The sequence below is a fragment of the Typopeltis vanoorti genome, chromosome 5, assembly GCF_054136105.1.
Source record: "Typopeltis vanoorti isolate ZY-2024b chromosome 5, IOZ_Tvanoo_1.0, whole genome shotgun sequence".
Lineage (NCBI taxonomy): Eukaryota > Metazoa > Arthropoda > Arachnida > Uropygi > Thelyphonidae > Typopeltis > Typopeltis vanoorti.
The window spans coordinates 80,761,005-81,029,811 of NC_143553.1; the positions used below are offsets into that span (position 1 = coordinate 80,761,005).

General features: G+C 35.7%; 2 protein-coding genes across 2 annotated transcripts; one reads left to right on the forward strand and one right to left on the reverse strand.

Annotated features, from left to right (window-relative positions):
- Nucleotides 1-2,238: 2,238 nt before the first annotated feature.
- Nucleotides 2,239-117,475, reverse strand: Gint3 (GDI interacting protein 3). The gene is made up of 7 exons (XM_090393213.1): nucleotides 117,192-117,475; nucleotides 100,371-100,733; nucleotides 82,786-82,873; nucleotides 81,184-81,375; nucleotides 52,011-52,414; nucleotides 25,507-25,636; nucleotides 2,239-2,666 (listed from the first exon to the last, which is right to left on the reverse strand). The coding sequence occupies exons 2-7, from the start codon at nucleotides 100,586-100,588 to the stop codon at nucleotides 2,418-2,420; spliced, it is 1,281 nt and encodes a 426-aa protein (XP_090249339.1). The 5' UTR covers nucleotides 100,589-100,733; nucleotides 117,192-117,475; the 3' UTR covers nucleotides 2,239-2,417.
- A 186-nt stretch (nucleotides 117,476-117,661) lies between these two features.
- Nucleotides 117,662-208,337, forward strand: Mon1 (vacuolar fusion protein MON1 homolog). Its single transcript, XM_090393211.1, has 7 exons — nucleotides 117,662-118,040; nucleotides 139,083-139,246; nucleotides 152,801-153,242; nucleotides 180,055-180,230; nucleotides 182,926-183,046; nucleotides 205,768-206,049; nucleotides 208,046-208,337. The coding sequence occupies exons 1-7, from the start codon at nucleotides 117,732-117,734 to the stop codon at nucleotides 208,184-208,186; spliced, it is 1,635 nt and encodes a 544-aa protein (XP_090249337.1). The 5' UTR covers nucleotides 117,662-117,731; the 3' UTR covers nucleotides 208,187-208,337.
- The last annotated feature ends 60,470 nt before the right edge of the window (nucleotides 208,338-268,807 follow it).

Here is a 268,807-nt window from a genome sequence, read left to right on the forward strand (position 1 = left end):
CAGCCAGCATATCATTCATAATCCTTGCTCTCTACCTCATCTCACCACAGTCATACCTAGGCAACACACTGATTACCCTTCCTGTCACACTATTCTCTTTTATCCTTCCTAGCATTCTCCTGATATCCATTCTGACATGCTCTTTGTCAAATCATTCGTACCTATTAAAACCATCAACCCATCAACTACATCGCACTTCATGTTACGGGTTATGAGACCGCTTGTATGTGTGAGGTTAATGTTAAGCAATTAGAGTGGAAGCCAAAGAGATTTTGCAAAAATAATATACGGATGAGTAAATATTAAATACCGTATTGACTTGAATATAACTCACTTTTTTTTTCTCACAAAATTAAAGTTAAAAAATCGTGGTGTGCAAGATATATACAGGGATTTTAGGAAACTAAAGTTTTTCCAGAAAAAACTGAAAATGGGTATGACTTACCAAGAATCTCCAGAAGTAGCTATTGCCACTTCTGGCCTAGAGAGCAGTTTCCTTGTGTGCATCGTCAAAGTCATCTACCCAAATAGCATCATCATCTCTCTCATCCAGGGTATTAGAGATGCTGGTTTTTAAGAAACTCTTGCAATTATTTCTGGCAAAATCATTTCCCAAGCTCTCATAATACAGTTGCACAACATTTCTAATGATGATGACCTCCATGAAGACGTGTATATGATTTGTGCGGTATTAACAAAAGATCACGCGAGTCAGTGACAAAGGCAAGTCAACAACTGTTGAGTTGAAATGCTGATTCTCTTCAACTGAATGCCAAAATATCTGAAACTACCATAACAACATTGGTTTCAACACCTTAGGATGGTGTTTCACCAATAAACGGGCGAAACACCATCCACACCAACCAACGAAACTTCGCATCACCATTTGCGTACCGCTTCCGTGTCACATGGGCAGGCTCAACTGACAAGGCTTCAACCCATTGGTTGAATTTTATTGCTGCTTGCTTACATGCTATTTCTGTGTTGGGCAGACACACACACACACACACACACATTACATGGCATATTAGTTACAATTCTCAGTAGAATTTTATTTGAAGTTAGCATTTGTGATCTGTCTTAATGACATCAAAAATTTCAAAAAACACTTATTTCATGTAATTGAAAATTTGGACAAACGTTTGGAAAACAATTTTTAGTTAGTTTAGATACTGTGTTTGCTGGTACAACATATGATTTTGCTTGAGTCAACAGAATAGTTTGTGGAAGAGACAGGTGATTCCTTAGTTAGTGCTGTTTTTATCCCAGTTGTTTCTAATTGCACTATTCATTGAGAAATATATTACACAGATTGCAAATGTCTCTGTACCTTATTCAGTGATACAATAAAACTACTTGTTTTTCTTGCGTCTGCAGTATAGTGGCTGTTGGAGTGGATGTGTTGTTTATTGAGGCAAGCGAGTTACTATTCCCCCCAACATGAACATGTTTAAACTTTTTTCGTGTGCGAGGCATATGCACAACTTTTTAATTTTAATTTTATTTTTTGTAAAGTAAAAGCAGGGGTGCAATTTATATGAGAGGGAGAGTTACATTCGAGTAAATGCAGTATAGTAGTAAGAATGACCCTAACCATTGTTAGAGTGGATATCAGATCAGTTTTAAGCACTGATTATAGAAGATTTCAAAGCTTCAAACTATGCTCTTTGAGTTTACAAGACACCACTGGTTCTGAGTTGGTTTCAGTATGTGAATAAAGATTTTTAATTGTGTGCAAGAAAATATATCCGCTCCATATTTTTATATTTTTATAAATGTTTTAATTTCTCCATTTACCTTTTTTTTTTCCAGTGGCATTCATATACAGAATTAAGGACTGATATACATGAAATGAATAAAGAATCATTGTTTATGAAAAAAAAAAGTTTTAAAGAAGTTACATATATGCTAAAATTATAAATTTTTCAGCTTGGATAATTCCCTAGTCTATATATGAATATTATTTATTAATCTGAGAATAATCAACTATTTCCAAAAAACTAACAAATGATCAAAATTACATTTAAAAGAAATAACTGAAGGAGCAGAAATAGTTTTGTCTTAAATAAATATTCATATTGATATAGTAAATTATTTCAGTATTTACAGTAATTACTTCGGTATTTACACTGTGTAACAAAATTATACTAATTTAATGATAAAATTTTCAGCCCTATAATTTTTTTCTGTTATAATTACAAATGTTATTTATCATATGGATTAGCCGCATAAACAATGAAAAAGGCAAAAGAATTTACTAATTTATAATAGTTCAATTATGATACAAAACATTCCTAATGTAAGAATATTTTAACAAAGAAATAGAGAAAAAAATTTTACTCCAAAGTTTACAAATGCATACACAAATGGTCACTGAAGGGTAAGGAATCAGTTAAGACATAATCCCAGTAATTCTTCTACAATGACTGCAGCAGGGACATTATTTCTGGCTTCAAATATGCATCATCCTCTGACATTTTATTTTTGATCCAGAATAAATTTAAAATTGCTGCTGGTACCAGATGCAGTTCAATCAAGGTGGCATCATCCTTATCAAGTTTTTCTTCTCCAGGTATTAGTAAGTTAAATGAATGTTCTGGATCTGCTAAATTATCTCTAATAAAATCTTTTATGTCAAGTAGCCTCTCGTTTGCATTAAAAGTTCCCTTTTGATAAAAATAAATAAGTATATATAAATAAATAAAATAAAGTGATATATAATGTATATTCGTATGCAGATTTACTCGGTTTAACATGTTTATTAATTTAATTTAAATGACTTAAACACCGAGAATAATAAAGAATAAGGTTTAATGAGGACTCTACTAGTTTCGTTGGTAAACCAACTTCTTCAGGTGTCAAAATACAAAGAATTATACAAAATAATCTGACAGAAATATTACATAACAACAACAACAGATTTACTAGAAACTGTAGTACAGTTTAAATTGGAGTCTGTGCTACAGTTTCAGCTGTATGTTGATGCATGCGTGTGATATCGTGATAATGCCAGCACTGGACAGCAGAGCTGTGCGAATAAGGTAAACTGTAGATAAGGCTGCTATTCATGTGGGTTGAATCGAGAGTAACTTCTTTAGACTCAAGAATACGTCTTTCAAGTTCATCATAACATTTGTGAATATCTCTCAGGGGGCCCTGTAACCCCTAGAGAGGGCATCCCCTGGGTGGCAGATAGGGGAGCACACCATGTGTGTGTGTGAGAGAGAGAGAGAGAGAGAGAGAGGGAGAGTGTGCGCGCATGTGTGTATGGTGGTCCGAATATACTGAATAAGGGCTCGTGGACCAACAGGGCCATAAGGGGTAATCATCTTGATTGTAAGGGAAGTGGCACTCCCATGGACCCCTAGCTGGATCTGTCCTCTCCTTCTACTTTGAAGAAGATCCACTTACTTTAATCTTTCCTATAAGGCTTTATCAGCCAACTCTTCTTATTTTATGACCTGTATGCTATTAGAGTACTCGAGGGCCATGGGGTCTTTTCATTTCTGGCCTTACAACTATGCCCTCTCTATAAACCTTACTATAATTCTTCTAAAGGAATGCGGAGAACCGACCAGGGCTTCTGACCTAATGTCCAATCCTCACCTTCTCGTGGTGCACCCTGTTGGGTATCTACTTTGATACTGAACGAACGAGGATGGGCTGGCAATTTGGGATTTAGCCGACCAAATTGTATTCTTATTGGTTAAACCAAAATAAAAAAATGATGGTACAACATGACAAAATTTCATGCCGGCTGGGGCGTCGCCCGGTTAAACAAGGCCCCCGTTGTTTTCGTCGGGGAACCAGGGCGAACAGCGAAAAGTCAGCTACTGGAACAAATCTGAAAACAAACCCCAACTCAACATCACCAGAGTTAAAGATCGGTACTATCAACGTAAGAAGCCTGAATGGCAAAGAAATGGAGCTAGCTGAGGAATTAGATAAGTACCAGATCGACATAATAGGGGTGACTGAAACAAAAAAGACCAAAACTGGTGAGATCTTTCTGAGCAATAAATACAAAATGTTATATTCAGGCAATGACAATCAAGGAAAAGAAGGAGTAGCCATAGTATTCAACACAAACTACGAGGCTAATCTTCTTGAATGGCAGTCAGTCTCAAGTAGAGTAATGTGGGCAAATATGAGAATGGGGAACTGGACAATGAAACTTATTTGTGCCTATGGTCCCACAGAAGGTTCTACTAAGGTAGAAGTGACGGAATTTTTTGAGGCTTTAGAAAAAGCAACTGACACAATGAAAAAGGAAAAGTTGGTCCTTGTTGGGGATCTAAATAGTAGAGTAGGAAATGATTGTGAGACATACAAAAATATTTTGGGAAAATTTGGAGAAAAGAGCAAAGCTAATAATAATGGCAAATATCTGTTGGATTTCTGCTCAGGACATGGACTGGTTATTACTAACACCATGTTCCAACATAAAAATGTGCACAAATTCACATGGAGAGAAGAGGCTAGGAATAAGAAAAGTCTCATTGACTATATTATTGTTGATAGTGATGTTTTCTCCCTGGTGCAGGACACCAGAGTGTACACAGGATTTGAAATTGGAAGTGATCACTATTTAGTCTTGAGCAGGATAAAATTGAATTTCATATTGAAAAGAATAACATGTAAGAAAGTTTTAAGGCGAATAAAAGTTGAGCAGCTCTCAGATGTGAACTGTAGACTAAAATACAGAAATATTATTGAAAAGAAAATGAAAGAGTTTGAGAACAGGAATCAAACCTTGGAGATTCAGTGGCAAACTCTGAAGGAAACATTGATTGATTCTGCCAGAGAGGCATGTGGTGAGGTTGTGTGCAAGGATAAAAAAATCAGAACTCCCTGGTGAACACAGGAAGTTAAAGAGGCAGTGAAGGAAAAGAAGAAAGCATATCAAAAGTTCCTGGCAAATAAGTCAGCTTTTACTCTTACAGAATACAGAGACAAATGTAAGAAAGCTAAACAGTGTGTAAAACTAGCTAAACAAAAGTCATGGGAGGACTTTGGCAAGAATATAGAAAATAAATATCAAGAAGGTGGCAAAATATTCTGGAGGTTGTTGAAGAAGCTTAGGAATGGAGGAAAGAGTGCTGTAAAAGGAATTAGAGATGATAAAGGTGAAATGAAAACAGGAGAAAAAGATATTCTTGAAGTATGGAGTAATTACTTTGAAAAACTGCTAAATGAAACAAGCAGTGATGACAGCACAGTGATAAAAAAACACTGACCAGGCATGCAGTCAGGAATACATATCCATACTTGAAGTAGAAAAAGCCATCAAAGGCTTGAAATGTGGAAAGGCAGCAGGAGTAGATGATATTCGACCAGAAATGCTGAAGTATGGTGGTATAAGAGTCTTACAGTGGCTGCACTGCATAGTTCAGAAAGCCTGGACAGAGGGACGAATTCTCGATGATTGGAGTAGAGCTCTCATAGTACCCATATGTAAAAAGGGAAATAAAACTGAATGTGAGAATTACAGAGGTATTTCCCTACTGAGTGTTCCTGGCAAGATCTATGCAAGTATACTTGAGAAACGGTTGAGAAGAATTGTGGAAGAAAAGCTTGGTGAAGAACAAGCTGGATTCAGGCCAAATAGAGGCTGTCAGGATCAGATCTTCACTTTACGACAAATAGTCGAGAAAGCATGGGAATATAACAAAGATCTGTATTTAAGTTTTGTCGATTTGGAAAAGGCATATGACAAGGTGCCAAGAGAGAAGCTATTCAATACACTGCAGTTATATGGTGTCAATGGGGCATTATATCAAGCAATACTTAGTCTTTATTTGAGTTGTGAGTCAGCAGTTAGAATTGAAGGAAGTACAGGAAGATGGTTTAATGTTAAATCTGGTGTGAGACAAGGATGTACATTATCCCCTCTGTTATTCATTATCTATATGGATCACATTATGAAGGAATGTGGTATTAAACCTGATATCAAAATTGGAGATGTTAATGTCAGCTCTTTGCTTTATGCGGATGATGTTGTACTTCTAAATAAATCCGCTACAAGTCTGCAAGATTCTCTGACTAAATTGAATAGCTGTTGTAATAGATATGGTATGAAGGTCAGCAATAAAAAGACAAAGACAATGAAAATAGGCAGAATCATTGAAAATGTCAACTGTGTTGTGAATGGAGAACCTGTGGAACAAGTAAAACATTTCAGCTACTTAGGCACAATTTTTACTGAAGATGGTAAACTAAATATAGAAATAGACAACAGAATCAGCAAAGCTGGTATCGTGGGAAGTCAACTGCATAAATTCATATGGAATAAGAAAGAAATTAGTTGGAACACTAAATTAGCTGTATACAAGACTGTGTTCAAACCAATTTTAACTTATGGATCTGAGAGCTGGGTCAGAAGTAAAACACTTGACCAAAGACTAGAGACCGCAGATATGAGAGTCCTGAGAAAGATTAGAGGCGTGAACAGATGGCATCAATTTCAATATCATATTAAAAATGAGGATATTAGGAAAGAACTTGACATTGTCAGCATCCAGGAATGCGTTAGCAGAGCTAATCTCAGATGGTATGGTCACTTAAATAGAATGAGAGAGGAAAGATTAGCAAAACAAGTGTTCTCTGCCAGGTTGGCAGGAAAACGACCCAGAGGAAGACCAAGATATAGGTGGATTGATACGGTACAAAGTGCCTTAGACGATAGAAATGTAAGATCTGATAATGTTGGAGTCTTGACAAGTAACAGACTGATTTGGAGGAAAATTGTAGATAGGAAGTTAGTAATGATGTAATTTTTTCATGTAGTACTATCATATCCTGTACACCCCTTGAGGGTACATGGCAGGAATTTGATGATGATGATGATGATGATAATTCTTCTATAATCTACTTTTTCACCTTCGATATACCCTATTCCTCCTATGGGTTTAAATTCGGAAGAAGGCTAGTTCAGAAGCCTTAAGGTAGCAGCCCTACCACTAAACTATTCCATCGTCAGGCTAGTGCCCTGACACGGAGAACATAATCCTACTTGTAAGCTGACAGAAAAAGATAATCGGATTGAATCTATGGGAAAACCCTGGAATGCAAAAGGTAAAACAAAAATGGAAACGACAAAATATAATACACATAGCAAACTGGAATGTAAGAGGAATAGCATATAAAGAAATAGAATTAGACCAATTATTAAATGAAAGAAATTTTAAAATAGCAGTAATCACTGAAACAAAAAAGAAATTAAAAGGAACTATGAGAACCGAAAATTTTAATGTGATATACAGTGGAGTCGACAGAGACTAAAGAGCACAAGCAGGAGTCATGATATGGATTCATAACTCCCTTTCAAAACAGTTAAATGAACAATAATTGGTTTATATAACCCAGAAGAAGGAAGAGAACAGGATAATACTGATTTTTATAATCAGCTACAAAACATATATAATAAAATAAATAAATATGATTATGTAATTTTAGCAGGAGACTTAAATGCAAGAACTGGAAACACGAAAATAAATAATAATATAGGAATACATGGAGAACATACTCTAAACAGGAATGGTAAAAAAATTGATTGACTTTGTAGTTTATAATAATCTAAAAATAATGAATTCCTTCTATAAACATAAAGACATACATACATATACTTAGGCAGCAAGAGGATGGAAATCAATATTAGATTACTTCATATTAAATGAAAAGACATCAAAATTTTCACTAGATGTTAGAGTTCACAGAGGATATCAAATAAGCAGTGACCACTTCCTTGTTAAAATAAAATTAAGATTACCACCTAAATGGCTACAAGTAACAAGAACAGAAAGAAAAATTGAAACATTTGTTTATAAAACTAGACTATTGAATGACACAAATGTATAATGGCTATATGAACAAAGAATTAACCAATATCTAGATAAAATAAAACAAAATGAAGAAATAGAAATAGAATGGCTTAATATAAAAACGATACTAAATGCAGCAGCAAACGAAAGCTTAGGGAAAGACCAAAAAATTTAATAAAAGGAAAAAACTGAAGATCTGGGATGATACAATCAAAGAAATAATCAAAAAGAAAAAAGATGCCTATCACAAATGGTTAAGCAGTAAAAGATTAGAAGATGAAATAGAATATAAAAGAATAAGAGCCATAGCTAAAAGAGAAGTCAGAAAAAGACAGAGAATCATGGAACAAATTTGTTTCTAATTTAGAACATGATTTATATAAAATAAGACCCAATATATATATAAGATTTTGAAACACTTAAATGCAGATACCAAAGAAAACATAAAATTAAACACTGAATTGAAATTAGAAGTATTTCTAAATTACTACACAGAACTGTGGACAGACAAATATTTTAAAAAAGACAACTGGCAAACAATTAACGAAAATGAAAAGGAAATAACTAAAGAAGAATTAGAAATCAGCCTGAAAGTAACAAGAAATGGAAAATCACCTTGAGAAGATAAGCTAGGTTCAGAACTATATAAATACGCAGGAACAAGATTCAAAGAAAGACTCTTATTATTTTTAAATAAAATTTACTCAGCTGGTATCCCCCCCAATAGAATGGAAAAAAGCAATTGTGAATTCCTATCTTTAAAAACGGCAATAGAGATGAACCTAAAAACTACAGAGGAATTAGTATACTAAATTCGTGTTACAAAATATATAGCAGAATCTTAAATAGCAAACTAATGAAATATTCCGAAAACTTTATTTTAGAAGTACAGAATGGATTTAGGAAAGGATGAGAATACAATTTAGAAATACATATTGCATTTATCATCATCATCAAATTCCTGTTATGTACCCTCAAGGGGGGTACAGGATATGACAGTACTACATGAAAAAAATTACATCATTACTAACTTCCTATCTACAATTTTTCTCCAAATCAGTCTGTTACTTGTCAAGATTCCAATATTATCAGATCTTATATTTCTATCGTCTAAGGCACTTTGTACTGTATCAATCCACCTACATCTTGGTCTTCCTCTGGGTCGTTTTGCTGCCAACCTGGCAGAGAACACTTGTTTTGCTATTCTTTCTTCGCCCATTCTGTTTAAGTGACCATACCACCTGAGATTAGCTCTGCTAACGCATTCCGGGATGTTGACAATGTCAAGTTCTTTCCTAATATCCTCGTTTTTAATATGATATTGCCATTGATGCCATCTGTTCATGCCTATAATCTTTCTCAGGACTCTCATATCTGTGGTCTCTAGTCTTTGGTCAAGTGTTTCACTTCTGACTCAGCTCTCAGATCCATAAGTTAAAACTGGTTTGAACACTGTCTTGTAAACAGCAAATTTAGTGTTATGACTAATTTCTCTCTTATTCCATATGAATTTATTGAATTGACTTCATACCATAACAGCTTTGCTGATTCTGTTGTCTATTTCTATATTTAATTTACCATCTTCAGTAAAAATCGTGCCTAAGTGCTGAAATGTTTCACTTGTTCCACAGGTTCTCCATTCACAACACAGTTGACATTTTCAATGATTCTGCATATTTTCATTGTCTTTGTCTTTTTATTGCTGACCTTCATACCATATCTATTACAACAGCTATTCAATTTAGTCAGAGAATCTTGCAGACTTGTAGTGGATTTATTTAGAAGTATAACATCATCCGCATAAAGCAAAGAGCTGACATTAACATCTCCAATTTTGATATCATGTTTAATACCACTTTCCTTCATAATGTGATCCATATAGATAATGAATAACAGAGGAATAATATACATCCTTGTCTCACACTAGATTTAACATTAAACCATCTTCCTGTACTTCCTTCAATTCTAACTGCTGACTTACAACTCAAATAAAGACTAAGTATTGCTTGATATAATGCCCCATTGACACCATATAACTGTAGCGTGCTGAATAGCCTCTCTCTTGGCACCTTGACATATTCCATTTCCAAATCGACAAAGCTTAAATACAGATCTTTGTTATATTCCCATGCTTTCTCCACTATTTGTCGTAAAGTGAAAATCTGATCCTGACAGCCTCTATTTGGCCTGAATCCAGCTTGTTCTTCACCAAGCTTTTCTTCCACAATTCTTCTCAACCGTTTCTCAAGTATACTTGCACAGATCTTGCCAGGAACACTCAGTAGTGAAATACCTCTGTAATTCTCACATTCAGTTTTATTTCCCTTTTTATATATGGGTACTATGAGAGCTCTACTCCAATCATCAGGAATTCGTCCCTCTGTCCAGGCTTTCTGAACTATGCAGTGCAGACACTGTAAGACTCTTATACCACCATACTTCAGCATTTCTGGTTGAATATCATCTACTCTTGCTGCCTTTCCACATTTCAAGCCTTTGATGGCTTTTCCTACTTCAAGTATGGATATGTATTCCTGACTGCATGCCTGGTCAGTGTTTGTTACCACTGTGCTGTCATCACTGCTTGTTTCATTTAGCAGTTTTTCAAAGTAATTACTCCATACTTCAAGGATATCTTTTTCTCCTGTTTTCATGTTACCTTTATCATCTCTAACTCCTTTTACAGCACTCTTTCGTCCATTGCTAAGCTTCTTCAATAATATCCAGAATATTTTGCCACCTTCTAGATATTTATTTTCTATATTCTTGCCAAACTCCTTCTATGAGCTAGTTTTACACAGTGTTTAGCATTCTTGCATTTGTCTCTGTATTCTCTAAGAGCACAAGCTGACTTATTTGACAGGAACTTTTGATATGCTTTCTTCTTTTTCTTCACTTCCTCTTTAACTTCCTGTGTCCACCAGGGTGTTCTGATTTTTTTATCCTTGCTGATAACCTCACCACATGCCTCTCTGGCAGAATCAATCAATGTTTTCTTCAGAGTTTGCCACTGAATCTCCAAGGTTTGATTCCTGTTCTCAAACTCTTTCATTTTTTCTTCAATAATCTTTGTGTATTTTAGTCTACAGTTCACATCTGAGAGCTGCTCAACTTTTATTTGCTTTAAAACTTTCTTACATGTTATTCTTTTCAATATGAAATTCAATTTTATCCTGCTCACGACTAAATAGTGATCACTTCCAATTTCAAATCCTCTGTACACTTTAGTGTCCTGCACCAGGGAGAAAACATCACTATCAACAATAACATAGTCAATGAGACTTTTCTTATTCCTTGCCTCTTCTCTCCATGTGAATTTGTGCACATTTTTATGTTGAACATGGTGTTAGTAATAACCAGTCCATGTCCTGAGCAGAAATCCAACAGATATTTGCCATTATTATTAGCTTTGCTCTTTTCTCCAAATTTTCCCAAAATATTTTTGTATGTCTGACAATCATTTCCTACTCTGCTATTTAGATCCCCAACAAGGACCAACTTTTCCTTTTTCATTGTGTCAGTTGCTTTTTCTAAAGCCTCAAAAAATTCCTCCACTTCTACCTTAGTAGAAACTTCTGTGAGACCATAGGCACAAATAAGTCTCATTGTCCAGTTCCCCATTCTCATATTTGCCATTATTATTAGCTTCGCTCTTTTCTCCAAATTTTCCCAAAATATTTTTGTATGTCTCACAATCATTTCCTACTCTGCTATTTAGATCCCCAACAAGGACCAACTTTTCCTTTTTCATTGTGTCAGTTGCTTTTTCTAAAGCCTCAAAAAATTCCTCCACTTCTACCTTAGTAGAAACTTCTGTGAGACCATAGGCACAAATAAGTCTCATTGTCCAGTTCCCCATTCTCATATTTGCCCACAATCAAGAAGATTAGCCTCGTATTTTGTGTTGAATACTATGGCTACTCCTTCTTTTCCTTGATTGTCATTGCCTGAATATAACATTTGTATTTATTGCTCAGAAAGATCTCACCTGTTTTTGTCTTTTTTATTTCAGTTCCCCTATTATGTAGATCTGGTACTTATCTAATTCCTCAGCTAGCTCCATTTCTTTACCATTCAGGCTTCTTATCTTGATAGTACCGATCCTTAACTCTGGTGATGTTGAGTTGGGGTTTGTTTTCAGATTTGTTCCAGTAGCTGATTTTTCGCTGTTCGCCCTGGTTCCCTGGCGAAAACAATGGGGGCCTTGTTTATCCGGGCGACGCCCCAGCCGGCACGAAATCTTGTCATGTTGCACCATCATTTTTTATTTTGGTTTAACCAATAAGAATACAATTTGGTTGGCTAAATCCCAAATTGCCAGCCCATCCTCGTTCGTTCAGTATCCAAATAGAAACCCAACAGGGTGCACCACGAGAAGGTGAGATTGGACATTAGGTCAGAAGCCCTGGTCGGTTCTCTGCATTCCTTTAAAGGCTATGTGGAGGTCTCCTCTCAGTTATACAGCTTAAAGAAACATTATTTAACATATTAAAAGAAAGACAAATACCAAATAATATCCTAAAAGCTATCACAAGTATATATAAAAATAATCAAATACAAATAAGATTAAATCATGAGCTATCAAATACGAGAGAGATAAACCAAGGGGTCCGACAGGGATGTCCCCTCTCAGCAACTCTTTTTAATATCTACTTAAATGAAATAATAATAAAATGGAATAAAAATTTACATCACAGTATTAAACTTTCTCCTACAGTAAACTTAAACACTCTCCTCTTTGCCGATGATCAAATAATAATTACAAATTCTGAAGATAACTTACAGAAAGCTATTTTAGATCTAATTGAGATATCTAAAGATTATGGTATGATAATATCAACAGAAAAATCAAAAACTATGGCCTTTAAAGGACACGATCCAGCAAGAACTAAAATAGTAATAGATAACAAGATCTTAGAACAGGTGAATTCATTTAACTACCTTGGATGTATGATCACGTATGAAAATGAAAAAGATATAAACGTAAAAATTGCAAAATATTTAAAAATAACAGGTGTAATTAACTCTATATTTAAACCAAACCTAGTTCAAAAATAAACCAGACTAAAAATATACAATACATTAGCCCTACCAGTCTTAATGTATGGAAGCGAAATCTGGACAATAAAACAAAAAAACAAAAGATTAACAACAGCAGAAATGAAGTTTATGCAAAAATCTGCAAAGTATGCCCTATTTGATCACAAAAGAAATGAAGAAATTATGAAAGAATTAAACCAAGAACCAGTAATAGAAAAAATTAAAAAATATAAACATAAATGGATGGAACATGTTCAAAGAATGAAAACAGAAAGATTACCAAAACAAGCCTTAAAGTACAAGCCATTAGAAAAAAGAAAAGCAGGATGTCCTCTTAAACGATTCAGTGATGACTTCTAAGGCCGGAACAGGCCATGCTAGGCCTAAATCCTTGATATGCATGATGGTGATGATTTGTGAATATTAGAAGTTGAGACCAGTCTATTTGATGTTGCCAGCCTTCATCAGAGTTTATAGAGAACAAGATGTGGCTGGCGAGAGCGCTGGCTCAAATTCTGTTACAGGATATATCTTTTTTGTGCTCTTCAACACGGAGAAGGATAGATTTATCAGTCTGTCCACAGTAAAGTTTTCCACAATTAAAAATAATCTTGTATACTCCTGGGAACTGAAGATGGTGATGTTTTTCTTTAGGTTGACTAAGAATAGAACGGAGTTCAGGAAAAGTAGAGAAACATGTTTTGATGTTGAACTTTTTTAAAATTTTAGCCAGTTTGGGGGAGAGGGAACTAATGAAAGGCAAGGCGATGTAAGCTCTGGGGGATAGTAGAATCTTCATTATTTAGTTGACGATGGCGAAAAAGAAATTTCGCATATATATAACTTTTATTGCAGATAGAAATGAAAACTCGAAAAAATTTCAAATACACAGAGAATCCTTAATGTCATAATAATATGGATAGGAACCAGCTCCTGAATGTCTTAATTGGAATTTCAAGTGGAATGAAAGGGGAGGGAAAGAGAGAGAGAGTACTTGCTAACTCAAGAGTAATCCAGAGAAAAACATCTGATAAAAATACAGAAACAGAACTGTGTGGGGAAAAAAAAAATAGCGAAATGAATCAGTGCCAGTCATTAAAAAAAAAGTTAATTTCATTAATGATATTTATCCATGAAAGGCTACAAACATGCAGTATAAGAAACAGTTCAAAACTGTTGAGCTTTTCTGAATCCAATCAAGAATTTTTAAGGGTACTATTAAAAACCAGATGAGAGAATGGTATTCAATAGATGGGTGAATTTTTGACCTATAGAGGGTTATCAATTGTTCAAAAGTAAGGTAATGCCTCAGAGAAAGGTTTCTTGGATGCAAGTTCAAGAATCCTAAACTGTGCCCTCCCAAGTGGGCTAAATTGGGTTGTCTTGGCCACTGGGCTGATGATCTTAGAATGTATGCTTCCCAAATTTGTCAAAGTTTGGAAAGTTTTTTTAGAGCTATGAAAGATTCAAGGAATAGTCTTTTGTACTTGCTGTAGTGTAATAAAGTGGTCTTCTTCCAGCATATCCTATGGTGGGTGTCCAAAGCATGGTCAGCAAGTCCTGAGTGGCTGTATTGGTGGAAACAGATGTGGTCTTTGTGTCCGAATATCCTGATATTGGCTGTTTGGCTGTAGTAGGACAGTTTGCAACTGCAAGGGACCTGATATACTTCAGGTTGATCTAGGAGAAGTGGCTGGTCTTTGGTGGAGCAGATAAGAAATGCCAATTTCTTATGTGGTTTGTAACTGGTTGTCAGGTCATATTTCCTTAGGATTTTTGTTAATTTTTCACGTGTACTCTGCATATATGAAATGGTGATAAATTTAGAGTAATCTCACAGCTATGAAAGGAGAGAGGGAGTTTCATGTTGGAGGCTTAATGGATTGTATACAGCACTCAAAGGATTAAAAACAGAATTTAATTCTTCCTATATTTCGTCGTCAATGAGACATCTTCAGGGATTACAAAAAAACTAATGTAACATAAAAACAAATAACAAACAATACTAAGCCCAACCACGTGGGAGATACTAAAGTCCTATCTAGGTAGAGCACCCTCTAAGGGCAGTAGTAGGTGGCCTGGAATGTAAAGTGGGACCTATGGTGGTGATAAGCGTTTCCCAAATCTTAGGAAGCTTAATGTAACCATATTTGTTAAGATTTGATTGATTCCTGAGAGCTGCTGCTGATTCTAAGAATAGTCTTTCTCTTTTGAATTTGCTGTGGTGGAGCATGGTGGTTTTTCTCCATGAGATCCTGTGGGTTGTATCCAAGACATGGTCAGCCAAGCCTGACTGACCATAGTCGTGCTTGCAGATGTATGACTTATGTTCCTCCAGACAGATAGCAGCTGATCTGCCTGTGTGTCCAAAGTAGGCCAGTTTACAGGAATGGGATACTTTATAGACTCCAGGCACTGAGAGAGGAGGGAGCTGATCTTTTGTAGAGCAGATGAGGGTAGCAAGTTTGCGATGGGGCTTAAATGCTATGTGTAGGTTGTATTTTTTAAAATCTTGGATATTTTTTCAGATGTGCCACAGATGTAGGGTATGGTGACGGCATTTCTAAACTTTTTTTGAAGAGAAGACCAGGGAATGGGGGAGGAACTGATTATTTTTCTAATGCTGTGATCACTGTAGCCATTGGAGAGGAAAGTGTTGTGTATGTGGTCAAGCTCAGTTGTAAGGGCAGTTCCACTGGAACAAAGATTGTGGGCTCTCTTGGTAAGAGTTTTAATAATGCCATATTGTTGAGCAGGGTGGTGGTCGGAGCATTTGTGGATGTATCTGCCTGTGTGCGTGGGTTTTTTATATACCATGAAGGAAAGTGTACCGTTGGGGAGGCATGTAACTAAGGTGTCTAGGAAGGTTAAGCAATTGTTCTTTTCCTTTTCCATTGTGAACTGGATTCTTGGATGTAGGCTGTTGAGGTGACTGAGGAAGGCTTCTAATGTGTCTGGGCCATGAGACCAAATAGAGAACATGTCATCTACATATCTTAGCCAGATGGAAGGTTTGAGAGGGGGGGCTGAGTCTAAGGCTCGTTTTTCAAAATCTTCCATATAAAAATTGGCAAGGGGGGGGGACCCATGGCTGTTCCTTCTATCTGCTTCCAAGAAAAATAACCAGAATAGATGGCAAAGGAAAAGAGATCTAAGAAGTCAGAAGGAAAAACATTTTTTAAGAGTGTTAAGGTATCAATTAAGGGAATATTGGTAAACAATGAGATGTCAAAGCTTACCAATATGTCTATGTTATTTAAGATTAAATTTTCTACGAGGGTTTTTGAAATGGGTAGAGTTTTTTATATAGGATGTGGAAAGTCCATTGAGGGGGGGGGGTCAGAGAGTTGGCCAGCTGTTTTGACAGTTTGTAGCAAGGTGAGTTAGTGGCATCTACTATAGGTCTTAGAGGGAAATTGGATTTGTGGATTTTTGGTAAACCATATATTCGGGGGGGGATGGGAACGGAAAGGTTCGAGTTTTTTCGCGATTTCCGGGGGCCAGGAAGACAATTTTTTTAAGCAAGTTTTTTTAACTTGTGTTTTTGTGGGGTCATGTTCTAGTGGGATGTGTGTCTTGGATACAACCCACAGGATCTCATGGAGAAAAACCACCATGCTCCACAGCAAATTCAAAAGAGAAAGACTATTCTTAGAATCAGCAGCAGCTCTCAGGAATCAACCAAATCTTAACAAATATGGTTGCATTAAGCTTCCTAATATAGGATGTGGGAAACGCTTATCACCAGAGGTCTCACTTTACATTCCAGGCCACCTACAACCTACAACACTAAAGTCCTATCTAGGTGGAGCACCCCTTAGGGGCTCTACCTAGATAGGACTTTAGTGTCTCCCATGTGGTTGGGCTTAGTATTGTTTGTTATTTGTTTTTATGTTACATTAGTTTTTTTGTAATCCCTGAAGATGTCTCATTGACTGAGACGAAATATAGGAAGAATTAAATTCTGTTTTTAATCCTTTCTGAGTGCCGTATGCAATCCATTAAAGCCTCCAACATGATGTTCTCACACCACTTAAGCCTCTACACACGGAGGGAGGGAGTGGGGTTAATTTGTGAATTGTCTCCTCCTTATTCACCAAATGTCTCACTCAAAGATATCATCCAAGCCAAATTTCCTCCTGATATTTCAGTTCACCATGAACTCAGGCTATTTCGTATGACAAGGACAATTCTACAAACAGATAAGAGGGGCTCTTCATTCTCTCCATCCCTGGCTAACTTCTTTATGGAGACCTTTGAAGAAAGGTTTAAACTCTGTCCCAAGTAAACCCACTGTCTGGCTATGCTACATGGATGAAGTGTTCTCCATTAGAAGAAAAAGCCAAAAGAACAGCAGTCTCCCTTTCATAGACACTCTGATTACATACCAGCCTGATGGATCCCTGGCGTTCTCCATTTACAGAAAATGTACACGTACAGGTAGATACATTCACCAGCAGCCCCCCCCCCCTCAACAACATGGGATTATAAAAATTCTATATAACAGGGAAATTAATCAGTTCAGATAACAATGATCTAACTACTGAACTTGACTATATCCTTTACACCTTACCCAATAGTAGGACAGTTTGCAACTGCAAGAGACCTAGTATACTCCATGACCTCACAACCAGTTACAAAACACTTAAGAAATCGGTATCTCTTACCTGCTCCACCAAAGACCAGTCACTTTCCCTAGACTAACCTGGAGTATACTAGGTCTCTTGCAGTTGCAAACTGTCCTACTACAGCCAAATAGGTAAGACAGCCAACATCAGGATATCCGAACACAAGGACTACATCTGGTTCCACCATCACAGCCACTCAGGACTTGCTGACCATGCTTTGGACCTCCACCACAGTAAATGCTGGAAGAAGGCAATTTTATTACACTACAGCAAGTACAACTATGAAAGACTATTCCTTGAATCTGCTCAGCTCTAAAAAACTTTCCAAACCTCGACCAATTTGGATGCATGAGACTGCCCCAAAATACGTTCTAAGATCATCAGCCCAACAGCCAAGATAATCCAATTTAGCCAACTAATGGGCACTCTTTAGGACTCTAGAATCGACTTCTGTTGCCTTTCTTCAGCCTCATTTGCTTAGTGTGAGTGCATGCGTACACATATTGTTTTGTGATCCCTGAAGATGGCAATGTAATATTGTCGAAATATAGGTAGTTATTAAAGTTTTTATAATTAATTATCTAGTTTACGTTTTCATTTCCTAAAAAAATCCGAACCTATGTCTAACCAATGTATAAGCTTATCTACAAGAATTTGTGCCATGTGCCATACCTTATTATTAAAATACTCTGAACCAGAGCTAGTTGTTGGAAGTTTTTTTCACTTGGTTATAAATTAAATTACAGATGCAGCGTAAGCAAACAAAGTTTATGTGAAGTATCTTCACGACTAGATTAGTTGTATATAGAGGCTAATGACTTCACATGTCTAATGACTATACGAGACTAGCTAATTCATATTATGGTTAAATCTCACAAATATAACATGATATACTTTATCTGAAATTTTGACAAAAATATTACGACTTAAGTTACATGTATAAAAATCAAGTGGATATTAAATTCAGCATTATTTCAAAGTCAAAGCAGAAACTATCAAGTTTCATATGAAATTTAACCAGAGAGTTATGGGAATCATTCGTCGGCATTTACAAGTTGCCCTAGGCGGACCTTATAGGAGACGCAATCGCTATGCCCAAGTGTCCATATATTCGCCTCCTATTGGCTCTTTATTTTAGCAAATACTTTTACGCACCAACCGAGAGCTTGTTTATGAAAAATAAACCTCTACGACATTTCAAGTTCCTTAGTATTGAAAGAGTTTTTTTGCTCTCTTAAGGTTTCTGCCTGGTCTTTGATGAAAACTAACCAGTTAGAAACTGCTGTCAGGCCAGTGAAATCTTATCAAAACAGACCAACAGTAAGCGAACATACGGATTGTGTCTCTTATAAGATCCCGCTAGGGCAACTTATAAATACTGGCGAGTGTATTCCTGTACTCTCTGACTTATTTTGATATCTGTCAATCAGCCATTCTTTTATCCATAATATTTTATAATCCAGATCAAACATTCTCCAATTTATGCAACAGTCTTCCATGCGATATTCTCACAAAAGCCTTAGCATAATCCAAAAGTACAAAAGGTGTATCCATTCCCTTGTCTAACTCAAGTGGTAGCATTATTATAGAATGTGAGCATGTTGCTCAAACATGACATTCCCTCAGTAAACCCATGCTGTTCATTGCAAAGCGTAGTTTCTCTGTCAATCCATTTCAGAATGTGAGCCCCCCCCCACCAACTTTTCCAAATCTGCACTGTCACTCCTAAGATACTGATTGGTCGATAGTTGGCTACATCAGTTCTTTGCACCATTCTTGTGCAATGGGATTATCATACATTCTTTCCACTCCTGCAGAATCTTCCCTGTTCTGATACTCAAATTATATAGTCTAGTTAAAGGAATATCCAGTTCAGCTGAACACTCTTTCAGCCTGAGATGATATCCCATTGGGCCCTACTGCTGAATTCTTATTCAGTTTGTGCAACAACTCTAATACCTACTCCTCATACACCTGAGTTTCTTCATCCATTAAGCTCAACATTGTATATGCCAGTTTTTGATAGCTTTTAGCAAAATGGACACTCATTAGTTGAACAACCTCTTCTGCATCTATCACCCTCACACCACCTACATTCAGTAAAGTTATTCTTTCATATTCATTCTTTCTTTTACTTCCAGTGAATCAACAGAATACTTTGGGGTTAGGTCTAGCTTGCAGAGCCAGTTTCTTTTCATACTCAGATCTAGCTTTCTGTACAACAGTTGTAACTCTTCTGTCGTGCTGCTTATAATTTTCATAACAGACATCATCCTTATGCACATGGTATTCCTTCGACATCATCCTTTTCTTACGAATCTCTTGCTTGATAAGATTGCACATCCATTTGACTCCTATCCTATTTATTCTTTGAACTCTCGAGATACATTCCGATATTGCATGATTTAAGAATTTTTTAAATGTTTCCTACACACTATAGATATTCTTCCCATCCAGCAACCGATACCATTGCAATGAACTCAGTACACCCCTCAGTTGGTCATAATTTTCTGCTTTGTAGTTCAGCATGTCACCTTTTCTGAATGGAACATTCATAATCTTAGCTACTCCCCAAGTGAGTACCACATGATCACTGTCACCAACTGGTGGAAGAATAGTTATGGCTTTAAGTGAAACACCCTCTGACACTATAATCAAATCTAACACTCTTCGACCTCAAGTTCCTTCTGTCATATGCTGCTTGAGAAAGTTGTTTTGCAACAGCTCAATAAATCCAGTTTCATTTTTCTCATGAGAATTTGTTGCTAACCAATCAATGTTTTGGATAATTAAATCTCCCATTATGATTACTCTTTTCGCACCCATCGTCTTTATTTGGTGATACATTCACTAGAAACCAACCCACTTCACTAACAACAATAACCATTATGTATTTGATCTTGTTAGATTCCAACTCACTCCTGATGGCTTCACACTCACTGCCATATGAAAAACTGTTACTAGTATTACAATCTTAGGTTGCAACACTAACTGGATTCATGTCATCCAATATCATTAGCAGCATGCCCCCTCCTCCTCTCTTATCCATCCTTCCTAAAAATACTGCAACCTTCACACTCAATATCAGTTAATATGTCTGATTCTGATAGTCAGGTCTCACTAATGCCTACAATCTGAGGTCCAAACATATTGACCAAGGCAACAAACTCTACCCCATTGCTTCTGATACTCCTAGCATTCATATATAGATATAATAAGTTATCTGCATGTTCTTTTGTATATTCTTATCTATAGTCTGTGTGACACAGTTGGACAACTTGCAGATCTCTGTTCTTCTCTAGTTCCTTATATATGCAGACATCTTTATGCATGTTGAAAGTTTATTTTTCACTTGGTTAGAGTATAATAAATTTAGTTTAATCCTTTATCCAAGTGTGAGCAAACAAAGTTTGTGCCTGAAAGTATCTTCAGGACTAGGGTAAGGTGGTACAACACCAGGACAACTCGTTGCAAAGGTGGAGCAAGCTACCAACACTCCTGTCTCAGTATCTCCTATAATGCAAAACACATCTCCTTGCAGATATGTCTAATGTTATGCAGTAAGGGAAGGGCCACTACCCAGACTAGTTTCGACCTTTATTGAGGTCTCTTCAGTGGGAGCCAGGCCCAAGCTGAGATACCAGGCAGAAGCATCCGCAGGTCATCTCTACCTATAGAAGTTGCCAAATGGTGTGCCACCCTTTTTTTAATAAATTACTCTGGATTTAGAGAAAGCTGTTGAAAGTTTATTTTTCACTTGGTTAGAGTATTAAATTTAGTTTAATCCTTTATCCAAGTGTGAGCAAACAAAGTTTGCGCCTGAAAGTATCTTCAGGACTAGGGTAAGGTGGTACAACACCAGGGCAACTTGTTGCAAAGGTGGAGCAAGTTACCAACCTCAATAAAGGTCGAAACTAGTCTGGGTAGTGGCCCTTCCCTTAATGCATAACATTAGACATATCCACAAGGAGATGTGTTTGCATTATAGGAGATACTGAGACAGGAGTGTTGGTAGCTTGCTCCACCTTTGCAACGAGTTGCCCTGGTGTTGTACCACCTTACCCTAGTCCTGAAGATACTTTCAGGCGCAAACTTTGTTTGCTCACACTTGGATAAAGGATTAAGCTAAATTTATTATATCTTTATGCATATTTGATAGGTCCAAAACAGATATAGACAAAAAAAAATCAATTTACCATCTCTTACCCACACATTCTTAATTGCATCACTTGCTCTCTTTTGCTTTGCCTTATTGGTCAAGTGGCTGTTTATACTGATGGATACCAGCTTTAGTTGCTCATCAGACTAGCTATTCTTTCTGAGGTGCACTGGATATAGGAACTAGCAATGTGTTACTGTTATTTATATGTTGAGAGGACTGTGGAAAGGCAGGAGGAACAAGTATTTTAATTTTTTTTTAGGCACTGTGAACATTATATAGGATGAAACAAATAAAGGTAAATTTAACTGTTAAGGAAGGATGGGTCATTAGAGGTTGACTATGTTAACAAGAATTTTTATAATACTGTATGTTTGGGGGGGGGGGGGTTATGATGGAAAAGTCAATGTATCTACCTGTGTGGGTGAGTTTCTGTAAACTGAGAAAGATGGTGTACTGCTGGAAAGATGTGCGATTAAACTACCTAGAAGGGTGGCTTAAGGGTCAAAGCTATATAACTGAGAGGAGACTATCATAGTCTCCTCTCAGTTAGCCTTTAAAGGAATGCGAAGAACCGACCAAGGCTTATGACCTAATGTCCAATCCTCACCTTCTCATGGTGCACCCTGTTAGGTATCAACCTGGATACTAAACAAACGAGGATGGGCTGGCAATTTAGAATTTAGCCAACCAAATTGTATTCTTATTGGCTTAAACAAAATATAAAATGATGGTACAGCATGACAGAATTTCATGCTGGCTGGGGCATTGCCCGGTTAAACAAGGACCCTGTTGTTTACACCAGGGAACTAGCACAAACGCAAAAGTCAGCTACTAGAACAAATCCTGAAACATACCCAAACTCAACCTCATCAGATTTCAAGATCGGTACTATCAACATAAGAAGCCTGAATGGCAAAGAAATGGAGCTAGCTGAGAAACTGAATAAGTACCAGATCAACATAATAGGGGTGACTGAAACAAAAAAAGGCAAAATCTGGCGAGATTTTTCTGAGCAATAAATACAAAATGTTATATTCAAACAATGACAATCAGGGAATAGAAGGTGTAGCTATAGTACTGAACACAAAATACAAGGCTAATCATCTTCAATGACAAGCAATATCAAGTAGAGTGATGTGGGCAAATATCAGAATGGGAAACTGGACAATGAAACTTATTTGTGCCTATGGTCCCACAGAAGGTTCTACTATGGTAGAAGTGGAGGAATTTTTTGAGACTTTAGAGAAAGTAACTGACACAATGAAAAAGGAAAAGCTGGTTCTTGTTGGGGATCTAAATAGCAGAATAGGAAATGATTGTCAGACATACAAAAATATTTGGGAAAATTTGGAGAAAAGAGCAAAGCTAATAATAATGGCAAATACCTGTTGGATTTCTGTTCAGGACATGGAATTACAGAGATATTTCCCTATTGAGTGTTCCTGGTAAGATTTATGCAAGTATACTTGAGAAACGATTGAGAAGAATTGTGGAAGAAAAGCTGGATTCAGGCCAAATAGAGGCTGTCAGGATCTGATCTTCACTTTACGACAAATAGTTGAGAAATTATGGGAATATAACAAAGATCTGTATTTAAGTTTTGTAGATCTGGAAAAGGCATATGACAAAATGCCAAGAGAAAAGCTATTCAAAACGCTACAGTTATATGGTGTCAATGAGGAATTATATCAAACAATACTTAGTCTTTGAGTTGTATGTCAGCAGTTAGAATTGCAGGAAGTACAGGAAGATGATGTTATACTTCTAAATAAATCCTCTACAAGTCTGCAAGATTCTCTGACTAAACTGAATAGCTGTTGTAATAGATATGGTATGAAGGTCAGCAATAAAAAGACAAAGACAATGAAAATAGGCAGAAGCATTGAAAATATCAACTGCATTGTGAATGGAGAACCTACAGAACAAGTAAAACATTTCAGCTACTTAGGCACGATTTTTAATGAAAATGGTAAACGAAATATGGAAATAGACAACAGAATCAACAAAGCTGGTATGGTAGGAAGTCAACTGAATAAATTTATATGGAATAAGAGAGAAATTAGTCAAAATACTAAATTGGCTATATACTAGACAGTGTTTAAATCAATTTTAACTTATGGATCTGAGAGCTGGGTTAGAAATAAAACACGATAAAGACTAGAGACCACAGATATGAGAGTCCTGGAAAAGATTAGAGACATGAACAGATGGCATCAGTGGCATAAAGTGCTGGTGCAAAGGGAGACATCTGAATAGAAAATGAATGAGAAGGCCTGAAAATATGCAAGCTGCTAAAATAAGCACCCATAATTCTATCACTATCTGATTTATAATAAGTCCTGTACCAAGAGGAAAAAAAAAATGTCCGTGCGGTTAGCCTAGTGGTTTTGCGCTTTGCAACCATATGCCTGGGGAAGGAGTGTCCTAGGTTCGATTCCCGTCAACGACGTGAGGAGCTCAAGGATCTTCCTCAGCCATAGCCAAGTTAGCTGGTCTTGGGCATGGGCAGCAGTGTTTTTTCCTCCAGTTTATCTGGTATTTTTCATCCCGCAAGCAGGCAAACCAGTCCAAGGACACGCATGGATTACAATCAGGAATACTGACCCAGCCATAGGTCTGAATCGTCAGCCTATGCCGGTTCCGGAGCCCGGATAAAATTTGTAGGTCTAGATGGTACAGTGAACTCCCGGATAAAGGCGGAACGTTGTATCATCACACGGAATTTATTTATTTATTTATGAGAAAATAATTTTTTCTTTTTGTCTAAACTTCTGTGGCTACACCATCTCTCTTATTTAATCCTCCAACTGCCCAACACTACTGTCATTAACACAGAGCACCCTCTGCCATCCACAACTAGTATATATTGCCTATAAATTGCATATATTCTCATGGCTGCTTTGACTGTATGTGGGATGAAAAATTGAAGTTTCTAGGGGGGGGGGCTGCTACCCTCCTCCATATGGGATCGGCTAACTCATCTTCAATTGAAATAGCCCATATAATAAAGATTCCTCTCATTACGATGCGAATTAAACTCACTTTTTTCTAATTGATGGATGCAATGTACCATCATTCAACTGCATTACGGAGGCATTTAATTAAATGCATACAACGCATACAATATAAAATGCAATATAACACACACACACACACACAATGCACAAACCATACAAATTTATTAAATCTGCTTGCATCAAGATTAGTTTTACAATAAACACTCAAAAAAATTTCAAATATGCACTGGAAACAATTCATTTATCTACTTAATATAAAGCATATAAAAATATATATGTTTTATATCCACATTTTTACAATATCACACAAATATGAGTAAAATGGATTCTGCATCCATATATTCAAATATTTCAATGTAGTAAATATTCATACATATAATACCCACTCTGATAAAACAGTGAAAATATGGAAGGCAGTACAGCAGCCAGATCCATAATGAGGCTCACATTTGACATGGGTTAATATGAAGTCAAATTGCAGTTACACTAGCAGCTATTTTTAGATCTTTACATTTCAGTGATGTAGATAATGTCCAGTATACTAAATATTTTTTCAAGTGTATTTTCTAGAATATAACCAGATTAGCAGATTAAAGAGCCTGTGCAACTGGTACTTCAAAAAATGTATAAAGTACGAGGACACATTTTGGATGCATGAAACATTATTTTCATTTTTGTTATTTTTCGAATTAATAAAAATTACATACATCTAAAATTCACATTTGTTTAGTTTCTTGAAGAAAATCAATTTAAAAAAAAAAAAAAAAAAAATATATATATATATATTTAGAATATTTTACCACAGATTATCTTATTCAAATCCATAAAATTATGCATACCTGTAAAATTATACCATCAGGGAATCGAATACGAATTAGAGAGTAATTGTATCTTCTCGATTCTTTTATTTCATCCCTTTCTCTCATAGCTTTTGTTCTTAACTGTAAGTTTAGTTCAGCAGTCTCACTTCTGTGAAAGTAAAAATTTCACTTACTTTTGGATATTTTACTTTAGCAGATCATCCTACCTCATTCTTTCAGAATTAGGTGGATGAGGAATCAATCAGAAAATAGATAATTATAATGAACTTCAAATATTAACATGAAAAAATTATAATAAATATCATATGATTACATAGCCTTTCTACCAGGGCCGGCCATCTCAGGGGTGCAGTGGGTGCAATGCACCCGGGCCCCATGTTCGAGTGGGCACAGTCGGTACACATTTGTGGAAACGTATTTTTTATTTTATTTTTTTTTCTTCTTCTAATTTTGCTTATAACTAAAGGGATTTCATCAACAGGATTTTAGGACCTCCAGTAATAATACCTTTGTGTTTCTCTATTATATTAGTGTTTTGTGTTCAGTAAACGTTATGTTAACCTGTTATATTTCGAATATGTTTTTTTTTTGTTTTCTTGTGCCAAAATCATTTGCAAGTAAGAGGTTTTACAATACGTTTATTTCGAATCCTTTAATTTTTACCTTTGAAAAATATTTTAGGGCCCCAAAAGGTTTCTTGCACCTGGGCCCCTTTATAGAGAAGGCTGGTCCTGCTTTCTACCAATAAAAATCAATTATAAAGAGAAATATATTAGGTTTATTACGGCCAAATAAACCCCATGTATTTCTCTTTGTAAATAATTATTACATTAATAAATTCCTGATATATGTTCTCAATGGATGTACAGGATTGTAATACATAGTTAAGTTTATATAATATTTGCATTCTATCAACAGCATTCTTTCAAATTAATCTACTTCTTGTCAGATCTTACATTTTAGTCTTTTAAGGCACTTCTTACTATATCAATCCACCTAGGCTTTGATTTTTCTCAGTGCCATCTAAGCATCAAATAGTTGTTTTGCAAACTTTCCTCTCCCTTTCTGTTTAAGTAATCATGCCACCACAATAATGTCTAGTTCCCTTCTCTCTAATAGGATTCTGCTACTGATTAATCTGTTCACTCTCATAATTTTCCCATACCTTGCATATCTGTGGTTGAAAACTTTCTGTGAAAGTAAAAATTTCACTTACTTTTAGATATTTTACTTTAGCAGATCATCCTACCTCATTCTTTCAGAATTAGGTGACCATAGTCTTTGATCAACTTTCTTACATCTAACCCAGTTCTCAGATCCAAACAATAAAACTGATTTTAACACTTTCTTTATATACCGGTAGTTCAGTGTTCTAATTAAGCACTCTTATTCTATATAAACTTATTCAATGGACTACCAATGACAACAGCTTTTATCATATTATTATATGATAATAATATATTATCATATAATAATATGATAACATAACAACATATTATGTTATCATAATATCAACATAAAGAACCCTGCTGTCCATGCCCAAGACCATCTAACTTGGATATGGCTGAGAAAGATCCTTCAGCTCCTCACGTCACCTATGGGAATCGAACCTAGGACACTCCTTCCCCAGCCATATGGTTGCAAAGTGCACAATCGCTAGGCTAACCGCCTTCTGCATTACTTCAGTCTTGGTATTACTTGTGGGTATGGCTCCCACTGATGAGACATCAAATAAAGGTTGAAACCAGTCTAGGTAATAGCCCTTACCAGAATGCATAGTATTATGCATGTCCGTAAGGATATGCGCAATGCATTATGGAATTACTAAGGCAAATTGATGTGAAGTCGTTAGTCTCCATATACAAGTAGCCCAGTCATGAGGTTACTTCATGAACAAACTTTGTTTGCTTATATTCGGATAAAGGATGAAACCAAGAATATTATTATACTGGCACCTTCATGGAGTCTGAAGACTCACTGCAGGTGCCTCAATATATCATACCTCTCCTTGAACCCATTAAGAGACAAAGCACTCACAATCGACCCTGGCAACCCATTCCACTCATTCACAACTCTCCAAACAAAAAATATAGTCCACACACCCCTAACTAGCCACACCTTTATTCAACTTCCAGGGATGACCCCTAGTTCTGGTCCCTCCAGCCAATGCTGAAACATTTCCCTTGCATCTATCCTATAAAACCCTTTAAGCAACTTAAATGTTTCTATCATCCCCTCTTTTTCTCCTATCAACCAACTTCTGCAAATCCACACACTTTCGATATATCCTCAGAGGGAACATTCCACAGGCCACTCACCATCTTGGTGACTCACCTCCGAATCCTCTCCACTGCTTCTCATTCCAAAGAAATCAGAGACCAGACTTGAGCACAGTAATCCAGATAAGGGAGTATCAAGGCCTTATAAAAAGGAACAACTTCCTTATCTCAATTTGTTAATGTGTTCTTCAATAGCTAAGTAATCTTATGGGATACCTTAGCAATATGTCCTCTAAACTAACTTTCTGTCTACCACCACCCTTAAATCTCTAGCTTCATCTATTTCCAGGAGTATAGTGCCATCAATGTGATACACAGCTTGTAATCTATTTATCTCAAAATGCATAACTTTACATTTCTCGACACTAAACTGACACCCATTAACTTCTGCCCATACTGACAGCAGAGTTAAATCGTCCTGCAAGCTTTCTGCATCGCCTTAACTATTACTCTAATTTCGCATCATCAGCAAACAACTGAATATTTCCTTTTAGGTTATTTCCTATATCATTCATGTACAAATTAAACAGCAATGGTCCCAGCACTGAACCGTGAAGCACACCACTAGTCACCCATTCTTGAATTCTCTATTTGACCAATTTTCTAGTACTTTTACTACCATGCCTGAGATACTGATTGGTCTATAATTTGTTATTGCAGTCTTAGACCCTTCCCTATGTAAAAGGAATTATTTCGCCCTCTTTCCACTCCCTTGGAACTCTACCAGAACTGAGACTTAAAGAGCCTACTCAAAAGGTATTGTCAGTTCCCATGCACATTCTTGCAAAACCCTAGCTGATATCCCATCTAATCCCACAGTTGTATTGAGATTCTGAAATATCCTAAGAACCTCCAATTCATCCACCTCTGTTAAACATTAGTGTCTGTCACATAGGTTAAAGCAGTAAAAACTCACTAGGATGACATACTCTTGCAAAGCAGTCACTCAGTAACTCAACTATTTTATCCACTTCTGTCTCCTCATGATCATCATCACTTATTAAGGTTAAACTCTCATAGTCATTCTTCCTCTTACTTGCCACATAACAAAAGAACTTTTTTTGGATTTCCTTTGGCCTGCTCGGCTAGATTCTTCTCATAATCTGATTTTGCCATCCTTGCCATGCTGTCACTATTCTTGCCTGAGCCTTGTACTGTTTATGAGTTTGCTGGTCATCTTTCCCTTTATATACCCTCCACAGCATTTTCTTCTGCAGCTTGTGCTTAATGAAATTACTCATCCAACTCCTACCCAATCTAATTTCTTGGCATCTAATTTATAATTAATGGAAAAGATAGTTCCTTACACTTAATTTATACATTGATCATCTTAACATCTTAAGTACAGGCTATATATCTGTATAATGTTTCACTTATTCCATATAATGCATTATCATATGACTTTTCCAGATCCTCAAACACAACTTAAATAGAGATCCTTGTTACACTTTCAAGTTTCTCTTACAATTTTTCTAAGCCTTCTCTCAAGTATGCTTTAAATCTACCTGGAACACACTGTAGGATTTCCCTGAAATATCTCAACAATGTTTTCTTTCTCTTTATATATATATGGGAAATATAAAATTCTAATATTCCATTTCTGAATTAGAGCCTCTGACTAGGCTTTCTGAATTATGCAGTACAGCCATTGTATAACAAATACTTGCATAACCTGTATATATATGACATTTCGATCAAATATATTCTATTCCAGCTGACTTTCTATATTTCAGTCAGCTTTTGATATCTGCAAGAGCTTAGATCCTAATATTCATACTCTATTCATGTTCTGTTACTATACTCTTTCAAAGTAATTACTCCAAACATTCAAAATATCCTTATCTTCAATTTTTACGTCACTTTTGTCATCTAACTGCTTTTACATTTTTCACCATTTCTAACCTTATCAATAGACCTTGAGAACATGTTGCACCTTTGTGATATTAATCTACATGCTCCTGAAAGTCTTCTCATGATGTTTGCTTAGCTTTTACAGTTAACAAAACATGAAACCCCCATAGCTCAGTTGGTTTTGAGAGTCTACTCGTTGAGAAGAACTGGCTTTTCAATCAAAGCTGTTAGCCAGTCTCAGAGAAAGAGAGAGAGAGAGAGAGAGAGAGAGAGAGGTACAGGGTTTTTTCTTCTCCCAGAAATTCTGGTTTCATCCCAAAAAAAAAAAGCAAACTGGCCTCGTAAACTTGCATATCTACAGCAGACATGGAATGTCTACTGTTTGGCAAGGAAGGCAATGGGGAACAACTTTGTTCTGTAATCACTATTCCTCAGTAAAGTACCACTGTTACTTGAACTAATCTTCCGACTAACAAACCCAAAATAAAGGAAACATGTTGACTTTTTTTCATTTTATGCAACTTCCACTCATGAATGGCTATAAATCGATGATACATTAGTACTGTAGATGGGCTAAGGACACACACACACTGCTAGGAAAGAAGTCAATGGAACACCATAGCGTGAGGAACAAACAATCATGGCACTCATTTTAATAAGATGTAGGCCCTCCTTTCACTGCGATGACTGCAGCAATCCTACAGGGCATACTTTCCACAAGCATACAATAGTAATCAATGGGAATTTTGGACCATTTTTCCTGTAGGCATGCAATGAATTCCTGGACTGTTGTGGGATGGATATCCCTTAACCTCACCTGATGCTCCAGTTCATCCCACAGATGTTTAATAGGATCAAGATCAGGGCTCTGTACAGGTCATTCAAATGACAACGTTCGTGTCCACAAATTACGAAGTTACAGCAGCAGCCTTATGACGTGATGCACTGAAAGAGATAATGGTCATTTGCTTTAAAATGCCACAAAGCAGGAAGCACTGCACTGTCCAGAATGTTCACATATCTAAGTTCAATGTTTGTGGCACCACAAACAGAGGTCTGAGGCCAAAAACAGCACAACACCATCACACTATATGCACTCTGGTAAGAAATGTTCACCAGGCATCTGCCATACCTGCTCCCGGCCATCTGCTTGGTAGAATGTGTAGTGCGATTCATTGCTCAATAACAAAGCTTTCCAAGCTTCATTGTCCCACTGCACTCTTTGTGCCACTGAAGACGATGTTACATGTTGGTTCGGATAATGTGGAGCTTGCATGGTGCAGTCCTATTGTGGAAACCCATGTTGTGAGCCTCTGTTCTGAAAATGTTTTTATGCAGATTTTTGTTTCAGTCGATGCTACGAACTCTACATTCAACATGCTGGCCAATGAATTGCAGTTTTTACATATTATTCTTCATAGCACCCTACAGTCATGTTCAGTGAGTGTGGTGGGTCATCCACTGCAGATAGCACTTGCAGTTGACTCCCTGTTCTTCCATCTCAGTATGGTATCGCTAATTGTTGACTTGGTATTGCCCAAATTGTCAACAATTTGCCAAACAGATAGGCCTGCAACATGGTATCCTATTACAACACTTCTTTCACAAATTTTCCTGTCATTGATTTTGTTTCATCTGCACAAATTGCATAACACAAAGACCACTCAAGTTGTTTTTCTGCAAAATTAAAAATGTCTGTCAGTTGTATGCTCTGTTAAAGGATGATAAAAACAACACATTTTCCTCCACTTTACCTTCATTCAGGTAACACTTGACCAATACAGTAACATACAAATAGCACTAAAATGACCAACATCTGTGGTCTCATCTAATTGCAAAACATAAAATGTATCCTTTCTTACACTTCCTATAATAATGGATTGAACACAGACATATCATTTCACAAAATGATGTTATTTGAAAAAGATGTCACATACAATTTCTACACAAAATTGTTGTGTAGATGCAAAAATCAAATTTTCTACAGTAGTATGGGTTTCCCCAGTGCTTGCTATTTCGTAGCTAACTAAATAGGAATACCTTGACTTTTTCACTGTCTTGATTTTTGGGTGATGTATACAAATCAATTAGATGTTTTGAACTACTGCAATTTCTGATTAAAATCAACTGGGTTTTTTTTCTTTATTTGTGTGTTTTAGTTCTAAATGATGAGACAGAAGGGATGGTTTTAAACTACTAATGGTAAACACTTCTCTACAAATGACAAATTGTGGGAGTGAGTAGTCCTCATCTCCAAGAAATAAAAAACCAAATTTAAGATAATCTTCACTATATTTCCTCTTTTTAATATTCATTTTTGAATTTTCATGCTCCTCACTCACTTGTACTTCAATATTTTTTTATTGAACCTTTTAGTCTTGAACCAATAGCACATAATGTTTTTTAAACTTTAAAAATACCATGCATTCATGTTAAAAACAATTTAATATAGCATAATCTTTAAATTCAACATGAACTTAGAGACAAATAAAGCATTTAATATAAAATACTTATCACATCAGAGTGAAAACAAAACCACACACTTACATGAAGTGAGAATAGAATGAAAGACATTAAAGAGAGCTTTTTTTTTTTTTTTTTTTTTTTTTTTTTTTTTTTTTACTATTGCTTACATGATGCTATTAAGAGCCTGTGGGAAACTGTAAACATAATCATTAACACAGCAGCAAACAAACTTAGCCAATGAGAACAGCTATTTACAAGGAATTAAAAAATAAGAATTTAGTAAATTAAAATTAAAGATAAAACAACATTTACATGAAAACTACATATAGAGTACACATATACAAATAATACATTATGCAAAGTGAATATTTATACATGGGTGGTCGAAAAAGTTCTTGGCCTTGACCATAAATGGCAAGACTATCGACAAGATTTTTTTTTCTAAGTTGGTACATCTGTCATAAGCATCCATATGAAATTGCAAGTCATTCTATCACGTATTTTTTTTTATACAGATGTTGGAAGCCAAAGTGTTGTCTGTATCCCCTGAAATGGATAAAATTGAGTATCATGTGGTTATAAAATTCTTTCTAAAAGAAAGTTTAACGCCAAAAGAAATTCATAAAAGTTTATGGGCACTCTTCTCCTTTGTTTCTGAGAATTAAGAAATGGGCTGCCGAGCGTATAAGTGTCCATACCAGCCTTGAAGATGATCCACGTGAAGGTCGTCCAAAAAGTGTAACACCACCAGAAATCATTGATCAGCGCACAATGTGGTATTGGATGACTGGTGGATTGAAGTGAGTGAAATTGCTGAGACTATAGTCATTTCAAAAGAATGTGTAGGATATAATTTGCATAAAGAATTGTATATGAAAAAGCTTTGCACAAGATGGGTGCCACGCTTATCAAAAATGCACTGCATGAAAATCTCTCAACAGTGCTTGAAGCATTTTAACAAGAATAAAACTGATTTTGTGTGTTAATTTATTACTATGGAAGAGACTTGGATTCACCATTATGCAACAGAATCCAAACAGCAGTCAAAACAATGGACATAAGCCGGTTGTTCAGCGCGAAAGAAGACAAAGTCGGTTCCATCAGCAGGAAAGGTTATGACATCGGTGTTTTGGGATGCTAAAGGCATTTTGTTTATTAATTATCTTGAAAAGGGTAAAACAATAACCAGGGAATATTATTCCAATCTCTTAACCAGACTAGATGAAAAAATTCGTGAGAAAAGACCTGGTTTGCAGAAGAAAAAAAAATCATGTTTCATCAGGACAATGTACCTGCCCACAAAGGTGTTTTGGTAATTGGAAAATTAAGGGATCTGCACTATGAATTGTTGGAACATCCACCCTATTCCCCAGATTTGGCTCCCTCTGACTTCTATCACTTCTAAAACTAAAAGTCTTCTTTGCTGGTCAGCGTTTTTCTTCGAATCATGACCTGCAGCTATAGAGGGGTATTTTGCAGATCTTATTGAGAACCACTACAGGGATGGGATAATGGTGCTGGAGCATTGCTGGAATAAATGTATTAGTCTTAAGGGAGATTATGTTATAAAATAAAAATAATTTTAAAATTATAAATTCGTTTTTTTATTGTTAGGCCGACAACTTTTCAGACCACCCACGTATATGTATAAATAAATATGTATATAAATATTCATAAGAATGGAATATATATATGTATAACGAATAAATATCAGATTGTTAGTGAGCATTGGATGGCATCAGCATGCTGGTTGTTGACATCAAAAATTTAAGATTTTTCATGCCAGAACACTTAGATTATATGGAGGAGGTGTTTTCTGGCATGAAAAATCTTAAAATTTTTGTTGCCTTTGCCATTGGTTGCAAAAGAATAAGTATTCCTTTGTAACCAGTGGTCTATTGCATTTGCTGTCCTACAATGTCTTGTAACTTTCCTAAATTAAGAATACCGCTGATTTCATCACTAGCCTGCATTCAATGGAAGAAACATTCTCTATAACTCGCATCACCCTTTGCAAAAATCAGATTGTTGAGATTTGGCTACAGAGAACACATCTCTTCTTCTGAAGCCACTTTAAGAATAGAATTACGATGCAATAAAAACTAATTTAACCAAAAACAAATCTTAGATTACTGTATGTGGAATTAATGAAGGTAAAAACACTAAAGTTGGAGTAATTACTTTACTCACAATTAAGCAAATAACATCACATTTCAACCTGTATATTGAGGTCATCATCAGGAAAACATACATATGCACAGGACACAAATTACATGACACTAAAGTAAGCTAAATCTAAATGCTTTGTTAAGCTTTTACACTAGCCTGACCTCTGATGAAAATATAAAATAAATATATAAAAATCAATAAAAAATTAACATAAATAAAACGATTTTATATACATAATAATATACAGAGATTTAAAAAAAATCTTACAATGGAATTACATCAAATACATCCCTAACTTCCTCTTAAGATTTTCTCGTGTTGGGGTTCTGCCATCATATTCTGGATGCTATATCAGTTGTAGATGGGTCCTCCAGATTCTTGGAATTACTAATCCATCATTCTTGTTGAGATTAGAATGATATTTCAGCATCCCACAGGCTTCCTTGGAACTTTCTTTCAAACCAGGTTTTGGTGCGGTGTTGGGACATGGTGTCTTTCTAGTTTATTCTGTGATATGTTTGAAGTGTATTGTCTGACAGGCCTGTTTTACCATAATGAAGGAATTTAATGTGGCATTTATGTTTGTCTTTTTGTATTGGGATGGTGTGTTGTGGTTTCCCCAATGTAGATGGCAGGTGCACTGAATTTTGTAAACTCCCAGGTGGGCAAGTGGATCTTTGGATGAACTGAGTATACTTTTTAATTTTTACAGGAGGTTTGAAAGTTGCCTTAATGTTGTATTTATAGTGTTCTATTTATTTTTTCTGATATCCTCCTAATATATGGTATGGTTATGGCATTCTTGTAATTTTTTTTTATTTTTTATTTTCATATTATTGTGGAGAATCTTGTGAACTTTTTTTGTTGTAATCTCTCTCTCCTTTTTCTTTTTTTTTTTATAAACAAAGGTTTGGCTAATAATTTCAAATTCCTTTTCCAGCATCTGCTCATTGGAGCAAATTGTTAGGGCTCTATGTTTGAGGGTGCTGATGACCTCTAGTTTGTGTTGGGTGTGGTGTTAATTTTTGTGTATGTATTGGACATAGTGTGTAGGTTTGCAATAGACTGTGAAGGAAAGGCAGCCTGAGGGAAGACCTGTGACAAGTGTGACTAGAAAAGGAAGATAGTTATTGTTTTTAATCTCAATGGCAAATTGGATATGTTTGGGGTGCTTGTTCAGGTGACTTAGGAACATAATTAACATTTTGTGCTGTGGGCCAAATGTTAAATATATCATCAACATCATATCTGAGCCAACTTTGGGCTTGCTAAATCTAGAACTTGTTGCTCAAAGTCTTCTATGTAAAGGTTAGCTGGGGGGAAGGGGGGAAGTGGTGAGTCAATGGCTGTACCTTCTTTTTGCAGGTAGAAATTATTCTGCCACATGAAATACCAGGAGTAAAGTGGGCAAAGACTGCAATATCAGGTAGAAACATTCTGCATGAGAAGAATAGTCATTGATCAGGACAATGTGAAAAGGGCAGTTACTCAAAACTGAGTAAAATATCTTTATTGTTGAGTGTGATGTTTTTAATTATGTTGATGAAGTAGTGTGTATTTTTTTTATGTAGAAGGAGGAATGACCAACGAATTCCTTAAGTGTAGCCATTAGTTTCTTGCTAAGTGATAATTGGGAATGTCAATTCTTTCCACTATCAGTCTAGTGGTGTGTTTGTTTTGTGTATTTTTGGCAGGCTATAAATTCTGGGAGCACAGGCATAATGCAGCAACAGCTTTTTAATTGTTTCATCTAGCCAAGTGATCACTGACTTGATTAATTCTCGTTTTTTTTTTTGATGTACTCTGTAGAATTGTAGTTAACCAATTGGTAGGTGTCGTGGTCAGATACCAATTGTTTATTTTTTCAATGTGCATTGTACAATCAAACGGCAGTAGCACTGCCTTTGTCTGCTTTGGTAATAACAATGTCTTTTTTTTCCTTTTTTTTTTTAAAGAGATTTAAGGACTAATTTTCCACTTTGGTTAAATTGAACTTAGTTGTTTATTACAATTTATAGTATACTGGATGTTTTTATCAGCTTACATGAAGAAGAGGATTTTTAAACCATTTTCAGTTTAGTAGATGAAGGCTATTTTGTTTACTGACCTTGGTGGGTTAGCATAATTTAAGCCTTTTTGCAGAAGTGAGAGTTCTCCATTGTTAAGGATTTGATTGGGAGTGTTGATAACTTGATAATGGTTGGAATTGGATGGAAACATCCAACATACTAAATTATAATAAACACTTAAGTTGCAATTTAACCAAAGCAGAAAAATTAGCCTTTAAATCTCTAAAAAATAGCCAAGACATTGTTATTACCAAGGCAGACAAAGGCAATGCTACCACTGCTCTTGATCGTACAATGTACATTGAAAAAAAATGAACCAACTGGTTCACTACAATCCTACAAACCACATTAAAAAGAAAACAACAGAATTAATCAAGTCAGTCGTAACTTTTACATGAAAGACTTTGAGGAGCAAACTCTAGATTCAGTAAGGCTAAAGCAACAAGTCTGGCTCAGATATGTTGATGACATATTCGCGATTTGGCCCAATGTTACGAAACATTAAATACATTCCTAAGTCACCAGAACACACAACACCAACATATCCAATTTCATAGAGATTGAAAACAATAACAATTCCTTTTTTAGACTGACTTGTCACACATCTTCTCTCAGGCTGCCTTTCCTTCACGGTCTACTGCAAATCTAAAACACTGGACATACACAAAAATTAACACCACCATTCAACACAAAAACTAGGGGTCATCAGAACCAAACATGGAACCCTAACAATTTGCTCTAATGAGCAGGTGCTGAAAAAGGAATTTGAAATTATTAGCCAAACCTTTATCAGGAAATATCAGAAAATTGCTCTACCTTGCCTGCCTAGAGTTTACAAAATTCAGTGCACCTGCAAACATCCTACATAAGGGAAATAGGATGCACCATCCCAATAAGAAAAGATGAACATAAATGCCATATTAAATTCCTTCACTATGGTAAAACAGGCTTCAAACATGTCACAGAATCAACTGAAAAGGCTCAAAGTCCCTACATCACACCAAAACCTGGTTTGAAAGAAAGTCCAAGGAAGCTTGTGAGATGCTGAAACATCATCCTAATCTCAACAAGGATGGATTAGTAATTCCACGAATCCTGAGGGCCTATCTACAACTGATATAGCATCCAGAACATGATTATAGAACTTCAACATGAGAAAACCCTAAGAGAAGAAGACATAAGAGATGTGCTTGATGTAGTTCCACTGCAATTTTTTAATCATCTATATATTATTATACTTATTGTGTATATAGAAATTATGTTAATTAAACAAGTAATTTTTTATTACTTGTTTAATTAACAAGTAATAAAATCTTATATTTTTATAATCTTATCATATAAATATTTTTACTTTATTTTATTATTATTATTTTTTTCACGAGAGATCAGGCTAGTGTAAACGTTTAACAAATTCATTTAGATTTAGCTTACCTTAGTGTCATATAGTTTGTGCATATGTATGTTTCACTGATAATGATACAGCAGCATTTTCCAGATTTTTCCTACGACGGAACACCTTGGTTATTTTGTAATGTATATGTATGAATAATTAATTATGGCATAATTATAGAGAGTATTAGTACACTTTTGTATACAGTGTGACATGTTGACAAATATAAAATTACATTTAAATCAGTTATCAATCACAAAACTACAATATGCTACAATAATGAAATATTGTAGCTTCCTCAGGCCAACATCATTAAATTAATTTGTGCTAATTTTCATTGACATATCCCAATCTGATCCAAAAATTTATAATATTATTATAAATACTTATGAGTGAATGCAACCTTTTTTCTCCTATGTGCTGGTAGTTTTCCCTTCCTTTTGTACATCCTGAAGATCGCTTTGTAGGCTAGGCTGGAGGTGGATGACTCACTATCTGTTGCATCACAAACACCTTCAATAAGAGATTTCTTAACACCAAAATTAAACAAAGTCCTTTGTCTCTTATTCATATTAAAATTTAAATCTGTAGGCCTATTACTTTTAAAAAAATCACGCACTACGGTTTCGAAACTTTCACCCTACAATACGAACTTGCGAAGAAAGTATTCAGTATTACTAGATTTGAGAACTGGATACAGACTACCTTGATCTTTAATTTCAGTGGAAAAATTTTCTTTATACTTCCTTGCTGATTGGTCACTAACATTTGCAACACAGATGTTATTTCATTCAGTTTTGAGAACAGAGGATACATTGCCCATTGTTGTAAATGGCTTGCAGGCAATTTTTATAACAGGTCATAAACAGCAGTATTTCCTTTCCCGAATGTTGAAAGATTTCGATGTGTGAAAATTAACGATAATTCATGAATATTTCCATGTTCAAAAATATGCGACTTGGTCACTGACATTTGTAACACAGATGTTATTTCGTTCAGTTTTGAGAACAGAGGATACGCCACCCACTGTTGTAATCGGCTTGCAGGCAATTTTTATGACCGAGTCATAAACAGCAGTATTCCCTTTCTAGAATTACTTCCATGTTTAAAAATACACAGCTTGGTCACTGACATCACGGAACATTTATTCACTTTCCGTGGAACACAATTTGGGAAACCCTGATATAGAGGAACATCAAGTGTTATTTGCTTAATTGCAAGTAAAGTAATTACTCCAACATGAGTATTTTGTTTACATTAATTTTACACAATGAATGCTGACCACTGCAACCTTGAAAGAAAAAACAACACATCTTAGATAATTATTCTCCTACTAATAGAAATTCATCAAATAAAGAGAATTTCCATTCTTAAATAAATAAAAAACATATCCTTATCTAAAAAATAGATGAAAGTCATGGGAAGACCTTGGTAAGAATATAGATAATAATTATCAGAAAGGTGGCAAAATTGTTCTGGAGGCTATTGAAAAAAAGTTCAGAAATGGAGGAAAGAGTACTGTAAAAGGAATGAAAAATAAGGTAACATGAAAACTGAAATTAAGTATATCCTATATGCCTGGAGTAATTACTATGAAAGATTTAAATGAAACAAGCAGTGACAGAGCCATAGTAGAAAATTTTCAAGAGAAATGCAAAGAGGAGTACATATCAATACTTGTGGTATAGAAAGCAGTCAAAAATTTGAAATGTGGAAAGGCAGGTGGAGTAGAAATGCTCAAATATGGCAGCATTTAAGTCTTACAATGCATAATTCAGATGGCATGGTCAGAAAGTTGAATTCCAGATGATTGAAATAGAGCATTCATAGTTCCCATTCCTAAAAAAGGAGAAAAAAGCAAATGTGAAAATTACAGAGGAATTTCTCTACTAAGTATTCCAGGTAAGATTTATGCAAGCATACTTAAGAGGGGTAAGAAAAATTAGAAGACATGCTTAGAGAAGAACAACATGGATTCATGGAAACAGAACTTGTCAGTGAGGTTTTCACTTTATCACAAATAGTTGAGAAATCATTGGAATATATTAAGGACCTGTACTTAAATTCTGTATATCAGAAAAAGGCACATAACAAGATGCCCAGAGAAAAGTTATTTGAAATACTACAATTATATGGGGAAAGTGGAACATTATATAGTACATAAATACTCTGTATTTAAGTTATAGGTCAACGGATCTAGCCTTACATCACTTCCATTATGCAGATGAAGGAGAAATATTACACAGGATGTTACAGGAGATGAATTGTGGGTTCACTGCTACCAAAACCTTGACTTATCTTTCCCAACCCTTAATTTTTTTCATTCAATTTTTCTATAGATAAATTGTTTGTCCATGTCTTTACAGCAGATTTATAGTCCAAATTTTAGTTCTACTGATACATTTTCTAGTTTTAAAACAAAACGCTAATTTTATGCAGTAATAACAGCATCACTCCCAACTGCTGTATTTTGATCAAATAGTTGTTTGCAGCCAATCAGAGTAAACATTATGAAGAGTTACCTTATGCAGAGCCGGCGCTAGGATCTTTGATGCCCGCATGCAATTTCTATCTAAACGATCCTGTAACGATCCGGGAGTGTGTGGTTCTTTTACGATAATAAAAATTTAAATTATTTGAAATTTCTTAAATAAATTTTGACAGAACAACCATACGTTGGTTCGCTAAATGTAACAAACCGGGAGTGTTGACTAGGCAGGATAATCGTTAAAAACCCGTATATTCAAAAAATTCTCAACAGTTAAAGCAAATTTTGATAGTCACTTCACTTTAATCGCTGAATATAATGATACAGGGATTATAGCCTTCCGACAGCCCCGAATCGCTAACAAAATTAAAATGAATTTTAATTAAAGTTAAAATTTATTTGAATTAATTTATTTTGAATTAGTTTAAAAAATTCTTGCATTTTACAAGTTACTAAATTCTTAGTAACTTGTAATAATTATCTTTTAGGAAATTAAAAGAAACTCAAGATAGATGAGAAAATAATAAAAGAATTCAGAAATAATTAGAACATTTAATATAAGTATTCAAAAAATAATATCTTTACAGAATAACAGAAAATACATTAAAATTACATAAATATACTTGAAATTTTTTTAATTAAAATTTTAAGGTTTTTGATTTCATATTCACAAAATTAGAAATAATGGTCTTAATGTCTAATTCCGCACATATCATTTTCAATAGCTATTAACGCCAAACTAACAAGCCTTTTTTATGACATACTTGTTCTTAAATAGGTTTTAATCAATTTCAACTTGGAAAAGGAATGTTCACCGCTCGCTACACTAACAGTTAAGGTTAATAGTATTCTTAAAGCAATCGAAAAGTTAGGAAAAGATAAATTATTGGACGCAATAAAATTAAGAATATCGAAAGGGCTTTTGAATATTTAAATTATCCATCCGAAAAATATCCCGGAAAGCACATAACTCGTCATATAGTCTATTGTATTTACATTTTTATTGTCGCAGTCCTTCAAGAGAATCTCTAAATTGTCACAAATTTTTCGTAAATCTTTGTTATTAATTTGTAGTAATCTATACAAGAAATTGAAATTATCATATCTTTTAGTTGTTCAAAACGTTCTATTAACGAATACATTGCAATGTCTAGAAGTGTATAAAACACATTCACTCTAAATTTATCTTCTGGTGATTATGGCGTTTCGTCATGATGCTCGTAGTCAAATTGCCGTGTCTTCTTTCGTCGTCGAACTTCCGTACCAGTTTTAAATTTTTGTCTTGAAGCATTTTACTCACAGGGTTTATTCTGTTAAGTAAATCATACCAAGTTATAAGAGAGCAAATAAATTTGTAATCCTTTATTTTAGCACATAATGTTTGTGCTTCATGCTGAGTTTCTTTATTAAAATTTCCATTATTTAAAATTTCAAAAGTGCATCATAAATTTCTCCTAACTGATATTGCAGAGGACGGATTGCATTAATTTTACTATCCCATCGTGTTTCTGATGGCTGTTTCAGTGTTAATTTTTTTTATGAACTTTAAAAGGATTGCCCAACGTTTGTAAGAGAATGAAAAGAATTGTATATTTCTTGAATAATTGCAAAGAAACTAATTGCATCTGCATTCACTATGGCTGCATCGTTAATGATTAAATTTAGAGTATGAGCAGCACAAGGCACATAAAAAGCTAGAGGATTTTTGTTCAAAAGCAAATTTTTGAGCCCATATTTGCCCCATTATCATACCCTTGACCTCTCATGTCTTCAATGGGAATGTTCCATTTTTCCAGTTGTTCCATTATTGTTGCACATAAACCACGTCCTGTGGAATCTGATATATCTGCAAAACCTAAAACGTTTTCCCTGATCTTGACAATTCCATTGTCACAGGAAACAAAGTGAATAATAATGGTCATTTGTTCTGTTTTACTTGCAGCAGGTGTGCAGTCTAAAATTATGGAATAATATTTAGATTTTAGAATTGATAATAAAATTGCATCCCTGATTGCATTACTTAAAGTTTCCAATATTTCATTTTGACTGTCTTTACTCAAACAGTGTACTCTATTGTTTAGTCGTAGGGCCCTTTCAACATGATTTTCCATAACAGGATCAAACTTCCCAAACAGTTTGACTAATTTGAAAAAATTGCCGTTATTTCTTTCATATAATTTATCAGATAATCCGCGAAAAGCTAAATTTTGGCTACCAAGGAATTTTATAATTTCAATCAAGTGTTCTAAAACACTCGTCCAATGTTTCTTTTCCATTTCATACATGCTTTGATCTGGAAATCAATAGTAGTTTTGTTTTTTTAAATTTTTATCAAGTTCCTTCCATTTTAAGAAATTTTTCATGTGAGTTAAACTAGTCTCATGTCTATGTAAAGTTGTACTTACATTTCTCCAATCGTTATAACCTTCTACAAGACTCAGTGGGTGATTCAGTTGATTCAGTAGGTGCGACAAGTTCGCAACAAAAGCAAAAAACAGAATTTAAAGTTTCAGAATAAATGAGCCATGTTCTTGGCACGAGCTCCCGTTTTCCATTTTTCTATTATAATATGTGTCGCCAAATTTACGACCATATATATCTCTGGGTGTGCTTAAGGGTCAAAGCTGTATAACTGAGAGGAGACCTCCACATAGCCTTTAAAGGAATGCGGAGAACCGACCAGGGCTTCTGACCTAATGTCCAATCCTCACCTTCTCGTGGTGCACCCTGTTGGGTATCTACTTGGATACTGAACAGACGAGGATGGGCTGGCAATTTGGGATTTAGCCGACCAAACTGTATTCTTACTGGTTAACCAAAATATAGAATGATGGTACAACATGAGAAAATTTCATGCCGGCTGGGGCGTCGCCCGGTTAAACAAGGCCCCCCGTTGTTTTCGCCAGGGAACCAGGGCGAACAGCGAAAAGTCAGCTACTGGAACAAATCTGAAAACAAACCCCAACTCAACATCACCAGAGTTAAAGATCGGTACTATCAACGTAAGAAGCCTGAATGTGCAAAGAAATGGAGCTAGCTGAGGAATTAGATAAGTACCAGATCGACATAATAGGGGTGACTGAAACAAAAAAGACCAAAACTGGTGAGCTCTTTCTGAGCAATAAATACAAAATGTTATATTCAGACAATGACAATCAAGGAAAAGAAGGAGTAGCCATAGTATTCAACACAAAATACGAGGCTAATCTTCTTGAATGGCAGTCAGTCTCAAGTAGAGTAATGTGGGCAAATATGAGAATGGGGAACTGGACAATGAGACTTATTTGTGCCTATGGTCCCACAGAAGGTTCTACTAAGGTAGAAGTGAAGGAATTTTTTGAGGCTTTAGAAAAAGCAACTGACACAATGAAAAAGGAAAAGTTGGTCCTTGTTGAGGATCTAAATAGTAGAGTAGGAAATGATTGTGAGACATACAAAAATATTTTGGGAAAATTTGGAGAAAAGAGCAAAGCTAATAATAATGGCAAATATCTGTTGGATTTCTGCTCAGGACATGGACTGGTTATTACTAACACCATGTTCCAACATAAAAATGTGCACAAATTCACATGGAGAGAAGAGGCTAGGAATAAGAAAAGTCTCATTGACTATGTTATTGTTGATAGTGATGTTTTCTCTCTGGTGCAGGACACCAGAGTGTACAGAGGATTTGAAATTGGAAGTGATCACTATTTAGTCTTGAGCAGGATAAAATTGAATTTCACATTGAAAAGAATAACATGTAAGAAAGTTTTAAAGCGAATAAAAGTTGAGCAGCTCTCAGATGTGAACTGTAGGCTAAAATACACAAAGATTATTGAAGAAAAAATGAAAGAGTTTGAGAACAGGAATCAAACCTTGGAGATTCAGTGGCAAACTCTGAAGAAAACATTGATTAATTCTGCCAGAGAGGCATGTGGTGAGGTTGTCTGTAAGGATAAAAAAATCAGAACTCCCTGGTGGACACAGGAAGTTAAAGAGGCAGTGAAGGAAAAGAAGAAAGCATACCAAAAGTTCCTGTCAAATAAGTCAGTTTGTGCTCTTAGAGAATATAGAGACAAATGCAAGAATGCTAAACACTGTGTAAAACTAGCTAAACAAAAGTCATGGGAGGACTTTGGCAAGAATATAGAAAATAAATATCAAGAAGGTGGCAAAATATTCTGGAGGTTGTTGAAGAAGCTTAAGAATGGAGGAAAGAGTGCTGTAAAAGGAATTAGAGATGATAAAGGTGACATGAAAACGGGAGAAAAAGATATTCTTGAAGTATGGAGTAATTACTTTGAAAAACTGCTAAATGAAACAAGCAGTGATGACAGCACAGTGGTAAAAAAACACTGACCAGGCATGCAGTCAGAAATACATATCCATACTAGAAGTAGAAAAAGCCATCAAAGGCTTGAAATGTGGAAAGGCAGCAGGAGTAGATGATATTCGACCAGAAATGCTGAAGTATGGTGGTATAAGAGTCTTACAGTGGCTGCACTGCATAGTTCAGAAAGCCTGGACAGAGGGACGAATTCCCGATGACTGGAGTAGAGCTCTCATAGTACCCATATATAAAAAGGGAAATAAAACTGCGTGTGAGAATTACAGAGGTATTTCCCTACTGAGTGTTCCTGGCAAGATCTATGCAAGTATACTTGAGAAACGGTTGAGAAGAATTGTGGAAGAAAAGCTTGGTGAAGAACAAGCTGGATTCAGGCCAAATAGAGGCTGTCAGGATCAGATCTTCACTTTACGACAAATAGTTGAGAAAGCATGAGAATATAACAAAGATCTGTATTTAAGTTTTGTTGATCTGGAAAAGGCATATGACAAGGTGCCAAGAGAGAAGCTATTCAATACGCTGCGGTTATATGGTGTCAATGAGGCATTATATCAAGCAATACTTAGTCTTTATTTGAGTTGTAAGTCAGCAGTTAGAATTGAAGGAAGTACAGGAAGATGGTTTAATGTTAAATCTGGTGTGAGACAAGGATGTACATTATCCCCTCTGTTATTCATTATCTATATGGATCACATTATGAAGGAAAGTGGTATTAAACATGATATCAAAATTGGAGATGTTAATGTCAGCTCTTTGCTTTATGCGGATGATGTTATACTTCTAAATAAATCCGCTACAAGTCTGCAAGATTCTCTGACTAAATTGAATAGCTGTTGTAATAGATATGGTATGAAGGTCAGCAATAAAAAGACAAAGACAATGAAAATAGGCAGACTCATTGAAAATGTCAACATTGTTGCGAATGGAGAACCTGTGGAACAAGTAAAACATTTCAGCTATTTAGGCACGATTTTTACTGAAGATGGTAAATTAAATATAGAAATAGACAACAGAATAAGCAAAGCTGGTATGGTGGGAAGTCAATTGAATAAATTCATATGGAATAAGAGAGAAATTAGTCGGAACACTAATTTAGCTGTGTACAAGACAGTGTTCAAACCAGTTTTAACTTATGGATCTGAGAGCTGGGTCAGAAGTAAAACACTTGACCAAAGACTAGAGATCACAGATATGAGAGTCCTGAGAAAGATTATAGGCGTGAACAGATGGCATCAACGGCAATATCATATTAAAAAGAGGATATTAGGAAAGAACTCGACATTGTCAGCATCCAGGAATGTGTTAGCAGAGCTAATCTCAGGTGGTATGGTCACTTAAACAGAATGGGAGAGGAAAGATTAGCAAAACAAGTGTTCTCTGCCAGGTTGGCAGCAAAACGACCTAGAGGAAGACCAAGATATAGGTGGATTGATACTGTACAAAGTGCTTTAGACGATAGAAATATAAGATCTGATAATGTTGGAGTCTTGACAAGTAACAGACTGATTTGGAGGAAAATTGTAGATAGGAAATTAATAATGATGTAATTTTTTCATGTAGTACTATCATATCCTGTACACCCCTTGAGGGTACATGGCAGGAATTTTATGATGATGATGATGAATCTCTGGGATATATTATATTTTTTATTTTGAACAGGCCCCATTTCAATTAAAACAACTCTTAATTTTGCATCAATATTTCCCCGTTCACCCCTGGATCTTCTAAATTCACAGAGACTAACAATGTGTTAGTTTTGTGGTCAAATACAACTAAATCTTGTTGACTAAATCCTAACTATTTTTCACTTAAATCTTGCTCAATTATCTTGTTGAATAGTTGCAATAGTACCTTCATGCAAACTGGATGATGTGCACGGTTCTTCAACTCTGATTTCTGATGTATCGAGTTGGTTACAATCTTCATCAGAATATTTTAATATTTTAACAAATTTATTAAGAGCCCCAGTTTGTTTCTTAATATCTGCTTCTTTCGCAGCGTGACGCTTATGATTTTGTGCACTGGATAACTTTTTTAAAAATTTTTGATTCCATTTCTATTTTATACCCACAAGAACCGTGCACATCATCCAGTTTGCATGAAGGTACTATTGCAACTATTCAACAAGATAATTGAGCAAGATTTAAGTGAAAAATAGTTAGGATTTAGTCAACAAGATTTAGTTGTATTTGACCACAAAACTAACACATTGTTAGTCTCTGTGAATTTAGAAGATCCAGGGGTGAACAGGGAAATATTGATGCAAAATTAAGAGTTGTTTTAATTGAAATGGGGCCTGTTCAAAATAAAAAATATAATATATCCCAGAGATTCATCATCATCATCATCAAATTCCTGCCATGTACCCTCAAGGGGTGTACAGGATATGATAGTACTACATGAAAAAATTACATCATTATTAATTTCCTATCTACAATTTTCCTCCAAATCAGTCTGTTACTTGTCAAGACTCCAACATTATCAGATCTTATATTTCTATCGTCTAAAGCACTTTGTACAGTATCAATCCACCTATATCTTGGTCTTCCTCTAGGTCGTTTTGCTGCCAACCTGGCAGAGAACACTTGTTTTGCTAATCTTTCCTCTCCCATTCTGTTTAAGTGACCATACCACCTGAGATTAGCTCTGCTAACACATTCCTGGATGCTGACAATGTCGAGTTCTTTCCTAATATCCTCTTTTTAATATGATATTGCCGTTGATGCCATCTGTTCACGCCTATAATCTTTCTCAGGACTCTCATATCTGTGATCTCTAGTCTTTGGTCAAGTGTTTTACTTCTGACCCAGCTCTCAGATCCATAAGTTAAAACTGGTTTGAACACTGTCTTGTACACAGCTAAATTAGTGTTCCGACTAATTTCTCTCTTATTCCATATGAATTATCTTGTTGAATAGTTGCAATAGTACCTTCATGCAAACTGGATGATGTGCACGGTTCTTCAACTCTGATTTCTGATGTATCGAGTTGGTTACAATCTGCATCAGAATATTTTAATATTTTAACAAATTTATTAAGAGCCCCAGTTTGTTTTTTTAATATCTGCTTCTTTCGCAGCGTGACGCTTATGATTTTGTGCACTGGATAACTTTTTTTAAAATTTTTGATTCCATTTCTATTTTATACCCACAAGAAATTATTACACAACATGACACAGAGATGAAATAATAGTCTGCACTGCACTACTGTCAGTAGCCTACTGAGATGCGTACCATATGACTGGTTAACTAGCAACAAATGTTTTGTACGAAAATTCGTTTCTGCGCATAAAAACTGTTCACCGTTTCACTTTAGATAGACTGCAGTAGACACAACATTCTGCAGGTAAGCATTTAGCCTGCTCTAGCTGCAAAATTGTAAACAGCCGGCAATATACATTTTTTTAAAATTGATCATTCTAAGAATTTTTTTTGTTTTTATGATAAAAATTTTGTTTCTTAAAAATTAACTTATGAACCGTTCCCTGGTGGCGGTGCCCCCATTTTAGCAGCGCCTGCATCCGCCAGCTCTAACCTTACGTCTAATAAAACATGGTGACCTTCTTTCATATTTATTGCATGCCAATGCAGATATATGTTGCTGTTGTTCTAAGTAGATAAAATTAAAAACTATGCATCTGCATTCGGTAAATGAAAGTTTCTAGGCATGGATTGTTATGAATACGTCTCTAAACAAATCCAGTTCCAATGCAACTTTCTAGGTTTCACTAATGGAATTAAACAAAATGGAATTAAAATTTGGCATGTAAATCAGAAAGTAAAAAAACAATGAAAATGTGCAGAAACTGACGACGTTAACTGCAATTTAAATAGAGAAACAGGAACTCCTGGAGAGAATAGAATTAGAACAGTTTAGCTATTTAGGCACATTGTTTAATGAAGATGGCAAATGAAATATGGAAAGAGACAGCAAATTAACAAAGTGGGTATGGTAAGAAGTCAAATGAATAAATTTATATGGAATACAAGAGAAATTAAATTAAAGATGCTAAGAAATTACATTCTTGTTTAATTCTTTATCTAAATGATTTCAACCTTTATTGAGGTCTCATCAGTGAGAGCCAGATTCAGAAGAGATACCAATTGAAGTAATGAAGAAATTATATTTCCCATATACAAGTAGTGGAAAGGTGCAACACCTTATTAATAAATTAATTTGAATTAGCTAGTTGTGAAAGTTTTCATACCTTAGTATCTCTTCTGGGTTTGACTACCACTCATGAGACCTCAGTAAAAGTCTAAACTAGCCTGTAGTGGCTGTTCATATAATGCATAGCATTATACACAGCCAAAAGGATGTGTGCTTTGCATTGTGGAATACTAAGGCAATTATTGTGAAGTCATTAGCCTATATACAAATAGACGTGAAGATACTTTGTTTGCTTACACATGGATAAAGGATTAAACAGGAATATAACTAAAAAAAATTAACTTATGGATCTGAGAGCTGGGGTAGAAATAAATCTAATCTAATCAAAGACTAGAGACCATAAATATGAGAGTTCGGAGAAAGATTACAGGAGTGAACAGATGGCATCAATGGCAATAACATATTAAAAATGAGGATATTAGGAAAGAAACTGACATTGAGCAGAGGTTGATTTTGGGTGATATGGTCATTTAAACAGAATAGGAAAGTGGAAGGTTAGCAAAACAGATGCTTGTTTGATGCCAGGAAAAAGACCCAGAGGAAAAACCAAGATCTAGGTGGATTGATTCAGTTAGAAGTGCTTGAGACAACAGAATTAAGACATGACAATATTGGAGTGCTGAAAAGTGACTAATTTAAACAACAATTGTTGATAGATCAGTATTGTTGATAGATTTTTTTTTAAACAATAAAAGGAGCACTGTCATAATAGCCTGTGTACACTCCCTTGAGAACAGATATCAGGAAATTGATGGAAAAAAAAAAAAAAAACAGGTATGGGAATAAAATAGAAGATAAATAATCATGAAGGTGGTAAAATGTTCTGAAGGCACTTTGAAAAAAGTTTAGAAAAGGACAAGAGGAATCTGAAATATATACTGAAGAATATTTTGAATACATGAAATAATACCCATTAAAAATTATGAAAGGAGACAAGCAAAGAACAGTGTTAAACAGTGATGGACTACAATTATAAGTACGTTTCAGTGTTCAGGTTCATCTTTTTTAGATGGAAGATGAATTTCAGAACCTAGGGCTTGAAGTGGCTTGAAAAATGCTCCTTGCTTGGTCTATAGAGCAGGATTTCCAGATTTTGAATAATATGAAATAAAAATATAAAATAAATTTTTAGCTCATCCTCAGTACTAATGTAGTATAGTTTACAACCTTTCATGGATGGGAGTCACACAAAGGCATTAAAAACTATGAGAAATCCAAAAGTGGAGAGGCAAGTTGTTAATATTTAGCCAAAAATGCTCAAACAAATTATGAGGTACATAATTTTTATAGATGACACTGCATTATTCAGAAGGCCAGATTGGTAGTCCAAATTCCAGATAGTATGCAATTTATAAAGAAATAAAATGGAATGTTACTATCATCATCAAATTTCTGACATGTACCTTAAAGGAGTGTACAGGATATTATGATAATACTACATGAAGAACTTAACTCATTACTAATTTTCTATCAACAATTTTCCTCCAAATCGATCTGTTATCTGTCAAGACTCCAACATTATTAGATCTTATATTTCTGTCTTCTAAGGCACATTTTACTGTATCAATCCACCTATATCTTGGTCTTCCTCTGGGTCTTTTTCCTGCCAACCTAGCAGAGAACACTTGTTTTGCTAATCTTTCCTCTCCCATTCTGTTTAAGTGACCATACCACATGAGATTAACTCTGCTAACACATTCCTGGATGCTAATAATGACAAATATCCTCCTTTTTAATATGATATTGCCATTAATGCCACCTGTTCATGACCCGAATCTTTCTCAGGACTCTCATATCTGTGGTCAAGTGTTTTATTTCTAACCCACCTCTCAGATCTATAAGTTAAAATTGGTTTGAACACTGTCTTGTATATAGCCAATTTAGTGTTTTGACTAATTTCTCTCTTATTCCATATAAATTTATTCAGTTGCCTTCCTACCATACCGGCTTTGTTGATTCTATTGTCTATTTTCATATTTAATTTACCATCTTCATTAAAAATTGTGCCTAAGTAGCTGAAATGTTTTACTTGTTTATAGTTTCTCCATTCATGATGCATTTGATATGTTCAATGTTTCTGTCTATTTTCATTGACTTTGTCTTGTTATTGCTGATTTTCATACCAATTTATTACAACAGCTATTCAATTTAGTCAGGGAATCTTGAAGACTTGTACTGGATTTATTTAAAAGTATAACATCACCTGCATAAAGTAAAGAGCTGAGATTAACATTTCCAATTTTGATATTAGGTTTAATACCACTTTCCTTCATAATGTGATGATAATGTGATAGATAATGAATAACAGAGGGATCTGCAAGAGAATTTCTCTGAGTGTTTTTTTCATGTAGGATCTATGCAAGAAAAGCTAAAGTGAACATTCTTTAAAATAAATAGACAGTCAACTATTTGTCTTTTAAAACAGTCAAGAAATCATGTGAATATAAGAATCTAAGTTTTGTCAATTTTGAAAAAAAAGGCATACATATAAGGCTTCAAGAGAAAAGCTCTTCAAAATACTACAATTATGTGGTGTAAATGGGATATGCTGTGTGTGGGGGGGGGGGGCATGTATTTAAGGTCAATCTACAGTTAGAATTGAAGGGTGCACATTATCTCCAGTGCTACTCATCTATATGAATCATATTATGAAAGCAAGTGGCATTAAACTTTATATAAAAATCGGAGCAGAGTTTGATATCAGTTTAATACCACACTCACTACTAAAAGTTATATTGTATAACTAACATTTTGGTATGAAAATTATCTGATAGAAATAAAGAAATTTGTACTGTGGCAAGTGGTGAGGTTGCATGTGTTGGAATATGTGAGCGCAGGCATAATAAAATAGATCAGGTTTAGTATGAGTGGCAGTCAGTGCTTTCTTAAAGTATTGCTTCATATACCTGTCAAAAAAAAGTGAAATTTTTTGAAAAGAGAATTAACTGAGATTATAAGAAAAATGAAAATTAGACATTTAGAATATTTAGAACAGTATATTCAAAGAATGTTTGGACAGTTTAAGGTAAACTGCATTTAAAAAAAAAAAAAAAAAAAATCCAATTTTAAATATATCAAAAGCATTCAATATAATGTGAAAGCATAAAAGCATTTTCAAAATTGCTGTAAGGAGGAGGGTAGTAAGAATTAATGCTCTAAAGAATGGAAACATCACCTAAAATGAATTGTTATAATCAGAATCATAACTTTACCATAGCATTTATAAATATCTTAGTCATTATAGCATCAGATGTATTATAGTAGTAGTAAGAGTAACTTCAAGTCTTACCAAATTATCTGTCACACTCACTTTAACTGTTGTTCTTTCTTTAATTCTTCAGCTGTCAAATTGAAAAATTCTCCTGGAAGATTAATAACTTCTCTTGCCTGAGAAGGCATTAAAACTTTAAGATTTCGATCAAGTACTGGACAAATTGGTTCTGCAGTAAACAAAGCATCTCTTAATATTTTCAGATTTTCTAAATCTTCAAGTTTCTTATCTGGAAATACCAAAAATTCTTCATTTTGATCTTCATGTAACAAAACCTGCTTCTCGAATCCTGCTGCATAAAAGAAATCAAATACACCTTCCAAAACTGATACTCTATCTTGAAAAGCTTTATTATTTATACGAATCTTGCGATATTTTTCTTCTAAAGGATTATCAATTATATTTGTTAAGTAACGAGACAATGTTTCAATTCCAATTTTCACCTAGAGAAAATTAAAATGAAATACTTCATTAAACAAACATTGTCTTAAACTTAAGAAAAATCTTTATGAAAATCAAATCTTTCATTAAATATTGATGAAATCTTTAATGTATAGAGAATGTGTGCCTCTCCTACTCAAATGCCAACCTCATCTTTTCATGGTTTACCCTGTTCTAAAAGTACAAATGAGGCAGGCACTGCAACCCTGCCACTGGACTTACCCAGTGAAAGGTGGTATCTTGTCCTGAGGAAATTTGATGTACTTTCAAGTCTCAGCCAAAGAAAAGCCAGACAGAATTTCAGGGAAATGACCATGATTCAGCAAAGCAAACAAAACTAAAAGAAGGAAATGAAAATCACAACTTAGAATGTAAGGAACAGCACACACACACACACACATATACATACACACAAAGAAGAGAAACTTCAACAACTAAACCAAGCCAATGTAGCAAAATATACAGTAACAGAAACAAAGAAAAAAAAGCAAAACTGTACCAAAGAAACAAATAACTATATAAAATTTATAGCAGAGTGAAAAAAAAAAAAGAAGAAACAAAGGCAGGTATAATGATACATAAATTTACTAAGAACAATATTGTATATTATAACTACTGGAATGAAAGACTAACAGAAATTAGACTCAAAAGATTGTAAGAGGTCATAACAATATTGTTAATATTGTTATGATGTCAAAGATGCCCTGAGGAATGCTAAAATATAATGAAGCAAGCAGAAATGACAATATCAATGCCAAAATGTTAAAAGTTGATCTTAACACAACTACCACCAAATTACAAAGGTTATATAATGAAATATGGAAGGCAGAAAAAATTCTTCAACGATGAAAAGAAGCAGCATCAAAATTCCAAAAAAAAAAAAAAAAAAAAAGAAGATCTGACCAAGTCCAAAAATTGGAGAGGAATAAGTCTGCTTTCAATTCTCACAAGTTTTTACAAAAATTTTAATTAATAGATTAAAAAAGGAAATCAAAAACTTATTAAGAGAAGAACAGGCAGATTTCTGGATTGGTTGTGGAACCATCCAACAAACAGAAATATAATCAAACATTGTATGAAATTTCAAGCTCCACTCTATCTGATGGAATGGAAATAAATTAGCAAATGGAATAGAAAAAAAAAAAAAAAAAAAATGAAATAATAATCCCCCCACCCCACCCACAAAGAAGACAGCCTTGTCGTGGTGGGGCTTGCGTGCTTCAATGATGTTGAGAGCTATGCTAGCAATAGCATAGCTACCAGCAGGGCCACCCTTGTCAGACAGGTCTCAACTGAGGAGTCAGACTAACAGTGTTCCATCTACATTTAATGGTGAAAAGCAAGAAGAAATCCATACTAGATCAGTCAATGCCCAGATCATCAGATGACAAGTGGGTTAAAGGACTTTCTGCCCTAGCAGGAAGCTGAAAAGCGACCGGAAGAAACCAAATGTAAAAAATGAACTGTACAAGAAAGCAGAGAAGTTATGAAACGTTTTTACATATCAAAATCAGAAAAATGAAGTTTTAGAAAGCGTATGCATTTAATTTGGAAACAAAAATTTCCATAATCTACAATAACAGAACAAAGACTTATGGACCAAAAAGAATTTCACTTTCTGCAGTAAAATATTTACTGACCTTGAGCTACAAGAGTTATGTAATAAATCAACAACTCAAGTAACAGTAAATCATCAGGAGGTAGCTATACCGAACTTTGGAATTCAACTCAGTGAGCATCAGGTTGATAACATATTTCAGAATATTTTGATATAAGTACAGTGTAAAATGAAGTCAGGGATACTGGAACTCCATAAATGACTGTATAAGACTACCACCAGCTTTATATAAATCTAAGCTAAAACAGTTCCTCTTAGACACAAATGCTGTGATAAAAACCATCACAACCAACAGTATAAAGGAAACAAATTGGTTCCTCATTATAGTAAAGCTTGATTGCAAACAGCAAAAGCCAAGAATGAAGCAACTGCACCAGAGAAAATCCAGTTGGAATGAAAACTCAAACTTCTAGCTGATCTGAGCAACTTAAAGAGTCTTAAAGAAGGCTGGCTGAAAAATAATAGCATCAAAAACAAACTCATAAATATACATAATTTGGCTGACAAAACAACTGCTGAAGTTACTGAAGAATTAAAGCAAAGAATTATAGCAAATGTACAGAAAATTAAAAGATATGAAGCAGGAATAAACCAACATGTACAAAATATAGGTAGGACTGTGTTTGAAGAGCTCTGAAAGATAAGTTATTTAGTTTTTTAAAAATAGCATTATCAGTTTAAAAATTATACTAGAATTAGAATGTATTGGAGAGCTAATTAGTTTAGCTTAAAAATTTTGTTTTAAATAGTGTTAATTTAGTCTTCTGATAAAATACGTAACATAGCACATGGCAGTAAAGCAAAGTAGAGCAATGGCATTCAAGTCATCATCAATGTTTAAAGAATTTAATCAAAGGGAGTTCGTCCAGTGCAATGTCTGCAGAATGTGTGCTTTGCCAAGAACAGCTGGAGTTTGGTTTGAGTGATAGGGTGGGAAAGTGTGCTGAAAGTGAGGATCAAAAGTGTGTTCCAGGTCGTGAGATTGACGTAGTGGATGAAAGTCAGAACACGATTGAAAATTGTGATAATACCAGATAGCATTGAGGGTGAGATTAAATGTGACATGGTTGAAAGTGAGAGTAAAAGTGAAGAATGAGAGAATAGTTTGATATAAAAAAAATAAAGTTACCTGCAATGAGGGAGATAGCTTGGCTGTGTAGAGTGATACATAGGTCGAAGCGGCAGCTGGAGCAATTGCAAAATTGATTTCTACCAAGTGGATCAGCTAATATCAAAAGGAAGCAAGTGCAAGATAAGAAAAATGAGGGCATGATTGGGAGAGAAAGAAAAATTAAGGAGTGAGTGTTATATGGCAGTTCAATTGTAACAGGTATGATTAATGAGAGTTTGACAAAATCATGCTTTCCTGGTGCGAAAATTAATGATGCAAGTGAGGCTATTAGAGCACAAAAGCATAGGGTGAAAGAAATGATTGTAGTGGCTGGAACGAATTATTTAAAAAGGAGAAAAGCATGATGTGAGAGAGGACTTGAAAGAATTACTGGAAGTAGCAAAAGAAAAGAGTGAGAAAGTTAAGATAGTGAGTCTGTTGCTGCAGAATGACAGAGCAGAGTTGAGAAGGAGGGCCAAAATAGTGAATGACTATGCGTAGGTTATGCAGGAGTGGTGTGGAGTTTGTGGATGTATAGTACAAGTTTGACAGGCAAAAGGACTTATACAAGAAGGATGGTTTGCATCTGAATGGATATAGTGTTTGGATACTGGAAAAACTGTTGTTGAATGAAGTGAAAGTGGATGTGCAGAATCAGAGAAACTAGAGCTTTTAAGGGAAGGGGGTAAGCTGTTGAGTGGATATGCAGACATTAGTGAGACAGTTGGATATAAGAATGTATATAATATGCCCAAGTTAGTACCAACAAATCAGAATGGGATAGTTAGTATTGGGCATCAAGACAGGGATGGGATTAGGGGGCTTTTTTTACTTTATGTACACTAATGCCAGGAGCACTGGGAATAAGCAGGAGGAATTTTTGGCTTTGGATGGCTCATCCTGGCCAAAGGTTATTGGCATTAGCGAGACATGGCCAACAAAAGTTGATGTAGTTAGTGGGATAGAAGGGTATTGTGTGTACAGGAAAGATATATTGATGATAGCCTATGAACTGCAATCAAAGAGTAGAAGTTCGACTGCAGGACAGTGAAAATAGTACATTTGAGGCTATCTGGTGTGAGATTAAGGCCAGCAGAACAAAATATATAGTTTGGTGCTGCTACAGACTAAAGTGGAGGACAGGTAATTATTATGGGGGGGGGGGGATTTCAACTATAGTAACACTGACTGGAAGGAGGAGAGGACACATGGGATGAAGGAAATGGATTTTATGCAGTTACTAAGGGAAAATTACCTGAGATAGCATGTAATGGAATATACTAGGGATTTGAGAGTGCTCGATCTAGTAACTGCATCTGAGAATTTGTCTATAACAAATATGACTATGTTGCAACCAATAGGTGAGAGTGATCAGGGTCTTGACCTGGGAGGTGGCTAAATGTGTGGAATTTTCAGTTAAGACAGAGCATATGTAGAATTACAGGGCTGGTAAATATGACAAGCTTAGGAGATTGCTTGGATCAGTGCCACAGGATATAAAATTGCAAGGGTTGGATATTGATGTTGAAAGTTTATTTTTCACTTGGTTAGAGTATATTCAATTTAGTTTAATCCTTTATCCAAGTGTGAGCAAACTAAGTTTGCACCTGAAAGTATCTTCAGGACTGGGCTAAGGTGGTACAACACCAGGGCAACTCCTTGCAAAGGTGGAGGAAGCTACCAACACTCCTATCTCAGTATTTCCCCTAATGCAAAACACATCTCCTTGCGGATATGTCTAATGTTATGCAATAATGGAAGTGCCACTACCCAGACAAGTTTCGACCTTCATTGAGGTCTCTTCAGTGGGAGCCAGGCCCAAGCTAAGATACCAGGCAGAAGCATTCGCAGGTCATCTCTACCTATAGGAGTTGCCAAATGGTGTGCCACCCTTTTTTAATAAATTACTCTGGATTTAGAGAAAGATGTTGAAAGTTTATTTTTCACTTGGTTAGTGTATAATAAATTTAGTTTAATCCTTTATCCAAGTGTGAGAAACTAAGTTTGCACCTGAAAGTATCTTCAGGACTGGGCTAAGGTGGTACAACACCAGGGCAACTCATTGAAAGGTGGAGCAAGCTACCAACACTCCTGTCTCAGTATCTCCTATAATGCAAATCTCCCACTGAAGAGACCTCAATAAAGGTCGAAACAAGCCTGGGTAGTGGCCCTTCCCTTAATGCATAACATTAGACATATCCGCAAGGAGATGTGTTTTGCATTATAGGAGATACTGAGACAGGAGTGTTGGTAGCTTGCTCCACCTTTGCAACGAGTTGCCCTGTTGTTGTACCACCTTAGCCCAGTCCTGAAGATACTTTCAGGCGCAAACTTAGTTTGCTCACACTTGGATAAAGGATTAAACTAAATTGATTATACTCTAACCAAGTGAAAAATAAACTTTCAACATCTTTCTCTAAATCCAGAGTAATTTATTAAAAAAGGGTGGCACACCATTTGGCAACTCCTATAGGTAGAGATGACCTTTTTAATGCTTCTGCCTAGTATCTCCACTTGGGCCTGGCTCCCACTGAAGAGACCTCAATAAAGGTCGAAACTAGTCTGGGTAGTGGTCCTTCCCTTAGACATTTCCGCAAGGAGATGTCTAAGGGAAGGACCACTATTAGACATATCCGCAAGGAGATGTGTTTTGCATTATGGGAAATACTGAGATAGGAGTGTTGGTAGCTTGCTCCACCTTTGTAAGGAGTTGCCCTGGTGTTGTACCACCTTAGCCCAGTCCTGAAGATACTTTCAGACGCAAACTTAGTTTGCTCACACTTGGATAAAGGATTAAACTAAATTGATTATTGGATATTGATGGTACATGAGAAGTGGTAAAGGAGTGTTTAAGGGAGGTAATGGCTGACTGCATACCTAGGGTCAGGAGAGTAAATCAAGTTGGGAGTTAAATGAATGAATAACACCATTAAACTGGAGCTGCAAAAAAAATAAAAATAAAAGAAAAAAGAAAGAAATAATTGTGGAGGGAATTTAAGGACAAAGGTGACCTGCAGACACATGAACAGTACAAGGCACAAGCCAGAAGGATAACTAGTGTGGTAAGAAAAGCAAAAGCAGATTATGAAAGGAAGTTAGCAATGCAAGCTAAAGAGAATCCCAAACAGTTCTTTCGATATGCTGCAAGTAAAAGAAAAAATATATATATGGTAGAATGATTTTAAGGAATGCCGATGGTAGGAAGGTAACTGAATCAGTCAAAATAGTAGAATTACTAAGTGAACACTTTGCAAGAGTATATCATCCAGGCAGGGATACTGCAGGAATGAGGGAACTGAGGTGAATGAAATTGAAATGAATAGCATATTACACAACCTTAATGTGAATACATCTGTGGATTGGATGGTATACCAGCTCGAGTCTTACATGAAGCAGCAAAGGAATTGTCAGTACCCTTGACCATATTGTTTAATCTGTCTCAGCTCTGGGTTAGTCCAGAGGGATGGAAAGAGGGAGAAAATAGTTCCGTTGCATAAAGGAGGCTCCAAGACTGCTGTTGCAAATTACCGACTGATCAGCATATCAGGAGTCATTGTCAAAGTATTGGAGAAGTTGGTCAAGAGCAAAAATACAGGAATGGATAGATGGAAATGGGATACTGTATGGTGGGCAGCATGGTTTTGTGATCATGCCTCAGTAACTTGCTCATGTTTTATAATACAGTGACAGATGAATTGGATGAAATTGGTTTACAGTGATACTGCTTGACTTTGCAAAGGACTTTGACAGGATACCACATGGAATTCTACATGGGGATTACATGGAATTCTAATCAGTAAACTGCAACACATGGGGGATGGATACAAGGTTGGCGAGATAGATAGGAGGGTGGTTGATGGAGAGAGATATCAGAGAGTAGTTTATTCAGGAGTAGAGTCCACAAGAAGGCCTGTTACTAGTGGGGGGATGCTGCAGGGTTCTCTTCTTGGACCACTGCTATTTAATTTGTTGATTAATGATATAGGAAAGGATATGGGAGGAACTGTTCAGTTATTTGCCGAGATGCCAAGTTGGGTAGAGCAATAGTGAATACACATGATGTCAAAATTTTGCAGGATGATTTGGATAGACTGACAGACTGGGTTAATGAGAATGGATGTTAGTTTAATGCAGCAGAGTGTAAGGTTATGCATTTTGGGGTGAAAAGATTATCAGCAGTATAACACATTGGTGGAACCATACTCCAAGAAATTGACAAAGCCAGACTTGGATGTGTTAGTGGATAGGGAATTAAAGTTTAGGGGGCACATAGCAAAAGTGGCTAAATCAGCTCACTTGGTTACTGAAGAATACTTTCTTGAGCAGAGACGAGCAAGTTATTATTCCTCTTTATCGAGCCTTGATAAAACCTCATCTTGACTATTGTGCACAGATCTGGGTGCCAGAGTTTCTTGGTGATGGGAGGGAGGTAGAGTGGATCCAGAGGAGAGTGACCAAGATGGTAGGTGGTCTATGGAATGAACTTTATGAGAACAGCTTGAAGATTTGTTACAGAAACTGGTTGATGGGCAGAAAAGGGGTGATATGATTGAGACCTTCAAATTACAGAGGGATTTTTACAAGATTAATTCAGAGGAAAATTTTCAGAATAGGTGTGGTGGTGGGAGAACTAGGGGCCATCCATGGAAACTGAGCAAGAGTGTAGTTAGCAAGGGTGTTAGAACTAGGTTTTTTACTTGGAGAGTGGTGAATGAGTGGAATAAGCTGCCAGAATCTTTTGTGGGTGCCATGACTGTGAATGAGTTCAAAGCAAAGTATGATAGATATTGTGCGAATGCTAAACAGTTTTTGACATGTTGTTTAAGGTCTCCCACAATGAGTCTAAGGACTCCTTAGAGTTGCCAGTAATAATAATAAAATGCAATTTCGACTGAACCAACATCACTTCTTTCAGTCTCTCCAGAGAAATACAAATGCACACAATCATTCCCCAGAAAAAGAAGAAACACTCAAATTTTGGAAGTCAATCTGGGATAATCCCATTGAACATAAAATAAATGTCAACACTACAGAAATGATCAGTGCACAATCTAGAAAATTACAAAAACTGGAATGCAATTAGCAAAGAGGAACTACGTGGATTTTGGTTAAAGCATCAGACCAGTCTATATGATCGAATGGTAGAACAATTTAACTATTTGTTGCAGTCAGGCTCAGTAGAAGACTGGATATCTTGGCTTACTTTTCTCTTCATGAAAGATAAGGATGAGGGTGTGGACCCAAGTAACTATTTTCCAATAACATGCTTACCAACAATGCTTAAGTTGTTCACTGCAATCATAGCAAATTCCATATACCACTACTTATCAGATAATCAGATTTATCTGACTGAACAAAAAGGAAATTTTCAATATCTAGAGGAACAAAAAGACCAGATCCTTATTAATGTATTTACTTGAATATAACTCACTTTTTTCCCCCAAAATTAAAGTTAAAAATTCTTGGTTCAGAAACTAAAGTTTTTTGGGAAAAAACTAAATTGATATTTATAATTAAATCCTCAGTATTCATTATAATCTATAGTTCCTCACATTATTTATGAAATGAATGCATTTAATGATGGAAGTTTTTTCACATGGCTATGCAACCAATTGTATTGGTTTAATCCTTTATCCAAGTGTAAGCAAACAAATTTTGCACCTGAAGTATTTTCAGGACTGGGGCAACTCGTGGTAAAGGTGGTATAAGTTCTCATCACCACCTTTACAACGAGTTGCCCCAGTCCTGAAAATACTTCAGGTGCAAAATTTGTTTGCTTACACTTGGATAAAGGATTAAACCAAATATATAATTGGTAGCATAGCCAAGTGAAAAAACTTCCATCAACTTATCTCTAATTCAGAGAATTTTAATAATAAGGTGTGACACCTTTTGGCAACTAGCATAGGTAAATATGACTTCTCCATTACTTCCACCTTAGTATCACCACCTCTGGATCTGGCTCCCACTGATGAGACCTCAATAAAGGTCGAAACCAGTTTGGGTAGTGGCCCTCCCCTTAATGCATAGCATTATACATGCCTGCAAGGAGATGTGCTTTGCATTACTGGAGATACTAAGGCAAGTGATGAGAACTTATACTATCTTTACCACAAGTTGCCCCAGTCCTGAAAATACTTCAGGACGGGCGCAAATTTTGTTTGCTTACACTTGAATAAAGGATTAAACCAAATATATAATTGAATGCATTTAAATTTTAATTATCAACGTTATTTACTTGGAGAATAGGAAACAAATTGGATTACAAAAAGGAACAGCAAAATAATTGATCAGCCACTTGCCTTCATCACGTGATATATTTGAATCTTTAGCGACAATGCTTCTGTAATTAAATTAAAACAAACAGTCATCTACCCAAATAGTAGGTCTGTGGTGGTCTTCGCTCCCATCCAGGACATTAGAGATACAGTTTTTTAAAAAAAAACGTGGCAATTATTTCTGGCAAAAATCATGTCCCAAGCTCTCAAAATCCAGTTGCACAACCGTTCTAATGATGGTCTCTTAATCTTCCTTGTCAGATTCAGGTCATAGCTGCTGGCTGCCATCCACTCCATGTAGAACCTAAACTAAAACCACACCTCATTCATCGCTCCACTCTCACAAAATCCAAGATCGACTAGAAGTCAATGCTTTCACTCTGATATTTTCTCTACTGGTTACTTCCATCTCTATGCATATGATTAGTGCAGTATTAACAAAAGATTGCACGATTCAAAGACAAGCCAACGACTGGCGAGTTGAAATGCTGATTCTCTTCAACCGAATTCCAAAATATCTCTTCAAGTTTTAAACTTTTTTTCATGTGCAAAGTATATGCCAAGCATTTTAATTTCTTTTTTCATAAAGTAAAATCAGGGGTGCGAGATATATGCGAGGGCGAGTTATATTCAAGTATATATGGTAATAAAATGATCCTAAGACATATGATGAAGATGAAGAAAAAAAAAAAAACTAAGTTAAAGGAAGCATTCGATCCCCTCCCATACTCCTAGATCCTAAATTGCTACAAATATTTGGAATTAGCAGAAACATATGTTCATTTCTGTCTGCTACTATGAAATCATGGAAAACTTTAATAGTCAATAATGAATGATTTGGAGATATTAGAATTAAACATGGAATTTTCCAAAGTGATTCCTTGTCACTATTGCTCTTCAACATTTCTTGAACATGAAATTCCTAAACATAATATTAAAATTTCCTTCCCATCTGTTGTATATGGCTGATTTTAAGTTTTATATAAAAAATCGACACAGCAAATATTCTTTACTGAACACAGTCCGTATTTTCAGTCAGGACATCAAAACGAAATTTGGTTTAGATAAATGTACAATTTTATCTATTAAATGAGGAAAAATTAATGACACCAGCAATTTTAATTTTGATCAAGAGAAATATATCAAAGCAATTTCAGCAAATGAACACTATAAATACCTAGGAATATTAGACGTTCTCCCACTTGAAAGTTAAACAACAGGCAGCAGCCGAAAACACCAAAAGAGTCAGAAATATTCTGAAAACAAAACTCAATGGATAAAACACAATTAGAACAATGAACCTTTGAGCTAAACCAATGATCCGAAACACAGCTGGCATAACAGATGGGACAAAAGACCTGGACAAATTGGACCACAAAACTAGAAAATTAATGACTATGCATCATGCATTATCCATGAAATGATGTTCACCGGCTGTACCTACCAAGAATAGGTGGATGGGGGACTGCTGCTAGTGAGACAGTGTGGAAGAAAAAGAAATTAGTTTAAAAAAATTACATCAACAACAGTTCTAAACAGATGGTTCAAGTCATTTCACAAGAGGGCCTTCTAAAAGCAATAGGAAACAAATCTGATTACAAAAAGGAACAGCAAGATAACCGATATGTGCACTGGAAAAATAAATCCTTGCATGGCCAATTTCTTTGAGATGCTACAGGAAAAAATTAATGTGACCAAGACATGGTAATGGCTACAATATGGATATATTAAAAAAGAAAAAGAAGGATTTATTCTAGCCACTCAAGAACAGGTGTCACAAACTAATACAATCAAAGCAAAAATTTTGAACATCAATAATAAGAGCAAACACAGATTATGCAATCAGAAAGACTAGACTGTAGAACATCTAATCAGTGCCTGCAGCAAGATAGCTCAAACTGAGTACAAGTACTGCCATGATCAAGTTGTCAAAATAATTCATTGGCATGCATGCAAAAAATATGGTTTTCCTACTTCTGATAACTGGTGGCAACAAAAATTCACTAATGCACTGGGACTTTTAGAATATAAACTGATTGGCATTTGGAACACAACAGACCTGACATCATCACAATTATTGAACATAGACAAGTTTGGATTACTGATGTTGCAGTACCCACCAATAAGAACATCAACAACAAGGAATTGGAAAAAAAATCACTAAATATCAAGATCTGGCAATCATAACAAAACATACATACATACAAAACAAAACATACCAAAGTCATCCCAATAGGTATAGGTGTACTTGGTGAAATTTCAAAAAAAGCTATCCAACTATTTGCAAGAATTAAACATCAGTGACCACATATGATCTACAAAAAATGGCATTACTTGGAACAGTCCATATTTTATAACACTACCTGACAGACTATTCTTAGATTCTTGGGTAGAATCTGAATTGCTCTGTATCACCAGTCAAATTGCTGGTTGAATGACATCTTGTTTTGACTGTGTATCAACTGTGTGAAAATAATATTAGAGTTACCAGAAATGGCTTCCAAAATAGTATCTGCAAAAATAGATTACAAAAGAAACAATGCAATTACAAGATGGGAAGTAAAGAAGAAAGAGCAAGATGGAAAAATAAAACAGTATTGTAACAGAACTAGAAAAGAATATCTAAGTCGCAACCAAAAACCTATAAAACACATGAAAAAGAAATAAGAAAAGGTAAAAATACAAACAATAGATTTAAAAAAATGGGTAACTTATTTTCAAAATCTCTGGACTAATGATAATGAAGTAAAATTTTATACAACAAAGAATGATCTAACAGAAAATATTACGATGTCAGAACTAAAAAATACAAAAAATCAGAAAACACCAGGAGCAGACAATATAAACATGGAACTATACAAAAATGCAGTTGAAAATTTTAGTGTAAACTGAAATTTTTTTAACATGGTCTCTTGATTTCTAGTATATGGAAAAATTCTAAATTCTTGGAAAAAAAGTACTGCTTATTCCACTTTATAAAAAAGGAAATAAAGATGCTGCAATAATTATAGGGGAATTAGTTTGCTAAATGCAGGGTATAAAATATATGCAGGAATATTACAAGAGAAACAACACAGTATCAGAGATCAAATTACTAGAAGAACGGAATGGATTCCGAAAAGGCTGATCTTGCATAGACTCAATTTTTATTCTAAAATTATTAATTGAGAAGAGAATAAAACTGAGTCCATGCAAAATTGGCCTTGCAAAAAGAAACACACATGGCCTTCAATTGATTATGAAAATGCTTTGGATAAAATTAATAGACAAAAAAATTATTTAAAATATATTGAAGTGCCATTGAATTAGGGATAGGAGATGCTATGCAAATCCCGTACTGCAACTCCTGCATTTGCATGCATGCTTCGTTGAAACTGTGGTTATATTTAGCTGTTAGCATTGGCTTTTCCAAGGATTAAGCATAATGGGAAAGGCAAAAGTTTTAGATGCATTTGAATTTGACAGACAGCAGATTGTAGGCGCCCAACGGATGGGTTATTCGATCACCTAAATTGTCAATGAACTTGGATTTCCTCATACGACAGCTTCAAGAGTGTTCTGGAAATATGAAAATTCCAGCAAAAAAACAAGAACCTGGACAAATTGCAAAGGACAACCAGCCATGAATGATCGTGGGTTTTGCTGTGCAACTTACATCATATGGACTGATAGGGGGCCAGATATTATCGCAAATCATCTCCTTTTTGAACAAGGGTTCCAGCCAGAAAGTCGGTGGTGCAAGGACTGTGCAACATTCACTTCACTTTCTCGGCTTCGAGAGCTGCTGACTTACGAGAGTTCCACTTCTAACGGCTCAATACTGGGGTGAACACCTTGCCTGGGCTAAAGAACATCGAAACTGGATGATTGAAAATTGGCAACGTGTAGCATGGGATGATGAATCGCAATTTAAACTTCAAAGTGCCAATGGGAGACTGAGGATATGGAACCAACCCCATAAGATCATGGATCCTGCATGTCAGGTCAGAACTACACAAGCTGTTGGTGACTCAGGTGGCCTAGGGCAGGCATCTCAAACACACTGCCCACAGGCCTACCAACAAGTAACATGTGGCCCACCAAACTTTGTAACCAATATTTTGACAACACCGAATTAAATAAACATATTTAAAAAATTAACATTCCCACTTAAGATTATTTTATACGCCAACTACTCTGCATGATATAATCACGTCATCACAAGAAAGATATTTATTTAACCAAATATTTCGGTCTGGAAATAGCAGACCATCGTCGGTGGTATTACAAGAACAGTTTAAAAAATATACAAGCTAGAATACTAACAATAGATCGTTGAAATTAGAACATGCCGCGTGATGTTATATCACTAAGTATGAAACGAAATATTTTGAAGTAGAAACATGATTGAATTTGCTATAAAAAAAAAAATAAATAAATAAAAAAATAAAAAATAAAAAAAAAAAAATTAATGAGTAATCTTGATTAGGCTTTCCCAGATTTTTGATATAGATATGCAGTCATTACGATTCAGGTTGGGATGATGGAGCAAGGCCTCCACGCTTTCCTTGAACAAACGTTCGAACCTGTAACGGGATCTATGTAAGAGGCACGTCTTGGACCAAAGGATGCTGTGGTCAGTTTCAATCCCGTGTTGAGCCAAACCAGACTTTTCAGGTTTATTGTGAAGAATGGATGATTGATGTTCTTGGATTCTTTTTTCAAGAGAACGTCCAGTCTGTCCAAAGTAAGAGAGATCACAGTTGCAAGGAATTTGATAAACTCCAGGAAGAGATAAAGTTGAGCGTTTGTCTTTAGGAGAAGGAAAATGAGAAGACAATTTGTTAATAGGAGAATACGTAGCTGTTAAATCATATTTCTTCAAAATTCTTGCGATAGGTTCTGAAATACCGGAGATATAAAGAATAGGTACTCGACGTATTGAATCTTTGTTGTTTTGTGGAGGATTATAAGATGTAAGAAGACGTTGAATACTTTTTTCAGAAAAGCCATTGAGTTTCATGTGTTGCTGGATAGTAGAAAGTTCTTTCTGTAGATAATCAAAAGTAGAACAATTAGTTTTGGCTCTTTTGATGAGACATTTTATAATTCCTGTTTTATGACATGGATGATGGGCTGATTCTTTCAGAATATAACGACCTGTGAATGTTGGTTTCCTGTATACTGTAGTTGTAAGAATATTTGAAGATGATCGGATGAGGAGAACGTCTAAAAAAGATAACTGGTTGTTTTCTTCTAATTCCATAGTAAACTTTATGCGATGATGTAAGGAATTAATACTGTTTAAAAAGGAAGATAAAGTGTTTTTACTGTGAGGCCAAATAGCAAATATGTCATCTATATATCTTACCCAAAAAGATGGTAGAGGGAAACTAGATGTGAAGAGGACTTTTTCTAAATGTTCTAAATAAAAGTTGGCTAAAGCTGGAGAAAGAGGACTTCCCATGGCTGTTCCTTCTACTTGGCTATAAAATTTGTTTTGACATATGAAATAACCAGAATGTATAACGAAATCGAATAGTTTTATAATATCTTGAGGAAAGATGTCAGCAAGTAGTTTTTTGTTCTTATGTCGCAAGTATCCTTAAAACAACAACTACTCTGCAATTTCTAAAGGAAATAATGTTCTATTTGTCATTTCAAAAAATCTTGTTACACCACTGCATATATATCAAATTTTACCGAGCAAGTCTACATACGCGGCTACACCGGCTGACCACAGCAATCTGAGGCTAGCCATTAGCAATTTTCAAGTCTTAAGAAAGTGTAGTCTTTTCTTTATCATTAATAAAGAATTTATAAAAATAATGTTGAAATCTTTAACCAGTATGAGTAACAAAAGATTAATTGAAGAAGAACATCGTAGTTTTCAAGAAAAATGAGAGTTACAATATTTTTGTATTCAAGGAGAAAAAAAATTATGCCCGATATGTAGAAACTCTATTACAGTTTGCAAAGAACATAATATTAAAAGGCATTACGATAAAAATCATAAAGAAAACTATGACAAATATGTTGCAAAACTTTGTGAAGAAAAATTGTCAGAATTAAAGTTGACACTTCAAAATCAACAAAGTGTATTTACCAAACCTATTGAAGATAATAGAGCTAAATTAAAAACCAGTCACATTTAATTGCAAGCAAGTCGAAACCATTCACTGAAGGGGAATTTATTTGCAAACATATTATTATAGCAGTTGAAGTGTTGTGTCCTGATCAATTAAAGAAATTTAAAAATATAAGCTTATTTCGAAATACCATTGCTAGCAGAATTGATGATATAGCTGGAACTTAAGGAATCAACTAAAATCAATAATTCCAACATTTCAGACCTATTCCCCTTGCAATTGACGAAAGTACAAATGTACGCGATATCGCTCAGCTGGCTGTTTTTATTCATGGATGTGATATGAACTAAAAAGTAAGTGAAGAACTTCTATTTAAAAGAAAATTGCAAAGAACAAGGTAATAATAATTTTCAACATTTTCATTGCATTATTCATCAGCAAACACTATGCTCCAAAGTTTTAAAAATTGGACATGCCCTAAAAAATGTAGTAAAATTGTAAATTATATTCGTGCATGTGGGCTTAATCATCGCCAATTTAGTAACTTTCTAGATGATATAGAAAGTGAATATAGCAATCTACCTTATTATACAGAAATTAGATGGCTTTTCAGTCATAAAGTTTTGGACGAAATTACCATGTTTTTCAGAATTGAAAAATTCTAAATGTGAAATATTAAAAAATGATCAATGGATAAAGGACCTGGCTTTTTCATTTGACATTACAAGTCACCTTAGTCAACTTAGTCTTAAGCTACAAGGCAAACATCAAGTAGTTACCATGTTATTTGACAATATTAACATTTTCAAACAGAAATTATTACTTTGGCAAAAACAAATTCAAGAAGAAAATTTATCCCATTTTGAATGTTGTCAATCATTATTACAAAAATCACTGAAATTGAAATTTTCAGAATATGCCAATCAAATTAAGTTATTAGAAAATGAATTCAAAAGAAGATTTTTAGATTTTAAGAAATATGAAAATCAGTTTAACCTATTTACTTCTCCTCTATCGACTGATGTTGAAACTGTTGATGACAATTTACAGTTGGAATTAATTGAAATTTAGTGTGATTCTGTATTGAAACAAAAATTTTTGGATGTTGAAATTCCAAAGTTCTATAATTATTTATCATTCAATCGATACCCCAATGTATTATGTGCAATTAGGCATTTTTTATCTATGTTCGGTAGCACATATTTATGCGAACAACTATTTTCAACTTTAAAGAATAATAAAACTGCAGAAAGATCAAGATTAACAGACCAGCATGTGCAAGCAATATTGAAAATAACTACAGCTCAACAAATTCAACCAAAATTTGAAGATTTCGTTAATGAAAAACGTTGTCGAGTTTCTTCAAAAAAATGATATGTATAATTTTATTTAAATATGTAAACTTTATATTTTATATGTATTTTTGTAACATGGTTGTATTTTGTACTTATATACTCTAATGTTAATATTAAAAAATCAGTTTCCTCTTTATTTCAAGATTTTTTTTTCTGTTGCGGCCAGCGGCTTGATGTATAATTCTTAATTTGGCCCTTGGAGCTAAACAAGTTTGACATGCTTGGCCTAGGGTGTCTCCAGTTGGAGATCTTTGGGACCTTTGGTATGTGTACCAACAACTCTCAATGCAACCAGGTATGTGGAACTCAGGGCTGAACATTTATGTCCATAATGCATCCCAATGGAGATGACATCAACCAGTATGATGACTGTTCATTTCACAGATCCAAGCAGGCTACTACTACTACTTGGTTCCAGGAGCATCTGTTGACTTTGAAATAATGAAGTAATAATGGCCAACTAGAAGTCCTGATTTAAATTTCATCGAAAATCGTTGGGATACCATCGAGCAGTGAATGGGATACAGCCTGTGTCCAATCACTGCCAAACTTGAGTGAATTGTGGACAGCTCTGGAGGATGCATGGGTCACCATACCTGTGAAACATTTTCGCAAGCTTGTGGGATCCTTGCTTCATATGGTGGCTGATATCAGGACCAGAAGGATTCCAACATGTAATTCAATGCACCTTCAGTGTATTAACTCATTTAATATATAAAACCAGCTCTTACAGTCTATACAAGAAATATTATTATTGGCTACTCTATGGAGGAGCCCTTAGATTCGTTGAAGGCCCTAAAACTTCATCCAACATTCACGTAGTATCTATCATATTTGCTTTGAACTCATTCACAGTCATGGCACCCACAATAGACTCTGGCAACTCATTCCACTCATTCACCACACTCCAAAGCAAAAAATCTAGTCTTGAAACCCTTGTTAACTACGCTCTTATTCTCAGTTTCCAATGATGGCCTCTAGTTCTTCCACCACCACATCTATTCTGAAAAATTTCTTCTGTACTAATCTTGTATAAACCCTTCAGTAATTAGTATGTCTCAATATCAGCCCTCCTCTGTCTGTCAACCAATGTCTGTAACCCACAAATCTTCAACCTATCCTCAATAGGATTCATTCCATAGACCTGCTACCATCTTGGACACTCCCCCTCTGGATCCTCTCCACCACCTTCTTATTCCCAAGAAACCCAGATGACCAGATCTGTGCACAGTAGTCAAGATGCAGGTCTTCTTACCAAGGCTCTATAAAGATGTATAATCTACTTGTCAGGGTATTCTTCAGTAACCAAGTAATCCAATGAGCTGTGTTAAACAGTTTTGCAATATGCCCCGCTAAACTTTAACTCCCTATCCACTAACACTCCCAAATCCTTGGCTTCATCCTGGAGTACAGTTCCATCAATGTGGTACACAGCTGATAATCTTTTAATCCAAAAATCATAACTTTAAACACTGCCACATTAAACTGACATCCATTCTCCATTGCCCAGACTGCTAAGTCTATATAAATCATCCAGCAAAATTTTATAATCTTTATTAACTATTTGCTTGACCCAATTTTGTATCATAGGTAAACAAATGAATAGTTTCTCTCAGATCCTTTCCTATATATTTAATGTACAAATTAAATAGTACTGGCCCAAGAACACAGAGCCTTGTGGTACACCACTAGTCACAGGCCTTCTACTAGACTTTACATCATCATCATCAAATTCCTGATATGTACCCTCGAGGGGGGGGGGTACAGGATATGATACTACTACATGAAACACTTACATCATTACTAACTTCCTATCTACAAATTTTCCTCCAAATCAATCTGTTACCTGTCAAGACTCCAACATTATCAGATCTTATATTTCTATCTTCTAAGGCACTTTTTACTGTATCAGTCCACCCAGGCCTGGCTGGTGGAGTGTGCGAAGTGTGCAATATATACAGGTGCTGCAGAAGAAAAGGTGCCTAAAAGATGTCAAAAAATATGAGATAAGAGTTTAAATGAACAACAAATGATACATATAATTATGAATGTACGTTGTCTTCCATTCTGGCCCCTTCATATCTTCCCGGACACGAACAAATAAATTCTGAAATAGTATCCTGGACCTGATTATATCACTGTAATTTTTGATTAAAATTTAAGAAAATATACCTAAAATAGTTCTTTATTTTTTGATGTATCATAAATCAACTTATGATTAATTGTTGAGTTCAGCATAAAAAAAATTTGTATAAGCTGGACTAATCTGTAGGTAACATCGTACTATAAAGCAGTTTTCATTTCCTGTTTGTTTTATTCACACTTTATTCAAAAAAAACTTTTTTGGAAAGGCACTGAACATTAATCGCACACACAAGAAAAATATTAGCCGCCAGCTCTGAGTCCACCTATATCTTAGTCTTCCTCTGAGTCTTTTTTCTTCCAACCCGGCAGAGAACACTTGTTTCGCTAATCTTTTCTCGCCCATTCTTTTTAAGGGAACCACCTGAGATTATCTCTGCTAATGCATTCCTGGATGCTGACAATGTCAAATTCTTACCTAATATCCTTGTTTCTAATATGATATTGCTAATGATGCCATCTGTTCACACCTCTAATCTTTCTAAGGACTCTCATATCTGTGGCCTCTGGTCTTTGGTCAAGTGTTTTATTTCTAACCCAACTCTCAGATCCATAAGTTAAAATTGGTTTGAATGCTGTCTTGTATATGCTAATTTAGTTTTTGGACTAATTTCTCCATATAAATTTATTCCGACGACTTCCTACCAACCAGCTTCGTTGATTCTGTTGTCTATATCCATATTTAATTTACCATCTTCACTAAAAAATCATGCCTAAGTAGCTGAAATGTTTTACTTGTTCTATAGGTTCTCCATTCACAATGCAGTTGATATTTTTAATGCTTCTGCCTATTTTCGTTGTTTTTTATTGCTGCCCTTCATACCAAATCTATTACAACAATTATTCAATTTAGTCAGGGAAATCTGCAGACTTGTAGCAGATTTATTTAGAAGTATAACATCACCTGCATAAAGTAAAGAGCTGAGATTAATATCTCCAATTTTGATATCAGATTTAATACCACTTTCCTTCATAATATGATCCATACAGATAATGAATAACAAAGGAGATAATGTACATCCTCGTCTGACACTAGATTTAACATTAAACTATCTTCCTGTACTTCCTTCAGTTCTAACTGCTGACTTACAACTCAAATGAACACTAAGTACTGCTTGATATAATGCTCCATTGACACATACAACTGTAGTGTTTTGACTAGCTTTTCTCTGGGAACCTTGTCATATGCCTTTTCCAGATCTACAAAACTTAAATACAAATCTTTGTTATATTCCCATGATTTCTCAACTATCTGTCGTAAAGTGAAAATCTGATCTTAACAGTCTCTATTTGGCCTGAATCCAGCTTGTTCTTCACCAAGCTCCCCTTCCACAATCCTTCTCAACTATACTTGCATAAATCTTATGAGGAACACTTAGTAGGGAAATACATCTGTACTTCTCACATTCAGTATTTCCCTTTTTATATAGGGGTATTATGAGAGCTCTACTCCAATCATCTGGAATGTGTCCCTCTGTTCAGGTCTTAATGAACAATGCAGTGCAGCCACTGTAAGATTTTATACCTCCATAGTTGAGCATTTATGGTTGAATATCATCTACTCAAGTTGCCTTTCCACATTTCAGGCTTTTGATCGCTTTTTCTATTTCAAGTATGGATATGTATTCCTGATTGCATGTCTGGTGAGTGTTTTTTACTACTATGCTGTCAAAATTGTTAAATGAAACAATCAGTTTCGAAGTAATTAATTACTTCGAAAAATTTCTTCGAATTACTGCATGCATCAAGGATATCTTTTTCACCAGTTTTCATGTCACCTTTATCATCTATAATTCCTTTTACCACACTCTTTCCTCCATTTCTAAGCTTTTTCAACAGCCTCCAGAATATTTTGCCACCCTCTTGATATTTATTTTCTATCTTCTTACCAAAGTCTTCCCATGACTTTTGTTTATCTAGTTTTACACTGTTTAGCTTTCTTACATTTGTCTCTGTATACTCTAAGAGCACAAGATGACTTATTTGTCAGGAACTTTCTTCTTTTCCTTCACTGCCTCTTTAACTTCCTGTGTTTATCAAGGAGTTCTGATTTTTCTATCCTTGCAGACAATTTCACCACATGCCTCTCTGGCTGAATCGATCAATGTTTTCTTCAGGATTTGCCACACTCTCTGAATTGGGTGTTTAAGGGTCAAAGCTGTATAACTGATAGGAGACCTCCACATAGCCTTTAAAGGAATGCAGAGAACTGACTAGGGTTTCTGACCTAATGTCCCATCCTCACCTTCTCATGGTGCACCCTGTTAGGTATCTACCTGGATACTAAACGAACGAGGATGGGCTGGCAATTTGGGATTTAGCTAACCAAATTGTATTCTTATTGGCTTAAACCAAAATATAATATGATGGTACGACATGACTGGAGTTTACTCCTGAATAAATTACTTTCTGATAGCTTTCCATCAACCATCCTTTTATTCACTTCAACTTTATATCCATCCCCTGTGTCATGCAATTTATTAATTAGAATTCCATGTAGTATCCTGTCAAATGCCTTTGCAAAGTCCAGCAGTACCACTGTAAACCCATTACCATTTACCAGTAACTTGCCCATATAAAACATGAACAAGTTACTGAGGCACAACCTCTTCTTCATGTAGCTTCCTCAGTGAGAGAGTGCAGCACCATGTCCTTCCAGTTCTCTCTGTTGGTGGCTTTCCTTTTTGTTTCTACATAGCCATGTGATCCTGTCCATGATCTTGTATCTTCAAGCCATGTCCTTCGTTTTTTGCTTCTTGATCCTTTTCCCATAATTTTTCCTTCTAAAACTGTTAGCATCCTCTGTCCTGCTGAACCTCTCAGTACATGTCCTGCGAATCTCTGTGTTTTCATTCTCTGTAGGACATCTGTATTTGTCACATGTTCTGTCCATGGGATTTTCAGAGCTCTCCTATAGCACCACACTTCAAAGGCCACTATCTGTTGCGTGGCGAGGCAGTAGTGTCCAGCATCTGTGTGCAAAACTTTAGTTAGCGCCCCTATACCACTTCCCAGAAAAAATAACAAAAATAATTTGGAAAAAAATAAAGTAATTTATGTTATTTGGCAAGGAAATCATTTGCAAATTTCACCTTATATAGTTTAATGTAAATTAACAGATAAACTTACAGTTTTATAAAAACAAAAATATTAAATATTTTTTGGTACAAAATTAAACAAACTATATTTTATTTGGCAAGAAAATCACATTGTCATTTGCACTTTGTATAGGTATAAATAAGAAACAGATAAACTTACAAGTATATAAAATAGGAACATATTAAACATTATTGGGTAAAGAAATAGGTAAATACATCTTTAAACAGAAAGAAAAATCACTTAGTGAATTGAACTTTTCTAGTTTTCATTAATGAAAACTCTCGAATAATATCATGTATATCAAGTTGATCCAAAATATCTGGTTCTATTGATATAATGGCAAGATTTGAAAGTCTGTTTTGTACCATTGTGGAGTGCAAGTATTTTTTAATAATTTTAAGTTTAGAAAAGGACCGTTCCGTAGATGTTACAGATACCGGTAATGACAAAAGAATCCGAAGAGCAATTGTAAAGTTTGGATAAACTGTGATTAAGTCGTTTGAATAAATATACGGAATTATCTGATATATATCATTTTTAAAATTAGAAAAAAATGGTTGACAGCGTAAAATTTCTTCGCATAAAACGTCTGCTTGTGTGTCTGAATGATTCTCACGTGTTAATTTTTGTCGCAGCTTTTTACAAGATAATAAATATTCTTTATTTTGTGAAGTACTTAACAAATAAAAAAAAATGAAATGAATTCATATGTTCTTTTAATAAGGTAAATCTTTCCTGCAAAGATTTTAATGTTTGATCTATTACGTAGAGAAAAAAAATTTACTTTAAATGAAATTTCAGGATCTACTATATTTTCATTTTCGTAATTAAATTGTGTTGTCTTTTTATGTCGCCTTAGTAGTCTACTACTCTACAACAAAATATAGATTCTGCGTCAACTTTTGCTGCAATTAATTTTAGCTTTCTACAATTTCTTTGAAAGTTTCATCAGACCCATAATCATTTAAAAATTGATTTAGATCATTCAATGCATCTAAAGTAAGTTGGAGATTCATAGATGAAGACTGCAGTATTTTGCTGACAAAACTCACTTTATTTAAAATATCATACCAAATCTTTGGCGCCTTTGCTATCCTGGTGCCTGTATGCGTCGCACACATTACACATAAGCTGACGCGCCCCTATTTTGGGCGCTGGTGCACCCAAAACAGGGGCGCGCCACAAATTGGCCACACTAATGTTCTTATCATTATTTTCTTTGTCTTGATACTCACAGAACTTCTGAGCAGATCTTTATTTTTCCAGAATGCAACTTTAGCTATGGCTGTTCTTATTTTTATTTCTTTATCTTGCTTTCCATCTGCAGTAAAGTAGGTGCCTAAATATTTGTATTCTATTGTATGTTCAATTTTCATATTGTTTATGAATATTTCTGGCTCAGATCTGCTTTCTTTTGAAATTTTCATAAATTTGGTCTTTTTTGCATTTATATCTAATCCAAATTCTTTACCTTCTTCAATTAGTAGCTCCAGTAATTTGATTAATTTGTTTCTGTTTTCTGCTATTAGAATGGTATCATTAGCATATCTAAATTGTTGTATTTTATACCATTGATACTAATTCCTATTTTTTGTTTTCCAATCTTTTTCATCACAGTCTCACTATAGATATTAACATGTTCGCTGCCACGCTACTTTGGCATGGTCTGTTCCCCTACGCCGAGCTGTTTTACTTCTTCAAGGTCAGTACGATAATCTCGTTACCGGAGGTAAACGACCTACGAGTATACTCGTAGTTGGCTTGTACAGAGCATATACGGTCTATGAGAATACATAGTTTTGAAGCTAGCCCCACAAGCCAAGCATTTTCACTTCTTCAAGGTCACTACAATAATCTCGTTCCCGGCGGTAAGCGTCCTACGAGTATACTCGTAGTTGGCAGCGAACGTGTTAAATAGATTTGGTGAAAGGATACAACCTTGTCTAACTCATCTTTTTATTTTCACTACAGAAGTCTCATTGTTAAACAGCTGCATTTTCTGTTTGGTGTAAATCATTTTTATAATCTTAAGTACATGATCTTCTATGTCTAATTTATCTAATATACTGAACATTTTATTATGTTTTACCCAGTCAAAAGCCTTCTGAAAGTCTATGTTCCTATTTCTTTCAAGTGATCTTTCTATTAGTACTTTTAGTTCCAGGATAGCATTAATGGTTCCCATTCCTCTTCTGAAGCCTTTCTGTGTTTCGCTCAATTCAACGCTTATGGCTCTTTCAATTTGTTTGTTAACAATAGTTAAAATAATTTTAGATGCATGGGATATTAGGCTCACAGTTCTGAAATCCTCGCAATTTTGTGCATTATGTTTCTTTGGAATTGGTATGAAGATAGATGTTGTAAAAACTTCAGGTAATTGTATTGTTTTATAGATGTCCTGAATGGATTCCACTAAATAGTTGTTATTATTGCCAGTCAAAACTTTCAACAGCTCAGCCAGAATATTATCACACCCAGGGGATTTATTATTAAGAAGATTCTTTGCATGTTCTACCTCCTTTCTTGGGGGTAGAGTGGTATCTGTTGTTACGTTTAACTTAAGGTGTTGTGAATCATCTAACATGTTACCATTATCATAGAGGTCTGATAAATACTCCACCCATTTTTCACTTATCTTTTCCTTATCAATGAGTATGTTTCCATCTTTGTCCTTGATGTTATTAGACTGTGTACATTTTGTTTGCTTTTCCATTAAGTTCTTTCACTTTCAGGAATACTTCTCTGGTTTTGTTCCTATTTTGTAATTCTTCTATCTCAGTGCACTGCCTATTTATTGAATTTTCTTTCACTCTTTTACATAACTATTCGATTCTTTTATCCAAAGTTTTATATCTTAACCTTTCTTCTTGTTTATTGATGTGATTTTTATTAGATGTTATGATAGCTGCTTGTAGTCTATTCCACTGAGAGGGTTCGTTTTCGTTTTCCAACTGTGCACACAGCAGTTCTGAAATATTTTCATTGAATTTGGATTTTATTATTGGATTTTATGCCATTTGCAGATCCCATTTTAGAGGTTGACTTCTTTTAAATTTTATTGTTTTCAGGCGAATATTCATCTTCATTAAGACCAGTCTATGATCAGATAAACAGTCAGCATTTGGCATCACCTTTGAGTTCCGTATTCCATTGAAGTAACGTTTACTGACTACAATATAGTCTAATTGATTTTTGTATCTTCCATCGGGACTTTCCCATGTGTAATGTGCTGTTGGTTTTTGCTCAAAATAAGTGTTAGTTATGATGAGACTGTGCTTGTTACAGAAATCAATCAGCTTTTGTCCTCTCTCATTCAAAATTCCTAGTCCAAATGGACGCACGAGGCACAACCCACCCTTCACAAAACAATGTTGCTTCAAATATAATATCCCCGTTCTGTCTATCCATTCCTGTATTCTGCTCTTGACCAACTTTCAGCACCTTGATTACGACTACTGATATGCTAATTGGTTAGTAATTTGATACATCAATCTTGAAGCCTCCTCTATGCAATTAAACTAATTTCCTTCTGTTTCACTCCATTGGGACTAACCCAGAACCAAGACTTAGATTAAACAACATGGTCAAAGGCACTGAAAATTCAGAATGTACCTACCACCTCTACTTTTTAATATATATGTAAACACCTGTTGGATTTCTACTCAGGACATGGACTAGTTATTACTAACACCATGTTCCAACAAAAAAATGTGCACAAATTCACATGGAGAGAAGAGGCAAGGAATAAGAAAGTCTCACTGACTATGTTATTGTCGATAGTGATGTTTTCTCCCTGGTGCAGGACACCAGAGTGTACAGAGGATTCTAAATTGGAAGTGATCACTATTTAGTCTTCAGCAGGATAAAATAGAATTTCATTTTGAAAAGCAGAGCATTTAAGAAAGTTTTAAAGTGAATAAAAGTAGAGCAGCTCTCAGATGTGAACTGTAGAATAAAATACACAAACATTATTGAAGAAAAAAATGAAAGTGTTTGAAAAGAGAAACCAAACCTTGCAGATTCAGTGACAAGCCTTGAAGAAAATATTGATTGATTCAGCTAGAAAGGCATGTAGTGAGGTTTTCTGCAAGGATAGAAAAATCAGAACTCCATGGTGGACACAGAAAGTTAAAGAGGCAACGAAGAAAAAGAAGGAAGCCTATCAAAAGTTCCTGGCAAATAAATCAGCTTGTGCTCTTAGAAAATACAGTGACAAATGTAAGAAAGCTAAGCACTGTGTAAAACTAGCTAAACAAAAGTCATAGGAAGACTTTGGTAAGAACATAGAAAATAAATATCAAGAGGGTTGCAAGATATTCTGGAGGTTGTTGAAGAAGCTCAGAAATGGAGGAAAGACTGCTGTAAAAGGAGTTAGAGATGATAAAGGTGACATGAAAACAGGAGAAAAAGATATCTTTGAAGTAGGGAGTAATTACTTCGAAAAATTGCTAAATGAAACAAGCAGTGATAGCACTGTAGTAAAAAACACTCAACAGGCATACATATTCATACTTGAAGTAGAAAAAGCCATCAAAGGCTTGAAATGTGGAAAGGCAGCAGCAATAGATAATATTCGACCAGAAATGCTGAAGTATGGTGGTATAAAAGTCTTACAGTGGCTGCACTGCATAGTTCAGAAAGCCTGGACAGAGGGACGAATTCCCAATGATTGGAGTAGAGCTCTAATAGTACCCATATAAAAATGGAAATAAAACTGAATGTGAGAATTACAGAGGTATTTCCCTACTGAGTGTTCCTGGCAAGATCTATGCAAGTATACTTGAGAAACGGTTGAGAAGAATTGTGGAAGAAAAGCTTGGTGAAGAACAAGCTGGATTCAGGCTAAATATAGGCTGTCAGGATCAGATCTTCACTTTACGACAAATAGTCGAGAAAGCATGGGAATATAACAAAGATCTGTATTTAGGTTTTGTCGATCTGGAAAAGGCATATGACAAGGTGCCAAGAAAGAAGCTATTCAATATGCTACAGTTATATGGTGTCAATGGGGCATTATATCAAGCAATGCTTACTCTGTATTTGAGTTGTAAGTCAGCAGTTAGCATTGAAGAATGTACAGGAAGATGGTTTAATGTTAAATCTGGTGTGAGACAAGGATGTATATTATCTCCTCTGTTATTCATTATCTATATGGATCACATTATGAAGGAAAGTGGTATTAAACATGATATCAGAATTGGAGATGTTAATGTCAGCTCTTTGTTTTATGCAGACGATGTTATACTTTTAAATAAATCCACTACAAGTTTGCAAGATTCCATGACTAAATTGAATAACTGTTGTAATAGATATGGTATGAAGGTCAGCATTAAAAAGACAAAGACAATGAAAATAAGTAGAATTGTTGAAAATGCCAACTGTGTTGTGAACAGGGATCCTGTGGAACAAGTAAAACATTTCAGCTATTTAGGCACGATTTTTAGTGAAGATGGTAAATTAAATAGGGAAAAGACAACAGAATCAAAAAGCTGTTATGGTAGGAAGTCAATTGAATAAATTCATATGGAATAAAAGAGAAATTAGTTAGAACACTAAATTAGCTGCATACAAGACAGTGTTCAAACCAGTTTTAAGTTATGGATCTGAAAGCTAGATCGGAAGTAAAACACTTGACCAAAGACTAGAGACCGTAGATATGAGAGTCCTGAGAAAGATTAGAGGCATGAACAGATGGCATCAATGGCAATATTATATTAAAAATACTATCCTTTGTGTGTGTGTGGGGGGGGGGGGGGGTTGATATTACAAAAATGGTACAACTCACACAATACTGATACAAGCTGAAAATGCAAACTAAATAATGGCCTGGCTGTCTAAGTGGTTATCATTATCATATTCACTTTCCAAAAGGCTACAGGTTTGAATCCTACTATGAGGATGGATGTTTATATCTTTAGGTGGAAGATCTTTTGGCAGTCTAAGCTAATGAGAATGGATGTCAGTTTAATGTAACTGAAGTATAAGGTTATGCATTTTGGGGTGAAAAAATATGAGCAGAAGTATATCACATTGAAGGAACTGTACTCCAGAAGGTTGACAAAGCCAGAGATTTGGGTGTGTTGGTGGATAGGGAGTTGAAGTTTAGGGTGCACATAGCAAAAGTGGCTAAATCAGCTCATCAGATCACTTGGTTACTGAAGAATACTTTGATTAGCAGAGATAAGCAAGTTATTGTTCCCTCTTTATTGAGCCTTGATAAGATCCCATCTTGACTTGATTCTTCTTGATGGGGAGGAGGTAGAGAGATCCAGAGGCAAGTGACCAAGATGATTGCTAGTCTATGGAATGAACCTTACGAGAACAAGGCAGAAAATGGATGATATGATTGAGACATTCGAATTACTGAAGGGTTTTTACAAGATTAATTCAGAGGAAATTTTTCAGAACAGGTCTGGTGATGGGAGAACTAGGGGCCATCCATGGAAACTGAGCAAGAGTGTTAGACCTAGGTTTTTTACTTGGAGAATGGTGAATGAGTGGAATAAGCTGCCCGAGTTTGTTGTGGGTGTCATGACTGTAAATGAATTCAAAGCAAAGTATAACAGATACTGTGCGAATGCCGAAGAGTTGTTCTTGATATGTTTAGGGCTTCCCTCGATGAGTCTAAGGACTCCTTGGAGTTGCCCGTAATAATAATAATAAGATGAATTTCATCACCTGGTGTGAGATCACTAATTGTTAATTGGAAGCCTGAAGTGGCATGAAAAAGTTTCATGGTTGGTCTCTAGAGCAGGGTTTCCAGACTTTCTAAAACAAGTAAAAAATACAAAAATATATATAAAATTACTAAAAATAAAATTTGTAAAAAAATCCTTAGCCCACTCATGGTACGAATGTACCATGAGTGGGCTAAGGAAGGACTAATTTCATGGGTTGTCCCATGAAAGGTTTACAAATAACCTTTCATGGGACAACAAATAAATAAAATTCCACTAAATACTGAGAGGAATGATAAATTTAGTAATATGTTAATTATAAAATTCCATTAACAACAGTCAAAGTACAGTATATAATGAATCATTCCTCTCAAAATAAGTTACTGATTACTTAAAAAGAGGAAAAAAAAGTATGCAATATACCTTTTCTTTATTTTTATTACAAGTGTGAATGATTAAACATGCAGTTAATCCCCTCTCTTCAAAAAGCTGACTATAAAGAAATTCCTTAATCTTTAATTCAATTTCTTTCCTTGGGAGTATTTCTGGACCTATCATAGGACAGCAAAAATATATTCCAGATACAGTCAAAACAGGTGCACTTTCTTGAACAACCTAAAAATGTACAAAATATAAAATTATGTTTTTGTTTTTAATAACTGATAATCCATGGTAAAAGAGAACACACAACGAAACTTAATATCAAAGCATACAAATCAAACAGTTAAAATGAGAACCATATGTAGTGACAAATTTTATTGACAAACTTATCTGATTGGCTATTTACCAAGATTTTACTGTCAGTTATCAAAAAATCAAATACCAATATTTCGCTGCCTAATTTCCTCAGGACATTTAACAACTGTGGTAAACACAAAGCATTCAATTTGGTTGTTGCACTAACAATTCAAATTGTAAAAAAAATAAACATTAATATCTTAAGAAGGTGCTCCTAGGAGCCAGATAACAACGAATTGGGGGAAGATTAAATGTGGTCTTCAAATGACTGTATCCTCAATCTTTTGCAAATTAATGTAACCATGTTATGATGTTCTATGATTACTGTATAAAATGAGGATCCATTTTGATGTTCACTTGTGCTGGATACCCAGCAGCATTGGAATCAAAGGAAATGAGACAGCAGATGCAACTTCTAGATTAGCAACTGTATTTGCAATCTCTGCCAACATCCAAAAATACACTTTACTATAGAAAGTAAGCAGTCACACTCTCAATAGTATGGCATCCTCAGAACACTTGTACATTGCTAGAGATGGTGATTCAGTACTTTATTTATTTTATAGGACCGTACTGTAGCAATTGGATAAAGAAGTGTTGCTAAGGCACTTGAGTTCAGTTTCAAATGCTTTGTCATTCAAACAACACAGCTCTAGCAATGTACAAGTGTTCTGAGGATGCCATACTATTGAGAGTGTGACTGCTTACTTTCTATAGTGAAGTGTATTTTTGGATGTTGGAAGAGACTGCAAATACAGCTGCTAATCTAGAAGCTGCATCTGCAGTCTTATTTCCCTTGATTCCAATGCTGCTGGGTATCCAGCACAAGTGAACATCAAAATGAGTCCTCATTTGATACAGTAATGATAGAACATAAGGAACTGGATGTGAATCGTACGGAAAGGAGATGACATGTAAAGAGTTCAAAGAGTGTATATAGATCATACATTTTTTGTAGCAGTTGTTTTTCCCCTTCTTAGGTTTCCTGCCTATGCAAAAATTACACACTCTCTCATCCTAATATAAATACAATACTACTTAATAAACCACTTACAATCTGAACTTACTCCAAATTAATTCTTTATACAGTAATTCATAAAAGCTGAAAAATTTCTACAATACATAAACAAGCAAATATTAGAGTACTCGCTTCCGCTTGCTAACACATACACCTCTTTACTCAGAGGGTAGGGAACTATTTAGAAGTAACTATGTTCAATGGGTTCTACATTCCCTGTGTAGAATGCTCTTCTGTGTCAAGTAATAATATTCATATAATTAAATTACCTCTTTAGGTGCATCCTTTGCTTTTGCAGATGTTTGTAGCTCAAGTTCCAGTTCTTTTCTTGCTTGAGCTCTTATAGCAGCTAGAGACCTTGAAAAAAAAAATAATAGAAATCTTACACAGGATTTATCAGCATTAATATCACACATCTGTCAAAGAGACATATTACAAAAGAAGCTTGGATAATATTCTAATACTATGCTGCATACCATATTTATATTGCATTAATAATGCCCACGTAAAATACATATTACAGCCAGCTAGACAATGTTGAACTTTAAAAGAGAACAATAATTTTATCCTACTCTCTTGTTTAATCACTCTTCAATGGAAAGAAAGTATTTTAGCAAGAATGACCAATCCCTAGAGACTATGACATGGAGACTACTGATATGGCCACATCATATCTATTGTTTCTCAGTATGTGTATTTGTTTTCAAAGGCTGGTTTATCTGTTTTGCAAGGATAAAACCTGAAGATTTCTTCATAGTGCAGTTTAAAAGAATTTAAAAGGTTGATGGAAGAAGGTTTGAGCCCAAAGAAGAATTCAAAACATATATGTTGTCCATCATATCATAAGAGTTTAAGTATTATTAAACTGCCTTTGATAAAAGTTACTGTATATATCCTTCTGAGAAAAATTCAAATTTGTATATACAGTCAGCGACCCATCAACTTGAAATAACACTTTTTTATCATTTGAGAACTATCTGAATTCTTTCTATTCAATAACCGCTAGCACATCACAATAAGTTGTAGTTATATATCTCTTGACTGATATATATGGCAGAAATGCACACTAGTTCATAGAGCATTCACCTGGTCTTTTCTCTTCGTTTAGAACTGTACTTCGAAAGTAATCAAAACTCTTAATTTAACCACACCTTGATAAATGTATATCACTCTCTCTCTACTGACATACATAATTTGTAATTATTATAATTTTGATATATACTATAAAAGCTAGATAACTGGGAGGAGATCTCCAGTTGGCATTTTAAGGAATAAATAGAATTAACTGAAAATTCTGACCTAATTCTCCAATCCTTACTTTCTTGTGGTGTGTGTTCTGTTAGCAGATATCTACCTGGATAGTGAATGAACAAGTAAACCAAGCCAACCAAGTTATATTCTACATTGGGATAAAACCTGAAAAAAGATAGTCACCTTTCAAGTATTGCAAATGACATTATAACGAACTAATGAAAAGTTCCAAAGAAATCTCCTTAAATACACTATTATGATAGAAGAAATTAATATAGCAATTAACTGGGTGATGCCTCTTAACAGCTGAGTCATCACCCAGTTAAACAAGGTCCCAGATGTCTGTCAGAGAACAGTGACCGTGTGTTAAGGCTTAAGTGCTGGGAGGACATCATGCTAGAGGTTTAATGGAGTACTGCCAGCACTAGGAAAGTGCTGGCAGTACTTTATGCCAGTATTGGAAGCATTAAAATTTTTTTTTTTAATGCTTCCAATACTTTGTCTCAGTCATTGCGACATTTTCAGGGAGTATAAATAATGCTTGTAACACACACACACACGAAGGCAATATAATACTTAATGAAACAGATGGGTGACTCTAAAGTCCTATCTAGGTGGCCGCCTACAATGTAAACTTGGACCTCTAACTATTATTGTTTCCAAATTTTCTATCGATCTTCGAAAAGTCTCAATGAAGATGCCATCAGTGCCCTAAGCCACAATTCTGTTGTTGCACCGAAAGAAATGCTGTTGCTAGACCTAATGTACAACACAGAATGTGGAAGATGTTGCTTAGCTCCAGAAATAGCCAACAACATTAGACATGAAATCACCAATATCCTCTCCTAGTCATCACATCCAAAAAGTAATTATCTTCTGGTCAATTCACTGCTCTCATAAAGTTATGGAAAAATAAAAGTATTGTCATCACCAGGGCAGATAAGGGTAATGCCACAGAATATAATAAAAAAATTGATATTATTCTCTGAGATTGTGCTACCTACATCCCACTAGATCATGATTCCACAAAAATGCAAGTTAAAAAAATTAAAAAAGTTACTTAAAAAAGTATCTTCCTAGCTGCCTGATATTACAAAAAACTCAAACCTTTTGATTCCCTCTGTGTCTCTGATATATGGTTTACCTAAAATCCACAAACCAAATTTCCCCCCCCCTAAGACCTATAGTAGATGCCACTGATGCTTCATGTTACAAATTGTCAAAACAGTTGGCAAACTCTCTTATTACCCTCCGCTGGACTTACCAAATCCTATTAATATATAAAAAAACTCTACTAATTTTAAACCTTGATTAAAAATTTAACTTCAAATAATACAGATACTGGTAAGCTTTGACATCACCTAACTGTTTACCAATATTTCTTTAAATGACAACTTAACACTCTTAAAAAACGTTTTTCCTTCTAATATCTTAGATCTCTTTTCCTTTGCAATTAATTCTGTTATTTTTCTTGGAAGAACAAAATTTACAAAACAGACAGAGACGGAACTGTGATGGGTTCACTTTCTCCTCCCCTCTCATGCCCTTGCCAATTTTTACATGGAAAATATTGAAAAACGAGCCTAGACTCAACCCCTCTATCTGGCTAAGATACATAGATGTGTTCTATATTTGGCCTCATGGCCAAGACACATTAGAATCCTTCATCAGTCATCTCAATAGTCTACATCCAAGAATCCAGTTAACAATGGGAAAAGGAAAATAATAGTTTACCCTTCCTAGACACCTTAGTAACCTTCCGAACAGTAATCTCTGCTTCACTGTATATAGAAAACCCACTCACACAGATACATTCACAAACTTTCCCACCACAATCATCCCTCTCAATAATATGAGATCATAAAAACTAACCAATAGAGCCCATAATCTTTGTTCCAGTGAAACCTCTTTCAACTGAACTCAACCATATACACAACACCTTCCTATCTAATGGCTTCAGTCATTACAGAATTAAAAAAAATATATAATCAGTTCCCTCCCCATCATTTCAGAAATGACATCACCATCTCCTACATGTATGGCACATCAGAAAAAATAGCCAGGTCGCTAAAAAAGTACAACCTCTACACAGCTTTTAAGCCTCACCTGAAACTTGCTACCCTTATCTATTCTACCAAAAGACCAGCTCCCTTCTCTTTCAATGCCTGGTGTATATAAAGTACCCTGTTCCTGTAAGTTGGCTTACTTCAGACAGACAGGTAGATCAGCCACTATCTGTTTAGATGAACACAAGTAAATCTGCAATCATGACTATGGTCAATCTGGCCTTGCAGACCATGTATTGGATACAACCAGTGGTGACTATAAGGGGCTCGAGCGAGCCCTTTGTTAAATTTTTCTCAAATTTGTGAGCCCCTTGTTTACTTTTTTATTTTTTCAAAAACAAAATTTTTTTTTAAACATATTAAGCGACAAACTCATACGGTAACCTAACAAAAATTAGTCTATTCAGCAGTGTATAGATTATTTGGAATTATTGTTTCAACTCCTCTATAACAAATACACCCAAGTTTGAAAATAAAATAAGTGCATGCGCTATCTTTATCCTTCTCGTAGCCAATTGTATGGCGAAACCAGTAGCCAAACAAATGTTTTGTAAAAGATTATAAAAGATTTCATTCTTATTATATTTTGATAGTTAAAATATGTTTAAGAAAAATGAACAAAGTTGATTGTGTGCAAATATTTCATGTGTAAATCATGAAATATTTGTTTAAAAATGATAGCCTTTAGAGGTCGATTGTCCTCTCATACTTTTTGATTGGAATTTGTACACAAGCTGTATTACTAAAAGTTTTTGTGTGAAATATGGCTTTTTTTTTTTTTTTTTTTGCTCGACGATGCACAAGCCCTTTGTTAAAATTTCCATAGCTCACCACTGGATACAACTCGCAGGTTCTGGAAGAAAACCACCATGATCTACCATAGTAAATTTAAAAAGGAAAGTCTGTTTTTGGAATATGCTTAGAAATCAACCTAATTTAAATAAATATGGATGCATAAAACTTACCAAAATTTGGGAAACAATAATCATCATAGGTCCCGTTTTACATCCTCGGCTGCCTACAGATGCCCACAGAAGATGCACCACCTAGATGAGACTTTAGTCACCCATGTGTTTCATTAAGTATTGTATTGCCTGCGTGTGTGTGTTATTTTTACTCCCTGAAGATGTCTCGGTGACGGGCAAAATATTGGAAGAACTAAAATTAGTTTTTAATTCTTCCCTAGTGCTGTCAACACTTCAAACCTATAACATGAAGAGAACAGTGAAAAGTCATATACTAGAACAAACTGAAATTTAACATTAGCAGAAGTGAAAATCGGACAAGAAGATAAAACTAGCAAAAGAATCAGAAGTACCAAATTAACATAACTGATATTTCTCAAACTGAAACAGGTGAGATACTGCTAAATAATAACTATAATACATTATATGTGAAAAACAGTGATCAGAGAAAAGAAAGGGTAGTTATAGAAAAACACTAAACACTAAAATGTAAACATCACGAACGGTGGCAATTTCATGTGATGTGGACATATTTCAAAATGGAGAAATAAATAATGATTTGTTTCTGCCTGCAGTTCCACAAAATGTTTTAAGGAAGAAACGGAGAAATTTTTCAAGTCACTGGAGAAGACAGCTGACAAAGAAAAATAAAAGGCAGGTATTTCTAAGGTTGAAACACAGCAGATTAAGAAATAAATACAAAATATACAGAAATGTTTTAGTAAAATTAGAAGAATAAGGCAAAGCAAATCATAAATGGTAAATACTTGATTGATTTCTGTTTCCAAACATGGACTAGTCGTTAATAATACCATATACAACACAAAGCTGTATATTCAATTACATGAAAAGTAATAAGAAATTGAAAGGCACATACCTGGCTACCTGATTGTCAGTAAGCCAGGTATGTGCCATATACACCATTAAGGTGACTTCTCTTTTTGGTAATTCAGATCCTAATCTCATCCAAATTTCATCTTTTGTGGAATATCCTCCTCTCAGTCATTCACAACCTCTTGTAGTTTGGCATTAAAACAATCCCAAATGGAAAGATCTTCATGACATTTAAATTTAAATAAACATTTAAAATAAGTTGTGATCTTGTTACAGAAATTAAATTATCTCTGTAAAAAAATTCCCATCCTATAAAAAAAAAATAAAAGGTTTTCTAATAAACATGCCAGGGTAGTCCTAGATTAAGATAAATAAATAATAAAAATTGATTATCAGGAGTGGCATGAGACAAAATTCCCAGCTTCATTCATAACCTACACTAAAGTCCACAATACTAACAAAACCACCATTAAAAAAAAAAAAAAAAGTTCTCCACCTTTGATAGGACTAAATGTAGAAATCTTCCTACCCATGCTAAAGGGAGTCATGCCTTCTGGTCTTTTACAAAAGCCATGAGTGTATTTGTCCTTCTGTGCTGCCACTTCTTTCTCATCCAAATCAGGGAAACTAGAGTTATTAAGGGGGCAGGAGTAGATATGCAGACTTTAGGGAGACAGCTGAGTGTATGAATGTGTGTAATATGCCCAAGCGAGTACGAAAGACTATGAATCACAATGGGATATATGAGCTTCTGCAATTCATGTATACTAAGGCCAGAAGTATTAGGAACAAGAAAGAAGAATTTTTGGCCTTGGTTGGTACTTCCAGGCCACAGGTTATTGGCATTAGTGAAACATGGCTGACAGAGGATGATATAGCTAGTGGGATTGAATGTGAGGGGTATGATGTGGTCAGGAGTGATAGGGAGAATAAAATGGGAGAGGAGTGTTATTGATGATAGATGATGAGCTACGACCAAGGAGAATAGAAGTGGAACTGCAGGATAGAGAAAAGAGCACATTTGAGACTATTTGGTGTGAGATTGAAACTAGCAAAACAAAATATACAGTTGGGTGCTGCTATAGACCAGATGATGGAATAGATGGTGGAGATAGTATGCATAAGCAAATAGAAGAAATGAGTGGAAGGAGGGTAATTATTACAGGTGATTTCAACTATGGTAACACTGATTGGAAGGAGAAGAGGACATATGGGAGGAAGGAATTGGATTTTATGCGATTATTAAGGGATAACTATCTGCAACTGCATGTAATGAAAAATACTAGGGTCAGAGAGTGCTTGACCTAGTAATTGCATCTGAGAACTTGGCTGTAACGAATATGACCACGTTGCCACCAATTGGTGAGAGTGATCATAGGGTTTTGACTTGGGAGGTGGCTCAAGGTGTAGAATTTACAATTAAGACAGGGTATATGTGGAATTGTTGGGCTGGTAAGCATGACAAGCTTAGGAGTTTGATTGGTTCAGTGCCATGGCATGTAAAATTGCAAGGGCTAGATGTTGATAGTGCATGGGAGGCGGTTAGGAAGTGTTTGCATGAGGCAATGGCTGACTGTATACCTAGAGTCCGAATAATAAATCAAATAGGGGTTAAATGGATGAATAACACCATTAAGCTTGAGCTGCAAAAAAAAGAAACAACTATGGAGGGAATTTAAGGAGAAAGGTGACCGGCAGTCACATGAACGGTATAAAGCGCAGGCCAGAAGGGTAATGAGTGTGGTAAGAAAAGCAAAAACGGATTATGAAAGAACATAGCCATGCAGGCCAAAGAGAATCCCAAACAGTTTTTTCGATATGTTGCAAGTAAAAGAAAAAATGTATATTAGGGAAGTAACTGAATCAGTTGATACAGTTGAATTACTGAGCGAGCACTTAGCAAGAATATATCATCCAGATGGTGATATTGCAGGAATGAATGAACCAATAGATTATACGGGAACTGTGGTGAATGAAGTGGAGGTAGAAGTCTATCACAAAACCTCAATGTCAATACATCTGTGGGATTGGATGGTATACCAGCTCGTGTCATATGTCTAAAGTGTCTAAAGAATTGTCAGTGCCCTTGACCATTTTGTTTAATTTGAGTCTCAGGTCTGGGTTAGTCGCGAGGGGGTGGAAAGAGGGGGGGAATAGTTCCAATGCATAAAGGTGGTTCCAAGACTGCTGTTGTAAATTATCGACTGATTAGCATATCAGGAATCATTGTCAAAGTCTTGGAGAAATTAGTCAAGAGAAAAATACAGGATTCGATACATGAAAATGGGATACTGTATGGGGGACAACATGGTTTTGTGAAGGGTAGATCATGCCTCAGTAACTTGCTCACGCTTTATAACACAGTGACCGCTGAACCGGATAAGGGTAATGGGTTTACCCGTGATTCTACTGGACCTTGCTAAGGCCTTTGACAGGATACCACATGGAATTCTAATCAGTAAACTGCAGCATATGGGGATGGATATAGGGTTGGTGAGATGGATAGGAGGGTGATTGATGGAGTGATATCAGAGAGTGGTTTATTCAGGAGTAGAGTCCAAAAGAAGGCTTGTGACTAGTGGTGTGCCACAGGGCTCTGTTCTTGGACCACTACTTTTCAATTTGTTCATTAAGGATATAGGAAAGGATTTGAGAGGAGGTGTTCACTTGGTTGCTGATGATGCAAAGTTGGGTAGAGCAATAGTGAATGCACAAGATGTCAAAATTTTGCAAGATGATTTGGATAGTCTGGAGGACTGAGCTAAGGAAAATGGATGTCGATTTAATGTGGTAAAGTGTAAGGTTATGCATTTTGGGGTGAAAAGATTAGCAGCAGTATATCACACTGGTGGAACCATACTCCAGGAGATTAATGAGGCTAGGGATTTGGTAGTGTTGGTGGATAGGGAGTTGAAGTTTAGGGGGCACATTGCAAAAGTGGCTAAATCAGCTCATCAAATCACTTGGTTGCTGAAAAATACTTTAACAAGCAGAGACAAACAAGTTATTGTTCCTCTGTATTGAGCCTTGATAAGGCGCCAGGGTTTCTTCTTGATGGGGGAGGAGGTGGAGAGGATCCAGAGACGAGTGATCAAGATAGCAGGTCTATGGAATGAACCTTATGAGAACAGGTTGAGCATTTGTGAGTTGCAAAAATTGGTTGATAGGCAGAAAAGGGGTGATATGATTGAGACATTCAAATTACTGAAGGGGTTTCTATAAGATTAATTCAGAAGATATTTTTGAGAACAGGACTGGTGATGGGAGGACTAGCTGGACAAGCATGTGGTTAATAAGGGTATTAGAGCTAGGTTTTTTACTTGGAGAGTGGTGAATGAGTGGAATAAGCTGCCAGTCTATTGTGGGTGCTATGACTGTGAATGAGGTCAAGGCGAGGTATGATGGCACTGTGTGAATGTCGAATAGTTGTTCTGACATGATGTTAGGGCCTCCCTCGATGAGTCTGTCGACTCCTTGGAGTTGCCCGAAATAATAATAATAATAATAATAAAAATAGTTGCATTGCAACATCAGAAGGCTGAGCTACTGGCATCACTTTTCTCATCTAACTCCTAAATAGATGAAGGTAAATCACCTTTACTGGAGCATCGCATGCCTACTGTAGTATTCTGCCAGAAAGACAACCGAAGAATCCTTAACAACCTGGATACCAAAAAGGCTTCTGATTTCAGCTGAGAACAAGAAATGTACTCTTGAACCAACAACTGTTCCTTATCATTTATACACTATATCATACTCTACTGGCATCCACCCTCTAGCATGGAAGCAAGCCCACATATAGCTAATTCCAAAAAAAAAAGGTGATAAATGTCTACCATCTAACTATCAACCTATTGCTTCTACCTTGATGTTGTCCAAAATAATGAAGAAGGTCATCAACAGTCAACTTTGACATATCTTGCTCACATGATAAACTTTGCAGGGCTCAAAACATTTCAAACGTCAAGATAAGTGCCCTAAAAACTGATCTTCAAACCATTTTGCAATGGGACAGGAATATAGTTTGATAATGCTGAACTTAACAGTATAGACCAGATCTCTCTCCTAGTCTCTTTCCTGGCAAATTGCATCATTTCTAAAGCATCTTCAGTTTCCAGAAAAACTTGGAGTCCTTTCTTGCTCAAGACATTACTTTTCTGTTCAGTTGTTTACTATGTAAGACTCAAAACTGCCTGACCTTGAAATATTGTTCTCAGGTAATGCACCTAAGACTTCACTAAAAATTCTTGCTGCGGTCCAGAAGAAAGTAGTTCAAATGATTGAAGATCACTCTTACAAACTCTGCAGATACTGCCTCACAGATGGTCACTATGAATATTAAATTATTTAAGGAATTTACAATGTATACTAGAATATTAATTAAAAGAAACTTTAATAAATACCTCCTATATTTCGGCAATGCAACATTGCCACTTTCATGGGAACATACAACTATGACACATGCATGCAGGCACTAAAAAGCAAATGAGGCAGAAGAAAGAAAACTACTGTTGTTCCTAGAGTCCTAAAGATGCCCCCTAGCAGGCTATATTGGGTTGTCTTGGCTGATGGGCTGAAGTTCTCAAGATGCAAGCTTCCCAAATTTGGGGCAGTCTCATGCAGTCAAATTTGTTGAGGTTTGGAAAGTTTTTTTTAGAGCTGAGGCTGATTCCATGAACAATCTTTCATATTTAACCCTTTTATTTCTAGTGGTTTCAGTGAATAATCACCTTTTTGAAGTTGGTTTCCTAGCAACCCAGTGGTTTCTCAGCTTAACTGAAGCATTTTCTTCTTGGTAATCAAAGGGCTAAATCTGCTGGAGTGTATTAACGTGGCTTTCTTCCAACGTATTCTGTGGAGGGTATCCAGAGCATGGTCGGCAAGCCCAGAGTGGCTGTACTGGTGAAATCAGATGTAGTCTTTGTGTTCAGAAATCCTGACATTTGCTGTCCTGCCTGTTTGACCAAAGTAGGACAGTTTACAGCTGCAAGGACCTGGTATATCCTAGGTAGGTCTAGGGGAAGTGGTTGGTCTTTGGTGGAGCAGATAAGGGATGCCAATTTTTTATATGGTTTGTAACAAGAAGTTTGTTACAAACTTTTCAGAGGTGCCACAGATATAGGGAATGGTGATGGATTTAGTGTAATCTTTGTTATGAAAGGGGTGGGGTGGGGAGGGGGTTGTGGTTAACTGGTTTAATATTTTTTTGGGGTTGTAGCCATTGGCTAAGAAAGTGTTGTGGTTTAATTCAGTGGTAAGGGCATTGTCATCGGAACAGATTAATTTTGCCCTGTTATATAGTGTTTTTATAACCCCATATTGTTGTGGGGGGGGGGGGTTGCTGGTGAATATCTGCCTGTATGGGTGGGTTTTCTGTAAACAGAGAAAACCAAGGATCCATCATGCTGGCGAGTGATTACAGTGTCTAGGAAAGGGAGACTTATTTTCTTCTTTTTCCAAGGTGAACTAGATTCTGGGGTGTTGGTTGTTTAATTGTGTTCAGAAGGAGTGGAGTGCATCTGAGCCATGTGGCCAAATAGGAAACATCATCATCATCAACGTAGCAAAGCCCAACAGTGGATTTTTGTTGGGCTGAGTTTAAGGCTTTCTCTTCAAAAGTCTCCATAAAGAAGTTGGCCAGGGGTGGGGAGAAGCCTATCTACAAGAATCACAAATTCCACAGTGTGAGTATGGAAACTGACCATCCGTGGTAACTGTTTGGCAGATCTAGCATTCATTATCCTCCCACATTTTTGCTACTAAGGGAATAGGAGCAACAGCTGCCCAGCATCTTTGTTGAACACTGCAAACTCATCAAACCTCTTACTTGTCCCACTTGTCCTTTATTCCTTTTATCTCGGTTCTGTGGAAAAGCCTTTCCTGAGGACTAAAACCTCCAAGAACATCAACAAATTACTTTGCTCTTGACCCTAAGCCACATGAGACTTTTTTTTTTTTTGCTATATATATAAAAAAAAGCCTTGTGCTGAGGATTAAACCTCATGCTTTGTGGCCTCTCACATGGGAGTGAACGAAGAGAGGATTTGAAATAGGAAGATAGCATTTAGGTTTGAATAGGATAAAAATTAATTTCATACTGAACAAAAAAAATATATACAAAAACTTTAAAAAGAAAGTTTAGTTTTCACAGATGAATTGTAGACTCAGCAGTAAATTCTAAAGAAAACAAGTGGAGTATGTGAAGTTTTTTTGTAAGAATGCGATCTGCACTTGAGTCTGCTGAATGTATTCTAACATTCAGCAGACTAAAGAAGTTAAAGAACAAAGTACTGGAAAATAAGTCAACATGTACCTTCAGAGAATATATAGAGAAAAATCTATGATAGCTGAGGTATATGTAAAAATAGCTAAACAAAAGTCATGGGAAGACTTAAAAACCTAGAAGCTAAATATTAGAAAATGGCAAAATGTTACGGAGGCTATTGAACAAAAAACAACTTTATTCCATACAAATTTATTCAATTGAATACCTTCCATACCAACTTTGCTAATTCTGTTGTATATTTTAGTATTTAATTTACCATCTATGTTAAAAATTCTGCCTAAGCAGCTGAAATGTTTTACTTGTTCTATAGGTTTCCCATTAAGGATGCAGTTGATGTTTGCAATGTTCTGCCTATTTTCATACCAAATTGATTACAGCAGTCATTCAATTTAGTTATGGAATCTGAAGAGTTGTACGGGATTTATTTAAGAGTATAATACCTGCATAAAATAAAGGAACCAAGTTGAATCTCCAAGTCTGATACCAGGCCTAATGTCTCTTTCATAATTTGATCCAATACAGATGAACAATAGAGATAATGTGCACCTTTGTATCACACCTGATTTAACATCAAATCATCTTCCTGGGTGAAAGGGGTGCTTAAGGGTCAAAGCTGTATAGCTGAGAGGAGACCTCCACATAGACTTTCAAGGAATGTGGAGAACCGACCAGGGCTTCTGACCTAATGTCCAATCCTCATCTTCTCGTGATGCACCCTGTTAGGTATCTACCTGAATACTGAACGAACGAGGATGGGCTGGCAATTTGGGATTTAGACGACCAAATTGTATTCTTATTGGCTTAAACCAATATACAAAATGATGGTACAACATGACAAAATTTCATGCTGGCTGGGACGTCGCCAGTTAAGCAAGGCCCCCCCAGTTGTTTTTGCCAGGGAATCAGGGCGAACAGCGAAAAGTCAGCTACTGGAACAAATCTGAAAGCATACATCCAACTCAACATCACCAGAGTTAAAGAGCAGTACTATCAACGTAAGAAGCCTGAATGGCAAAGAAATGGAGCTAGCTGAGGAATTAGATAAGTACCATATCTACATAATAGGGGTGACTGAAACAAAAAAAAAGACAAAAATGGTGAGATCTTTCTGAGCAATAAATACAAAATGTTATTTTCAGGAAATGACAATCAAGGAAAAGAAGGAGTAGTTATTGTATTCAACACTAAATATGAAGCTAATATTCTTGAATGGCAGACAGTCTCAAGTAGAGCGATGTGGGCAAATATGAGAATGGGGAATTGGACAATGAGACTTATTTGTGCCTATGGTCCTACAGAAGGTTCTACTATAGTAGAAGTGGAGGAATTTTTTGATGCTTTAGAGAAAGCAACTGAATAACAAGAGAAAGTATCTAAATAATAGAGTAGAAAATGATTGTCAGACATACAAAAATATTTGGAGAAAAGAGCAAATCTAATAATAATGGCAAATACCTGTTTTATTTCTGCTCAGGACATGGACTGGTTATTACTAACACCATGTTCCAACATAAAAATGTGCACAAATTCACATGGAGAGAATAGGCAAGGAATAAGAAAAGTCTCATTGACTATGTTATTGTTGATAGTGATGTTTTCTCGCTGGTGCAGGACACCAGAGCGTACAGAGGATTTGAAATTGGAAGTGATCACTATTTAGTCTTGAGCAGGATAAAACTGAATTTTATATTGAAAAGAATAACATGTAAGAAATTTTTAAAGCGAATAAAAGTTGGGCAGATCTCAGATGTTAACTGTAGACTAAAATACACAAAGATTATTGAAGAAAAAATGAAAGAGTTTGAGAACAGGAACCAAACTTTAGAGATTCAGTGGCAAGCCTTGAAGAAAACCTTGATTAATTCAGCCCGTAAGGCATGTGTGAGGTTGTCTGCAAGGATAGAAAAATCAGAAATCTATGGTGGACACAGGAAGTTAAAGAAAAGAAGAAAGCATATCAAAAGTTCCTGGAAAAACAGAGGGACGAAAACTAGCTAAATAAAAGTTATTGGAGGACTTTGGCAAGAATATAGAAAATAAATATCAAGAAGGTGGTAAGATATTCTGGAGGTAGTTGAAGAAGCTTAGAAATGGAGGAAAGAGTGCTGTAAAAGGAGACAGAGATGATATGAAAATGGGAGAAAAGATATTCTTGAAGTATGGAATAATTACTTCGAAAAATTGCTAAATGAAACAAGCAGTGATAGCACAGTGGTAAAAAAAAAACACTCAACAGTCATACAGTCAGGAATACATATCCGTACTTGAAGTAGAAAAAGCCATCAAAGGCTTGAAATGTGAAAAGGCAGCAGGAGTAGATGACATTCGACCAGAAATGCTAAAGTATGGTGGTATAAAAGTCTTACAGTGGCTGCACTCCATATTTCAGAAGGCCTGAACAGAGGGGCGAAAAAGGGAAATAAAACTGAATGTGAGAATTACAGAGGTATTTCCCCACTGAGTGTTCCTAGAAAGATTTATGCAAGTATACTTGAGAAACGGTTGAGAAGAATTGTGGAAGAAAAGCTTGGTGAAGAACAAGCTGGATTCAGGCCAAATAGAGGCTGTCAGGATCAGATCTTAACTTTGCAACAAATAGCTGAGAAAGCATGGGAATATAACAAAGATCTGTATTTAAGTTTTGTCAATCTGGAAAAGGCATATGACAATGTGCCAAGAGAGAAGCTATTCAGCACGCTACAGTTATACGGTGTCAATGGGGCATTATATCAAGCAATACTTAGTCTGTATTTGAGTTGTAAGTCGGCAGTTAGAATTGAAGGAAGTACAGGAAGATGGTTTAACGTTAAATCTGGTGTGAGACAAGGATGTACATTATCCCCTCTGTTATTCATTATCTATATGGATCACATTATGAAGGAAAGTGGTATGAAACATGATATCAGAATTGGAGATGTTAATGTCAGCTCTTTGCTTTATGCGGATGATGTTATACATCTAAATAAATCTGCTACAAGTTTGTAAGATTCCCTGACTAAATGGAATAACTGTTGTAATAGATATGGTATGAAGGTCAGCAATAAAAAGACAAAGGCAATTAAAATAGGTAGAATCGTTGAAAATGTCAACTGAGTTGTGAACGGAAAACCTGTGGAACAAGTAAACATTTCAGCTACTTAGGCACCATTTTTACTGAAGATGGTAAATTAAATATGGAAATAGACAATAGAATCAACAAAGCTGGTATGGTAAGAAGTCAACTGAATAAATTCATATGGAATAAGGGAGAAATTAGTCGGAACACTAAATTAGCTGTATACATATTCAAACCAGTTTTAACTTATGAATCTGAGAGCTGGGTCAGAAGTAAAACACTTCTGACCAAAGACTAGAGACTTCAGATATGAGAGTCCTAAGAAAGATTAGAGGCATGAACAGATGGCATCAATGGCAATATTATATTAAAAACAAAAATATTAGGAAAGAACTTGACATTGTCAGCATCCAGGAATGCGTTAGCAGAGCTAATCTCCAGTGGTATGATCACTTAAACAGAATGGTTGAGGAAAGATTAGCAAAACAAGTGTTCTCTGCCAGTTTGTGCAGGAAAACGACCCAGAGGAAGACCAAGATATAGGTCGACTGATACAGTACAAAGTGGCTTTGACGATAGAAATATAAGATCTGATAATGTTGGAGTCTTGGCAAGTAACAGACTGATTTCGAAGAAAACTGTAGATAGGAAGTTAGTAATGATGTAAATTTTTCATGTAGTACATGTCAGGAATTTGATATTGATGATCATCATCTTCCTGTACCTCTTTAAAACTGTTAAACTACAACTTGATGTGTCCCATTTAAACCATAAAATTGTAACGTTTGGATCAGCATTCCTCTTGGCACCTGGTCATGAGTTTTCTAGATCTACAAAATTTAAATATGATGCTTTTTATACTTCCATGATCTCTCAACTATTTATAAGTTTCTATCTATAAGTTTCTCCTATCTACTATAGATCAACTATCTATAAGTTTCTCCTTTTCAGAATTTTTTGTAGCCTTTTCAGTATGCTTGCATAATCCTTACCTGGAGCACTCAATAAGAAAATTCTGTAATTCTAACATTCAGTATTATTTTCCTTTTTGACAGATGGATACTATGTGAACACCACTCCAATCATCTGGAATTTGGCCTTTTGACCATGATCTCTGGATTATGCAGTGCATGGGACATTTCTGGTCAATCACTTGCTCCAGGCTGTCTTTCTACATTTCAGGTTTTTGATGAATTTTCCACCTCTAGTACTGATATGGGCTAGAATTTTGGATTTACAAACCAGTGTTTGGTGTGTCACTTAACTAAAACACATTTTATAAGCAAGAAATGTAACCTGACCATATGAAACAATCTGAATTATTGTTGAATTATTTCTCACTGTTGGTTCAGTGATGTGTAGATACAGCAATAAACAGAGGCCATTCTTTTCTTATTGTTTTGAAAAAGTACAAAATGTTTTAGAAGAATGCAAAGCAACTTCAGACATATTTGTAGACATGGAGAAAAAAAAAAGTATCTTCATTTCTATTTCAAGCAAATATGATCACCAGATTCAAATGTCACATCTACTCCGGCAGAGTGAATAGCAACTCCACTCCCAAACCTACAGGTAATGATGGATTTGAATCTTGTGGATCTTTGTTAATGTTCTTTAGGTGGGAGATGAATTTCACTGACAAGTGTAAGACCATCATTCAACTTGCTGGAGGACTGAAGTGGTATGAAAAAATTCCATATTTGGTCTTTGGAGCAAGGTTTTCAGATGATATATAAAGTAAATAAAATAAAATTAATGAAAAAAACATCCTTAACCCACCCACAGTATAATATACTCAGGTTTACAACCTTTCGTGGGTGGCCATCAGGTAACAAAAAACTGCATTATCAGTCAGGATTGATAATGCAAGTGAAGAGAGAAAGAGAGAGAGAAGAAGAAATATGCTTCTTCCAGAAGCATATTCCTCTTCACTTGAAAGCAAGATCAGAATGATATTCATTTGTCTCTGAGTTACTTGAAGAGCTCAGGATATGCCCTTGCTGCTGCTGCTTCACCACTGGCAGCATCACTTATTTTTATATTGTAAATTTGAGTTCACTGCATGAAATTAGTGAACCAGCCTTTGCTTGTATTGAAAGTCTCATTGCTACTTTCCTTTTATCTCATCAAACAAACCCTTTGCTTTTGATGATTTTTTTTTTTTTTTTTTTTTTTTATATATCATCTTATAAACCCTTTGCTTTATCACAAATAACAGAGTATAGGAGAGGGATATTTCTTTCTGAACTCATCTAATCCACAATGTGAGTAACTGTTCCATTTTTGCAATTACAGGAACACTTGAGTAGCCAAGAGTTGTAGCAATTTTCCCTTCTTGCAGTAGAAACTGCAAGAAGGGAAAATTGCTATAACTGACAAAGTCAACTGCATCGTGATTTTTGTTAGTGGAGGGACAATATATAGCTCTCCACAAACAGTTGGATATAACTGCCAACCCTCCATTCTTCTAATAACTTGCATCTTTTCTTTTACTGTTCCATTTGCATGGAACTTGAGCAACATTTTCACTAGCAGTTGCACTCTGTTATGACCAGACATGGTCAGTTTCATTTTTTATTTTAAAAAACAAATTTATTAAATAAAATAAATTCACTGTTAAGAGCCAGTAGTAATCTGAGACATTGAGATGATGCTCAGCCTGCTTAATAACACTGCTCATGACTTTTTTTTTTGGCAGTGGCAGAGTGAAACAGAATTTCTTCAAAAATTCTCAAAAAATATGAAATTCTAAGGAAATTATTAGAAAATTAGAAGCTTGAACTTAGGTGGCAATTCCAAGTAGCATAAATCAAATTGTTGTAAATCAAAGGCCTGCTGTATTATTTGAATAAGTTTAGTTCAAAATTGTTAATTTACTAAGATTGTGTTTATTATGCTATATTTCAGGCATTCAATTTACAAATGAAATGAAAAATGCAAACACAAAAGATCATGGATTGATACACCGAAATCATAGAAAAGGCATATGTTACTCGAAATCTATAACACCTATCACTTGGTTTTATTTAGACAGCACATAGGCCAGATGCAGTGTTATGCAAATAGCATAGGTCTAATCAGCAGAAATATAATAAACAATGCAAACTTGTCTTCAAAACAGGCAACATGTGACATACTTGTGAAAATTTCAAAAGTTTTGTCCTGATTATAGCCCAAGAGTGATAAAAAGTTAAAAGAAGTAATTTATTTGAAATAAGAATAAAATGTATCTTTGCAAAGTGAAAAGTTTCAAACTTTAAAGAGTCCTTTCAGAAAATAGTTTAAAAAAGTAACTATTTTCTATGCTAATACTCTTAAGTAATCTCAGATTCTATATAAAAATTAGCACTGTACTATACAATATAAAATATCAAAGAAGAAAAGTAACATTCTATACCAGTTCACTGGTTTGGTTTGACGACTTTCGAGACGAGCTAAAGCAGCCTCTCCTGCTTTCTTTGCTCCAGCTGACATGTGCTGGTGTGCTGGATATGAAGATTTGTTTGGTGTTTGCTGAACAGTTCTGGGAGGCTCTGAGAGTTTATGTCCTGGACCAGCTGATTTGAATTTTGATTCCGATCTTCTTTTTTCAAAAAATTTCTTGATAGTGGACATTTTAAACAAAGGATCAAAATAAATTCTTAGATCATTCTGCTATTTAAAAAATAATAAAAAAAAATCTAAATTCTAGGTGTGTGTTCCTTAGGAAGTTTCAGTTCTGTGGCTTCCTTCTTTAGATCTTCAAGACTTTTGCTTGTTGCTGGAAAACATTAAAAAAAAAAACAATACATTAATATATTAATACATTTTACAACAGTTTAAAATGTATCCTGTTCCTTTATCTTTAATAGTAAAAACACTACTTTCTTTACACAGTGTGTACAGCATTTAAGTCAACTGCATCAACTTTTTTGATTTTATACTGAGATTACCATCAGGAGCACAAGGACTAAGATTATAAGGCTAAGACATTATGTCTTAAATGTATGTTCTTCCTGAAAAATCAGTTTCCAGGAAGGAAAACCATACCACCTTATTTCAGACATCACTACAATTATACACAGTATGTTAATTACTCAAACATTGTGAGGACATACCCAGCAAATTAAGTAGATATTTTGGAGAAAATATTTACTTAACTAAATATTTTGGAGAAAATTTGGAGAAACTCATGTGGTTGCCCTTGACATTTCAAAGGCATTTCATCAGGTTTGGTACAGGGGCCTACTTAGCAAACTGCCATCCTATGGTCTGCCTTCCACACTCTACCACTGGATTGCCAACTTCCTCACTGGCTGCTTGCTATGTGTCATGTTGGATGGTTTCTTCTCCTCAGATTTCCCCACCAATGCAGGAATATCCCAGGATTCCATTCTTTCACCTGCTCTCTTCCTATTGTATATAAATGACCTGATGTCACAGACTTCTAGTCCTGTCCATATCTTTACTCATGATAGTATACTCCATTCCTCCTTTTCATTTAACAAACCTTGCAGTGCTCAAGTATTAACATCTTTAAGATCCACAACAGTTGGCTTGAACTCTGACCTCCTAGCTGTATCCCAATGGGAAAGGGACAATCTTATAGACTTCAACACCACCAAAACTCAGTCCTGTGTGATTTTTATCTTTTGCAAGAAAGAGCTCGCATCCCTCACCTTGAATAATACTGAGATAACTAAACACGATCAGATTTCCATTTTTGAACTGACCTATACCTCCAATCTTTCGTGGCACAAACACATTTCACTATAGCTTCTGCAGCCACCAAAAACCTGGTGTACTTTTTTTTTTTTTTTGCACAAGACACTACTTTGCATCTTCACAGCTGTTAACTATATACAAATCCCAAATCTGTTCAACCATGGAATACTGATTCGATATTTGGGGTGGTGCACTAAAATCCTCGTTACGAATGCTCAATTCTATCAAGAAGAGGGACTCTAGCCACTGGTGAGCTATAAGGGGCTTGTGTGAACCCTTTGTTAAATTTTTCTGAAATTTGCGAGCTCCTTGTTCTTCTTGTTTAATAATCTTGTAGAACTAGAAAATACCACCGTGGAATGTATACATGCTACTATAATTGCTACTTTAAATTCATATGGATTTTCTGATAACTATATAAAAAATCATTTCATTGCATTTTGTTCTGATGGAGCTATGTTAGCAGTGTAATGTTAGGAAACAAATCAGGTGTTGCAATCAAACTTCAACAAAAATTTCCCAATGTTGTGATTTGGCACTGCGCTCATCATTTACACTTAGCATTAGACGATTCAATAAAAAACATTAGAGAAATAAATCATTTTGAAATATTTATAGATAAATTATATGCTTTTTATCATCAATCACCAAAAAATCAACGAGAATTAAATACAATTGCAAAAGGCCTTGGTATCGAAATTTTAAAGATCGGTGTGTGTTTGGACCACGATGGGCAGCTTGCAGTTTACGAACGGCTCTTGCTTTGTGGAGAAATTATCCAGGTTTATGCAAGCATTTTGCATCAAACGATAAATATAGGGGCTTTTTAAACTGACTTCTCAATTTGGAATATTTTAAAAGATCAATCATTAATGATTGATATCCTACAGGAATTATCATATCTGTCAGAAGCTCTATAAAGTCGCAATATAAGTATTATAAGAGCTAAGTTAGGCGCTTTTTTTTTTTTTTGTTCCATGATGAGAGCCTTTTGTTAAAATTTCCATAGCTCACCACTGACTCTATCTAATAAATGATCCCTCGCTAACAGACATTCAGTTTCTGTGTTGGGCCTCTTCTACAGATACTTTCATGGACAGTGCTCTGCTGAATTAGCTACTATTATTCCCCCCCACCACTTTTCTCCAAATTCATTAGAACAAGAGCCACTGTTAAACAATACCCTTTTGCAAGTCACTGTACTAACTTCACTGCCTCCTCTTTCATTTCATCTACTTCTGCTCTTTTCAACAGTCACCCTGTTACCCTTTATCCAACCACCACCACTTTGCCTTCTCCAAAGAGTACAAAGTTCAGTCATTCAAAGCGTGAACAGATTCCTCTCTTTTTCTTTTCCTTATGACCACACACTTCGCTAATGTGCCACAGATCTTGTGGCCATTCGTGTGTGGTTCAGATATATTTTAAAAAATGATATATATGTAGAATATAGTTGGGAGGGGGGAGACATGGCTGATACATGGCATCCACATCTTCCTGTTGTACAGGAAGATGTGGATGCCATGTATCAGCAATTAGCAATCAGCGCAGTCTGAGCAATTATGAGGAGATTTCAACTATGCAGTTATAGATCAAGACGTGACAATATGAAAATGAAATTCACACAGTTACTTAGGGATAACTAACTGAAATAGGTGATGAAGAGGGACAGGGTTTTGTGAATGCTTGATCAACTGTTAAAACTCTACTGGCCTGATTTCTGGCAGGAAAAAAAAAAAAAAACTACATCAAAGTAAGAGTCCTGTTATTATTATATTATTATCTATTTGGTTACAAATCATTAAGTTATGTTAAACTAGAGAGCAACATGCTCTCGCAATTAATCATAAATTAGGACAACCAGTATAGCTGAAATTATTGCTTAGAATCCTAAAATAAGGGTTTGCTGGAAAACTTTAAGAACTTAAGTGGGCCGAAGGTGTACCACCCATGTGTTAAGATCCTAATTTTAACATTAATGGTAGCATAAAAATCCCAGAAATTTTGATGGCACACCTTCAGCCCACTTAAGTTCTTCAAGTTTTTCCCTTACTTTAAGACTAAGCAATAATTTCAGCTCTTATTCACCATCTATACTGTTTTGTTCTAATTTATATGAGTACTGATATGAGTAATTATGTAACAGCATACTGCTCTCTCTAGCTTAATATATCTTTTAATGAGTTGTAATAACCAAATAGATAACAATAATAACATGACTCTAGCTTCGATGTAGTATCGTCTTTTTTTTTTTTTTTTGAACCAGAGGTCAGGCCAGTAGTTTTAATGGCTGACCAAATTACTAACTTTAGCATACCATGTAGATTGTAATGTGGCCTGTTTCTTTGTATATATGTGTATACTCAGTGGTGTAGCTAGAATTTTTGCTGCCCGGGGCGGTCCCTGAGTTTGCTGCCCCTCTCAATACAAACCTAAAATACTACAAAAAGTCAAAATGACATATAGGGAAATAAATTAAAACACTATGTTTATTTTTGAAGTAAAACTTTAATTTCAACATTCTAAAATGTTATATTTCTTGCTTTTCTGTTAGCAAAATCATTGATGACATTGGCGAAGTCTATTTCATAGTAATATAGGTAATTCTTAATCAGTTTTATTTAGAAAAACTCCTCTTACAACTAGCAACACTTACAGCAATTGTGAGGAAAATTCACAGTAGTATTACAATATTTGGAAATGAGTTCTCGAGACTGTATTTTAGAATTAACTGTAAAAGTTCAAAAAGGTTTAAAGTGCTGTCCGGGGCGGACCGTCCCCTCTAGCTATGCCACCGAGTATACTCCAGATGATGACCTTGATAAGGTCGAAACAATGAGTGATTATTTTGTGTAGAAAGGATTATGTATTTGTCTAATTTTGATGGTATATATCAGAACACAGAATTATAAGTAAATAATTATTTATTGACGATATTTTGCTGGTGTTATAACCAGCATCTTCAGAGCACAAAAACACAGTTTGTCACAGTATGCGAGACTACACCAACAAGGTGTAACAAAGGGACTAGTATAACAAAATTGTAGCAACAACACAAAGACTTAAGTCCTAATTAAGGTGCCCTCTATCTATTAAAAAAAAAAAAAAAAAAAAAACAGAGAGAGAAAGCAGGTACTAGTTATGTCTTAAGATAATCAAATCTTAGCCATGTTTATTGAGATTCGGAGTATTTTAAGGCTTCTGTGCAGTACTTTTGTTTTCTTCCAGTTGCTCCTGTGTGCAGGGGTATCCAAAGCATGGACTGCTAGGCTTGACCTGCCATAGTGATAGTGCCGGATGTATCTTTTATGTTCACTGATGCAAATGTCCACAGTTCTTCCTGTTTGACTGTAGTAGGCTTGATCGCACGAGCAGGGTATTTCGTAGACTCCTGGATGTGATAAAGGAGGGATGCTGTCCTTGGGTGAACAGATGAGAGTTGCTAATTTGACACACAGTCTGAATACAGTGCATAGATAGTTGATGTTTATTGAGAATTCTAGATATCTTTTCCGATGTGCCTTTAATGTATCAGATGATGACTTTTGTTGTAGTTATCTGTGGTGGATGGTGAAAGGGGTTTCTTAGGAGCATTTAGTATTTTGTTTATCTTATGGGGATTATAGCCATTAGCCAAGAAGGTATGGCGCAAGTGAGCCAGTTCAGCAGCAAGAGCACTGTCACTGGAACAGATTGCACTCATTCTGTGAGTTAGCGTTATTAAGATACCATACTGTTGAGAAGGGTGATGGTGTGATTGTTTGTATAAATATATCCCTGTATGTGTGGGTTTTCTAAAAACTGATGATAAGGAACCATCTGGAAGATGTGTGATTAGTGCATCCAGGAAGGGCAGACAGCTATTAGCTTCCAGTTCCATTGTAAAGTGGATTTTTCGATGTTGGCTATTTAAATGCACTAAGAATGTATCCAATGTCCTGGGCCATGTGGCGAAATAGCAAGCACATCGTCAACATAGCGTAGCCAAAGTGTTGGTTTGAGAGTGGCTGTATTGATAGCTAGTTTTTCCAAGGTGTTATATGTAGAAGTTGGTTGGGGGGGGGGGGAGCCCATAGCTCTTTGCATATTTTATTTTCCCTTTCCATGTGAAATATCCTGCATGTATTGTGAAATTAAATAGTTCACATATATGAGGGGGAAAGTGTGACTTAAGCAGATTAAGGGTTTCAATTAATGGCACATTTGTGAATAGTGAGGTATTATCAAAGCTGCCCTTCCTGGATACACGTCTTCCAGATGGTTACTTATCATTTCTCAGTTTTTAGAAAACCCACACACACACAGGGAGATATTTACACAAACAATCACACCATCACCCTTCTCAACAGTACGGTATCTTAACAATGCTAACTCACAGAGTGAGAGCAATCTGTTCCAATGACAATGCTCTTGCTGCTCAACTGGCTCACTTATGTCACACATTCTTGGTCAATGGCTATAATCCCCATAAGATAAACAAAATACTAAATGCTCCTAAGAAACCCCTCCCACTATCTACTATGGACAATCACCATTCCATCCCATTAAAGGCATATCGGAAAAGATATCTAGAATTCTCAATAAACATCAACTATCTATGCACTGTATTCAGACCACGTATCAAATTAGCAACTCTCATCTGTTCACCTAAGGACAGCATCCCTCCTTTATCACATCCAGGAGTCTATGAAGTACCCTGCTTGTGTGATCAAGCCTACTACAGTCAAACAGGAAGAACTGTGGACATTTGCATCAGTGAACATAAAAGATACATCCGGCACTATCACTATGAAAAGTCGGGCCTAGCAGACCATGCTTTGGATACCCCTGAACATAAGATCAACTGGAAGAAAACAGAAGTACTACACAGAAGCTTTTACAAGTAAGAGAGATTGTTCTTAGAGGCAACAGAAGCCTTAAAACATATTCCGAATTTCAACAAATATGGCTGTATAAATTTGCCTAATATTTGGAAGAGATTCATCTTAAGACATAACTAGTACCTGCTTTCCCTCTGTTTTTTTTTTTGTTTTTTTTTTAAATAGATAGAGGGTGCCTAATTAGGACTTTAGTCTTTGTGTTGTTGCTACGATTTTGTTATACTAGTCCCTTTGTTACACCATGTTGTTCTAGTCTTGTGTACTGTGACAAACTGTGTTTTTGTGCTCAGAAGATGCTGGTTATAATACCAGCGAAATATCAGCAATAAGTCAATAAATAATTATTTACTTATAATTCTATGTTCTAATATATACTGTCGAAATTAAACAACAGTGATTATTTTGTTGTATTTATTTATTGTTTTTTTTTTAAATTGAAGTGTTACTATAACAAGGTAATTGTTTCCATAAATTTTAATAATGAAATATCAGGAAGGTAGTAAAATATTCTGGAGGCTATTAAAAAGCTCAGAAATAGAGGAATGAATACCTGTAAAAGGAATTAGAGATGATAAAGAGGACATGAAAATTGAAGATAAAGATATTCTTGATGTGTAGAGTAATTACATTGAAAGATTGCTAAATGAAACAAGCACTGACAGCATGGGGATAGAAAACACTGAACAGGAATGCTATCTGGATGGGAAAATTTGGAGAAAAGAGCAAAGCTAATAATAATGGCAAATACCTGTTGGATTTCTGCTCAGGACATGGACTGGTTATTACTAACACCATGTTCCAACATAAAAATGTGCACAAATTCACATGGAGAGAACAGGCAAGGAATAAGAAAAATCTCATTGACTATGTTATTGTTAATAGTGATGTTTTCTCCCTGGTGCAGGACACCAGAGTGTACAGAGGATTTGAAATTGGAAGCAATCACTATTTAGTCTTGAGCAGGATAAAATTGAATTTCATATTGAAAAGAATAACATGTAAGAAAGTTTTAAAGCAAATAAAAGTTGAGTAGCTCTCAGATGTGAACTGTAGACTAACATACACAAAGATTATTGAAGAAAAAATGAAAGAGTTTCAGAACAAGAACCAAACCTTGGAGATTCAATGGCAAGCCTTGAAGAAAACCCTGATTGATTCAGCCAGAGGTGCATATGGTGAGGTTCTCTGCAAGGGTAGAAAAATCAGGACTCCATGGTGGACACAGGAAGTTAAAGAGGCAGTGAAAGAAAAGAAGAAATCATATCAAAAGTTCCTGGCAAATAAGCCAGATTTTTCTCTTAGCGAATACAGGGACAAATGTAAGACGGCGAAACATTGTGTAAAACTAGCTAAACAAACGTCATGGGAGGACTTTGGCAAGAACATAGAAAATAAATAACAAGAAGGTGGTAAGATATTCTGGAGGATTTTGAAGAAGCTTAGAAATGGAGGAAAGACTGCTGTAAAAGGAGTTAGAGATGATAAAGGTGACATGAAAACAGGAGAAAAAGATATCCTTGAAGTAGGGAGTAATTACTTCGAAAAATTGCTAAATGAAACAAGCAGTGATAGCACAGTGGTAAAAAACACTCAACAGGCATACAGTCAGGAATACATATCCCTACTTGAAGTAGAAAAAGCCATCAAAGGCTTGAAATGTGGAAAGGCAGCAGGAGTAAATGATATTCGACCAGAAATGCTGAAGTATGGTGGTATAAAAGTCTTACAGTGGCTGCACTGCATAGTTCAGAAAGCCTAGACAGAGGGATGAATTCCTGATGAAAGGAGTAGAGCTGCCATAGTGCCCACATAGAAAAAGGGAAATAAAACAATGTGAGAATTACAGAGGTATTTCCCTACTGAGTGTTCCTCGCAAGATCTATGCAAGTATACTTGAGAAACGGTTGAGAAGAATTGTGGAAGAAACGCTTGGTGAAGAACAAGCTGGATTCAGGCCAAATAGAGGTTGTCAGTATCAGATCTTCACTTTACGACAAACAGTCGAGAAAGCATGGGAATATAACAAAGATCGGTATTTAGGTTTTGTCGATCTGTTAAAGGCATATGACAAGGTGCCAAGAGAGAAGCTATTCAATACGCTACAGTTCTTTGGTGTCAATGGGACATTATATCAAGCAATACTTAGTCTTTATTTGAGTTGTAAGTCAACAGTTAGAATTGAAGGAAGTACAGGAAGATGGTTTAATGTTAATTCTGGTGTGAGACAAGGATGTACATTATCTCCTCTGTTATTCATTATCTATATGGATCACATTATGAAGGAAAGTGGTATTGAACATGATATCAGAATTGAAGATGTTAATGTCAGCTCTTTGCTTTATACAGACGATGTTATACTTCTGAATAAATCTGCTACAAGTTTGCAAGATTCCCTGACTAAACCGAATAACTGTTTTAAGATATGGTATGAAGGTCAGCATTAAAAAGACAAAGACAATGAAAAGAGGTTGAATCGTTGAAAATGTCAACTGTGTTGTGAACGGGGAACCTGTGGAACAAGTAAAACATTTCAGCTATTTAGGCACGATTTTTAGTGAAGATGGTAAATTAAATATGGAAATAGACAACAGAATCAACAAAGCTGGTATATGGTATGGTAGGAAGTCAATTGAATAAATTCATATGGAATAAGAGAGAAATTAGTCAGAACACTAAATTAGCTGTATACAAGCAGTGTTCAAACTAGTTTTAACTTATGGATCTGAGAGCTGGGTCAGAAGTAAAACACTTGACCAAAGGCTAGAGACCGTAGATATGAGAGTCCTGAGAAAGATTAGAGGAGTGAACAGATGACATTAATGGCAATATCATATTAAAAACGAGGATATTCGAAAAGAACTTGACATTGTCGGCATCCAGGAGTTTGTTAGCAGAGCTAATCTCAGGTGGTATGGTCACTTAAACAGAATGGGCGAGGAAAGATGATTAGCAAAACAGGTGTTCTCTGCCAGGTTGGTAGGAAAAGACCCAGAGGAAGACCAAGATATAGGTGGATTGAAATGGTAAATGTGCCTTAGACCAGTGCTTCCCAAACTTATGGATGTAAAGGCCCCCTTGGAAAAATTAAAGTATTTCACGGCCTCTATCGAAAAAAAATTCGTAATACAGACATATATTATTATAATATTTATTGTATTTATATTTAATACAAAACATACACAGCAAATATTGCAAAAATCAAATGCAAATATTACCTTTTTAGCATCTTATATATATACACATTTAACACGGCACACTTGGTCTTAAAACATTTTAAATTTGTTTTCATTATTTCATGGCCCCCCTGAACAAAACTAACAGTACCCAAGTGGGCTGCGACCCACAGTTTGGGAAGCGCTGCCTTAGACAATAGAAATATAAAATCTGAGAATGATAATATAGGAGTCTTGACAAGTAATAGACTGATTTGGAGGAAAATTGTAGATAGGAAGTTAGTAATGATGCAAATTTTTCATGTAGTACTATCATATCCTGTACACTCCTTGAGGGTACATGTCAGGAATTTGATGATGATTGTTAAGTGTCATTGCCTTCCAGAAGGTTGACTACCATGAGCTTCCACCATGTACGGTTTGGTGCTTCTCCCTTACATTCTTCATAAAGACAAAAAGGTTCAGTCCTTAATATTTCACATCCAATCTGTTCTTTGTCTCTTCCTCTTCTTTTCCCTTGTATCTCTTCCTCCTAAGTGTTTTTTGTAGGATTCATGCCTTAGTATGTGACCAAGTTAGGTGGTTCTCCTTTCTTAATGATTTTCAAGTCTTATCTTCTCCAATCAGTTGTAATATCTATAAATTAGTTTATTGGCAGTCCATGGGACTGTAAGGATTCTTCTGAGAATCCACATTTCAAAGGCTTTCAGTTTATTTTTACAATATTTTGATACTATTGAAAGTTTATTTTTCATTTGGTTAGACTATAATAAATTTAGTTAAATCCTTTATCCAAGTGTGAGCAAACAAAGTTTGCACCTGAAAGTATCTTCAGGACTGGGGTAAGGTGGTACAACACTGGGAAACTGTTGCAAAGGTGGAGCAAGCTAACATCACTCCTGAAGATCACCCCAGACACAAACTTTGTTTGCTCACACTTTAATAAAGGATTAAACTAAATTTATTATAGCCTAACCAAGTGAATAATAAACTTTCAACATCTTTCTCTAAATCCAGAGTAATTTATTAAAAAAGGTGGCACACCGTTTGGCAACTCCTATAGGTAGAGATCACCTTGCTAATGCTTCTGCCTGGTATCTCCACTTGGGCCTGGCTCCCACTGAAGAGACCTCAATAAAGGTCGAAATTAGTCTGGGTAGTGACCCTTCTCTTGATGCATAACATTAAACATATCCACAAGGAGATGTGTTTTGCATTATAGGAGATACTGAAATAGGAGTGATGTTAGCTTACTCCACCTTTGCAAGAAGTTGCCCGGTGTTGTACCGCCTTACCCCAGTCCTGAAGATACTTTCAGGCACAAACTTTGTTTGCTCACACTTGGATAAAGGATTAAACTAAGTTTATTATATTACTTTGATACTGTCCAGATTTCTGCTCCATATAGCAGTGATGACCATACATAGCATTTGGACAGCCAAATTCTTTTTTTTGTGTGAATTTCCCTTGAGGTCAGAATGTTTTTCATGCTAATGAAGGTTGATCTAGAACAGGGGTCAGGAACCTTTTAGAACGAAAGAGCCATTCCACCAAAAAAATTAATTGAAACAAAATTTTGGGAGCTGCAACTTCAATTCAATTTTTCCTGGTGACTCAAAGTTGCAGTTAGTTCGAACTTGGGTAAATTTGTTTTTAATTCAGTACTTCCAGTTATCAAATACTAGTTTTATGTTTGCATATACATTTTTTATATGTTCAATAAATAAAACAACATTAAGTTTGATTAAGTTTTTAATCACAAAGCATGTTTAAGTATTATATTGCAAAAAAGTCAGAATTTGTATTGCAAAAAGAATTAGTCTGAACAAAAATACAATATTATTTATTTTAATAGATATTTGATTGTTTTAATTTAAAATTCACTAATGAGACTTTTGATTTTGCATCTTCTCATCCAATTTACTTAAATCTGGATTGTATGTCGTGCGCTTTAATAGTAATTCGGCTTTCAAACTTTCATCAGTCAATTTGTTCCTATACTTATTTTTAATTTAATTCACTGAAGAGAAAAATTGTTCACAATTGTATGTTGAACTGAAAAGAGTCAAAACTCCAAAAGCAAGTCGCCTGGCATTTGAATAATTAGTTGGGAAAGAGTTCAAAATTTAAATATAATTTCCCGTGGTGTTTCTTCCATAGTTTCCTCATTTTCGTCAATTTCTGCTACCATTTCCTGAAGTTTTTGTACCCAGATGCTTTTATTCTGAATTTCCAGAAGCTCCATTTGTAGTTGTGCAATTGATATTCCGGGAAAAACTTCAATATCTATTAATTTTAAATTGCAATTTAACGGATGCAATATAAATTTCATCATCTCCTGATGTTTTTTAAAATCCTGAAATCTGCTTGTAAATGAATCTAAAATTACAGTAATCATTTCAGCGAATATTCGCGATCAACTTTTTCTTGATTTAAACTCAATCTATAATTTTTTAGATTTTCAAAATATATAAATTTTTCTTCAGTAACATGTTCAAAAAACACTCTTAGTTTCTGTTCAAAGATAAGGCTGTGTTTCCCTTCCCTTGCAACTTCAAATTTAGCTTATTAAAATGTCCTGTCATATAAAGCAAAAAACAAAAAATTTGTATCCATTCGGGATTACTGAGAAGTTCCACATGATTTATGCTATAATTTTTAGTGGTTAAGAAAACTATTACTTGTTTTAAGCACTGGAAAAAAAAACGTTTTAATGCTTTTCCTCTTGATAACCATCGTATAGATGTAAATATCACTAAATCTTTATGTTGACTACCTAGTTCCTCTAAAAATGTGTCAAAAAGTCTGTGATTCAATGCCTGGCACAACAACATCCATCACTCTTTTTAGTTGTTGTAATAATCCTAAAGAATTTGCAACTAAAGCTTCTTGATGCAAAATGCAATGAAATTAAATAACTCCATGTGGAATATGAGTGGATTTAACAAACCCCTTATTGTTTACAATCATAGAAGGCCCACCATCGGTTGCAATGCATGCTATATTCTGTAAACTTGTTAGAAGGTTTTCTGAAATATTGTGACCTTTAAGTGTTAGCGGATCAAGAAGTCTTCTCGTATACTGAAAGAAGTGATATATTTAATCATCGCGCAGCATTGTGCCATATTGGAAATATCATTTGATTCATCAACCACAATAGATATAAAATGGCAGAATTAATATCCATAATTTGCATATTTGAAATGTCTGCAGAAATTGTTACAATCCGTTCCTTGACAGTTCTAGCCGAAAGAGGCAAATCTTTAATTTTTTGACATATCTCGTCCTTATTTTTCATATCTTTAAATAGAATTTCAGAGACATACATGCAATTTTTTAGAAATTCACCATCGGTAAAAGGTTTTCCTACTTTTGCTATTTCAAGGGATAACAAAAAAACTTGCTTCAGTAGTATTCGACGAAGATTTCGTCCAAGTTGACAAATTTCTTTGCTGAAGCAATGTTTTCTTTTGCTCATACTTCAATAACTTTCTTTTCTATTAACACCCTCAAGATATTTTTTACTGAAGTCTAAACGTTTTGCTCGAAAATGTCGTTCGACATTACTTGATTTGTTATTTTGAAGTTGTGGGTGGCAAATTAAACATAGTGGTTTCCATTTACTTCTATAAATGCAAATTTCTCTATCCACATTTTATTGAATCCCGTTTTCTTCGATTATTTTTCTTTTTCTTGAACTCATATTAGGAGGGTTATTATCACAAATTTACCTGCAAGTAAAAACACAAACTCAACATAATAACATAATAAAAATTAATTTGTGCATAACATTACCTGGCACTAAATAAAACACCATTTAGTACCACAATAAATAAGTTAAACCAACAGAATATTTATTTTGACAGTTAAAATCCATATGTATCTAAAAACCATAGTGTTTGACAGGAAAGCTGATCAATTAGTTAAAATTTTCACTGTGGCACTAGTTACCTTATGCAGGGTTAACATTTATTGGTATTTCAAATGTAACGTAGTTGTCAGTTGTTCATGTCATAAAATTTCATGTGTAACACACGTCACATGCATAGTAACTAGCGCCACGAACAGGTTGCATCATAAAACAATATTTAGTTGTTTGTATTAATTATGTATCTTTTAATTCAATATAAAAGAGACGCACTTTGTTCAGCCAAGAGTCACATGCGGCTCCGGAGCCGCTGGTTCCAGACCTCTGATCTAGAAGGTTGATAAAACGGTCACCACCCAGACCAGTTTCAACCTTTATTGAGGTCTCTTCAGTGGGAGCCAGACCCAGAGGTGATATCAAGGTTGAAGTAATGCAGAAGTCATATTTACATATACAAGCTGCCAAAAGATGTCACCTTATTATTAAATTACTCTGGATTAGAGAAAGATGTTGGAAGTTTTTTTCACTTGGTTAGACTATAAATTATATATTCAGTTTAATCCTTTATCCAAGTGTAAGCAAACAAAGTTTGCACCTGAAATATCACTTGGATAAAGGATTAAACTAAATATATAATTTATTGTCTATAAATAGTCTATTCATGTAGTCAATAAAACATATATAGACTTCTTTCTGCTTCTCTAGATATCTTTCTATAATAGTTCTAATGTTGAAGAGTCCTTTTCCAGTACCTTTATTTTCCTGAAAACCAGATTGTCTCTCATTAATTTCCAATTTGATTTTACATTTATTTCTTTCTAGGATGATATATAACATATCTGATTGTTCTGTACTCTTCACATTTAAGTATCTTAGATATTTTATCTATTGGTAGGAATGTTTAATGCTTAAAATCTTTTAGTAGAGGTCCAGTTTTGTACTTATGTCAGCTAGTGATCTTATAGCTTTATCATTTAAAGCCTTTAGACCAGGGGTTCCCAACCTTTTTGTTTCCTAGAGCACATTCTAAAATACCGATAGGGCAACAGGGACCATCTATTTTTTCAAGCAAATTTTTTGAATTCGTTTGTTAAACGAATACATACAAAGTTTACATTATAATCAAATGTTTTATTACTTAAAAGTTTACATTATATAAAAATTTAAATATATATGTGTAAGTTAGTGTGATCTTTGGCATTGCATTTCATTGGCCAGTGCTTCATAATTAGGAGAAGATGATATTCCAGTTCTTAAACTGGAATGAACAACTTCGAATGCGTGTCTACTTTACATTGTATGCATTTAATACTCGTCATGTGTCATTAACGCATGCGTCATATAGCATGTGCCATGAATTGTTGTGTGATTATTTCAAATGGTTGAACAGCGGCGGGCGCCTTGGTGCCTGCGGGCACAGGGTTGGGAACCCCTGCTTTAGACATTCTACCATAATTCTATAATAATAGTTTGTTGTCATGCCTTCGTTACCATTGTCAAATTAAATTTTGGTCATCAGTTAACTCTGCCATTCCAGTCTTCAGGTGCAACAAGGAGACACTCTCCTCCACTACAGCATAAAATGCTTATACCCTCACTTAGTTTTGCATGCCAGTCGAGGTAAAGTCCCAGGGTGTAGCCGTTGGTGCACTCTACCAGCTATTATCTGTAATTGAAGTAGAAAAAGCTATCATCACAAACCTGAAATGAGGAAAGGCAGCTAGAGTAGATGACATTCGACCAGAAATGCTAAAATATAGTATAAAAGTTTTATAGTAGCTATACTGCATAATTCAGAAGGCCAACTCAGAGGGTCAAATTCCAGATGATTGAAATAGAGCTCATAATGCCCATCTATAAAAAGGGGAATAAAACTGAATGTGAGAATTACAGAGGAATTTCTCTGCTGAGTTTTCCTTGTAAAATTTATGCAAGTATTCTTGAGAAATGGATAAGAACAATTGGGAAGGAGAAGCTGGAAAAGAACAAGCTGGGTTCAGGCCAAACAGGTTGGTAGGATCAAATAGTTGAGAAATCATGGGAATATAACAAGGATCTGTATTTATATTTTTTAGATCTGGAAAAGGCACATGATAAGGTGCCGAGAGGAAACTGTTCAAAATGCTCATTATATGGTGTAAATGATACATTATATCAAGTAACACACAGTCTCTATTTGAGTTTTAAATCAGCAGTTAGAAATGAAGGAGGCGAAATTAAGATGGTTTGATGTTAAGTCAGGTGCATGACAAGGGTGTACATTATCTCCACTGTTATTCATCATCTATACAGATCACATTATGAAGGAAAGTGGTATTAAACCTGATATCAAAATTGGAGATGTTAATCTCAGCTTTTTACTTTATATAGATGATGTTATACTACTAAATAAATCCAGAACAAGTCTGTATGATTTCCTGACCAAATTGAATAACTGCTGTAATAAATTTTGTATGAAAATCAGCATTAAAAAGACAGACAATGAAAACATCAACTGCAATGGAGAACCTATAGAACAAGTAAAACATTTCAGCTATTTAGGCACAAATTTTAGTGAAGATAGCAAATAAAATTTGGATATAGCAAAATTAGCGAAGCTAGTATGGTAGGAGGTCAACGGAATAAATTTAAATGGAATGAGACAGATCAGTCAAAATATTAAACTAGCTGTTCAAACCAATTTTAACTTATGAATCTGAGAACTTAGTCAGAAATAAAACTCTTGATTATAGACTGGAGACCACAGATATGAGAGTCCTGAGAAACATTAGGAGACAGATGGCATCAATGGCAGTATCATATTAAAAACAAGGATATTAGGAAAGAACTTGACATTGTTAGCATAGCTAATCTCAGGTAGTAAGGCACTTAAATAGAATGGGAGAGGAAAGATTAGCTAATCAAGTGTTCTTTTACTAGAATGCCAGCAAAGGTTGGTCGATTGGTAGAGCCTCTGCTATTAATGGCTCAGTTAAGTAAGTTTGAGCACGGTTAGCAGTTGGAAGGGGACCAATCATTCGATGCTGTTGGCACACTCTCCCTCAATGAGTCTTTGAACTCCTTGGAGGTGTCTAATAATAATAATGTCAGGAAAAAGATAATAATAATAATGCCAGGTAAAATTGCCTCAGAAGACAGAAATATAAGATTTACTATTGGAATGTTGACAGATAACAGGCTGATCTGTAGGAAAATTGTTGATAGGAAGTGAGTAATGATGTAACTTTTCATGTAGTACTATCATAAAATCCTGTTCACCCATCCGGAGGGTATTTGTCAGGAATTTGATGATGATCTCTTTAATTAAAAGAGGTTCTTGTGAAGCTAAACAGCTAGCAAGTACTTCCCGATTATAGTAAGGAATTCAGGGGAGGAGGAAAATTTTAAGCTATTCATATACTCAGAGGCAGGCACTGTAGTTGTAGAAAGTTTTTTACCTTCGGTACCAAGTTTATAAAATTGCTTGGTATCTTTAACAGGAACTGTAGTTATCTGCAATAATCATATACAACACAAAAATATTTTAAAAAATGCTAACGATTGTTCTATAAAATATATATATATATATTTACATTTTTTTTAATAGTTCTTACCGGGTCTCATGAATCGTTCTCCTATTTTTCCACCATATTTATTCCACGCGACATATATGAGCAAAATATTGACACATAATACCGACAAAAACGTTCTTAAAATCTTCCATTGAAACTCGCTGATGTAAGACGCGTGATCACAAAATAATGCCTGTAACGTTCCCCAATATATAAATAAAGTTTTCAAGACTGGCCAACTCTCTAGCCCTTCTGAAGGAGGATATGACTCGCCTTCAAACATTTATCAATTAAAAACCCAGTTTATTTAATTATATCATAGCAACTGAAAAGAGGCTTGATACTACGTATTTTATTTACTAACGTAACGTACTTATATAAATATAGCGACACCTATCGACGGCATTAATTGTAAACAGTTGAGTTTCATTGCAATAAGGGATCACATAAGTATATTGTATTATAAAAGTAAAGCAGGTTTTTAAGATATGTTTAGTCAAGCAGTGGCCACAAAAAGGATAACCGTTTTAGCTACCCTTTACAATCGATTTTCATCTTCTCTACAATGCAATTAATATAAAGATGGCGTCTGTGGAGCCAAATATTGTATGTAATATCTCGCATCAAAAGCCAGAAGAAGACGAAAACGAAATTCCTAAAGACTTTGAACCTGGAGCGTCGAGAGAGGCCATGCTTCTTCCGGCAGGTTCATATGAAGAGGATGAAAATGCACCTTGTACAGAATTTCGCCTTGGAGAGTACGGCAGGAAAGGAAGCTGCATTAGCGAGATCGAAAGGACTGTAGCTGGAGGGGAGGTTGATACTGGAAGTAATGATTCTTCTGCAGAAAATCACACACAAGAAATTACGGTGAATGAAATGGATAGCGAAGTGAGTTATGATGTGCATTTTATTTATTTGTAATTCTAGATGCGCACTCTAGATTTAATAAAAATGGCAATCAGGGGGGAAAAAGAGGCTCAAATATGTCACCCAAAATATGCAGATAATTAGTATTTTTTGCTATTGTTTCTAGGAGGAGAGGACTCCATGGAGTCAAGACTCATTATGCAATAATTAGTGTAACCTTTACATTTCAAGATCTGCATACACGACTGAATCCAGATGGACGTACAAATAAGGAATATTACCAATTTTTTATAAAATAGACAAAAAAATGCATGAAAAAAGTTGCATTCAAATAAACATTGTCATTCTTTTCTGGATTTTTCAATCATAAATAGTACATCTGCATATATTATTATGTAGTCACAATGTACAGTGACCTCAAGGGTGATATATATGTCCATATTTTGTATATCTGTTTTTAGAGGAAAATTGTTTATTTATTCTTCTAATTTCATCTAGTTGCTACAACTGTGATACTAATGTTATTGATATCGGCATTCTAACTGACAGTCTGTTTCTATGGGGAGCTCTTTTTTCCAGTTCACCCTATTTCCAGTTTTTTTTTTGTTTTTTTTTTTGCCAATGCTCTTGGATGATTAAGGTTATTGTGTGTATCACAGGGACCAGAACACTGAAAACTTAGTTAAGGGAAAAAACATTATTCGATAGTATGTACCCTTGAGATGTTTCAGAATGGTATGATAACATAATTTTTTATTATTTGTTTCCTGTGAACCCCCCCCCTCCCTCTCCAAAAAAAAATTAATCTGTCACAATCTGCTGTCCAATATTTTAAAATCTTACATTTTGTTATTCTAAGCGATACAGCTTTCATCTAGATCTGGTCTTCGTATGAGTCTTTTTCCAGCCATTCGAGCATCAAAAATTGCCTTTGCTAACTTTCCTCTCCTGTTCTGTTTAAGGGACCTTAGGTTCAATCTTTTCATACATTCTTGAATATTAATGATATGAAGTAATTTTCTGATATTTTTAATATGATTCTGCCACTGATACTGATTTTCTTCTGAATTCTCACATTAGCTTTTATAAACTTTATTTCAACCTAACTTTCAGCTCTATAAGAGTTAAAATCAGTTTAAACAGACTTTCATATTGTTAGTGTTCTGGCTAATTTCTCTCTTATTTCATATAAATTTATCGAGCTGGTTTCCTCACCTACCAGCTTAGTTTATTTTGTTATGTATTTCCATATTTAATTTACCATCTTCACAAAAAATTGTGCCTAAATAGCTGAAATGTTTTACTTGTTTTGTAGGTTCTCCATTCAGAATGTGGTTCAAGTTTTCCATGTTCTGACCTATTTTCATAATTTATTAATTATATCTGACCTCCATGGAGTCAAAGGACTCATTATGTGTGTGGGAGGAGGGGGTCTATACTCTCTCATGGCAAATGATCATCGAGCCATGTTCTGAACCCATTCAGTTTCCATACTTTCAGGCGATACATTCCGCTCATCAATCACTCCCTATGCAAAGGACCTGCTTCTCATTCTCCTGCTCACACCCTCCTTATAACAGCTCCCATGGATGGCTGCTGGTTCTATCCTTGCCTCCCTCTACTCTGAAATATCTCCTCTACATTAATCTGGTAACAATCCCTCACCAACATATGTCTTATCATATCATATCATATCCCTCTTCTTCTGTTCACAAGGCTCTTAAGTTGCATTCCTCTGGTCTCTCCTCATATCTGACATTATATGGACTTGATACTAACTTAGTAAACCTTCTCCAATACATTCTTATCCCCCCCACATTTAAATACTAGGTCACCAAATCTGTGCACAGTAGTCTATATGTGGCCTGATCAAAGCCTTATATAGGGAACCATAACCTCTTTGCTTCTGCATGTCAATGTCCTCCTCATTATTGCCATAATCTATTGGGATGTTCCTACAGTTTTAGCAATGAGACCCCTAAACATGAAATTTCTGTCCACCATCTCTCCCAGATCTCTCATATCCTCCATCTCCTAAATTTCTTCATTAATAGTATATTCTGAAACCTAACCTTGCCTACCAAATTTCAAGACCTTGCACTTTGCAACATTAAACTGATATAACTCCAATCATTTACCCACTCACAATCCATTCAGATCTTTCTTCAAAGCTACAACAACTTCTCTACTTCTCACAGCCCTTCCCAACTTTACATCATCAGCAAACAGCTGCACATCTCCAGTTTTGCTGGTCCCAATGTCATTAACATACAAGTTAAACAATAATGGTCCCAAAACAGATCCCTGTGGCACTCCATTAGTGACCTTCCTCTTTTGGGAAGGTTTGTCTTTTGATTATTGCTTTTTGTAAAAATTTCTTACAGCAGTTATTTAATTTAGTCTTAATGACTTGTAGTGGATTTAGTGGCCAGCCTGGCTGCCTGAGTGGTTAGCGTATCTGCTCTCCAGCCAAAGGCTGCAGGTTTGAATCCCGCTGTGGGCATGGATGTTTGTGATTGTCTGTGGAAATAGTAGTGGTGGTTGGCAGTATGTGGCGTTGGTGTATTGAGTGGTGGAGACAGAACTGTAGAGCAGGTGCCCTCCCTCGATGAGCCTTTGGACTCCCTGGAGGTGTCAAATAATAATAATAGTGTACATCATCATCTACATAAAGAGCTCTGTTTAATATCCCCATTTGATACCAGGTTTAATGCTACTTTCCTTCATAATGCAATCCATATAAACATTGAATAATAGTGAGGATAGTGAGTATCCTTGTCTTAAATATGATTTTACATCAGACATTGTCCTGTACATTTTTCAGTCTAAATTGTTGACTTCAATTATAAGTGTGTGTGTGGGGGGGGGGGCTCTATATAATGTTCTATTTACACCATATAACTACCATTTTAAAGAGCTTTTCTCTTGCTGCCTTATCATATGGTGTTTTCAGATGTATAAAATTTAAATATAGATCTTATTTTTTTACACATACACACAGTTTATTGCTATCATCATCACATGGGGTTTCTCCTGAAATTCAAAATCTCATTCTGTGAAGTCCATGCTACGTCATTCACTGATTACTTATGATACTCTCTCAACTCATTCCGCTCGTTCACCACTCTTCAGATTAAAAAATCTAGTCCTGAGATCCCTGCTGACCATACTCTTATGAATGCCATCCATGAAAAGTTGAAAATCTAGTACAATAGTATTGCTGTGGGTGGGCTAAGGATTAAATACTTTTTTCTTTTTTTGAATCCTGCACTAGGGACCAAGCCACTTTTAATCTCTAATGAGTAGAATGATGGCATCATATGGGATGATCATGTAATACGTCATTTCTTAACTATTTAAAGTAAAAATTTGGTCCTAATAATCCTTATTTAGCCTAAACCTAGTTTGTTCCATCGGTTTCTGTACCATAATTTTTCTTTCATTCTGGAGCTAGCCTCTTCTCAGATGTGCTCACACAAATCTTCTCTGGAACGTTCAGTAAGGAAATTTCCCTGCAATTCTCAAATTAAGTTTTTTTTTTTTTTTTTTTTTTTTTTTTTTTTTTTTTTTTTTTTTTAAATCTCTTTGTATAGATGGCTACTGTTACAGCTATATTCCAGTCATCTGACATTTGTCAGTGAGGTCAAGGGACTTCTGCCCCACAGCAGTCCAGGACCTCATTGCATGCCTACAGGAAAAATGGTCCCAAGTTCCTATTGATTGCTATTGTACACTTGTGGAAAGATGCCACGTAGGATTGCTGCAGTCATCACAGTGGAAGGAAGTTCTACATCTTCTTAAGGTGGATGCCATGGCTGTTTGTTCCTCACACTATGGTGTTTGTCGACATGTTTCCAAGAAATATATGAACAGACAGAGGACAGCCATGGCTTTCCCTCTTGCCAATTTCTATATGGAACATTTTGAAAGATATGCCCTCGGTACTGCCATTATCAACCTTCTGCCTGGCTAAGATATATATATTGATGATGTGTTCTCTGTGTGGCTCAGATAGACTCTTTCCTCTTCCATCTCAACAAGTAATCATCATAAGCAACTTTAATTATTTGTTTAGCACACATCAGGTTGCTTTGTTGATGCAGTTAGTCATCACCATCAACCAATCCACTAGGCCTGTGAGAACGCCCACCATGCAGTTGATCTTGTTAGGCTTTGCTTTACACCGGATAACTTTAAACTCATTGCCATACAAAACTGTTATTACTAGTATTGCACCCGTAGCTTTCTACCCTAACTGGACCTAAATCATCCTATATCGTTAGCAGCACATTCACTTTCTCGTCCTGTCTATCTTTCTTAAAAATACTATACCCTTTACACTCTATGAGCATATACTTTTATGCTTTAGTATATGCTCAGCGAGCTAGATCTCTCTCTCTCTCTCTCTCTTTTGCCTACAGTCTGTGGTCCCAACATATTACCAAGGCCAGAAACTGTTACCCTTTTATTCCTGATACTGCTGGCATTCATGTACAGTAATCTACCATTTCTTCCATCTTCAAAACAACAACCCTTCAGTTAACTGACCCTTGCCTGACAAATGACTTCCATGCAGCACCATGTAATTGTACGTCAATTACATGGTGTAATCAGTCTATCCTGTCAGTTATCAGAATGGCAAATTGCTTCCTAATTTGGTGAGATAAATGATAGATTTATCTGACTACATTAAGATTCTAATGTGATGTCATTCTGAGTAGAATTCCATCTGATTTTTGTTTAACTGTGTTCAGAAATGACAAGGAGTTGTCAGCTTCCTTTTCATTGTGAATATAATGAATAGTTACCAGCACTTTATTGTGCCAAAGAAACATATGAGATTAGTTTACAGTGAAATATGAATTCCACATAATACTTAAAGACCAGAGATTGAATTAATAGTGAAACCCTTTATAAGGGCATTTTCAGTTGGAGATGTGTCTCTTACCAGTTTTCTTTTCCCACCCAGAAACGTCAGAAAAATTAACAAACCGGCAGGAGAATAACACATAATTAACAAACAAATCTTAACAGGTGAAGTGAAGTGGTTGATTACTCAGTTGTGTAGCTTAGGATAATATTGTATCAGTTTTTTGTAATTTTGTATCAGTTCCTCTGCTTGTAGACTGGCCATACAAACTTTTAAATTTCATCATTACTACATTCCTCTTGTTTCTAACAAAAATTCTGTGGACTTCAAATGAAATACCTAAAGATTTCAATTTACTAGATTCTGATTTTTTTATGCAACTCCAACCCCTGTAAGGTTGTAAACCTATAGTATTAGAACTGTTAGTGAGCTAAGAATTTTTTTCTATTTTTATAATTTTAGATATTTTCTTGTATTATTTTATTTTTTATATCATCCAGAAACCCTGTTCTTGAGACCAAATGTGGACCTTCTCAAGCCACTTCATGTCTCTAATGAGTGGGCAGTGGGCTTGCATCAGACAATGAAATTCATCTCCCACCTTGAGACAATTACAAACATTCATGCCCACAGTGGGATTCCAACCCCTTCTTGTTGGTTAGAGAGTGGATATGCTAACCACTCAGCCATCTAAGCTGGCATGACTAGTTCTAATGTAGTTTCACTGTTTGCCAATATTTTATTTTTTTATGTGAAACCCATAAAAGGTTATAAATTTGTAACACAGTGTTAAGTCTAAGAGTTAGATAATTTGGAAACTTAGAGAGTAAATGTGGAACTTTTTTGAGCCAACTTATATCTCTAGTAACAGTGTATGGCCATTTACTAGACAATAGAAATTGTCTGTCAGCCTGTCAGCATCATGTCCTAAGCATCATGATCAACAACAAATGCCTTAAACAATGTTCTCCCTCAAAGCCAGGGAAGCAAAGGTACAAGTCATGTTGTCTTCTGAGTAGCAATTGGGTTTGCCTGGGCAACCTTGGGGCTAGGTGGGGATAGTAATTTTTGAAAAAAAAAAAAAACTGCATAACATACTTTACATTTATGAGCTCACAAAATTATGTTTTAAAAAAATTGAGAAGACATATTTTTATTCACCTGAAAATATAACTGTACATAAAATATGTGTACTTATCAAAAATATGTTAAAAAGTAATTATTATTATTATTATTCAGGCCTCCAAGGAGTCAAAAGACTCATCGAGGGAGGTCCTTCCTAAGACATAAAGTCTGTCAAGACTCATCGAGGGGAGGTCCCCCCTGAGAAACACAAAGTCTATCATACCACTCTTTAAACTCACTGACCGTTCTCGCTCCCACCACTCCATCAGGCAATGCATTCCACGGCTCAACCACCCTCCACACAAAGAAACTACTCCTTACCCTCTTGCTCACAGTTTCCTTTCGTAACTTCCAGGGATGGCCTCTTGTCATCACTCCTTCCCGCTGTTCAACCAAGTGAAAGAACTCCCCAGTGTCAACCCTGTAACCACCTCTCAACAGTTTAAGTCTCAATCATATCACCTCTCCTTCTTCTATCCACCAAACTCTGCAGTCCACATTCTCTCAGCCGATCCTCATAACTCTCCTTGTACAGTCCTGAAACCATCTTTGTCATCCGTCTTTGTATCCTTTCCACAGTTAATTTATCCCCTTCAAATCCTGGGGACCAAATCTGAGAACAATAGTCCACGTGTGGTCTGATCAGAGACTTATACAACGGAATGATAACCCTCTTATCTCTGCAGGTCAGTGTCCTTCTCATAATAGCAGCAATCCTCTGTGTTACCTTCACCACCTTTGCAATATGTCCCCTAAACTTTCTCAGGTTTCTTTCAATTAATTGTGAGTTACTGTCAGGTCTTCTCAGTTTTTGTCTTTTGAACACACACTTTGTCATCTTTGATATTGAGTGGGAGACTGAATCATGTGCACTGCACACAAGTTAAACACTGATCTCCATATTGTTCTTAAATGAGATTAGTCATCCTCAATGTGCCAGAATACATCCTTGCCTTCTTTCAATAAAGTTGTCTTGACTCACCCTCTTACCTTTTAGTAATACACAAATCACCAGACAGTATCAAATCTCTCCTCTCTACTTGGACTGACATTAGCCTTTCCTAGCATAAACACATCACATCAGAAAGCTTCCTCAGCCTCTAAAAAACTAGTCATTATTTTTTGCTCAAGATGTTGCTTTCCCCATCCATCTACTATCTCCATATAAATTCCAAATCTGCCCATCCTTAGAATATTGTTGATATGTAAGTGATGCACAGAAAGTATCCCTAAAAATTAATGCTGTCTGTCCAGAAGAGAATGATGAGTCATGATCTACTTCAGTTGCTAACTGACAGATAGACTGTTCAGTCTTTTCTACAGATACTTGCATAGACACTGTTTCACTGAAATAACATTCTTTTGCTTTCCATTGAACCAAGTAAAACATACGCAGCAGTTACTCAACATCCTTTTACAGTCCAATGACAGAAACATTGAACTTGTTTTTCCTCCTTTATTCCATCTGCCTCTATTTTCTGGAACAGTCTACCTTCATCTTTTCAAAAAAAAAAGTTAATTGGTTCCTTCTTTCAAAATCCATGTTGTGCTTGATGTTCGAAAACCAAAATTACTGGCATTAAGAAATTATGCATCTTTGTGAGATGTAAACTTACCAAATAGTTCACCTTTCTTTATTTTGAATATATCATATGTTAGTCTCAAGGGGGGTGAAGAGAGGGGAAAGTAGTTCCACTGCATAAAGGAGGTTCCAAGACTGCTGTTGAAAATTACCGGCCGATCAGCATATCAGGAATTGTTGTCAAGGTCTTGGAGAAAATAGTCAAGAAAAAAATACAAGATTGGATAGATGAAAATGGGATACTGTATGGGGGACAACGTGGTTTTGTGAAGGGTAGATCATGCCTCAGTAACTTGCTCACGTTTTATAACACAGTGACCGCTGAACTGGATAAGGGTAATGAGTTTACAGTGATTCTACTGGAACTTGCTAAGGCCTTTGACAGGATACCACATGGAACCCTAATCAATAAACTGCAGCATATGGGGATGGATACAGGGTTGGTGAGATGGATAAGGGGGGGGGGTTGATGGAAAGATATCAGAGAGTGGTTTATTCAGGAGTAGAGTCCAAAAGAAGGCTTGTGACTAGTGGTGTGCCACAGGGTTCTGTTCTTGGACCACTGCTTTTCAATTTGTTCATTGACGATATAGGAAAGGATCTGAGAGGAAGTGTTCACTTGTTTGCTGATGATGCAAAGTTGGGTAGAGCAATAGTGAGTGCACAGGATGTCAAAATTTTGCAAGATGATTTGGATAGTTTGGAGGACTGGGCTAAGTAAAATGGATGTCAATTTAATGTGGCAAAGTGTAAGGTTATGCATTTTAGGTTGAAAAGATTAGCAGCAGTATATCACATTGGTGGAACCGTACTCCAGGAGATTGAGGTTAGGGATTTGGGAGTGTTGGTTGATAGAGATTAGCAGCAGTATATCACATTGGTGGAACCGTACTCCAGGAGATTGATGAGGCTAGGGATTTGGGAGTGTTGGTTGATAGGGAGTTGAAGTTTAGGGGGCACATTGCAAAAGTGGCTAAATCAGTTCATCAAATCACTTGGTTTCTGAAAAATACTTTAATAAGTAGAGACAAACAAGTTATTGTTCCTCTGTATCAAGCCTTGAAGACCCCATCTAGACTACTGTGCCCAGATATGGGTGCCAGGGTTTCTTCTCGATGGGGAGGAGGTGGAGAGGATCCAGAGACGAGTGACCAAGATAATAGCAGGACTATGGAATGAACCTTACGGGAACAGGTTGAAGATTTGTGGGCTGCAGAAATTGGTTGATAGGCGAAAAAAGGGGGTGATATGATTGAGACATTCAAATTACTGAAGGGTTTCTATAAGATTAATTCAGAAGATATTTTTGAGAATAGGACTGGAAGTGGGAGGACTAGGGGCCATCCATGGAAGTTTGGTAAGAGTGTGGTTAGCAAGGGTGTTAGAGCTAGGTTTTTTACTTGGAGAGTGGAATAAGCTGCCAGAGTCTGTTGTGGATGCCATGACTGTAAATGAGTTCAAGGTGAAGTATGATAGATACTGTGTGAATGTTGAATAGTTCTTGACATGATGTTGGATCTCCTTCGATGAGTCTAAGGACTCCTTGGAGCTGCCCGTAATAATAATCATCTACTGCCAACTTTCATTCTGACAGATTTTTGAAAATCTTTCTAAATTAAAAAAAAAATAGAATAATTTAAGCAGAGTAACACTTGTAATATCTACACACAAAAAGAAAAACAGTCAGACTCACAAAAATAATGTCTAAACTGCTATCAAGTTATAGACAGATTTTTAGTTGACATTCTGTAGTTTTGGTTAAGGTTGTAAAGTATTTGGTTAGGACTAAAATTTAGGATTGCGTTCATATGAATGGTAGTCCTCACAGGGTAAAAACATGGGTTTGTTAAAAAGGTTGACCCATACCATGTTTTTAGTAAACATAAGACTTTCCTTTTAAGAAATGTTTATTTTTATAAAAGCATTTGTACAGAATAGTGCATGGCTAGGCATGGAAAGTTTGTAGATACTAAAATATTTTTTTATATTTTCAAAACGCATGTATAAAGGTATACTGGAATATAAGGATTCCAGAAATAAAATTTTTGTTTAAGTTTTTAAATTGTTTAAGTTTATCTTCTCATCCCTTGTTGCTAGCCTTAGCACAGCTGTAGATGATCTGGGTTAAATTCCTGTTGATGATGTGAAACCATTTCTCAGAAATAAATGGTTTTTCATCAGAATGTTGAATAATCTAGTCTGATACAGAAGTGGAATGATTTTTCTTTCCTGATTAATTCAGATTTTTCATTCTATAAACTAAAAAAACAGCCTTGTAACATAAGAGCAGACTATGAACAACAGGACATTGTTTTGCTCAAAAATGTCCCTGTGTGCAGATTGAGTGCAGAATACTGATTAAAGGTATGCTAAAGGATTAGGGTCCTAGATCATAGTGAGGATGGAGAGCATTGGTCAAAGTAGGACCTGGATTTGGAGGCTAAGAAAAATCAGGAACTTGATCTAGAAAATATTCTGGATACTCCAAGTAAATATGGAATTGTAGAAAGTTTTTTCACTTGGTTTACAAATCAAATTAAACTTGCCAAGAAATTTTATTTTTGTTTATTCCTTTATCTGGTTTGATTACACTTACATTCAGGATTAAAAAAGAATATAATTTGTGAAACCCTGGAATTGGAGATGGACCTGAAGGCTATACATTAGGGCCAGCATCCCATATAACAACTAATCAGCCAACCAGAATAGCATTTCAAGTATGTCTTCTATTTACATATCATTTCTGTACTACCTCTCAGTTTCTAAATCAACAAACATGACTGCACTTAATGTGATGCTGATGTATTTGTGTAATTTTTGCTTCTAAGTAAGTTTTAAAAATTATACTTCCCTCTAATGCAATGATTTTATTCTCTAATGATGCAGTAGTTGATAAAAGATTATCACAGAATCTTTCTACACCTCTAATGTGTAAAAGTGACTCGCATATTGGTTACATACTGTAGCCAACAAATGTGTACATATATTAGACTTTGGAAACAGCATAAAGGCACTTTATGCTGTTTTGTGATGACATGGAATGCTTTGAACATAAAAATTACATCCGAGATCATTTGTATGGCAAGTCAGGATTGGCAGACCATGATCTGGATACTCCTTCGCATAGGATCAGATGGAGAAAAACATCTTAATTACATAGAAGCCGTTACCGGTTTGAGAGGCTATTCTTAGAATCAGCATCAGCTACAAAGCACTCTCCCAACTCAACAAGTATGGTTGCATTAATTTGCCAAAGATCTGGGAGCCTATCATTTTAAGACCTAATAGCAAGACTTCTCTGAATTAACTTTAGTTATCTGATCCATAGAGAGTGCCATGTAAGGACATTAGGTGTCAGTTGCAATTTAAATTGTTTCTACAATTACTTGGTTTAGTGCTGTGTGCCTGTCACAGTTATCATTGTGCTCTGATGATGCTAGGTAGAAAACCAGCAAAATATTAATGAGCTTAATAAATGTATTTTTTGTTCTTGGTGTAAGTTATACCATTAAGCTTTATTATAGATAATGAACAACACCTAAGCTTTTCTTTACATATGTTTTTTATCAATAGACATCTGGCTGATGTGACACTTATTTGCATATAATAAACTCTCTTTAACCCCCCAACCAGCCGGTGTGGATGAAATATTCAACACTCTCTAGCTTTTTTCATGGATCAAAATTTCGTCGGCATTCTACCTTTTATCATGCCATTACCTTCCTCCGCCGTTAATCTCGTTACGGCTATTCTATAGCATTAGTGGATTAACTGTTGCTGAGTGACCTTTGTGTCCCCTCCCCCTGTCTTTACGTCTATTGTGTTGCTTAGAATTACATTTACTGTCCTAAGTTATTTGACCTTTCTTGCCTCTAAAATGATTTATTGTGTCTCTTCCCAAAAATTGAAACCAATTTCACATATGCGAAAAAAAAAATCAATCCTGAAATGCCCACTGATCAGCTTTTGCAATGAATCTATTTAGTGATAGTGAATTTGGGGTATTTTATTCTACAAATTTGTTCTTTCACTTTACGTATAATAATTGAATAATTTTTTTTCGAATTTTAAAATTTTCAAATGTTTGCTTTGAAAATATTATGTCAAATATTTATATTTTTAAATAATATTTATTGAAATAAATATGTCCTTTTTCTTTCGTTTCTAGCGAAATAGCATTATATGGATCATCACATTTCAGATTTAGAAACGATTTTTTGTTATTCATAAAGACAAAATAAAAAAAAAATGTTAAAATGCTAAATTACCTTACTCGGTTTCCGATTGTGTCTTTTTGGTATCAAAAATTTATATCCAATGATATTTTAGCAGTGATTCTTCCCCTTCGTCATTTATTTATTTATTTGTATTATGCATATTACGATAATATGTAGTGCATAACCTCGTAGATATGTTGAAATTATAATGTGAAAAATATCATATACGGAATGATTCAACATTTTTGCTCATTTTGAAGATTTTCTAATGCTTTCCCCCCTCCTTATTCTCTCCTGGAACTGAATTGCATAACTACTCTAAATTTCTATACAGGTTTGAAAGCTTTTCTAGACAGCATTCAAAATCAATTACTTAATTTTACCATTTTGACAAAAGATATACGGCAATCAGATTGTATCGTGAAGCTTCTAAATCTGTTCTATTTATTTGCAATCCAAAACCAGCTGTTCTACTGCCCGCTGAAATTATGTGAAATTTTAGAAATAATAAGCTATATTTTCACCATGCAAAATTGTTTATATGCATACCACACAAAAGAAAGTTCAGTAGTATTATTTGTGTTTGTTTTTCTTTTAAAAAATCTAAATATTACTTCTTCTGCTGCTGGAAGCTATTTCTGAAATAATCTACGTCTTATAAATACTTGGTAATTCTACAAATCAGTGCACCGGAAGAGTTGCACTGATTATTCTTTCACTTTACGTATAATAATTGAATAATTTTTTTTCGAATTTCAGAATTTTCAAATGTTTGCTATGAAAATATTATGTCAAATATTTATATTTTTAAACAATATTTATTGAAATAAATATGTCCTTTTTCTTTCGTTTCTAGCGAAATAGCATTATATGGATCATCACATATCAGTTTTAGAAACGATTTTTTGTTATTCATAAAGACAAAATAAAAAAAATTTTAAAATGCTACATTGCATTACTCGGTTTCCGATTGTGTGTCTTTTTGGTATCAAAAATTTATATCCAATGATATTTTAGCAGTGATTCTTCGCCTTCGTCATTTATTTATTTATTTATTTATTTGTATTATGCATATTACGATAATATCTAGTGCACATCCTCGTAGATATGTTGAAAATTATTATTATTATTATTATTCCTGATACCTCCAAGGAGTCCGAAGACTCATCGCGGGAGGACATCTTCAACTGTCTCTACATCTTACCTCTACTACGAATCAACGCCATCTACCGCCCACCTCCAACACTACCACAACTAGTAATTTTTTTTGTCTGTAAATTGCGTGTGTTCTGAAGGGCCGATTTGTATGTATGCGGGATGAAAAACCCGAGTTTCCGGGAGAAAAAACCCTGCTACCTCCGTATGAGATCGGCTAACTCACCATCGATTGAAATCGACCAGATAAAGATTCCTCCCGTCGCGACGAGAATCGAACTTAGGCCTATTCCAATCGAAGGGCGCAATGTACCGTCGTTCTTCCAATTGCGCTACGGAGGCAAAAATATCATATACGGAATGATTCAAAATTCTTTTTCATTTTGAAGATTTTCTAATGCTTTCCCCCCCTCCTTATCCTCTCCTAGAACTCACAGGTTTGAAAGCTTTTCTAGAGAGCATTCAAAATCAATTACTTCATTTTACCATTTTGACAAAAGATATACGGCAATCAGATTGTATTGTGAAACTTCTAATTCTGTTCTATTTATTTGCAATCTAAAACCAGCTGTTCTACTGCCCGCTGAAATTACGTGAAATTTTAGAAATAATATGATATATTTTTCACCATGCAAAATTGTTTATATGCATACCACACAAAAGAAAGTTCAGTAGTATTATTTTTGTTTGTTTTTCTTTAAAAAAATCTAAATATTACTTCTTATGCTGCTGGAAGCTATTTCTGAAATAATCTAGTCTTGTAAATACTTGGTTATATCCTCTTAGCTGGAGGAAAAGCTGAAGGCTTATTACTCTCAGTGCTATTGAGAAGAAAGGGGAGAACACTAAAGTGCCCCAGGCTGTAGTGCAGAATATGTCAAGAATGTCTTGTTTCCTTTTCGATTGTTGATTACCTATATTCTAACAGAAATACTGATATTTCGTTTACATGCTTATACATTATTTATGCCAAAATAATTGCTTAATTTATAATGATCGGTTTCACTTTTATTATCAAAAATTAGAAATTAAATCATACAATTATCTTGAAAAAGAGGATTTGAATTATTTTCAAAGAAAAGGTGCATATGCGTTTCATAATCTTCTTTTTTTTGGGGGGGGGATATAGACCTAAGCAATCTGCGGATATTTCAGATAATTTATTTCATAAATCGTTCGCAAGACAGCTGTTACAAACGTAAATCACTTGGGGAACATACCCATTCATTTTAGTGTAAAATAGTAGCAAAGGTTCAGTTACTTTAGATATCTAATCTAGAAGAAAATGTTATGTCTGCTGAGATTAGAATCATACGTGAATAATTTTTCTGACATGATTTCTCTATTCGTTATAATGTAACCAATTTCCATATTTTTTTCCCTCCTGCAGACTTCATGTAGTGTCTATATGCAGTGATTTCTTCTTTGAACTATAAGAAAAAAAATCAGATAACAGGAGAAAAATATGTAGTCTTTTCTTTTCCACTGGCTGAATTTACGATGTTCTTTCTTTGTGTTTTGAAGAGAAACTGCAAATGACTTTTTTCTTACTATTTTTGCCATTATAACATCTCATATAATTATAAGAGTGACATTTTACCGTTTTTCTCCCACACGAGAAACAGAAATAAGGTGGTAATAATATTGTTGATTCTGCCAAACTTCATTGTAGCAGAAATTTTTATTACAAAACTGTAATATATATATATATATCTCCGAAACAAGAAATTTGGAACCCATATCACATCAATGTTGAGTGTTGGCAAGGTGAAAATGTTCCCGTTATTATTTATATATTTCATTTATTAACTAGGGGGGCTATGCCCCCCCCCCCCCCCCCCCGTGTTCCGGTATGGTAGACCAGTTCTCCTTCAATTGTGATAACTCGAAAGGGGGTTCAGCCCCTGAATTCTGATGACTCGAATTTTGAAGACTCGACACTCAGGGTAGCCCCTGAGTTTCAAAACGTTTCAATAAACATGACATAAAAAAGCTTATCATTTTATATATATATAGGGTAGATTTTATTTCATTATTTTTTATTGTTTTGATGAAATACTTTACCTGGAATACTCTTTCCAGTTTCTCTGTGTTATAAAGAGAACTTAAAAATTAGCCTTCAAGATGAAAAAGAAACAGTGCATTCGGGTATCCCTCTATCAATATTTGTAGTCCTGAAAAGGACTGTTTTGATGGCTTTGAAAACAAACATTTTTTATTTCATACTGTTCAGAATTTAAAATTCTTGAACAGCGTGGAACACCTTGAAGCAAGGATAAACATACAAAGCAGTTTTACACTCAGGGCACCAGATTTTTGTTTCCTTTCTGATATTTTTTTTATTACATACATAATATTTGCGTGGAGGTTTTTTTTTTTTATTAGCCGTTGGTGGTAGATTTTCGGGATAATGGTTGGAGTTAGCAGCGTTCAACCTCAGATGTCTGATAGGATTTCCTGTTTTTCTGCTTGCTGAAGAAGGTGCATGTGCATGCAGCAATGCTTTCGCAATTTCTATTCTGTATTCTAGATATGTTATGGTAGACAAACATTTTTTCTTGTACAGGAGGAAACTGTTCCAAATAACAAAATCCAAACACTTCAAAATTCAAATAACATGTCCGAACACTTTTTTGTAATATTTTTTATGCTGTTTCCTCATTACAGAGTAGAATGATAGCTGCTGATCGCACCTGTCGACTCAACCCATAGTGTCGTTGTATGCACACACAGCAATGGGTTTTTCTTTCTTCAAACCATGCTTCTCCACGGATTCCGCTGATGGATTGTACAGGGAAGATAGCAGAAAAACATCTTTTTTGTCTTTCCAACGTAGTGCAAAGACTTTCCCTCGCTGATAAGTTCGGATTTCCCCCTTCGATAGCTTTCCTGAAGCCAGATCTGGAGGCATATCTCGCCTTTTTGCATTTACAGTACCATAACTATCTGTAAGATGCTGTAAAAGCAAATCAGCGAGTTCAGGACACATATATAGTAATTATCCATTATAATGCAGTAACCTTTCCCCAGTAAAGAGTCTAGTAACTGCATTACTGCACGCATCGACAAGGGGAGATCCGAATATTTATTGTGCTCGATTACAGTTTGCTTTCCCGTATAAGGTTTGAAATCCCAAAGATATCCACTTTCCGATTCACAAAGCATAAAAAATTTTACTCCATACTTCGCTTTCTTTTTGGGAATATACTGCTTACATTTCAGTCCACCTTCATTTTTGACGGATTTTCATCAGAAAATCATAAATTTTGTTGAGGACTGGGCAAGGATGTGTTGCCTGATCGTATTCTTCATTATTCTGAAAATGCAAATACTTCATGATGAGATTGAATTGTTTTTCAGTCATAACATCACGAAACATTAGCGTGTTCAGAATCCAGTCTGTAGACCAATACATTTAGAGAGCTGGCTTTCGAAATGTATTTCGAAACTTCGGTTTTTTCACTTTCTTTATTCTGATATTGCATTTGAAGGATGACAGTGATTTTAAATATTAATTTCACCTGTATCCGAATATCACATAATTTCCTGTGATTATGTGAGGGGGGGGGTGTTAAACAATCAGAGGCGAAATAAAGTTCAATTCAATTGTAAAAATATGGAAATGAAATTTCACATTTGATATACATATTTTGAATGATAAAAATAAGCAAATGTATCGCTTACTTTAAAAATTGGAGAATAAAATATCTGAATTATGCAGAAAATATAAATTTAAATCATAACTGTTAATTTCATTTTGTAATGACCAATTATACAAGGAAACCAAGAAAGTAAAAGTACAGATTACTATACAACATGAAGAAAAAATTTAATAATATGATTAAAGAATTTCATGTTATTCTCTATAAAGCAAAGTTGCTCAAGCGTGTCCTAAAGGAAATCTGTTAAGTAATATTCGATTTCGATGGTTTTGTACAAAAATAAAATTAATATAACCTGGAACGTCGGCAGCCGGTTTTCTTTTCTTTTTTTAAAAGAATATTCCAAATAATTATCGTGAATTAATTTCTTCGAGAACAAAGAAAAATCTTTTGTCTAGTAGCGATTAAAAAATTAGCGCAAAAAAATAAAAAATTAAATTGGTTAAGTGAAGAAATTATGCAAGACCTTTATTTTGTCCAGAAATTAAAATTGTATTGTACAATAAAAAGAGAAAACAAAAATATAAATAATTTCTCTATTTTTATTCTATCATATATAACTAAAATTCAGTTCACCAGCATGGAACAAGAAAGTCCGTTTCTTGTTATAGGCAACTAAGAGGCAGCTACGAACGGGAGATAATCCGATTAACCTTTCTCTTCAGCGTGAGGGTTTATCACACCTTCTAATGGACATGAGAGTCAAATTGCACTTCTTATCCAGGTTCTTTAAACAGGTGGGCTGAATCTTATCCAGATTTAGTTGGACGTCTATAGACGTCCTAGCCGGTAGGAAGGTTAAAACTTTATTACAAGAAAATTTACTGTGTTATTTATGCCACGTTACTTAGCTGTTTATTTACTTTTGTTGCATCAGTAGCAAAATATGTCATACTGGTAAATTTATTTGTCACTGCAGTACTTTTCAAAACCTTTTTTAGGCATTCATTTAGCAAATCACTTTTCCTGTCTTTTTTTTTTTTTTTTTTTTTGCAATCAACGTCATGATGCTGTGTAGAACTGACATCTCTAATTAGAGAAATGATCAACTCTCCTGCAGAATTGGCCTTTTTTTGTTCTTTGCAAACCAGTGAAATGTAGTGCCAATCACTTTTCCTTCCATGAGGCTACAGGTGGCTGTTGTCAGACATGCTGTTGCTGCAGTCATGTAATCACAGAAAAAATAATAGGACTTACACAGCGTTACCACTTTGTCCATGACAACACAACAGAAATCAGTTGGCACATTAATGCTGTTATTTCTGTGTGCACAGGCAGAGATAGACTAGACTTGCAGCAGTAGCATCTCAGTCTACCAGACACACATGTTGAGCTCTAGCAGAGAACAAAGGTGATCAATTAAGTGTTACTAGGTTTTGTCTTTTAAGTGCTGCTGTTTGACTCGTGTATTAAATGATAGCATGAAAGGTTTTTTTTTTCCCTATTGCTTATATATATATATATATATCAGTTTCACACATTTGCCACACTAGCCTACAATAACGTGCTGTAGCACACTACTGCTATGTGTAAGAAGGGACAAGGAGGAGATAAGGAATGTTTTTTTAATTAGATGTAGGATTATTCTTGCCATGAAAGGCAATTTTTTTGCAGTTAGACTGGGAATGGATGTTGAGCAGAGGAAAGTGGAAGAATGATGTATGCTGGTTCAGGTGAAGTGTACAAAAGACAAAGTGAAAAATCAGACAGTGATTAGTGAGTCTGCTGAAGAAGTCAACATTTAATCTACTTGCCCTTTGCACAGTACAAAAAATTTTTAGGTTGGTTTTGACTGCAAAATTCCAAGGCCAAGTAAATCTGACTTCAAAAAAATGAAGGGAAGTGGTAATCTACTGTTTTAAAAAAAAATATTCTTTTTTTTTTCTCTCTCCAGATACATTCCTCCCTGCCATTCCTTTTTCAGTTTAATTTCTTTTGGATTTTTAAAACATTATTTGAAATTGTATTGGATCTATTGGATTCACTATTGGATCTCAGAAATATTTTTCATTACATTAGAAAAAGTGTTATATTTTCCAATAAATTAGAATTTTTTATATTTTCTTAATTTTAATATTTCTGCACTATTATGAAAGGTCACAGAACCTGTAGTTCATGCTTTGTGTATGGGCAATGCTGTATGTATGTACGAGGGTGGCCTGAAAAGTTCTCGGCTTCGATCATAGATGGCAACACTATCAGCAAGATTTTTTTTTCTAAGTTGGTACATCTGTCATAAGCATCCATGTGAAACTGCAAGTCGTTCTTTCAAGTAGTTTTTTTTTATACAACTGTCTGAAGCAAAAGTGTTGTCTGTATCCCTTGAAATGGATAAAATTGAGTATCGTGCGGTTATAAAATTCTTTGTAAAAGAAGGTTTAACGCTAAAAGAAATTCATTCAAAGTTCATAAAAGTTTATTTGCACTCTTCTTCATTTTTGACAATTAAGAAATTGGCTGCCGAGTTTAAACACGGCCATACCAGCCTTGAAGATGATCCACTTGAAGGACGTCCAAAAAGTGTAATAACACCAGAAATCATTGATCAAGTGCACGATATGGTATTGGATGACTGGCGAGTCAAAGTGCATGAAATTGCTGAGACTATAGGCATTTCAAAAGAACATGTAGGATATATTTTGCATGAAGAATTGCAAATGAAAAAGCTTTGTCCAAGATGGGTGCCACGCTTGCTCACAGTAGATCAAAAACGCACTCGCATGAAAATCTCTGAACAGTGCTTGGAGCATTTTAACAAAAATAAAACTGATTTTGTGCATGGATTTATTCCTATGGATGAGACTTGGATTCACCGGTCATCCAATGAGAAAAGACCCGGTTTACAGAAGAAAAAAATCATCTTTCATCAGGACAATGCACCTGCCCACAAAAGTGTTTTGGCAATGGGAAAGAATTGTTGGAACATCCACCCTATTCCTCAGATTTGGCTCCCTCTGATTTCTATCTCTTCCCAAAACTAAAACTCTTCTTCCCTGGTCAGCATTTTTCTTCAAATCAAGAGGTGATTGTAGCTGTAGAGGGGTATTTTGCAGATCTTACTGAGAACCACTACTGGATGGGATAATGGCACTGGAGCATCGCTGGAATAAATGTATTAGTCTTAAGGGAGATTATGTTGAAAAATAAAAATAATTTTTAAATTATAAATTTGTTTTTTCATTGTTAGGTTAGGTGTGTGTGTGTGTGTGTGTGTACATATATGTCAGTGGCATCGCATGCCCATTTAGGTTAGGTGTGTTGTCGTGGCTTATGCAACCTATGCTACAAAATTCACGTTAATTTGACTACATGATTGCATTTTTATTGATGTATGAAAGGTTTAAGAGTATAGCACATTGGTGCTCATCTTAATTGGTCTAATGCAATTAATTATAGCATAACTTTGAATACTTTAATTTATCAATTAATTGTAACCAAATCTGCTCAGAGTGAGGGACAATGTTTTTGCTTTAAGATACTGTATATTAGAAAACAGTAAGGAAGGAGAATGCTATATTTGGTTGGTATATTTGACTTACTCAAGGGTGTAAAATTTGGAAGAGAAGGACGAGGCTTACCTCCTTCGACTACAATACCGATTCCCATTGTAAATATTTTTTGGAACCCAGTAAACACAATTATGCTGATTCACTGTTCCATTAAACTTAAATTGTGCTTCATCAGACCAAATGATCTTCCTCACAAACTCCTCATCTACCATGTGTTGAAACTACTCACAATACTGCATTCTTCGACCAGGATCATCTTCATTTATTCATTGCATGTAATAATCTTGGTATGTAAACTTTCCATTTAACTGCTTTAAGAATGTGCCATATGCTTGCACTGCTTACTCCTGTCTCATGTGCACATTGTGCGGTAGACTTCTGTGGTGAGTGTGTAAACTGTTTCAACACCAAGCAGGACTTGTTGCTCTGTGAGGCCTCCCAGATCTTCCCTTCTGCACATCACACACGGTGCCATGAGTCTCAAACTTATCATAAATACATGCAGTTGTGAGGTGTGTTGCAAACTCACGCCTCCATTGTCATTGAATAACATTCTCAAATTTGAAATACCACTTTCAAATCGTCTTACGTTTCTCGAACGACAATTGTGCCTTGGACATTTTGTTTGACTGTCCTACCGGTCATATGTAGATGCCAGTATTCATGCGAGTAATGACATCTTTTGAGAGAATATCATACTACACATTGCTACCGTAATTCGATTGAACTTTGAAAAAGTCCATAGATGACATCTGTTAAAGTGTGTATACATTTTTTGATGGACTCTTTCTCTGTGTGTGTGTGTGTGTGTGTGTGTGTGTGTGTGTGTGTGTGTGTGTGTGTGTGTGTGTGTGTGTGTGTGTGTCAGTGTAAAAATTTAGATATAACATAGCCTAAAATGACATCTAATCATCATTTTTATTTTACTTATTTATTTATATAGTCTGAGGAAGCAAACACTCAGTTGGATAGGTTACCTACAGCAGAGACGAAGGATGAGCAGAGAGATTTAATTGATGATATTGAAGAAGTAAATAGCCTTGAATGGAAACAGCATAAGAAACATATATTTGTTCTTAGTGAAGCAGGAAAACCAATATATTCCAGGTAAATATTTCTCTCTTTCTCATATACACATGCATATGCAGAAATAGAGTATTTAATATATGAGACTTCTATAATGGGATCTATAATCTTTGATTCACCCACTCATTATTTTTCAATTAAAAAGATCTACTTGCTCTCTATTGCTCAATCCCTGTACTCAACTTCCTGGGATGGCTTCCCCTCACCTGTATTAATCCTTTAAAATCTCCTCATCTTTAATATTTCTATCATGTCTCCTCTTTTCTACCTATACCACCTTGACAGTTTCTCAATCTTTCCCCATGACAAATATTTCATTCTACAGATATTGCTTTAATTATTTGTGTCTGGATTCTTTCCCTCTCTCTCTCTCTCTCCACCAGAGTTTTTTCATCATATTTGTAACCAGATTTGCAGACAGTAGTCTGCATGGTCTAATCAAGTCTTTGTCCAATGGCAACCACCTCCTTATCCCTACTTGTGTATGCACTTTTTTTATGTAGCAGTAGTAGTAGCGCATTGTGAAATATTTGCATTGTTCACTCGGGACTTCAGACCTTTTTCAAAACTTGTATGCTCTTGTTCCTTATTATCTTTTCCTTTCCACATACCACAGATTAAAAATTAATGAAACAAGATTTTACTGTGGATGATAAATTTCTCCAAAAAAAAGTTAAAAAATTCATAAATAAAAATCCAAGGGGGAAATCAACCGTCACTTTCATTTGCTGTTTTTCACTGCTCAAATATCAATAACTGCCCTGACATCTCTCTCTCACTAAAGTTCAATTTTCTTCCATTGAAATATCCTAGTGAGGTCATCCTTCTTGGGGACTTCAATGTCTACAACCTAACCAAGCAGGCAGGGATGCTGAGATATTTGCCATTAGCAGTGACTATCTATGATAGGAAATCTCCAAGAAGAGTAGTGCACCTATCTATGATAGGCTGCCAAGAAGGGTGCGAGGGCTAGATTTTTCTCTCAGAGGGTAGTGCGTGATTGGAATTGATTGCCATTGGATGTTGTTGAGTGCAAGCAGTGTGAATGAATTCAAGAATAAGTATGATAGCTGGTGTGTGTAGTATGTGGCCTCCCTCGATGCGTCTCTGACTCCCTGGAGGTCTCTCTTAATAATAATAATATTTGAGCATTTCAGGCCAAATTTCATCTACTCCAGCTGCCTTTCCACATTTCAGGTTTCTGATGACTTTTTCTACTTCAAGCTTGGATATGTATTCTTGATTGCATTCCTGTCGGGAGTTTTCTAACATTATGCTGTCACTGCTTGTTTCATTTTCAGTGTTTCATAGTAATTACTCTAAACTTCAAGAATATCTTTATCTTCAGTTTTCATGTCTGATTCCTTTTATAATACTTTTTCCTCCATTTCTAAGCTTTTTCAATAGCCTCCAGAATATTTTGCTACCTTCCTAATATTTATTTTCTATGTTCTTACCAAAGTCTTCCCATGACTTTTGTTTAGCTAGTTTTACACAGTGCTTTGCTTTCTTAGATTTTTCATTGTATTCTCTAAGAGCACAAGCTGATTTGCTTTCAGGTTCTTTCTGTATGCTTTTTTTTTTCTTTTCCTTTACTGCCTCTTTAGCTTCCCGAGTCCACGGTGGAGTTATGATTTTTTTTCTCTCCATACTTCAGGTATGCAGATGACACAGTCATCTGCATACCTGAATCTGAAGATGATCTTCAAAACTTAGTCACAGAAATTTACAATAGAAGCTTACACATGGGATTAATTATTAACCTAAAGAAAACAAAGTGCATGATTATATCAAAAAAAAAAAAAACAATAAATAAGAAATTAAACATAACTGCTAACAAAAAGAAAATTGAACAGGTTCAGTCTTTTATATAATTGGAACAAATGTTTACAGACAGAGGAAAAATTCCCTTAAAGAAATAAAAAGAATAGAGATAGCAAGAAAAGCTTTTATTGATATGAAAACTGTTCTAACATCCAGAGACATTAATATAGACACAAGAAAAAGATTAATTAACTGCTGTATCTGGTCAAGCCTTCTCTACAAGAGTGAAACTTGGATCCCAAATAAAGAAGCAGAGAAAAAATTAGAAGCTTTTGAAATGTGGACCATCAGAAGAATGTTGAAAATATCATGGACAGAGAAAATGAAAACTGAAGTTATTTTAAAGAAAGCAAAAACGAAAAGAATATTAATGAAAATAATTAAAGAACGAACACTTAAATATTTTGGACATCTAACTAGACAAGAAGGCATTCAGAAATTAATATTAGAAGGGAAAATGGATGGAAAAAGAGGGAGAGGTAGACCCAGGAGAATGTGGTTTGAAGACATTAGGGATTGGACTGGCTTGAATTACCATAAATGTTCCAGAGCAGCAAAAGAAAGAAAAAGGTTCTGTGACATGGTTGCCAACCTCCTTCTAGCGATGACACTTGAAGAAGTTCTTACTAAAGTCTTCCCATGAACTTGTTTAGCTTGTTTTACACAGTGCTTTGCTTTCTTAGATTTTTCGTTGTATTCTCTGAGAGCGCAAGCTGATTTACTTGCCAGGAACTTTTCTGTATGCTTTTTTTCTTTTCTTTGACTGCCTCTTTAGCTTCCTGAGTCCATCCACAGTTGAGTTCTGATTTTTCTCTTCTTATGGACAACCTGACCACATATTTGCGAGTAAATATGTGGTCAGGGAACTTTCCATCATTAAAAAGTTAATGGAATCTAATAATTACCACCATAATCAAATCCAACAGATAATTGAATCTTATGTTCCAATACCTAAGGTTTCTTCAACAGTCTGCAGAGTTCCAATCCCCTACATTCCAGGAATCTCAGAACCTATAGGTAGAATTTTAAAAAAGTACCAATTGATTCCCCCGTATATTCCTATCAACAAAATTTCTTCCTTATTGCCTTCTACTAAAGATAAACTGTCATCTCTATCTTTGGCTGGTGTTTACCAAATACCATGTGAATGCGATGTTTCTTATTTTGGACAAACTGGCCGTTCTGTGGAAAAAAGAATTAAAGAACATCAATATTATATTGATTACAACAAACCTCAGAAGTCTGGTCTAGCACAACACAGTATTAACACTACCAATAATATCCAGTGGGATAAAGCTTTTCTCCTTCATAGATGCAGGTTCAAATATGAATGCCTCTTTAAAGAAAGTTGTGAAGCTATTTTACACCGACCGAATTTAAATTCAAATGATCGTCTCTCTCTCTCTCTCTCTCTCGAAGATCTGGGAGACTTTTATTTTATGTAATCATTAAAAAACCAATTATCTTAAATATTAATTATTTATTAATGTCTTTCATTTCCTATCTTGCAACAACATTGTATTTTAATAGGTGATCCACTGAATGTTCGTTACTTGTATTCCATTCCTATCTGTTTGTAACACTGAAGATATACTATTAGTTTTAGTATGAAATATCTATACCTTATTTATTAATTACAATCAGTATTTGGATAATTAGTCTCCCATTATGATTACTCTTTTCACTCTCATATAGTTACTATGAGTGCTGTTAATGAGAGCAATATAAGAATGGTCATACAGTTATCCTCTATATTATTATTATGATTATTATTATTACATGATCTCCAGGGAGTCCAAAGACTCATCGAGGGGGGGGGGTACCTACTCTACAACTCCCTGTCTCATTGTCATCATCATCACTAAATTTTTGATATATATCCTCAGGGGATGCACAATATATTATGATTGTACTGAACCAATTACATCATTATTAACTTTGATTGACATTATTGAAAGAGATAGACCCATAGTCATGTCAGTCATCTAGAAGCTTGTAGTGTCCATCACTGCAATGTGGCCTTGACAGTGTCTCTTGCATACTATATGGCCTCCCTCCAGGCATGATCAGGCAGCATAAATAGTAGGAAGATCATCTGGTTCAGTATCATACATTATCTGGCAGCTAGCCTGTGATGCTGTTTTCCTGCTGTATCACAGTATAGCTAGCCTGTGATACTGTTTTCCTGCTGTAAAACATTATCACAGGCTGGCTCACTCCAAAACCTATTCATACAGGCAGATATATTCACAGACTTTCTCATCTCTTTTCCTTTCCCCCTAAAAAAAGTATGTAATGATTTAAACTCTAACCAAGTCATCAATCTTCATTCCAGTGAAGCTTCCCTTACTGCTTGACCTAACCATATGTGCCACACCTTCCTATCTAATGGCCAACAGAGTCAGCCAAATGCTTAATTCATTCTTCATCCAATCCTACACTTCAGAAAGATTTTATAGTAATATCATTATCATTTACTATGTCTGGCATCAGGAAAAAAAAGTAGTTAGAATTTTAAAAACAATATCTATGCACTATCTTAAGGTCCCTACTTGAAATATGCAGCTCATATCCATTCCCATAGAGAGGAAGGGACAACTCCTTCCTCTCTATTATTGATGTGTATGAACAAGAGTTTCTTGTTCATACAGTTGACCTACTGTGGACAAACTAAAAGATCAGCCACTATTCACTTGGAAGAATATAAAAAATACATTTGTAATCACGATTATGGTGTCAGTCAAGTCGTGTGGACCATGCCTTGGACACATCACACAGAATTAAATGGGGGAGGGGAGGCAGTATGCTTCATTGCAGCAAGTTCATAAAGACTTTTTTTTTTAATCTACATCCCTAAAAACCAACTGAATTTAAATAAATATGAATGTGTTAAAGTTCCCTTCTTAGGGATCCCAAATTACAACTCAGCCCTTATAGAGAGTTCCTTTCCTAGTTAGGAAATTAAACAGTGAACAGCACTTGTTATACTAGATTTATGGTGTCATCTACCATTTGAGATAAAAGCTTTAATATTAAAATTGTATGTTTCAACCTTTATATCAAGGTCATCTTCAGGAGTATATACACATACTTATAGCAACATACCATAGTAAGCTGCATCAAGTCTAAAATTACTTAACCTGCCTGGTGGTAAAAATAAATAAATGAAATTAAGTAGAATTTTAAATGAAATTGATAATTGATTATATCAGCCAATCAGAATATTCTTATTCATGACTAATTCTTAGGCCTTACTATGAGCTCTTGGTAATTTATATTACTGCATTCATTCATTGGTTTGCCTTATAGTATTTAGCCTAGAGTCATATATAAAGAACTCTAGGATGTTATATAAGAGGCTTGTGAAACTCATAAAACAATCAAATTTATACAAAAACGATGGGCTAAAAATCTCCAAGTTTTGAACAGCATATGTGCAACCCTGACAACACTGCATCTCAAGCAATTATTAAATGTTTAAACCCCTTGGTGACTTATGGGCTACCTGGTATAAAGGACTACATCAGGGTGTGCTAGTGTGTGTGTGTGTGTGTGTGGTGCACATCCACAGAATAGCAATATTATATTTCCTCATTTATTCCTATTAAAGACTCCCCTAATTATTTCCTGGCTTTGTATGATTCCTAAAATTAAATAATATATATAATGCTTCATGACGAGGACACTTTTCAATATGTAAACATTGCATCAAATTTGCATTAATAGTCTGGTCGTCCAGTCACAAATATACAGACACCTTTGAGCCCTTTGAACAGACATACAGATGGCATAGTGGGTTAAATTCTTAGTGTTCCAGTAGTTTTAAACCACCCAGAAGGTGAGGAAGGGTGTGCACTGAGAACAATAACACCCAGAAATCATTGGCTGTGGTAGGACAGCGATATAAACAAGTTTTTAATATATAATTTTCTATAAATAATTTATACATTTTTTTGCCCATATTTACAATGGGAAACACTGTTGACAATCTACTAAATGTCCCATTTCTGCCAGAGCTTTCACAGATTGTATGATTATAGTCGAAGGAGGTTGGAACTTCTGTATAAATAAGTAAAATGAGTTATTTCAACCTTTCTTTGGTTCCATCCAGAAAAATAATTTCCCAAGTGATTACTTTTTCTGATTTCTGTGTATATTATATGGCTGTATTTAAAAATTGTATCAAAATTCAAATTATCCACGTTTCACTCTAGTATTTGCTAATAATGATCTAATCTCATCATGAAGTGTAAATCCTTTGTGCTTCTCACATAAACAGTGCGCGTGAAGCATAGCTGTTGTTCATTTGACCTTTATGCTATCCATATTTAAAATTATCATCGTCATCATTAATTTCCTGATATGTATTCCTAAGGAGTGTTCAGGTTACTATGATGGCACTACATGATTAAGTTTACATTATTGTTAATCTCCTATCAACAATTTTCCTCCAAATTAGTCTATTACTTGTAAGCACTCCAGTATAATCATATATATAATCATATCTAATATTTTGTTCTCCTAAGGTAGTTCTGACTGAATCAATCCACCTAGACCTTGGTCTTCCTCTGGGTCTCTCCTCTGATCATTGAAGGAGATTGGAATGTGAAGATTGGACAGGACAGTGAAGGATAGGAAAAAATAATGGGTAAATATGAATGTGGAGAAACCAATGAAAGAGGAGAAAGAATGCTTGAATTTGCCTTGAAACATGACATGGTAATTTGAAACACAAAATTCCAGCATAAAGTGGAAATTTCAGTCATCTGATGGAAGAATTAAGAACATTCTAGTCATGACACTCATAAGCAAGAGATGGGCCACATCAGTTCAGCAGTATCAAACATTTCAAGGAGCAGACATGAAAGGTCGAAACTGGTCTGAGTAGTGACCCTTATCATAATGCATAGCATTATACATGTCTGCAAGAAGATGTGTTTGGCATTTTGGGATACTAAGGCAAGTGATGTGAAGTCATTAGCTTCTTTATATGAGTTGCCCCAGTCCTGAAAATAGTTCAGGTGAAATCCATTATGGAAAAGAAACTGTCCCAGAGACAGATCAAAGATGAGGTGAATCTCACAGGAAGCATTAAAGATATTTCAAGAAAAAAGAGCATTAAAGATTAGGAGAGAGAGAGAGATCGCTGTAGAAATGGAAGAACGGTATAGAGTGAAAGGCAGTTAGACAAGACAAATCAAAATGGCTAGAGGAACAGTATCAATAAATACTATGATGAATACAGAACAAGAGAAGTATATAAGATGATCAGAAATATAAACAAGAAATGGAGCCTAAGGCAGAGTTGAAAATGGTGAAATTTTGGTGAACACCAAAGAAATAGGAAAAAGATAGACAAGATACTATTCAGGTAATTATATAAGATCCAAGGAGATGAAAAGAACTAAAATGAACTTAAAAACTACAGAACAGTTGCTCTAATGAGTTGTGGGAAAAGTGCTTATGATGATATGAACGGAAAGAATAAGGAAACTAATGGAAGAAAATCTGGAAGATGAGCAAGTAGGATTTAGAAGAGACAGAAGTACTGTGCACAATATTAATGTTAAGATTAATTGTGTTGAAAGCTGTACATAATAATAGAAATGTTTATACCTGTTTTGTTGACTTTCAAAAAGTGTTTGACAGTATAAATCAGAAAGTGGCCAGTGGCCTGAACTGTACCTAAATCTTATGGAGTGAAGAGGAACTCAATATGTCTATTACAGAACATCAGTGACAATGCATGGACTGATGTGGAAAACTATGGAGAAATAGGAAGATGGTTCAGGACAACAAGAGGCATGATTCAATGAGACCCAGTGAGACAGATGAGACCCAGTATCCCCAAGCATCGTTATGCTTTTGGAAGGAACAATGAATGTCATAAAGGATAATATAAGGAGAATTTCAATTCAAGCTACAAAAATAAATAATTTATGATTTTCAGATGACAATCATTATTGAAGAAAATGAAGAGAAACTAGAAAGAATAGTGCTGAGGTTAAGTGAAGAGGGGAAGAGATATAGGTTGATATAATGAACACTGATGAAACAAAAACAGTTATATTCAAAAAGAATCATCATCAATCTCCTGATATGTACCCCAAAGGAGTTTTCAGATTACTATGACAGCACTACATGATTAAGTTTAAATTATTATTAATCTCCTATCAACAACTTTCCTCCAAATCAATCTATTACTTGTGAGAACTCCAATATTGTCATATCTAGCATTTCGTGCTTCTAAAGCACTTCTAACTGAATCAATCCACCTAGATCTTAGTCTTCCTTTGGATCTCTTTCCTGCCGTCTTAGCATCAAACACCTGTTTTGCTAATCTTTCCTCACCCATTCTATTTAATTGGCCATACAACCTTAGATTAGCTCTGCTGACACATTCTTGAATTCAAAGAGAAGAGGATGAAAAATGAAATAAAGGTCAATGGACAAGAGCTAGAAGAGGTTAGGAACTTCACATACCAAGGGAACAACATGATACGTGATTTAGACTAAAAAGAAAGGTAAGATCACAAAAGCAAAAGTAAATCAACGGGGAACGGACAAGATATGGAAAAGTAAATCAGCAAGTGCTCCCATAAAGCTGAAACTACTGGAAACGTAGTTGCTAGTTCTTTCTTTCTCCAAGGTGAACTGGGATTATGAGGTACTGGTTATTAAGATATGTTAGTAAAGTGTTAAGAGCCTTGGAGCCATGCACAGCATAGCCAAACTGTAGGTCCGTGTGGGGCAGAGGTTAAAGCTTTATTTTCAAAGATTTCCATTAAGTAGTTTGCTTGTTGGGGGGGTCCCCTTTGCTATCCTGTCTATTTGTTTGTAGAATTTTCCTTGCGAAACGAAATAGCCTGAGTTCATGGTAAACTTAAACAAGCTTTGAGATATCAGGAAGAAGTTGTGCTTGATTAAGGTCTAAGGTGTCCTTCAGAAGAACATTAGTGAATAGAGAGGAGACGTCAAAACTGACCATTATTTCAGTGTGTTGAAGTTTTGGGTTTCTAGCTGATAAACAGTGCAAAACTGAGTTTTGCACTGGTTATCATCTGACAATGATTCTCACAAAATGGCTAGCACTACTGTCATGCTGCAGGTGTCCTATATATATATATATTTCACTAGTTTATGCTCCTTTTTTATCTTTAAATTTTCAGGTTTCAAAATCTGTAGTTCATTTGATTCATTCTTTTCCTTGTTTATTGGTTTTATTTATGTATTATTATCAACACTGCTATCTTATTGCATCTTCTTAGCTCAATCAAGTTTGGCTCCAAATATTTTCATCCATGCTGCCTTACAAAAATATGCAGCAAGATATGTCTTTTAAATTACTTTTTAGTATTAATTAAAATTTTATATTAATCTTTTAAGTTGGCCTCTGGTTGGAAATATACAGAGTAGCTCCATTATCTACTTAGCTTTGCTATTTTTTTTCTATTATCTGACATTAGGAGTAATATGAAACCTTAGTTTCAGAAAACTACACATACTCTCATTTTTGGAGTGAGAAAAATATACTTTCAAAATTATTCGAAAGTCTATTATATTTTTATGCTATAATTGGTATTAGCAAAATAATTCAAATTAATTCCTCTCTAACCTGGTTGCATGAGTGGAATGTGGAGCTGCTCTTTGATAGGCTGTGGGAGACGAATTTCGTTGCTTTGTGAAACTACCACCTCAGTTCTAAAATATCTTGAAAAAGTTCATTATTTGGTATCTAGAGCAGGGTTCCTAGATTATTAAAAAAAAAAATTTAAAAAAAACTTACTCCACATTGTGTTAATAATGTACTGTAGATTTACTGTCACATAAGAAAAATTGTCTATACTGCATATGCCAAAATGCCTATAGGTTCAGTCATTAGGATAATGAAGTCACTGCACAAGAATGTTATTATGAAACAAATCTTTATTTTGATTGTCTGCAAAATTTAAAATTTTGAATTTTAAATTGTTAAAAACCACATCTGTTTCTAAGACACAGCTCTCCTTAATTGCGCACATTAATTAACTCATATATTAAGCCAATTTCTTTATGGAGACCTTTGAAGAGAAAGCCTTAAACTCTGCCCCACAAAAACCAACCATATGGCTTCGCTATGTTGATGATGTGTTTGCTATTTGGCCACACGGTTCTGATACACTCCTCTCCTTAACACACTTAAACAATCAACACCCCAGAATTAAGTTCACCCTGGAAAAAGAGGAAAACAACAGCCTCCCTTTCCTAGACATGCTAGTCACCCGCTAGCCTAATGGAACCTTGGTTTTCTCAGTTTATAGAAAATCCACCCATACAGGCAGATATATTCACCAACAATCCCACCATCTCCCCCCCCCCCTCACAACAATATGGAGTTGTTAAGACACTATACAACAGGGCTAAACTAATCTGTTCAAATGACAATGCCCTAACCAATTAACTAAATCACATCCTCAACACTTTCTCAGCCAATGGCTACCCCCCCCCCCCAAAAAAAATCCAAAAAATATTGAAACCAGTAAACCACCACCCTCCTTCACAACAAGGATTACTCTAAATCCATCACGATTCCCTACATCCGAGGCACCTCGAAAAAAATGACAAAAATCCTAAAAAAACATGACTTGACCTCTTGTTACAGACCATATAAAAAATTGGCATCATTATCCGTACCACTAAAGACCAACCATTCCCACTAGACCTACCTGGTGTATACCATGTCCCTTGCAGCTGTAAGTTGTGCTACTTTGGCCAAACAGGCAGGACAGCGAATATCAGAATTTCAAAACACAAGGACCACATCCAGTTTCACCAGTACAGCCATTCTGGTCTTGCAGACCATCCTCTTGATATACGCCACAGAATATGGTAGAAGAAAGCCACAATAGTACACAGTAGCAAGTTTAAATTTGAAAGACTATTCATGGAATCAGCCTCAGCCCTAAGAAACATGCCAAACTTCAACAAATTTGGTTGTATGAGACTGCCCCAAATTTGGGAGGCTTGCATCAGGAGACCTTCAGCCCAATGGCCAAGAATACATACATAGCCTGCTAGAGGGCACCATCAGAACTTTTAGGAAAACCATAGCTTCCTTGCCTCTTTTCTCATTTACTGTGTTTAGTGCCTGCATGCACATGTCTTTATTATAAGTTCCTTTGAAGATGGCAACGTGATGTTGCCGAAATATTGGAAATATATTAAAGTTTAATTTAATGTATATTCTATTGTATGTTGTAATTTCCATAAGTTATTTAGTAAGCATATACAGCCAATGTCTAAGCCTTTCTACAAGAATAACTCGTATATTGTTTCCAAATCCTCAAATAGTGCATGACATACTGATTTATTCTGAAACAGCTTTTATATGAGATAATTTTATATGAAATAATTCTGATAGGAAAATCTTCACAGTAGTACAGGATACAAGGGCATGCCCAGAAATAATATTGTTTAATCCTTTATCCAAGTGTTAATGAAGTTTGTGTGAGAAGTATCTTCATGAACAGGCTTCTTGTATATAGAGGTTGACTTCACATCAGTTACCTCAGTATATTCCACAATGTGAAGCATACTTCCTTTTAGATGTGTATATATTGCTATATATTATGGGAAGGGTCACTACCCTGATTGGTTTTACCCTTTATTGAGGTCTCATCATTGGGATCCTGACCTAGAAAGATTATTATTATTATTTTTTTTATGTTGAGCCCATACATGAGAGGTTGGTTGATCAACCTATAGTACATTAATACCGTATATGGGTAAAGGTATTGGATTGGGTAAAAGATTGGTATCTTAGCAAGATACTAAGGATTAAACAAAGATATAATTTCTTGACAAGTATAATTTACCTTGTAACCAAGTGAAAAAAACTTTCTACATCTATCTCTGATAAAGAGTATTTTAATAATAATTTGATATATATATATATGTGGCCCCTTGCCTTTAATACAAAACATCATACATCTCCTCCAGGAGATGTGCTTTGCATTAAGGGTAAATATTAAGATTAGTGATCAGAGCTTATTCTACTTTTACCAAGAGTTGCCTTGGTCTTGCACTACTTTGAGGGGTCAGCTAGACTTCCAATACATGCAGGCACAAACTTGACTTGTTTGTCTGTTTGCTTACTTGGGAAATGGAGAAAAACCAGGTTTAAAATAGCTTGGTATTTTTAACATATATATATATATATGAATTTTACCTTGGTATCCTTCTGGGTCTAGCTCTCACTAATGGTGGGCTTGCTTCCTTGAGAGTAGAGCAGTTCTGCTCAGTGGTCAGTTTTTGTCTGTCACTAAGTGGAGTCACTGCTGAGTTTCAGTTTCCTTTCAAGTCACTCAGTGAGATTTAGAGTTTTTGCTTAGCTTTATTCCCATACTCTAACTGGACCTCAATAAAGGATAAAACCAGCCTGTGTAGTGACCCTTCCCATAATGCATAAAAAAGAAAGAAAGAGTACTTTGTATTGTAGGGTATTAAGGTTATTCATGTGAAATCAACAGCCTCTTTGTACAAGCAGCCTAGTCATGAAGATAAAGATGCACAAACCTTGTTTTTTTACATGTGGATAAAGGATTAAATAAGATTATAATTTCTTACCAAGCATAATTTACTTTGTAATAGAGTGAAACTTTTCTGTGGCATACAAAGATTTCAAAATGAAGCGATTTCATCTCATTTTTAGCAGATAAAAAAGAATTGTTAAATTGAAATCATAATTTTGATAGGAAATGATAATTTTGAAAAGAATCAAAAGTTGAATATCTTATCAGAAGCGAACTGTTCATGTAAAGAATGGAAAAAAATTATAGAAAACAAGAAATGCTGTACAAAGTTGAGTACAAGTAAAACGAAGAAAAACTTTGCAATGATCATTTTAACGAGTGCTTGATAGTAGAAAGATAACAGAAGCTGAAGAAACAGTTGACCTTACTAAGTGTTTGCCTTCCTAAGTGACTTTGCAAGAGTGTATCATTCAGACAGATGTGACAGGTACTGATTTGGGGTAATAAAATAGATGAACTGGAAGTGCAATATTGGAATCTTAATGTAAATATGACCATTGAATTTGATGATATATTGGTCCATGCATTACAAGAATATACAAGGGAATTGAAAATGCCTGTAATTAAGTCTCAGCTCTGGTAAGATCCCAAGGAAGTGGAAGGTGGGGGGGGAAATAGTTCTGTTTGATTAAAGGAGGCTCCATGAAAAAGAGGTAGCAAATTATAGACTAATTTTAATATTGGAGAAGTTGGTCAAAGACAGAATTCAGGAACATGTGGAAAGAAAACACGTGGCTGTGGGAAAGATAAGTCTCGTCTTAGTAATTTATTCACTTTCTTTAATAAAGTGACTAAACTCCCTTATCATATTTTTATATGAATCTGACCCACAAAAGTTTGTCAACCTACGGTACATTAATGTTAGTATCATGGATGGATGGACTAAAGGTTAAATAGTCCAGGAACCCACTTCAGATCTTCATTAAGTAGGGTAGTGGTCTCATAGTGGGAGTAGTGAAATTCATTTTCCATGTAATGATATTCACAAACTTCTGTGCTCACTGGTGGGATTTGAACCCGCCTGTTTATTAAAGAGTTAGTATGTTATCTTCTTTGCCAATCAGGCTGACAACTGTTTTTTTTAAACTGCATTTTTTATTTTATAACTATACATTTTTTATAGGCAAGCATAGTTATAATGATTTGGTATTAATGCATTTTCTGCTAAATCTTTTTGTAGGTTTTGCAATGAAGATAAACTAGTAACACTGATGGGTGTAATACAAGCTTTGGTATCTTTTGTCCAGCAAAATGGAGATACTATACGCTCAGTTCATGCAGGATCACACAAATTTGTTTTCTTGGTTCGACATCCACTTATTTTGGTTGCTGTTTCCACTACAAATGCATCTGTACCACAACTTGTTGTACAATTAACATATGTTTATAATCAAATATTATCAGTTTTGACATACACAAACTTGTATCGTATTTTTGAGCAGCGGCATAATTATGACTTGCGTAGATTATTAGGTGGTGCTGAAAAATTCTTGGACAATCTTGTGGATTTAATGGACAAAGATCCAAGTTTCTTACTTAATGCTGTGCACTGTTTGCCACTGGAGAACGCTACAAGAGACACTGTTGGACAGACAATAGCGCAGTATTGTAGCAAAGTAAAAGTAAGTATACCTTTCAAATATACAGTAATTCACTTTTTTTCCCCCTTCCCTACAGTGATTCGTAATACAAAAGGTTATTCAACACCTATAGTACATTGTAACTGTAAGTGGTTTAGAAAGTTTTTTTTTCTCCCTTCTCTGTTTTTATCCTCTTTTCTGCTGTTCTTTGTAACAGCAGGAGAAGAGATAAAAGAGGGGAGGGACGAACCTTGCTCCCCAGGTTTTGAGTTGAATTATGAATGTGTATGGTAGCTGGTTGTTGCTGCATGTCTGATAATAACAAATTTTTAGCTAATCAGCAGAATTAATGATACCAGATCAGAAGAATGGTGACCATGAGCTATGCTTAGATTTGAACATCTGTGTGTACTGGAGGGGAATGGAATGAATCATTAATGCTCATTAATGAATCTGATACTCTCTTCATGGACTCATGAATTTTTAGAGAGATATTTTTAGAAGTATCTCCAGATGTGAAAATAGTATTGTGTGGATAGATGAATTGGGAATTTGTAGCAAAACTTGATGAATGATATATTTATGCCAAGAAGATATCAGAGAAAAGAACAATGGGAGTTTTGCAAGGAATAATGCAAAATTATGTTTAATCTGCTTATCTGTCCATTCAGGCACTGCATCAGTTCATCACTTTTGTGGCTAACATGCCATACCATGTTTGAGTGTTTCTCATCAGAGGCAAACTGATTGTAAATGCTTTGTGCATTAGTTTTGTAATTTGTTAGGCATTTGTGGAAACAACCAGGAAATAGATTTTCATCTGTTCACTTTTTTTTAATATGATTTTTTGTTTCTTGAGAATGGCAATTCATAAATTAATTTTTGAAAATGCAAATCGTTACATTAACTGCATTGTTATAACATGCATAGATGTTTTAAAATTATTAATATATTAATTAATATATTTATATTTAATTCATTAAGTCTTAATTATATTAAATATATGTTAAATATATCAAAAGTAATATTAAATGTTATAATATTCCATTATTTTCATTTAAGTAACCTGTTGAATTGATATATGAAATTAAAATTGTACATAATCATACTATGCTGCCATTTTATTAAGTGACTAATGCAATGTTGTGTTTGTGTTATGACAAACATTTGAAAACTGATGCATTCATATAAAGTAAGTAGGTCTATTTTGTTCAGCAGATAAGAAAAGTTATTGAAACATTTTATATAGTGTAGCCCATAAGTCACTAAGGGATTTAAAGTGTGAATAACTCATAACTAATAAGAAAAAAAAAAAATCTCCAGGTTCTGTATTTCATTATAATGAAAAAAAAAAAAGAATAATTAATAAAGTTCTTAAGTGTTTAAATCACTTCATCACTTATGACCATTTTTAAGCAAATGATATTAGTAACAGCCTTGCTAAGGAAAGGTTATCTTGTAATTTGTTTGAAATTATTTTTTTTCTATAGAAATAATTCTTAACGAGCATGTCTAATATGTGTTATTTAATTTTTAATCTATAATAATTGAGAAAAGAAAAAAAAAGTACTTGATAGTATCAAATTAATAAGAACATAAGTCAGTAAGTTTAACTCGTATCTGTTGCATAAAGGTCAGAAATCATTTAGGGTCAAACAACCCTGGAGATTTTTATAAATAAATTAAAAAAAAAAAAAAAGAAAAAGAAACAGAATCAAGACATCTTAGAACACAGAAAAAACTAGTAATGCAACGAGGCAATTTAAAACACATTTAGGCATGAGTAATCCACATAACTGACAGAATAATCCTACAAATTTTCCATTTGGTAACAACAAGGATCTGTATTTGAGTTTTATAGATCTGGAAAAGGCATTTAACAAGTTACCAAGAGAAAAAACTATTCAAAGGTTAAAAATTATATGATGTAAATGGTAATTGAGATGCATAATCGATATTTGAGTTATAAGTCAGTAGTTAGAATTGAAGAGGTTACAGAAATGCTTGATCATTTGAGTTCTGTCTGGAACCACCTTCTTGTTTCTTCAAAATTTTGCACATCATCTTCTGCATATTAATTCATATTTCACAATAGATGTATTATTTTCTTGTCCACTTCATAAGATTACAGCACTATTCATGTGACAATCTATGCTGTCTTTCTAGGCTCTTTATTTTAGTAATGAATATATGTTCATTATTTATATGTGGGGTGCTTAAAGGTCAAAGCTGTATAACTGAGAGGAGACCTCCGCATAGCCTTTAAAGGAATGCGGAAAACCGACCAGGGCTTCTGACCTAATGTCCAATCCTCACCTTCTCTTGGTGCACCCTGTTGAGTATCTGCCTGGATACTGAACGAATGAGGACGAGCTGGCAATTTGGGATTTAGCCGACCAAATTGTATTCTTATTGGCTTAAACTAATATAGAAAATTATGGTACAACATGACAAAATTTCATGCCAGCTGGGGCGTCGCCCAGTTAGACAAGGTCCCTGTTGTTTTTGCCAGGGAACCAGGGTGAACAGTGAAAAGCTACTGGAACAAATCTCTACAAAATTAATAACGGAAAAATCTCATGTACAAAGATTATTTAATAGTATAATTTTCGCCTGTGTGTCACAGGCATCTTCAGTACATATTAAGCTCAAATTAAACAATAACTGACAATTCCAAAAAGCGCTACCTAAGTAGATGGTGTAAGATAACCAAAAAGGTCAATAAATTTCCTAAAAAAATAAAAAATAAAAAAAATTAAAAAAAATCAATACAATAAAAAGTTAGGGAAGATTAGCTGATTTGTAAAGCTATCTCCCATAAAGGGGACAGACGTAAGCCGTCGGATCTGTTTAAGTTAGGAGAATGAAGCAGAGTTTCACATGTTTCTTTATAAAGGCGTTCCATGAGGAACTGACTTTTGAGAAGAACTCTTGTCTTTCTCCAATGAACTCTATGTCTAGTGAAGATGGCATGTTCTGCAAGTCCAGACTTTTCAGGTTTAAATTATTCAATATAAGATTGGTGTTCTTCTAGCCGAATAGAGGCAGATCTTCCTGTTTTTCCGAAATAAGATAATCCACAAGAGCACAGAATCTGGTAGACACCTGGATGATTAAGATGTGGAAGCTTGTCCTTAGGAGAAGTGAGAAAGGTGGAGATTTTTCTAAACGGTCGAAAGGCAACAAAAATATTCAGTGGTTTTAAAACTTTTGCTATACGTTCACTGATGCCTTGTACATAAGGGATAGGAATGCACGTTATTTCTTCTGTGCTTGAAGGGGAAGACATATTAAAACTGCTCAAAGTTCTTTTAATGAAGCAATTCTTATAGCCATTAGATAGAAAGGAAGAAGTAATATATTGCAGTTCTTTCTATAAAAGATCGTCTGAAGAACAAAAGGAGTGGGCCTGATGAACCAGTGTTTTAATAGTTCCTGCCTTTTGACTGGGATGGTGATGAGATTCCACATGGATATAATGGCCTGTATGAGTCTTCTTTCTATAAACTGAGAAATGTAGGTTACCATCTGGTTGGCAAAGAATTAGATCTAAAAAGGCTAACTGCTTATTTGATTCTACTTCTAGAGTAAACTTGATCCTAGAATGAAGTGTGTTTAACTTAGTGAGAAATTGTTGAAGTTTATCCAAAGAGCCATTCCATACAGCAAAAATGTCATCGACATATCTGAACCAATGAGTAGGTCTGGGAGAAATGTTGTCAAAGATATGTTGTTCAAAATGTTCCATAAAGAAATTGGAGATAGCAGGAGAAAGAGGATTGCCCACTGCTGTTCCTTCAATTTGTTGATACAACTTATTTTTAAAGGAAAAATAACCAGAATGTATTACAAAATCAAATATGTTTACAATGTGTGAAGGAAATTCCTGTTGTAGTAATTCAATGCTTTCAGAAAGAGGCACATTTGTAAATAAAGAAACAACATCTAAACTGATCATATCAGAAACGTCCAAATGAAGATCTGAAATTTTATCTTTGAAATCCAAAGTATTTTTTATATAAGTATCAGTTCTTCTAGTTGAAGAGGAGAGTAAATTTGATAAAAAATTTTGAGATTTTGTAAGTGGGGCAACCTATACAATCTACGACTGGTCTTAACGGAGTGCCTGGTTTATGAACTTTTGGAGGACCATACAATCTAGGTGGAAGACCGAAGAAGGTTTTTAAGTTTTTTCTTTTGATCTTCATTCCATGTAGATACATTATCTATAAGAGAATTAAGTCTCTTCAATTGACTCCGGGTAGGATCCGATGTAAGAGGCCTATAAGTTGAACAATCGCGAAGTAAAAGAGACATTTTTCTCTCGTATTCCTTCCTATCGTGAATCACTACAGCTTTCCCCTTATCAGCTTTCGTAATAATTAAATTATTGTTATTCTTCAGTGATTTCAATGCTTTAAACTCAGAGTAAGAAAGATTAGGACGAGGAGGCTTGGCATTAAAAAGAATTTTTGCACATTCAAAACACTATATTAACACGTTCGCTGCCAACTACGAGTATACTCGTAGTGGGTAAACCTGCTTCACAAGCCAGCTACGAGTATACTCGTATGACGCTTACCGCCGGGAACGAGATTATTGTAGTGACCTTGAAGAAGTGAAAATGCTTGGCTTGTGGGGGCTAGCTTTAAAACTGTGTATTCTCATAGACCGTATATGCTCTGTACAAGCCAACTACGAGTATACTCGTAGGACGTTTACCTCCGGTAACGAGATTATCGTACTGACCTTGAAGAAGTAAAACTGCTCGGCGTAGGGGAACAGACCATGCCAAAGTAGCGTGGCAGCGAACGTGTTAAAACACTGGTTCATCGAGCCCACTCCTTTTGTTCTTCAGGCGATCTTTTACAGAAAGAACTACAATATATTACTTCTTCCTTTCTATCTAATAGCTATAAGAATTGCTTCATTAAAAGAACTTTGAGTAGTTTTAATATGTCTTCCTCTTCAAACACAGAAGAAATAACGTGCATTCCCATCCCTTATGTACAAGGCATCAGTGAATGTATAGCAAAAGTTTTAAAACCACTGAATATTTTTGTTGCCTTTCGACCGTTTAGAAAAATCTCCACCTTTCTTACTTCTCCTAAGGACAAGCTTCCACATCTTAATCATCCAGGTGTCTACCAGATTCCATGCTCTTGTGGATTATCTTATTTCGGACAAACGGGAATATCTGCCTCTATTCCGCTAGAAGAACACCAATCTTATATTGAATACTTTAAACCTGAAAAGTCTGGACTTGCAGAACATGCCATCTTCACTAGACATAGAGTTCATTGGAGAAAGACAAGAGCTCTTCACAAAAGGCGGTTCCTCATGGAACGCCTTGATAAAGAAACATGTGAAACTCTGCTTCATTCTCCTAACTTAAACAGATCCGACGGCTTACGTCTCTGTCCCCTTTGTGGGAGATAGAACTTTACAAATCAGCTAATCTTTCCTAACTTTTTATTGTATTGATTTTTTTTCAAATTTTTTTTATTTTTATTTTTTTTTTTATGGAAATTTATTGACCTTTTTGGTTATCTTACACCATCTACTTAGGTAGCGCTTTTTGGAATTGTCAGTTATTGTTTAATTTGAGCTTAATATGTACTGAAGATGCCTGTGACACACAGGCAAAAATTATACTATTAAATAATCTTTGTACGTTATATTTTTCCGTTATTAATTTTGTAGCGATATGTCTACTCACGGTATACCTCTATTAAAACTTATGGAACAAATCTGAAAGCACACCCAACTCACCATCACCAGAGTTAAAGGTCGGTACTATCAACATAAGAAGTCTGACAAAAACTGGTGAGATCTTTCTGAGCAATAAATACAAAATGTTATATTCAGGAAATGACAATCAAGGAAAAGAAGGAGTAGCCATAGTATTCAACACAAAATACGAGGCTAATCTTCTTGAATGGCAGGCAATCTCAAGTATAGTGATATGGGTAAATATCAGAATGGGAAACTGAACAATGAGACTTATTTGTGCCTATGTTCCCACAGACGGTTCTACTAAGGTAGAAGTGGAGGAATTTTTTGATGCTTTAGAAAAAGCAACTGACACAATGAAAAAGGAAAAGTTGGTCCTTGTTGGGGATCTAAATAGCAGAGTAGGAAATGATTGTGAGACATACAAAAATATTTTGGGAAAATTTGGATAAAAGAGCAAAGCTAATAATAATGGCAAATATTTTTTGGATTTCTCCTCAGAACATGGACTGGTTATTATTAACATCATGTTCCAACATAAAAATGTGCTCAAATTCACATGGAGAGAAGAGGCAAGGAATAAGAAAAGTCTCATTCACTATGTTATTGTTGATAGTGATGTTTTCTTCCTGGTGCAGGACACCAGAGTGTACAGAGGATTTGAAATTGGAAGCGATCACTATTTAGTCTTCAGCGGGATAAAATTGAATTTTATATTGAAAAGAATAACATGTAATAAAGTTTTAAAGCAAATAAAAGTTGAGCAGCTCTCAGATGTGAACTATAGACTAAAATACACAAACATGATTGAAGAAAAAATGAAAGAGTTTGAGAACAGGAACCAAACCTCAGAGATTCAGTGACAAGCCTTGAAGAAAACCATGATTGATTCAGCCAGAGAGGCATGTGGTGAGGTTGTCTGCAAGGATAGAAAAATCAGAACTCCATGGTAGACACAGGAAGTTAAAGAGGCAGTGAAGGAAATGAAGAAAGCATATCAAAAGTTCCTGGCAAATAAGTCAGCTTTTGCTCTTAGAGAATACAGAGACAAATGTAAGAAAGTGAAACACTGTGTAAAACCAGCTAAACATAAGTCATGGGAGGACTTTGGCAAGAACATAGAAAATAAATATCAAGAAGGTGGTAAGATATTCTGCAGTTTGTTGAAGAATCTTAGAAATGAAGGAAAGAGTGCTGTAAAAGGACTTAGAGATGATAAAGGTGAAATGAAAACAGGAGAAAAAGATATCCTTGAAGTATGGAGTAATTACTTCGAAAAATTACTAAATGAAACAAGCAGCGATGACAGCACATTGATAAAAAAAACACTGACCAGGCATACAGTCAGGAATACATATCCATACTTGAAGTAGAAAAAGCCATCAATGGCCTGAAATGTGGAAAGGCAGCAGGAGTAGATGATATTCGACCAGAAATGCTGAAGTATGGTGGTATAAAAGTGTTACAGTGGCTGCACTGCATAGTTCAGAAAGCTTGGACAGAGGGATGAATTCACGATGATTGGAGTAGAGCTCTAATAGTACCCATATATATAAAAAGGGAAATAAAACTGCATGTGAGAATTACAGAAGTATTTCCCTACTGAGTGTTCCTGGCAAGATCTATGCAAGTATACTTGAGAAATGGTTGAGAAGAATTGTGGAAGAAACACTTGGTGAAGAACAAGCTGGATTCAGGCCAAATTGAGGTTGTCAGTATCAGATCTTCACTTTACGACAAATAGTTGAGAAAGCATGGGAATATAACAAAGATCTGTATTAAAGTTTTGTCGATCTGGAAAAGGCATATGACAAGGTGCCAAGAGAGAGAAGCTATTCAATACGCTACAGTTATATGGTGTCAATGGGGCATTATATCAAGCAATACTTAGTCTTTATTTAGTTGTAAGTCAGCAGTTAGAATTGAAGGAAGTACAGGAAGATGGTTTAATGTTAAATCTGATGTGAGACAAGGATATACATTATCCCCTCTATTATTCATTATCTATATGGATCACATTATGAAGGAAAGTGGTATTAAAGATGATATCAGAATTGGAGATGTTAATGTCAGCTCTTTGCTTTATGCGGACGATGTTATACTTCTAAATAAATCCGCTACAAGTTTGCAAGATTTCCCGACTAAATTGAATAACTGTTGTAATAGATATGGTATGAAGGTCAGCATTAAAAAGGTAAAGACAATGACAATGAAAATAGGTAGAATTGTTGAAAATGTCACCTGTGTTGTGAATGGGGAACCTGTGGAACAATTAAAACATTTCAGCTACTTAGGCACGATTTTTAGTGAAGATGGTAAATTAAATATGGAAATAAACCACAGAATCAACAAAGCTGGTATGGTAGGAAGTTAATTGAATAAATTCATATGGAATAAAAGAGAAATTAGTCGGAACACTAAATTAGCTGTATACAAGACAGTGTTCAAACCAGTTTTAACTTATGGATCTGAGAGCTGGGTCAGAAGTAAAACACTAGACAGCAGATGTGAGAGTCCTGAGAAAGATTAGAGGCGTGAACAGATGACATCAATGGCAATATATTAAAAAACGAGGATATTAGGAAAGAACTTGATATTGTCGGCATCCAGGAATGTGTTAGCAGAGCTAATCTCAGTTGGTATGGTCACTTAAACCGAATCGGCGAGTAAAGATTAGCAGAACAAGTGTTCTCTGCCAGGTTGGCAGGAAAACGACTTAGAGGAAGACCAAGATATAGGTGGATTGATATGGTACAGTGCGCCTTAGACAATAGAAATATAAGATCTGATGATGATAATATTGGAGTCTTGACAAGTAACAGACTGATTTGGAGGAAAATTGTAGATAGGACGTTAGTAATGATGTAAATTTTTCATGTAGTACTATCAAATCCTGTACACCAGGATTGAGGGTACATTTCAGGAATTTGATGATGATGATATTTATGTTTACATACGGTTTTCTTCAATTACTCCTAGTATTAATATTTGGTGCCCAGTACTCCTGCTTGTATTCTAGGTTTTCTTTCATTATTTTTTTTATTTTTTTGTAGTAATATTTTAATTTTCTCTACTTGTCAGAGCAATTGTTCTGTAATTTTTCCAATTCATTGTGCCTCTTTTTTTTTTTTATGCAAATTCACAGTGGATCTTGTGAATGGACAAGATCAGTGGAATTGACTAGGCACTAAGGGATAAGGTTGCCTTTACAACCTTGTCCCTTAGTGCATCTATCTCTTTGTGGTGATAATTCTTGCAGTTCATCAGTTAACCTCTTTTGGACCTCCCTAGGTCTTATAACTCTGAGCAATGTCTTGTTCTACTGTCTCATATTTCTTCTATGCGTTGGTTGTACTCTAACCTTATGAAGTGAACAGGTACCTAAGATATCTATTATGAAATATCGGGCTAGAGTGTTCATCAAGATTTCATCCTTTTCTTCTTTCATGGTTCTCTGCTTTGGGCTCCATTTCTTCTTGATGTTTCTAATCATCTTATGTTCTACTCGTATTCTATAATCATCATAGTATTTATTGTAATCCTCACACTTCCTCTAACTACTTTGTTTTCTAACTGCTTTCTTTACTTCATTGTGTTTTACTCTATATCTTTCCTCATATTTAATGTTCTTTTTTCTTGAATTGTCTTTAATGTCTCTTGTGATATCACCCTCTTCTTTGGCTTTTTTGTCTCTGCAACTGTTTCTTTCACTGCTCTCTTGATTGCAGCTTCACTTTGTTGTTTCTGTCTTCCATTTCCTTTTCCCTAATGGATTGCAATTCTTCCTTGAGCGCTTTCCTGTACACTTTATTATACAGGTAACCCTCTTCTAACGCAGATATTAGATTCCACAGAAATGCCGTGTTATTTAAATCACGTTATGTGAGACTGGGATCACATAGAAAAAGTAGGGTTATGTTCCGAAGTCATTTTTTTTTTTTTTTATATAAACAACAATGACATATCCAACAAAAAATATTTTTATTTAACCACGCTACCGGCCAAGACGTCTATAGACGTTCAAATTATCATGGATGTGAAGTGCATATTAAAATTGTAATACCATTGATAATATATGATGGATACGAAGCGTATGCACATGCATGTTTGATCCATAATGGCCGGTAAGGTGGTTAATTCAGGTAATTCATGTAAGTTAAGAAAACATATAAACTATGAAACAAAATACATAGTATAAACTTATAAAAATATAAATTGTATGTAAACTTTTTTGCCCATAATGCATAAATGTTTTAGGCAAAATAAAGTAAAGGGTATAATTTAATCGTAATCACTGTCTTCTAAATGAACATTGCCTACATGTTCTTTATTAACGAGTGACCAGACGTTGTCATCACTTGAAATCTCTTGGACGTCATTTGTATAATTTTCATTGCATACTTCGGATGGTGTAATTATCAAGAAGTCAGTAATAAGACCTTACTTATCACTATGCTGCAATTTTTTATTAAGTTCATAATATGGAGTTAAACAAATATCCAATTGTCTTGTGAATTTTCCTGAGCACTCCATCGAGGGATCATCATCATCAAATTCCTGCGATGTATCCTCAAGGGGTGTACAGGATATGATAGTACTACGTGAAAAATTTACATCATTACTAACTTCCTATCTACAATTTTTCTCCAGATCAGTCTGTTACTTGTCATCATCATCATCAAATTCCTGCCATGTACCCTCAAGGGGTGTACAGGATATGATAGTACTACATGAAAAAAATTACATCATTACTAACTTCCTATCTACAATTTTCCTCAAAATCAGTCTGTTACTTGTCACGACTCCAACATTATCAGATCTTATATTTCTATCTTCTAAGGCACTTTGTACCGTATCAATCCACCTATATCTTGGTCTTCCTCTGAGTCGATTTCCTGCTAACCTGGCAGAGAACACTTGTTTTGCTAATCTTTCCTTGTCCATTCTGTTTAAGTGACCATACCACCTGAGATTAGCTCTGCTAACGCATTCCTGGATGCTGACAATGTCCAGTTCTTTCCTAATATCCTTGTTTTTAATATGATATTGCCATTGATGCCATCTGTTCACACCTCTAATCTTTCTCAGGACTCTGATATCTGCAGTCTCTAGTCGTTGGTCAAGTGTTTTACTTCTGACCCAGCTCTCAGATCCATAAGTTAAAACTGGTTTGAACACTGTCTTGTATACAGCTAATTTTGTGTTCCAACTAATTTCTCTCTTATTCCATATGAATTTATTCAATTGACTTCCTATCATACCAGTTTTGTTGATTCTGTTGTCTATTTCCATATTTAATTTACCATCTTCAGTAAAAATCGTGCATAAGTAGCTGAAATGTTTTACTTGTTCCACAGGTTCTCCTTTCACAACACAGTTGACATTTTCAACGATTCTACCTATTTTCATTGTCTTTGTCTTTTAATGATGACCTTCATGCCATATCTGTTACAACAGTTATTCAATTTAGTCAGGGAATCTTGCAGACTTGTAGCAGATTTATTTAGAAGTATAACATCATCAGCATAAAGTAAAGAAGTGACATTAACATCTCCAATTCTGATATCGTGTTTAATACCACTTTCCTTCATAATGTGATCCATATAGATAATGAATAATAGAGGGGATAATGTACATCCTTGTCTCACACCAGATTTAACATTAAACCATCTTCCTGTACTTCCTTCAATTCTAACTGCTGACTTGCAACTCAAATAAAGACTGAGTATTGCTTGATATAATGCCCCATTGACACCATATCACTGTAGCGTGCTGAATAGCTTCTCTCTTGGCACATTGTCATATGCCTTTTCCAGATTGACAAAACTTTAATACAGATCTTTGTTATATTCCCATGCTTTCTCAGCTATTTGTTGCAAAGTGAAGATCTGATCCTGACAGCCTCTATTTGGCCTGAATCCAGCTTGTTCTTCACCAAGCTTTTCTTCCACAATTCCTCTCAACCGTTTCTCAAGTATACTTGCATAGATCTTGCCAGGAACACTCAGTAGGGAAATACCTCTGTAATTCTCACATTCAGTTTTATTTCCCTTTTTATATGTGGGTACTATCAGAGCTCTACTCTAATCATCAGGAATTCGTCCCTCTGTCCAGGCCTTCTGAACTATGCTGTGCAACTACTGTAAGACTTTTATACCACCATACTTCAGCATTTCTGGTCAAATATCATCTACTCCTGCTGCCTTTCCACATTTCAAGCCTTTGATGGCTTTTTCTACTTCAAGTATGGATATGTATTCCTGACTGTATGCCTGGTCAGTGTTTTTTTTTACCAATGTGCTGTCATCGCTGCTTGTTTCATTTAGTAATTTTTCGAAGTAATTACTCCATACTTCAAGGATATCTTTTTCTCCTGTTTTCATTTCACCTTTATCATCTCTAAGTCCTTTTACAGCACTCTTTCCTCCATTTCTAAGATTCTTCAACAAACTGCAGAATATCTTACCACCTTCTTGATATTTATTTTCTATGTTCTTGCCAAAGTCCTCCCATGACTTATGTTTAGCTGGTTTTACACAGTGTTTCACTTTCTTACATTTGTATCTGTATTCTCTAAGAGCAAAAGCTGACTTATTTGCCAGGAACTTTTGATATGCGTTCTTCATTTCCTTCACTGCCTCTTTAATTCCTGTGTCCACCATAGAGTTCTGATTTTTCTATCCTTGCAGACAACTTCACCACATGCCTCTCTGGCTGAATCAGTCATGGTTTTCTTCAAGGCTTGCCACTGAATCTCCAAGGTTTGGTTACTGTGCTCAAGCTCTTTCATTTTTTCTTCAATCATGTTTGTGTATTTTAGTCTACAGTTCACATCTGAGAGCTGCTCAACTTTTATTCACTTTAAAACTTTCTTACATGTTATTCTTTACAATATGAAATTCAATTTTATCCTGCTCAAGACTTTAAATAGTGATCACTTCCAATTTCAAATCCTCTGTACACTCTGGTGTCCTGCACCAGGAAGAAAACATCACTATCAACAATAACATAGTGAATGAGACTTTCCTTAGTCCTTCCATCTTCTCTCCATGTGAATTTGTGCACATTTTTATGTTGGAACATGGTGTTAGTAATAACTAGTCCATGTCCAAGCAGAAATCCAACAAGTATTTGCCATTATTATTAGTTTTGCTCTTTTCTCCAAATTTTCCCAAAATATTTTTGTATGTCTGACAATCATTTCCTACTCTTCCATTTAGATCCCCACCAAGGACACACTTTCCTTTTTCATTGTGTCAGTTGCTTTCTCTAAAGCATCAAAAAATTCCAGATATGCTTTCTCTGGAATTTTTTGATAATATCGAGTAGAACCTTCTGTGGGACCATAGGCACAAATAAGTCTCATTGTTCAATTCCCCATTCTGATATTTGCCCACATCACTCTATTTGAGACTGCCTGCCATTCACGAAGATTAGCCTCGTATTTTGTGTTGAATACTATGGCTTCTCCTTCTTTTCCTTGATTGTCATTGCCTGAATATAACATGTTGTATTTATTGCTCAGAGAGATCTCAACTGTTTTTGTCTTTTTTGTTTGTCACCCCTATTATGTCGATCTGGTGCTTATCTAATTCTTCAGCTAGCTCCATTTCTTTGCCATTCAAGCTTCTTATATTGATAGTACCGATCTTTAACTCTGGTGATATTGAGTTGAGGTGTGCTTTTAGATTTGTTCCAGTAGCTGACTTTTTGCTGTTTGCCCTGATTCCCTGGCGAAAACAATGGGGGCCTTGTTTAACCTGGCGACACCCCAGACGGCATGAAATTTTGTCATGTTGTACCATCAATTTGTATATTGGTTTAAGCCAATAAGAATACAATTTGGTCGGCTAAATCCCAAATTGCCAGCCCATTCTCGTTCGTTCAGTATCCAGGTAGATACCCAACAGGGTGCACCACGAGAAGCTGAGGATTGGACATTAGGTCAAAAGCCCTGGTCAGTTCTCCACATTCCTTTAAAGGCTATGCAGAGGTCTCCTCTCAGTTATACAGCTTTGACCCTTAAGCACCCCTGTCAGATACCATTGAAATGCTATTATGACACTGCACACACCACAAGAATAATAATGTGCTGCATCAGCCATTAGTTGAAGGTATTGACAACCCTAATTATCAGCCTAGCCAAGAAACTGATAGAGCATTCCAGGAGTTGGTAGGTCATTTGCTATCCTCTACCTCTATATAAAAACTCACAATACTTTGTAAACAAACTTAAGAGCATCACACTATGCAAAGATGATTTATGAGTTTTGACATCTGCTCTTTTTGCATATGTCCCAGTGAATAATTCTATTTTCTTTTACAGAACAAATTGCCATGAAATATTCCCCCCCTCCCCTTTCCTTTGCTCATATACTACATTCTGGTTATTTTGTAAAGTAAAATAATTTTTCTGTGCTTATGGCATAGTATTACCACTGACCAATTTTTATATGGAAACTTTTGAGTAACATACTCTAGATTCCCTGACTTTAAAACCCAAATTTTGATTCAGATATAGTGACAGTATTTTCATTGTTTTGTCTTGTGGCTGCAAAACTTTAAACATCTTACTCAACCACCTGAACAAACAATGCCACAAAAATTGAAATCCAGAGTGCACTGAGTTTCATTAACACCTTCAAAAATAGAGCAATAAAATTTTCACTGAGCAAGCTCTTGAATTATAAATTAACAGCAAAATATTTATAAACAATAACTTTTCATTCAAGAGCTAGGCTTTGATGTTCTTTTACTTTATCATTTAATCTGCTTATTGCTTATTTCTAATATATCCCTATTTCATTATTTTACATTCTATCCATTCTTGTACACCCTTTAATTACACTGGAAAATTTAATTTTGGCTGGTTGTATTTTACTTTCACCCCTCCCCTCATCCAATTGTTTGAGCCATATTGTATTGTATTGTTCGTATTGCCATGATTTTATAAACGTTTAATCGTGCTTCCTTCTTTGCTTTGCATTTTTTTGTTTATCATATGGTATGAAAGTGGTGTAATTTATTACCTATAACATTTGATATAGATAATACACAATAGCTATAGAGGTGGGTGGCTTTTTTTTTTTTTTTTTTTTTTTACAAGACTAATAAAAAGGCATTACAGTAAAACCATAGCTATTTTGTACATTAATGGTATATCTGAAAAAAATATGCATAATGCTACAGAAATATAACCTCAGTGCCACTTTTAAATCCCTTACAAAATTAATGAACTTATCTTCCAAGTATTTTCCCTCGCTTGCCTACTCTGGGGTATACCAAATCCAATGCATCTTTGCAACTTGCTGTATATAGGTCAAACAGGATGCATCATTCCAATTTAAAAAAAAAAAAAAAAAAAAATGGAACATATCAAATGATGAGTTAATCATATTCTGATCATGCACTGGATACTTACTCTTCACAAAATTGATTGGAATGGCACCTGTTTATTACATCATATCAAAACCTGGTATGAATGCACATTTAAAGAAGCCTGTGGAACTCTAATTAGTTGCTTTAATTTCAACACTAATGATGGCTTAAAAATCTCAAGAATATGGATGACTCGCATCATTCTACCTACATAACTTCAGTTTCTAGGTCAATCTTCTTCTATTGCATCAGTTTTATGACTGGTAGCTCAGCAGCATTTCCTTCCATTCTTCTCTTCTGTTTGCTTTCCTCTTTATTTCATATTATGTTTTTAGTCCAGTGCTTTGTTTTATTTGATTATAGTATCTTTTTCTTTGATTTTGCCTTCTATTATTCTTCTCATCAGACTTTCATGTTGTAAGATATGTCCAATCCATCTGTCTCTTCTTGTTATTAATGTCTTTATCGGTGTTCTGGGTTCATTGACTTCTCACTTCTTCATTAGATTTTTTGTCTGTCCATTTTATCTTTTGCATTCATCTCCAACACCACATTTCAAATGCCTCCCATCTTCTAATTATCTCCTGTTCCCATTGTCCATGTTTCGCTGCCATAAAGTGCTATACTCCATATATAAGTTTTTTCCTTAGTTGTAGACTTAAGTTTCCTTTTAATACCTTTTCTATTTCATTGAATTGGTTTTTTAATTTTCTTTATGATCTTTGGTGTCTTGCTTCCAGTAGAATTTTGGTTTTTTTTCAACATTTATTTTCATCTGGTATTTATTAAATATTTCATTTGTTGTTTTGATTAACTTTTTTAGTCTTCTGCTTTTTGCTATGAATGCAATATCATCTGCAAATCAGAGGCAAAATATTTCCTCTCCACCAATCTTTATGCCACTCCTTGTTTTTTATTTAACTTCTCTGATGGCATTTCCAGTATATATGTTGAAGAGCAAGGGTAATAACATGCACCCTTGTCTTACTCCACATCTAATATGTACGGTTTCTTCCTTATTACTTGTTTTTATGTATTCCATTTGTCTTACATATATCTGTTTAATTACTCTTCTGTCATTATAGTCACTGCAACTTTTCTTCATAATATTCCACATCATCTTTCAATTAACTTTGTCAGATGCTTTTTCTAAATCCATGAGGCATATATATGTTTTTTGGTTTAGCTCCATTTTTTTTATTATAGTTCTCAAGCTTAGTATTGTTTCTCGTGTTCCTTTTCCTTTCCTGAATCCATATTGGTTTTCCTCTAGTTGTGAATCTATTCTTTTATATATTTGGTTTTGTATTATTTTTAATAGGATTTTGCTAATGTGTGTAATTAGGACTATTGTTCTGTGTTGGTTACATTGGAGAGTATTTGCTTTCTTGGAGGATTGGTATTATCAGGGATTTTGAGAAGTCTTCTGGGAGATCTCCATTTTCATATATTTTAGCTATTAGTTTAAATATATCATTTTTTGTTTCCTCATCCAGATTTTGAAGAGCTTCACTTGGGATGTTATCGATTTCTGGACTTTTCTTTTGGCTTAAGTCTTGAAGTGCTTTTTCAAACTCTTCTTTCATTATTGATGGTTCACTATTCTGTGTCTTCAGCTTCTGTGTCATTTTCTTCCTGTTCTTCTCCTTGATACAGGTGTTTAAGATATTTTTTCCATTCTTGTAATATTTCTTCAGAATAAGAATAAGAATTCAAGCCTGTGTAGTATAGTGGAAGTGGTGTGTGCCGTCATGCCACTAGACTTCCCAAAGAAAGAGCATTGTAAGTTGTATTCTAGTCACTAACTAGAGGAATTTTTGGCAGCCTGGTTGGCCAAGTGGTTAGCGTATCTGCTCTCCAGCCAAAAGGCTGCGGGTTCGAATCCCGCTGTGGGTATGGATGTTTGTCATTGTCTGTGAAAATACTAGTGGTGGTGATGGTGGAGAGTAGATGGCATTGGTGTGGATGATGCAGTTTGCTGTAGTTGGAGAATTGAGTGTTGTGGAGACGGAGAGTTATAGAGCAAGTGGCCTCCCTCGATGAGTCTGGTACTCCCTGGAGGTATCGAGTAATAATAATAAATAATTAGTTTACCAATCTCATCTATTAAGGCAGCATTTCCCAAACTTTTCCTATGAGGGAACACTTCACAAATCCTGAAATTTTCATGGAACACCTTGGTTATTTTGTAATGTATTAATTAATAATTGATTAACCATCAATTAAACATAAACATCGTTAAATTAATTTGTGCTGATTTTCATGGACATAACCCATTCTGATCACCAAAAATTTATAATATTATAAGTACTTACGAGTGAATGCAGACTTTTTCTCCTGTGTGTTAGTAGTTTTCCCCTCCTTTTGTACATCCTGGAGATCGCTTTGTAGGCTGGTGGTGGATGACTCACTATCTGTTGCATCACAAACACCTTCAATGAGAGATTTCTTAATACCAAAATTAAACAAAGTCCCTTGTCTCTTATTCATATTAAAATTTAAATCTGCAGGCCTATTACTTTTAAAAAATCGCAGCACTACGGTTTCGAAACTTTCATCCTACATACGAACTTGTGAAGAAAGTATTCAGTATTACTAGATTTACCCGATATACTATCTTGATCTTCAATTTTAGTGGAAAAATTTTCTTTATACTTCTTTTGCTGATTGTTCACTAACATTTGCAACACAGATGTTATTTCTTTCAGTTTTGAGTACAGAGGATACACCTTCCATTGCTGTAATCAGCTTACAGGCAATTTTTATGATATGTCATAAACAGCAGTATTCTCTTTCCCTATTGTTGAAAGATTTCCATGTTTAAAAATATGCCGCTTCGTCACTGACAATTGCCACACAGATGTCATTTCCTTCAGCTTTGAGACAGAGGATATGCCCCTCCATTGTTATAATCTGCTTGCAGGCAATTTTTATGACTGGTCGTAAACAGCGGTATTCCCTTTCCCAAATGTTGAAAGGTTTCGATGTGTGAAAATTAACGATACACAGATGTTATTAGGCTTTCTGGGTCTGAGCTTTTCGACATATTCACGAATATTATTCTCCTCAGAATATTTCTACTATAAAATATTTATTCATGAAAAATGCTTAGAAAACTAAGATGACAAATTCCAGGGGAACACTTATTCACCTTCCACGGAACACAGTTTGGGAAACCCTGTATTAAGGCATTATTATGTGTGGCCTTTTTCAGTTTGTTCCTGATTTTTTTTTTTATTTGGTTATAAACTGTTTCTAGATTTCCTTTATTAAACAGTTCTATCTTCTACAATCTTCATGGAGGTATTCTTCTTTTGCTTGCTCACATTTCTTGTTATCAGATTTTTTAATTTCTTGTATTTTTCTTTGTGTTCTACCTTTTCTGTATTCTTGTGTAACCTTTCTTCAATTAAATCGAATATTTCTTCAGTTATCCATGGTTGTCAAATATTTTGCTTTTCTCTTTCTAGTATTTTATTAGCAGCTTTTAGGATATTGTCTTTTATTTGATTCTGCCTATCGCTATTGTTTGCATTTCTTGTGTTAGTTTTTTGATGGTTTCTTGAAATTGTCTTTTGACATTTTTATTTTTTAGTTTCAATATATTGATCTTTGTGTGTTGTTTTTTGAATTTCAATTGTGTTTTCATTAATACAAGATTATGGTCACTATCAACATCTACTGTTGGGGAGGCTTTAGTAAATTTGATTTGGTTTTTAAATCTTGCTTTAACCATTATATAATCAATTTGGTATCTATTTGTGTGTCCGGGTGCCTTCCAGGTGTATCTTCTTCTTCTTTTGTGTGTTTGGAATATTGTGTTTGTGATTGTTAATTCTTCTGTTTGCAGAAATCTACGTCGTTTCTCCGTCCTAAGCCAAATTTTCCTACAGTATTATCCTCCTTTACTTCTCCTGCCATTGCTTTCCAATCTCCCATTATTATGTTGTCTCTTTGTTTGAATATGTTCTATATATCTTCAATTTGCTCATCCATTTCAGCTATTTCTTCATCTTTGTGTCTAGTCGTAGGCATATAGACCATTATAATGTTCAGGTTTACTGGTTCGGATTGGATGCTAATTGCCATGATCTGTTTGATTGTTGTGGTTACTTTCTTGCCTAAGTGTTTCTTGAGTATTATTGCTAACCCTGCTTTTCCTTTCTCTCTTCCTGAGAATACGAAGGACGCCCAAAAAGTAAGTTCCGTTTTTAAATATTTTCACTGCAGTACCGTTGCAATCGCAATGGTACACATGCTTGCTGAGTTTGTTGATTCATTAGCAAGGTGTTGGTGCCATTTTCAGACATCTTGCAGTGCATATGCTTCTTGGTGTGTATTTATAATGTCTAAGAAAATCGAATCTCCTGCTGCCATGTGAAATTAGGTCAGTTATCTGTTTCTTGAATGCGAGGAACTTTAAAACAGTTGAAATTCATTGGCAAATTATTGAGGTTTATGAAGCACATGCAATGAGTGAACCTGGTTACTAGACTTGGGTGTCGCACGCAACCCCCGAATCCAAACAATAGGCCACGGAGTGGAGGCACACCTCATCACCAGTCAAGACGAAATCAAAGACAACGGTTTCCACTCAGAAAATCATGTGCACTGTGTTTTGGGACAGAAAAGGAATTTTGCTGGTGGACTTCTTCAGTCAAGGCTCCACAATTAACATGCATATGTACTGCCAAACCCTTAAGAAACAGTGTCGTGCGATCCAGAATAAGTGACGTAGCATGCTTACCAGAGGCGTTGTTTTGATTCATGATAATGCCTGCCCACACACACACATGGCCAGCGTAACACAACAGCTTCTCGCCACCTTCAGTTGGGAACAATTCCATCATCCCCCATACGGTCCTGACCCTCCCCCCCTCCCCCCACATCAAGCCACTTTCATCTGTTCAAACATCTGAAATCTTTCCTTGGTGGCTGGTGGTTTCAAGATGACAACGAGGTCAAAGAAGCAGTCAATACGTGGTTTGCATCACAGGTAGCAACTTTCTACGACGAAGGTATACAACTCTTGGTGCCCCGTTATGATAAGTGCCTGAACAATGGCAGAAATTATGTAGAAAAGTAGTGAAAGATGTCTACTTTAATTTCCAATAAAGTTTTTTTTTGTAAGTATATTTTTGTTTCTCTGACAGCCCATCGGAACTTACTTTCTAGACGTCCCTCATATTATCCTGTAATCATCGCTCCAGAAATCACCTTGATCTTACCATCTTGTTTCACATGTTCCCAGTATGTCTATATTAAGCCTCTTCATTTGGCAACTCCTATAGGTAGAGATGACCTTGCTAATGCTTCTACCTGGTATCTCCACTTGGGCCTGGCTCCCACTGAAGAGACCTCAATAAAGGTCGAAACTAGTCTGGGTAGTGGCCCTTCCCTTAATGCATAACATTATACATATCTGCAAGGAGACGTGTTTTGCATTATGGGAGATACTGAGATAGCAGTGATGTTAGCTTGCTCCACCTTTGCAACGAGTTGCCCGGTGTTGTGCCACCTTACCCCAGTCCTGAAGATACTTTCAGGTGCAAACTTTGTTTGCTCACACTTGGATAAAGGATTAAACTAAATTTGTTATAGTCTAACCAAGTGAAAAATAAACTTTCAACCTCTTCATTTCCTTTTTGATGTTTTCAAGTTTTCACATTCCATGTTCCTATGTTTGTATAATTTTTCTGCTTCTTTTTGTCTGTATCAGGGTTTTGCCTCCAGGTTTTATGACCTTAGAAGCCTGATTTCTTGCCCTGCTAGGCATGACTCCTCTCATGGAAGCTCCATTGCTGATCTCATTTTGATTGTTTCTAGTTTCCATGCTGCTTTTTCTAGGGATATTGATTTGGTAGTTTCCCCTTGCTTTCCACACCACAACCCTTACTATAAATTGGTCTGGCTTGTAAGTTTCTGGTTATGAACATTTCTAACATCAATTGTCTTCAGCCTCAGGCCATTACTGGTAGTTGCTGCTTCCCACTATCAGGATTTGTATTGGAGTTTCCCTCTCTCTTACATATCTGTTAGTCTGGCTCCTGTCCAGCTTGGGTGACCCTTCTGGTAGTTGTACTATCGCTGGCATAGCGCTCAGGGTTATCGAAGCATGCACGCACGCACGCACCACCACGTCAAGGTGGAGATACCTTTGGGGGAGGGGGGTCAAGTAGGTCGCAGTAAAGACTTTATATCTTTAACATTTCCAACTCTATGCACTAAATAGTAATAATTCCAACTCTATGCACTAAATAGTAATAACCTCGGCTGTTATTTTGTACAAATGCCTTATGATATAGGCCATTACTAATGCTCTAGCATAAAACTAGTGTTTTCTCACTTCTCCTCACCAGAAGTCAAGCTTAAGAAGCTTAAGAAGTCAACAGTTGCCCAAAATATACTACTTTGGTCTACTGTATGCATTATAATGTAGCTTGTCTCCCAGTTATCATCTTGTATTATAATGTAGCTTGTCTCCCAGTGTAGATTACCTTAATATGAAGGTTAAAACATCGAGCAATTAGTTTGGTTTATTTTAATTACTTCAACACAGTAGTAGTTCCCATAATTTTGCTCTAATGAATAAGAGATTAACAAAGAAATTAGAATAAAAGATTAATTAAGAATTAACATTTTGTTAATATCTGCACATGTTTTGTAGCTTGTTAGATAGTGTATGTGTTTATTATTATTCTATTAATGTATTTCTTCGTGCAAGATATTTCTGGGCTTGTGTATAAACATTGTTGAGTGCATAAAATCAAAAATACAGCCTGTTTTCTTGAATGTAGTCAATGATATTTTAGAGAAATGGGGAAAATATCAAACTTGAAAGAATGAAAGAGATGCCTGCTTCAACCTACTGATAAATGGAGAAACAATAACAGTTAAAAGTATAAAATGATCAATGACGATGACTAGTCAGGTTGTGATTAGCGATGTGTATATCTGTATATGAGAAGATGAACCTGTTTATTGAAATATTTGCAGCTGTTAAAACTACTTTAAATTCCATGAGCTAGCACAGTCTGGACCTGCAGAACATGCTCTCTCCTCTAAACGTAGGGTTCTTTGGATAAAAGACTGAAGTTCTATATAAGAGCAAGTTTCTCATGGAACATCTGTACAAAGATGGTGTAATTTTACTACATTACCCTAATCTCAGGAGATCTGATAAGCTGTGGTTATCCCGTTTTTAATTCATCATCATCAAATTCCTGACATGTACCCTCAAGGGGTGTACAGGATATGATAGTACTACATGAAAAATTTACATCATTACTAACTTCCTATCTATAATTTTCCTCCAAATCAGTCTGTTACTTGTCAAGACTCCAATACTATCATTATCAGATCTTATATTTCTATCTAAAGTTTATTTTTTCATTTAGTTAGACTATAATAAATTTAGTTTAATCCTTTATCCAAATGTGAGCAAACAAAGTTTGTGCCTGAAAGTGTCTTCAGGACTGGGGTGAGGTGGTAAAACACCGGGAAACTCGTTGCAAAGGTGGAGCAAGCTAACATCACTCCTATCTCAGTATCTCCCATAATGCAAAACACATCTCCTTGCGGATATGTCTAATGTTACGCATTAAGGGAAGGGCCACTACTCAGACTAGTTTCGACCTTTATTGAGGTCTCTTCAGTGGGAGCCAGGCCCAAGTGGAGATACCAGGCAGAAGCATTAGCAAGGTCATCTCTACCTATAGGAGTTGCCAAACGGTGTTCCACCTTTTTAATAAATTACTCTGGATTTAGAGAAAGATGTTGAAAGTTTATTTTTCACTTGGTTAGACTATAATAAATTTAGTTTAATCCTTTATCCAAGTGTGAGCAAACAAAGTTTGTGCCTGAAAGTATCTTCAGGACTGGGGTAAGGTGGTACAACACCGGGCAACTCGTTGCAAAGGTGGAGCAAGCTAACATCACTCCTATCTCAGTATCTCCCATAATGCAAACACACATCTCCTTGCGGATATGTCTAATGTTACGCATTAAGGGAAGGGCCACTACTCAGACTAGTTTCGACCTTTATTGAGGTCTCTTCAGTGGGAGCCAGGCCCAAGTGGAGATACCAGGCAGAAGCATTAGCAAGGTCATCTCTACCTATAGGAGTTGCCAAACGGTGTTCCACCTTTTTAATAAATTACTCTGGATTTAGAGAAAGATGTTGAAAGTTTATTTTTCACTTGGTTAGAGTATAATAAATTTAGTTTAATCCTTTATCCAAGTGTGAGCAAACAAAGTTTGTGCCTGAAAGTATCTTCAGGACTGGGGTAAGGTGGTACAACACCCGGCAACTCGTTGCAAAGGTGGAGCAAGCTAACATCACTCCTATCTCAGTATCTCCCATAATGCAAACACACATCTCCTTGCGGATATGTCTAATGTTACGCATTAAGGGAAGGGCCACTACTCAGACTAGTTTCGACCTTTATTGAGGTCTCTTCAGTGGGAGCCAGGCCCAAGTGGAGATACCAGGCAGAAGCATTAGCAAGGTCATCTCTACCTATAGGAGTTGCCAAATGGTGTGCCACCTTTTTAATAAATTACTCTGGATTTAGAGAAAGATAAACCAAGTGAAAAATAAACTTTCAACATCTTTCTCTAAATCTAGAGTAATTTATTAAAAAGGTGGCACACCATTTGGCAACTCCTATAAGTAGAGATGACCTTGCTAATGCTTCTGCCTGGTACCTCCACTTGGGCCTGGCTCCCACTGAAGAGACCTCAATAAAGGTTGAAACTAGTCTGGGTAGTGGCTCTTCCCTTAATGCATAACATCAGACATATCCGCAAGGAGATGTGTTTTGCATTATGGGAAATACTGAGATAGGAGTGATGTTAGCTTGCTCCACCTTTGCAAGGACTTGCCCGGTGTTGTACCACCTTACCCCAGTCCTGAAGATACTTTCAGGTGCAAACTTTGTTTGCTCACACTTGGATAAAGGATTAAACTAAATTTATTATATTTTTATCGTCTAAGGCACATTGTACCATATCAATCCACCTATATCTTGGTCTTCCTCTGGGTCGTTTTCCTGCCAACCTGGCAGAGAACACTTGTTTTGCTAATTCTAAAATTGGTCAGATCTAGCACAGATTAAACCTTGCTGTTCTGCATTAGTGACATTTTTATCTTTATTGTCACTTTGTTTAATCTTTAGTTATGTTTGCCTATGACTTCTAATTTTAAATTATACTCAGGTTGCCCTTAATATCTAAGATAAATTTCACATGAAATAAGAGTATTTACATTTATATTTCTTTATATTATGATCTGTATTTACTTACAAGAATAAATGCCATAGGCACAGTGTATTCTGAATAGATGGGCAGAATAAAATGAGGAGGTAGGGTACTGCTAATGACTTCAGTTGAGTTGAATCTGACTAGAGTAAAGATTTGAAATTGTGATAATGAGTAATACAGGTAATTGATTTGAGGCTTTTTGGTGTGAAGTAGAGGGTTATGGGACATAATACAGCAATCCCTCGATTAGTGTGCCTAATGTGTTCTTTAAAACAAGTGCATTTATCGAAAATGCACTAATCAAATATAATAACCTATGGGAAAAAGCATAATTCGTTCCTCAGATTTCTTTTTTGAACCTTAATTTTTTTTATAAAAGAATTAAGGTATGTCTCAGGGCCTAGTTAAAGGAAAAACCATGAAGCCGAAAGACAATAAAACATATTCAGAATATAAATTTTATTATTCTACTTCTTAACAAAGAATTGAACTAACATAATTTGGCGGGCATTTTGTTTATTTTTTTCATATAACTGACAGTATGGTCCTATTGCCTCTTCTACTCTTCTGCAAAATTTACTACTTCTCTCTTCATCAAAGTCAGCCTCTAAGCACTGCTGCTTAAAAACTTCGATTGTACGAAAAATATTTTCAAATTGTTTCTGTGAAATCTCTTTTGGCTATCAGTGGTTAAATTTTCTTCATATTCTTCAGGATTTTCCCGCTGTGCATCTAAATTTAGCAGGTTGGAATCACTCAGTTCTTCAGAATGAGATTTAATTATCTCTTGGACATGATCATTGAAGGGGAGAAAGAAATGGATGTACGAATTGGTCACCAACACGCGAAATCACGTGCTTTATAGATAAAATTTCCCAACTGTTATACAAGCAAAATAGTTACCACTTTAAAAATTACAATGATCATAAAAGTGAAGGTAATTTTCCGACGTATAATAATAAACAACTCATCCCAGAAGACGAATTGATTACCCTATTATCGGAATGAATTCTCCTTTTTGTGACATTCACAGAAGTGTTGAAGGGTCTCGAATCTGTAGATGTACTGTAGCAGACGACATAAATTTTGGTGGTAAAAATTTGGAACATAGTGTACATGGAAATAGTGTAGTATGCCATTAAAAATAACTTTGTGAAATGTTTTAAATCGGTAACTAAATTATTTCATTCTGGTGAGTGATTTTTTAAAATAGTTAGCCATAAAAATGTAGCGATAGAAAATTTTTAAAATCTGTAACATTTATTCTTAAGATGTATATAGGCGCATTAATCAAATTTGGGTATCAAAAATAAAATTACGCACTAATCGAGGGATTGCTGTACACTTGGATGTTACTGTAGTAGACCAATCATTTGAAGAAGACCATGAACTATATAGGCATAAACCTTATTGATACAAGGAGGGCTACCATTATGGACAGTTTCAGCTATAGATATATATAGACCTTCTCTTTAGCCTCTTTCCATCCACTGCTGGATATAGCTCTGTCCCCTCCCTCCCTTAACTTTACAGTTCTGTCATTAGCAAATGTTCATCAAACCTTTGCAGATCATCCCTCCATCTTATGGTGAATGAATGGAATAATCTACCAGTGAGCTTTCAAGTTGAGGTATGAAAAATATTTATGCATTGTATGAAAGGGTCCTCACTCGATAAGTCCCCTAATTGCTAATATATAAAAAGAAGAATTTAAAACCCTTTGATTTAGAGATACATATCCATAATTGCTGACCTAATTGGTTAACATATTTGTTCTCCATCTAGCAGGCTATAGTTTAAATCTCTATGGACAAGGATGTTTGTAATTATCTTTAGGTGAGAGATAAATTGCACTCTCCAATTTGGGACCACTTCTCTGCTTGAGTTCTGAAGTTGGTTCCATTTTTGGTCTTCAGATTATGTAAAAAATAAATAAAAATGCAAAATATATATTAAATTAGGAAAAACAGGAAAAAAAAACTTAGTCTCCATCCACAGTACTAATGTACTTATAGGTTTACAACCTTTCATACGTGTAAATGATCTAAAAGAAAATAAAAAAATACTGATATGTAGTTGTACCATTTGATGTCTATTTATTGCAATAAAAATGTTTTATTACTGTAGATAAATTTTGAAATCGACTGGACATCAATCTTCAGCCATCCAATTTCAAATTAGAAAACATAAGTAGAATGTTTGTGGTTAAACCTCTCATCATTTCATTATGCATGTATAGAAAGTAATTTATATGTGAATTGTTTCTGTTCTGATTATACCTTTGTGTTTAGTATTGAAAGAGAATGTGCATTGTAGTTAACTTTGTATTCTCAAATAAAGGTATGATACTATTGTTATTTCTAATAAATGATAAAATTTTCAAGAAATTCCTATAATTGACAAGAAATTCTTTTTTTAATACCAGATATAAATTATTATTTTGAATAGTGATACAGGTTTTTCCTTTCCTATCATATTTCAGAATGTAGTGTTTGCCATCCTGCTTGCTGAAAATCAACTAGTGACATTAGTTAGGATGAAGAAGTATTATCTTCATCCTGCTGATCTTCATTTAGTGATGAATCTTGTCAGTGCCTCTGAATCATTTAAATCTGCAGAAACATGGATTCCAATTTGCTTACCAAAGTTTGATAACAGGTATATTTTTGACTAGTTCAATTTAATTTAATTTTTCTCCAATTTAAAACATTTCTATTTCTCTTAAGTGATTATCTTATGTATGGTGAAAGTTGGAAAATAAAACTAACTTTTTACTAATAACAGAAACGGAATTCACTTATGTTAAAAATATCTTAACGATTCCAGAATTTCTTTCAAGTTTCATCTGTTTATGAATATATACATAAATCCTTTGCTTTACACGATTAATGTATCTCATGAAAATTCGGTGCTAAGTGAAAATGTGTTAATCGAATATAATTAGCAATGAAAAAATTGTAACTTATCCATATGATTTTAAAATTTTTACAAATTTTTTAAAATAAATTTGTTTTTACTGCCAATATAAAGGACAACAAAATGTTTGAAACAGTTGAAAGTTTATTAAACACTGCATAACATGTACTCATAATTACACATACAAGTGTATTTAAAAGAAAGTTTTTTTTGGGGGGGGGGATATTTGAGCAAGGTAATTTTCACTGTCTTTTGTTTCTTTTTCTGTGTGCAAATCTTATAGTAGCAGCTCATAGCTTTGTCTACATTCTGGCAGACTTGCATACTGCACTCAAGGTTAGAGTAGAAAACATATCCATAAATTTTGACAGCCCAAAACTGTGTTATATAAAATGTTTATATAAGGTAGTAGACGAATTAGTCAACACATGCTTATTTAATGGTGGCTTGAATCACAATGCTTACTATACATATGCATGTATGTTCACTGTTACCATGGTAACACTGGAGCTGAGGCTGCTTACAAAGTTGCATGCATCATTTGAATTCACAAAGCAACTCTTGGCAAAAGCACCATATTAATTCAAAAAGCATGTTATTAGAAACCATGTGAAATGAAGGTTTTCTGTATATATTGTTTAAAATTAATTAAACCAATTGTTCTAGGGTCACTTAGGGGTAACTTCTTGATAACTTAGAAAAGACTATCACTTATTCTGCAAAGATGCAGGGAACTGACCAGGACTTCTGACTCAGTGTCCAGTTCTCATCCCTTCTCATAATTTATTTGATTATCTGATATCACCTGAATATTGAAGGAAAGAGGATGGGCCAGTGAACAAGATGATGGTACAACATGATAAATTTCCTGGATTAGAGATAGTTGAAGGAAGTTTTTTCACTTAGCTATGCTACCAATTATATGTTTGGTTTAATCCTATATCCAAGTGTAAGCAAACAAAGTTTGTGCCTGAAGTATTTTCAGGACTGGGGCAACTCATGGTAAAGGTGGCATAAGTTCTGATCACTTGCCTTAGTATCCCATAATACAAAGCACCTATCCTTATGGTTATGTATAATGCTATGCATTATGGAAAGGGTCACTACCCAGACCGGTTTTGACCTTTATTGAGGTCTCATCAGTGGGAGCCAGACCCAGAGGTGGTGATACTAAGGTGGAAGTAATGCAGAAGTCATATCATCATATACCAGTTGCCAAAAGGTGTCAACACCTTATTATTAAAATGCTCTGGATTAGAGATAGTTGATGGAAGTTTTTTCACTTGGCTATGCTACCGATTATATGTTTGGTTTAATCCTTTATCCAAGTGTAAGCAAGAAAATACTAAGCCTGAAAATACTACAGGCACAAACTTTGTTTGCTTACACTTGGATAAAAGATTAAACCAAACATATAATTGGTAGCATAGCCAAGGGAAAAAACTTCCATCAACTATCTCTAATCCAGAGAATTTTAATAATAAGGTGTTGACACCTTTTGGCAACTGGTACATGATGATATGACTTCTGCATTACTTCCACCCTAGTATCACCACCTCTGGGTAATTGGATCACAGTATTATGTGATCTCTCATGGCTGGAAAAACAATTAACCCAGCCATGCTCTGGAACCAAGAGTGACAGAAGATTTGTGGTGTACACAGGTACACCACCAATTTAGAAAGTTATCTAAATAGAAAATAAAGAATAAATAATAAAATACAATAAAAATCAATCAGGTATAGAAGTAATAATGGAATAAAATATGTAGAAATGAGTGATGCTTGAATTTAATATTTTTACATCATATACAAGGATATGGAAATTGGTGTGACTAGAGTGATTGATAGCCTCTGTGTTGCAACCAGTAGGCTGTGAATGTGAATCCTACCATGACATGGAAGTTTGATGAATATCTAGGTTATAAACATATGACGATTTGCATTACCCGGTATGAAAGCACCTTGCTTATTGAAGTTCTAAACAGTAAAGTACCATACTTAGTCTCTAGAAAGAGTTCCTACCTTAACCTATCCATGGTACAAAATATTCTATAGGTGTCCAACTTCAAAGTGAGATTTTATTTAAAAAAGGAGTGGGGGCAAAGGGAATATGAATAAGTAAATAATTATTGCCTAATAATCATACCAAATTATAATGTTTCAAAATATGAATATAAACCATCCAGCAAAAACTGAATAAAGATTTTCAGTATCATTAAATCATTCTACCATTCATGAAATGTTATCTGTCATACAAAAACACAGTTGCAAAGTATGTCATTGAAATATTGTTGAGATATCAAAATATCATGGATATAAAGTTTAAGATGGATGAAATTTTTCATCCATCATGATCATTTCGGTAGTTAAAGGTAATAAATAAGTAAAATGTATAGTAGTCTTAATGAGAATTCTGTTCATTTTTTGGTTTGCAGTGGATTCCTCCATGGCCATATTTCCTATATTGATGAACAAAATACAATTTGTCTTCTTCTGCTTACTGTGGATAAAGATTTATTTTTCCCTCTTCAGAAATGCCGAGGAGAAATTGTCGAGGTGAGCAAAATATTTGTATATTAACATAGATATATTGATATCTATATATTAATTATGGTTACACCAATAAGCGTTACTTTTTAAATTGCCTAAGAAATACTAGAGTTATAGAATTATTTGTATTTATCATTATTTGTCTAATATGTTCAACTGAATGTGTCTTTGAATTACAAAACTCAATCTATTTGATGTTAATACTAATTCAAATAATTGAAATGTTAGTTGCTGTCAAAATGCTTTTACTACAGTATACGTTTTGCATATAAGGGCTGTTTTTGCCTTGCAGTTTAAGGCTGAATTCATTGAGAAACTTTGTAAAGTCTGCAGAAAGCCATTCAGTGTTTGAAAGTAGTAGATGAGGACATTTCTTCTCATTTAGAAAAAGTTTAATCTCAGCCCTGAGCTCAAAAAGTCAAAACACAGCAGTCCAATGGCTAAGCCATTGGACTGTTGTGTGATAGGACAAGTTGGGATATTCATCTTCTATTATATTTCTGCCAAAAATTCAAATATTTTCTTCATTATATCTGCTGATGAATAATACAATGTGTAACTATAGGCTTCAAACAGCCCATTTTCACAAGATTTGTAAATTTGTCTCCAACTAAGCCTCTTCCTATGCCACACATCCATTTTTAATACTATCACTTTGTAACACATCTCGGTCATTTCTGCTCCAGGTTGTACTGAATTATTTTTTTTCTTAACTTCTTTGAAAATATTTTCACCATTGGTTGTTCTATGCATAGTTCACAGATTCTCGTAGTTCCACTGTTCATAGATGCTAATGCTTCAGTCACCTTGAACTCAGCATTGACCCATCGAACAAACACCAGTAACTGCAAAGCATCTGAAAGATCTGTTGACTCATCAAGAGCCAAGGTTAATTTATTGATTGATTGTAGTTTTATGGCACAAGGAGAGCAAAGGTCATACTGTGCCAGGACACAGGTTAGAGAAGTGCAGAAGGTGTTGACAGATAAATAAGGAGATAAATTAATGAAAAATATATGTACAAAGTTTAGTATTTACAGTGCGGTCTACATATAAACAAATCCATAATCAAATGTCTTTGAATAAATTAATGTTTTGTAAAAATTTAAAAACATCATGCAATTTGTCAGTCTGATAACATCTGGCTGAGTTTATAGGGCTGGGCCAGATAAGTAAAAATGTTCATTTTTCTCTCTAATGTGAAGTGCTCACACTCCACCAGAATATGACTAATGGTAAGGTAGGTGTTGCATTTCTCATATATCATTGGATCATCGGCTCTCATTAAACAAGAATGTGTGAACCACTCAAAATCATTGGCCTTGGTTTTTAATTGATATTTGATGTTCCTTCTAATAACCTCAAACTCTTTGAGCAACTGTTTTTGATAAAAGTCTAAATAGTCTTAAACAAGTCTACTTTCTCTGGATACATTTATTCGGCTGCTGCTGCACCAAGTAATTCAGGAGTTTATATAAGGAGGAGCAGGCTAGTTTGAGGCAAACAGATATTTTTAAATACCTAAATAGCATTAATATTCATACAAGTACCCAAGGGAAATATTTTGACATCCATTGACAAATTGTCAGCTTTTCAGAAAAAAGTATTTCTTGGGAAAAACCGCATATAAAAAAAAAATGCAGTAGATATGTTTCCTTCCTTCCTCCTTCAGAGCAAGGATAATGACTGGTTTGTTTTCTGGAGGGGAATTTTAAGCAGCAATGCATCTCACTATTGCATACCAAATATGTTCTGTGGAGTTGAGATCTGGGAAGTGTGCTGACCACTTGATTCGATTAATATCCTCAGTCTCCAGAAGTGTCTTCACTGCTTGTGTACGATGGTATGGCATTATCATTCATAAAAATGAATTCTTCACCTACAGCACCACGGAACAATCAAACATGACATTGAAGAACTTTGTTGCAATATCGTTCACCAGTCATATTGTCCCTTTTTCCAGCACTTGTAGCTTGGTGCGTCTATTAAGTATAATACCTCCCTACAGCATGACCCCCAGCACCATTGTATCTATCCTTTTCAAGAACATCCTTGCAATGGTGTAAGCAGTACCATTTCCATGCCAGATCAAGTGTCATCTAGAATTGGAGGAAAGACTAAAACAATTCTCATCTGTAAAGAGCACATTATCCCATTGGTGTTTTGTCTAATTTTTATGGGAACAACACTGAAAACATGCTCTACGATGAGCTGTAGATAAAGGGATGCAGACTATCAGCCTTCGGTTAGTTTGTCAAGATATCCGCATACCTGTGCTTGAATGGAGCCAACTTGCAAGCTGACCTGTGGTGCATCGTTTAGGTTTTGCTGTTATAACCAAAAATCTGTCTTCGTGCTCCATGATAGAGTGAGGGGAACTTCTTAACAAATGTCTGAAACACATTCCATTGGTTTGAAACACTGCCCAGAGCCTGGATACAACATTATGTGAGATTCTAAACTCTCTGGCAATATCAGTAATTCTGCAGCCTTCTTCAAGCTTTCCAATAATTCTTCCTCTTGGGAAATCATCTAGATGATGCCTTTGAGACATTAGAAGGCATCCAAGTTTGCAGCTTCCTTCAAACACAATTTGCTTAACACAGCCTTTTATCCTGTTGAGTGCTACCGCATAACACCCCTTTGTGCACAATTAGAAAATTTTAATGTGTACCCGCTTTCTACTTGAAATCATCATTTATATAAATTGTCACAAGCTGATTGTCTGAATTTGTGATTACAATCTTTAGAAATAGTGTTCGTCCTTAGGCTTTGGACACCAGTGTATATCGCACTAAATCCCAAATATCAATATCATTGAATATGGAAGTCTTGGCTGCCATTTTTCTCATATGTATCAGTACCATGAATGTAAAACGTTTTTGAAACAATATTACATAATATTAGTCTCTCTCTCTCTTTCACATACACACAGTAACATAATCAAAAATAAAGAAAATACCACCAACAATGATTAACAATAAACACTTATCTGAACAACACGTGCAACTATGCTGCTACTTCTATGGACAACAAAGAAAATAGCTGAAATGTTTTACTTGTTCTCCATTCAGGATGCAGTTAATGTTCAATGTTCCTGCCTATTTCCAATGTCTTTTTATTACAGATTTTGATACCATTATTACAGCAGTTATTCTACTTGATTAGAGAATCCAGCAGACTTGGATTTACATCATCTGAATAAAGTTGAGATTAACATCTCCAGTTTTCATATCCAGTTTAATGCCACTTTCCTTCATAATGTGATCCATATATAAGAAGAATAACAGTGAAGATGGTGTGCACCCTTTTCTCACATTTGATTTTACTTCAGGCCACCTTTCTGTGCCTTCTTCAACTCTTTACTGCTGACTTATAAATTGAATATAGACTGTGTATCACTCAACATCTAAGATTCTTCAAACGACAACAACAACATCACTCAGATGTCCCATTTGCACCATATCATTGTAACATAATTAAATACAGAACTTTGTTATATATTCCTACTATTTCTCAAGTATCTGTCATCATCATCATCAAATTCCTGCCAGGATATGATAGTACTACATGAAAAAAATTACATCATTATTAATTTCCTATCTACAATTTTCCTCCAAATCAGTCTGTTACTTGTCAACACTCCAACATTATCAGATCTTATATTTCTATCATCTAAAGCACTTTGTACCGTATCAATCCACCTATATCTTGGTTTCCTCCAGGGCGTTTTGCTGCCAACCTGGCAGAGAACACTTGTTTTGCTAATCTTTCCTCGCCCATTCTGTTTAAGTGATCATACCACCTGAGATTAGCTCTGCTAACGCATTCCTGGATGCTGACAATGTCAAGTTCTTTCCTAATATCCTCGTTTTTAATATGATACTGCCATTGATGCCATCTGTTCATGACTATAATCTTTCTCAGGACTCTCATATCTGTGGTCTCTAGTCTTTGGTCAAGTGTTTTACTTCTGACCCAGCTCTCAGATCCATAAGTTAAAACTGGTTTGAACACTGTCTTGTATATAGCTAATTTAGTGTTCCGACTAATTTCTCTCTTATTCCATATGAATTTATTCAATTGACTTCCCACCATACCAGCTTTGCTGATTCTGTTGTCTATTTCTATATTTTTATTACTATTATTACGGGCAACTCCAGGGAGTCATTAGGCTCATCGAGGGAGGCCCCAAATCATATTCATCACTACTATCTGACATTCATACAGTATCTATCATACCTCGCCTTAAACTCATTCACTGTCACAGCATCCACTACAGACTCAGGGAGCGCATTCCACTCATTCACCACTCTAAAAGTAAAGAACCCAGCTCTAACACCTTTACTAACCACACTTTTGCCCAGTTTCCATGGATGTCCTCTAGTCCTCCCACAACCAGCCCTGTTCTCAAAAATATCTTCTGAATTAATTTTATAGAAACCCTTCAGTAATTTGAATGTCTCAATCATATCTCCCCTCCTCCGCCTATCAACCAATTTTTGCAACCCACAAATCCTCAACCTGTTCTCATACGGTTCATTCCACAGACCTGCTATCATCTTGGTCACTCGCCTCTGGATCCTCTCCACCTCCTCCCCATCAAGAAGAAACCTAGGTGACCAAATCTGAGCACAGTAGTCTAGATGGGGTCTTATCAAGGCTCGATAGAGAGGAACAATAACCTGCTTGTCTCTGCTTGTCAACGTATTCTTCAGCAACCAAGTGATTTGATGAGCTGTTTTGGTCACTTTTGCAATGTGTCCCCTAAATTTCAATTCCTTATCCACCAACACTCCTAAATCTCGTACCTCATCAATTTCCTGGAGCAGGGTTCCACCAATGCAGTAAACTGCCGCCAATCTTTTCACCCCAAAATGCATAACCTTACATTTTGCCACATTAAACTGACATCCATTCTCCTTAGCCCAGACCTCCAATCTATCCAAATCATCCTGCAAAATTTTGACGTCATCTGCATTCACTATTGCCCTACCCAACTTCGCATCATCCGCAAACAAATGAACTGTTCCTCTCAGATCATTTCCTATATCATTTATGAACAAATTAAACAGCAGTGGTCCAAGAACAGATCCTTGTGGCACACCACTAGTCACAGGCCGTCTTGTGGACTCTACTCCCGAGTAAACCACTCTCTGATATCTCTCCGTCAACCACCCTCCTATCCATCTCACCAACTCTATGTCCATTCCCATATGCTGCAATTTACTGATTAGAATTCCATGTGGAATCCTGTCAAAGGCCTTGGCAAGGTCCAGTAGAATCACCGTAAACCCATTACCCTTATCCAGTTCAGCCGTCACTGTGTTATAATACGTGAGCAAGTTACTGAGGCATGACCTACCCTTCACAAAACCATGCTGTCCCCGATACAGTATCCCATTTTCTTCTATCCAATCTTGTATTTTCCTCTTGACTATTTTCTCTAAGACCTTGACAATGATTCCTGATATGTTAATCGGTCGGTAATTTACAACAGCAGTCTTGGAACCACCTTTATGCAGTGGAACTATTTTCCCCTCTTTCCACCCGCTCGGGACTAACCCAGACCCGAGACTCAAATTAAACAAAATGGTCAAGGGTACTGACAATTCTTTAGCTGCTTCTCGTACAACACGAGCTGGTATACCATCCAATCCCACAGATGTATTGACATTGAGGTTATGCAATAGACTACTCACCTCCACTTCATTAACCACAATTCCCGTATAATCTACTGGTTTATTCGTTTCTGCAATGTCACCACCTGGATGATATACTTTTGCAAAGTGCTCACTCAGTAACTCAAGTATCTCAACTGATTCAGTTACCTCCCTACCATCGGCATTCTTTAAAATCAATCTGCCATGTACATTTTTCCTTTTACTTGCTACATATCTAAAAAACTGTTTAGGATTCTCTTTAGCCTGCATGGCCAATGTTCTTTCGTAATCCTTTTTTGCTTTTCTTACCACACTCGTCACCCTTCTGGCCTGCGCTTTATACCGTTCATGTGCCTGCCGGTCACCCTTCTCCTTAAATTCCCTCCATAGTTGTTTCTTTTTTTGCAACTCAAGCTTAATGGTGTTATTCATCCATTTAACCCCTACTTGATTTATTATTCAGACTCTAGGTATACAGTCAGCCATTGCTTCATGCAAGCACTTCTTAACTACCTCCCATGCACTATCAACTTCTAGTCCTTGCAGTTGTACATGCCATGGCACTGAACCAATCAAACTCCTAAGCTTGTCATACTTTCCCGCCCGATAATTCCACATGTACTCTGTCTTAATTGAAAATTCTACACCTTTAGCCACCTCCCAAGTTAAGACCCTATGATCACTCTCACCGATTGGTGGCAATGTGGTCATATTTGTTACAGCCAAATCCTCAGATGTAATTACTAGGTCAAGCACTCTCTGACCCCTAGTATTTTCCATTACATGCTGTCGCAGATAGTTATCCCTTAATAACCGCATAAAATCCAGTTCCTTCCTCCCGTGTGTCCTCTCCTCACTCCAATCAATGCGACCATAGTTGAAATCTCCCATAATAATCACCCTCCTTCCACCCATTTCTTCTATTTGCTTGTGCATACTGTCACCACCATCTTTTCCATCACCTGGTCTATAGCAGCACCCAATTGTATATTTAGTTCTGCTAGCCACAATCTCACACCAAATGGCCTCAAATGTGCTCTTTTCTCTATCCTGCAATTCAACTTCTATTATCCTTGGCTGGAGCTCATCAGCTATCATCAACAATACTCCTCCCCCCATTTTGTTCTCTCTGTCATTCCTGAACACACTATACCCATCACATTCAATCCCACTAGTTATATCATCTACAGTCAGCCATGTTTCACTAATACCTATAACCTGTGGTCTGGAAGTGCCAACCATGGCCAAAAACTCTTCCTTCTTGTTCCTAATACTCCTAGTATTAGTGTACATGAATTTAAGACCCCCATTAGCCCCAACCCTACCTTGATGCCTTATATTAACTATCCCACTCTGATTTGTTGTCCTTATTTGCTCTGGCATATTATATTCATTCTTACATTCAACTGCCTCCATAAGGACTGTATCTCTAACCCCCCCCCCCCAACAAATCTAGTTTCCCTGAATTTGCACATCCACTACATTCAGCAACACTTTCTCAAGTCTTCTTACACCGTAACCATTCAAATGCAAGCCATCCATCTTATATAGATCCTTTCGCCCATCAAACTCACTCCACACATCCACAAATTCCACACCACTCGTCATACATAACCCACGCATAAAGTCATTTGCAATTATAGCCCTCCTTTTAAACATTTCACTGTCATACCGTGGCAAAAGACTAATCATTCTAACTCTCTCACTCTTTTCTTTTGCTACCTCAAACAATTCATTCAGGTCTTCTATCATTTCCATTTTATCTCCTTTTAAATCATTCGTACCTGCCACAACAATCATTTCTTTCACCCTTTCCTTTTGCTCTCTAATAGACGCAGTTACGTCCTTTATGGTCGCACCAGGTTGGTACGATTTTGTCAAATCCTCTACTAACACACCTCGTACTAACGAGTCTCCATACAGCACTCTATCCTTCATTTTGTTCATGTTCACATTCATACGTCTATTTTTCCTGTCATACCTTTTATTATTGGTTGGTTCATTCAGTGTACTTTTGTTCATGCACTCTTGCTGCTGTTTTGCTCTTTCTATCGCACTATTCAACAACGCGATCTCACTCAATGCATCTATCTCATCTTTTTTGTTCTCTGAGAAACCATTTATACTATCATTCACACTCTCACAATTTTCATGTACAACCTTGCCGTTTCTTGTCATATCCCTATTTCCTTCATTTTGAAGGTTGACAAAAATATCACACTCACGATCCGAAATACACTTCAATTCCGCATTCTCCTTACATTTTCTACACACATTCAATCCTTTATCATCATCTAACCACACTCCGACCGCACTCCGCAAAGCGTACATTTCACAGCTAGTACACTGACTCATTTCTTTTATGCTACCGTTCTTTGATAACGATGGCGAACCTTCATTACTGGCCGCCATTTTCCTACGCACAGGTGCCATATTCATCTGTAACGTGTTTTGTCAAATTAAACGTTATAACACACCAAAAATAGACGCACTGAAATACGCAAGGCAAACAAAACAAAACTACACAATATTAAGTAATTTGTATCGATAACTGAAAATGATACTTATCTTATCTGGAGCTTGCACGAACACTACTCATTACGAATTCATCTAGCGGTGACCTCCGACATAGATTATGTTATAAAACACTTTAGTACACTAACCACGTTAATAAAGCTCTAATAATATACCAAAATTAAACACTTAAGTCCATTAAATTGAATCCAAAACACCAATAAATCAACAAAAAACACAAATCTCTCAGGAGCTCTCCGATAGCACGACCGTTCACCAGCTAGCCTCGACACCTAATCGTGCCTAAATAGCTGAAATGTTTTACTTGTTCCACAGGTTCTCCATTCACAACACAGTTGACATTTTTAATGATTATGCCTGTTTTCATTGTCTTTGTCTTTTTATTGCTGACCATACCATATCTATTACAACAGCTATTCAATTTAGTCAGAGAATCTTGCAGACTTGTAGCGGATTTATTTAGAAATATAACATCATCCGCATAAAGCAAAGAACTGACATTAACATCTCCAATTTTGATATCATGTTTAATACCACTTTCCTTCATAATGTGATCCATATAGATAATGAATAACAGATGGGATAATGTACATCCTTGTCTCACACCAGATTTAACATTAAACCATCTTCCTGTACATCCTTCAATTCTAACTGCTGACTTGCAACTCAAATAAAGACTGAGTATTGCTTGATATAATGCCCCATTGACACCATATAACTGTAGCGGGCTGAATAGCTTCTCTCTTGGCACATTGTCATATGCCTTTTCCAGATTGACAAAACTTAAATACAGATCTTTGTCATATTCCCATGCTTTCTCAGCTATTTGTTGCAAAGTGAAGATCTGATCCTGACAGCCTCTATTTGGCCTGAATCCAGCTTGTTCTTCACCAAGCTTTTCTTCCACAATTCCTCTCAACCGTTTCTCAAGTATACTTGCATAGATCTTGGCAGGAACACTCAGTAGGGAAATACCTCTGTAATTCTCACATTCAGTTTTATTTCCCTTTTTATATGTGGGTACTATCAGAGCTCTACTCTAATCATCAGGAATTCGTCCCTCTGTCCAAGCCTTCTGAACTATGCTGTGCAACTACTGTAAGACTTTTATACCACCATACTTCAGCATTTCTGGTCGAATATCATCTCCTCCTGCTGCCTTTCCACATTTCAAGCCTTTGATGACTTTTTCTACTTCAAGTATGGATATGTATTCCTGACTGCATGCCTGGTCAGCGTTTTTTACCACTGTGCTGTCATCACTGCTTGTTTCATTTAGTAATTTTTCGAAGTAATTACTCCATACTTCAAGGATATCTTTTTCTCCTGTTTTCATTTCACCTTTATTATCTCTAAGTCCTTTTACAGCACTCTTTCCTCCATTTCTAAGATTCTTCAATAAACTGCAGAATATCTTACCACCTTCTTGATATTTATTTTTTATGTTCTTGCCAAAATCCTCCCATGACCTTTGTTTAGCTAGTTTTTACAGTGTTTCGCTTCTTACATTTGTCTCTGTATTCTCTAAGAGCAAAAGCTGACTTATTTGCCAGGAACTTTTGATATGCTTTCTTCTTTTCCTTCACTACCTCTTTAACTTCCTGTGTCCACCAGGGAGTTCTGATTTTTTTATCCTTACAGACAACCTCACCACATGCCTCTCTGGCAGAATCAATCAATGTTTTCTCCAGAGTTTGCCATTGAATCTCCAAGGTTTGATTCCTGTTCTCAAATTCTTCCATTTTTTCTTCAATAATCTTTGTGTATTTTAGTCTACAGTTCACATCTGAGAGCTGCTCAACTTTTATTCGCTTTAAAACTTTCTTACATGTTATTCTTTTCAATATGAAATTCAATTTTATCCTGCTCAAGACTAAATAGTGATCACTTCCAATTTCAAATCCTCTGTACACTCTGTTGTCCTGCACCAGGGAGAAAACATCACTATCAACAATAACATAGTCAATGAGACTTTTCTTATTCCTTGCCTCTTCTCTCCATGTGAATTTGTGCACATTTTTATGTTGGAACATGGTGTTAGTAATAACCAGTCCATGTCCTGAGCAGAAATCCAACAGATATTTGCCATTATTATTAGGTTTGCTCTTTTCTCCAAATTTTCCCAAAATATTTTTGTATGTCTGACAATCATTTCCTACTCTGCTATTTAGATCCCCAACAAGGACCAACTTTTCATTTTTCATTGTGTCAGTTGCTTTTTCTAAAGCCTCAAAAAATTCCTCCACTTCTACCTTAGTAGAACCTTCTGTGGGACCATAGGCACAAATAAGTCTCATTGTCCAGTTCCCCATTCTCATATTTGCCCACATTACTCTACTTGAGACTGACTGCCATTCAAGAAGATTAGCCTCGTATTTTGTGTTGAATACTATGGCTACTCCTTCTTTTCCTTGATTGTCATTGCCTGAATATAACATTTTGTATTTATTGCTCAGAAAGATCTCACCAGTTTTGGTCTTTTTTGTTTCAGTCACCCCTATTATGTAGATCTGGTACTTATCTAATTCCTCGGCTAGCTCCATTTCTTTGCCATTCAGGCTTCTTGCGTTAATAGTACCGATCTTTAACTCTGGTGATGTTGAGTTGGGGTGTGTTTGCAGATTTGTTCCAGTAGCTGACTTTTCGCTGTTCGCCCTGGTTCCCTGGCGAAAACAACTGGGGGCCCTTGTTTAACCGGGCGACGCCCCAGCCGGCATGAAATTTTGTCATGTTGTACCATCATTCTATATTTTTGTTTAACCAATAAGAATACAATTTGGTCGGCTAAGTCCCAAATTGCCAGCCCATCCTCGTCCGTTCAGTATCCAAGTAGATACCCAACAGGGTGCACCACGAGAAGGTAAGGATTGGACATTAAGTCAGAAGCCCTGGTCGGTTCTCCGCATTCCTTTAAAGGCTATGTGGAGGTCTCCTCTCAGTTATACAGCTTTGACCCTTAAGCACCCCCAAGTATCTGTCTTAAAATGAAAATCTGAACTTGATAAGCACAGCTTGGTCTTTGCCAAGTTTCTCTGACAGTTTTTCTTAGCCTTTTCTCAAATATGTTTGCATAAATTCTGACATTCAGTTTTACTAATGGAACACGTGTACTAGACATATTTACATAACTTTCATGGCTCACACATGTAACAAAATATATATATATATATATACAATTTTATTCAAGAACTCCCTATATTTCATCCAATGTTACATGGACATAATCATCATCAGGGAGACAGACTGTTAACTACATTAAAAACATAAATCACAATAATGAGTCATAAATTATATGTATACTAGCTTGTGTCTTGGTTCCAGCTTAACTATATGAATACACTATTACTCTAACAGTATAGTTAATGTTGTCTTTTTATGATGAGGTAAACATAATGTTGGATGAAATATGAGGAAATAGAGGGCTGCAAAGTTCTGATAAACACCTAGGACAAAAATGATATTAAAGCAACTGATATAATCACAAGAAAGAATATATCTTAAAACCCTTTAACCCCCATGTTTCATCAAATCGTAGTAATTTGTTCTTTTTCTTTTAGGATATATATAAGAAAATATATCAGCGGTTTTGAAAAAAAATGAAGACACAGAGGTGCATGCGGTCATCAAGTTTTTCATGCTGCAAGAAAATTCTGCAACTGAGATTCACCAAACTTTGTGTGAGATGTTAGGGGACTTTGCCCTAGCATATCCAACGTTTGCCAGATGGGTGGCCAAGTTTAAAACTGGGAATTCTGAGACAATACCCAAAAATATTGATGCAGCATACCTTGATGATAGATGAATACCAGCCAGAAACATTGCAGAAACTGGTGATATCCAGGGAATGAGTTGGGGTCATTATCCACCAACATCTGGACATGCAGAAGCTCTCATTGAAGTGGTCCTCCCCCCTCAAATGTTTGAATGCTGACCAAAAGAGAGAATGTGTGCTGTCATCTCAAGGGGATTTTGGGTCATTTTTAAAATCAGGTGCAAATTTCTTGGATTGTATTGTGACTTGTTGATGAAACATGGCTTCATCACTATGACCTGGAGACCAAACAACAGTCAATGGAGTGGAAACACAAAGTTGCTCCATGGCCAAAGAAGTTTTTGAACTCAAAGGTTAGAAGGGAAGTTTTTTTTTCCATTGTTTTTTTGAGATATGGATAGTGTAATCTTTACCAAGTACCTAAAAATGCAAAATTATTACAGCAGCAGCAGTTTATTCAACAGCTTTGAAGGAATTGAATGTTGAGTAGAGGCATGTTGCTTTTGCAGGACAATGCATCTGCTCATACTGCTCATGAAACTCAACAAACAATACTCAACTTGGGCTTTCAGTGTCTGCCTCACCCACCCTATTTGGCAGACCTCACCCCCATCTGATTATTTCCTGTTTTCAAATTTAAAGAAACACTTGAAAGGAACAAAATTTACCACAGATGATGAAGTCATGTATGCAGCTGAGGACTGGTTTGTGCAACAAGGGATAGACTTTTAGAGGACTGCAAATGATGCAGCAGTGTTGTAACAAGTGTAACGCTTTGTGGGGGAATATGTAGAATAATGTGTAAGTTACATGATTCTACCTCAATTCCTTCATGGTGATTATCACAACTTTTCAGCACACCCTTGTATATTGGAGTTTTTGAATAAGATTCTGTATATTCTGTATTATACTATGAGAGATTTACACCAATCATGTGGAATTCAATCCTCTGAACCACAATTTCTGAATACAACTTAGAGAATAATTGCAATGCTGAAATGACCACTGACATGTAAGAATAAGGAATTCATATTGCCTCTTTACAAGGCTTTGATATGACCTCATGTGAACTGTTCTGTATACAGATACAGTGAAAAATGTTAAAGGTGATATCAAGGCTGTGGAATGCAGATGCTAGCAGACAGGAGAAAGATGGTTGATAGACCTATAAACTTCTGAAAGGTCATACAGGATGGGATACTGGTAGATGCAATATTTAAATTTACTGATGGTTGGGAGAGAGCATCCATGGTAGTTAAGAATGAATGCAGTTAAGAAAAGGGTGAAAGCTAGATTTTTCTGTCATAGAGCAGTGCATGACTGGAATGTTTTTTAGGTTGTGAGTGCAGATAGTGGGAATGAATTTAAGAAAAGATATGACATGTTGTGTTGAGTGATGTTTGCCTCCTTCAATGAGTCTGGCTCCCTGGAGGTCCTTGTAATAATATTAGTGTTAATAATAATAATTTTTCTTTCCATATTGTTTGCATACTTTAGTCTACAATTCTTCTCTGAAATCTGTTCATCTTTGATTCATTTTTTACTGTTACTATTGCATCACACCTCTAAGGAGTCCAAGAAGTCGCCAAGGGAAGGAGTTCATTGAAATTTGAAGAGGATCTGTCATTATAATATGTTGCTATCATATTAAGAACAGGATAGGTGAAGGACATGCCTATGGAGGAGTCAGCAGACTTATGGGCAGCTATGCTCCATTTCAGCAAGTCTCACTCTACGCCATAGGTTGCCAAACTTTTTTTGGGCCACCGCCCACTTTGCAAGACATAAATTTGTAACGCTCCCCATTATAACAGTTTGAATAAAACCATATTTCAAATATTTGAGACTGAATAAAACCATATTTCAAATACTCAATACTGTACTGTCGACATTTCTTCACAATGAAGTAATAAAATTTGCAAAAATATTCACAAAATAAAAGATTTAATTTACACTTTGTATGACTCCACTTATCTATCACACTTTTGACTGATGATTGTTGGCAAAGCACACAAAAAATAATGAAACTTATTCCTAAACCACTGGTATTTATATATTTGAAATCTAACCTGAATCGACTTGCATGCATTGACTTGTTTGTGATACCATCGTACTTGTGCTTTGAACAAGTCACTGCAAGCACCCATATTCCTGTCAAAACATGCTGAATTGAGTGAATTACCTACGTAATAGTTGACCGACATACTACTAGTTAAGACTCGTCTGCTGTGTGGATAGACTAAAGCCTGTATGGCACGATCAATTTTTACAATAGCAAAAAATGAATAAATTTTTAAGTATATAAAAAAATAGAAGTTAAAATATCCTGTATGACACGTTCAATTTTCTCATTGACATAGAAAATTGACATCTATTTCTATCTGACATGGTAAATTTTCAAATGATTAAATAATTGAAATAGAAAATTGATAAAAAAAAAAATTGATCGTGTAAGACGGGCATAAGATGAATTAAAATTCAATATTTAAATTTTAAATGATTATCTAATTGCAAAATCACGAAAATAATTAATTTTTAAATATATATTATTAATTTCTTCTATAAAGAGCCACCGACCCCTAGACTGCCTGAATGTCCCCAAATGCTTCTGATCCCACTATAGCCCCCCCCCCCCCCTAGAAGGCTTCAGCGCCCACTGGGGTGGTACCGCCCACTTTGGGAACCTATGCTCTACACCAACATGAAAGGCAGTTGACATCTGCCTGTTGTAATATTTTCCAGGTAAGGTTGGGGAAGATGAAGCTTATTGATATTTTTCTTGAAGCGTTAGAGGTTGCAGTTGTTTGGGAACACTTCATAAGGAAGTTGAAAGTTTATTTTTCACTTGGTTAGAGTATAATAAATTTAGTTTAATCCTTTATCCAAGTGTGAGCAAACAAAGTTTGCGCCTGAAAGTATCTTCAGGACTGGGTTAAGGTGGTACAACACCAGGGCAACTTGTTGCAAAGGTGGAGCAAGCTACCAACACTCCTATCTCAGTATCTCCTATAATGCAAAACACATCTCCTTGCGGATATGTCTAATGTTATGCATTAAGGGAAGAGCCTTCCCTTAATGCAACCTTATAAGGTTAATTCCATAGACTCGCCTCTGGATCCTTGAAATCCAGGTGACCTGATCTGTGTGTAGTGGCCAAGATGGGCCTTACGAAGGCTCGATAAAGAGATAACACACCTGCTTGTCTCTGCTTATCAGGGTATTCTTCAGTAGCCAAGTAATCCAGTGAGCTGCTAAAGCCACTTTAGCAATATGCCCTCTAAACTTTAACTCCCATCCACTAACACTCCCAAATCTCTGGTTTCATCAATTTCCTGGAATACAGTTCCATCAATGCAGTACTCAGCTGGTAATCTTTTTGCCCCAAAATGCATAACTTTACACTTTGCCACATTAAATTGATATTATTATTTATTATTTTTGATACCTCCAGGGAGTCCAAAGACTCATCGAGGGAGGGCCTGCTCTACAACTCTGTCTCCACCACTCAATCCACCAACTGACTGCAACTACACGAACGTCATCTACTGTTCATATCCATTATCCTCTGCCAAGACTACCAGTCTATCCATCCTGGAAAATTTTAACATCATCGGCAAACAAGTGAATAGTTCCTCTCAGACCCTTTCTATATCATTAATGTATAAACTAAATAGAAGTGGCCTAAGAACAAAGCTCTGTGGCACGGCACTAGTTACAGGTCTTCTACTGGACTCTATTCCTGAATAAACTATCTCTTTAATATCTCTCCATCAAACACCCTCTTATCCACTTCACCAACTTTATATCCATCCTCATGTGCTGCAATTTATTGATTATAATTCTATGCAGTATCCTGTCAAAAGCTTTTGCAAAATCCAGCAGTATCACTGTAAACCCATTACCTTTATATAACTCAGTTGTCATTATATTATAAAACATGAGCAAGTTACTGAGGCATGACCTACCCTTCAAAAAACCATGTTGTCCACCATACAGTATCCCATTTCTGTCTATCTATTCTTGTATTTTCTTCTTGACCAACTTCTCCAGTACCTTGACAACTCCTAATATGCTAATCAGTCGGTAATTTAATGCATCAGTCTTGCAGCCTCCTTTATGCAATGGAAACATTTTCCCCTCTTTCCATCCCCCACCCTTTGGACTAACCCAGAGCTGAGACAGGTTAAATAATGTAGTCAAAGGTACTGCCAATTCTCTAGTGCCTTCTCATAGAACTTGAGGTGGTATACCATCTAACGTGACAAAATCGTGTTTCCCTGGTGAAAAATTCACGATATTAGTTATGCTACCCAGATGCAAAAAGGTAAGGCAAAGAAACTAATTGTCCTGGTTGGCACAAATGATTTGAGAGGCAAGAAGTATTCTATGAAGGAGGATGTAAAGGAGTTGGCAGAAGAGTGAGAAAATAAAGATTGTAAGTCTCCTGTCATCCTATGATAGAGGTGAGCTGAGGAGGAGGGCGTTGATAGCTAATGAATCAATACATAAGTTGTGCAGAAGGAATGATGTAAGATTTGTGGTCTGTGTTTGATGGAAAGAAGGATTTGTATAATGATGATGGACTGCATCTAAATGGTTTGGGTGTTAGGTGTCGAGAGAGCTTTGTTTACCGAGCATGCTGAAGTTCAAATTCAGGAAAACTTGAGCAATTAGGGTGGAAGCAGTTAAGTTTGTGTTAAGGCACCCATGAGGTGAGAGTGTGAGAATGACCAAGTACAGAATCTAGTCTCTCAAGCAAAAAATATTGAACAGGGTAGTCAATTCAGAAAGTAAAGGTGGGTGGGGAGGTCTAAAGGGATGCTGCAGTTTCTATGTACTAATGCCAGAAGTATCAGGAACAAAAGGGTTGGCTAACAGGAGATGATGTAGTTACAGGGATAGAATGTGAAGGGTTTTAGTATTTTCAGGGAAGATAAGATCAGAAGAGGTGTACTGCTGATGATAGCAGATGAATTGCAGCCAAAAAGAATAGGACATAAGCAGGAGTGTGGCTGTTCATTTGAAGCAGTCTGGTGTGAGGTCAAGTCTAGTAAGACAAAATATACAGTTGGTTGTTGCATTTGGCCAAGGAGTTCCACAGATGATCTGGAAGATCTGCATTGGCAATTTAGTACAATGAGTGTAGGTCAAGTGATTATTATGGGGGACTTCAATTATGTAATTATAGACTAGAAAGAAGAAAGATCACATGACAGGAAGGAGATGGAATTTATTCACCTACTAAGAAATTATTACTTGAGGTAGCATGTGATGAAGGGGGGGGTGACTAGGGATGTGAGAGTATTAACCCTAGTCATAGGATCAGAAGAGTTACCCATCAAGGTGGCTACATTGCCTCTGATTGGAGAAAATGACCATGCAGTCTTAATGTGGGAGATTGTGAAACATGAGGAATACTCTGTCAAGAAGGGATGGGGTATATGTGGAACTACACGGCAAGTGATTAAGACAAGCTCAGGAGGAAGCTTAAATCTGTGACATGGCATAAATACTGCAGAGTAAGGATGTTAGTAGTGCATGGGAGATATGTCCAAATTACCATGGATGCGAAGTGCATATTAAAATTGTAATACCATTGATGTTACACAGAATTAGGATATGAAATGTAGAGGGGTGATGTATTTTATCCATATTGACAGCGACGTGGTTAAGGGTCATCTAGAGCAGTGCTTCCCAAACTTCCGGATGTCAGGGGCCCCCTTTGGAAAAATTAAAATATTTCATGGCCCCATCGAAAAAAAATCATAATATAGACATTTTATTGTAATATTTATTGTATTTATATTCAATACAAAACATAAACAGCAACTATTGCAAAAATCAAATGCAAATCTTACATGTTTGAAATGGCACATTATCTCATATTTTTATATAGAAAGATATATTGTTATTGTACATTTGCAGTACAAGCACATGAAACGTAAAATGATTAGTAATAATGAAATAATTAAAAACAAAAGAAGTTTAGTAATTTAATGTGATGGATGTGTTTCAATACTGTTACACAAAAAGTCAATATCAGGTGAAATATTTGAAACTGCAATTCTACTTTGAAATGAAACTTATATGAATAAGCATATATTTACTAATATTCATTAAGCATCGAAATACAAGAAGCAAAATTTGTGAACCCGCACCAATGTGCGATTTTTTTTCCATTAAAATATAAAAAATAACAAAAAAGAAATAATAAAAATTAAATACGTTTCTTTTAAGATAAAAAAAAATCTACTTAGTCCTAAAAGATTTTAAATTTGCTTTCGTGCTTCCATTATTTCACGCCCCCTCCTCAACAAAACCTACGGCCCCCAGTTTGGGAAACACTGATCTAGAGGAAGCAGTATTAAACTGTACACCTAAGATAAGGAAGGTTAACCAGGTAGGAGTCAGGTGGATGAGTAATATCATTAAGCATGGCTACAGAAGAAGAAAATTCTGTGGAGGATATATAAGTAGGAAGGTGACCCGCAAACTCATGAGCAGTGCAAGGCTCAGGCAAGAAAAGTGACTGGCATGGCAAGAAAGTCGAAATCAGATTACGAGAAGAATCTAGCCTAGCAAGCCAAAGGAAATACCAATGAGTTCTTTCATTACGTGGCAAGTAAGAGGAAAAATTACTATGGAAGATTAACCTTAATCTTCCATAGTCATTCTTCTTCCATTAGATTTTCTTCCATCTAATACTGTGTGAAGGGGGAGGGTCCAAAGTGTGGTCTGCCTTGAGTAGTAGACTTGCCATAATAATGGTAGCGAATGTATTTTTTATGTTCTCCAAGGCATGCCAGGGGATAGAATATATCCTTAGGAGAGAGGATCAGAGTGACTTGGCCTACTATGGATAGACAAGATCTATTGATATCTGCCTTGGAGAACATAAAAAATGCATTCTCTACCATTATTATAGCAGGTCTGGACTAGCAGACCACACTTTGAACACTCCTTCTGACAGGATTAGATGGAAGAAATCCAGTGTGCTTTATAGAAGTTATTACAGGTCAGAAAGATTATTTTTAGCATCCATGGCTATTGAAGCATTCTCCTAACCTAAACAAGTATTGGTTGCATTAATTTGCCAAAAATGTGGGGAACTGTTATCTTAAGTTCAACTCTTACATATAGCTCTAATACTTCTTTTTTATAACATTAGAGGGCATCAAATTAGGACTTTAGATCTTTTGTCCATTACAATTTGAATTGTTTCACTTACTCGTTGCCACATGTTAACTGAAACATGTAATGTGCTCTAGAGATGCTGGTTTGAAATCCAGTTGATAAACATCTTTTTTTTTTTTTGATAATTTATTTTAGTGTTGTAATACAGTTAAAATAAGTTATGATAGTTTTGAAATTTTATACAAGCGATCAGTAGTTTTCACATCATTGTTATGAAAATGCCACTGCTTTAACAATTTAATCTGTCTTGGCATAGTGACTACTTTTATTCGTGTTTGTATACATATCATTCTTCAATCAGTATAAACATATTTCAGGAATGCACAATTCCATTGAGTAAAAAGTATTCTGGAAACTTTAATTTCTTCACTTGTTGTTGGTGGTATTCATTTTTCTATCCAGAGTTTCAGATTCTTGAGTAGTAGACTAGTAATGATCAGCACATATGTTCATTTTTTGTGTCATGAAATCTATAATGCCATCAATAAGGTAAGCAGAGTTCTCTGTAGATGGATTTTTCACATCAAGCAGTATAAAGACTCATCATCTCCACTCTACTATTTAGTTGATTTTGTCACATTATCTACTGCTTTTCATTTATTTACAGAAACTGGACATTTGCACTCAGATATCTCTGCTCCGTATATGTATACTTTGCCATTAGATGCAAAATTTCTCTCTAAAAAGACACACACACACATATATGTAGAAAGTATTTTACCTTGGGTATAATAAATGTTAAAGATACCAAGCTATTTTAAACCTGGTTTTACTCCATTTCCCAAGTAAGCAAACAGATAAATAAGTCAAGTTTGCGCCTGCATGTAATGCAAGTCTAGCTGACCCTGCAGGTAGTGCAAGACCAAGGTAACTCATGGTAATAGAATAAGCTCTGATCACTAATCTTAATATTTACTCATAATGCAAAGCACATCTCCTCCAGGAGATGTGCTTTGCATTATGGGTAAATACTTTGCATTTATTTACTTTGCATTATGGGTAAATATTAATGGGTAAACATTATGGGTAAATACTTTGCATTTATTTACTTTGCATTATGGGTAAATATTAAGATTAGTGATCAGAGCTTATTCTACTTTTACCATGAGTTACCTTGGTCTTGCACTACCTGCAGGGTCAGCTAGACTTGCATTACATGCAGGCGCAAACTTGACTTATTTATCTGTTTGCTTACTTGGGAAATTGAGTAAAACCAGGTTTAAAATAGCTTGGTATCTTTAACACACACACACACACACATTGTTTTATATTGTGTGTATATATTACTTCCATACATGAAGGGGACAGAAGGGCCTCTAGCAATAAATGTTGTGTGGGCAGGGGTTGAGGAATAGAGTAATCTGTTGATATTCTTTTTGAACTGTCAGAAATTATAGTCTTTTGGAAATGCTTCATGAGGTAGGCTGTTTCACAGAATTGAGTTGGACAGAATGAAAGATGACTGAGAGTAGCAGGTTCAATGAGTATGCAGTTTGTGAAAGGATGTTGAGCATCTGTTGCTCGAATTTCTGTAGACTTAGCAGAAATGGGAGGTATAATGCATGATGGTTGTGCTGAACAGTGGCAGTAGAAATATCTATGGAAGAGACACAATGCAGAAACTGATCTTCTATGAGAAAGTGGCTGAAGAAAGTAAGAAATTTCTGTAAGAAATGTGTCATTTATCAATCAGACTGCCCTTTTTTGAACAGCATCAAGAATTTTTAGGGAGATCCTAAGTTCACCATCCCAAACACGAGAGCAGTATTCTAAGGTTGGTTGGATTTGGAATTTATACATAGTAACAGTTCAGCAGAGAAGTATCATCTTGAACAGACAAAGATGTCAAGTTTTTTAGAAGCTGATGATGCTGTAGAAGTGATATGATTATGCAGGAAAGGTTTGCAGTAAGAGTTGGTTTGAAAATAAAGATTTGGTCTCGACTGTTGAGCTGACCATTATCAAAAGTAGAGAATATCTGAGGTTCTTTTTTGTGAGAAAACAAGCAAAATTGTATTTTGGGAGCATTTAAGTTGACTAGGTTGCTTTCATCCCAATCAAAGATACTGTGGAGTGTTCAGAGCATTTATTACAAATGATCTTGAAGCTTGAGATGTTTGAGTACTGCAAGGCTTATCATATCAGTAGAACGAATGGAGTGTGCTATCATCAACAAAACTAGGAATAGGGTCTGCAGTTAATGAGAGCTGGTCTTTTATATAAATCAGGAAGAAGATGGGTGAAATGGCAGAGCCCTGAGGGACACCAGTATTAACCAGAAAAAAGTCTTGAGCGAGAGAGAACGCCATCTTCTATTACATGCAGAGATCAATCTGAGAGAAAAACTGGCAATCTGAATGATACTAACTTGTTGAGAAGCCCTCAATGCCAGACCCTATCAGAAGCCTTGGGGATGTCGAGCTATGGCACAGGTTTTTCTCCAACCTTTCCATGGAAGCATTGGATCTAGAGCAGTGAAATCCATACTGGTGGTCACTAATTAGATGACAATTCTCCATGTGTTGAAGAAATTGACTATTGATAGCCTTTTCAATTTTAGATGGTAGAATCTGTCACTTTTTTTTTTTTTTTTTTTAAGGAACTGGTTGTATATGGGCTTTCTTCCATTCTGTTGAGTGGATGCTATCTGAGTACAATTTAGTGAATAGATGATAAAGAACAAGTGCTGGTTCAGGAACACATCTCTTGAACACAATGTGTGGGATTCCATCAGGACCAACTGCCTGTATGGTATCCTTTTTACTTGGAGAGTGGTGAATGAGTGAAATAAGTCTGTTGTGGGTGCTACGACCGTGAATGAGTTCAAGGCAAGATATGATAGATACTGTGTGAATGTTGAATAGTTGTTCCAGACATGATGTTAGGGCCTCTCTCGATGAGTCTGTCAACTCCTTGGAGTTTCCCGGAACAATAATAATAAAAAAAAAGTTATTCAGGATTCTTCTCGTGGAATGTCACAGGAGGCACAAGATGCAGTGTTCTAGGCAAAGGAGATGATTCGCTATGGAAGAATTGAAACCAGGATATCAACCTTATTTTTAAGTGATGCTACAATGCTACCATTTGAGTGAGATAGAGGAGGTAATACATATGGGCAAAAGTTGTACCAAACAACTTTGGCAAAGGACAAGAAGGTGCAACCGCCAATAACACAAGCAGCAAATTTTCTACATTTATCTTTGTTGAATTTAGACTTTGTCCTTTTCGTGACAGTTTTACAAGTGTTGCAGGCAAACTGTTTTCAGTACGTACATGTCTCTCTTCTCCTTTTCTTAAAGCAATGTTTTAGTAAATTAAAAAATCCTAGAAAACATAGGTCACAACAGTTCATAATACTAGCATATGCAGTATGATAAACTCAAGTTTTTGAGATGGGAAGTGACAAAGTTACTGATTGCTTAATTACCTTTGTTTTCTTTGGATGTTTTTGGAGATAACATATAATGATATAATCATAAAATAGAAGTATATCTAGATATTTATATATGCTTCATCATACATAATAAATTGCAAATCTCTTTTAAATTTTTTTCCCACCTTAGAGACTAAAACGACATCATTGTTTAGAAGCAATTACAAAATCACTAAGTAGCAAAGGATATTCAGTAACTGAAGTTGGACTTCCTGAAATTCGACATTTTCTTTATAAGTCTCGATCAACTGCACAGTACACAGGACCTCGAATTGAAGCACCATATGAAAACCTAACAGATTATGAACGTTTATTTGGTCTCTACCAGTACTTACATCATCGAATGTATAATGGTTCTCGTCCTCTGAAGTCACTGTTTTATGCAGGAGAGAAAGAAACAATGATGGGCTGGGTAAGTTATATCTACAATTTTGGGGAAAATATTAAAGCATTCTGTTATAGCAAACTGGATATAATGGCACACTTGGGAATTGTGGATGAGATTATATAAAATATTCTGTTATATATAGAGTTCCTTTTATAAAGAAATGTTTAAAAAAAAGGTAAAAAATGGCATGTTGATACTAACACTTTAATTTAGATCTGAAAAAATAAAGAAAAACTTACATAAAAACAAATGAGTATATAATGCATAATTAATATACAACTACATTTCATAAAGTATTGTTTATTTCCTTTCTATTAGCTTTTACCATTCTTGGTTATCTGTCAAGTGTACTCTCTTGAAATACTGTATTTGCTGATATCCATCAGTTTAAAGCATGCTTGCTTTTTGTTACTGCTATATTATGTAAAACATGAGCATGTGAATCTTACCCACAAAATGGTTGGAAATCTAACACTGCTTGGAAAGAGGTCAATGGACACCATCGTGTGAGGAACAAACCATTATGGCATCCACTTTAATAAGATCTAGGACCTCCTTTCGCTGCAATGACTTCAGCAATACTACAGAGCATACTTTCCACAAGCATGCGATAGCAATCATTTGGAATTTTGAACCATTCTTACTGTAGGCGTGTAATGAGATCCTGGACTGTTGTGAGACAGACATCCCTTGACCTCACCCAATGCTCCAGTTCATCCTACAGATGTTCGATAGAGTTGAGATCAGGGCTCTGTGGAGGCCATTCAAGTGTGGTGGCATTCATGTTCACAAACTATGCAGTTACAGCAGAAGCCAGACATGGTGCATTGTCTTGTTGAAAGAGACCGTGATCAGCTCCATAGAAATGCCACAAAGTAGAAAGCATTTCATTGTCAGAAAGTGTAGATACCTCTCAGAGTTCAATGTTCATGGAACCACAAACTGAGGTTTAATGCCAAACCAGGAAAAAACAGAACCATACCATTACATCACATACACCACCTCCAAATTTAATAGTTGGACTTACGCACTCTGGTAAGAGATGTTCACTGGGCATTCACCACACCCACACATGTCCACCTGCTTGGTAGAAGGAGTAGTGTGATTCGTCACTATCACTAAATAATACAGCTTTCCGAGCTTCCACGTGCCACCATACATATTCTTTGCACTACTGAAGATGACACTGCATGTTGGGTTGAGTAATGTGGGGCTTGCACATTGCGGTCATACTATGGAAACCCATATTGTGAACCTCGGTTCTGAATGTTTTTTGTGTAGATTCGTGTTCCGGTCGATGCCCAGAACTCTGCATTCAATGTGTCGACTGACAAATGGCAGTTTTTACATTATCCTTCATAGCACCCTTAATAGGTGGTGGGTCGTCCACTGTGGGTAGCACTTGTGGTTGACTCCTTGCACTTCCATCTCAGTATGGTATCACTGATTGTTGACCTGGGATCGCAGAACAGATAGGCCTGCAACATAGCATCCTATCACAATGCCTCTTTCAAACTCTGTCAGTTCCCTTCTTGCAGCCATTTCACCTGCACACAGTTTGTCACACGTTTGTAACAAGTATGAACTATATGAATATGATAATACCAAGTTCATACTTGTTACAAACATGTGACTCATTACATGGAATGATGCACCTTGCAAATAGGGGTGTCCATTGACTTCTTTAGTCAATTATTCTACGTCCTTAGAACTAGTGATATATACAAACTAGCTATACAATTTGTGTATATCACTGAAGATGGAATAAGTTATTCGTGCATAATTAAATATTTGGTGTTTTAAGATAAATAATGAACTACTAATTTTCTGTTGATATATATCAAACTTATAACATGTTTGTACTAATGTCTCTTAAAATGCATATTTATGGTTCTCTAAGATAAACTAAAGACCAGAACTGTTTCCTTTGTAGTTGTTATATTAAAATTGCCATTTGAAATCTTGATCCTTTCAAATTACTTATATTGTTTATTTTTTGTTTCTCCCTTTGTTTTTATAGCACATGCAAGGCTTTGAGTTATATGCATCATTTGAACCTCTTTCCACTAAATTGGATACTATAACAGTTATGAAGAAAGTTGTTCATTGGATTAAGAGAGAAGAAGACCGTCTTTTCATAATGAATGCCCCAACAATTTAGAATTATTAATATATGCATGTATATTGTCTAATTTTGGGGCCATGTAATATCTACAGTTTATTTAAATGTATATATCTACACCAATTTCCAAGCAAATGTAATATAGTCTGTTGTTTTTGTTAGAAAAATAAATTTTTTAAGTTGCATCAAATGTGTAAAGTTATTAAATGTCATGCAGTTTTTCTCAGTTTAAAAAATTTGCAGATTTCTCACTCTCCCCCCCCCCTTCCCTGTCTTATAAGAACTGATTGACCCATTTTTCATGTTTTTAACAATGATTTGTGAACTTTGAAGATTTTTTTTCGAAGATATACAGTGCATGTTTTTCATATAGTGTTAAGTTGTTCTATCAATCTAAATTCATGCATAAAAGTGATGTCAAAAAAGTCAGGAATTGAATATACAAGAGTTGAACAAGAAGTAGTTGTAGCATTACTATAAATTGCAAGAAGTCTGACTGTGTTTGGGATGTAGATGCAGCACTGGTGATGGTGTTTGCATCAGTCATATTTATATGATTGGTGCAAACATCTCCCTCTCGATGGTATCTCCACCTTGTTATTGTGGGGGGGGGGAGGTCTTGTGCATTCCAATGATCCTGGGAGCTATACTGGGAGGGGGGGGTAGCATTCCTACTAGCAGGGCCTCCCAAGCCAGACACATCACAGAGAAGGAGTTGGATGAAGGGTCACCCTGGTCCTTCAGGTTGGGGTCTGATCATGGGGCCAACAACCCCATCTCATAAAAAAAAATCAACTAGTCACAAAACATGTACCAAGCAATCTTCACTGGGCAGACTTAAATGAATAATGGTTTTTGAATGGTTCATGGAATGAAAGAGGCCTGTATAGGAGAAGGTAATTTGAAGAAAGAGAACCTTTTGCTACTTTATGATACAAACAACTCTGATAAACATGAATTTGAAATGGGTTTCATCATTAGGAAAAAATTGGGATCATCTCTGATTGAATTTGAAGCTTTTAATGAAAGAATAAGCAAGTTAAGAGTACGAGCAAAATGGTTCAAGAGGACCTTTAGCAGTGTACACACACACACATAGAAGCTGTAGAAGAGGAAATAAAAGTTGAACTAACTAAAATGAATTCTATGAAGAACTGGAACTAATCCTTAAAAAAATTCCATCACAGAATATAATCATTTTATTGGGCGATTTAAGTGCAAAAATTAGAAAAGAAATATATAAAAAAATTATTGGAAACCAAAGTCTTCATGAAGAGACAAATATCAACAGAGAATAATTAATTTGGCTGCATCCAGAAATTTAATAAGCAGGACTGTGTTTATGAAGAAGAAGAATATACACAAACAAACATGGAAATCTCCTGATGGACATACGTTCAATCAAATAGACTATATCATAATCAATAAAAGATAGGAATTGCATTCAAAATATCTGGAGCCTCAGAGGAGCTGAGTGTGATAGTGATGTTCTAATTGGTGCTATTCTTAAGGTTAAACAGTAAATATTTTTTGGCACATGCAAATCAACTGAGATACAATATTAACAAACTAGATAAAACAAAAGAGAGAAGAAAATATGAGTGTGAATTAAAACAGTAACTGAAAAACATGCAGCTGGAAGAGAATGAAAATATTGAAAACATCTGGAATCGTATCAAGGATAGCATAAAAATAGCAGCATGAAACTCAGTTTGGAATTCAAAGTAAAATGCAGCATATAAAATGGTTTAATGAAGAATGTGAAGTGGCAGTAAAGAAAAAAGGGAAAAAAAAGATAGAAGCATTTGGTTTAATAACTGAACTGATATTTGTGCTGCCCAAGGATATAAAGGCAATCAAATAATCAGAAAATAGAAAATCTTTACATAAACAGATTGAAGAAATCTAGAAATACTTTACCTTAGAAAACTTTTCCATGAAATTGAAAACCAAAAACCAGGAGGCCCACATATGAAAACAGCAATGAACAACACTATCCACTAGAGATGAAATAGCAAACAGGTGGAGAGAGAGAGTACTTTAACAAACTCCTAAATTGTGATGAACCTGCTGAGTCTTTTAAACAGAATACTTATAATACTTGTCACCCAGAAATATTTAAACCTTCACTGGCTGATGTAAAAGAAAGTATAAAGTTGCTCAAAGATGAGGTACTGGGTACTGATAAAATAGTAGCCAAACTCATCAAATATGGGAGGAAGTAAATTAACCACTCATATACATAAGCTGGTAAGTTTAATATGAGAAAAAGAGGAGACGCCTGCAGAAGGGAAAGAATCGCTAATAATTCTGGTATATAAAAAATGAATGTGAAAATTAGAGAAATGTATTTGAGAAACTGTAAAGGATAACATGCAGAAAGTAATATTAGGATATGCAGATGATATATGCCTCTATTGGAGAAAATGCTGAATAATACATTATAATAACATTTAGAAAACTCAAAACTGCTTGATGAAAAACTAGGATTACAAATCAACCAGGATAAAGCAGAAATATTCAAATGTATGCAGAAATCACAATCAACAGGAAAATGATCAGTTTACCATTGATAACCTGAAATTTAAAAGTGCCGCTTACTTCAATTATCTTGGAACATTGATTACACGACATAATAAAATTAGTGCAGAAAAAAAAGCTAGAATACATGCCTCGAGTAGATCTTATCATTTACTATCTTCCAAAATTCTATCAAGCAAAGTTTAAATAAATGTACAAGACAGTCATTAGATCAACAGATCTAATGAATGTTAATCGTTGATTGTTGTTTGATCATTGAAGAGATGTTTTATATGGAGTAGAAACCTGGAGCATAAGTGACTAAGATGCAAAAAGTGTTGCAAATCTTAAAATAAAATCCTCAGAAACGTCTATGGATCTCTAAGAGATAACACAGCAGGTAAATAGAGAAGAATACTTAAGAACTATATGAACTCTGTAGATACCTGTTTCTAGTTGATGAAATCCAAGCTTGCAGATTGAGTGACTTGAACATGGAAAGAATGAGTGAGGAGAGGATGGCTAAATAAGCATTTAGGATGAAACCTAATGGAAAGCAACCTAGAGGTAGACCACAGATATGCTGAGAAGATAATATCCAAAAATGACTTAGCTGAGATGGCAATCCAAGGATGAAATGTAAGAGGTCAAGATTAAAAAAAAATGAAGACGTACATACATCAAAGAACCTTAGAGGTTCAGCAAGCTGAAGAAGTATGAGCATTTCTTCTCACATCAGACACATTTAAGTGAAGACAAAAATTTACAAAAAAAAAAAAAAAAAAAAAAGGACTGATAGTAAAAGCTCTTCAAAGTGTTCTTAAAGATGTATTTGAAGTGCCTTATAGTTATTGTCCCACCTGTGAAAAATGGAAAGTGCATTCTATTTTTAAACTACTAAGTGGATAAGTTGGCAATTGAGTGTGGAGATGCAAACAGAAGAAAAGAAAAGAAAAAAAAACTTCATTACAAATAAAAATATTTGCTGACCCACACCTTCCTTCCACTGTTTTAATGCACTTAGCCATACAGCACCTGTCAAACTGGTTTTCTGATGAAACTGGAAGACACAGAAGCACTTTCTCTACTCCTCCTCACATAATTACCATTGTAATAAAAGAATATTTCAGTACTAGGTGCTTTCAGCAGATCATTCTCTTACATGCATTCAGAAATCCTGATCTTCAAATATAATTTTACAATTACCACAGAGCTCTAATAAATGACATTTTTTTTTTCCCCTTCTCATCAGAAAATGAGCTGTATAACTCCATATCTACTGTCACAATCACAAGAAGATTGATCCATTCTCTTTCCAATGCATTATATAAATAATGGGCAAGAACAACATACTTGTGGACTTTTTTTTCATTTAAGAAACAGTTTGTTTTTATTTTATATAGTTTTTTTTTTTATTGTTATTCTTGTAGATATCATCATCAAATTCCTTATATGTACCTTCAAGAGGGTGTAACAGAATATGATTGTACTACATCATTACTAACTTCTTATCTACAGTTTTCCTCCAAATCAGTCTGTTTAACCTGTCAAGATTCCAACATTATCAGATCTTATATTTCTATCATATAAGGCACTTTTTACTGTATCAATACACCTATATCTTAGTCTTCCTCTGGGTCTTTTTCCTGCCAACCTAGCAGAGAACACTTGTTTTGCTAATCTTTCCACTCCTATTCTGTTTAAGTGACCATACCACCTGAGATTAGCTCTGCTAATGCATTCCTGGATGCCGACAATATCAAGTTCTTTCCTAATATCCTCGTTTTTTAATATATTGCTATTGATGTCATCTGTTCATGCCTGTAATCATTCTCAGGACTCTCATATCTGCAGTGTCTAGTCTTTGGTCAAGTGTTTTACTTCTGACCCAGCTCTCAGATCCATAAGTTAAAACTGGTTTCAACACTGTCTTGTATACTGCTAATTTAGTGTTCCGACTAATTTCTCTCTTATTCCATATGAATTTATCCAATTGACTTCCTACCATACCAGCTTTGTTGATGCTGTTGTCTATTTCCATATTTAATTTACCATCTTCACGAAAATTCGTGCCTACGTAGCTGAAATGTTTTACTTGTTCTATAGGTTCTCCATTCACAATGCTTCTGCCTATTTTCATTGTCTTTGTCTTGTTATTGCTGATTTTCATACTAAATCTATTACAATAGTTATTCAATTTAGTTAAGGAATCCTGCAGACTTGTACTGGATTTATTTAAAAGTACAACATCATCTACATAAAGTAAAGGTCTGAGATTAACATCTCCAATTTTGATATCCGGTTTAATACCACATTCCTTTATAATGTGATCCATATAGATAATGAATAACAGAGGGGATAATGTACATCCTTATCAGACACCAGATTTAACCATCTTCCTATACTTCTTTCAGCTCTAACTGCTGACTCAACTCAAATAAAGACTAAGTATTGCTTGATATAATGCTCTGTTGCCACCATGCACCTATAGCATTTTGAATAGCTTTTCTCTTGAAACCTTGTCATATGCCTTTTCCAGATCTACAAAGCTTAAATACAGATCTTTGTTATATTCCCATGATTTCTCAACTATTTGTCATAAAGTGAAGATCTGATCCTGACAGCCTATATTTGGCCTGCATCCATCTTGTTCTTTACCAAGCTTTCATTCCATAACCCTTCTCAAGTATACTTGCATAAATTTTACCAGGAACACTCAATAGGGAAATACCTCTGTAATTCTCACATTCAGTTTTATTTCCCTTTTTATATATAGGTACTATGAGAGAGCTCTATTCCAATCATCTGGAATTTGTACCTCTGTCCAGGCCTTCTGAACTATGCAGCCACTATAAGACGTTTATACCTCCATACTTAAGCATTTCTGGTTTAATATCATCTACTCCCGCTGTCTTTCCACATTTCAGGCTTTTGATGGCTTTTTCTATTTCAAGTATGGGTATGTATTCCTGACTGCATGCCTGTTGAGTGTTTTGTACCTGAGCTGTCACTGAATTGTTTTGTTTAGCAATTTTTATGAAGTAATTACTCCATACATGGAGGATATCTTTTTCACCACTTTTCATGTCACCTTTATCATCTCTAATTCCTTTTTCTATGCTCTAACCAAAATCTTTCCATGACTTTTGTTTAGCTAGTGTTACATAGTGTTTAACTTTCTTGCATTTGTTATAGATATCTTCATAAATGCACAAAATTTTCAAACTAAGTGACAAATTTACATACAAAATTGCATAGATACTTTCCTGCAAATTATTATTATATTATGATGCAGTGTAGAATGCCATATATTGTGAGGCAACTTGTGACAAAGTTGAATTGCACTTCATATGCCATCAATAATTCTGTCCTTAGAAATTTAAGCATCCTTGCATAAACATTGATTTTATGACTTCATGAAACATACAAAATTATCTTTTACTATAGCAAACACCACTATTGTCAACTCACTAACAAAAGTACTAACATGAAGTCTTAGCCAAAGCCTAATAGCATCAGTGCTATTCTAAAAAAGAAGCAATTCATAGCCACAAGCATTCAACTATAACAGATCATTTCTCTGGTTCTCACTGAATTCACCATAGTAGGAGTTGACTACAGTAACATTCACAAAATGCACTCTTTGAAGCTCTACATATAGAAGCAGTTTGAAATAGAGCAATGGGGATAATGTTCAAAAGGGAGAAATTGAACAGTACAAATTATTTGTGATAATGTTCCTAATAAAGATGTCACTACTGGAGAAATATTCATTTGAAAGAAACATTAGAAAGGGCAACTTCTTGTGTAATAGGGGAGAGAGAGAGAATTGTTTGTTGGAGATTAAAAACAACAGAATAGAAAATTAATTACAGGAAATGTGAGAAATTTGGAGAAAAAGGATAGGGTTAATAATAATAATGGTAAATACTATCCAAAATTTTGCTCCAGACATGGACTGGTCATTACTAATGCTGCATTCAAATATAAAGATTTTCATAAATGCGCAATATTAATTAATGATTTACAAGTCTCTTTTAATAATCATACTGTTGTGGATAACGATATCTCAAAACCTGTAAGGATAAAAAAAATTGCTTAGACAATTTTAAATAGGAAAGGATTAAAACCTATTTAGTCCTCAGCAGAATAAAAAATTAGTATTATGTTAAATAAAAATATAGGAAATATATGCATGTTAGGACATACCAAAGATGTTGAAAAGACATTTCCAGACTAGCCTCTCATATAATGGAAACAAATCATTAAGTTTTTATGAAGCATTCAGAAATGGCCTACATTGACTAACAATTTCATTAGAACATCCAAGGAGTCTTCAGAAATGTTAAATTTCAGGAATTATCCCACATCAAGTTTGGTTGTTTCATCAAAAATCAGGCATACAAGGAGATCTTGGATGTGATACACATTATAACACTGGACAATAAAATGCATCTTGAATTTTCCTAAGATTTATTCCTTATTCTCAATATAAAAATTGAGAAAAAGGTTATTTTCTGGATATTTGAACTTATTTCAAAAACTTATTAAATGGATAACCAATAATACACAAGTTCTATAGAAAATATCCAGAAGGAATTTGATCATAAGTTTACTCTATTTTAATTGTTTGTTTCTAATACTGTTGACTTATATGTAGTAAACACCATTACTGTCATGCTAAGTGTTTTTTAAGGTATTTACCCTGAGGAGTACACTGCAAAGCACATGAAACTAATAGAGAGTCAAACTAATAAATTAGTATTTTTTAAAAAAAGTAATAATCTCTATGTGTTAAACATACCAATTATTAAATTACAGTTTATAAGAGGTTGACATCTTAGAACAGATGAGTATAAATGCTATTGGAGAAAAGCAGGTTAAAAACAAGAATCAAACTTTAGAGATGAAGGCGAAATATGAGGAACACACTGATGGACTGTTAAGGAAATGTGAAGTTTTCTGCAGAGGTAGAAAAAATAATTTTATGGTAGCTTAAAGAAGCATTCCAAAAAAAAAAAGTAAATAAAACATCATTCATAAACAGTATGCGTCCTTAGAGCTTATGGAGAAAAATATAAGAAAGCTAAATTATGTCAAAAATTACTAAAAGAATATAAAGATAAATGTATAACTGAGAGGAGACCTCCACATAGCCTTTAAAGGAATGCGGAGAACCGACCAGGGCTTCTGACCTAATGTCCAATCCTCACCTTCTCGTGGTGCACCCTGTTGGGTATCTACTTGGATACTGAACGGACGAGGATGGGCTGGCAATTTGGGATTTAGCCGACCAAATTGTATTCTTATTGGTTAAACCAAAATATAGAATGATGGTACAACATGACAAAATTTCATGCCGGCTGGGGCGTCGCCCGGTTAAACAAGGCCCCCGTTGTTTTCGCCAGGGAACCAGGGCGAACAGCGAAAAGTCAGCTACTGGAACAAATCTGAAAACAAACCCCAACTCAACATCACCAGAGTTAAAGATCGGTACTATCAACGTAAGAAGCCTGAATGGCAAAGAAATGGAGCTAGCTGAGGAATTAGATAAGTACCAGATCGACATAATAGGGGTGACTGAAACAAAAAAGACCAAAACTGGTGAGCTCTTTCTGAGCAATAAATACAAAATGTTATATTCAGGCAATGACAATCAAGGAAAAGAAGGAGTAGCCATAGTATTCAACACAAAATACGAGGCTAATCTTCTTGAATGGCAGGCAGTCTCAAGTAGAGTAATGTGGGCAAATATGAGAATGGGGAACTGGACAATGAGACTTATTTGTGCCTATGGTCCCACAGAAGGTTCTACTAAGGTAGAAGTGGAGGAATTTTTTGAGGCTTTAGAAAAAGCAACTGACACAATGAAAAATGAAAAGTTGGTCCTTGTTGGGGATCTAAATAGCAGAGTAGGAAATGATTGTCAGACATACAAAAATATTTTGGGAAAATTTGGAGAAAAGAGCAAAGCTAATAATAATGGCAAATATCTGTTGGATTTCTGCTCAGGACATGGACTGGTCATTACTAACACCATGTTCCAACATAAAAATGTGCACAAATTCACATGGAGAGAAGAGGCTAGGAATAAGAAAAGTCTCATTGACTATGTTATTGTTGATAGTGATGTTTTCTTCCTGGTGCAGGACACCAGAGTGTACAGAGGATTTGAAATTGGAAGTGATCACTATTTAGTCTTGAGCAGGATAAAATTGAATTTCATATTGAAAAGAATAACATGTAAGAAAGTTTTAAAGCGAATAAAAGTTGAGCAGCTCTCAGATGTGAACTGTAGACTAAAATACACAAAGATTATTGAAGAAAAAATGAAAGAGTTTGAGAACAGGAACCAAACCTTGGAGATTCAGTGGCAAACTCTGAAGAAAACATTGATTGATTCTGCCAGAGAGGCCTGTGGTGAGGTTGTTTGTAAGGATAAAAAAATCAGAACTCCCTGGTGGACACAGGAAGTTAAAGAGGCAGTGAAGGAAAAGAAGAAAGCATACCAAAAGTTCCTGGCAAATAAGTCAGCTTTTGCTCTTAGAGAATATAGAGACAAATGCAAGAATGCTAAACACTGTGTAAAACTAGCTAAACAAAAGTCATGGGAGGACTTTGGCAAGAATCTAGAAAATAAATATCAAGAAGGTGGCAAAATATTCTGGAGGTTGTTGAAGAAACTTAAGAATGGAGGAAAGAGTGCTGTAAAAGGAATTAGAGATGATAAAGGTGACATGAAAACGGGAGAAAAAGATATCCTTGAAGTATGGAGTAATTACTTTGAAAAACTGCTAAATGAAACAAGCAGTGATGACAGCACAGTGGTAAAAAACACTGACCAGGCATGCAGTCAGGAATACATATCCATACTTGAAGTAGAAAAAGCCATCAAAGGCCTGAAATGTGGAAAGGCAGCAGGAGTAGATGATATTCGACCTGAAATGCTGAAGTATGGTGGTATAAGAGTATTACAGTGGCTGCACTGCATAGTTCAGAAAGCCTGGACAGAGGGACGAATTCCCGATGATTGGAGTAGAGCTCTCATAGTACCCATATATAAAAAGGGAAATAAAACTGAATGTGAGAATTACAGAGGTATTTCTCTACTGAGTGTTCCTGGCAAGATCTATGCAAGTATACTTGAGAAACGGTTGAGAAGAATTGTGGAAGAAAAGCTTGGTGAAGAACAAGCTGGATTCAGGCCAAATAGAGGCTGTCAGGATCAGATCTTCACTTTACGACAAATAGTCGAGAAAGCATGGGAATATAACAAAGATCTGTATTTAAGTTTTGTCGATCTGGAAAAGGCATATGACAAGGTGCCAAGAGAGAAGCTATTCAATATGCTGCAGTTATATGGTGTGAATGGGGCATTATACCAAGCAATACTTAGTCTTTATTTGAGTTGTAAGTCAGCAGTCAGAATTGAAGGAAGTACAGGAAGATGGTTTAATGTTAAATCTGGTGTGAGACAAGGATGTACATTATCCCCTCTGTTATTCATTATCTATATGGATCACATTATGAAGGAAAGTGGTATTAAACATGATATCAAAATTGGAGATGTTAATGTCAGCTCTTTGCTTTATGCAGATGATGTTATACTTCTAAATAAATCTGCTACAAGTCTGCAAGATTCTCTGACTAAATTGAATAGCTGTTGTAATAGATATGGTATGAAGGTCAGCAATAAAAAGACAAAGACAATGAAAATAGGCAGAATCATTGAAAATGTCAACTGTGTTGTGAATGGAGAACCTGTGGAACAAGTAAAACATTTCAGCTATTTAGGCACGATTTTTACTGAAGATGGTAAATTAAATATAGAAATAGACAACAGAATCAGCAAAGCTGGTATGGTGGGAAGTCAATTGAATAAATTCATATGGAATAAGAGAGAAATTAGTCGGAACACTAAATTAGCTGTATACAAGACAGTGTTCAAACCAGTTTTAACTTATGGATCTGAGAGCTGGGTCAGAAGTAAAACACTTGACCAAAGACTAGAGACCACAGATATGAGAGTCCTGAGAAAGATTATAGGCGTGAACAGATGGCAACAATGGCAATATCATATTAAAAACGAGGATATTAGGAAAGAACTTGACATTGTCAGCATCCAGGAATGCGTTAGCAGAGCTAATCTCAGGTGGTATGGTCACTTAAATAGAATGGGCGAGGAAAGATTAGCAAAACAAGTGTTCTCTGCCAGGGTGGCAGCAAAACGACCCAGAGGAAGGCCAAGATATAGGTGGATTGATACGATACAAAGTGCTTTAGACGATAGAAATATAAGATCTGATAATGTTGGAGTCTTGACAAGTAACAGACTGATTTGGAGGAAAATTGTAGATAGGAAATTAATAATGATGTAATTTTTTTCATGTAGTACTATCATATCCTGTACACCCCTTGAGGGTACATGGCAGGAATTTGATGATGATGAGATGATGATATAAAGATAAATTTTGGGAAGATGATAAAATGTGCAGTTGGTAAGAGTAATGTAGAAGTATTCAAAAATAAAAGCAGTATAAAAATTGAGAATAAGGATATTCTGAATATTTGGAATTATTTCAAAAACTTATTAAATGGATAACCAGTAATGAAAGTTATAAAAAATATCCAAGAGGAGTTCATAAGTATATTCAAATAATGAAGATAAATCTCAAATCAGAAACATGGAAAGGTATTAAATTAGATTGGATATGTGTTAATTTTCTGAATATGCTCTTCCCTCCCTTTTGTCTTTTGGTTATCCCCATCCCTAGATCTGATGATGTTACAGAGCAAAAAAAAAAAAAATAATTTCCAGTCTTTCTCCCCTCCTGTACTCTTCATTCTAGCTTAACTTCTTAACATACCCTCTCTCTCTCACACACACACCTTATCTTTATATCTATTTCCATTCTTCCCCATTCCTCTAAACCTCTTTCTGAAATTTCTTTTGTATTAACATAATCCACATCTTACTTGGTCTCTTTTTCCATTAACCAACATCATAAACTACCCAGCCCAAGGTAAAAACACCTGCTTTTTATGTACTCCTTTAAGTGCTTAGGCTTGATATGCTAAGGTAGTAGTCACTGCTATCCTTCAAAGATGTTAAAATTTTATAGTAGTTACATTATGCAATTCAGAAATGAAAGTCAAATTCCAGATGGTGTAAAGCTTTAAAGGAAATAAAACAATGTGAGAATTATAGAGGAATTTTTCCTTATTGAGTGGTCCTGATAATATCTGTACATAGTTGAAACAAGAATAAGAACTGTTGTCGAAGACAAACTTGGGGTTAGAGCTGAAATAGAGGCTGTCCAGGCAATTTGATTTATTATTTTTATTTTAAAGTAGACAGTTAAGAAATCCTAGGAGTATAGTAAGCATCTCTAACTTTTATGAATCTTGAAAATAGATAATAATGTATAGGGGAAAAACTGTTCAAAATACAAATTATATGATTTAAATGAAACTATACAAAGGCTATATTGAGCTTATGCTTAAGTTTTAAGAAGTATTAGAATTAAACATTGTACAAAGAAGGCAGTTTGGCATTAAATCAGGTGTAGGGCAAGGTTCTATCTACCTCCTGTTTGTAGTACAGTTGCAAGGAGACAATACAATTTGCACTTCAATTGGAATGATTTGCAAATCTTGTCTAAGACATGAGGGACATTTCAGTTGAAATTAAGTTAGCCAATTTCATATGAAAGTATTTTTTTCTACTGGAAACTTGAGATTTTCATATCACAAAACAGGCAAACTGGCTATGAGAACACATGATTATTTGACTTACTAATTTTAATGCCTTAAATGCTTCTATTGTAATTCAAAACCAAACTTCCTCTAATTTTTAATCAATGTGGATCACATTATTAAGAAGTAATGTCAAAATCAGAGATATAAGCTCATTTCTTTATTCTGTGCAGATATCTTAAATAAATCTGCTACAAGTCAGCCTGGTTGATCAAGTAAATAGTGTATCTGTAATCCAACTCACAGTAGGTTTGAATCCCACCCTGGGCATGGATGTTTGTTGATATTGTTAGATAGGAGGTGAATTTCATCACCCTGTGTGAGACCACTACCCTGCTTATCGGAGCCTGAAAATGTTCTATGTTTGGTGAGCAAGGTTTCAGAATATCTAATCTTTGGCTCATCCACAGTACTGATAAACCATCTTAAGATATTCACATAAGAAAAGAAGTTGATGATTCTTCAACCAGATTGAAATAATTTATATAATTAATTTGATATGAAAATCTACAAGCAAGCAAGGAAAAAAATTTCAGCTCTATTCTCAAATGTGTCAAAGTTGAATTCTCAAATAGAAGTAAAACGTTAACCATTTTGGCAGTAAGAATACAAATAATGGAATATATAACAGAATAAACAAGGAAAATATGTTGGGAGCCAGTTAAATAAATGTACATGAAATTAAAAAGAAATTAGTCAAAATACAAAACTTAGGTATGTCCGGTATTTAAAATAGTTTTTACTTGGGTGTACTGTGACCGACCATGGTTATGAGAACTCTTAGGAAAATTAGGGGAGTGAACAGCTGGCCTTCATTGGCAGAGCCTTTTTAAAAATGAAAAGAAACTTAACATTATTATATACAGAGATAATTTAAGGCAGCATGATCATTTAAATAGAATGGCAGAAAAATGATCTAGATGAATGAATGCAGTTAGAAGCCTCAGAGGATATGTGTGTAAGAGCTGACTGTGCTGAAGACTAACAAATATTTAACTTGGCACAAAAAAAAAAGGGGAGGAAAATAAGCCATCTAATCTAGTATAATACGCTAGATGATGCATGCTACACGTTTTGATGCTGTTGTCATAAATAAAGCTGTTAGCACCCATAATATTTTAAAAAGTAACCTATTAGTCTTGATTATGTCATCATAGCTAGTACAAGTGATAGTGATATTTCAAATACTATAGGTGGAATCTCAACAAAAGAGTAGAAAGGTTGGTTGATGCCTGATTCTTCAAAAAGAAAAAAATTAAAAACTTTATTCAAGCAAAATTACCTCCAGAAGAAGTAAGTTCTAACATAAATATTTTTTCGATCTTTTTAGCATAAAGTTATTTTAATAATGAGTATTATTGAGTGGCTATTAAATATAAAATAATAATGTATTTTTTTGTCTGTGTGCGTGAAGTTCTGATATTTTTTTCTTCATCTTTTTATAGGTCATTTGTAAATGTGTAAATGTCACTACTTATATCATACAATAAAATTTCTTACAACCAGAGGAAGAAACTCCTTGATTATTATTATGCTGGGAGAGACTATTTCACAATCTTTGCTTTACATGAAGTTCTTATAAAAAAGAAGACATGGAAAACACAACAGTCCTCAGTAAGTAGGAAACACAATTCATTTGCTTATGATTTGTCTAATGATATTGCTTAAGTCAAAATACAGAGTGATTACAAAAAACAAAAAAAAAAATTAAAGAATAACATACATATAAAAGTCAAGCCTACACTATTATAAGAGTAACTCTTGAGTTGCTCTTGAACTGTTGCACTATAAAGAGCAACTCAAAGAGTTTTCATTGTGCATGTGCATTATTATTATCAAATTCCTGACGTGAACCCTCAGGGATGAACAGGATATTATGATAGTACCACATGAAAGTTATATCACTTCTAACTTCTTATCAACTTTAATTTTCATCAAAAATTAATCTGCTATCTGTCAGGATTCCAGTATTGTCAGATCTAATAAGGCACTTCTTACTGAATCAATCCACTTAGATCTTGGATTATCTCTGCGTCTTTTTTTTTGTGTCATTTTGCAAACAGCACTTGTTTTTCTAACTTTCCCTCTCACATTCTATTTAAGTCACAATACCACCTGAGTTTAGCTTTGCTAACACATTCCTGAATACTAACAATGCCAATTGTTTTCTAATATCCTCATTTTTGATAGGATTATTTATTTATTTCTAAGCACTCTCATATCTATAGTTTTAATCTCCAGTCTTTCATAAAGGGTTTTATTTCTAATCCTGCTCTTAAATGCATAAGTTAAAACAGTTTGAACACTGTTTCGTGCACAGTTAGTGTAGTGTTTTGACTGATTTTTCTCTTATTTTATATAAATTTATTCAGTTGACATTCTACCTAACCAGTTTTGTTAATTCTCTTCTCTATTTCCATATTTCTTGTAGAAAAGATTATACATTGGTTATACATAGCTTTTAGGTTTTTAGGAAATGACAATGTATATTAGAATATTAATTATAAAAAACTTTAATTAATACCTTCCTATATTTTGGCAATGTTACATTGCCATCATCAGGGATCACTAAAAACAATGATAGGAGCACTCAGGCACTAACAAATGCACTACTGAGCAAATGAGGCTGAATGAAAGCAACAGAAGTTGAGCCTACAGTTCTTAACAGTGCCCCCCCCCCCCAGTGGGCTGAATTGGGTTGTGTTGGGCTGACGATCTTAAAATGTATGCTTCCCAAATTTGGGACAGTCTCATGTACCCAAATTTGTTGAGATTTGGAGTGTTTTTCAGACCTGAGGTAGATTCGATGAATAGTCTTCCATACTTGTACTAGGGTGGTCTGAAAATTTCTTGGCCTAACAATGAAAAAACAAATTTATAATTTCAAAATTATTTTTATTTTTCAACATAATTTCCCTTAAGACTAATACATTTATTCCAACTATTCTCCAGCACCATTATCCCGTCCCTGTAGTGGTTCTCAGTAAGATCTGCAAAATACTCCTATACAGCTGCAATCACCTCTTAATTCAAAGAAAAACGCTGACCAGCGAGGAAGAGTTTTAGTTTTGGGAAGAGATAGAAGTCAGAGGAAGCCAAATATGGGGAATAGGGTGGATGTTCCAACAATTCATAGTGCAGATCCCTTAATTTTCCCATTGCCAAAACACCTTTGTGGGCAGATGCATGGTCCTGATGAAAGATTATTTTTTTTCTTCAGCAAACCAGGTCTTTTCTCACAAATTTTTTCATCTAGTCTGGTTAAAAGATCAGAATAATATTCCTCGGTTATTGTTTTACCCTTTTCAAGATAATTAATAAACAAGATGACTTTAGCATCCCAAAACACCGATGGCATGACCTTTCCTGCTGATGGACTGACTTTGTCTTCTTTAGCACTGAACAACCAGCTTCTGTCCACTGTTTTGACTGCTGTTTGGATTCTGGTGTGTAATGGTGAATCCAAGTCTCATCCATAGGAATAAATTGATGCACAAAATCAGTTTTATTCTTGTTAAAATGCTCCAAGCACTGTTCAGATATTTTCATGCGAGTGTGTTTTTGATCTGCTGTGAGCAAGCATGGCACCCATCTTGCACAAAGCTTTTTCATTTGCAATTCTTCATGCAAAATATATCCTACATGTTCTTTTGAAATGCCTATAGTCTCAGCAGTTTCATGCACTTTGACTCACCAGTCATCCAATACCATAACGTGCACTTGATCAATGATTTCTGGTGGTGTTACACTTTTTGGACATCCTTCACTGGATCATCTTCAAGGCTGGTATGGCCAGGTTTAAACTCAGCAACCCATTTCTTGATTGTCAAAAATAAAAAAGAAGAGTGCCCATAAACTTTTATTAACTTCAAATGAATTTCTTTTGGTGTTAAACCTTCTTTAACAAAGAATTTTATAACTTCACAATTCTCAATTTTATCCATTTCAAGGGATACAGACAACACTTTTGTTTCAGACAGCTATATAAAACAAACTACTTGATAAAATGACTTGCAATTTCACATAGATGCTTATGATAGATGTACCAACTTAGAAAAAGAAATTGCTGATAGTGTTGCCATGTATGGTCGAGGCCGAGAACGTTTCAAACCACCCTTGTATTTGTTGTCGTGTAAAAGAGTGGCCTTCTTTCTGCATATCCTGTGGTGGGTGTCCAAAGCATGGTCAGAAAGTCCTGAGTGGCTATATTGGTGGAATGGGATGTTGTCCTTGTGTACAGATATCCTGATATTGGCTATCCTGCATGTTTTGCCATAGCAGGACAATTTGCAAATGCAAGGGACCTGTTACACTCCTGGTAGGTCTAGGGGATGTGGCTGGTCTTTGGTGGAGCGGATATGAGATGCCAGTTTCTTAGTTAGTCTGTAACTGGTTGTAAGGTCATATTTCTTTAGGATATTTGTTAATTTTTCAGATGTGCACCAAATTGGAATGGTGATAGTTTTTGAGTAATCTCTGCTTTGAAGGGAGGAGGGGAGGGGGGGGTTGTAGTTGCATGGTTTTAATATTTTTTGGAGATTGTAGCCATTGGCTAAGAAAGTATTAAGGATATGGTCAAGTTCAGTAGATAGGGCACTGTTATCCAAACTGATTAATTTAGCGCTGATATATAGGATTTTTATAATCCCATATTGTTGGGAGGGGGGGGGTGACTGCTAGTGAATGTACTTACATGTATGTGTGTAGGTGGGTTTTCTGTAAACAGAGAATGCCAGGGATCCATCAGGCTGGTGTGTAATCAGAGTATCTAGGAAAGGGAGACTGTTGTTGTTTTCCTTTTCCAAGGTAAACTGGTCCTGGGGTGTTAATTGTTTAGGTGTGTTAAGAAATTGTGGAGTGTATCCAGGCCATGTTGCCAAATGGAGAGCACATCATCCACGTAGCATAGCCAGACAGTGGGTTTATGTGGGGCAGAGTTTAAAGCTTTTTCTTAAAAGGTCTCCATAAAGAAATTAGCCAGGGCTAGAGAGAGTGGAGAACCCATGGCAGTCTCCTCTATCTGTTTATAGAATTTTGCTTGCCAAACAAAATAGCCTGAGTTCGTGGTGAGCTGAAATAGGGCTGAGATATCGGGATAAAATATGGCTTGGATGAGGTCTAAGGTATCTTTGAGTGGGACATTGGTGAATAAGGAGGAGACATCAAAACTGACCATTATTTATTAGTGTGTTGAAGTGTGAGGTTTTCTGTACTGGCTTTAAAGTGGGCTGAGTTTTTTATGTGTGAAGTTGTGATGCCAGTATATTGTGTGAGCACTTTGGTTAAACATTTGGCTAATTTGTATGTGTGGATGAATCAATGCCATCCACATTAGGATATAATGGAACATTTTGTTTATGAATATTTGGTAGTTCATTTATCTGGGGGGGGGGTCTAAAGTTATAAGGTTTTAGTCTGCAACTTCCACAGGCCAAGAGGTATTAATTAAAACTGTTTTATCTTAATATTCTAGTATACATTGTCATTTCCTGAAAAATTAAAAGCTATGTGTGTAATCAACATATAAGCTTATCTACAAGAATTATGATCATCCACAAAGATTCCATCGCATGCAAGGCCCATCAATACGGCAAGTTGAATCTGAAAATATCTAGACAACTGAATCGATTAGCCTCTTTAAAACGCTGCTAGAATAACAATGTGATCCTGAATTGTGTTAAATTAAAACACCATTTATGTCACTAAAGGCTGTGCACATTTACAGACGCACTAGCTTTGCTCTTCTATGGGAGGAGATTGTCGCCAACCGCATTCTCCTGGCTGGCACCAATGTAGCTATACATGTGCTAGATGAAGACCTTGATGTGACACCAAATGTCGACCTTTAGATGATCTTTTCTGACATCTCGAATGCTTCAGCAGACAGAGAATTTCAAAGAATATGATGTCGACACATTAAGAAATTTGAAAGTCTACAAAAAACTCAGCTTCCAAACTTCATCTACCTCTTAACATAGTAATAAAACTGTTTTTCCCTTATCCTGAAACAATTAGTGCACTTGCACATGGCCATAACTTTGCAATAGCACCTAAGAAAATTTCTGCAGAGGAAATAATGATGCAAGTAGAATGAAGTATCTACAGCCTTCCCAACCATATTGCCAACAACAACATCAGACTGGATGTAGCCAGTGTTCTCACCCAAGCTAAACCACCAAAAAGCAACCTATTGAAAAAAGAATTTGAAACTCTGTAAGAGCAACAACAAACAATAATTACCAAAGTGGATAAGAGATATGCCACAGTGGTTTTAAACCAGTCTGGTTACTCAGTTAAGCTTGCCTCTTTACTGCTCAATTGTTCTACCTCCCTTCCTCCCTCTCTATTGATTGTGATCCCACTAGCACACAAATCAGAACACTCCATAGGCTAATTAAAAAAGTTACTACTTGGCCTGTGGAAGTTATAAACAGACTAAAACTTTATAACTGTAGACTCCCCCACCCTGGATATATGGACTATCAAAAATCCATAAAAATATGTGCCATTACTTCTCATTGTGGATGGCATTGATTCACCCAAACACAAATTAGCCAAAGTGCTTACACATTATACTGGCAACACACCTTTACACATAAAAAAACTCGGCCCACTTTAAAGCCAGTATAGAAAACCTCACACTCCAAAAAAACGGAGAGTGAGGAATTGATGAATAAGGAGAGACCTCAGTTTTGAGGTCTCTCCTTATTCATCAATGTCCCACTCAAAGATACCTTGGATTTCATCCAAGCCATAGTTCCTTCTGATATCTCAGCCCTATATCAGTTCACCAGCCCTGGCCAACTTCTTTATGGAGACCTTTTGAAGAAAAAGCCTTAAACTCTACTCTATATAAACCCACTGTCTGGCTATGCTACATGGATGATATGTTCTCCATTTGACTGCATGGCCAGGATACACTCCACAGTTTCTTAACACACTTAATCAACACCCCAGGACCAATTGGTGGAAGATCATCAAAGAGAACTTGCCACTGAGGAGCTGAAAGAACTGCAAAAGGAGCAGCATGAGGAAGTTGTTAAGGAACTTTTTTTCAGAGGAGGAGGGGCCCAATAAGGGAACCATTTCCACTGCTGAAATTAAAGAACTGTGCTTCCATTAGGAAAAAATCGAAACCACTGTAGAAAAGTGGCACCCTGATGTATCTATGGTTAATAACAGTGTTAACATGTTTAATGATAATATCATTGCACATTTTAGAAAAATTTTAAGAACAAGACAACTCTAGATAAGTTTGAAATCAAAGCTAAAGAATCACCATGTAGTCTGCCCACAAAAAAGACAGAAAAGGTTACTCACCTTCAAAACAATAATTACCTCCCTCCTGCTTCCCATATATCTTCAGTAAAGGTAAGGTTCACATTATATTCTTATTTTTATTTTAATTATGATAATAGGTGAAACTTTTTCATGTGGAATGGATTAATTTATTTTACATTAATTACTATGGTAAAAATAGTTTCACATTATGAACTTTTCATTATATGAACAGCCTTCTGTAATGAATTAAGCTCGTAAAATGAGGTTTTACTGTATTTTAGTAATAAGGTGTGACACCTTTTGAATACTTGTATATGAAAAGATGACTTTTGCATTACTTCAACCTTGATATCACTTCTGGGTTTGGCTTCCACTGATGAGACCTCAATAAAGGAATTTATTTAGGAGGATAACATCACCTACATAACATAACATGAAGAGCTGAGATTAAACATGCATTTCCAATTTGGGAACTCAAAGCGTGTTTAATGTCACTTTCCTTCATTATGTTATCCATATAGATGATGAATAGCAGTTGAAATAATGTGCATCCTTGCTCACACCTGATTTAACATCAAAACAACCTTCTTCATTTCTAACTGCTAACTTAAAACTCAAATATAGACTATTTTGCTCAATATACTGTCCCATTTATACCATATAACTGTAGCATTTTGACCATCCTTTCTCTTGGTGAATTGTCATATTCCTTTTCCAGATTTACAAAACTTAAGTATGGATTCTTGTTAGAATCCCATTATTTTTCAGCTATTTCTGTTAAAGTAAAGTCTGATCCTGACAACCTCTGTTTAGCCTGCATCCAGCATGTTCTTCCCCAGGCTTCCACAATATTTTTAACCTTTTCTCAAGTATACTTGTATAAATCTTACCAGGAACACTCAATAGGAAAATTCTGCTATAATTGTCTTCAGAGTTATTTCCCTTTTTATAGATGTGTTCTATGAGTGCTCTATTCCAATTATGTGGAATTCAACCTTCTGACAAGTCCTTCCAAAATATACAGCATAGCCACTGTAAAACATTATCTCAATTTTGAGCCTTTCTGGTTGCATATCATCTCCTCCAGCTGCCTATCCCCATTTCAGGTTTTTGATGACTTTTTCTGCTTCAAGTATTGATATGTATTCACGATTGCATTCCTGCTGAGCGTATGCTACCATCATGCTGTCACTGCTTGTTTCATTTAGCAGCCTTTCCAAGTAATTACTCCAGATGTCTAGAATATCTTTATTTTCAGTTTTCATCTTTATCATCTTTGATTTCTTTATTTATTAATTTAATAAATTTATGTAAATTTATTTAGTATGTAAGGATCCAGATATTCATTCCTCAGTTGTGATCATTACTTGCTCTGATATATATATATATAAATATAAATAATAATAAATACTTTGTTCAGAATGATTTAGTTAAAATGATCACTGCTCCAATCCAGCCATGCAGAGTAACCATAATGAATGAAGATGAATATATGGTTTTAAAAGGGCAGCTATCACTGCTATCACATCAGTGCTACTAAATTAAATATATAAAAGATCTGTGTAACCTTATAGAAACTTCCATGACACTAAGTTTGCACAAAACATATCTTATAGTGAAATTCCAATCACCAACCTGAAATAACTTTTTCCAGCCAGTTTGAGAGTCAGTCAATCTTTGGCACAGGCAAATAAATTTTTTCTCCAAAAAGAAATTTAGCCCACAACTTAAGTATATCCAGATAAATATTTAAGTTTTTGAGTGTCTCTTATGTAGGCATTTCTGCTCTTCAACTAACAGAATATAGGTTGAAAATTTTTAGTTTGTAGGCAGTTTTTGCTGCACGGTGTGAAACTGCCATTTTTTATTTTATTTTTTTATTGAAGGTCTGAAGTGGCTTGGAAAAGTCCACATTTGGTTTCTAGAGCAGGGATTTAGTACTGTAGTAACCAGGTTACTACAGTACTGAAAAAAAAATGCACAGCAGGTTTACAACCTCTCATGGGTGGGATTAACATATTAAAAAAAATTATTCTTTCACTCAAAGTTTGCTTAAGAAAATGCTTTTTGTTCAGCAGAAGCAACTGTATTCAGTTACTTTGAGTCATTTCAAGTTTAGGACTTGGGACTCCCACATACATTATAATTGTATACAACATCTAAGAGCAGGGTTAAAAGGCACACATTTGTCAATGCCATTGGTATAGGAGGGAGCTTAGTGCCCATACAAAAGATTGCTATTTCTGTTTAACATACACCATTTTTTCTGAAAATTTGAAATGTAATAAACTCAGTTCCCCTATTAGAAATAAGGGACTTGAATTTGTTGCATTGATTGAGTTAGTATGCCCAAAGATACTTGGTGTAAGCAAAACATGGCTGGCTGAGGATGATATTCTGTTGGGAACAGAAGTAGGAAGGACATGGAATTTTTGAGAAGGATAGGAAAGTAAAGAGGGGAGTGGGAGTGGTACTGTTAATGATAGCAAAGGAACTGTGTTCATTAATTGTGGAAGTTGAAAATGATGGTACATGTGAAGATCTTGAATCTGTCTGATGTGAAGTTGAAATTAAACAGAATAGTATATTTAATAGGATGTTGCTATAAGCCAAAGAATGTGGAGAGTACATACTGATTGTGAAATGTTAGGCCAGTTGGTTGGGGATGTAAAAAGAAGGTGATCCTGTTGGGAAATTTTAATTATAGGAAAGTGTATTGGAAGGAGGAGGTAATCTATGGGAACAAGAAGAGTGGATTTCTTGAATTTCCGAGGGATAACTATCTTAGGCAGCATATGGATATATGATGCCTAAGATAGTTATCCCTCAGAAATTCAAGAAATCAACTTTCCAAACCAGTACCTCATTGAACACTCTCATCAATCAGCAGTGTTGAATATCCTTAACAGAATGTGGTTGTTAATGAGGTATCAAAATCACTGCTGATTGATGAGAGTGTTCGATGAGGTACTGGTTTGGAAAGTGGTGAAACAGGAAAAGTCACTTTCAAAAGGAATATATGTGGAATTATAAGGGAGTTGATTATGAGAAGCTCCACAGTCAACTAGCATCAGTACATTGAGTTGATGACCTGTGCAGAAAAGATGTTGACAGAGCATGGGAATTGATAAGGCAGTATCTGACACAAGCAATTCATAACTGCACCAAGAGTTAAGCAGATAAATAGAGTGGGAGGAACAGGGAAATCAAGCAAGCAAGCAGTGTTGGAAAAGAAGAGGTTATGGAGTAGATGGAAGACAATTGGTAGTTATCAGATACATGAAGAGTATAAAGTGCAGGATAGAAAGGTGACATGCATTGTAAAGAAAGAAAAGGTGCAGTATGAGAGGAGATTGGCCAGTCAGTTCAAGGAATCACAAAACAATGTGGAAGAAAATAGACAAATGTCTTTTTAAACTTCAAACTGAAGAGTACCATTTTGTGGTCTCTTTTGGGTGGCTAGCTGTTGGGCAGGAGGCCTAAGAATTAAAGTTTCCCAAATCTTGGAAAGTTTAACACAACCATATTTAGATTATGTTGGCTTTTTAACCCGGCATTAGTAAGGTGGAGTGTCACAGACCCCAAAGATTTTAAATTGACTATAACTGTGACACTCCACCTTACTAACACCGGGTTAAATCTGCTGCTGATTCTAAAAAGAGTCTCAAGTTTGTATTTGCTGTGAAGCATAGTAGTTTTATTCCATCTGATCCTGGGCAAGGTATTGAAACCATGGTCAGCTAGACCTGGCTGACCATATAGCAGAAGATTCTTTATGTTCTCCAAGGTGGATGTTGGTAGATCTCCCAGTTTGTCTCCCAGTTAGCAGGGTTTTTTCTCCTGGAAACTTGGGTTTTTCATCCCACATACAGACAAATCAACCTTGAGAAAATACACAATTTATAGACAAAAATACTAGTGGTGGGGGCAGTAGATGGTGTTGGTAGTTGGTGGATTAAGTGGTAGAGAAGGAGAGCTGTAGAGTAGGTGCCCTCTCTTGATGAGTCTTTGGACTCCTTGGAGGTGTGATGTAAAAAGAATATGCATATAATATATGAATATGACATATAATATGTCATATAATAATAATAATAATAATAATATGACAAGGTATAAAACAAGGAACCCTGTAAACACTTGGAACAGATTTGGGGGGGGGGTAGATTCTTAGAAGAGCAGATCTGTGCACCACTTTCAAATCTCATCTGAAACTGGCTGCCCTTATTTCCAAGCCATATCTGAAAAAATAGCCAGAACTTTAATGAAATATATGGCTATTTTTTCAGAGGTGGCTTGGATATAGGGAATAGTAATAGCATTTTTATATCATATATGATGAGAGGGATATGAGGAAACGGGAGGAACAACTATTTTTGTTACTCTTTTTGTCATTGCTATTGGACAGAAAGGTACAGCAAATAAAGAAGAGTTCAGTTATGAGGGAAACCTGGTTGGTACAAAGGTAAGAGGCTCTGCTAACAAGGATTTTAATGATCCAGTGTATATAGATATAATAATACAGTGTAGATAATGCTATAGTGTGGTAAGTAGATTAGTCAGCATATTGCCCAAGTATGATAATGATGAGTTGAGAAGGTAAGCAAAGATTATGAATGGTATACCAATGGTATATATCAGCAGGATAGGAAGGGAAAGCGTGGTGGTGGAGTACTGCTTATGATAAGTGACAACTTATGTCCTCTAAGAGTGGAGGCTTTGGAAGGCAGTGACACTAATGATTTTGAAAGCATATGGTATGAGGTAGAGGTGGGCAGAACAGGATATTTAGTGGGGTGTTGCTACAGACCAAGGAGCACAGGGGGGGGGGGGACCAGGAGATGTTTAGACAGTTGAACTTGGCAAGTGCAAGAAGAATGATTGTTATGATAGGTTTTAACTACAGTAGTATAAATTGGGGAGAGGAAGATGTATGTAGCAATAAGGGAATGGAATTTCTAGAATTCTTGAGGGACAAATGTCTTAGGCAGCATGTAATAGAGGGAACAAGAGGTTGAAGAGTTTTGGATTTGATCATAGCATCAGAAGAGTTGATAATAACTGAGATGACATCTCTCCCACTAGTTGCGAGAGAGTGACCATGTGGTTTTGACTTGGAAGATGAGTAGACATGCAGGAGTATCAAAGAGATGGGAACATATGTGAAATTATAAAGCAGGTGATTACAATAGTCTTAGACATCAACTTGGGGGAAGTTTCATGGAGGGAGGAATTGGAGGGATGGGATATCATTAGTGCTTGGGAAATTGTGAAGGAATATTTGTTAGCAGCAATAGTAAGCTGTATTCCACGAGTGAAGAAGAGGACACAATTTGGAGTAAAATGGATGACAAACAATAAACAGGAACTGCATGCGAAAAAGAGGCTATGGAAGGGATATAAGGAGACAGGTGAAGGGCAGATGCATGAAGAATATAAGACACAGGCCAGGAGAGTGACTAATATGAGAAGAGATTGGCTGCAAAACTGGAATATGAGAAGAGATTGGCCCTAAGATCCAAAGAAAATCCTAGGGAATTTTTTAGCTATGTGGCCAATAGGAGGAGAAATGACTGTGTACAATTGACATTGTGGGATAAAAATGGGAATAGAGTGACTGATGCAGAGGACATAGTGGAATTGTTCAATGAACACTTTATTGGAGTATTCAAATCTAGTATTCAAATCGACTTCTCCATCCTGGAGAAGTCGATTTGAATACTAGAGGGATAGGGCAGTTCGAGGTTTAGTGTTGCAGGAGGAGAGTGTGTTCCAAATACTGAGTACTCTGGATGTCAGTAAAACTGTGGGACTGGATGGTATTTCACCATGAGTTTTGAGAGAATGTACAAGGGAACTGACAGTGCCTTGGACCTGGCTTTACAATGAAAGTCTGGGTGTGGGAAAGGTGTCCATGGAATGGAAGGAAGGTAAGATAGTGCCATTGCATAAGGGCAGTAGCAGACTGGAAGTGTCTAATTATAGGCCAGTTTGTGTGTCATCGGTAGTTGTTAAGATCTTGGAGAAATTAGTGAGGACTATACAGCATTGGGCAGATGAAGGTAATGTAATCTGTGAGAGTCAACATGGATTTGTGAAGGGGCTCTCTTGTTTTAGTAATATGCTAGCCTTTTATAATAAAGTTACAAGAGCAGTAGATGAGGGAAATGCATATACTGCCATTTTTTTGGATTTAGCAAAGGCATTTGACAGGGTGCCACATGATAAGCTGATATTTAAGTTGTAGCACATGGTCTGGATGTCAGGTTGGTCAACTGGATTCAGGATTGGCTGTCTGATAGGTATCAGAGAGTTGTGTATGGTGGGGCAGTTTCAAGGAGGCAGAGGATTACAAGTGGGATCCCACAGGACTCAGTACTGGGACCTATACTGTTTAACCTTTATATCAATGACATTGTCAGTGGATTGCAAGCAGGGACGAATGCTGGTCTTGAAATCACGCTTGCTCTTGTTATTATTCAGGGAGTGAGAGGGGTGATTGAAGTCTGATTAGCAGAATAATGAATTACTGACCATTTAAAATTATATATTTAGAAAATTATCTACATTTAATCATACAAATACAACATTTATTTTACAAATGATATTCTATCTTTTTCAATTTAGCTAATTGAATACAAATTCTATCCTATGGTTCTTCTTTATGAACTGGTCAATAATATCATCATAAAAAGTTGGTTGTAACTTAATTTTCCCAAGCAACACGCACACTTGTAAAGGCTGGCTAGAGCTACGTTGACTGCATATGCCCTTTATTTAAACAACAGAGTGAGACGGTGTGAAATGGCTATGCGTGCACATGAAATCACAGTGCTTCTGTGAGGACCTAGCACCTACAACCGAGCAAGCGAAGGTAGCTTTGACTAGACAAACAAGCATCGGCCTTTCATACACAATACAAAGCTCAATTATTACTGCACAAGCTTAAGAAGTCGTCTGTCTACAAAAATAAAAGCCTAAATAGAATGTTTATAAATGCATGCATTTATTAACAAATAAATATTACTTCTTTCTCAGTTAATGAGCTTGTGCAGCAAGCATAGCAATCATGGAGAATTCGCCCCTGATTGCAAGGGGATATTCATTTGTTTGCGGATGATGTGAAGCTGGGAAGGGTTATTAGTAATATGTAATAGTGCAGATGTGGTAGCCCTGCAAGAGGATTTGAATAAGCTAGATAGATGGGCAAATGAATGGGGATGTTGGTTTAATGCAGCAAAATGTAAGATCTTGAGGTTTGGGACGCTGCATACTCTATTGGAGGAGCTGTATTGGAGGAAGTAGGGGGAGACAAGAGATCTAGGGTTGATGATTGATAGAAACCTGAAATTTAGGGGACATATTGCAAAGGTGGTGAAAGTAACACAGAGGATTGCTGCAATAATGAGAAGGACACTGACCAGCAGAAATAAAAAAAGAGTTATCATTCCGCTGTATAAGACTCTCATCAGACTACACTTAGACTATTGTTCACAGATTTGGTCCTCCTGATTTAAAAGGGATAAATTAACTGTGGAAAGGGTACAAACGTGGATAACAAAGATGGTTTCAGGACTGTATAATGTTAGTTATGAGGATCAGCTCGCACAGGGAATGTGGACTGCAGAGTTTGGTGGATAGAAGGAGAGGTGATATGATTGAGACTTTTAAGCTGGTGAGTGGTGGTTACAGGGTTGACACCGGAGAGTTCTTTCGCTTGGTTGAACATCGTGAAGGCGTGATGACAAGGGGCCATCCCTGGAGGTTGCGAGGGGGAACTGTGAGCATGAGGGTGAGGAATGGTTTCTTTGCATTGAGGGTGGTTGAACCATGGAATGTATTGCCTGATAGAGTGGTGAGAGTGAAAACGGTCAATGAGTTTAAGGAGTGGTTTGATGGACTTTATGTTTCCTAAGAGGGACCTCCCGCAATGAGTCTTTTGACTCCATGGAGGCCTGAATAATAATAATAATACCAACAGAGTTCTGTGAGGAGAAAGAAATTCATTTTGTGAATGTTGGATGAATTTGAGGGGCAGATAGAGAAGGGCTACATTTAAATAAATTTGGTGTGAGTCAGATGGAGAAACTGTTGCTGCAAGAGAAAATAATGAATGAAGTGGATGTGAGCCCTGAGGAAGCAAGAGGTGTTTGGGAAGAGCAGGAGAGTAAATTGGCGAGTTTGGGAATGGAGAGGTGAGTCGCAAAAGTGAGGAGATTGAGAGAGAAGGAACACAGAGTGGACAGGAAAATGGAGGTGGTCAGGGAGACACTGCATGAGAAATGTAGTTGATGGTTTCGTGAGTAGATGTGTGAGTGTGTAAGAAAGGATTAAGATAGTCAAGGGTGTGGAGGTGACATTTAGGTCTGGGTATGGTGTAATATCGAATGGACAGGAGAGAATGTGGAGGAGTCATACCCAAGAAGTGGGACTTGTTATAGAAACTGAAATATGCTAGTGTGTACATTTACAAATGCTAGAAATATTTGAAATAAGGGGAACGAAATTGTAGCATTCATTAGATACATAGATAGAGTTCATTCGCCCAAAAATTGTTGGTATAAGTGAAACATGGTTGAATGAAGATGACATTATGACAGAAATAGAGATGGAGCGGTATGTAGTCTTTTATGAAGATAGACAAAACAAAAAGAGAGGAGGAGTGTTACTGATGATGGTAGAGAGTTGTGCCCGTCTAGGGTGGAGATGCAAGGCGCAAATACCGACAGTAGTTTTGAAGCAATATAGTGTGAAGTGGAGGTGGACAGGATTAAATGTTTAGTAGAGTGTTGCTGTAGGACCTGGAAGGCAGTGAGAAGGAAATGTTTAGGCAAATTGATCTGGCTAATAAGAAAAGGATGATCATTATGGGCAATTTCAATTATGTAATATAGACTGGAATGAAGAGACTGATGTGGAACCAAAGAGAATGAATTTCATGAGTTTCTGAGGGACAACTATCTTAAACAGTACATGGCAGAAGCTACTTGTGCATTGACGGTTTTGGATTTGATTATCTCATCTGAAGATATTATTGTAAATATTATTGGTGAAAGTGACTATGAAGTGATCACTTGGGTGGTGGCCAGCTATATCAGGACTTTTGTGAGAAAGGGTTATAAGTGGAACTATAAGGCAAGTGATTACAAAGAAATCAGTGCTACTTGATCTCTACTCAGTAACTATTTAGCAGAGGCAGTGACTTGAGTGTATTCCAACGGTCAGGAGATTAAATAAGGTAGGCATAAAATGGATGACTGAAGAGGTGAAGCATGCAATCTCAAAGAAAAAGGCATTGTGGAAGCAGTACAACATAAGTGGCAATACTCAGTTACATGAGGAGCGCAAGCAAGGAAGGTAAGGGTAGTAAAAGTGCAGTATGAGCAGAATTTAGCAAATGAAGCTAAAAGAAATCCTAGGAAGTTTTAAGAATGATTATGGGAGGATGATGTTGGTCAGTGATAATGGGGGGAACGATAAACACTGAGGAGAATATAATAGTGGTGTTAAATGAGCAGTTCATTAAACTGTTCCATTCTTGTGATTGTAAAATAATGCAGAACCTGAGGGGAGGATCCACTGTTGGTGAACGAGCAGGAGGTATATATAATGAATTGAGTGAACTTGATGTTGGGTATACCATCAAGGCCAAGGGACTTGATGGTATATTACCACATATTTTGAGGGAATGTTCCAGGAAGTTAACAGCAGCTTTAACTTACCTGGATCATTCCCTCAAAACATGCAGTGATATAATATGAGTCTTGGATTAGCCCACGTTCCAAGGGAGTGGAAAGAGGGCAAAATTGTTCTGCTTCATAAGACTAAGGCTTTGAATTCTAGGCCAATCTGCTTGTCTGGAGTTGTGGCCAATATGTTGGAGAAGCTAATAAGGACAAGGATTCAGAACTAGGTTGACAGCAGCAAAATTCTCTTTAATGGACAGCATGGATTTGCTAAAGGAAAATCGTGTTTTAGCAATCTGCTTACTTATTATAACAAAATTGGATGAGATGCATATGCAGTAGTATATTTAGATTTTGCAAAGTTTTTCAGTAAATTTGAACAGATGGGGCTGAATAGTAGATTAGTGTGTTGGAATTAAGATTGGCTGTCTGATAGGTATCCGCAGAATGTGTATGGGGGTGGGAGTGATATCCCAGAAGAGGAAAGTCGCTAGTGGTATGTCTTAGAAGTCTATTTTGGAACCATTGTTTAATTTGTACGTAAATGACAAAGGGCCTAAATGGTGATATACAGGTGTTTGCAGATGATGCATAGTTGGGGAGAGTTATGAGAAGTAGAGCAGATGTAGCTTTGCAAGAGGACCTAAAAATAGACTGTCTGAATGGGCAAGCGTGTGGGAGATGTTAATTTAATGTTGAAAGTTTATGGAGGTATAATGCAAAGATGGGATACAGAGTATAGGATTGGTGGGGATATTTTAGAGCAGGTGGAGAAGATGAAAGATTTGGAGATTATGGTGGATAGTGACTTGAAATTTTGTGTACATTTTGCTTAAATTGTGAGAAAAACACAGCAGATTATGAGAATGATGCAGAGAATACTGACATGTAGAAGTAAGGATGCTATGATTCCATTGTACAAGGCTTTGATCAGACCACCTATGAATTACTATGAATTGCTTGCCTGGTTTTCAAAAGGATGATGAGTTGTTGGAGAGGGTTCAAAGACAATTCACTAAGTTGGTTTCTGGTCTCTGGGATGTGGAGTGAGGATTGAGTGAATTCAAATTGAAGAGCCCAGTGGATAGAGGGAAATGGGGGAACATGATTGAGACATATAAGTTAGTAAGGAGTAATTACCAGATTAATGTTCATGAGTTTTTCATAGAATGTCTGGAGATGGAAAGAGAATAAGAGGTCATCCCTGGAAGCTGCATAAGGATGTGAGCAGAGAGGTGAGGAGTAGATTTTTTGTATAGAAAGTGATGGGTGATTGGAATGCGTGAGATTGTGATGAGCGCAGAAACAGTGAATGCATTTAAGTCAAAGTATGCTAAGCTGTGTGTGTGAGAATGGGACCTCCCGTATGAGTCTCTTGACTCCATGGAGGTTGGATAATATAATGATAATAATAATAGTAATAATTCTTAGACCTGCCCATCAGCCAAGACTAACCACCAGCACTCATAGAGGACACCACTCATAGGACTTTAGGCTTCTAGTCTTGCTTCTTCTACTTATTATTTTGTATATATGTTTTTTGTGTTGTATGTTTCAAATTCTATTACAATATATACTTTTATTATTATTATTATTCAGGACTATAAACAATATAGGCTCCATGGAGTCAAAAGACTCATCGTGGGAGGTCCTCTTACCACTCCTTAAACTCATTGACCGTTCTCGCTCTCACCACTCTATCAGGCAATACATTCCATGGTTCAACCACCCTCAATGCAAAGAAACCATTCCTCACCCTCTTGCTCACAGTTCCCCTCGCAACCTCCATGGCCCCTTGTCATCACGCCTTCACGATGTTCAACCAAGCGAAAGAACTCCCCAGTGTCAACCCTGTAACCACCTCTCAACAGCTTAAAAGTCTCAATTATATCACCTCTCCTTCTATCCACCAAGCTCTGCAGTCCACATTCCCTCAGCTGATTCTCATAACTAACATTATACGGTCCTGAAACCATCTTTGTTATCCACGTTTGTACCCTTTCCACAGTTAATTTATCCCTTTTAAATCAGGAGGACCAAATCTGTGAACAATAGTCTAAGTGTGGTCTGATCATAGTCTTATACAACGGAATGATAACTCTTTTATCTCTGCTGATCAGTGTCCTTCTCATTATTGCAGCAATCCTCTGTGTTACCTAATATGTCCCCTAAATTTCAGGTTTCTATCAATCATCAATCCCAGATGTCTTGTCTCCCCCTACTTCCTCCAGTACAGCTCCTCCAATAGAGTATGCAGTGTCCCATTGATGTGTCCCAAACCTCAAGACTTTACATTTTGCTGCATTAAACCAACATCCCCATTCATTTGCCTATCTATCTAGCTTATTCAAATCCTCTTGCAGGGCTACCACATCTGCACTATTACTAATCACCTTTTCACATCATCTGCAAACAACTGAATATCCCCCTGAAATCCACTGACAATGTCATTGATATAAAGGTTAAACAATATAGGTCCCAGACAATGACAAAAATTAAAAATTTGAGAGAGAGATTTTAAATTTTATTATGCAGTACTTGATGATGATTGGTGATACTTTAGTTTAGCAATCGCAGCAAAGTAAGCCAATGTTGCATAAATATTGCACTGGAAAAAGTTTTTATACTAATATAATTGGTAGATGACGCTGGTGTAGTTGCTGTCAGTTGGTGGATTGTGAGTGTTGGAAGTAGAATTGTAGAGTAGATGCCCTCCTTCGATGAGTCTTTGGACTCCCTGGAGGTGACAAATAATAATAATAATTGTATAAATAAGCAAAAGTGTACTGCAGTTTGGACAAAAATAATTTTTGCTATTAATATTTGGCAGCCCACCTCTAGCTCTCTTGTGGCTCACCATTTGAGAAACACTGATACTGTTCTTTTAGTTCACTAGACTCCTTACCATATCATCTTACTAGTTTTTCTGTCTGTTTATTCGTTTAGTTTTTCCCTCTGCACTAAAGTGTCTAAATGGCTATAATGTGTGATGATTTATATGTTTCACTACTGAGAATTCAGTTGATGTTTTTTGCTTATGTGCCTGTTTTCAATTTTTGTTTTTGCTGCTGATTATCATACAGAATTAATCGTGAGATTAATATGATATATTGTGAGAATAAGAGTTGAGTGAGAGGAGTTGTGAAATATATAAAGTGCAGGCCAGAAAAGTAACGAGTATTGTACAGAAAGCTAAATCAGAGTATGAAAAGAAATTGGCTTTGCAGCCTAAAGGCAATCCAAAAGAATTTTATCATTATGCTGAAAAAAAAAAACAATGATTGAATATGGAAGAATAATTTTACTGAATGCAGATGATTCTTTAGTGTCAGAAGCTAATGAGATTGTTCAGTTAATCAGTGTTCCCTTTGCTATGATATATCAATCAGTTTATGTAAAATCAAGTGCTACCACTAAATTGGATGAAAAGTTAGCGGTACATGAGAATGAGGTTGAAGAGCTGTTGCATAACATTGGTAAGAATTTCTCAATAGGGACAGATGGAATATCAGATTTTCTAAAGGAATGTTCAGCTTAATTGGCTAGGCCTTATACGTGTTTCAGGAATAATATCACAGGAATGGAAGGAATGTACGATAATTCCATTGTACAAGGGTGTGCAAAAACTGATGTGTCTGACTATTGACCTATCAGTATCTCTGGTGTGGTGGTGAAAATTTTAGAGAAGTTGGTAAGAACATGCATACAGAAATGGGTAGACAAACAAGCTATACTCTGCCAGGAGCAGCATGGGTTTACTAAAGGAAGGTCATGTTTTAGCAATTTACTTATATTTTATAACAATGGATAAAGTTGGATTAAGGGATGATTTTGGAATTTGCTAAGATACCACATGAAAGGCTGTTATAAACTGGAGAATATGGGATTCAAATACATCGTGACAGTGGTTAAATTCTAAACGAATAAGTTCCGGGGCCCTATACAAAATAACCAATTGTATTTACCTTTGGATGCTATCCGGGGAAGCTCCAAACCTCCCCATCTGTTTCATCACGCATTCGTAATCAGGCTACTGTTGATATTGACTTTATATACACATTCAAAACTGTAAACAGTTGTTGAATAATAACACAATAATGTAGGCATAATTACCATAAAGGAAGAAAAGTCACGAAACAGAAACATGTTCCTACAAAATAACCAGTTGTATTTATCTTTGAATGCAATCCACCAGTCGAGTGTCCAGCAACTCAGCAAATCTTTCATTTCGTTCAGCGTATTAATATTATCGCATTGCAACTGGTGGGAATTCTGTGTTTCTGTGGATTCGTTACAGACCTCTTTCTCTTCAGAAGCTACACATTACAAACTGTCATTACAAACTCATTTTGTATTATCACTGTCATTGAGCTATTTTTCTGTTTAAAGAAAGTACCAATGTACTTATCCATGGTAGAAATAATATATTTATTCGAATATAACTTGCACCCCTGATTTTACTTTTCAAAAAAGAAATTAAAAATTTTCGCATATAGCTCACATGAAAAAAAGCTTAAACACGTTCACGTCGGGACGATAGTAACTTGCTCCCGTGGTAAACAACACGCCCTCCCCAATAACCACTATACTGCAAAGGCAAGAAAAACAAGTACTTTTGTTATGTCAGTGAATAAGGTATGAGCAGTCTGTGTAATATATTTCTCAACAAATAGTGCAATTAGAGACAACTGGAATAAAAATGACTAATTAATGAATCACATGTCCACTCATACAGAAACTATGCTGTTATAGACTCAAGCAAAACCATATGCTGCACTAGAAAACACAGTATCTAACTAAAAACTATTGTTATTAATTAGATGTGTACGAGTTCGTCTGCCGCAAAGCAGCAATAAAATTCAACCGAACGTGTTAAAATTCATAAATGTGTTAAAACTAAGAAATATATATTTATTTAGTGCCTCCGTAGCGCAATTGGAAGAACGATGGTACGTTGTGCCCTTCGATTGGAAAAGGCCTAAGTTCAATTCTCGTCATGACGGGAGGAGTTTTTATATGGACATTTTCAATTGAAGGTGAGTTAGCCAATCTCAAGGAGGTGGCAGGGTTTTTTCTCCCGGAAACTCGGGTTTTTCATCCCGCATACAGACAAATCGGCCCTTCAGAACACACGCAATTTACAGACAAAAAAATACTACCTGTGGTGGTGGTAGTGGCCAGTAGATGTCGCTGATGTTGATGATTGGTGGTAGAGGTTCGGTGTAATGGTGGAGATGGAGAGTTGTATACTCCTGCGATGAGTCTTCGGACTCCTTGGAGGTGTCACGAATAATAATAATAATAATAATAATAATAGTGAATGTTGTTATGGCAGTTTCACATATGGAATTTGGTTGAAGAGAGTTAGCATTTCAACTCAATCATTGGCTATGCTTTTATCTTTCGGTCGCGCAATCTTTTGTTAATACTGCACCAATCATATGCACGTCTTAGTAACTTGCCATTGCTGTCTATTTCGCGTTAGGCTTAATTACCGTAAAGGGAGAAAAGTCACAAAACAAAAAAAAATGTTCCCGGTCCAGTGCATAAAAAAGTTCCGGGGCCAGGCCCCGGAGAGCCCCGGCTGAATTTAACCACTGCATGGTGATATGTCATCCATTTCCACAGCCTTATTAACCCAATCTAACCCAATCAGTATCTGATACACCTCTGATTTTTTTTTCTCTCCCAATTCTCCTAATACTAAAGTGATTGTAGAAGTACGTTTCATCTGTGCTCGAAAAAAAAGTGTTTTTACATAACGTATAGTGTGGCTTTTTATCATAAATTGTGCTGATTTATTTCAGTCTGGATCAGTGGTGCCAGTGAAAATTTTAAGTGGGAGTGCTGCATGTACAAAAAAAAAAAAAAAAAAAAACTTTTTTTCCTAATCAGTAACGAATTTATTAATAAATAAATTTACATATTAAAAATTGCTTTATCAAAAATATTTCATCCTCACCATGAACAAACACCAATAATAAAAGTTTCGTATCAATAGCGATGACAAGTGCAAACGAATATTGGCATTAGATCGCAGTGTATTTGTTTCGTGTAACGATAATTGAAAAAATAGAATTTTTTTCATATTTTCAACAGTGACACTTGTCATAATTCAGCCTTGTATCTATAATAAATAAATAATTATATGCTATTTTAACAAAATAAAATAAGATTTACAAAAAAATAGTTCACCACGCACATAATAAACGTTTCATACCTCACAGAAATAACGAGCGCAGGCATAAGATACACTGCCCAAGCGGCAGTGTATCTAATGATGTAACATGGAACGAGCAAACGATGATTGCAGTGCATTTGTTTCATGTAACGATAATTGAAAAAATATTATTCTTTTCATATTTTCAACAGTGACACTCATCATAATTCAGCCTTGTATCTATAATAAATAAATAATTATATGTTATTTTAACAAAATAAAATAAGATTTACAAAAAATAGTTCACCATGCACATGCACCAATAATAAACATTTCATATCTCACGGAAATAAGGCGCATAAGCATACTAAAAATACACTGCCGCGTGAGCAGTTACAGTTGGGAATGACGTAACAGGCAATGACAAGGGCAAACAAATATCGGCGTTAGATCGCAGTGCATTTGTTTCGTAATCTAAAGCGTTAATCGAACAATTCCAATTATTAACTATTCAATCAATGTCAAAACATAAGCTGTAACCTTTAACATGTTGTACTGCATTTATATAATGTTGTAAGCATTGTTATTATTTATAAACACAAACAAAATTTAATTTTTACATTTTTTTACTTGGGGGGGGGGGTGCTGCAGTGTTTATGTACGGGCCACCACTGGTCTGGATACAAGTGTGCTTCAGTAGTGTTTGTTGTTGGAATTTTTGTTTATGTTGTGTTTTGCTACTTGTTTGTTCTTACTACTTCTACATCTGAAAATGGCATCCAGAAGTAGTAAGAACAAACACGTCAAGAACACATAAGAACATGTCAGCAGCACAGAATGCTTTGGCACAAAGATCGAGTTCTGCCTTTGATTTTTTCCCAGGGAATGCATTGAAAAATGTGAAAGATTTGTGGACTGTTAGGGTAAACAAAAAGAAGGAAAGCATTAATGTACATTAGAAGGAATACATTAATGTATGCGAAAAGTGTGTCGATAGATTAGAGCGATTAGAAATGAGTCTATAGTAGGAGCTTAGGAAAGAGTTAGTGAAAATGAAAAGTGAAATAAAACATCTGGAAGATGATATTAAAAATCTAAAGAGGAGATTGGGCTGATTAAGATAAGGAGGAAGTTGGTACTATGAAGAAAGGGTCAAAAGATAATCATCTATCATTGTATGGCAGACTTAATCATTAGAGGCATAACGACTAATAAAGTGCACAAAAAAATGCTTTCCTGGTGGAACAATGAAACATATAACTGATGCATTGCAGAAGGAAGGACCAGGCATCAAAATTAGTTTTAGTTGTGGCCATACATGACTTAGTTGGTGAATAAAAGAATGTTGATAGAGACTTGAGGAAGTCGCTGTAGCAGGTAAAGGATAATAATCGTTAGTATGTTGCCCAGATGACAGTAGTGAATTGAGAAGGAGAACAGAGATAATGAATAGTAAGATCCGAGTTGTGTGAGGCAAAGGGGGGCTTCAGTTTATAAATTTATCTAGTGAATTTGAAAGAAAATTGGAATGGTTTAAAGTTGATGGATTGTATTTGAAAGGGTTTGGTGTTGGGCATTTAGAAAGGCTATTGTTTTCTGAGAAGGCACAGAATGAAGAAGTTAATGTAGCAAGCGATCAGAGTCTACTTGTGAAGCATGATAGCACAGCTAAAAACAGATTGACAGGAGGAAGATGGATACATGGTTGAAGATGTGGTTTCAACAGCACAAGGTGATGGAATGCATAAAAGTGAGGACAGGTATCAATGGAAATCAGGGATGGGAGTGGTCATAGCGAAGAGGGATGTGTTGTATGGCATCTAGAATAGAGAATGTTGGTGCTGGTAGAATGGCCTCAAAGACACAGGGATTGTCATGTTTGTACACAACTGTAAGGCACATTCGAAATGAGAAAATGAATTTGTTGCATAGATTGAGTCAATATACACAAAGATAATTGGTATAAGTGAAAGTTTGTTGTTTGAGGATGATGTAATGTTGGGAATAGAAACTAAAGGATGTATAATTTTCTGGAATGATAGAAAGGTGAAAAGAAGAGTGAAAGTGCTAATGATTGTGGAGAAACTGTGTCTACAAAGTTTTGAAGTTGATAGTATATGCACAGACTTTGAATCTGTGTTGTGTGAAGTTGAAATTAACAGCCTAATAATTTGATAGGATCCTGTTATAGGCCAGGGAATGTAGAAAATACTGATTGTAAAATGTTTAGGCAAATTGGTTCGGCATGTAAAAAGAAGGTGATCCTGATGGGAGACTTTAATTACAGGAATATACAATGGAAGGAGGAGGTAGTGTACAGGAATAAGGAGAGTGAGTTTGTTGAATAACTTCACAAGATGTAGTTGTTAATGAGTTATTAACATTGCCACTAGTTGGTGAGAGTAATTATGAGGTACTTGTTTGGGAAGTAGTGAAACAACAAAAGGTTACTGCCAAAAAAGGATATATGTGGAAGTATAAGGCAAGTTCTGTAGTCAAGTAGCATTAATATGTTGGGTAAATGAGTTGTGCAGAAAAGAGGTTGACAGTACATGGAAATTCATAAGGCAGTATCTGACACAAACATTGTATTAACTGCATACCAAGAGTTAAGCAAGTAAATAGAGTAGGAGTGAAATGGATGAACAGTGAAATCAAGTGAGCTGTGTTGGAAAAGCAAAGGCTATTGAGGAGGTACAAGACCGTGGTGTTTGGATCCATGAAGAGTATAAAGTGCAGAATTGGAAGGTGACAAACATGGTTCAGAAAGAAAAGGTGCAGTATGAGAGGAGATTGGCTGGTGAGGCCAAGGTTAATGCAAGGGAATTTTTCTGCTATACGGCAAGCAAGAGAAAAAATAATTATGGCAGGTTGACAATGGTGGATAGTTATGGCAGCAGAGTGACTGTTGTAAAGGATATGGTGGAATTATTGAATGAGCACTTGATTAGTGTATGCCATACTGGTGTAAATGATGACATGCAATTGGGTTAATAAGGCTATGGGAATAGATGACATAATCATGCAGAGGTTTCTGTGGATAAGAAGTTCAATCGAATCATTCCGGTTTTGTGACCACATTTTTATTAAAAAACAGTCTTTTTTAATAAAAATGCAGTCACAAAACCGGAATGAATAGATGACATAGCACCATGTATTCGTAAGGAATGTGCACAAAAGTTAGCTATGTATGTCCTTGACCTGGCTGTTTAATGAAAGTCTTGCAGTGAGTAGGGCTCCTAAAGAGTGGAAAGAAGGCAACATACTGTCCGACTACAGATGCGAGACCCCTCGACACTTCTGCATATGGCAGAAGAAGGCGAATCCATCGCAATAACAGGATAATCAATGCATTTTGTGGGATGAGTGTTTATTATTATATATCAGAAAGTGGTAATTATTTTGCTTGTTACAGCAGTTGGAAAATTTTACGTTTAAAGCACATGATTTTGCATGTTGGTGACGAATTCATACGTGGCCCTTTCCTTTCTCCCCTTCAACATGAATTAACTCTTCTTGGCAATCTGCCAGTGACGGCTCTTGCTTCTGTGGTCGGACAGTAGTACCACTTCATAAGCATGGTTCTAGGACAGAAGTTTCCAATTATAGACCAGTTTGTATAACTGCAGGTTGTAGTCAAGGTGTTGAAGAAATTGGTTAGGAATAGAATACAGGATTGGGTTGATGGACATAACATTTTTTATGATTGTCAGCATGGATTTGTAAAGGGTAGTTCTTGTTTTAGCAATGTACTTGCATTTTATGATAAGGTAAGTGTCTTTGATAAGGGAGAATCATATACAGTGATATTCTTGGACTTTGAGAAAGCATTTGATAGATTACCACTTGATAAGTTGATGTATAAGCTGCAGAGGATGGGAATAGATAGTATATTGGTTAGATGGATCAGAGACTGTCTCTCTGAACAATACCAACAAGTAGTGTATGATGGAGTAGAGTCTCAAAAAAGGAGGGTAGCCAGTGGCATGCCCCATGGTTCTGCTTTAGGCCCCTACTGTTTAACTTGTTTGTAAATGGTATATATCATGTGGGCTGACTGGGGATCTTCAGTTGGTTGCTGATGATGCAAAGTTCGGAGAGAATTATAAGTAGCACTGCTGATGTTAATTCCCTTCATGAAAATTTGAATAGAATTTTGACTTGGACAAAGTAGTGGGGTTGTAGTTTTAATATTAATAAGTGCAAGGTGTTGTATTTTGGAGTGCAGAAATATAAGGCTATATACTATATTGACTCCCTCAAGGGCTCACTTTAGTATGTGAGTGGTGAACCTGAGGTACCTGATGCTGGACCATACCTTATTTAATGTAATATATATCTGTTATATTATCTATAGGCTGGTTCCTACTTTCTTTCTTTCTTTCCTATTTTACTCTTCTTCATATCTTGAAGTTTGTTTAGCATTACTTACTTAGAAAACTAAACAAACACAGAAGAAGGCAATGTCAAACCACTTCTGTATATATTTTGCAGAAAATCTTATGAACAGAGGCTTAAGTTATTGTGATATAGTGCTGGAAGATGGAACACCCAGGTCTGAAGGCACTGAAATGGCTACTGGAGAAGAGCAGAGAGGAACTTTCAATGAAGTTAACAAGAATGAAGCTAGATCAAAGCCTTCTGGAAGTTCAACTTCTGATAGAGTTAATCTCAGAAGATGCCTTCGCTTTGCTGATTTACATAAAATAGGAACATGTATCAAGGAAAACTGGAACTGGTGAAGAAAGAAATGAGAAGAACTAGAGTTAAGATGTTAGGAATCAGTGAACTAAGATGGACAGGAATGAGCCACTTGGATACAGATGATCTCATGATGTATTACTCTGGACACGAAAATCTTTGAAGAAATTGACTAGAAGAGGAAAGAGTCCATGGCTATGCCCCTCTGTTTATATATGGTATTCTTCCAATTGAAGTAACTGGTATGGATGGCAGAATTGAGGAGGTCAGTAATGTCAGGGAAGGGATAATTTTAAGTAAAGTAAAAAAAAAAAACCTTTCAACATTGCCACCAAACTTTCAACCAAGCTTCCCTCATAGCTGAACTCCCCTTTATTCATGGTACCTTTCTGTTGGCTAAAATTCCAAAAATATCAAAATAGTTGTTCCTCCCATCCCTCTCAGTTTACTGATTATAGGAATGCTATTATTATTCCCTATATCCAAGGCACCTTAAAAAAATAAATAAAAAAAAGAAGCCAGAACGTTAAAGAAATATAATCTCTGTTTTGCTCTCCCACCTTATGTGAAGCTTGCTGCTTTATCTGCAGTCTTCCTCTGGCTCCTCTCTCTGTTCCATGTGTGTACAAGGTTCCATGTTCTTGCAATCTGTCATGTTATAATATTATATTATAGATAAATGCTAACATTTGTTAAATCTGTTCAACATCCATCTTCAAGAAATACATTTGCCACAACAACTATGGTCAGTTGGTTCTAGCTGACCATGCCTTGTATACCTTGCACAGTATACCTTGTATACCTTGCACAGCTGGGAAAAAATTACAGTACACTACTGTACTATGCTTCATCATGGCAAAAACAAATGCATTTTTTTTTTTTTTTTTTTTTTTTTGCAATCAGCAGAAGATTTAAATTTAAAAAAATAACCTAATCTAAATAACTTCCCAAGATTTGGGGAAAACATTAATTCTTAGACCTAAGCAGGGAGGTGCACCCACAGTGGGAACCTCCCAGCTTAGGACTTGAGGTTTTTAGTCTAACATCTACTTAGTGTGTGCATGTATGTATGTGTTATTAGTTTTTATATTGTATCCCAGAAGATGTTTTTGTGACACAGATGAAATATTGGGGTTTATTGCCTGTGCTTAATTATTTGTGTCTACTATTTCCTTATGTTAAATCTAACTATAAGATTAAAAAATATCCACATTATCTGTGAATATTTCTCTTCTCACTGTACGTCGAAATTGGCATCAATTTAACCCTCCCTTCAAAATTTAAGATACATGCAGCAACTAGTTATTATTCCATCAAAAAATACACTGTTGTTTCTCTTTTGTTTATTTGATTGCCCACTGCCTTGGAACAGTCTCCTTTCTTAAGTATCTTCAACAGAGTATAACAGTCCTGCATGTTTGAAAAGCAGTCATGCGTAGGTACTACCATACAAAATCTGACACAACATGCAATAACAATATCTTATGCAGTCCATAGCCAAGCTCTGCAGTTGGGAATAGTTGAAATTATGAAGAAAAGCCATGTGGTCAACATATATTTATCAATTGCATAAATGTTCTCTAGTCAGTTTGTTTAATTTGAGAGAGTAACTTTGGATTGATCAAGAAAAGAATACTTTTTAGTTTTTTTTTTTTTTGTTGATGCATGCTTAGTTGGCACTTTGATTGCATTGTTGGTAAATCTTTTGTACACACTTGTAAAATATTCACTTTTCTGGATGTTTACAGTGTACAGTAGCACACACTGGGTCAGTGTCCAGTACACTTTTCAAACATTTCTTAAATATTTACATTTTCTTTAGAAATACTAAGTGAATTTCAGAATATTAATATTGTGAAATTATTATTATCATTATTCTCCATAGAGACAAAAGACTCATAATGGGAGGTCTCACTGTTACACCCCCACAGTTCATCATACCTTGCCTTAAATACATTTGCTATCTCCACGCTCATCACACTCTTAAGCGATGCATTCCTATCATCCACCACTCTATATGCAAAAAAACCTGTTCCTCGCTGCCCTTGCTCACATCCTCCTTATACAGCTTCCAGGATTCTCTCTCTGTAAAACCTTTTCCTCAAATTGTTTCCTCAATCTGTCTTCATATTCATCATTCCAGAACCCATCTTAGTCAATTGTCTCTGGATCCTTTACAATATCTTTGCTGGCCTGGTTGGCTGAGTGGTTAGCATACCTGTTCTCCAACCAAAAGGTCAAAGGTTCGAATCCCACTGTGGACATGGATGTTTGTGATGACTTTAGGTGGGAGATGAATTTCATTGCCTGGTGTGAAACTACTGTCCAGCTTATTGGAGGCCTGAAGTGGCTTGAAAAAAAGTTTCATGTTTGATTTCTGGAGCAGGGTTTCCAGACTATGTAAAAATAAATAAAAAAATTACAAATATATTTATATAATTGATAAAAAACAATGGGGAAAAAATTCTTAGCCCACTCACCAGTACAAATGTGCTATAAGTTTACTAATAACCTTTCGTGGGTGGAAACAGCATGAAAAAAAAATCTCGTTGTTTCCTTTGAAAACCAATTTGTGCACAGTAATCCACATTAGACCGATTAAATATATAATGGAACAATAACATCCTTAATTCTACACATCAGTGTCCTTTACATCATTGCAATAATCTGCTCTGCTGTCTTCATAATTTTAGCAGCATGTGACCAAAATTTTAGGTCATTGTTCACAATCACTTCCAGATCCCTCATCTCCTCTAAAATATTCCTGCTAATTGTATACTCTGCATCCCAAATTTTAAAACCTTTGCGAACATTCAACTGGTAGTCCCATTCGCATGCCCATTCAGCCAGTGCATTCAAGTCCTCTTACAAAGCCACAACATCCGCTCTACTCCACATAGTTCTCCCCAGCTATCCATCATCTACAAACAACTACATATTACCATTCAGACCTCTTCCAGTCATTAGCACACAAGTTTAACAGAAATTTTTGCCCCAAAGCGGTGTACCCCAAAACAGACCCTTTGGGCACACTGCTAGTGACTTTCCTTCTGGGATATTGCTTCTCCATATATAACTTGCTGATACCTATCAGACAGCCACTCTCAATCTGCACTAATTTATTACTAACTCCATTGCAATTTAATTACTAGCTTGTCATTGGCAACATGTCAAAAAACTTTGTAAAATTTAAATATATTACTGTGTATGCATCATGCTTATCTAGTGCATTTCTCACTTTGTTATAATAAGTAAGATGACTGCTAAAACACAGCCTATGCTCCTTTAGAAAACCCATGCTGACTATCAGCAATAATGCTATTGTTGTCAACCAAATTCTGAATGTTGGTCCTAATTAGCATCTCTAACACTTTAACCACAACTCCAGACACAGAGATTCTCCTATAATTCAATGTCTTAGTCTTATCATCTCCCTTATGAAGCAGAACAATTTTCCCTCTTTCTATCCCTTTGGGATTTGGCCCTGTGCAAAATTCTTAGTAAAAAATGCTATGTCAAAGTTGTTAAATCCCTGGAACATTCCCTCAAAATGCATGGTGATATATCAAGTCCCACAGACTTATTAACATCAAGTTTACTCATTTCCTCATATACCTCCTGCTCACTCACCATATTGTTATATAATTAATTTGCTATAAAATTTGCTCACCAATGAAATGTGTTCCAGATATTTGCTGAGAGGTCACCCTTGCTCTACCATGGAGCATGAAGATAGATTTTTGGTTTTAACAGCAAAAGGTAATTGACGCACCATGGCAGGTCAGCTTGCAAGTCAGCTGCATTCAAGTACAGGTATGCAGATATCTCAATAAACTGCGACAAGACCTGCAACAAGTAGGCCTATTTGCTTGAAGTGTGTATCTCTTTATTTGCAACCTCATCATAGAGCACATTTTCAGTGGTGTTATATCCATAAAATTGCACAAGACACCAATGGACTAATGTACTTTTTATAGATGAAAATTATTTTAGTCTTTCCTCCGCTTCTAGATGACACTTGATCTGTGTTGAAAGTGGTACCGCTTACCATTGTGAGAATGTTTTTCAAAAGAATAGATATGGCAGTGCTGGTTGTGCTTAACCACCCAACTGGCCATGATATGTATATACATCAAGGTTACCATGGATGCGAAGTGCATATTAAAATTGTAATACCATTGATATTACATTGAAATATATGATGGATACGAAGTGTAGAGGAGTGATGCATTTTATCCATATTGACCGCAACGTGGTTAATGGATTCACCAAGCTACAAGTGCTGGAAAATGGGTCTATGACTGGTGAACGATATAGCAACAAAGTTCTTCAATGTCATGTTTGATTGTTTTGTGGTGCTGCTGTAGTCAAAGAATTCATTTTTATGGATGACAGTGTCACACCACATCATACACAAGCAGTGGAGATACTTCTTAGAGACCAAGGATATTAATCAAATCAAGTGGTAAGCATCTCCTCAGATCTCAGCCCCATAGAACATGTTTGGGATGCAATAGGGAATTCCCCTCTCCAGAAAAAAAAAAAAAAAAAAAAAAAAAGCCCTATCCTTGCTCTGAAGGAGAGGTGAGCCAGTTTGTCTCAAGAACTCCTGAATTATTTGGTGCTAAGCATGGTACGATGTTGTGAGAGCTGCATCACAGTTTGGGGTGGACATATTCCATACTGAAATGTTTCTCCACAGTTTTCTGCAGATAACCATTTCAGTACAGAATCTATGTTCACTGGGCATCCACAAATGTTGTATGGTCACCCTGATGCTCGGTGATGTGCCACACTGGGCCTCATAGTCCTGTTGCTTGCTTTTCTGGAGGCCTCAACTCTCTGATGATCAGTCACTCCACACACACCATCCATCTCATTGATGGTTTACCCCTTACTCTTTTTCCAGGAACTTTACCTTCCATCCTTTCAATGTATCCAAAATATTTTAACTTTCTTCTGTCAATATCCTTAAGGAGCCTTAAAGTTCTACTGATCTTTTCTAACACCCATTCATTTGTATGCCTTTCAGTATATGATATTCTCAACAGCCTTCTGCAACACCACATCTCAAAAGCAGATGTCCGTTTCTTATCTGATGTCTTTAGATCCATCCTTACAGATTTTAGACATGTCTCTGACTGTTGTTTTAGCCAATTCCTAACCTGAACAGCAATTCTTCACATTAATAATGGATCCCAAGTACTCAAACTTGCTGAGTTCCTCAATTCTTTTTCCATTATGGTACACTTGTTTCTCAAGAGTTTCCCCTATTTGTATTTCCTTTGAGAACAATATTTGTCTCAAGTTTGTCTCAAGAACTCCTGAATTATTTGGTGCTAAGCATGGTACGATGTTGTGAGAGCTACATCACAGTTTGGGGTGGACATATTCCATACTGAAATGTTTCTCCACAGTTTTCTGCAGATAACCATTTCAGTACAGAATCTATGTTCACTGGGCATCCACAAATGTTGTATGGTCACCCTGATGCTCGGTGATGTGCCACACTGGGCCTCATAGTCCTGTTGCTTGCTTTTCTGGAGGCCTCAACTCTCTGATGATCAGTCACTCCACACACACCATCCATCTCATTGATGGTTTACCCCTTACTCTTTTTCCAGGAACTTTACCTTCCATCCTTTCAATGTATCCAAAATATTTTAACTTTCTTCTGTCAATATCCTTAAGGAGCCTTAAAGTTCTACTGATCTTTTCTAACACCCATTCATTTGTATGCCTTTCAGTATATGATATTCTCAACAGCCTTCTGCAACACCACATCTCAAAAGCAGATGTCCGTTTCTTATCTGATGTCTTTAGATCCATCCTTACAGATTTTAGACATGTCTCTGACTGTTGTTTTAGCCAATTCCTAACCTGAACAGCAATTCTTCACATTAATAATGGATCCCAAGTACTCAAACTTGCTGAGTTCCTCAATTCTTTTTCCATTATGGTACACTTGTTTCTCAAGAGTTTCCCCTATTTGTATTTCCTTTGAGAACAATATTTCTTGCTAGGATTGATTTGAGAAAACAATAATCTTCCTTTCCAGAATTGAGTTGAAGTCCTCTGACTTGTTACTGATCTTGTTAACTTTGTCAAGAATTTGTCCTAGTTCTTCCATGTCATTACAAAGGAGTACTGTATCATCAGCATACCTAATATTACTGATCAATCTACCTCCTATCCTAATTCCTGTCTTGAGCTTATCCAGTGCTTCACAAGTGAGGAGAATGTAAACATCCTTGCCTAACTCCTTTTCCAACCTGAAGCAATCAGTCAATCCAACACCTGTTCTTACCATGGCTTCTTGCTCCCTGTACAAGTTAGTTATCAACCTGATAATGTGTTGAGGAAAGCCCATTCTTTTCATCACTTCCCAAAGTTTCACATGCTCAACACAGTCAAAAGCTTTAGAGTAGTCTAAGAAACACATTACCAGAGGGAGTCTGAATTTATATTTTTCTATGATCTGTGTAAGGCAAAGGATCTAATCTTTGGTGCTCTTACATTTCCTAAAACCTGCTTGTTCCTCTGGTATCTCTGCCTCAACTTTGACCTCAATCCTATTTAGCATGATCTTCAATAAAATTTTGCTTCCATGAGATATTAAACTAATAGTTCTTGCATGGCTTCATATCACTTTCTTATATAGTGGTATGAAAACCGACTTCTTCCAGTCTCTAGGCCATGATCCTGTCTCCCATATCATTGTAATAATAAACAGTGCAGAATATGTACATTAATTCCTTAACCACATCCTTAGGAAATTTTTAACTTTTTGCCAAAAACGTATTATAGTTTAATTCGTACGAAATTTATAACATATTTTTTGTACAATATAATTTATTAGAATGCTGGCAATAAATTTGGCTGTAGGCATGAAAATTTTTCATATACAGGTAAAGGTGTAGTTCGTTCTTTGCTTTTGCCACCAGTGTAGTAATCATTAAAGTTGTGAATTTTTCATTCTTAGTAGACAGTAGTTGCACCCATCTATGAAAAATAGGATACCCCCCCCACACACACACACTTCCGAACAGTGGTAAGATGTGATTCTATATAATTTGGTTTGGAGAAATTAAATATTAGTTTCCAGCAGTAATTTATTGGTGAACGTCGTCGATTTGTAACACTGCTGTAAGATAAGTAATTTTTTTCTTTAAAATTTTTGTTAATAATACTCTATTAATTTATTGTTGTTATGTGGTTTATAAGTATTTAGACTTCAATAAAACGTGTACATTTCCTTAAAATATATATTGTCGGTTTCTCACCTATGCTTAACAGAACAACCACCGCCAAGTCGTCTTTGTTAGGCCAGCTAAATTCGAAACATGTATCCATCGCGAAAGTAAAAGATTTGTGAGCTCGTGTGCAATTAGTGTTTTGAGAGTAAGTGCAGAGAAAACAAATTGCGTGATATTCGAATAGAGAATATTGGTAGAAGGCCAATGTAAATATCAGTAATAATACTGAAAGTGCGGTGGCAGAAGCTCAGGAGAACTCAGAAGACCTGAATAAGGATATAACGGACTTGCATGTAGTCCTTCACAGGATAAAGTGCGAGATTGAAAGGCTGCAGAAACAACAAGAGATGAGTTCAGCTGAGAACAGAAAAAAAAAAAAAGCAAGAGGCTCAAAGCCAAAAAGAAAACTAAGAATAAACGAGAAAAATAGCGTAAGCAGATGATTCTTTACGGCGATTCTATGATAAGGGGGGAGTACTTAACGAAAACGCTACAATTCTTATTTCTCCTGCAGCAAAAGTAATGTCAGTAATGATGTCAGACTGCAGAAAGAGAAGGTGAAAAATTTGTTTTGGTTGTAACCAATGATCTGAAAGGTGAGAAGTATTGTATAAGGGAGGATGTGAAAGAGTTATTGGAAGAAGTGAAAATGAAGAGCGAGAGGGTGAAGTTTGTAAGTAGGCTTGTCACGCAATGATAGAGGCAAACTGGGAAGGAGGAGGTGATAGCTAATGAATCAATACGCAGGTTGTATGTGTAGAAAGAATGACGTAGCGTTTATGGACCTATGAAAATATTTGTACAATGCTGGTGGACTGCACTTAAAGGGATTTGGAGTTAGGTGTCTAAAGAGAGCTTTGTTCACTAAGAATGTGTAAAAGCATAGTCAGGAAAACTGAAGAAATTAGGGCGGCTGCAGTAATTGTATGTAAAGGCACCCCCGATGCAGATAAAAAATGTGAAAGAATGTAGTCTCTCAGGAAACAATATCTAATCTAATGGAGTAGTCAATTCCCATGGGAATGAGGATCTTTTGTACCTTGGTCATTTACTTTTTTTTCTTTTAATAGTGACAGCTGAGTTAGATACTGCTGGATTTTGCAAAAGGCGTTTAACAGGATATATTTAACTTTGTTTCGCAAACTGCAGCGAATAGGGATGATTATGAAACTGATGGTAAGGATACACGGGTGGCTGATAGACACTAAAAAGTAATATATTGAGGAGCAGAATCCAAATGGCAGGTGACTAGTAGTAGGGCTTTGTTCTTCGAAGGCTGACAGTGGGCAAAGCATAATAGGTGAGGGTTTGATATGGAAAAGTAAAGTTATGCCTTTTGTACCACACCGAAGTAACTGTACTCCAGGAAATCGATGATGCCGGTGATTTGGAGTTAGCAGTATATAGAGAGTTGAAGTTTAGAGGGCATATTGCTGAAGTAGCTCCCAAGATTATTTGGTTATTGAAGAACACACAAGCAGAGATAAGGGAGTTATCATACCTCTGTAAAACCTTGATACGACTACATCTCGATTACTGTGCTCAGGTCTAGTCACCTGGGTTTCTTGGGATGAGGAATTGTGGATAGGATCCAGAGTCCAGTTATCAAGATAGTGGAATTCTCCCTGTGAGGATACATTGAGAATTGCAAAAGTTGGTTGATAGGTGAAAAAAAAAAAAGGGGGGGGGGGTCATAGAAATATTTAAGTTACTTAAAGGATTTTATGGGATACAACGGAAATATTTCAGTAGTTGGCTAGAGGGGACAGGACAACAGGGTATAAGTGTAGCTAGCAAGGATGTGAGGACTAGATTTTGAGCTTAGGGAGTGATGGATGAATGTAATGGCTTTGCCAGAGTCGGTTGTGAGTGCTTTGGATCTCCCACGAAGAATCTTAGGACTCTATTAAGGTGCTCTTGTGCAATAATATGTGAAGAAAGGAGTTAAAAAGGGAGTTTCTTATATTATTAAATCATCATTGAAACAAATTGCCGGGTGGTTAGCACATTCACTCTCCAACTGCCTGTGGATTGGGACTCCCGCTGTGTACATGGTTGTTTATGATTGTCTTTAGGTAGGAGATTTCATCGTCCGATATAAGCCCAAAGTCCCCGCTTATTGGAGGCTTGAAAAAGTTCCATGTTTGGTCACTAAAACATGGTTTCCAGAGTGAAAAACAAACAAAAATATAAAATCAATAAAAATGGAGGGTGGGGCGGATCCTTGGTCCACTCATTGTATCAATGTAATTTGTGTTCACTAAGTCTGATTTCAGCTTTTAGTCAAATTTTGGTGGTATAGAAGGTTGCAAAAGAGCACTGCACAATTAGCACAAATTTTGACAAAAGGATATGCAAAACATTTTCAGTTTTTGTCTAATTTCTCGGACCTTCTAGTCATCTCATCTCATATATACATCCCACTAAATTAGGCCAACTACTGAAAAAAAACGTACAAAAAGAAAACTGCCCACAAATGTACTTTTTGTTATTGTTGTTGTCAGTTTCCATGTCTCTGAACCGTGTAATAATACAGCCTTAACATTGATGAAAAATATCAATGGCTGTATTGATATTTTTATGATTTACATGAAAACCTATTTTTCCAATAGGGACAGTGGTTGTATAAGAACATCCATTGGTTCTGCAATTGCCTAAACGAACACAAAACAAATATTTAATATGTTCACTATTAAAAATCAGGTTAATTTAGATCTTATACTGCAAATTATCAACTGTCGCTAACATGAAGATTTCTTTTCAGAATATCCTTGTTATTTTATCAAGGTAGGAAGTGGCTAGTTTTCTCACAGAAGAAAGGACACTAGAATCCTATGATTCATAACTCCCATACATTGTGCTTTCTGGTACATATCGGGGATACTTGAGAATTGTCACTTCTTACCGTCAAACAACAAAACAATAGCAGTAAGACTAAGGTTCACACTTCAAAATAAATTTAATTCCAATTATGAGGTCTATTCATGATTCAGGACTAAATGATACTCCTTCCATCTATGTATATGCTACATAGATGGAAGGAGTACCATCTCCTCCTTCCATCTATGTATATGCTACTGCAGACAACTAATAGCGAATAATTCTCCAACTCGATTCATATGGAATCGATTACGATTTCCTGTGTAGAACTGCACGTTAATTATTTTGTCTTGTACTTGCTAAGTTGGATTACGTTAGCAGAAACCTGTTTATTTGAAGCATTTCCCACGAAATAGTTCAATTCAGAGAACAGATCAAAGGAGGGTGGATATCAGGACTGTACAGATGAATGGGAAAAGCGCTTGCTCTCCATACTTTCCTTGAGATCAGATAATGCGTGAAATACATTCTCGTGCAAAATTAAGATTCTAACTGCCAACATGCAAGGCTTTTGCTGCGAAGTTTTCAGTGTATCACAGTTGACCTTACAAATGCCCTGCCTGCCGTAACTTAATCTTCAATTGTTGTGGCTAATTTTTTTTTTTTCCCAGGATACTGATGCATTTCTAATTTCCAGTTCTGGTTCAGTATCTCATGACACCAGTTTTTTCTATGATCTCTTGCGAGTTGGTTTTATCAACTGGTGTGAGACCCTCTTAACTTTTGTCTTAAAAATGTGAAATGGTTGTTATATTTGCGATTTCATCACATGCCTTACGTCCAATCTCCATCACTTTCATGGATGAGAAACCCATTGTGACTCTGGATGTTACGATTCACTGCACTATCTCCATAGACTACATGCAAAGAATAGTGAAGTTCAGTTATTAAAGTCTTGGTTCGCGGAACATGACCGGAAACAGAAAATGAGCATGCGTTTTTACTCAGTCTAGAGTACAAGTGATAAGTAATGTGAAGATGAATTATATCATCTCACTGGCTACACATGTACAGTGTGTAGAACTTTTGAACAATAGCTGTAGAAGTTGCCTTATTCATATTCATTCGTATCTTATTGTCTTAATTGCTTTCCTTCTCTTGATTTTGTTTTACGCAAATGTTTATACTCAAACCCATAACAATACCGACGTGTTAAATTAGATAATCAGTACACAGATTTTGATTAAATTCCTCCGTACAATTCATTTTTAAAGCCACAAATGTACTGCTTATATAATCCGTCCCTGAAGCTATTCCACATGCATTGCTTGGAAAGAAGTCAACGGACATCTTCATAAGCAAGGTGCATTGTGCCATGTAACGAGTCACGTGCATGTAACTGGTATAATCTGGAGGAATATGATGCTCCCAAGTCGGTGCAACCGTGGCTGGGTGAATGACTGTGAGAAGGAAACGGAACCAAGCATTGTAATAGGATGCCATGTTTCAGATCTATCTGTTCGGCAAATTGTTGACAAATTAGGCCATTCCAGGTCAACAATCAAATGATACCATACTGAGATTTAAGCTCAGAGAGTCAACTGTAAGTGTTACCGCAGTGGACGACTCACCACACTCACCAAACGTGACCATGGGGTGCTACAAAGGATAATATGTAGGAACCGTCATTCGTCGGCCGACACGTTGAATGCGAAGTTCCGAGCGACTAAAACACGAATCTGCACGAAAATATTCAGAACCTAGGCTCTGAACATGGGTTTCCATTGAGGACCGCAATATACATACAAGCCGCACATTACCCGAACCAACATGCAGCATCCTCTTTAGTGGTGCAAAGAGATTGTACAGTGGGGCGTGGAAGCTTGGAGAGAGCTGGTTATGGAGCGACGAATCAAGCTACACCCTCTACTGAGCAGATGGACAGTTGCGAATGTCCGGTGAAAATCTCTTACCAGAGTGCATAACCTAACTACGATTGATTTGGGATTTTATGGTGCAAGGACAACAAAGGTCAAATTGCACTAAGACACAGGTTACAGCAGTTCACAGGGTTGATAGGTAAATAAATAGTTATGTGATAAATTAGTGAATGATATAAAATATATGTACAAAGTTATACGAAGATAAATGAGTAAATAAAATGTATAAAAAGTTTATATCTACATATAAACAAAATGATGTGTCTGGAGTGACTGATCTTCATATATAGTTGAATCCTCCAGAAAAACATACAACAGCACCACAGCGAGGACTGGTGTGGCACATAACAGAGCGTCTAAGTGACCATCTGGTATCTGTTGATATCCATTGAAAAAGATGGATACATAAATAAACAAATCCATAATGAAATGCCTTTGAATCAATTAATGTTTCGTAAAAATCTAAGAACGTCATGCAGTCTCTCCGGGTGTGATAACATTTGGCTGAGTGTATAGGGCTCGGTTAGATAACTAAAAGTCTTTTTCTCTCTTGTGTGAAGCGCTCGCACTCCTCCAAAATATGACTAATGATAAGACAGGTGTTGCATTTCTCACACATAGGTGGGTCATCAGTCCTCAGTAAATAAAAATGTGTGGGATGACTTGACCTAGGCGGAGCCTAGCAAGAATAACCTCTTCTGTTCCTACATTAACTAGACCGCCAATGCTTAATTTCAAGCTTAACCTCATGCAATTTGTTCGTCAGTGTGCTTTCTACCAAGATTGTCGCCATCGAGCAATTAACTTTGATTTTATAAACTGGGTGTAGTCAGTATCAGGGATTATCAAGCAGTTAATCGAAAAAGTATGACCTGATCTAGCATCTGCCATGTTATTTCCTTAATTCCTGTGTGTCTGGGAATTCAACACAACTGAACATCAAAATTAAGTGTATTTTGTACAAGAGTTGAAGTACCTCACCAGATGTGGATTATACATCTGTGGGATGAATCTTCATTGATATACACAAGTGTAAGCTGAATGGCATGCGACTCTGTTGTATAGTTACTGCAATCGAGAGGGATCTAGTTGGAAATCGTGATGTTAGAAAATACAGCCAACAGTGATCTTTGATCTTGAACCATCGATATAGATGGGCAAGAAATCATAGTGGATTTCTCTGTGTGCAATAAACAATTGAAGGTAGATAAGGGTGCATTGGACTTCTGTAGTTGACAGAGTGGGAGGTTGCAGGATGGGGTGCAAGCCTACCATGGAGGAATGCTGTTTGGTGCTGGTAATGTTGTCATAGCCTTTTTCCATGTCGAAAAACACAAACTATGTTTTTGTTTCAGGAAAGCTCTCATACATGTTCCTTAAACGGTCCAAGATTGATCGATGTCTACGAAAGCCACATTGTGTGTTGGAAAGAAGTTTGTTGCTTTCTAAGTACCAGAGAGGCCTTACGTTTACCATTCCCCCCCCCACACACACACACAAGAACGTAAAAAGACAGCTAGTCAGAGCAGTGGGACGATGATTGTTGGCCTGGGTTGGATCCTTGCCTGGCTTTGGGATATCATTAACAGTCGACTTATGCCAAGAGTCTGGAAGCTTTTCCTCTGTAAATATTCTTTTGTATAGTAAGAGAGTATCCATAGAAGATGATAGATTCTTTATCATATCAATGGATGTCATCAGAACCAATTGCGCTAGGTGAGAGAGAAGTGGTGTTTAGTTCTTCCTTAACAAATGGCTGATTGTATAGCTCAATTCCCTTGGTACAGAAGCTTGTTGGTGTGAAAGAAAGAAAATCCAGGTTTTAGGAGGGAGAAAAAAAACCTGTTTCTGTATGTGATCGGCTAACCCACTCTGAATTGAAAACGCCCATATAAAGATTGCTCTCCTCCTCATGAGATTCGAACTTAGTCTTTTCAGTCGAAAGACATGTTTCTGTTCTTTCAGCTGCACTTACCGAAACATCAATAGCTAGCTCTATGGTTGTCAGAGATAGAATTATTGCGATTTCTTCTGCCATAAGGGTGACGCTTATGACTGCAAGATTAATAGTTGCTTGTCAGAGAATGCTCTTTCACCAGCTTAAAATTTACTAACATATTCAGTAGTATTCATCTGAGATATTAAACTCTCTCTCTCTCTCTCTCTCTCTCCAGATCCCGAAAGTCACTCTGAGCTAACTTTTGAACCAAGAAGCTTGATTTTTTTGCAGTTCAATCAGCCAAAACGTGAAGTCATTATCACAGGTGACTGCAATTACTATTCTCACTCATCTCTTATCTAATTCCACTGGCCAAGCTAAAAGATGCGCTAAGTAATGACCTAATAATCACTTATCTGTCAACCTATTAGCAACCAGTTCCCTTAATGTTTTTAACTAGTTCTTCCAAGTATACTGAACAGATCATAGAAAGAATACCATCCATTCCACCGGTCTCAACTTCGGGTCTTTTGGCACTAAGATGTGAAACAGGATGACCTCCAGGACTTTTATTCTTCCTTACTATGGTTGGACTATTTCAAATTAGCAATTTTAAAACGATAAAGTTAATGCGCATACATTGTTCTTAACTCTAAAAAAATATGAAACACTTCTGCAAAACATTTTAGTGCTGATAATGAATGACTACAGCAATATTTATTAGATCAAAAGATTCATCACGTGAGAGCGCTACACACAACCCATCGTCCTTACTGTTTAACTAGTTCTAAGTATACTGTACAGTATACAACGTACGCTATTTTCAGACGTCACTACCATCGTTTATACACACCACCATTACCCCAATTTTTTGTCTCTAAATTGCATGTATACTCCGGTCATGCAAGCTGATGAAAATTCTGTGTGTCCAGGTAGAAAATCCTCCTCCTACATCCGTATAACTCGCTTTCAATTAAAAAATCCTCACAAAGATTCTCATCACGACAAGAATCGGACTCAGGTGTTTTTCAATAGAAGGGCACATCCCGTCGTTATTCCAGTTGCACTTTTGACATCTCTCAGCTCTTTAGCAAACATAATATAATAAATTTAGCTTAATCCTTTATCCTGTGAGCAAACAAAGTTTGCGCCTGAAAGTATCTTCAGGACTGGGTTAAGGTGATACAACACCAGGGCAACTCGTTGCAAAGGTGGAGCAAGCTACCAACACTCCTATCTCACTATCTCCTATAATGCAAAACACATCTCCTTGCGGATATGTCTAATGTTATGCATTAAGGGAAGGGCCACTACCCAGACTAGTTTCGACCTTTATTGAGGTCTCTTCAGTGGGAGCCAGGCCCGAGTGGAGATATCAGGCAGAAGCATTAGCAGGTCATCTCTACCTATGGGAATTGCCAATTGGTGTGCCACCCTTTTTTAATAATTTACTCTGGATTTAGAGAAAGATGTTGAAAGTTTATTTTTCACTTGGTTAGAGTATAATAAATTTAGCTTAATCCCTTCCCTTAATGCATAACATTAGACATATCCGCAAGGAGATGTGTTTTGCATTATAGGAGATAGTGAGATAGGAGTGTTGGTAGCTTGCTCCACCTTTGCAACGAGTTGCCCTGGTGTTGTATCACCTTAACCCAGTCCTGAAGATACTTTCAGGCGCAAACTTTGTTTGCTCACCCTTGGATAAAGGATTAAGCTAAATTTATTATACTCTAACCAAGTGAAAAATAAACTTTCAACATCTTTAGCAAACAGTTTGTTTAAAAACATGAATATCACGACTAACTAGGAATGTAATGAAAGAAAATAGTTCAGTAAAGAGTTGTTGCCATTAGATAGATCTCCGCTAATGTTATTAATTAAAATATACCACTTCGTATCACGAATAAATTATTTCCATATATATATTTTTCTGTTTCATGTTTTAGTTACACTTCAAGTCCTTCCTGCATTTTTATTAGTGCCATAATTTTGGGACATTTGCCATCTTAAGAAATCTTTGGATCCTTAGTCATGTTTTGAAGTGTGTGAGTCCTATACTTTTCTGAATTCTTTGATTATATTTGAGTATCTTTGATTATATAAATAATAACAGATGCGTTTACAAGTGTACATAATGATTTATTAAAAAAAAAAAAAAAACTTATCACTTATCAGAATCTTGCATAAAAAATGATCCAGGTAGTCAAAATTATCATTCGTGACACCTCCAAGGAGTCCGAATACTCATCGCGGGAGGACACCTATTGTACAACTCTGTCTCTACCACTACACCGATCATCTACATCAGCGCCATCCACTGACCACCACCATAACTAGTATTTTTTGTCTGTAAATTGCATGTGTTCTGCAGGGCCGATTTGTCTGTATGCAGGATGAAAAACCCTACTATCTCCGTATGACATCGACTAACTCACCTTCGATTGAGAAAGTCCATGTGAAGATTCCTCTCGTCATGACGAGAATCGAACTTAGGCCTTTTCCAGTCGAATGGCGCAACGCAAACATAATCTTTGTCCACGGCAGAATATCCAGTAGGATTCGTTTTCCATCAAGATTACTGCCCTGCTCAAGGATCATATTACAATGGCTTGAACGCTATTCGAATCTACTCATACCCTTCTGAGATCATCGAAGAACTGTTCCGTTCTACGAGCATCCAGGTGTGTGTGTATAGGATACCATGTTCTTGACGAGCCAAAGTTTTGAATTGAGAAAAAAAAAAAAAAAAAGAACATGGCGACAATATAGATTACAAAAGGGAAGAGAGTCTGCAGTAGCTCACCATACTTCAACTACAAATCACTGTTTACTGGGATAATACAGATATCATGTCCTATTTAGAAGAAACTTTTTTTCAATCTGTGGAGAAAATGAATCTACGGCAGTGATTTATTTACGGGACTCCCTCAGTAAAGTATGGGTTGATCGTAAATGTCTAGAAATCACTAATTAGTTCTCTTAGCATATCAAGATTAACTTTTCCACCAATTACCGGTACCTTCAGAATTTACAAAGAGACAGCTGAGAAAGCCACCTGTTAATATTAACATTTATAGGGTGTTGAATTGTCTCTCTTCTGGGACATCGGCTGCTTTCTTCATTTCTCTATTAAAATTTCCGAAGTCTGATTAAAAGGTGGATAGTCGGTTTTATTTTTCCTACTGAATTATCAAAGACTAATAAAAATTTCATTCGAGTCAAAATGTACAAAAATATTGTCCGTTTAATTAATTTATTTTTAAGTGAATGGAGTTGAATGAATATACGTGGGTGGTCTGAAAAGTTCTCGGCTTCAACCATAAATGGCAACACTATCAGCAAGATTTTTTTTTTTTTTAATAAGTTGGTACATCTGTCATGAGCATCGATGTGAGATTGGTAGTCAGTCTATCAAGTAGTTTTTTTTTTATACAGCTGTCGGAAGCCAAAGTGTTGTCTGTATATCTTGAAATGGATAAAATTGAGTATCACCCGGTTATAAAATTCTTTGTAAAAGAAAGTTTAACGCCAAAAGAAATTCATTTGAAGTTAATAAAAGTTTATGGACACTCTTCTTCGTTTTCGACAATTAAGAAATGTGCTGCCGAGTGTAAACGCAGCCGTACTAGTCTTGATGATCCACGTGAATGACGTCAAAAAATTGCAATAACACCAGAAATCGTTGATCAGTGCACGATATGGTATTGGATGACCGGCGAGTCAAAGTGCGTAAATTGCTGAGACTATATATGCATTTCAAAATAACGTGTAGGATACATTTTGCATGAAGAATTGCAAATGAAAACGTTTTGCATAAGATGGGTGCCGCGCAGATCAAAAACGATACTTCGGCTCCATCAGCGAGTCTATAGGTCATGGTGTTTTGGGATGCTAAAGGCAATTTATTTATTATCTTGAAAAGGGGAAAACAATAACCGGGAAATATTATTCCGATCTTTTAACCAGACTGGATGGAAAAAATTCGTGAGAAAAGACCTAGTTTGCAGAAGAAAAATAAATTCATCTTTCATCAGGACAATGCACCTGCCCACAAAAGTGTTTTGGCAATAGGAAAATTAAGAGATCTGCACTATGAATTGTTGGAACATCCACCCTATTCCCCAGATTTGGCTCCCTCTGACTTCTATCTCTTCCCAAAACTAAAACTCTTCCTCGCTGGTCAGCGTTTTTCTTCGAATCAAGAGGTGATTGCAGCTGTAGAGGGATATTTTGCAGATCTTACCGTCTTACTGAGAACCGATACAAATTTAATAACGGGGTGACCCACGTACAAAAGATTGTTTAATAGTATAATTTTCGCCTGTGTGTCACAGGCATCTTCAGTACATAATTAAGCTCTAATTAAACAATAACTGACAATTCTAAAAAAGCGCCACCTAAGTAGCTGGTGTAAGATAACTAAAAAAGGTCAATAAATTTCCTAAAAAATAAAAATCAATACAATAAAAAGTTAGGAAAGATTAGCTGATTTGTAAAGTACCATCTCCCATAAGGGGGACAGACGTAAGCTGTCGGATCTGTTTAAGTTAGGAGAATGAAGCAGAGTTTCACATGTTTCTTTATAAAGGCGTTCCATGAGGAACCGCCTTTTGTGAAGAGCTCTTGTCTTTCTCCAATGAACTCTATGTCTAGTGAAGATGGCATGTTCTGCAAGTCCAGACTTTTCAGGTTTAAAGTATTCAATATAAGATTGGTGTTCTTCTAGCCGAATAGAGGCAGATCTTCCTGCTTGTCCGAAATAAGATAATCCACAAGAGCACAGAATCTGGTAGACACCTGGATGATTAAGATGTGGAAGCTTGTCCTTAGGAGAAGTGAGAAAGGTGGAGATTTTTCTAAACGGTCGAAAGGCAAAAATATTTTCAGTGGCTTTAAAACTTTTGCTATACGTTCACTGATGCCTTGTACATATGGGATAGGAATGCGCGTTATTTCTTCTGTGTTTGAAGAGGAAGACATTAAAACTACCCAAAGTTCTTTTAATGAAGCAATTCTTATAACCATTAGATAGAAAGGAAGAAGTTTATAAATATATAACTTCCTTTCTATCTAATGGTTATAAGAATTGCTTCATTAAAAGAACTTTGGGTAGTTTTAATATGTCTTCCTCTTCAAACACAGAAGAAATAACGCGCATTCCTATCCCATATGTACAAGGCATCAGTGAACGTATAGCAAAAGTTTTAAAGCCACTGAAAATATTTTTGCCTTTCGACCGTTTAGAAAAATCTCCACCTTTCTCACTTCTCCTAAGGACAAGCTTCCACATCTTAATCATCCAGGTGTCTACCAGATTCCGTGCTCTTGTGGATTATCTTATTTTGGACAAACGGGAAGATCTGCCTCTATTCGGCTAGAAGAACACTAATCTTATATTGAATACTTTAAACCTGAAAGTCTGGACTTGCAGAACATGACATCTTCACTAGACATAGAGTTCATTGGAGAAAGACAAGAGCTCTTCACAAAAGGCGGTTCCTCATGGAACGCCTTTATAAAGAAACATGTGAAACTCTGCTTCATTCTCCTAACTTAAACAGATCCGACGGCTTACGTCTGTCCCCCTTATGGAAGATAGTACTTTACAAATCATCTAATCTTTCTCAACTTTTTATTGTATGTATTGATTTTTTTGTTTTTATTTATTTAGGAAATTTATTGACCTTTTTAGTTATCTTATACCAGCTACTTCGGTGGCGCTGTTTGGAATTGTCAGTTATTGTTTAATTTGAGCTTAATATGTACTGAAGATGCCTGTGACACACACAGGGGAAAATATACTATTAAATAATCTTTGTACGTGAGTTTTTTCCGTTATTAATTTTGTATCGATATGTCTACTCACGGTATACCTCTTTCAAAACTTACTAAGAACCACTACAGGGACGGAATGATGGCGCTGGAATAAATGTATTAGACCACCCACGTACGTGTCCCATTGAAGCATATGGAACCAATCTGCAAGAAATTTGTAGATTGGTTCTATATGCCTATGTCAGGGTATAATACACCATTCCTCTTCCATATTTGTTGGAATTATCGTTCGAATATCATTGCACAATTGCTTTAATATAGTTTATTTAAATGAAATAAATCCGCTAACATCTTTTATTTACCTTTTAAAGGGAATAAATTAAGCTATTTAGCACTAACGTTGGTAACTGGGGGAGACAGCCAAAGTTCATCCTGAACCAATTATTAGCTGGTCCAAGACGAACAATGATTTCAGTTGTCTTCTGGAGAAAGAGTATTGGAAAACAACTTCCACCGTCTCATGGGTCCCTAACACTGTTGTCTGATTAAAAACTTGTTTCCAGGAGGGGGTGACTCCACTTGCGTGTGCAGACATCGACTAACACGGAACCGGTCGAAGGAAAGTTTAAGAATCTAACTTGTCTAAGGCAGCAATAGCACTCTGGGTGTAAAATATTTCCACAAGACAAGAGGCCTTCATTTAAATAAAATTTTATTATAAAAACTGAATTATTGTATAAGAATCTGGTAAGGCCTCAACCAGCCGTTGGATAAAACTATTATGGTCTTGTGTTAATAATGACCCTTAATATACTGAGATCTAAGA

What these genes read in the sequence shown, in the direction of transcription:
- Mon1 (XM_090393211.1), top strand. Translation starts at nt 117,732, where the DNA reads ATGGCGTCTGTGGAGCCAAATATTGTATGTAATATCTCGCATCAAAAG. An exon ending in AGTATTGTAGCAAAGTAAAA is followed by an intron (nt 153,243 to 180,054) that starts GTAAGTATACCT and finishes ATCATATTTCAG; the next exon opens with AATGTAGTGTTTGCCATCCT. An exon ending in TTACCAAAGTTTGATAACAG is followed by an intron (nt 180,231 to 182,925) that starts GTATATTTTTGA and finishes TTTGGTTTGCAG; the next exon opens with TGGATTCCTCCATGGCCATA.
- Gint3 (XM_090393213.1), bottom strand. Translation starts at nt 100,588, where the DNA reads ATGTCCACTATCAAGAAATTTTTTGAAAAAAGAAGATCGGAATCAAAA. An exon ending in CAAAGGATGCACCTAAAGAG is followed by an intron (nt 81,376 to 82,785) that starts GTAATTTAATTA and finishes GTACATTTTTAG; the next exon opens with GTTGTTCAAGAAAGTGCACC. An exon ending in CTGATGGTATAATTTTACAG is followed by an intron (nt 2,667 to 25,506) that starts GTATGCATAATT and finishes TTTTATCAAAAG; the next exon opens with GGAACTTTTAATGCAAACGA.